This window comes from Convolutriloba macropyga, chromosome 13 (assembly GCF_964194025.1).
Source record: "Convolutriloba macropyga chromosome 13, txConMacr16.3, whole genome shotgun sequence".
NCBI classification, from domain to species: Eukaryota; Metazoa; Xenacoelomorpha; order Acoela; family Convolutidae; genus Convolutriloba; species Convolutriloba macropyga.
The window spans coordinates 9,095,309-9,383,666 of record NC_134480.1 but is presented as its reverse complement, the minus strand read 5'-3'; the positions used below and the strand labels follow the sequence as shown (position 1 = coordinate 9,383,666).

Below are 288,358 nucleotides of genomic sequence, written 5' to 3'. Positions count from 1 at the left end.
GAATTTAGTAAAACATTCGATACCGTTAATTATGATTTGATGATTGAGAAACTGGAACATTATGGTGTAAGAAGAGTCATTTTGAGTTGGTTGCTTGAACCGGCAACAGACTGCGCTCATCAATGGGGCATTTCAGATTTGAAAGTAATCAGTAGCGGTGTGCCACAAGTGACAAAACTCGGTCCTCTCCTTTTCACTATGAATATGAACGACTTTTTTTTTAGTTGCAAATTTTTTATCATATATATGTTTGCAGAAGATACAACACTTATGAACTCTACAGAAACTTTGAATGACAGATGCATTTGTTTTGATCTTGTTTGCCTGCAAAATGGGATCACTTGTAATTATTTAGATTTGAATGTTAAGAAATCTGAACTCATGTGGTCTTGTCAACCACTTCAGATATTAGGCTTCAAAATCAAAGGTTGAAGAATTCAGATTCTGTGAAGTACCTGGGCTTTCATTAGGACAAAAATCTTTCTTTTGACGTTCATGTTTATGAGGTTGTAAAACGCTTGTCAAAGCATGTGTTTGCGGTCGCATGAATTAGGGAGTTCGTGAATAGAAACGTTCTCATTCTTTATTACCGTTTGTTAATCGAACCAATAATTCGATAGGATCTTTTAATCTATGGATGTACAACATCTTCTAAGTTACGGCATATCTATATTGTGCAGAAAAACTGCTTAAAATGGTATTTTTCAGAAAATAGAGCGAAATGTATCCTGCCTTTTCTCAGAATCTACTATCCTAAGTGAATAAATTTTACACATTCTGGCATTATTGAAATTTGTTTTGAAATCGGTCGACGCTAAATTGCCTACTCGGTATCTGAACAGCCTTTATCAGCGTGACGTGAAAGATTGCCTCACTACGAGGAGCGTCTAATCTGGCGTTTGCCAGAAACCACGCCTGAATAAAGCCTCAAATAAGAATTCATTGGCCTGAAGAGGATGCGTTCTGTTCAATTACTTGATTAGTAACGGCTTTTTTGATGATCCTCTTTGCCGGGACGAACTATCATTAAAACGTTCCAAAGATCATCTCAAGGTTATGGTAATAAAAAATAATTCTTTCGATACTTTTTTCTAGTAAAAGTTTTTTTATTTCTTTTATTCTACCTTATCAGCAATTATTTTGGGGCCTCCAGCTTCTGTGGGACTATTGCTCAGAGGAATTCCCTTTCTGGTGCTTTGGTATTTCGTTTAGAATGCACAAACTTTTGTACAATTTATATCACCAGAACAAATCTAATGTCTTCTTTCTTTTATTATAATTAGATCAATTTCTTCTCTCATTTTTTACCTCCTGTTTTTGAATTATTGTTTGCTCAACTAATAGAAAATTTAATAAACATTTGCTTAGAAAATGAAAAAAATTTTTGGGACAATATTTGAGGAATGTCAATTTGATGATCTGGGGATATTTAACAGCGTGATCAGAGTAGAGCAATGCTGTGTGCTCATCACATATGTAATTTGTTGCTCGTTTTGAGGTGGAAGAAATACTGATGGCGTTGAACAATTGTTTCTACAATATCAAGGAAAGTCGATTTTTTTTTGGAATCAAGTCACCAAGTAAAAGACTATAGGGAAATGAAGTTGTTGAGTTGAGGTCTTTTTTGCCTGAGAGTGTTTACTTGTAAAACGTTTCTAAGTGATTTGAATAAAACGATATGAGTGTTCTGTAGCTCAATATCTCTTTCTAGAAGACATTGAAGAACGAAATTGTGTTTTATGTATAGTGTACTTAAATCTTTACGTCTTCCGGCAGTATCTAGCTTCACAAGATCCTGCTTCCCAAGTATTTTCCGTTTGAACTCAAAATCACCCTGAACAGACTCAAAGTTTTGTTTTTTTACACATCAATTGGTAATGAAATTGAAAACGTTAAAAAAATAGTAAATTTGGCCAAATTTGGGTGGAAAGATTCCAACTACTACCAAATTATCGATGAGATGAGATTTCCCAGATCCACTTAGTCCGACCCAGTAAATAAAAATTCATTCTTTGTGGAAACTTTTTGTTCATTGTTTTGGTGAAGATAAAAAACTTTCAATTCCACTCAACAAAAATGCAATCCAAAATGTTGTCTCCTCAGAAGTCTCAGATGATGTATTTTTTACAAAACAGCATACTATAATCAACAGAATAACACTATCCTGAGATAAAAAACTACTAAAGACCGCTTGCACGTCTTTGCAATACATTTCCATGATTAATGTCATCAAAAAAATTATCGAGTTTAAGTCAGTTATCAGTGCGGTCGTTCATTTATAGGTTAAATTCTTCTCGATGGATGAAGAAACTATGCAACTGAATTGCAACGTGATCAACAAAAGTTGCCAAAGACTAATAAAATTAAAAGTGAACTGAAAAGAGAAACTTTTTCCAACACTGGAATCAGTGAAAAAGTGCATGGAAACAGAAAAATTACCAAAATCATGAGTATGATTAAGAATGAGCAGCAAAGTATGAGTGCACAGTAGTTGTAGATATTTTTTAACCAACTCCTTCTCTAGAACAACTCTCTTTTCAGACAAAAAAATAGAAAATGGAAACAATAAATTACAATCACGAAGAGACACTTACATTGAAAACATTATCAAACATAAATTCAAAGCATATATCATCTAGACTTAGATCATGATTTCTGCAAAAAGAAGAGAATTCTTTTTTGATACTGGTAATTGCAGCAAACCTAATAAGCACCATTGTTTACTAATTGCTTGAAAACCTGCAAATAAACGAGATCGTGAAAAATTTCCACATCAATACACAAGTATGGCAATACAATTTCACGTTTTTTCAAACCCTTTTGGAAAATAAGAACGTGTAATGGACGTCAACAAAACAGCTTTCAATTATTATTATTGATGTCGGGCATACTTTTGTGTTCTGTTATGCTGTTGGTTAGTGGTCTTAGGTGGGAGAAAAATGTATTCAAGTAACCTTCCTTGCTCAAAAATTCCCAACTTTTTAGAATTTTTCCCTCTGAGCGTTCAATATGTAATACAAAAAGAGCCCTTAATTCTTCTGGACTGATTTACTTGTTTTTAAAGCCTCAGCAGTATCTTATAAAATTGCTCTTAAAAGGAATACTTTTTGCTTTTCTAGGGAGAACTCCAAAAATGAATTACCGTAACCAATAACTCCTCCGTAACTAAAATTTGGTCAATATCTTCTAAGTTGATATTTTGATCCAATTTTTACATGCTGCCGAAAATTTTTTTTTGAATGTAGAGAATTTGTGGTACGGTTGTATCATATTAAGTTCATGTTTATTAATTTGTACTAAATTATTTTATGTTTGCCCTTGTCAGGCTATAAGTCATAGTTCACCTACAAGTAATTTACCGCCGACTAAAAAGTCAATATTTCAGATTGTTCACATCCCCCACTTTTGATTATTTATTCATTCTCTTGAATCTTATTACTGAATTCAGTTGCATTCAATCTAATCTGTTGTGCACTAATCGAGATCCTATCGGATTTGAAGAGGAATTCCACTCTCACTAATTTTCTCTGCAATCGCAGCACGATTGCTAAGTAAATCTAAAAGTGGTAATCCAAAAACTCAGTAAAACTTGGATTCGCATCCCGAACCCATTCATCTAATTCTAAGTGGATTTGTGACACGAATTGTATCTCTACAGTCAGGGATATCACATGGCGCAGTCAGCAACTAAAGAACGTGCACTCTTGGGAATGGAGCCCTTTTGGGAAAAAAACCAACACTTGAACCTCCATTGCGATGGGACAGATCGCAGATCATGCTAAAAATGGCCATCATGGTTGAAGAAGGCATTTCAATTGACATTCTCCTTGACCACCCTCCGGACAAGGTCACCCTACCCCCAGAACCTATTTACGAGGATGATGTCGAAAATAGCACAGCTCAAAGTGAACGAGATCGACGTACCAGAAATGAACAGCTCAAAAATTCGTGGCTCAATCGATGTCAAAAAATAGAACTTGTTGGCATACTGTGTGGAGAAAAACCTTTGAAATATTGTGATAGCTAAGCAGTCTCTCTAACATACCTCAGCTTGGGAATGGAAGGGAGACGAATATTTGGTTCTCAAGAACCGAGCATCCAGATCGGTAGAGTAACAACAAAAATTCTTTGGGAATGCCTTGATAGGGTGTTCACTAAGCAAAGAAATATCACATTTGATCGATACACAATTCTCACTAGAAAACAAATGAAAAGAGAACCTGTGGAAAAGTTCTACGGGTGTCTTCGAGAGTTGTCTCTAAACTGCGATCTAGGAAGTCACGAGGAGTCGATCATTCGGGATGTCTTCATAGCTGATATGCAAGATGGCGAGATCCAAAGGGAGCTACTCAAAGAAACACGGACGGCTAAAAAAGCTCTTGAAGTTGCGATGAACATTGAAATGGGAATACAAAACCAATTGAAAATTTCTGGAACTCCAACTCCCACCAACACAAATGAAATTTCAAGTTAATCGATAAATAATGTTCAGGGATCGTGGAACAGATCCCGAGCACCGACAAACCAGTTTGTCAAACCTAAGATTTTCCCAAATTGTGGCTATGGCTGGACTCCTTCTCATAGACAAAACTGTCCTGCCCGTGGAAAAACTTGTAAAAATTGTGGAATTGCTAACCACTTTGCAAAAGTTTGTCGCAAATCAAAACAATCCAGTAAACCAAAACCTAGAGTAGATTATGTTGATGACTCGGTTTCTGAAGCGGCTACAGTAGGTACTTCAGCAACGGCGGCGGAACAAGTTAACAATATCAGCAGGCTTCTACAGCAGAAGAGCATCTACGATGCCAATTACGACTCCGATTACGATGATTATAACGATAACTGTGTAGCTGCAATTTCCATCAAAACCGACACTCGTGAGGTAGAACCCGTAAATTTAGTCATTTGTGTTGGAAATACACGCACGAAGGATTGGTGGATTCGAGAAGCGTATGAACTATTGTGAACAAAAGTCTGGCGGACACAGTGGTGTCCGAATGCAACGAAAGTTATTGGGTACAGTCACCCGAAATACATGATCTGAAAAATTTTCTAATGATATAATCAAGATTGTTGGAATAATCAATACATCAATAAAGTGTAATGACTGGATAGCCACGGGCTTTGATGTAACTGTAGTGGAAGACGGTCACCGACTCATCATTGGACGAGATCTCTTTCCAAAGCTAGGCTTTTCCGTTATTCAATTGAAACAAGTTGCAAATATTGATCAAAATCAATGTCCAATCAAGAGGCAGATCTCTTTTGATTTTCCAGATCTCATCACCCGTGTCGGTAAATCTTTATAACATTCAGTAAAGTCAACATTTCATAACGAATTTACACCTACTCATCAAAAAAGGGAGACGAGTCCCAATTAACTTACAACCACTAGTTAATATAGAACTTCAAAAGTTACTTGACGAAAAACACATCATAAAATTAAACAGTTGCCCAGACAAAAATTTTATTTCACCTATAGTAATTACAGTTAAAAGAGATAAAACAGTTAAATTAGCTTTAGATTCTAAAATCTTAAATAAGTCTATTCATAAAAACAAATATCAAATGCCAAATATTGACAATTTGATTGACACAATTCAACAGAATTTGAATACATCCGCATCACAAGAAACAGCATACTATTCAACATTGGATTTGAAGAACGCATACAGTCAACTTAAATTAGATCCGGAAACGGCTCAACACTGTAAATTGTATTATTAGCGTTGAGAGAACTGGAACATACCGCTTTATTACAGGTTTTTACGGTTTAACTGATAAGCCATCAGCTTTCCAAAAAGTGATGGATTATACTTTAGTCGGACTTCACAATACTTATCGTTTTCTGGATGACATTATAGTAGTTAGTCGTGGTTCTAAAGAAGACCACTTAAAACTCGTCTATAAATGTTTAAAAAAATTAGATGAGGATAATTTACGGATAAACTTACCTAAATGTCATTTTGCAAAAACAGAAATTGAATGGCTGGGACATAAGTTTATTCAATCTGGAATAGCTCCACTTGAGTCAAAAACAGCGGCAATCGCTTCGCTATCAGCACCTAAAAACTTAAAACAACTTCGATCTTTCTTAGGTTCTGTTCATTATCTAGGAAAATTCATGCCTAATTTATCTCAATTGTGCCATCCCCTTCGTCCATTATTAAAAAAGAACACAAAATTCATTTGGAACACTGAACATGATACACAATTTCAAGCAATTAAAGATAAAGTAGCAAACGCCACAGAAAACACACATTATAATCCTCACTTGGAAACGCGGATCAAATGCGATGCTTCAAGAGCGGGTTTAGGAGCAGCATTAGAATAACGTTCGCCTACGGGCTGGCATACTGTTGCATTTGCGTCTCGTTTCCTCAACTCTAATGAGGAACGCTACAGCATTAATGAACTAGAATTGTTAGGTGTGGTCTGTAGAATATTTCAAATATTATTTATTTGCCAAATCATTCACAATCATCACTGATCATCGAGCATTAATTTCAATTATGAAAGAACATAGGTCTAATAAATCTTATAATAGTAGATTAACACGCTGGATCGACCGTCTTTTACCTTTTAATTTTAAGATCGAACACATACCTGGTGCAAAAATGGGGCTGGTAGATTATATTTCTCGCCAGCCAAATCAAGAAGCAAAAGTTACAAACAAATATGACGAGGAATTTGCGGTAGCAACAATTACCCGCATTCGCGACGCTATTGCTGCAATTTATGTAAATAGCACACTACAAACCTGTCAATCACAGCACTTTAACAGCGTCACTCACACACATTCCACACGTGCCTCGCATCCTCGCTCAACAAACTATTCCAAATTGCTTTCTGCCATTAATCGTAATACAACTCAGTTGCTTCTTGAAAGTTCTGCAAACGCAGCACAAATCCAGTCTCCTTCTACTACTAGTACAACGCCAATTCAAATCCAAACACATCTCAATACTCAATCAAACACATCTCATATCATTTCAATCCACAATCACACGATGAGCAGCTCAGCATCTAACCCGCAAACTCCCCCTACACACAGCCGGGTCACGTTTCAGTCAACCCCTAATTCCGCAGTGAATACTACCAGATTGTCAAATGAAGGCCAAACTTCCCCAAACTTGAACCTGTCAAAAGAAGAGGTCTTCGAGAACAATCTCACGCAACTCTTCACGAAGGGCTTCTTGGCGGCTCTCACCAGTAAGGATGCAGTCCTGAAGGAAGTACGTGACTGCATTCTTAAAAATGATCCTCAAAGATGTAAGGAAGCGAATCCTTACCTGTTCTCCTACTGGAGAGACTTACATGTCCGCTCGGGCTGTGTTTGCGTGGACGAACGAGTAGCAATTCCGCACTCCATTCAGGACGCTGTCTTGGAAAGCCTCCACTTGACACATCCGGGAAGCTGGGGCATAATAACGCTCGGGCTATACGCGTTCTGGCCGTATATGCATCGAGAAAAATTGAACAAAGCGGCTCAGTGCAAGCCTTGTACTGATATTGGTAAGAACCTTAAGCCTGTTATTCCGGCGTCTAAATGGAAACCTTTGCTACCATGTACAGAGCCTAATGAGGAAATACAAAATGACTTTGGAGGACCTATCACAAATGAAAAAGATCAAGATATTTATTTCCTTGCATGTATTGATCGTTTTTCAAAATATCCCACTGTAGAAGTATTTGACAAAGCTAATGGACCAAATGTTCTTAAATTTTTAGACGACTACATTCAAATCCACGGTGTTCCCCGAAATATTAGATTAGATCAAGCACGTTGTCTAATAGGTTATAAAGTTAAAAATTTTTGTAAACAACATAATATTAACATACTCACTGCCCCTGCAAACGATCATAGAGCTATAGGATTGGTGGAGCGAAAAAATTCCGCGGAGAGATTAAAATCCGCCATCGACCAACCCAATCTGATGCAGCATCGGGAGTCTCCTCGGCGAATAGCAACATCTCTAAGGCAAAGGCGTCTCGAAAACCTCGCAAGCCCCAAGCAGGAGGAAAGCGTTCTCGAAATACGTCTGCAACTTTAAACACATCCAATGCCTCGTCCGTTGCTGCCTCTTCAGTGACATCATCTGCTGCTTCCCCCTCAACCTCTCGAAATAAACGTACTCACCGCGCTCCCGATTACTTCGGATTTGAGAGTTCAGTGTGCTCAATAAGTGATGATTCAGCCCCTCCTGTTTCTAAGAAACAAAAACCAACGAATCCCGTTATAGAGACTATCAATCAGGAAGAAGCAGCACAGCCCCCTGTTCCTGATACACATTACGAGCTGTGAGTAGTGAGCCCTCCTGCACCTCCTCCAGTGGGAACATGGTCCCCTGAGAGCTACGAATATGAGGACTATGCACGAGAAATTAGTATGAGCGTCTTTGACGCAGAAAACCAAATTTGAGTTAAAACTTTTAGACTAAAATTGTTAAATTGTTCAAATTTCAATTCTGTAATTGTTCATTTAAATATGGATTCGTATCACTTTTCCATTCATTTCGTGTTTGTGTTCGCTAAATAACTGTGTTCGTGTTAATTATACTTTAGTTATAATTGATGTTGCTCATGTAACCATATTTTCTGCGTTATTAATTTTGCGGGATTTGCATCGCGATTGTGCCTTAATTTATATTGCATGCATATATTTTACCGTAAATGTTGAAAGTTTGCATTGATTTCGATTCCTCCTGCAATCGAACCTCCTTTCCACTGTTCCTTCGTCGCTTATCTGTTGTTGCTCACAATTCTTATTATTTATAATAACCAGTACATATGTTAATATTATCTTAAATTTTACACTGTTACACTTTAAAATTTTGCTTGAGCCCAGGATATGTGGTACGGTTGTACCATATTAAGTTCATGTTTATTAATTTGTACTAAATTATTTTATGTTTGCCCTTGTCAGGCTATAAGTCATAGTTCACCTACAAGTAATTTACCGCCGACTAAAAAGTCAATATTTCAGATTGTTCACGTCCCCCACTTTTGATTGTTTATTCATTCTCTTGAATCTTATTACTGAATCTTATTCAGTTGCATTCAATCTGATCTGTTTTGCACTAATCGAGATCCTATCGGATTTGAGGAGGAATTCCACTCTCACTAATTTTCTCTGCAATCGCAGCACGATTGCTAAGTAAATCTAAAAGTGGTAATGCAACAACTCAGTAAAACTTGGATTCGAATCCCGAATCCATTCATCTAATTTTAAGTGGATTTGAGACACGAATTGTATCTCTACAGTCAGGGATTTCACAGAATTATTGGCGAAAAACTACTGTAACAATTGAACATGTTTGAGAATGTCCCTCAACTATTTGTTTGTCTGTCTAAAATGATACTAGTCTTTTTGAAAATGTCTCAACAAGAAGGAAGATCTGTAGATTATTTTGTGTTCCTTCAATTTTAGTTCAAAGTTTGTCAAAAACTCCTTCGAATTCCGTTCTAAGGAAATTTTTTGATTATCTGATTGAAGCTTTGAAGTAGTGCTTCGTAGTCCGTTATGAATAACCCACTGAAGTTCTGAGAAATTGATCTTATCCTCAAACCTTCAATTTTTGATAAAATTAAAGCTTCAAGAACTCTGTAAAAATATTATTTAGTTCGATGTAGAGTCTGACATGGAATACCTTGGCTTATTTCATTTTCAGAAGAACCAAAAATCCAACTCAATTTCGGGTTGAAAAAAAATGAAACAAACCACTTATATTTCAAAAGTCGAACACATTATAAAACAAAGCAACTTTTAATGAAATTTACATTGTGGAAAATCGAAAACTTGCTGTCATGAACCAGTCTTCGAGGTGAGGTCCCAGTTCATTCTTTCGACTGAGTGTGTTTATTGAGGTGATTTGAATAAAAAGATGTCAATATCTCTTTCTAATAGTCTTTGATGAAAGATACTGTACTTTATCTATATCTTTCGACAATATCTGTTTTTACAGGATCTTGCTTCGAAAGAGTTGTCAAATGTGAATAAACACTTTGTTCCATTGTTAGGTAGTTTCCGTATGAACTCAAAATTACCCTGAACGAGCTCAAGGTTCTATATAATTCGAGACATCAATCCGTAAACAAATTGATATTGTATGATATAAACAGTAAAATTGGTCAAATTTGGTTGGAAAAATCCGAAAAACTACCAAATCATGGATGAGATGAGATTTCCAAGACCCCCTTGGTCCAAGCCTGAGAAAGAACTCTTTTTTTGGAAATTATTTGTTCATTTTTTGGTGAAGGCAAAAAATGTCCAGCTGCACTCAACAAAAATGCAATCCAAACTGTTTTCTCTTCAGAAGTACCAGCTGATGTCATTTTTACAAAATAACATACTATAATCCACAGAATGACACAAAACTGGGATAAAAAACTTCTAAAGATCGCTTGCTCGTCTGTCCAATACTTTTCCATGATTAATGTCATCAGAAACAAAATTACGGAAATTAAGTCAGTTATCAGTCTGATCGTTCATTTATAGTTTATAGTCTTCTCGATGGATAAAGAAATTATAAAGAAATTATGCAACTGAATTGCAACGCAATCAACAAAAAGTGCCAAAGACTAAAAAAATTAAAAGTGAAATCAAAAGAAATTTTTTCCAACACTGGAATCAGTGAAAAAGTGCATGGAAATAGAAAAATTACCTAAATCAGGGGCTTGAGTAAGAATGAGCAGCAAATTGCAAACTATCAGTACACAGTAGTTGTAGATAATTTTTAACCGACTCCTTCTCTAATACAACTCTTTTTTCAGACAAAAAAAATAGAAAATGGAAACAATAAATTACAATCCCGAAGAGACACTTACATTAAAACATTATCAAATATAAATTCAAAGCATATATCCTCCAGACTTAGATCTTGATTTCTGCAAATTGAAGAGTCTTCTTTTTTGATACTGGTAGTTGCAGCCAACCCATTAGGCAAAATTGTTTACTAATTGCTTGAAAACCTGCATATAAACGAGATTGTGAAAAATTTCCACATCGTTACACAAGTATGGCAATACAATTCAATCTTTTTTCAAATCCTTTTGCAAAATAAAAAGACGCGTAATGGAGGCCAAGTCTGAACAAAACAGCTTTCAATTATTATTATTTATGCCGGGCATACTTTTTGTGTTCTCTTTTGCTGTTGCTTAGTAGTCTGAGGTGGGAGAAAACTGTATTCAAGTAAAATTCCGTGCTCAACAGTTCCCAACTCATTTAGATTTTTTGCTCTGAGCGTTCAATATCTAATACAAAAAGAGCCATTAATTTTTCTGGACTGATTTACTGAAAATGGTCAACATTCCAGTTTTTGCAAATTATCTCGATGACGAAGTTCTCAAATAGATTCAAAGGAACAGAAAATGAAACAATCCATTCAAATTTCAAATATCGGACACATTATGAAACAAAACAAAACAACATTTAATGAAAATTACATTGTTGAAAATTGGAAACTTGCTGTCGTGTACCAGTCTTTGAGTTGAGGTCCCAGTTCATCGTTTCGACTGAGTGTGTTTACTTGTAAAATGTTTCTGTGTGATTTGAATGAAGAGATGTGAGTGTTCTGTAGCTCAATATCCTTTTCTAATAGGCTTTGATGAGACAAGAGTTGTCAAAGTGAAAAAACACTTTGTTCCATTGTTAGGTAATTTCTGTATGAACTCAAAATCACCTTGAACGACCTTAAGGTTCTATATAACTCGAGACATCAATCCGTAATGAAATTGATATCGTATAATAAATATAGCAAAATTGGTCAAATTTGGGCGGAAAAATTCCAGCTCTGGAATAAGTGAAAAAGAGCATGGAAACAGAAAAATTATCAAAATCAGGCACATGAGTAAGAATGAGCAGCAAAATATGAGTACACAGTAGTTGGAGATACTTTTTAACGGACTCGTTTTCTACTGCAACTCTGTTCTCAGACAAAAAAATTGAAAATGGAAACAATAAATTACAATCACGAAGAGAAACTTACATTATCCCCTATCAAATATAAACTCAAAGCCCATATCCTGTAAACTTAGACCTTGACTTAAGTGAAATGAAGAGTCTTTCGTTCGATACTAGTAGTTGCAGCAAACCCAAAAAACATCATTGTTTTCAAATTGATTGAAAACCAGCGGGTAAATGAGATCGTGAAAAATGTCCACGTCATTGCTCAATGGCGATACAATTTCACACTTTTCACATGATTTTGCCAGATAATAAGATATATAAAGGACGCTAACTCTGAACAGTACAGATTTCAATTATTACGTTTTATGCCTGGCATATATTTTTTGTTCTGTTTGTTGTTGGTTAGTTGTCTTAGGTGGGAGAAAATTGTATTCAAGTTTAATTCCGCGCTTAAAATCCCCAACTCTTTAAATGTTTCCCTCTGAGCATTCAATATCTAATACAAAGAGAAGTCTTAGTTCTTGTGGACTGATTATCTGAAAACAGTCAACATTCCAGTATTCGCAAATTTTTTCGATGACAAAGTTTCATATATATTGAAAAGACTAGATTTGTAGTGTGTCCTCAGAAATTTGAGTTCGGAAATTGAGTTAACATTTAATAATATTAGGATACTTTATTTGACATTGTTTTTAAGGCTTCGGCCTCAGCAGAATCCTGTAAGATTGGATGTAAACAAAATATTTTTAACCTTTCTAGGTAGAACTCCAGAAACGACTTACCTTATCCAATAATTCCTCCTGAAGTTTTGATCAATTTCTTCTAAGCTGATGTTTTGATCCAATTTTTACATGCTGCCGAAAAGTCTTTTTTTTGTATGTTAAGAATTATTGGAGAAATACTATTGTAACAATTGAACATGTTTGACAATGTCAATCAATTATTTGTTTGTGTGTCTAAAATGATACTAGTCTTTTTGAAAGTGTCTCAACGAGAAGAAAGATCTGTGGATTATTTTGTTTTCCTTTATTTTTAACTCATAATTTGTCAAAAAAAACTCCTTTGCATTCCGTTCCAAGTTTGTTGTAAGAAGTACAATTTTTGTTTATCTGATTATAATTTTGATATAGTACTTCTTACTCCATTATAATTAACGATAAAGAAGTTCTGAGAAATTGATGTTTCTCTCAATTTTTCCAGTTTTAGAAAAATTTAACGCTTCAAAAACTTTGTAAAATTTTTTTTGCTCGTATTAGAGACTAACACGGAAAACTTATAAATTATTTCTTTGTTTAAAAAAAATTCCAAGAGATCCAAAAATCCAAATCCCTTTCTGGTTGAAAAAAAATGAAAAACAAACATTTAAATGTCAAAAAAAGAACGCGTTTTAAAACAACGCAACATTTAATGAAATATACCGTGTTGAAACTTGGAAAAATTCTTCAGATTTTGAATCAAATCAAATTCATCTAGAGTGTAGCTGATATAATGTCACTTGTTTGAAATTGTTCTTCTACTTCGATAAAAGAGTCGAGCTTGTACATGAATTGAAGCTGGATTGTCTTTAAAAGATTAGAGAAAAGTAGCACACAATCTGTGCTTTATTCCATAACTAATATCTCTCTCACTTTGTGAAACACTTCCCGTACGTGTTCCATTCTCTCATCCTAGTCGAATGAGAAGCTGCATTTTTCATGTCCGGTTTTCCATGGAAATCAAAGCGAAATTTTTAAGGTCGAAATTCATAAACTTCTATTTGCAGTATCTGGTGTTCCTAATAATCTCAGAATTGTCTTTTCTGAAGACTTGGAAGGTTAGTTGAAGTTGATGTTTTCCAAAAATTGGGACATAGTAAATCTTTCCGAATTGGTTTCTGATTTTGCTGAGGATTGAGTGTACTTAGAAGGAGCACTCCAATGAAAAGGAGATACTTTAGAGAGAGACATATCTACAACTTGAGCAGAGAGTGTAAAACGACATAAATGATTTACTTCTCATGCTAGTACCTTTGAAAAACTACAAGACCTCCTTTTAGGGTAATGACGTTATGTATATCCATAAAAACTAGAGTGAAAAAAAAATAAAATCAGAAATTTCCAAAAAAAGTATTCTACGCAACCAGAGTTTCAAAAAATCCTGGTGTTTCGCACGTCTTTGTTACATTTAAAGAAATAAAGCTAGCAATATTTCGAAAAAGTATAACTTTAACTGTACCACGTTAGGAGATTAAGCAATATCTACTCCAAATCCTCAAAACAACCCATAGCAATAGTTTTTGTCCATTACAGACTTGTCGTTACATTATTCTCGTTTCTACCTCAGTGAAAGATATAGTAGAGCAAACAGAAAACCTCTCATATAATGATCAAACTGTAGATCACTTGTATAAACTTTAGTTTGTTTGTTCCATTAGAGAAAAGTGAGGACGGGGCTTCACTCAGTTTACTAGAGCTTTACAGCACATAGAAAATAAGTATGTGGAGAAACCACCCAGTGTCTCCAAAAGAATTATTGAGCAGAAAGATTTTCAAGAGCCACCTACCACGTGCTGAATGCCAAAATGCGGGTACACCAACGCTCGGATCGTCTTTTTTAGATACATTTTAATCTCCAAAAAACCACAAAGTAGCAAATTTAATTGATAAAGTTTGTTAATTGTATGTTGGATGGTCATGTAATATATGATATTCCTCTTTTGCATCATAAAATTAGATAATAATAAAGTATTTGATTGATTATCTCTTTACCTACTTTAATACAGATTGAAGTACAGATAAACATCAATTTATAACAAAAAAGTTTTTTCTTAAAAATCAAATCTTGAAAAATTTTTTTTGTTAAAAAAATTGAAATCATTTCTTTTAAGTATAAAATTTTGAGCCACAAAACATATTGCTAAAATTTTAAAAATTTTCAAAAATGTTCATTTGAGAACTCAAAAAATTAAACTTTGAATCTCAATTTCTTTGTTAAAATTTTTTTATTCTGCACAATTTTTTTTCCATACAACGAATTTTTTGACATTTGCTTTTCAAATAATTGTCAAAAAATCATTTTATTTAAAACTAGATGTTGAAAGGTATTGAAATTAACGCAGCAACTATCATTTCAAATATTGCGTAGAAAAATGACTGAACTAAAAATAATGGAATAATAGAAAAGTAGAAAACATCACAAAAAAATATTACAAAAATGGAGTATAAACGTTACATCAAGCTGATTCTCGGTGTTTGGAACCTGCCTACGTCTCGAACTGTTGCTCTATAATGTGCCAAATTGTAACAAGTAGGTTTATAACACAGTCTCAGTAAGTTCATTTGACAAATTTCTAATGCTCATATGGGCAGTCTTCTCTGTTAAGGATATGGAGTAGAGAAAACTGTTATTTTGCATTTTAAAATCCATTTCTTGATGTGATGATATGAGAGGAAGAATTCAACACAAAGGTAGTTGAAGATTTCGTACAGATGTGATGTTTCAATGAAGGAAGAGAGCAAACGATGCTGCAAGACTTCTTTAAATCTATATATACTAAACTCTGGACAATTTGAGCAACCTTAGTGCAAAAAATGATGTTATTAAATGGATGGGAAATAAAATACTTTTAAAACAACCAAAGAAGAAAAAATTTGATACAAAAATCAGTTGACAAGTTGACGTTATTCATCAAAAATAAACATCTTGTTAAATCTCAAGTCGCTCTAAGAAAAAGTTCCAAAACTGGAACTCAACTTTCGTAATTAAAAATTAAGAAGTGGTTTTTCAAATTGTACTCACACTCCCTCAGCATTGTAGTCTCCGCAGTCGGCGCACTTTATAGCTATGAAGTAACTGTTACTGGTACAGGAAACGGGATAAAGTGCACTGCAATAAATTTTTGTACCGTTCAATAAATTCTGGGACACAAAAAAAATGAAAAGCACTTTGTACGTATTAATGTGTAATTCAGAGATAAAAAAAGTTTTTAGTTTGTAGTCATCATACATAAATTTTTGAATAGAAAATTTGTATATTCCAATATTTTATTATTTTATTAAATTGGACGATTCTGTTGTTTGAGAAAATGTGTCCAAGGAAATGTAAAAACGTAAGAATCAACATCAATTATGGTTTCAATACAACAACACTAGTTTGTAATAGAAAGATTTGATCTGCATTAGTATATAGGAATTTTTTCTCGGTCTCTCTATAATTGCCATGAAAGCACATTTATTTGCTAATTTATAATTTCAATAAAACCAAAATGGAACTAAACGGTAGATTTTATTATGTGTTTGATTTACACAAGTGTGAACAACATCAATTGAAAACATTTCTATTGAAATCAGCTTTAATCATTTTTTCTCTGTTATTTTCAGAATCAGTTGCTCCGCAATTTACCTGAATAATACTCATTTTTTTGTGCACTAAAACAAACAAGGCCTGGCTTCATAGAAATCTATCAGTGAATTCAACATGATGCTTGGGACTTTATCTCTTACCAAATGTCCTTTTTTTGCAAAGAAGAAACAAGCCTTGTATTATCATCTCGCCAAGCATCATTCCCCGAATAATATTAAACCTAGTACTGTATGTAAGGTGTGATTGCAGGATTTCTCCTGTTTGTATTCTGTTCAACAGCATATGAAGAGATGGCATAGAAAATCGACAAAAGTTGGGATACATTGAGTGAAAAACTCATAAAAGCCATAGAATGAGAGGAATAAGAAAAAACAGCAAGCAATTACATCAGGAGCTTAGTGCTTGCCGGCCTTTCTTTAACGATACGTAAATGGAGAATGGAAAAACATTCAGTGTTGAACTTCAAATTGACCAAGCTCAATCTCCATGAGATAAGAGAGAATCTGAAAGAAGTATTTGAGAAACTCAACTGCGCTGCTAAAGTGAATGTGTCTCATGGATTCGCCGAAAGATAATTATCGATAATTTTATGCTCATGAGAACAACATGTTTTTTGGAAAAAAATTTTCAAGTTACTCTGCTTGAGAGCGTATGCGGTTTCACCTCAAAACAGAGTTGAAAAGATGAATCTCATAGAGAAGCGTCCACAACAGAAGGTAAACTCAAATTGCCGACTTGCCTCAAATACAAAATTAAGTTGTGCTCCCTTCCAGAACATTACAACGGGTTATAGTTAAAAAGTTTTTTCCTGAACGATTATTGAAACCAAAAAATTGTTTGAAGTTCTACTGATCAGATGGACCGGGAGCAATCTACAAAGATTATTTTCTCCTCCAGAGAAGACTGTTATTCTGCACTCTGAAATACACTTCTCGATGTGATGAGATGAGAGGGAGAATTCAACACAAAGTTCGTTCAGGATTATGTACATCAGGGAAGTTGTATTGAGGGAAGAGAGCAAATGTTGCTGTGTGACTTTTGTAGGTCTATATATATATATATATATATATATATATATATATATATATATAATATTAGCCAATTTGAGCAAATTTTAGCAGAAAAATAAGGTTATTATGTAATAGTTAAATGACAAAATTGTAAATTAACCAAAGAGGGAAAACTTTCATACAAAAACAATTAATACTACACAAAAATTGAAAATTAAATACTGAATAGTGACCCGAAAAAAAACAAAATTTTACACTTTTTTTCCAACAAGCCTTATAAACATTCGAGCATTGGTAGCTCAGAGGGAACGAATTGTGTAATTCAACGAAAAATCAAGTTTTGGTGATTTCTCCGAATCTTGTTAAATCTCAAGTCGATCTCAGAAAAAGTTCCAATAGTGGAACTAAAACTTTTATATATAAATGTTAGATAATCGCATTCCAAATCCTGCTCTCACTCCCCCAGCTTTGTGGTCTACGTAATAATGAAAAGAACAGCGGGCTGACATTGCACTAGGATTTATTAATAGAGTTCGTCCTTAACATTTGTTGAAACACAAGGATGTATTTTTCCCGTAACGCATGGTCCTGAAGAAATCTAAAAAAACTATCTTTTCTTCCAGAGAAGACTGTTACTCTGCCCTGTAAAATACATTTTTCGATGTATTGAATTGAGAGAAAAATTTTATCACAAAGGCTGTAGGCCGTTGAAGATTTTGTACAGAGGTGATGTTGCATTGAGGGAAGCGAGCAATTTTTGCTGTGTGACTTTTTTTCATCTATACATACGAAACTCTAGCAAATCAATGCATTTAAGTGAAAAATGACGGTTTGATTTGAATGGGAATTAACATACTGTAAAATAACCAAAGGAAGAATTATTTCGTTTAAAAACCAAGGTTACTATCCAAAACTGGGAGTTAAAAAAAATGTTAAGAAGTAACTTTCCAAAATCTACTCTTACTCCCTCAGCATTTTTAGTCTTCGTAATAACGAAAAACAGCGCACATTATAGCAATGAATTGAGATGTTACTGGATCACTGAGATATGCACTGAGATAGATTTTTGTGCTGTTTCATAAATTCTGTGACAAAATTAAAAACAAAGAGCATTATGTTCGTGTTGATGTATAACTCTGACGATAAATAAAAAAAGTGGTTTGTTTTGCGCTCTTCTGACTTGAGTTCTTTGATAGAAAAGTTGTCATATTCAAAAATTTTACTAAATCGGACAATTCTGTTTTTTTGAAAAAAAAGTTCAAAAAATTGTAAAAAAATTAGAATATATATATATAAATATATATTTATATATATATTATATATATATATATATATATATATATCAATTTTTGTTCTTATACAACACCACTAGGTTGTACAATAGGTTTTGATCTTGAAAAATAGATGGAAATTTTTTCTCGGTCTATATATAGTTTAAATAAAAACAAGTTTTTTTGCTCTTAATTTATTTTTAATTTCAACGAATTCAAATAGAATATAAGACAGTAATTTTTATCTCTATTTGAGATACACAACTGTTAACTAATTCTACTGAAAACTTTGGAAAAATTTAAAATTTGCGGAAACCGAACTCAATTGTTTTAGATTGTTGTATTTTTCTCGTTGAAATCCTCTGTGTTGGAACGGAAAGTTTCACGTAAAGTCCAACAAAAACTAATGATAGGAAAACCGAAGAAAACGTAAAGTTCCAACTTTACGCCAGAAGATGGCTCTGAACATATAAAATGAAAACAATTAGGAAGAGCTACGTGAAATAATGATGAAATCTGATTGCATAATTCCAGTCTTGCAGAGTGCTCGATCACGACGCTTGTTTGTAAAATTAAAAATGACGTCTTTGCCATATTTGCAAGTAATGGCTCATTGCCCAGTTCATCAAAAAGAAAAATCAGCTTTAATTTTTTTTCTGTTTTTTTCTGAATCAGTTGCTCCGCATTTTACCTGAATTTTACTTAACTTTTTGTGCACTAAAAAAATTTCTGCACTTGATAGAAATCTCTCAGTGAAATAAACATGATGCAAAAAGTTTGTGTCATGAATCATATGGCTTGACACAAAAACTGTAGCAACAATGGAAATTGAAATTTTTTTGTCTCAAGTGTCCTAATTTTTCTGCAAAGAAGAAACAATGCTTGAATTATCATCTCGCCAAGCTTCATTCCCCGACAAATAATGAGCCTAGTACTATGTGTAATGTGTGTTTGCAGGATTACCAGTGTTCTTATTCTGTTCAACAGCCTATGAAGATATAGCCTGGAACATTGACAAAAGTTGGAATACGTTGAGTGAAAAACTCAAATAAGTCATAGAATGAGAGAATTAGAAAAAACAACAAGCAATTAAATCAGGAGCTTAGTGCTTAACAGCTTTTCATTAACGATACGTAAATGGAGAATGGGAGACATTCAGTGTTCAACTTCAAGCTGGCAAAGCAAGATCTCCATGAGAAGAATGAAAAAATTGAACGAAGTGTTTGAGAATCTCAACTGCGCCTCTGAAGTAAATTTGTCTCATGGATTCAGCCAAATGTGGACAAAGATAAATATCGATAGTTTTAGGCTCATGAGAACAACACGTCCTTTGGAAAAAACACTTAAGGTTACTCTGCTCGAAAGCGGATGCGGTTTTACTTCAAAACAGAGTTGAAAAGATGAATCTTTTAGAGAAGCGTCCTCAAGAGAAGGCAAACTCAAATTGGCAACTTGCCTCAAATACAAAATTAAACTGAAAAGAATTCTTCCAGAATATTACAACGGGTTATACTTATAGAGTATTTTCTTGAACAGTTGTGGAAACCCAAAAATTGAAAGTTCTCCTGATCAGATGGTCCTGGAGCAATCTAAAAAATTATCTTCTCCTCCAGAGAAGACTGTTATTCTGCACTCTGAAATACACTTCTCGATGTAATGAGATGACAGGCAGAATTCAACACAAAGGTCTTTGAAGAATATGTACAGCAGTAATTTTGTATTGAGGGAAGAGAGCAAATGTTACTGTTTAATTTTGTAGGTCTATATATATATATATATACATATATATATATATATATATATATATATATATATATATATATATATATATATATATATATATATACAAAATATTAGCGATTTAGAGCAAATTTTAGCGGAAAAGTGAGATTGGTATGTAAAAGGGAAATGACAAACTTTTAAATTAACCAAAGAAGGAAAGCTTTCATACAAAAACGATTAATACTATACAAAACTGGGAATTCAATTCTGAATATTGAACCAAAAAAGATAAATTTTTGTACGAGTTTTCCAACAAGCCTAATAAACATCCGAGCATTGATAACTCAGATGGAACGAGTTGCGTAGTTCATCGAAAAATCAAGCTTTGATAATTTCTCCGAATCTTGTTAAATCTTGCTGTGAAGATTATGTACAGCGGTGATGTTGTATTGAGTGAAGAGAGCAAATGTTGTTGTGTGATTTCTCTACGTCTATATATACAAAACTTTAGCCAATTAGAGCAAAAATTAGCGGAAAAATGAGGTTAGGATGTAAAAGGGAAATGACATACTTGTAAATTAACCAAAGAAGGAAACATTTCTTACAAAAATTTTTAGTACTATACAAAACTGGGAATTCAATACTGAATAATGACCCAAAAAAGATAAATGTTTGTACTTTTTTTCCAACAAGCCTAATAAACATCCGAGCATTGATAACTCGGAGGGAATGAGTTGTGTAATTCATCGAAAAATCAAGTTTTGACAATTTCTCTGAATCTTGATCAATCTCAAGTCGATCTCAGAAAAAGTTCCAATAGTGGAACTAAAGTCTGATATATAAATGCTACATAATCGTATTCCAAATCCAGCTCTCACTCTTCCAGCCTTGTGGTCTACGTAATAATGAAAAGAACAGCGCGCTAATTTTACACTAGGATTTATCAATAGAGTTCGTCCTTGACATTTGTTGAAACACAAGGGTTTAATTTTCTCGTATCAGATGGCCCTGGAGAAATCTACAATGACTATCTTTGCCTTCAGAGAAGACTGTTAATCTGCCCTGTAAAAAACATTTCTCGATGTGTTGAAATGAGAGAAAGATTTTATCACAAGAGCCGTAGGCCAATGAAGATCATGTACAGAGGTAATATTGCATTGAGGGAGGAGAGCAAATTTTGCAGTGTTACTTTTTTGCACATCTATATATACTAAACTCTAGCAAATCAATGCAATTAAGTGAAAATTGACGGTATTACATGAAGGGGATATATACTTGTAAAGAAAAGAAAGAATTATTTCATACAAAAACCAATGTTACTATGCAAAACTGAGATTTCAAGAAATGTTAGGAAGTAATTTTCCAAAATCTACTCTTACTCCCCCAGCATTTTTAGTCTTCGTGATAACGAAAAACAGCGCACAATATAGCGATGAATTAAGAGTTACCGGTTCACTGAATCATGCAATGAGATAGAATTTTGTACTGTTTCATATATTCTGTGACACAATTAAAAACAAAAAGCATTTTGCACGTGTTGATGTGTAACTCTGACGACAATTAAAAAAATGGTTGGTTTTGTAGTCTTCTTACTTGAGTTTTTTGATAGAAAAATTGGCATTATCAAATAATTTACTAAATCGGACAATTCTGTTATGTTAAATAAAAACGTTCGAAAAACTGTAAAAAAAACACATATCAGTTTCTTTTCTTATACAACAACAATAGGTTGTACAATAGATTTTGATCTTCAAAAATAGATGGGAATTTTTTCTCCGTCTATACATAGTCTAAATAAAAAAACATTTTTTTGCTCTTTATTTCTTTTTAATTTCAACAAAAACAAATAAAATCTAAAACAGTAATTTTTATCTTTATTTGAGATACACAAGTGTAAACTAATTCTATTGAAAACACTGGAAAAACCTAAAGTTTGTGGAGACCGAACTGAATTGCTTTAGATTGTTAAATTTTTCTCTTTGAAATCTTTGTAATGGAACAGAAAATTTCAAGTAAATTTCAACAAATATGAATGATAAGAATACCGAAGCAAAGGTAAATTTCCAATTTTACGCCGGAAGACGGCTCTGAACTTTTAAAATCAACATAATTAGGAAGAGCGATGTGAAATAATGATGAAATCTTATTGCACAATTCCAGTCTTGCAGAGTGTTCGATCATGACGCTTGTTTCTAAAATTGGAAGTGACGTCCTTGCCATATATGCAAGTAATAACTCATGGCCAAGTTTCTCAAAATGACAAATCAGCTTGCTTTAATCTTTTTTGTTATTTTCGGAATCAGTTGCTCCGCAAATTACCTGAATTTCACTCAACTTTTTGTGCACAAAAACAAACAATGCCTGCACTGGATAGAAATCTCTCAGTAAAAATAACATGATGCAAAAAGTGCGCGTCATAAAGCAAATTTGTGTGTCTTGACACAAAAACTCTCGCAACAATAGAACCTGATCTTTCTCTTGTCTCAAATGTCCTAAATTTTCTACAAAGAAGAAAAAAGACTTGAATTGTCGTTTTGACAAGCATTATTCCCCGAAAGATGTTAAACCCAGCAGTATCTGTACAGTTTGCTTGGAAGATTTCCCGTGTGGCCAATCTCTTCAGCAGCATATGAGAAGAAAGCATGGAACATCGACAAAAGTGGCTACGCATTGAGTGAAAATGTCAAAGAAGTCCTAGAATCGGAGGAGCTAGACAAAATCAAAAATCAACTACATCGGTATCTTGGTGCTTGCAAGCCCTTCTTTAAAGATACGGTAATTGCCTCAGATTGTTGTATTTTTCGTGTTGACATCTTCAGTGCTGGAACGGAAAATTTCACGTAAAATGAAAAAAAATTATGATTGAGAGAAAAACCGAAGGAAACGTAAATTTCCAATTTCACGCCATAGGATGACTCTGAACATTTAAAATGAAAAGAATTTCGAAGAGCTACGTGAAGTATTGATGTAATCTGATTGCATAATTCCCGTTTTGCAGAGAGTTTGATCATGACGATTGTTTCTAAATTTAAAAATGACGTCATTGCCATATATGCAAGTATTGACTCATGGCCAAGTTCCTCAAAATGAGAAATCAGCTTTAATCGTTTTTTTGTTATTTTCAGAATCAGTTGCTCCGCAATTTACCTGAATTTTACCCAACTTTTTGTGCACTAAAACAAATAATGCCTGAAGTTTACAGAAATCTTTCAGTGAAAGGAACATGATGCAAAAAGTGTGTGTCATGAAGCATATTTGTATGCCTTGACACAAAAATTCTAGCAACAATGGAAACTCAACTTTCTCTTGTCTCAAATGTCCGAACATTTCTACAGAGAAGAAAGAAGACTTGAATTGTCATTTTGCCAAGCATTATACCACGAAACATGTTAAGCCCAGTACAATCTGTACTATTTGCTTGGAAAATTTCCCGTGTTTCCAATTTCTTCAACAGCATATGAGGAGAAGGCACGGAACATCGACAAAAGTTGGGACACATTGAGTGAAAATCTCAAAGAAGTCCTAGAATCGGAGGAGCTAGACAAAATCAAAAATCAATTACATCAGGAGCTTGGTGCTTGCAAGCCCTTCTTTAGGGATACAGTAAAAGAGAATAGGAGACATCGAGTGTTCAACTTCAAATTGTCCAAGTTCGATCTCTTTGAGATAAATGAGAAACTAAATGAGGTATTCCAGAAGCTCAGCAGCGCCACTAAATAGAGTTTGGCTCATGGATTCAGCGAAATGTGGACAAAAAAATATCGATAATTTTATGCTCATGAGAACAACCCGTTCTTTGGAAAAAAATTTTCAAGTTACTCTGCTTGAAAGCGTATGCTGAAGATGAAGATGCGTAAGATGAATCTCGTAGAGAAGCGTCCACAACAGAAGGTAAACTCAAATTGGTGACTTGCCACTTGCTTCAAATACAAAATTAGGTTGTGCTCCCTTCCAGAACATTACAACGGGTTATAGTTAAAAAGTTTTTTCCTGAACAGTTATTGAAACCCAAGAATTGTTTGAAGTTCTACTGATCAGATGGACCGGGAGCAATCTACAAAGATCATCTTCTCCTCCAGAGAAGACTGTTATTGTGCACTCTGAAATACACTTCTCGATGTGATGAGATGAGAGGGAGAATTCAACAAAAAGTTCGTTCAAGATTATGTACATCAGGGAAGTTGTATTGTGGGAAAAGAGGAAATGTTGCTGTGTGACTTTTGTAGATCTATATATATATATATATATATATATATATATATATATATATATATATAATATTAGCCAATTAGAGCTAACTTTAGCGGAAAAACAAGGTTATTATGTAATAAGGAAATGACAAAATTGTAAATTAACCAAAGAAAGAAAGCTTTCATGCAAAAACGATTAATACTAAACAAAACTGAAATTTAAATACTGAAGAGTGACCCCCAAAAACGTTAAGCCTAGTAATATGTTTACTCTGTGCTTGCAGGATTTGCGTGTTTGTGTTCTCTTCAACAGCATAAGAGAAAGCATGGAATATCGACAAAAATTGGAACAGATTGATTGAAAATCTAAACGAAGTCCTGGAATTGGAGAAAAACATAAAAACAACAAGCAATTACATCACGAGCTTAGTGCTTGCCAGCTCTTCTTTAACGATACGGAAATGGAGAAGTGGAGGCATTCAGTGTTCAATTACAATTGTCCAAATTTGATCCTAATTAATTAAATGAGAAAGTTACCGAAATATTTGACAAGCTCAACTGCGCCAACAAAAAGATTTTAGCCCTTGGATTCAGCAAAATGTGGACAAAGAAGAATATCAATATTTTTGTGCTCATGACAACAACAGATTCCTTAAATAAACTCTTAAGTTTACTCTGCTCGAAAAAAGGCCGCTCACATTTCAAGATAGAGTTGAGAAAATTGATCTGGTAGAGACGCGTGCACAACATTGGGAAAACACAAAATGGCCGTTTTCCCGATTACAAACGTAGCTTGTGCTCTCTTCCAGATTATTACAATGGAATGTACTGACAGAGCTCTTCCTGATCAGTTGTTGAAACACAGGAATGTAGGTTTCCCGCATCAGATAGTCCTGGAGAGATCTACAGTGATTATCTTTTCCTCCTTTCTTCCAGAGGACTGTTTTTCTGCCCTGCGAAATACATTTTTCGATTTGTTGAATTGAGAGAAATATTTATTCAGAAAGGCCGTTGAAAATTATGTACAAAAGTGATGCTGCATTCAGAGAAGAGATCAATTGATGCTGTGTGACTTTTTTACATCTTTATATATACTAAACTATATACAATTAAAGCAGTCTTTGGTGGAAACATTGACATTATTATAAGAAAGGAAATAACGTTCTTGTAAAATAACCAAAGAAAAAACTATTTCATATAAAAATCAACGTTAATGTATAAAATTGGAAAATCAAAAAATGTTAGTAAGTTGTTTTCCAAATTGTATTGTTACTCCCCCACCATTGTAATCTTTATATTAATGAAAAAACAGCGCACCGTATAGCGACGAAGTAATTGTTACTGTTTGAATAATCGGAATATAAGGGCACTGAGATAGATTTTTCTACTGTTACAAAAACTTTAGGACATAATTAAATACGAGGAGCCCTTTTGTAAGCGTTGATGTGTAATTTTGACGGTAAATCAAAAAACTGTTTTGTTATGTAGTCATCATACTTGTATTTTTTGATTAAAAAAATTGCTTATTTAAATACTTTACTAAATCTAAAGATTCTATTGTTTAGAATAAAAGTGTCCCGGAAATTGTAAAAAAGAATCAACATCATTTTCGGTTCTAATAAAACGACATTAGGTTGTACAATGAAAAATTATTCTTCAATAATAGATGGGAATATTTTCTCGGTCTCTCTTTAATTGATATAAATGCAAATTTTTTGCTATAAACTTGAATTTTTAAATAGAACCTTAGTCAGTAAACTTTATATGCATTTGAGATACACAAGTGTTCACTAATTCAATTGAAAACACTAGAAAAACATAAAGTCTGCGGAGACTGAACTCAATTGCTTTAGATTGTTGTATTTTTCTCGTTGAACTCCTCTGTGTTGGAACGGAAAGTCCAACAAATAGGAATAATTGGAAAACCCTAGGAAACATTAAGTTCCAATTTTACGCAAGCTTATGGCTCTGAACATTCATTTAAAAATAAAACAATTAGGAAAAACCACGTGAAATAATGATGAAATCTGATTGCGTAATTCCAGTCATGCATAGTGTTCGATCATTAAGCTTGTTTCAAAAATTTAAAATGACGTCCTTGCCGTATACGCAAGTAATGACTCATGGCCATGTTTCTCAAAATGACTAATCAGCTTGCTTTAATTTTTTTCTGTTATTTTCTGAATCAGTTGCTCAGCAAATTATCTGATTTTTACTCAACTTTTTCTGCACTAAAACAAACAGTGCCTGCACTTGATAGAAATAAATCAGTGAGATGAACACTAAGCAAATAAGGTTTTTCAAGAAGCATATGGCTGGACATAAAAACTCTAGCAACAATGCAACTTGAACTTTCTCTTGTCTCAAATGTCCTAACTTTTCTACAAAGAAGAAAGAAGACTTGAATTGTCATTTTGCCTAGAGTCATTCCTCGAACGATATTAAGCCTTTTACTATCTGTACTGTTTGCTTGGAAAATTTCCCGTGTTTCCAATTTCTTCAACAGCATATGAGGAGAAAGCATGGAACATCGACAAAAGCTGGGACAAATTAAGTGAAAATCTCAAAGAAGTCCTAGAATCGGAGGAACTAGACAAAATCAAAAATCAATTACATCAGGAGCTTGGTGCTTGGAAGCCTAACTTTAACGATACGGTAATGGCCTCAGATTGTTGTTTTTTTCTTGTTGACATCCTCTGTGCTGGAACGGAAATTTTCACGTAAAACGTAAAAAAAATTATGATTGAGAGAAAAACCGAAAGAAACGTAAATTTCCAATTTTACGCCAAAGGATGACTCTGAACATATAAAAGGAAATGAAATCCGAAGAGCTACGTGAAATAATGATGTAATCTGATTGCATAGTTTCTGTTCTGCAGAGCGTTCGATCATGACGCTTGTTTCCTAAAATAAAAAATGACGTCATTGCCATATATGCAAGTAATGACTCAGGGCCAAGTTCCTCAAAAAGACAAATCTTTTTTAATCTTTGTTTCTGTTGTTTTCAGATTCAGTTACTCCGCAATTTACCTGAATTTTACTCAACTTCATGTCCACTAAAATAAACAATGACTGAACTTGATAGAAATATCGCAGTGAAACAAACAGGGCGCAAAGAAAAAGTTTGCATGAAGCATATGGCTCAACACAAACACTCTTGCGGCAATGGGACTTTATCTTAACCCAAATGTCCCAAAGTTTCTACAAAAAAGAAAGAAAACTCGAATTGTCGTTTCCTCAAGCCTCCTTCTACGAAAAATGTGAAGCCTGGTACTATGTGTACTTTGTGCTTGGACGATTTTGCGTGTTTTTATTCTCTTCATCTGCAAAGGCATGGATCATCAAGAAAAGTTTGGACAATTTGATAGAAAAACTCTTGCGATAATAGGGTTATATCTTGTCTCAAATGTCCTAATTTTTCTACAAAAAGAAAGAAGACTTGAATTATCAGCTCGCCAACTATCATTCCCCGAAAGATGTTCAGCCTGTACTATGTGTGCTGTGTGTTTGGAGGATTTCCGGTGTTTTCATTCTCTTTGATAGCATAAAAATAGAAAGCATGGAACATAGAAAAGTTGGGCCACAATGAGTGAAAAGCTTAAAGAAGACCTAGAATTGGATGAGCTAGACAAATTTACCTAGCAATTATCTCAGGAGCTTTGAACTTTGAGCTTTGAGCTTTGGACTGCCCTGCCAAAGTGAATTTTGCTCCTGGATTCAGCGAAATTCAGAAAAAGATGAATATCAATAGTTTTAAGCTCATGAGAACCACACGTTCTTTAAAAAAATTTAAAGGTTACTCTGATCAAAAGGGCTCTCGGTCACATTTCAAGACTGAGTTGAAATGATGGATCTGGTAGAGACGCGTGCACAAGAGAGAGAAAACTCAAAAATGGCCATTTGCGACGGTTACAAACAAAGCTTGTGCTCTCCTCAAGAATATTACACTGAGATTTATTAATAGAGTTCTTCCCTAACAGTTGTTGAAATATATGGATGTAATTTTCCGGTATCGGATGGTCCTGGATAAATCTACAAAGACTACTTTTTCCTCCAGAGAAGACTGTTATTCATCCCGGTAAAATACTTTTTTCGACGTGTTGGGATGAGAGAAAGGTTTTATTACAAAGGCCGTAGGCCCTTAAAGATTATGTACAGAGGTGATGTTGCATTGAGGGAAGAGAGCATTTTTTGCTGTGTGATTTTTTTTACATCTATATATACTAAACTCTAGCAAATCAATGCAATTAAAAGAAAAATGATGGTATTATATGAATAGCAAATAACATATTTAAAAAATAACCAAAGAAAGAAATATTTCATACGAAAACCAAGGTTACTTTACAAAATTGGGAATCAAAAAATGTTAGGAAGTAATTTTCCAAACTGTACTCTTACTCCCCCAGCACTTTTAGTCTTCGTAATAACAAAAAACAGCACACATTTTAGCGATGAATTATGAGTTACTGGTTCACTGAGATATGCACTGAGATAGATTTTCGTACTGTTTCATAAATTTTTTGACAGAATTAAAAACGAAGAGCATTTTGTACATGTTGATGTGTAACTCTGACAATAAATTAAAAAAATGGTTTGTTTTGTAGTCTTCTTACTTGAGTTTTTGATAGAAAAATTTGCATATTCAATTTTTTTTACTAAATGGGACAGTTCTGTTGTTTTAAGTAAAACTTTTCAAGAAATTGTAAAAAAATAAAAACCAATATCAATTTTAGTTCTTATACAACAACACTAGGTTGTACAATAAGTTTTGATCTGAACAAAAAGATTAGATTTTTTTCATGATCTTTCTATAGTTGTTATGAGAATCCATTTATTTGCTTATTTCTAATTTGTAAAAACCAAATTAGATCTATGAAAAAAATTTTTTCGGTACTTGAGATGAACATGTGTGAACTAAGTCTATTCGAAACCTTGCAATAACGGAAAGTTTGTGGATACTGAAGTGAATTGCTTTATATTGTTTTCTCTTCATGTTAAAATACTCTCTGCTAAGTGTAACAAGTCAGACTTAGAGAGTAATGAGAGGGAAACATAGCGTTCAGATTGGACGCCAAGAGTGGGCTGTAAACATATAAAATGAAGTTATTCGGACGAGCTAATGTTTAAATCTGATTGAAAAATTTGTGTCTTGCAGATTGTTCGAAAATGACGCTTGCTTCTAAAAAAAAATGGCGCACATGACACATATGGAAGTGATGAATCATGGCCAAGTTCCTCAAATTGACAAATCAGTTTCAAACTTTTTTTTTCTGATTCAGTTGCTACGCAATCTACTTGAATTTTACTCAATTGTTTGAGCACTAAAATAAACAATGCCTGCACTTGATAGAAATCTCTCAGTGAAATGAATATGATAAAAAAATATTTGTCATGAAGCATATGGCTTGACACAAAAACTCCACAATGGAACTTTATCTTGTCCCAAATGTCTCATTTTTTCTACTTAGAAGAAAGAAAACTTGAATTATCATCTCACGAAGCATCAGTCCCCGAAAAATGTTAGTTTTAGTAATATGTTTACTCTGTGCTTGCAGGATTTCCCGTGTTCTGATTCTCTTCAACAGCATAAGAGATAGCATGGAACATCGACAAAAATTGGGACAGATTGACTGTAAAATGCATTTCTCGATTTGATGAGATAAACGGAAGAATTTAACAGAAAGGTAGTTGAAGATTATGTACAGAAGTGAGGTTATATTTAGTTAAGCGAGCAAATGAAGCTGCGTTACTTTTTTTTACATCGATAGATACTAAACTCTAGCCAATTAATGCAATTAATGTAAAAATTATGGTATTATATGAATGGGAAATAACATACTTGTAAAATAACCGAAGAAGGAAGTATTTCATACAATAACCAAGGTTATCATGCAAAACTGGGAATTCAGTAAATGTTAGGAAGTCTATTTCCAAATTATACTCTTACGCTATGAGAATTGAAGTCTTCGTAATGAGCAAAAAACAGCGCTTTTTATTGCAATGAGATAAGTGTTACTGGTTCAGTAATCGGAACATAAGTGCACTGAGATAAATTCTGTGACACAGCTAAAAACGAAGAGCTTATTGTTCGTGTTGATGTGTAATTCTGACGATAAATAAAAAAAATTGGTTTGTTTCGTAGTCATCTTACTTGAGTTCACTGATAGAGAACTTTGTATATTCAAATACTTTACTAAATCTGACAATTCTGTTGTTTTAAGTGAAAATGTTCGAAAAATTAAAAAGGGAGAAAAAATCAACTTTCGTTTTTAAATAACAACACTAGTTTGTAAATTAAATTTTGAGTTTGAAAACCAGATGGAAGTTATTTCTTGATCTCTTTATAGTTGTTATAAAAGGAAAAATTTTTGCCAATTTCAATTTCAATAAAACCACATTCGATCTAAGACACTTAGTTTTATCGGTATTTGAGATACACAATTGTAAACTAAGTCTACGAAAAACCCTGCAAATATTAAAAGTTTGCGGAGACCGAAAGGAGATGCTTTAGTTTATTGCAATTTTTTGTTGAAAAATTTTGTGCTAAAACGGAAAATTGCAAGTTATTTATAAAAAAATATGAATGAAAGTAATGTGAGGGAAAGGTAAAGTTCCAATTTGACGCGAAGGGAAATCTGTAAAAGTTTAAAAGGAAAATCATCTGGAAAAGCTACAAGAAGTAATGTTGAAATCTGATTGCATAATTTCAGTCTTGCAGAGTATTCAAAAAGGACGCTTTTTTAAAAAAAGAAATGGTGTACTTGCCATATATGGAAGTGAAAACCCATGGCCAAGCTCCTCAAAATGACATATCATCTTTAATCATTTTTTTCTGTTATTTTCAGATTCAGTGGCGTCGCAAATTACCTAAATTTCATTCGATTTAATGCACACTAAAACGAACAATGCCTGCAATTGAACAAAAATTTCCAAGTCAAATGAACAAAATACAAGAAAAACGTTTGTCGGGATGCATAGGGCTCAACACAAAAACTCTTGCGACAATGGGACTTTATCTTATCCCAAATGTCCTATTTTTTCTACAAAAGAAAAAAAAAGACTCAAATTACCGTCACGCCAAGAATCAATCCCCGAAAGATGTGAACCCTAGTACTATGTGTACTGTGTGATTGGAGGATTTCCACTGTTTTTCTCTTCAACAGAATAAAAGAAAGCATGGAAGATTGACAAAAATTGGACAAATTGAAAGGAAATTTCAAAAAAGGCCTAAAATCGGTGGAGCCAGACAAAAACAACGAGCAATTACAACAGGATTTTAGTGCCAGCCAGCCCCTCTTTAATGATACGGAAATGAGGAATGGAAAACGTTCAGTTGGAAGCTTCAAGTTGTCCAAGCTCGATCTCAGTAAGATAAATGAGAAACTGAACGAAGTGATTAAGAAGCTCAACTGCTTCGCCAAATTGAACCTAGCTCTTGAATTCAGCGAAATGTGGACAAAGATAAATATCGATAGTTTTACGCTCATGAGAACAACACGTTATTTAAAAAACTATTAAGTTTACTCTGATCAAAAGGGCACTCGGTCACATTTCAAAACAGAGTTGAAATGATGAATCCGGTAGAGACGCGTGCACAAGAGAGGGAGAACACAAAATGGCCCTTTGTCTTAATTACAAACGTAGCTTGTGTCCTCTTCCAGAAAACTACAATGGGAAATGGGATGCATTGATAGAGTTCTTCCTGAACAGTTGTTGAAAAACAAGAATGTAAATTTTCCGTATCAGATGGTCCTGGAAAAATCTACAGAGACTATCTTTTAGACCCAGAGAAGATTGTTATTCTGCACTGTAATATATATTGCTCGATGTTATGAGACGAGAGGAAGAATGCAACACAAATTTCGTTGAAGATTATGTACAGTGGTGATGTTATGTTGAGGGAAGAGAGCAAATTATGCAATGTGAACTTTCTACATCTATGTATCATAAACTCTAGCCAATTGATGCAATCTTTAAAGGAAAAAAGACGTCATTATATGAAAGAGAAATAACATACTTGTAGAATGCCAAACTAAGAAACTATTTCATAGAAAAACCAATATTACTTTAAAAAACTGGAATTCAATAAAAATTAGGGAGTCTTATTCCGAATTGTGCTTTTACTCCTTCAGCATTGTAGTCTTCGTAAAGATGAAAAACAGCGCAGATTAAGTGTTACTGGCTCAATAATCTGAATATAAGCACTGTGATAGATGCACTGAGAAAAAACTGAGATAGATGTTTGTTTTGTTTCATGAATTCTGTGACAATATTAAAAATGAAGAGCAATTTGTGCGTGTTGACGTTTAATTCCGACGGTTAAAAAGAATTGGTTTGTTTTGTAGTCTTTTTACTTGTGTTTGTTGATAGAACAGTTTGCATATTCAAATACTTTACTGGTGCTCCAGGATTCAGTGAAATGTGGACAAATATGAATATCAATAGTTTTAAGCTGATGAGAACAACACGTTCTTTAAAAAAACTCTTAAGGTTACTCTGCTCGAAAAGGGACTGCTCACAAAATAAACGTAACTTGTGCTCTCCGCCAGATTATTATAACAGAATGTATTGATAGAGCTCTTCCTGATCAGTTATTGAAACACAACAATGTAATTTTCCCTTATCAGATGGTCCTGGAGAAATCAACAATGATTATCTTTTTCTCCAAAGAAGACTGTTCTTCTGCGCTGTAAAATGCATTTCTCGATTTGATGAGATGAACGGAAGAATTCAACAGAAAAGTATTTGAGGATTATGTACAGAGTTGATGTTGTTTTTAGGCAAGAGAGCAAATGAAGCTGCGTTACTTTCATTACGTCTATAGATATTAATATCTAGCCAATTATTGCAATTAATGCAAAAATGATGGTATTATATGAATAGGAAATAACATATTTGTAAAATAACCAAAGAAGGAAGTATTTCATACAAAAACCAAGGTTATTTTTCAAAACTGGGAATTCAGTAAACGTTAGGAGGTCTATTTCCAAATTATACTCTTCCGCTATCAGAATTGAAGTCTTCGTAATAAGGAAAAAAACAGCAATAAGATAAGTGTTACTGGTTCAGTAATCGGAACATAAGTGCGCTGAGATAGATCTTTGTACATATTCGTAAATTCTGTGACACAGCTAAAAACGAAGAGCTTATTGTTCGTGTTGATGTGTAATTCTGACGATAGATAAAAAAATTGGTTTGTTTTGTAGTCATCTTACTTGAGTTCACTGATAGAGAACTTTGTGTATTCAAATACTTTACTAAATCGGAAAATTCTGTTGTTTTAAGTGAAAAGTTCAAAAATTTTAAAAAAGAGGAAACATCAATTTTGGTTTTTATATAATAACACTAGGTTGTAAATTAAATTTGGAGTTTGAGGAACAGATGGAAGTTTTTTCTTGGTCTCTTTATAGTTGTAAAAAAAGCAAAGATACTTGCCAATTTCTAATTTCAATAAAACCAAATTTGATCTAAGACACTTAATTTTATCGGTATTTGAGATACACAGTTGTAAACTAAGTCTAACAAAAACCCTGGAAAAATTGAAAGTTTGCGGAGACTGCAATGAGATGCTTTAGTTTATTGCAATTTTTTTGTTGAATAACTCTGTGCTAAAACGGAAAATTGCATATTATTTTTAAAAAATATGAATGAGAGTAATGTGAGAGAAAAATTAAGTTCCAATTTGACGCGAAGGGAAATCTGTAAAAATTTAAAAGGAATTTCATCTGGAAAAGCTACAAGAGATAATGTTGAAATCTGATTGCATAATTTCAGTCTTGCAGAGCATTTAAAAAGGACGCTTTTTTAAAAAATAGAAATGGTGTACTTGTCATATATGGAATTGATAACTCATGGTCAAGCTCCTCAAAATGACATATCATCTTTAATCTCTTTTCTCTGTTATTTTCAGATACAGTGGAGTCGCAAATTACCTCAATTTTATTCGATTTATTTCACACTAAAACAAACATTGCCTGCACTTGAAAGAAAATTCCCAGTCAAATAAACAAAATACAAGAAAAATGTTTGTCGGGATGCATAGGGCTCTACACAAAAACTCTTGCGACAATGGCTCTTTATCTTGTCCCAACTGTCCTATTTTTTTCTACAGAAGAAACAAAAACTTGAATTATTGACACGCCAAGAATCAATCCCCGAAGGATGTGAAGCCTAGTACTATGTGTACTGTTTGATTGCAGTATTTCGAGTGTTTTTTCTTCAACAGCATAAAAGGAGAAAGCATAGAAGACCGACAAATGTTGGGACAAATTGAAAGGAAAACTCAAAACAGGCCTAAAATCGGTGGAGCTAGACAAAAACAATGAGCAATTACAAATTGATATTAGTGCTGGCCAGCCCTTCTTTAATGTTACAGAAATGAGGAATGGAAGACATACAGTTGGCAACTTCAAGTTGTCCAAGCTCGATCTCAATGAGATAAATGAGAAACTGAACGAAGTATTTAAGAAGCTCAACTGCGCCGCCAATTTGAACCTAGCTTTTGAGTTCAGCGAAATGTGGAGAAAGATATATATCGATAGTTTTACGCTCATGAGAGCAACAAGTTCTTTAATAAACTCTTAAGGTTACTCTGATCGAATGAGCACTCTTTCACATTTCAAGACAGTTGAAATGATGGAGCCGGTAGAGACGCGAGCACAAGAGACGGAAAACAAAAAATGGCCCTTTGTCTTAATTACAAACGTATATTTTGTCCTCTTCCAGAAAACTACCATGGTATGCAATAATAGAGTTCTTCCTGAACAGATGTTGAAACACAAAAATATTAATTTTCCGTATCAGATAGTCGTGGATAAACCTACAAGGAATATATTTTGGACCCAGAGAAGACTGTTATTCTGGACTGTAATATATATTGCTCGATGTTATGAGACGAGAGGAAGAATGCAACACAAATGTCGTTGAAGTTTATGTACAGAGGTGATGTTATGCTGTGGGAATAGAGCAAATGATGCAATGCGACTTTTTTACATCTATATATCAAAAACTGTAGCAAATTAATGCAATCGTTGAAGGACAAAAGACGTTTTTATATGAAAGGGAAATAACATACTTGTAGAATAACCAACGAAGAAACTATTTCATAGAAAAGCCAATATTGCTATAAAAATTTCGGAACTCAATAAAAGTAAGGGGTCGTTTTCCAAATTGTGTTTTTTTTCCTTCAGCATTGTAGTCTTCGTAAAGACGAAAAACAGCGCAGATTAAGTGTTACTGGCTCAATAATCTGAATATAAGCACTGTGATAGATGCACTGAGAAAAAACTGAGATAGATGTTTGTACTGTTTCATAATTTCTGTAACAAAAATAAAAATGAGGAGCATTTTGTACTTGTTGATGTATAATTTTGACGTTTAAAAAATTGGTTTGTTTTGTAGTCTTTTTACTTGTGTTTTTTGATAGAAACCTTTGCACATTCAAATATTTTACTTGATGCTCCTGGATTCAGCGAAATGTGGACAAAGATGAATATCGCTAGTTTTAAGCTCATGAGAACAACACGTTCTTTAAAAAACTCTTAAGTTCACTCTGATCAAAAGGGCACTCGGTCACATTTCAAGACAGAGTTGAAATGATGGAACTGGTAGAGACGCGTGCACAAGAAAGAGAAAACACAAAATGGCCATTTGCCACGATTACAAACGTAACTGGTGCTCTCCTCAAGAATATTACACTGGGATTTATTAATAGAGTTTTTCCCTAACAGTTGTTGAAAAACATGGATGTAATTTTCCGGTATCGGATTGTCCTGGAGAAGTCTACAAAGACTATCTTTTCCTCCAAAGAAGACTGCTAATCCTCCCGGTAAAATAAATTTATCGACGTGTTGCAATTTTTTTGTTGAAAAACTCTGTGCTAAAACGGAAAATTGCAAATAATTGTTAAAAAATATGAATGAGAGTAATATGAGGGAAAAGTAAAGTTCCAATTTGACGCGAAGTGATGTCTGTAAAAATTTAAAAGGAAAATTTTCTGGAAAAGCTACAAGAGGTAATGTTGAAACCTGATTGCATAATTTCAGTCTTGCAGAGTATTCAAAAATGACGCTTTATTAAAAATAGAAATGGTGTACTTGCCATATATGGAAGAGATAACTCATGGCCAAGTTCCTCAAAATGACATATCAGCTTTAATCGTTTTTTCTGTTATTTTCAGATTCAGTTGCGTCGCAAATTACCTGAATTTTTTTCGATTTATTGCGCACTAAAACAAATAATGCCTGCACATGAAGGAATTTTCCCAGTCAAATGAACAAAATACAAGACAAATGTTTGTCGGGATGCATAGGGCTCAACACAAAAACTCTTGCGACCATGGGTCTTTATCTTGTCCCAAATGTACTAATTTTTCTACAAAGGAAAAAAAGACTTGAAATATCGTCACGCCAAGAATCAGTCCCCGAAAGATGTGAAGCCTAGTACAATGTGCACTGTGTGATTGGAGGATTTTCTGTGTTTTTTTTCTTCAACAGCATAAAAGGAAAAACATGGAACATCGACAAAAGTTAGGAAAATATTAAAGGAAAACTCAAAACAGGCCTAAAATTGGTGGAGCTAAACAAAAACAATGAGCAATTACAAAAGGATTTTAGTGTTGGCCAGCCCTTCTTTAGTGTTACGTTAATGAGGAATGGAAAATATTCAAATCGCAACCTCAAGTTGTCCAAGCTCGATCTCAATGAGATAAATGAGAAACTGAACAAAGTATTTAAGAAGCTCAACAGCGCCGCCAAATCGAACCTAGCTCTTGAATTCAGCGAAATGCGAACAAAGATAAATATCGATAGTTTTACGCTCATGACAACAACACGTTCTTTAAAAAATTTTTAAGGTTACTCTGATCGAATGAGCACTCGGTCACATTTCAAGACAGAGTTGAAATGATGGAGCCGGTAGAGACACGAGCACAAGAGACGGAAACCACAAAATGGCCCTTCGTCTTAATTCCAAACGTAACTTGTGTCCTCTTCCAGAAAACTACAATGGGATGCATTGATAGAGTTCTTCCTAAACAGTTGTTGAAACACAAGAATGTAAATTTTCCTCATCAGATGGTCCTGGATAAATCTACAAAGACAATCTTTCAGACCCAGAGAAGGCTGTTATTCTGCACTGTAATATATATTGCTCATTGTTATCAGACGAGAGGAAGAATGCAACACAAATGTCGTTGAAGATTAGGTACAGAGGTGATGTTATGTTGAGAGCAAATGATGCAATGCGACTTTCTTTACATCTATATATCACAAACTCTAGCCAATTAATGCATTCTTTAAAGGAAAAAAGACGTTATTATATGAAAGGGAAAAAATATACTTGTAGAATAACCAACGAAGAAACTATTTCAGAGAAAGGCCAATATTACTATAAGAAACTGGGAATTCGATAAAAGTTAGGGAGTCATTTTCCAAATTGTGCTTTTTTCTTTCAGCATTTTAGTCTTTGTAAAGACGAAAAGCAGTGCACATTAATTGCTACTGGCTCAGTAATCTGAATATAAGCACTGAGATTGATGCACTGAGAAAAAAACTGAGATAGATGTTTGCACTGTTTCTTAAATTCTGTGACAATATTAGAAATGAAGAGCATTTTGTACGTGTTGTTGTGTAATTCTGACGATTAAAAAATTGGTTTATTTTGTAGTCTTGTTACTTGTGTTTTTTGATAGAAAAGTTTGCATATTCAAATAATTTACTTGATGCTCCTGGCTTCAGCGAAATGTGGACAACGATGAATATCAATAAATTTAAGCTCATGAGAACAACACGTTCTTTAAAAAATATTAAAGGTTACTCTGATCAAAAGGGCTCTCGGTCACATTTCAAGACAGAGTTGAAATGATGGATCTGGTAGAGATGCGTGCACAAGAGGGAGAAAACACCAAAATGGCCATTTGGGACGGTTACAAACAAAACTTGTGCTCTCCTCAAGAATTTTACACTGAGATGTATTAATAGAGTTCTTCCCTAACAGTTTTTGAAATACATGGATGTAACTTTCCGGTATCGGATGTTCCTGGAGAAATCTACAAAGACTATCTTTTCCTCCAGAGAAGACAGTTAATGCTCCCGGTAAAATACATTTTTCGACGTGTTGCAATTTTTTTTGTTGAAAAACTCTGTGCTAAAACGGAAAATTGCAAGTTAATTTTTAAAAAAATGGATGAGAGTAGTATGAGGGAAAGGTTAAGTTCCAATTTGACGCGAAAAGATGTCTGTAAACATTTAAAAGGAAAATCATCTGGAACAGCTACAAGAGGTAATGTTGAAATCTTATTGCATAATTTCAGTTTTGCAGAGTTTTCAAAAATGACGCTTTGGCCAAATAACTAATGGCCAAGCTCCTCAAAATGACATATCAGCTTTAATCATTTTGTCTGTTTTTTTCAGATTCAGTTTCGTCGCAAATTACCTGAATTTTGTTCGATTATTTGCGTACTAAAACAAACAATGCCTGCACTTGATACAAATTTCCCAGTCAAAAGAACAAAATACAAGAAAAATGTTTGTCGGGATGCATAGTGCTCAACACAAAAACTCTTGCAAACAATGGAACTTTATCTTGTCCCAAATGTCCTAATTTTTCTACAAAGTAAAAAAAACTTGAATTATCGTCACACCAAGAATCAATCTCCGAAAGATCTGGAGCCTAGTACTATGTGTACTGTGTGATTGGAGTACTTTCCGTTTTTTTTTCAACAGCATAAAAGGAGAAAGCATGGAACATCGACAAAAATTGGGACAAATTGAAAAGAAAACTCAAAACAGGCCTAAAATTGGTGGAGCTAGACAAAAACAACGAGCAATTACAACAGGATTTTGTGCTGGTCAGCCCTTCTTTAATGATACGGAAATGAGGACTGGAAAACATTTAGTTGGCAACTTCAGGTTATCAAAGCTCGATCTCAATGAGATAAATGAGAAACTGAACGAAGTATTTAAGAAGCACAACTGCGCCGCCAAATTGAACCTAGCTCTTGATTTCAGCGAAATGTGGAAAAAAATAAGTATCAATATTTTTATGCTCATGAGAACAACTCGCTGTTCTTAAGGTTACTCTGACCGAATGAGCACTCGGTCACATTTCAAGACAGAGTTGAAATGATGGATCCGGTAGAGACGCGTGCACAAGAGACGGAAAACTTAAAATGGCTATTTGTCTTAATTACAAACGTAACTTGCGTCCTCTTCTACTAAACTACAATGGGAAGCATTGATGGAGTTCTTCCTGAACATTTGTTGAAAGACAAGAGGGTAAATTTGTCTTATCAGATGGTCCTGGAAAAATCAACAAAGATTATTTTTAAGACCCAGAGAAGACTGTTATTCTGCACTGTAATATATATTTCTCGATGTTATGAGACGAGAGGAAGAATGCATTACAAATGTTGTTGAAGAATATGTACAGAGGTGATGTTATGTTGAGGGAAGAGAGCAAATGATGCAATGCAAGATTTCTTACATCTTTAAATCATAAACTCTAGCCAGTTAATGCAATCTTTGATGGAGAGAAGACGTTTTTATATGAAAGGGAAATAATGTACTTGTAGATTAACCAACGGAAAAACTATTTCCTAGAAAAGCCAATATTACTATAAAAAACTGGGAATTCAATAAAAATTAGGGAGTCGTTTTCCAAATTGTGCTTTTGCTCCTTCAGCATTGTAGTGTCCGTAAAGATGAAAAACAGCGCACATAAAGTGTTACTGGTTCAGTAATCTGAATATAAGCACTGAGATAGATGCACTGAGAAAAAAACTGAGATAGATTTTTGTACTGTTTCGTAAATTCTGTGACAATATTAAAACTGAAGTGCATTTTGTACGTGTTGATGCGTAATTCTGACGATTAAAAAAATTGGTTTGTTTTATGGTGTTTTTACTTGTGTTCTTAGATAGAAAAGTTTGCATATTCAAATACTTTACCTGATGCTCCTGGATTCAGCGAAATGTGGACAAAGATAAATACCAATAGTTTTAAGCTCATAAGAACAACACCTTCTTTAAAAAAAACTCTTAAGGTTACTCTGATCAAAATGGCGAGCGGTCACATTTCAAGACAGAGTTGAAATCATGGATCTGGTAGACACGCGTGCACAAGAGAGAGAAAACACAAAATGGCTATTTGCCACGATTACAAACGTAACTGGTGCTCTCCTCAAGAATATTACACTGGGATTTATTAATAGAGTTCTTCCCCAACAGTTGTTGAAATACATGGATGTTGTATTCCAGTATCGGATGGTCCTGGAGAAATCTACAAAGGCTATTTTTCCTCCAGAGAAGACTGTTACTCTTCCGGGTAAAATACATTTTTCGACGTGTTGAAATGAGAGAAATATTTTATCACAAAGGCCGTAGGCCGTTAAGGATTTTGTACGTTGAGCTCATGTTGCATTGAGGGAAGAGAGCAATTTTTGCTGTGTGACTTTTTTACATCTATGTATACTAAACTCTAGCAAATCTTGAAAAATGACGGTATTATTTGAATCGGAAATAACATACTTGTAAAATTAACAAAGAAAGAAATATTTCATACAAAAACCAAGGTAACTATACAAAACTGGGAATTCAATAAATATTGGGAAGTAATTTCCAAAATTGTTTTCTTAATCCCCCAGCATTTTTAGTCTTCGTAATAACGAAAAACAGCGGACATTATAGCAATGAATTAAGAGTTACTGGTTCACTGAGATATGCACTGAGATAGATGTATGTACTGTTTCTTAAATTCTTTGACACAATCAAAAACAAAGAGCATCTTGTACGTGTTGATGTGTAACTCTGACAAAAAATGAAAAAATTGGTTTGTTTTGTAGTCTTCTTTTTTTGAGTTTTTGATAAAAAGAAGGTTTGCATATTAAAATATTTCACTAAATTGAACAGTTTTGTTGTTTATTTTTTCCCAAAATGTCTGTTTTTTCTACAAAGAAGAAAAAAACTTGAATCATCATCTCACGAAGCATCTGTCCCCCAAAAACGTTAAAACTAGTAATATGTTAACTCTGTGCTCGCAGGATTCTCCGTGTTTTTATACACTTCAACAGCATTACAGAAAGCATGGAATATTGACAAAAATTGGGACAGGTTGATTGAAAATCTCAATGAAGTCCTAGAATTAAAGAAGAAACAGAAAAACAACAAGCAATTACAACACGAGTTTAGTGTTTGCCAGCACTTCTTTAACGATACGGAAATGGAGAATGACAGGCATTCAATGTTCAACTTCAAGTTGTCCAAACCTGATCACAATGAGTTAAATGAGAAATATACCGATGTTTTTGACAATCTCAACTGCGCCCCCAAAAAAATTTTAGCAATTGGATTCAGCAAAATATGGACAAAGATGAATATCAATATTTTTATGCTCATGAAAACAACAGATTCCCTAAATAAACTCTTAAGGTTAATCTGCTCGAAAGGAGACTGCTCACATTTCAAGATAGAGTTGAAACCATGGATCTGCTAGAGACGCGTGCATAAGAGTGGGAAACCACAATATTGTTTTGTAGTCTTGGAAGAGAGCAAATGATGCAATGCAAGATTTCTTACATCTTTATATCATAAACTCTAGCCATTTGATGCAATCTTTAATGAAAAAAGGACGTTATTATATGAAAGGGAAATAACATACTTGTAGATTAACCAACGAAGAAACTATTTCATACAAAAGACAATTTTACTATGAAAAACTGGGAATTTAGTAATAGTTAGGGAGTCGTTTTCCAAATTGTGCTTTTACTCCTTCAGCATTCTAGTCTTCAAAAAGATGAAAAACAGCGCACATTAAGTGTTGCTGGTTCAGTAATCTGAACATAAGCTCTGAGGTAGATGCACTGAGAAAAAACTGAGATAGATTTTTGTACTGTTTCATAATTTCTGTGACAATATTAAAAATGAAGTGCAATTTGTACGTGTTAATGTGTAACTCTGACGATTTAAATAATTGGTTTGTTTTGTATTCTCTTTACTTGAAATTTTTTGATAGAAAATTTTGCATATTCAAATACTTCACTATATCGGACAGTTCTGTTGTTTTAAATAAAAATGTTCAAGAATTTGTAAAAAAAACCAGAATAAGTATCAATTTTGGTTCTTATACAACAACACTAGGCTGTACAATAAGTGTTGTTAAAATTTGTCTTCACAAATAGATTGGAGTTTTTTCATGATCTTTCTATAGTTGTTAAGAAAACACATTTATTTGCTGATTTCTAATTTGACAAAAACCAAATTGGATCTATGACAAAAAATTTTATAGGTAATTGAAATGAACGAGTGTGATTTAGGTCTATTCATAACCTTATAAAAACTGAAAGTTAGCGGATACTGAAGTGAATCACTTTATATTGTTTTTCTCTTCTTGTTGAAATACTCTGTGCCGATACGGAAAACTTCAAGTAAAGTGTAACAAATATGAATAAGAGATTAATGAGAGGGAAACGTAGCGTTCGAATTGGAGGCCAGGAGTTGACTGCTAACATTTAAAATGAAATTATTTGGACAAGCTAATGTTGAAATCTGATTGCACAATTTTAGTCTTGCAGATTGTTCGAAAATGACGCTTGTTTTTTTTAAAAAAATTGACGCACTTGCCATATTTGGAAGTGATGACTCATGGCCAAGTTCCTCAAATTGACAAATCAGTTTTTATATTTTTCTCTGTATTTTCTAATTCAGTTGCTCCGCAATTTACCTGAATTTTACTCATTTTTTTGTGCACTAAAATAAACAATGACTGCAGTTGATACAAAATCTCTCAAAGAATTGAATATGATGCAAAAAACGTTTGTCATTAAGCATATGACTTGACACAAAAACTCTACTAACAATGGAACTTTATCTTGTCCCAAATGTCCTACTTTTTCTACAAAGAAGAAAGAAAACTTGAATTATCATCTCACCAAGTATCAATCTCCCATAAACGTTAAGCCTAGTAATATGTACACTTTGTGCTTGCAGGATTTCCCGTGTTTTTTCTCTTCAACAGCAAAAGAAGAGAAAAGATGAAATATTGACAAAAGTTAGGACAGATTGACTGAAAGTCTCAATGAAGTCCTAGAATTGGAGAAATTACAGAAAAACAACGAGCAATTACATCACGAGCTCAGTGCTTGCCAGCCCCTCTTTAACGATACGGATATGGATAATGGGAGGCATTCAATGTTCAACCTCAAGTTGTCCAAGCCTAAACTCAATGAGTTAATTGAGAAACTTAACGAAATATTTGACAATCTCAACTGCGCCCCCAAAAAGATTTTAGCTCTTGGATTCACCAAAATGTGGACAATGATGAGTATCAAAAATTTTGTGCTCATGAAAACAACAGATTCCTTAAATAAACACTTAAGGTTATTCTACTCTGCTCGAAAGGGGACTGCTCACATTTCAAGATAGAGTTGAAAAAATGGATCTGGTAGAGACGCGTGCAAAAAAGTGGGAAACCACAAAATGGCCATTTGCCACGATTACAAACGTAGCTTGTGCTCTCCTCCAGATTATTACAATGGATTGTATTGATAGAGTTCTTCCTGATCAGTTGTTGAAACACAAGAATGTATATTTCCCTTATCAGATGGTCCTGGAGAAATCAAAAATGATTTTCTTTTTGTCCAAAGAAGACTGTTATTCTGCACTGTAAAATACATTTCTCGATTTGATGAGATGAACGGAAGAAATTAACCGAAATTTAGTTGAAGATTATGTACAGAGGTGATGTTGTATTTAGAGAAGAGAGCAAATGAAGCTGCGTTACTGTTTTTATATCTATAGATACTAAACTCTAGCCAATTATTGAAATTAATGTGAAAAATAATGTTATTATATGAATGGGAAATAACATGCTTTTAAAATAACCAAAGAAGGAAGTATTTCATACAAAAACCAAGGTTATTATGGAAAACTGGGAATTCAGTAAATGTTAGGAAGGCTATTTTCAAATTGTACTCTTACGCTATCAGAATTGAAAACTTCGTAATGAGGAAAAAACAGCGCTTTTTATTGCAATGAGTTAAGTGTTACTGGTTCAACAATCGGAACATAAGTGAACTGAGATAGATTTTTTGTACAGTTTTATAAATTCTGTGACACAGCTAAAAATGAAGAGCTTTTTGTACATGTTGATGTGTATTTCTGACAATAAATAAAAAAATGTTTGTTTTGTAATCATTTTACTTGAGTTTTTTGATAGAACAAATTGTATTTTCAAATACTTTACTGAATCGGTTAATTCTGTTGTATTCAGTGAATATGTTCAAGAATTTAAAAAAGAGAAAACATCAATTTTGATTCTTATACAACAACACTAGGTTGTAAATTAAATATTGAGGTTGAATAATAGACGGAAATTTTTTTTTGATCTCTTTATAGTTGGTATAAAAGGAAAAATTTTTGCCAATTTCTAATTTCAATAAAACGAAATTTGATCTAAGACACTTAATTTTATCGGTATTTGAGATACACCATTGTGAACTAAGTCTAACGAAAACCCTTGCAATTATTGAAAACTTGCGGAGACCGAAATGAATTGCATTAGTTTATTGCAAGTTTTTAGTTGAAAAACTCTGTGCTAAAACAGAAAATTGCCAGTTAATTTTAAAAAATATGAATGTGAGTAATGTGAGGAAAAAGTAAAGTTACAATTTGACCCAAAGGGATGTCTGTAAACATTTAAAAAAAAAATCCCCTGGAAAAGCTACAAGAGGTAATGTTGAAATCTGATTGCATAATTTCAGTCTTGCAGAGTATTCAAAAAGGACGCTTTTTTAAAAAATTGAAATGGTGTACTTGTCATATATGGAAGTGATATCTCATGGCCAACTCCTCAAAATGACAAATCAGCTTAAATCATTTTTTTCTGTTATTTTTAGATTCAATTTCGTCACAAATTAACTGAATTTCATTTGATTTATTGCACACTAAAACGAACAATGCCTGCACTTGAACAAAATTTTCCAGTTAAATGAACAAGCTACAAGAAAAACGTTTGTCGGGATGCATAGGGCTCAACACAAAAACTCTTGAGTCAATGGGGACTTTATCTTATCCCACATGTTCCATTTTTTCTACAAAAGAAAAAAAGACTCGAATTACCGTCACGCCAAGAATCAATCCCCGAAAGATGTGAAGCCTAGTACTATGTGTACTGTGTGATTGGAGGATTTGCTGTGTTTTTTGTGCAACAGCATAAAAGGAAAACCATGGACCATCGACAAAAGTTAGGACAAATTGAAATGAAACCTCAAAACAGGCCTAAAATCGGTGGAGCTAGACAAAAAAACGAGCAATTACAACAGGATTTTAGTACTGGGCAGCCCTTCTTCAGTGATACGGAAATGAGGAATGGAAAACATTCAGTTGGCAACTTCAAGCTCGATCTCAGAGAGATAAATGAGAAACTGAATGAAGTATTTAAGAAGCTCAACTGCGCCGCTAAATTGAATATAGCTCTTGATTTTAGCGAAAGGTGGACAAAGATAAATATCGATAGCTTTAAGCTCATGAGAACAACACGTTCTTTAAAAAACTTTTAAGGTTACTCTGGTCGAATGAGCACTCGGTCACATTTCAAGACAGAGTTGAAATGATGGATCCTGTAGAGACGCGTGCACAAGAGACGGAAAACATAAAATGACCATTTGCCTTAATTACAAATGTAAGTTGTGTCCTCTTCCAGAAAACTACAATGGGATGCATTGATAGAGTTCTTCCTGAACAGTTGTCGAAAAGCAATAATGTAAATTTTCCGTATCAGATCGTCCTGGAAAAATCTGCAAAGATTAACTGTTAGACCCAGAGAAGACTGTTATTCTGCACTGTAATATATATTTCTCGATGTTATGAGACGAGAGAAAGAATGCAACACAAATGTCGTTGAAGATTATGTACACAGGTAATGTTATGTTGAGGGAAGAGAGCAAATGATGCAATGCGACTTTTTTTTACATCTTTATATCAAAAACTTTAACCAATTAATGAAATCTTTAATGAAAAAAAGACGTTATTATATGAAAGGGAAATAACATACTTATAGAATAACCAATGAAGAAACTATTTCAGAGAAAGGCCAATATTACTATAAAAAACTGGGAATTCAATAAAAGTTAGGGAGTCGTTTTCCAAATTATGCTTTTACTCCTTCAGCGTGGTAGTCTTCGTAAAGATGAAAAACAGCGTACGTTAAGTTTTACTGTTTCAGTAATCTGAATATAAGCACTGAGATAGATGCACTGAGAAAAAAACTGAGATAAATTTTTGTACTGTTTCATAAATTTTGTGACAATATTAAAAATGAATGGCATTTTGTACAGGTTGATGTGTAGTTCTGACTATTAAAAAAATTTGATTTGTTTTGTAGTCCTTTTACTTGTTTTTTTTGATAGAAAAGATAGCATATTCAAATATTTTACTAAATCGGACAATTCTGTTGTTTTAAGTAAAATTGTTCTGGAAGTTGTAAAAAAATGAGAATAAAAATCACTTTTGGTTCTTATACAACAAAACTAGGTTTTTCATAAAGTTTTGAGCTTCAATAGTAGATGGAAGTTTTTTCTTGATCACTGTATAGTTGTTATAAAAGCAAACATATTAGCTAATTTCTAATTTCAATAAAACTAAATTTGATCTAAGAGAGTAAGTTTTATCGGCATTTGAGATACACAATTTTGAGCTAAGTCTAACAATGACCACGTAAAAACTGAAAGTTTGCGGAAACCGAAAATAATTGCTTTAGTTTTTTGCATTTTTTATTGAAAAACTGTGTGCAAAAACGGAAAATTTCAAGTAAAGTGTAACAATTATGAATCTCTTGCAGAGTGTTCGAATAATTTCAGTCTTGCAGAGTGTTCGAAAAGACGCTTATTTTTAAGAAAAAAAATGAAGTTCTTGCCATATATGGAAGTGGTGACTCATAGCCAAACTCCTCAAAATGACAAATCAGCTTTATTCATTTTTCTGTTGTTTTCAGATCCAGTTGCATCTCTAATGACCTGACTTTTACCCAATTTATTGTGCACTAAAACTAACAATGCCTCCATTTTTTAGAAATCTCCCAATCAATTGCAAAAAAAGCAAAAAATTTTGTCTCCAACCATATGGCTGAAAACAAAAACTCTTGCAACAATGGAAATTTATCTTGTCCCGAAGGTCCTAACTTTTCTACAAAGATCTAGAAAAAGTTAACAATCAACTACATCGGGAGCTTGGTGTTTGCAAGCCCTTCTTTAACGAAATGAAAATGAAAAATGGGAGACATTCAGGGTTCGACTTCAAATTGTTCAAGCTCGACCTCAATACGATAAATCAGAAACTGAACGATGTATTTGAAGTGAATTTGGCTCTTGCTTTCTGCTTGCTAAATGTGGACAAAGACCAATATCGATAATTTAATGCTCATTAGAAAATCACGTTCTTTGGAAAATCGCTTCAGGGTTACTCTGCTCGAAAGCAAACTCGGTCTCATCTGTAAATTTACAATGGGATGTAATAATAGAGTTTTTCCTGAACAGTTGTTAAACACAAGAATGTAAATATTTTCGTGTCAGATAGACGTGGAGAAATCTACAAAGATTATAGTTTCCTGCTCAGATCTGTGACTGTTTACTTGTATCAGCTGAGTTGGAGACCAATGCAGCAGACTTGGTCGGTGAATTTCCCCAAGAGTCTGATTAGGACGCAATCAACTTGAAAGGATTGTCAATGGATCAAATTGTACCTAATGTATTTTTGATAAAAACATATTTTCTTTGTGTCAGCATAGAAGAATGAAAGTATGATGTCAGCATAGAAGAATGAAAAAAATATAATTCAGAAATTGGGAAGAGATTTGCTGAAATGTATGAGAAGAGCATTTCTTACTTCGCTACAACCACGTTTGCTATGCTAACCATATCAACACGCTATTCAAAGAGCTTCCGCTGTTCTTGCTGCGAAATTTATTGAGCATGCAGGTCATTTCAACCGTAATATGAAGTCTTGCAAAATTAGACTACAAAAAATTAACCCAAAGATTGTTTATACCACGAGAGAGACCTTGTTTACAAACTTGACAGATTTTGAATTTATTACAACGATGAGCAGCACTTGATCAAAAACTTGACTATGTTTGACTTTGAGTCCATCTGCGTTTTCACTTAAGGGCTAAAGGATACAAACTTATTGGATTAGGAAACATTAACACACTAACACTAACACACTGACACTAACACTAACACACTGTCGTCTGTTGATTTCCCATTTCGGTAGGCATATTGAGAGGGTGGCATCGATGCTTCGATTTCGGGCTGATTCTTTTCAGAGTTATGAGTGATATGAGCTTCCTGTAGGTGGATAGTAGATTCACTGGTCTGCAACTATCCGGTTTGGTTCCGTCTTTGCCTGGTTTCAGAATCGTAAACATGTAGCCGTTCGTGAGCTTCTCGTCTTTCTCTGAGCTTTTCATTCAGTGTTTTTGTGACAGTTTTTGTATCTGAGTTTTTCAGGTCTTCTGGGGTCACTTCGTTCGGTCCAGAGTTCATTTTGTTTGAGAGCTTCTTGACAGCTTCTCTGACTTCTGATTCATTTATCAGTCTAAAACAGCTTGTGGGCTCCTTTGCTATCTCTTCTGCTTCCGGATCGGTGAAGTGGTTCTCGAAGTAATTAGTAATTTTACCTAAATCTATTTCCTGTCTCTTTGTTCTTTCATTCCCTTGGATGATCTTCTTTAGGCCCATCTTTTTGGTGATTTTTCTTCTTTTGGTTTTTAGCTCTATGAGCAATGGATCTTCTGTTGCTTTTTTTGGTTTTTGTCTTGCCTCTTTCCCAGTCTAGTTTGCTGTACATCTTAACTGCCAGAAGTCCGTGATCCAGTTCAACCTTGTTGCTGGCCTTGTGCTTGAAGATGGGGTTAGCCGCGATAAACTTGTTCCTGTCTTGGATTTCATAGAGCATTTCCCCGTTAGCGTTCATATTCCTCTCGCGGACGAACCCACGGGTTCTCCTCTTACACATGCTAGTTTGCATTGAAGTCGCTTAGAATAATAATGTCTTTACCTTTGAGTGACTTTAACAGTGCATCTAGGTCTCGGTAGAATTTCTGCTTCATAGGCGTTTTTTCTTGTTATCCCCATGTGTGGTGCATAGCAGTTGATGAGCGGTTTTTCTTGATATCCGTTTTGAAGATGGTCTTTCGATCTTCCGCACCATCTTTCACAGCCCGTTTCCCTCTTTTTTCAACGGTGTGCATGCAAATCCTGCCTGCCAGTGACGGTTTTCGCTTCGACTGTTTCAGGTTATTCTTGATTGCCCTTATCGAAGAAAATTAGGCGATATCCGTTTTTCACATTCGATTTTGTCTCTCTTTGTTTCCTGAAGAGAGTAGATTTTGAAGTTATTCTCCGATAACGTTTCCAGCATCTCGTCTCCTGTTTTTGCAGTAACCTCGGATGTTCCGGGTTCCGGTAACGAATTGTTATTGTAGATTTACTGCGTAATCCAGAGGGCGCCCATCTCAGCGTCCTCGCATCATAATAGTTTGATGTTAAAAATTTTTTTTGCAATTTTTACGTTGATATTTTCGAATTATTAGCAATGGTGGAAGACTTTGTCATGTCAGTGAAAAAAAGGCGCTTAAAGTGCAGTTAGAGCATTTGTTTTATAACCAAAAGTTAGCTTTTAAATAAGTCTATACTTTAATGCTTTGTTTAATTATCTGAGACGTTTTTTCAATTGTTTTTCTTTTTCATGAAGCGGATGAGTTAATTTTGTTTGTGCAGTAATGGCCAGTCGGCAACTTTCAAAAAATATATCATTGCAATACCTTTCGGGCTTGCTGTACCGGATTTAATTCTGAAGTACTGTCTGCAAGCTCCATCCTAATTTAAAATTTTTTGTCTTCCTTTTTTCAATTTTTTTAAAACATATTTGAATTCAGTTTATTGCGGGCTAAGGAAAAAAACCGATTTCTTTTGACCTTGTGACTGAAAAATGGTTTTCATTATTCTTTACGGACTAACAATTCAATTGGCGAGCATTCTTTTCTTATCGGACAAAATCTGTTTTTCTCAGTTTGATTTTTTGGTTGTAATCATCATCTGTTTTTTTAAAGGTTGATAAAGGTAATTGGGGATAAAACAAAGCAATGTCTTAATGGAATTAACTAAAACATTCTAGTTTTGCCAACCTTTTAGTCGTGTCTATAAACAATGGCTATGATCAATTTATTATTAAATTTTGAATTACATATGCAGTTTTCTTTATACGAAACCTCTTTTGAACTTTAGAGAAGTCTACGGAGATAGTATTTGCTACATATCCATGGTATCTATATGTCTGCAACTGAACTTACGAATCCGCAAGAAAGCAACAATTTAATTTAGTGGAAATCTGTTTCAAAACGGAAATATGTAATGTAGATGTCCGATATTTTTCAGATAGTTTGACCGTGGTGTTATATTCAACCGCCATAACATGCCAAAGTCTGGCATAGTGAAACCAGGTGTTCATACGCCTCGACCCCCATCTAGTGCGCGCGTGAAACGATCTGGATCAACTCTTAAACCGCCTATCTCAGCTGGTCCCAAGCAAGAAGGTCCTGTCCTTTCAAATATTGTGACATCTGATGGATCACCAGCACAGTATCCAATTATTCAGGAGAGAGGTTTCTATTCTGATGTACTGGATTCCGAGAACGAGTCGAGATTATTGAATAAAAGAAACGACGAGTTATTTGGGGTAATTTTTTATTTGCCATACCAGGCCTGGATCTCTTTTGTTCTGCTTATGGCTAAAACCAAAGCTTATTGTAGGATTTATGCAGGGAAGTTTATCTAATTAATCATTTTTGATTTCGTCTGATTCTTAGCAATTATCTGTAAAATTAGGTCCGCCTACGTCTACTATGATTGTTGTATTAACATTTATGTTGTTTTTACGTCAGATGACGCGTGAAAACCGAACTAGAGTCTATCCTTCGTTCTAGGGCTTGAGTCATGGTGCAAGAAGGTTACAACCCTTGCAGAGTGAAGTTGGAACCGAAAAGCACACGCCTATGGCTTCTTCATTCAAACCTGTTGGGGACATAAATGAAAAGCTGGCGCAGAGCCGCCCCAAAAGGACGACCCAAGTATTCAGAGATTCTGATTTCACGGAGGGAAGCTATAAGCCCAAAGTTCAAGTTCCCTTCTACGTGTTGCCGGGGAAGTGCCCCAGAAAAGTTGAAATTGAAAGGTTGGTGATATATATATTTTCCATGCTTTGTTATCCTTTTGGTTTTCGATTTGCCGGTGCCAGCATTGTTTTCACAGACAGTTTTGTGTCCGCACAGAAGCCTACAATTTAATGAAAAATTCAGACAAAATAACAAAAGATGGATGGAAGTTCTGTTAATTTGCCGTCTTTGTATTGAGGTTTTTGATTCAATTCAATACACGGCAAAAATTGCGTTAAGTGCAGTCGATTTTAATATTGAATTATTTATTAGCTCTAAAGTGCGATATTTGTGTTATCTTCATTTTATGCAGAAATAAAATTGACGAAATTCGTGATCTTTTCAACTTTTCTTGGAGTTTTTTTAATATAGTTTTTTTTTCATTTCAACGTTGATTGATCAAGTTTGCGCTCGTTCTGTCATATGAAACTCCAAATTGACTAAAAGAGATATTTACTATGGTTAAGTCATAGTAGAAACAAGAACGGAGAATGACGCCTCAAATAAGAAAACCATTGCAAGAAGGTTAGATCAATGGATAAAGTGGGACATAGATTCCCTGTTTCTGGAAGCAAAAGCTTTCCAGGAACGTATGAGCAGAACTAAAGCAAAACGATTTGTTGATGAATACAAAGAATTTGATAAGTGCATGTCAACAGGAGAAATTTCCAAAGCCATTCGAAGCCTTACAGAAGAAGCGAAAAATGGTGTTCTTTCTCTAAATGACAAAGTTGACAAGAAAACTGTCCTTGATGTCTTACGCGAGAAATATCCGGAACTATGCAAAGCAAATTTGAATTATCTAGTGAGCAATGAACATCCAAAAACTTTACCAAATCATCAATCTATATTTGAAAAACTCAATGCCTCAATGGTTAGAAAGTCTGCCATGAAGACGCATGGAAGCCATGGCCGGATGCCAACGAATGGCGAAGGCTTCTGACACCCTCTAAGTTGTCTTAACGGATCTATACAAAACGATTGCTAAACTAGCAATACGCATAGCTACGTCTCATTTGACTTTCCTTCTTCCGTATAATTCATGTTGGTTGATAGCTCTTGATAAATGCTCCGGTGTACGACCGATAGGAATTGGGGAAAACCTCAGACGATTTTTTGGAAGCGCTCTTGTCAAATGTATGGAAACCGTCCTTATGATTTTAGGTGGTGATCGGCAACTATGTATGGGTCAAAAGGGTGGAGTTGAACATGCAATTCATTCATTGAGGGATGCTTTTAAAACACAGATCAGCGGTAGATCTTGCATATCGACGAAAAAACGCTTTCAATGGTCTCAATCGTGATCTTGCCTTACGAAACATCAAGGAAATTATACCATTCTCTCTATCATTCCATATGTAATTCATATCGTGAACCATCAAGTTTGTTTGTTAACAAACAAACATTACTCTCAGGAATTTGCAACCCAATGGCAACGCTGTTGGCTCTCTTGATAACTTGAGAAAGCTTTTTGACTCATTGAAAAAACCTGATTCGGCTTTCGCTTACCATTTTATCAATTGCCTCATCATTACCAAAAACCATCTTTTTAAAAAACTTAGCAGATTTTTGATAACAACGAAGTGGAAATTGTAGAGTACTCGGTAGTGTAATAGGTTCTGACAATGCAGAAAAGAAGTTTTTAGAAAAATGACTAAAACAGCAGAAGTTGTTGTTAAAAAAGCTGTCCGTTTATGCCAATGTTTAACCTCAAAATGTTTGTAAATCGTTCACTTCATCGGTTCAGCATAAATTGACATTCATAGCTTGTACAACACATAGTATTGAAGACCTATTACAATAATGTGAGAAATCAATCAACAATGAGCTATTAACTAATCAAAAATACCGGAATATCTTTTCGTTGCCGATAAGGGAGAGTGACCTGAACATCTTTAAACCTGAAGACTGTTTTAAGGAATATGAACAATCAGTTCTTCTGTCAAGTCCCTTATCTCTATCTCTGCTAGAAGCTAAAGCAACAGCAAATGATATAAATGATTTCAGCGTGAAATATAAAGGAGAAAGAGCTTAATATCAAATCAGAAGAGACGAATTGAATAAGAACGAGATTCGCTCACTTGACTTAGCTAGTGAAGAGGGAGCATCAAGCTAGTTGAACGCTATGCCCTTGAAGCGATATCACTTTGATGTAACGAAAAGCGGGTTTCGTATTGGCATTTCCCTTCGTTATAGCTGAAAGTTGCCCTGAAAGCAGTAACTAAGCCTACAAGTACCATGAATCTATTAGAAAGAACAAATATGAACAAAGAATAAATGAGGTTGAGAAAGGAACATTTTGTCCGCTTATCTTCGCGTGAACTGTTGGAGCTGGCCCATCAACCTCAAAAGCGCCGAAGTAACTGGCATCATAGCTATGAGCGGAAAGAGGACAGCTGCGTTGATATCATATCATATCTAAGGACAAAAATCAGCTTTGCTCTCCTAAAGTGTTCCATCCTCTGCATTCGTGGGTCAAGGACGCTTAGGCGGCGCGAAATTGTTGATGTTTCACTGGGAGATGTGGTTGAAGAAGGGAGGCTGCTAGTTTGACTCATTTACTTTCGTCATTAGTTGCTTGTTTTCTATTGCGGTCTGTCTTTTGTTTTACTTTCTCAGCTGATATTTGTATAACTTTTAATTTTATTGATAGATTTAAACAATACGAAATGCTTTATTAATAGCAAGTGTTGGGAGGGCCTCGGACCAGCCAATATTCGCCCAGTGTTGGGGAGGGGCATTTCTTAATTTACCTTTCTATGTTAAAATTTTAATTTGGTTAATTGAGTTTTGAATGCGCAAATCATGAAAAGATGAAGTTCTCTTGTGTTTTCAGGAAAGAATCTGTCTTCTCTGCTCTTTATTTCGTAAATCCTATATTGGGTGAAGCTTCTGTTTTATCGGGCTCGTAGTGCAGTACGAAATATTATTTTCAAAAGGCGAAAAAAGAAGAACAGATGTAATTTTTTTGTGTCGGATTTCCTCAACTTTTAAAAAAAAAAGTTTTGGTAAACAAAACTTGTGTTCTCTCTCAATCATCATTAAGTAGCAGAAGGGCATTTGCTTGGCTAAACTTAGCCGAGTTGGTTTTCCTATCCACGATCATGTTTTTAAGATTAGGGTTATATGCTTGTGTTGACATTTCTGACAGTTAAAAATTGGTAATAATATGCGAGCAATAAAGTTTAGGCTACTTTACGCTCAAAACCGTGGACAGTTGTTACGTTTTCCTCGGACGACTTCTGAAAGAATTCATGTTTTTTCGCTTATGTTGCTTTTGTTATGTTTCATCACCTATGCCCACGATTAACTTAACCATTTTTAATTGCGAATAAAAATGAAGCAAAGTACAAATTGGTGATACAGTATTCAGTAAATATATATATATATATATATATATATATATATATATGTATATATATATATATATATATAATTTTATTTGATTTAATATTCTACCAATTGAGGAAGAGATAGAAAACTATATATGTAAACACATATCGGAAACTTTGGTAAATGTGAAAAGTTTTCAAAATTGTAGTTTTGCATTTTTGTTACCTAGGAATTAATGATTTTTTTATTATATTATATGCGTAACTGATCACATAGTTACAAATTGGAAAACTGCTTTTTATTGATTCTATAAAAATAATTTAAAATCTTATAATTTTATATTATTTAGTTTTTTGGAAAAATTTAATGTTTGATTCGTAAATATCACACCGCTATGGTAGCTATCTTTGATAGCTTTGAGCGGTGGGTTCGGTGATTTATTTTAAAGTAATAGCAATCGTTTTTGTACGGCCTTGAAAGTTGCCATAAATTTTTTTAAATTTTATTCGTGCTCTGTTTCTACTTTCTGCTTTTCAAATTACCCACAAATAAAGAATAGGCTTAGAACAGGTGTAAAATATTGCAAATTCCTTGTAATATTTTGGGAGCTCACTATTGTTTTCTCTCTGAGAACGGAAGCAATTTGAAAATTAAGAAAAAGCTTTAATTTTTTTTCACTCTCTTTCGTCTTTTTGGATGTTTTTGTAATTATCTTTGTCCATTACATTTCGTTTAATGACACATTTTGTTCCAAAACCTTAAAAAAATTTTACTGGATTTGATCGTGTATTACCTGCAAAGTTAAAGTTAAACCTTTACTCATTACTAATGCTGGTTTGACATTCTGACTTTATGAGTGGGAGAGTTTGGGACTGTTTTTCCTATGAAGAAAGTTGAACTTTCAATCGTACGTGATTAAATTAATACTTGTTTTTGTACGGATAATTAATTTTATAGCCCTATAAAAGATGGCACTACCCATTAATTTTTATATACATATCATCATAAAGAAGTAGAAAAACTGTATGAAAAGCGGGCTGTATGGAAAAAGAAAGCTGTTTTTTAAACAAAATTATTAAAATTTCTTTAAAATTAGTCTCAACCAACAAAAATTGTAAAAGTTTTTTTTCTGCGGTTAAATATTGATGATGCATTGTCAACTAAATTTTTTGTATTTTTTATTTTTAATAGATTCTCGAATTTACTGCATCTTGCATTGAATTGTTTAAAATGGAGAAGTTGGTCAATGTCTAGGACTCGAAGAGGCGTTATGGTTTTTGTGTTGTTTGATAAGTGAGCAAACAAAAATCTGAAAATCGAGGCGTAATTAAAGTTTGAAACAATTGTTTCGGTAAATAGGTTCGAAAAGCGGAAAAGCGAGAGTTGTTATGTCAATCATACTTTCTGTTTCAGCTGAGCAAGAACTGTAGCTATAAAAACATTTTCTGTGAGCGAGCAATTTGTTGTTGACATTTGGCGTTTTCAAGCTGTTTTTTGTTTAGTTTGTTATGTTGTGTAAAGGTTAATATAGAATAAAGTCTAAAGACTTTTATATACTAAATTAACAATAGTCAGTTTTTTTGTGATAGTGTTTCAAATTTTTTGGCAAATAAAGGAAGTTCTACGCTAATTTGAAGATTTTTCGTCGGTTTTGCCGATTTTTCTGGCTATTTTAGCTGGTGCCGTGAATATTAGCCGAATCGATTATTAGCCGAAAAGGAGATATTAACCAATCAGATTTGAGAACGCGCAAATGTTATTGTGAGAATAACAAGTTCGGTCGTGGTATTTTGTTCGGTTGTGATAGATTCATATAAAGTCCCATAGGCCGCTGAGGCATGGCCGTGGCCCGCAAGGCATGGCCAAATGTGTTGTTTTCATGTGTAAGCGAGTTAGATAATTGCGTGTCCCGTTTATGTTTGCTTACCGCTATTATCTCATGCAATTAGTTCTTCTAATTTTCCTTCTTTTGACTTTTTCGGCGAATTTTCACGTCGGCTAATATTACGGACACCATTTTAGCTATTTTTGGCTAACTGTATTGTTTCGTTGCGCTTAATGACAGCTTAATTTAATTTAAATTTTCCGTAGCGTTTTCAATTGCAATTAAATAAAGTTTGCAAGAGCATTTTTTCTATAAAATGTGACAAAAAATTGAGAAAATTTTTTGAGAATTACAAATGTTTGTGACCTTATTATGGCATGTGTAATGTTTTTGCGATCTTTTTTGATTTGTTCGTTCCATTTATTGTCATTTTGTCTGCTTTTGTGTCTTATTTTGGTTTTTGACGCTCTTGCTTTAATGACGTCGACGTTTAATATCATGTTCTGTTCTGTGAGCAATGATTTTCTTTTTTTTTGTGGTTTACGCGAGCTATTCATTGAAATTTTAATTTGATTTCATCAGAAATTGGAAAAGTTTTGACTTAAAATGTTTCATGGTAGTTCATTTTTTATGCTAAATTACAGTTGATAAATTGTCGAAGATCAATTCAGGATACTCTTCGACTTGCCGCTAGTTTTCGCAATTATGAATTTTTAACATATCAGCATTTTGATTGCGTTTTTAACTTAAAAATTTTAAATATATTTTGGTGGTCTATGGCCAAAAATAGAAATTTCGACGCACTGAAATTTGGAAAAATTTGGTTGTACCACAAAATTTGTTCGGACACGTTTTTTATGGAAAATTTGATAACAGGTTATGAATTCCATGGCTTTGATCTTTACGTGCACATGAACATTAAGAATTTTCCTTGTTCCTTGAGCCAAAATTGAGGTGTCAGAAAAACTACGCAATGTCAAAAACCCAATGTGCCAAAAAAACTTGAAGTTTACCCCGTTGTAATTATATTGTTAAATTTATCAAAGAAAAAATTATTTAGCGTAATAGTGGCAGAGCATAATATCTGCCAAGTTTCAGATGTAAGACTAATTCATTTGAACATGCCATGACTCAGCGGCCTTAGGAACTTAATATGAAACTGTCACAAGCGAAATTATGACAACAACTTTTTTGTAAACAAACTGCTAATGTGAATGGTTTTTTTTACCATAAGATCAAGTTAATTGGATATTAGGGCGGTTTGTATTTTGGCACATAGAATATTTTGACTATCGTTAAATTGTCGTGTGATCAAAAACGTATATAGTATATCTGACACAGATTCTTGGGAAACAGTAAAAAGTAATAGTAAGTTGTAAATTTTGACTTTTTCTTAACAGTAACTGCAATGTCATTTTAATTAAATTTGCAGGAAAAAGAGAAAGTACAACGCTTCTTCACTGCCTGAACTCTTGCAAGAGTTACAAATTGACACAAAGAAACTAATGCCGAAGCGAGTGAACCCTAACGAGTTTGCCCGAGGCATGCAGTCGGACCCTGAGAACCCATTCCCCATATTTCTCCCTCTTCATATATTCGATAACACCGAATACGATTCGAGAACTCCGACTGAGTGGATTGAAAGTGGACTTGACACCAAGGGGAGTCATAAGCCAGTTCCTGCTCTGTGTTTGTTGCCCCAGAAAGATGAAATTCCAAAATGTTAGCCAATTTCAAAATATTTGCAGTGTATTTCTATTTCCGTGCAGAATTTGAAATAATTTTTGTTTTCAAATTACGGAAAATTATGTTACAGAGTAGGAGCGACAAGTTATATTTGTACCCAAAAAATATTTGTCTACTTTTAAATCAAAATTGCCAGTGAAGTTTTTCGATTTTCAAATTCTTATAAACAATATTGCACCATTTTAAAATAATGTTTTCATTTCATGTGAAATACAGGTAGAAAAAAATGATACACAGATTGATATACTTTTGTATATGAGTTTAGAGAAGTTAGGTTATCACTACCTAAATGAAATTCGTTCCTATTGTATTAGTTGAATCTAAAATTGGGTTTTGATTGTTGTATTCCGCTCACACGAATCTTGCTGGATAATTTAAAATTGTGAAAAGGAGGAGGAGGGGAGGGGTACTATGGTAGGCGACCAAATCGAAACAGAATCTATCCCGTTTATTTTTTTTAGTTTATGGAAGTAATTTGTTCAAAAATAATCAAAGACCGAATTCATAACTGAACCAAATATTTGTATTGCAGTCATTGGGTGGTTATGAAAAAACAAGTCATTGATAACGGATGACAGAAAGCAATGCTTGGCTTATAAAGATTTCTGACGCCTAATCTCTGATCAACCTATTAAATTAACGTGATGACTTACTTCTTTATGAGTCTGGGTTAAAACTGTTTTTTTTCTTAGTGGACCCGAAAGACCCTTCCCTGGACTATGACTGGTACGAAGTGGGTGTGCTCTCATACGACGAGGGAGAATCTCTCTATCTGGTACAGAAAGTGAACTCGAAGGGCAAAATAGTCTCTGAAAGTGGGCACCCTCTCAATGACATGTCCACGACTACAACCGAGAGTAAGAAATTAACAACTGCTGCCTCAGAATGAATGAATATCAAAATTGATGTTTTTTGATTCGGTACTTTCCCATTTTAGCCCCCCCCCCCCGTAACGAAATTATAGCCCCCATTACACTGAATGGTAATGGGAAGCCACTAAGCTGGGGGAGGGGTCTCTAATGGGGGAAAGACCCTTTACTTTTTACACATATAAAAAGTTCAGTTTCGGAAAAAAATCCTCGGAAAAAAAAACACCCAAAATTATATAGGAAAAAACCCCAATTGACTGTCAAAGAGATGTAGCCTCAATAAAATTGAATTAAATGAATTATATTAACACACATTACACAGATCAAGCAGACCACTTTGTTCATGCAAGTTAATTAAAATAAAACTCAACAACACAGGAATCATTTTATTTTTTTTTCAGCAGTCACGCTTATACCCTCCCAGTATTGGGTTCCCAGGATCCAGTTGATGTTTGAGAGCGAAGACCCTCAAGTATTTGCCCACAGGGTCAAGGAGGCTTTTGACGAGAGACACCAAACTGAGGCCCACTTGAGGTACCACCTCTACTTGGACTGTATGCCTATGGACGGGGTCACAGATGTAAGTTTGAAAATTAGAGGGTATGAAAAAGCTATCAGTCGACAAATCTGGTAGCTTAAAGTTATGAGATTAACAGAATTAAGCCTTCTTATATGTTTTTCTCAACAAAATGTTACAACGGTCATTTATTTCTTTGGTTTCATACAATCATCATGTATGATTTCTTTGAAGTCAAGCAAGGATCTTATCAGGAAATGCGTTATTAATTGTGTGGCATCCTATAAGATCCTTGTATGACTGCTAAGGAATGGCTACCAGGGTAATGAAAAGACTTTTACTTGATCTTCACAGTTTTTTTTCGACTTTGTAGTTTAAGGTAGAGAAATGACCCCCACATCGACTTTTTAGAGCAAAAAAGTGACTAAGCCTTAATAATCATCATAATCATTACATATAGTTTAATATTATGTGTGTGATTATTAATATTTAATACGTTCGATTTTTTGTATAGATGTTTATAGAAATAGGTTCAAAATATGACCAAGGCAACTTATAGTGGCAGCTTAATCTCATTTTTGCTTTTATAATTGCCAAATGCAATTTTTATGACTTATTAGAGCTCCATTAAACTGATAGATGTTAAATTTATTGAAAAAATAGAGTTTTGAAATTGCAATTGAAAGCAAGTTATGCACGATATTAACTTAACATTGCAGTTCTTGAAACCGTCTTAAAATTTCTATCCCGCTGTTATGTCTTCCCGGATCCCAGTCTCAGCATATCAACAATGAAACATTATAATCCAATAGTATATCATGTGATCAGTAATGTATCAGTGTATGCTAACAGTATATTGCTACCTCATTATCTGCAGTATTTGTATCATAGATACGTTTCTCTGAAAATATACTGAACATGTTTTTTTTTCATAGTTTTTCATCGGAAAATATATCTGTTGCGTTGTGATTGATTGTTTGTTGTTTCAGCTGGACGACGACTCATTTAGCCGAATGTGTAAATTTGCAATGGAGACATCCTGCTTTTCAAAACAGGCCACTCTAGAACAGAACTCAGAACTCCATTCTGTTCTGCCCTCTCTCAGAAGAGAGATCAACATCGACTTCACTCGAACTCTGAACAGACTCATTTTCGACAAGATTGTGGCGAAGAACTCTGCTACCTACCCGTACATCAGATTGCCAAAAGACCAAATGGACAAAATGCAGATACCGCTCGTCAAAGGTAAGAGAGTGGCACTGGGGATGGGCAGAATAAAAAAGACAAAAAATTGCATAAGAAAAGCTTGAGCTAAGAAAAGGCCAACAAAAGGTGATATATGTATGTACAAGCTCGTTATATATTCAAATGTATATCAAGACGCAAGGCTTAATAACAAAATTTCAGCAAGATTGGTTATAGAAATTTGGGGTGTTTCTCGTTATCCCCCACGAAATTATAGCCCCCATCATTATATGTTAACTATGATGGCGGGTATACGTTATATGGCCACTAACCTGGGGGGCATTATCGAGTTTTTAATAAATTTGAACATGGACACTAAAAAAGATTGATTTTTAAACCTGATAGAATAAGTTTCACAACTCAAATTTGTTAAGCAAATTGGTCGAGAATTTAAGAGTAGAGATAACAAAGATTGTTTCGACTCAGCTCGCTCATTCCGCCCAGCTAGTGAGTTCTGAAATTGGGTTTGTTACAGGTCGGCACCCAGACGTCCCTGAAATTGATTTCCCCTCAAAGTTCGACGCCTTCACGTTCGAATCCATTTTGACCCGAACCGAGGCAATCGCCGCAATAATGAAAGTACGAGCCGAATGTAACGAGGTCTCAGCTAAATCCCTATTTCACATTCCGATTTTGAAACAGATGAAAGTCGAGGAATTTGTTCAAACTCAAAGCCAAATGACGTCAACTGTGTCTCTGTTTCTACGAGATCAGTGGAAGAGTTCGTTGACCAATGAGATTAGAGCTGCTTTGCGAGAAGTAGGTCGTGGCTGGTTCAATTTGTACGAGACGAACTGGGAGGTTTATCAGATTTCGAAGCTGAAGAAATTTATGGAGATGGTAAAATTCTGCATGCAGGCAAGTTATGTTTTTTGTTTTGAAAAAGTTGATTTTCTTTGAAATGCGAGAAGTTGAGTTTAAAATAGTAAAAAAAATGCGTCAAAAATAGGAAAATTGGTTTAATTTATTCAAAATAGGCTAAAATGAATTTTCTTTTCTTTCTGATATTAAGTGTATAGCAGCGCTTTAAGTTCATATCTGTTTAATGAAACAATTTTCTTAGCATATGCCACGGAAAGGCGTTTTTTGCATGGTATTTTGGAAGAAAATATATAATGTAGACCGTAGTCATGAATTGCAACAATCAATTTGATTCTTCCTTTAGTAAGAATTCAAAACTTTTTGTTCCGATCCCTCTTGAGGGGGAAGGAACTATATACTCAAACGGGTTTTTTTTGTTCCGTTTGTTCAGTCAATTTTGGCCGATCGATATATTCATCGTAGAGAGTTGAGACTGGTATCATTAGAAAGCTTGTCCAGCGTAGAATATGGAATTAAAAAGATTTTTTTAATTTTCGTTTTTTACAGGGAGTTATCGAGGTTTAAATTTTGAGAAAATAGTGTGAATTCCGGCGAGATTTTATTCACTTTTTCCGGAATTTTTGAATAAAACTTCGCCAATTTTGCTAAAATTTGTGAATTTTTTTTTAAAGTGTGGTTGATTTTTATTTGTAAAAACAAAAAAATCACAAGAATATTGAAGGCAATTTTTAATTTTTTTTGTCAAAAATTCTGGCTAAATATTTCAAAGTTAAGACTTTTTCTTGAAAAACAGCACGAAATAAGTTTCTTTTGTCCATTTTGATTAAATTTGCAGGAAGCACACACCCAAGCACCACTAACACAATTTTTGTAGACTCAAAAGGGGGCTTTTTTTCTTCAAATTCCCTTGAGAGTGCTCTGTAATTAAAACTTCGCCGTTTTTTGCTAAGTTTATTCGTTGATTATCAAACACGCAGCATCTATTTTTGAGTTTTTAACTAACAAAAAGCAATATCTATAACATTTGCATAATTAAGTGTTCTTAAAGAACAAACAGCATTAGCAGGGCTAGTTTTGGACCAATCTTGGACTGGTATAATCCAAAAATAATTCGGATTGTAAACAGTCGGTCTTTTTTATAAAAAAAATTCGGTCTCTTCTACAATAATTAAGTAACAGAACATTTCAACAAAACGCTCACTAATGATAGTTCCAATTGGGTTCCTAATTAGCTCCACAATATTGTATCTGGTTGATTACTTGAAAGCTTATGGTCGTTTTGACTTTTAAAAGTATTTGATTTTCAAATAAATAATGACCTATTGAACTTTTGCCTCTATTTTTCTCTTTCTTTGCACAACTTGTAGCTTATTGCCCGCAAAGAAAGAATGCTTCTTCTTTCTATTGAAATCAAATTCAATCTTTATTGCGGTTTTACGCCTTAAGTTATGGCTACTGGCTTTGATACAACTAGATTTCAAATTTTCTTAATTTTTAGTTATTTTGCACATTTTTCACGTTTTCTAGTTTTGTCACATTATCACGTTATTAACAATTCATATATCACATTATTGGCTTTATAAATAAGGCACAATTGATATTAATAAAATGCTTGAAGATATAGGTTACGATTTTAACGGCTTCGACACTACTTTCTCGAAAAATTTAATTGATTTTTTAACATTGTCTTTAACTGCCGTTTTTACTTTCTCTTTTTAGTCGTATGAATTTTTTTTGTACAATGACCCGGTTTCATTGCATTTTCATGAAGGAATAGATGAAACGATATTCTGATTTTAGTTGATAGCTGATAGCTTTCATGACTCTGAAAACTACTGTTTTCCAAATTAAAAAGAAAACACTTTTTAACTTCGCAATTTTGTTCCTTTTGTTGTCTGGTTGCTATCTAGTCTCGTTAATTTCAGGCCAATTATGACATTATTGCTGTCAAAGGAAGGTTTTGAAATGTCACACAATATAATGTTTTTAAAGAATTTGTTGACTTTTCTGGCTTCGACACGAAAAAAGTAAATTAATTTTTGATTTTTGTCATATTTGACGTTCTTTTGTTGACATAAGACATATTCTAGATAATTACAATTCTCATGTGCTTCTTTTGGAGGAATATACGAACCTAATTAATTTTTTATTCTACTTAATGGCGTTCATGTCTTTGGAAATTTTTTTTTGAAAAAAAATTAAAGTGTTACTTATTTTTGCTTTTTGTTTTCCATTTTTGTCTTCTTGTTACCTCGCTTCATTAATGGGAGGTCACATAATACATTACCGCTGGTTGCAGAAAGTGCAATTGAACACATTTTGATGGCCATAGTTTGGCTTTACGGTTTCGAAAGCGTTTTCTGCCAAGTTTTATTTAATTTTTTGTTTGTTGTCTATATGTTCTTTTTGTAACCGCGTAAAAAATTGAATACCGGCAGCTCTTATTTCCTTCTATGGAAGAATTGGTAATCGTACACCTATGGGATATTTTATTTGATTTCTAAGCGTTTTCATTATTTCGAAATTAATTGTTTTAAAAAAAAATAAGCGAATTTTTCAACTTTACTGTTTTTGTTCTTTATTGTCTATTTGTTACCAAGCCTTTTTATTGACTACTCCCTTATCTTTTCTGGTGAATTACAAGTTATTTTGTTTATTATCAGTTTTATCTGACGGTATATCGACTTTGTTATTAAGTTTTGTTTTTTAAAACGGACATGAAGTTTTTGATGTAATTAATTTTTGTTGTTGCTGTTGTTTGATTTTGCTGTTCGTCTTGACTCGCTTTCTTAATATTTGCACATCTCATTAATCTAAAGCGCCATTTTTACTCCACCTTAGTTATTTGCTTTGGAGACTTTCTTTTTGTTCATACACCAATTTTTTTTTAAAATACTTGAATTTTTGGGTTTTTCTATGTTCCTCATTTGGTAGATAATCAAGCCAAAATTGTGGATGAGCGGGGTCGGAACCTTATGTTCGATCGCACATCACCGAGTCGTCTTGTTACTTATAAATTTGGAGCTAAGTGAAATTAGATTGGAGCTGTTAAAGTGTTCATTTTTAGTTTAAAATTCTCATATTCCCGCTAGCTCAAACCCGCACTCATTCACATTCCCTACTGTGTCACAGAATCACTCACTCACTAAATCGTTCACTCGTTGATCACAAAATTCTACTACTACTTGTTGCCAAGCTTGCGCTATCCACGTTGCCGATTTATACAATAAAAAAGCGAAGAACGAAAAAGTTAGAAATTTGCATTATTTTTCATTAAAAAGTGCGCTGTCTGGCTTCTACTCACTTCCACCAACACCTCTAGAAAAACACTGAATAAAAGGTTGAACGGTAAAAAGAATCGAAAAGTACAAAATCAGAAGAAATTAGCAAAGATACGCAAAGAATACACCAAAATCCACCCAATTTTTCTTAAAATTACTCAATTGTCTTTACCAAAACAACTCAAATTTACAATCAAAACAATCAAAAGCTAGCAGAAACAACTAACTTGATCCATAGACATCCCCAAATGCTATAGAAACTTGGAGAGTACAAAAAACATTTAAAAAAATCTAGAAAAAGTATGAATTTTCTGATTTACGAGAGCACATAGAGCAAAAAAAGTCCACAGAGCAAATATAGTATTGAAATGATCGCAAAACAACAGGCAAGTAATAATAGGCTCAGAAACTTTTCTAAGGTTTGAAAAAAATGGAAATTTTTTTTAAAAAAAATTAAGAAAAATTGTTTAAAATTTTTCAGTTTTGTCATTTTTTCTCAACAAAAAACGTTTAATACCAAAAAAAATTGTACTCAATTGGTATCTAAAAACGTTTAATATCAAAAAAACTGTACTCAATTGGTATCTAAAAACGTTTAATACCAAAAAACTGTAATCAATTGGTATCTAAAAACGTTTAATACCAAAAAACTGTACTCAATTGGTATCTAAAAACGTTTAATACCAAGAAAACTGTTTTCAATTGGTATCTAAAAACGTTTAATACCAAGAAAACTGTACTCAATTCGTATCTAAAAACGTTTAATACCAAAAAACTGTACTCAATTGGTATCTAAAAACGTTTAATACCAAAAAACTGTACTCAATTGGTATCTAAAAACGTTTAATACCAAAAAAAACTGTACTCAGTTGGTATCTAAAAACGTTTAATACCAAAAAATTGTACTCAATTGGTATCTAAAAACGTTTAATACCAAGAAAACTGTACTCAATTGGTATCTAAAAACGTTTAATACCAAAAAACTGTACTCAATTGGTATCTAAAAACGTTTAATACCAAAAAAAACTGTACTCAGTTGGTATCTAAAAACGTTTAATACCAAAAAACTGTACTCAATTGGTATCTAAAAACGTTTAATACCAAAAAAACTGTACTCAACTGGTATCTGAAAACGTTTAATACCAAAAAAACTGTACTCAATTGGTATCTAAAATCGTTTAATACCAAAAAAACTGTACTCAATTGGTATCTGAAAACGTTTAATACCAAAAAAAACTGTACTCAATTGGTATCTAAAAACGTTTAATACCAAAAAACTGTACTCACTTGGTATCTAAAAAAGTTTAATACCAAAAACACAATTATTATCTAAATACGTTTAATACCAAAAAACTGTACTCAATTGGTATCTAAAAACGTTTATTACCAAAAAACTGTACTCAATTGGTATCTAAAGACGTTTAATACCAAAAAACTGTACTCAATTGGTATCTAAAAACGTTTAATACCAAAAAACTGTACTCAATTGGTATCTAAAAACGTTTAATACCAAAAAAAACTGTACTCAGTTGGTATCTAAAAACGTTTAATACCAAAAAAGTGTACTCAATTGGTATCTAAAAACGTTTAATACCAAGAAAACTGTACTCAATTGGTATCTAAAAACGTTTACTACCAAAAAACTGTACTCAATTGGTATCTAAAAACGTTTATTACCAAAAAACTGTACTCAATTGGTATCTAAAGACGTTTAATACCAAAAAACTGTACTCAATTGGTATCTAAAAACGTTTAATACCAAGAAAACTGTACTCAATTGGTATCTAAAAACGTTTAATACCAAAAAACTGTACTCAATTGGTATCTAAAAACGTTTAATACCAAAAAAAACTGTACTCAGTTGGTATCTAAAAACGTTTAATACCAAAAAACTGTACTCAATTGGTATCTAAAAACGTTTAATACCAAGAAAACTGTACTCAATTGGTATCTAAAAACGTTTACTACCAAAAAACTGTACTCAATTGGTATCTAAAAACGTTTAATACCAAAAAAAACTGTACTCAGTTGGTATCTAAAAACGTTTAATACCAAAAAACTGTACTCAATTGGTATCTAAAAACGTTTAATACCAAAAAAACTGTACTCAACTGGTATCTGAAAACGTTTAATACCAAAAAAACTGTACTCAATTGGTATCTAAAATCGTTTAATACCAAAAAAACTGTACTCAATTGGTATCTGAAAACGTTTAATACCAAAAAAACTGTACTCAATTGGTATCTAAAAACGTTTAATACCAAAAAACTGTACTCACTTGGTATCTAAAAAAGTTTAATACCAAAAACACAATTAGTATCTAAAAACGTTTAATACCAAAAAACTGTACTCAATTGGTATCTAAAAACGTTTATTACCAAAAAACTGTACTCAATTGGTATCTAAAGACGTTTAATACCAAAAAACTGTACTCAATTGGTATCTGCAAATTGATATAAATTTCATATTAATTACCAGAAACCCTCAAACCACCAACAAAACAACTCTAAAAATAATACAATATCATAATGAAACTTCTAAACCAGGAGTAAAATAAGAGAAAGTTGTTTTAAAATGCCGAACGTGGACAAAAAATTTCGCTCGCGTACAGAAAAATTTTTTCGTACCTCAATTTCTTTTCCCACTCTCTCAAAAAAAGCAGCAGTATGAACAAAAAGACTATTCTTTTCGCCCCACTCTTCAATTTTGATCAGCACCCAAACCACTTCAAAATTTTTCATGTTTTTCATTTCCTGCTTTAAAATTCACTCCAATAAAAGTTATTGAAAAAGGGGCTTCTTCAATACTCCTCTTGGAGTCGTTGAAACGCGTATTTGTTTGACAAGTTTACATGCCGAGGGTCGTTATCATAAAGGAAAGCGTTCGTGCGTTCATCGATCTGGGAAAAATCTTCAAGCAACTGAATTTATTCAGCAGGCTATATGATATCAAGTTTAATGAAATAGATATCTGTTAATCGGAGCTCAGAGCTACTGCAATCGGATTTTCTTTGACTTTAATATGAATAATTGACAATGCAAATTAAATTTGACGAATTCTTGCTCCCTAAATTTGAAGAAATTTGAATTTAAAACTTGTTTTTCTCTTCAAAAAATTTTCAAGGCGGGGCAATTTTAACATAAACATAGTCTTATTATGCACACTGTATTCCATTTAAATTATTCTGATAAATAGATCTAATAAATAGATTCTAATAAAAATAGTTGAAAAACTAGCTATGTGAGCTGTGATTGACAAAGTAAATATTAAAATAAACAAAAGTGTTCTCTAACTGGTATACTTGATTGTGTTAAAAGAACAGGTCGTATTATTTGCTCCGTGTTTTCAGGACTCTCTCCGTTTTCTGGTTCAAGACAGTCTGGTCGCTTTTGTCCAGATGATCATCGATGCCTCATACGCAACCCTTCAGTTAAACGAAGAGTACAAATGGACTACTGCTTTACACATGTCACCCTTCAGGTAAATAATTATCAAAATTATCTGACAAAATGATTAATTCATTATTAATCATATTTTTTTTGTTTCTGTGTAGTCGAAGCGGGATAGCTAGCAATAAGAAAACAGCGATCGGTCCTTTTCGTTTTATAACTGGTGATGAAATATTCGGCTTAATTTACGTTACTTTATTTCTGAGTTAAAATAGTGCTGAATTTTTTGATAAGTTTTTAACTCTAACTTTTTGGGCAAACCAATCACTCAACATAATTAATTATTGTCGATTGATTCGTAATACATTTTTGCATTTTTGCATTTCAGTCTATATTATCGCTACCTGTTATTGATACTTACGTGCGCTTAATTTTTTTTTTTTTGAGGAATAAAATCATAAATTTAAGGTATGCTTGGTTGGGGAACTCATGGTTGAAATCAGTTCTAAGTTCAGTTGATTCTCAAAGTTTTCTTGTTATCAGCCTTATGCCCACAAATCACCATGGTGCCCACGCTTAAAATAAAGTTACAAAACTTTTATCAACGCTGAGTGAGAACAATACTGAAAGTAAGACTACACCTTCAAAAAAATATTCAAATAGTGATTTTTTTCTTGTGGTGAGTTCTATTTACGACCTGATACTTTTCCTGCTCAGCAATGAATCAGAAGGTTATGACGAAAATGGACAGTAAGTAAAAAAACGGGTCTTTCCCATTATAATAGCCCCCCCCCCCCCAGCTTAGTGGTCAGATGACCTTATAGCACCCCCCCCCCCCCCCCAGATTAGTGGTCAGATGCCCCCCATCATGGTAAATATACAATAATGGGGGGCTATAATATCATAGGGTGGGGGGGGCTATAATATTATGGGGCGGCTATAATGGGAAAGACCCCCAAAAAAACCTTGTGATAATGCACGGAGTGGAATTTTTCCATGTTTGGTTGACAACAAATCTATAAAGTGTCGAATTTGCTATAAAATGTATTAAATTTGCTTTTATTGACTCGTTTATTTTTTCCCGGGTAGACATTTCCTGGCTTTCATAAAAGGATCCTATATGATGTCATACAAATTATATCTTATTTCTAAGTAAAGTTCTTGAATGGGGCCAAGAAAATCATATTTGACCTTGTATGATTCCCAGGAAAGTTGGGATCTTATCCGCTAGCGCTCCCGCCCCCTGCATATAATGTAAACATTAACCAGAAACTTGTTCTTATTACGTTTATAGTAACTACGAGCTTTGTAAAGGCGTCTACTACCATAATTTTCTGAGCTAGCGGAAAAGATCCGAAAGTTGTATTGAACAAGCAAAATCTTCGTAATTCACGAGTTGTGATTTATTGTGTTTGAATTGCGGGTGAAAGTTTGGTGTGTTTGGGTGCTATATATCCACCTCTTCAAAACTTGACAGGAGTGGGATTCGAACCCACGCATCCGAAGATACTGCGGCCTAAACGCAGCGCCTTAGACCGTGATGTCAACAAATCTGTGCCTTGATGTCAACAAATCTGTGATTTTTGAAACCTCTTTTGATTGGGTGCTTTCAGACCAAAGAAGAACCCGCTGTTCTCCGTGGAATTGGTGCTGGACCATGAAGGATCTCACTACAATGTGAACTTGCCCTACTTTGAGAGCATGCTAGTTGGACTGTTCGACACCGCTATTGAGTCTACACAAACTGTGCCCCAATTGGAAAAGGTTCATAAACGACTTCTTATTCTGGAACTATTTCCTTTCCCAGTGAAATATTAATTAAAAAAATTGTTAACGGAGCTAGTGACACAAATAGGAACCGAAAATGAAACTTTGTTTCATAGCGTTGCGTGAACAAACAAATGTGTTAATGGTTTGTGGGATCTATTCTGTTTGCCCCCCCCCCCCAGCTTAGTGAGCATAAATCTTTTATGGCCCCCCAGGAGCACGTGCTATTTTCTTGCATAGTAACGTGCTATATAACATATAATTTGTAACTGGGGGTCAGAAAAAATACTGAGGGAGGGGGGCGAAACAGACTAGATCCGGTTTGTGGTGCATTATAAAAGGTGGGACAATTTTGGATATTTTCCATGCGCCACCCCGTACTTTCTGCACGCTCATATTACAGAACACGTGCCATTACATTGTAAATCACTATGTAAACATATGACCCATGCCGTGCAATTTATATGCACACACTAAGCTTGGCGCACAAGCGAAAAAAGATGCTAATTTCTAATTTATATATACCATAATAAGGTTGTTAAAATATCAATCATGGATATGGTCATTTTTTACATTAAAAAAGCCCAGCTCCCTTATACCTCTGTACAGAATGTCATTTTTTGGACTATTCTGGAAAAGATTGAGGAGAACCGAAAATTTGACAGGAGTGGGATTCGAACCCACGCATCCGAAGATACTGCGGCCTTAACGCAGCGCCTTAGACCGCTCGGCCATCCTGCCTTTCTTATTCTGCCAGGTTATATAACCATGCGTGGTTATTAATGTTCTAATTTTTCAAAGAAGTGGGGGATTATATAAACGAAATGTTGATTTTTTAGTCACAGGATACCACCTCTATCGAGTATTTTTTAGAGTAAATTGAAATCGGGGTTCTCGTGTATTAGTGGTCCCAAACTTGAATGTTTTGGCTCTTTTCTGTTATTGACCCCTCCTAGTAGACTGGTTATAAAGGTGGGGGTGGGGGGGGGGGGTGGGGGGGGGGGCATTAACAGAAAAGAGCCAATTTTTTTTTGTTGCCTCCACTTTTTGCTGACTACTTTTTATCTAATGTTAGCGTTTCCTAGATTGCTTTTAAGAAACAGTTTTCCAAACGTTTGTGCCAATCCCTTTTTAAATTTTGGAACCGGATCCTGGTGCAGTTCTCAACCTGATGCAATTTTTGGTGTTGGTTGTTTGTAATGAGGTTGTTTGTACATCAAAAGGCGTAAAGGAATGCACAATAAATTGACGTCAATCTTTTGAATCAATCTATTTTGTTTAAATGGCTGTTTTTGAAGATCAAAAGTTTTGAAGTTTTATGGATGAATTTTTTTTCTAGTATTTGTTTCAGTTCGCTTTGTTATAGCGAGTACTTAATAATGAGCTTAATTTAGTTTTGATAACTTTATTCTTTTCAACTGTTTCGCTCAAACGTGCTTTGTCGGTGAAAAATTTGACTAGCAGTAGTAATTTTTGTGACCAGGTGAAAACGGATCATCTTTGGTTTTGCTATTTTGCAGTTAAAATTTACGTTTAATTTTTTTGGTTTATAATTTTTTCTATCGAAACGCGGTTTTTGCAAGATGATAACCTGCATGAAGATTACTTACTAATATTTAAAACTCAAATTCCGAGACGCTTTGCGGATGGGATGTGCGGGGGAGCACGTTTAGGAGTTATCAAAGAGCATGTTTATGAGCCGTTGGAGAGCATGTTTAAGAGTTCTCGAGCGGCGCAGTTACGGGAATTTGAAGAGGTCATTGAGTAAAAAAATGCGTCTGAAAAAAAGTTAATGATCGAAAAAGCTGGGCTTCAAAAAAAAATAATTACTCAAAAGGTGACTGTGTAAAATGGTCATTGACCGAAAAGCTCACCAGAGGTAAAAATTTCATTTATTGTGAGTGGCTGAAATAGACAAAATGCGACACGGCAAATGACAGAAATGGTGTCACTGCTATGAACAGTTAATTAATAGCCGCCTCCGCTTCTGGACCGGTTATTATAGCGCCCCTATTTTTTACAATCCAAGAATTGGATTGTATTGGTGCTCTGTTTTTTTTATTTTTGTAAGATGTTTTCACACCTGTTTTCATGACTTTGAGCTTTCAAAACGGGATAAAGAGGTAAAGCTCAGCGGGCATCAAGTTTCATTAGAGGCCCGCGTTTAGTAGTCCCTCAAGTACTCAACGGGGCGAAGCTACTGCGAAGGCCGTAATTCAAGGTTAAAAGGACATTTTTGGGAGTTTTTGAGCCCAAAATAATGAAATTTTTAATACTTTTTGGGTTTTTTTGTTAGACCAGTCTGAAATTGAGGTTTATTAAAGTTGATTAAGATCCTCTGCAAGACTTAATTGCTTTTTACGGCCACTTTAAGCGCTATATCTATTGCTGCTCCAAACATAAACACGGTAATTTATACTAATTTTTTAAAATTGTTTAAAAATTTTTGTCATTTTTTGAGTTGTTTCAGACTTTGATGTCAAAAAAGCTCCTCTGGGGTTTAATAATAGGTTGTTGCATGGTTTCTAGTGGTAATGAAGTGGTTTTAAACATTTTAACTTCATGAATTTTACCAATTTTTTAAAAATCAAACTTGGTTTTTTTTTTTCAAATTTTCTGACATATATTGTCATTATTCAAGTTTTCCAGCCCCAGGGGGCCAGAAGCCTCATCTAGGGTTTGCTACTAATTTACTGTAAATATTGTTTGGCCATGCAATGGTATTCAACATTTTAATATCTTTTACCATTTTTTTTGATAAAGTTGCAATTTTTTCTTTGAATTTTTGAAATTTTTATTCAGTGGCCAGTGAACCTCCTATAGGGTTTGCTAGTATGTTACTTCATAGTTTCTAGGGGCAATAAAATAATTTCCAATTGTTTATTTTTGCATTTGTAGGGAATTTTTAAATAAGGCTTGCAATTTAAAGTTTTCGATTTTCAAATTTTTTGATGTTTTTGTCATTCTCTGAGTTTAACTATCTTGACTGGCCAACAAAACTTTTTAAATGTTGTAGACGGTTTACAAAACAGGATTCAAAGTCAAAAAAATGTTTTGACCTTTTTTATAGCCCTAATTTTTGAATTTTGCTTTAAATTTTCTCTTCTCAGTTTCTTGATGCATTTGTCATATTTGTCCTGTTTATCTACTTTTAGTGGCAAATTCATCTATTTAAAGGTTTTTGCGTGAGTTAATGAGAATTTTGAAATGAGTCATATATGGCCTTCAAGTTAAAAACTTCAAGGGTTTTAGCAATGATCGTTTTTTTTTTGTTTAGTTTGTTTGATTCTTTTAGTTTCTCAACTTTTGAGATTTTGTCTTGTTGGCTGGGATTGTTCAATTGATCTGCTGGTCAGGTTCATTAGGTCTGTCTTTCATTCAATCACTTGGATTGTATTCCAGGACTTGTCCTGCTATGTTTTTTCACTTAGTTGCACTAAAATTTTTCGCTTTACGTTAGTTCACAGCTTGTTCAACAATTTGCGTGAAATCTTTTTGACTTTTCTAGGCTAGTTTCACTTTTCTCTCATTCAACTCAAAGTGCTTTTAGACAGCAGTTGCTCAGCAAATAAATTCAAAATGAACAGAGTCAGTATCAAGGAACGAAATCAGAAATAGAAACGGGATAAACTCATGAAGCCCAATTTTAGATGCCCGTTACTCGAACTGTTTTCTTAGTTACCATCTCTAATGCTTATTGGTATTGATATTATCTCTGGTGTCGTCTCACTATGAAACAGGAGTATGTTCAGCTCCAAAATGACAGCAAAATAGCTCGCTTTTTAAAATTCTTTGTGTACACAAATCTTTAAATTTTTTTTCTCTTCTTTCAATCCCAATCGTGGTTATGGAAATCAACGGCGGCTATTTTCCGGCAATGTGCTGGTTTTGTTTTTCTTAGTAGTGATTATGCTAAATTGTAAATTGACCAACAGAGTACGGTAGAAATCAACAACAGACAAAGTTCTGACAATGGTGTTATTAGTATTTTCCTCTGGATTGGCCGTCTGGCATAAACCCTGACCGCTGGGCTATTAAACAGTTTGTTTTATGCTTGTCTTTTTTAACCGAAGCGGTGATAGCTTGAGACTATTATTGATTTTTCTGGTATTTTTTTTCAATTGGCCACCACTGGCTGTAATCCATGCAACCATTTCATCCCTATTTTATCCAATTGCAACTGAGTATTAGAATGTGTGTGTAACATCCTTCGTGCATTGTTTGGCCTAATTTTTGATCATACATATGTCAAAATAGTGATTTTTTCAATCCTTTTTGACTTACATTACCAAAAAAAGTTTTTAAATGCTGCAACTCTAATGTACTCTTGAGAAAACAACTCTAAATTGAAGGTCAAGTGAGTATGTACAGTAATGAGTCTGATGCAATTCAAAGACGCTAGTCAATTTCATGTACGAAATACGGGTCTTTCTCATTATGGCGGCATTAATGGGTGGCATGGAAGTATTTTTATAAATAAAATACAATTCTAACTAGTCTTTGTGATATAATAAACACTAGTGCTCTAAAAACCGTCTATCGAATATTATCATTAATTGGATTACCACCTTGTTTGCCACGCACGGACCACAATTTGGGAGTGAAGAAAATTTTCCGAGAATTTTGTTTTATCCATTAATAGACGGCAATTGCTCTCGCTTTGAACTTTTTTATTAAAAGCGTGAAAAATTTCCTACATGACCTAAATTTTTTTATTTTGTGTAGTTTGTAATGAAGGACATATTCTGGGCAGACACTCCTTATTTGGAATCAGTGGGTGAACATGAGAAGCACATTGACCAATTGAGGGATGACATGATCAAAGCCATAAAACAGGCACAGATCCCTCTCATTGCGTATGCCAGGGCCAACGAACAGTTCCTGCAACTTATAAACACCGATATCCAGGGATACATCAAGTAAGTTTGAATCCCGTTGTTGCTCTGGCAACTTCAAAATAAATTCAGAAGTTATATTGTAACTATAAAAGTTTTTGTACCTGCTAAAAGTTGTATAGCGAAAGTATAGGGTGTCATTTTTCCTCAAAAATTGACAGATCTAGATCAAGTTCTGGCTAGTAGTTTCCGATCTGGATATGATTTTTAAAGTTGAAGAAAAAAGTGAAATTCCATCCGTTTCAAAAACAGATGGATCAACAATTTATTCTTGACCTCTGAATAATTTGGTGCTCCGAAGTTGATACATCAAGTAAGTTTGACTAATGGTGAAATGGTACTTCCATCGGTCAACATGAATCAGATAATGTATAAATTCATAAAATGCGCTAAATTACTATGTAAACAGAAAAAGGCATGCTAGAAAGGTCATATTTAGGTCATATTTTGATTGCAATATTTTAATTTCAATTTTAATTCCATATGCATAGCGATTTAGTACATCGTATGAATTTACACATTATTTGTTTCTGCCTAACCAGTTATATCGCCATTACTAATTTGAAGCCCTTTGTTGCTCTGGCAACTTCAAAATAAATTCAGAAGTTATATTGTAACTATAAACGTTTATGTACCTGCTAAAAGTTGTATAAGGAAAGGTGTGTTATTATTCCTCAAAAATTGACAAATCTAGAAAGTTCTGGCTAGTAGTTTACGATCTGGATATGATTTTTAAAGTTGAAGAAAAAAGGATAAAATTCCATCCGTTTCAAAAACAGGTGGATCAACAATTTATTCTTGACCTCTGAATAATTGTGGGTGCTCCGAAGTTGATACGTCAAGTAAGTTTGACTAATGGTGAAATGGTACTTCTACCGGCGGTCAACAAGAATCAGATAATGTTTAGATTCATAAAATGTGCTAAATTACTATGTAAACCGAAAAAGGCAGGCTAGAAAGGTCATATTTAGGTCATATTTTGATTGCAATATTTTAATTTCAATTTTAATTCCATATGCATAGCGATTTAGTACATCGTATGAATTTACACATTATTTGTTTCTGCCTAACCAGTTATATCGCCATTACTAATTTGAAGCCCTTTGTTGCTCTGGCAACTTCAAAATAATATCAGAAGTTACATTGTAACTATAAACGTTTATGTACCTGCTAAAAGTTGTATAAGGAAAGGTGTGTTATTATTCCTCAAAAATTGTCAAATCTAGAAAGTTCTGGCTAGTAGTTTCCGATCTGGATATGATTTTTAAAGTTGAAGAAAAAAGGATAAAATTGCATTTGTTTCAAAAACAGGTGGATCAACAATTTATTCTTGACCTCTGAGTAATTGTTGGTGCTCCGAAGTTGATACATCAAGTAAATTTGACTAATGGTGAAATGGTTTTTCTACCGGCGGTCAACAGGAATCAGATAACGTTTAAATTCATAAAATGTGCTAAATTACTATGTAAACAGAAAAGGCATGCTAGAAAGATCATAATTAGGTCATATTTTGATTGCAATATTTTAATTGCAATTTTCATTCCATATGCATAGCGATTAAGTACATCGTTTGAATTTACGCATTATTTGTTTCTGCCTAACCGGTTATATCGCCATTACTAATTTGAAGCCCGTTGTTGCTCTTGTAGCTTCAACATAAATCTAGAGTTCATAGTGTAACTAGAAAGTTTATGTACCCGTCAAAACTTGTCTAGCAAAAATTGTCTCGCGATGCATTTGAAAAGTTGACAGATGTCGAAAGTTCCAGCTGCTAGTTTCTGCTCTAGATATGCTTTATAAAACTGAACCAAAGGATAAAACTCCATCCGTTTCAAAAACAATCAGATCAAAAATATAAACTTGACTCCTGAAAAATTATGGGCGCTAAGTACCACACAATTACGCTGACAAAATTAACGTTTGTTGCTGTGCTTTCCCGCGTGTTTTTCTTTTTTTAACAATTTTTTCAAATTTTATACCTATGAATACCTTCAAATGTATACCTATTATGACCAATAAGGTGACTCATTTAGTCGCACTTTTGCTACAGTTCCTCCAGGCAAATGAAAGTTGGTTCAAAGGTTACCTTTGAATCGGACTAAAACATTTTGAACCTAAGGTGACTGTTATAACATTTCAACCACGTTTTTAAATAGTAAATCACCTGGATAAGTTAACTATTCTGCAAATGATCATCAAAAACTAGAATTTACTTTTATGATACTTCTTAATTGCTCTTAAATTGCTCTGGAAATTTTCAGAGATTTCTCTCAACATTTCTGTTTGACCGTATTTGCGCTTTTGTTCTAGTACATTCTGTAGCTTCTTGAGTGATTCACACTTTAGTCATTCATTTTTTAATAATCTAAGTCGTTCTGGTTCTCAATTGAAGTTCCTGGCTAAAAGCGATTGTGAATAAAAGGAAAAGTCATAGGCCAACTGATCATTCAGACTGGCAAACAAAAATATCGAATATGGTCATTCGGTGTTTTTGTTCTCACTTAATGTAATGCTCTAAGAGTTTATTAATGTTTGATAATAATTTGGTTTCAATTCATTGATTTTTTAATATAAAATTCTCTGGTTTTTTTTTTACTGTCTGATAATATTGACTCTTCTGATTGTTATTTGCAGGAAGACATTAGTTTTATCAGTTGTCGAATCATGTAGAGTATAATTCAATGAAAAGTGGTTTTTGAATTCTACTTTTTATGGGATTTGTTTTTTGATCAAATTTCTTACTAAGTCGAAAAGATTTTAGATGAATCTCTCGTGGAGTTTGTCCGGATTGTTTTATGAAATAATTTCCATTTAGCATTTGAAAACTAGTGTCAGGTTTATTTCTCTGGTTATATGTACGTTCTTTTAGCAGATAAAACTCTGAGGTTTACTTTGAGGTAGCGCTAAAGTTTTAACCTAAAATCTTAGCAGCCCTTTAACTTTCGATGTGTTATCGACCACCATCAAACCTGTTAAAGGTGATTTAAAGATTAATTTTATTATTTATTTGACGTTGAAAATTTATTGTTGAAAAATGCAAAAAAAAACATATTTTTAAGCCAAAATTTTGTCATTGCTTCTAACTGTCGTTTCCAGAGAAGTTTTTTAAAAAAGGCGAGTAAGTTTTTGGAAGCGCTTCATCTGCTCTTCATGTTTTCATATGCTTTAGAATCGATGGTTGGTAGCAAATTTTTACCGAGGAGAAATTTTTCGAATACTTTTTGAGAACTTAATTGTAGTAATATGAACGTTTTCTCAGATAAAAACTATGAAGTTATGTGTTTGCATAATTTATGCTCTACGAATCCATCCAACTGCTTTTTTCGCTGTTCGACTATTTTGTCGCAAATATACACTAATGAGAAAAAGTTTTTTCTTAAAACAGAACATTTTTGATATAAATAACTGTGTACTTTTTTCCAACTTTTCATCAGTATTCTTCGGTTTCTTTAAATTTTTATCCCAAATACTAATCTTATTATTGTGCTTCATAACAGTACTATAGGCCGCGAAAAGTTAATAGTAGTTATTGATAGGTGTATGTAGCTGGCGATTTCAAGAGTTCAAGAATTCTATCAGAAAAGAAGAACAGCTTTAAATTTCCTTAGACTTTTCAATTGATAATATAAAAAGCTGGGGTGGAATTTTTCGCTTGGTGTGAAGCCAGTTTAAAGAAATGGAAAGAAAAACCTTTGCTAGTTTCACAAAAATGCTTTTGTCAATAATCTGTTTTATAGAGCAATCTTATCTTAAGTATTCATAAGGTCATCGCACGTCTTGTTTTAGTCTTTGCTTTTGGTTTTTCGAATCTGGTCGAAAAGTATAAACTTAGCCCTTTTGGGTAAGAGTGTGCATTATATGCGTTGTACCACTTTTTCGGGTTAAGAACATAAAAGATAGCTACGGTGGTCCCTAAAAGATAGCTAAAAGATGGTGCTGCGATAGAAAAACTGGCCCTTTAAATAGTTTTTCGTTTTTTGATGAAAGTGTGAAAGCTGTTATTGTTCCTATCAACATATTTTTTATGCTGGACATCAGATGGTTTTTTTCTACTGATTGGTATCTTCATTTTTGAAACGTAGTTTTAAGCTAATTTAAGCTCAAATGCCTAGAAGCGATACCAACATATCGACTCGATCAAAATGCCTTGGAATGGACGGTCGCAACTAGCAATGCGGCAATCTCCTTGTTTTGTGGACCCTTGCATAGCTTATTGAAATAATTAGCCCCTGCATATCAAAATATTCATTTTCAAAGCTAAGTGCTCGTTAGTTTGACTGCTAATTCTTATGAAATCAAATTTCGTTCTGATGGGCAAATGGGATCTCCCTCCCCCCCCCCCCCCCCAGCTTAGTGGGTGCATATTATTTGCACCCCCCAGAAGCACGTGCAATATTTGTACATAATGATTTACCATGTAACGAAACCTGATCTATAATTGGGGGAGCATAACGTACTGGGGGCACAAACGGAAAAGATCCGGCAAATGCTCTGAAAAGAAACAACAATTTGAGCAAATTAGTAAGGGCTGAAAAGTTATTTGCTCGAGATTATTGTTGCTATGCTATAAACGAGGGTGGTTTTGATGTGAGATAGAAACCATAATTGTTTGATAATTATAGGAAAAAGCACTTTGATTTTGGCTTTGATTGTGACCGACAGTCTAAGCCAGACTATCAAAGTCATCATGACAAGAAGTCAGACGAAGGGTAGTTCTTGAAATCTTTAACTTTTCTGTCCATTGTCCATCTGTTTTTTGGGATTTATTCCCAAATTTGAAATGCTCTCTACGATGTATTAAGAATTTAAAACGGAATACATTTGCTGGTGCGAGTAAGTTTACTCGCCTCTTAAATGTGCAAATTTAAGCCTGGTAATCTAACATTATACCCATGCCTTGTTCATTTGATGTTGGTAGAAAATGCGCCCACGGTGGGGCTCGAACCGTAGCCTTATGCTTCGAGTACTTTCATAGATTTACATGTAAGAATAGTATAGTTTGATGGTTTAAAGAGATGTTCTGAAATGTTACTTTGTCAATATTTACTTCCATCACTTTGTAAACTAAAGGAAAAGTTTTTTCTTATAATTGATCTTATCGATTCTACCGATTCAAATTGCCAACCTATTTACCCCACCTATCTCATTTTGATCAATTTAGTGATAAATGCTCTTTGTTATAACTAGCCTTGATTATAAATAAAGAAACACGTGCTTTTACTGCATGGTTAGATCCAATGTTATTGGTCTTTTGTTCATTATTTATATATGGTTAGCCTTTGGTGAAGTAATATGTTATTGATAATAATGTTTTTCAGAAAAGCGTATAAGTATTTTTATCAAATAACGTATTTATAAATCATGCTTCATGCGGCCCAGAAATATCACATTTGATGTAACGCTCAGCATTGTAGATAAAAAATATAATAATTGAATAGCAGTGCTCATTTTTAAAAACAAAATAATTAAAATTAATTAAAAATTTTTGCAAATTTTCTGAAAATTACTTTTTATACCTTAAAATTCAGTGTTTGAAAACACTGATTTAGTTTCACTGATAATTGTCCTATCATAACCCTTCACACAATATTACCCAAATTCCAGCCCACTCCCTCCCCCTACCCCGTCCTCTCTTTGTAATAATCTTGCAGCGGAAAAGAGGATACAATTTATAATTGGGAAGTTAAAAATTTTCTTAATACTGATTTATTTAGGATCTTTTAGGATCACCAGGTAAAATACTTGTCAATCAATACCTAGTAAAGCGCTATTTGTCAACACAAAACGTGGGTCGGGAGGGGAGGAGGTGTTATACCCAAACGAAAAAGTTTGAATTTTGATTTGCAAAGTAAGTCGTGATTTTTTTCTCAACATTGGCCCAAAATTAGGAAAAGCCCACTTGGAGTATAGCTTTTACGACCAGAGGTTACATATATTGTGGAAGTTCGCCGAAAGGACCCGTGATTAACTAACAAAGTTCGTTTTTTAAATAATTTTCCACGTTTTCCAGGGAATACGATGGCCAAGAACACTCTGCGAGCGAGGTCAAAGCGGAAGTTGACAGATTCCTGGCCGAGAAGGAAAGGTTGGAAAACTTGATCCCTAGCAATGTGGTGATTGGACCATTTTACGTAAACGTGGAGCCAGTTAGAAAGAATCTGTCCAAGAAGTGCCGAGATCTGGCCAATGCAGTGCTGGAACTTCTGGCTAAGAAGCTAAGAGTACAAGCTGATGATGTGAGTTTCTCACGTTTCGAAAAAAATTAAGCAGATATTTGAATGAAGCATGTTTCATTCAATTAGGCAAAAATTTTTGTTGAATCAAGTTTCGAAAATTGCGCCTAAAAAAAGTTCGAAAATTTTGTATTCAACAAATTTTCGAATTGAACAGAAACTTGCTTTCGGATTTTCTAAATTCTTTTATGTTAAGTACAGCTGAAGGTCTTATTACAAAAACATTTTTCTTTTGAAATTATGCCGGATAAAAGACTAATAATCGAGGCTAAAGTCTCCGGATATGTCCGGCTGCTATTTTGGATTCATTCACCTGCACTTTGTTTGTTTTTAGTCGTGTGAGCAATTCAAACTAATCTCTCGGAAATTGCACGAGAAACCAAACACGATCGAAGAGCTGACCGAAATGCGAGAATGGATGGCGACCATTCCAGGTATACATAAACATATTTTTATTACAATTCAAAGAATTTGAATTGTATTGGGGCGCTGTCTTTTTTTTAAGATCTGTTCACACATTTTCATGATTTCTGAAGTCAAATTGGAGTAGTGATTTTGGTCACGCCGAAACAGGAAGTCGAGCAATAAAGCGAGTGGTTTTGCGGCTTGAAATTTTTTCGCTCTAAATTTAAAGTAGAGTGAGATTAAGGTGTTTGAACAAAAATTCGCTTTATCGGGAATGGTTTTTTGTTCACATGCGGCAATTTCACTTTGATTTTTACTGTTTTTTCGATTTTTTGGATCGGATTTTTTTCTAAATGGTTTTTCCAATCCAATCATAGTCCGTTCTAGGTCTAGTTTTCTGTTTAGTCAATGAAAATTCTTTGAATTGTACGTCCGGACTTGTCCTGCTATGTTTTATCAATTATTCTTTCTCTTAACGTTTTTCCTTGACCAATGGAGTAGCTTTTTTTGCAGTTACAATCGAATTGTAACACTGATTGTTGGTCTAGTAAATTAGGAATGGCGGTTTTGGGTTCCGACTCGACTGTGTGAACAAAGGACTCTTTAGAATTGTACAACACTTTACAGCGAAAGACTTCTGTTCAACTCTTTAAAGAATTTGCAGTCCACCTGCCGGTATTTCTGAACTCAGTATGTCTGATAACAAGTTTTCGTTTCAAAAACTGTTTGACATTTTGCGCATTGATACATTTGTGAGCGATCCAACATTTTTTATCCCGTGTGAGGACGGTTTTTCGTGTCATTCTATTTTTTTTTTAGTTTTTGGATAAATAATAATAATGAAAATGTGTCCCAAATGACAATTTAATTTGTTCATGCTTTCAACTAATAAGAATTTCCACGACTAACTAAGATTCTATAAGAAGATGTCTAATTAAGGAATTTTTTTTTTTGATATAATTTTTATACGTAATCTTTGATTTTTTTGCGGTTAATTTAGAAAAATTAGACAACTAAGTTGTTGTTATTGAATTATCTTCGTATGTGTGGCAATTACCGATTAGCATAACCATTTTCTGCTCTTCGCTTGTAGGTGAGATAAAGAAGCACAAAGAGACAATAGACAAGGCAATGGATGACTATCAATTGATAGAAGAGTTCTATTACAATCTGTCACAAGATGATTTCAACGCCAAGTACACAGCCCTCTTCTGGCCAAATAAGATTGAGGAACAGGTATGAAAACAAACAATAAATAAATAAACGTAAACAACACTAACCTGGTCGAGAAAAAAGTATTTTGCTGGGCAATCCATGGTAATGCAGGGTTTTGTGCCCCAATCTTGCAAGATCTCAGATGATAAAATTTAGTTTTTTCTTTCAAGATAAAAATTTAAATGGGTTATTTTTTCAGCCAGTTTTGATGGCATGGAGAATAATGGAATGTGATTTCTAATTATGCTTATAAACGATTAAAGTAACGAAACAGATTTAGTTTCTTAGCGTGTCAACTATCAAAATGGCAGTTTGATTCCATCAACGCTTAGTTTTCTATATTTTTCATCAATAATTTAGTGGATATTTTTAGACCTCTAGGCTGTATACAATTCATTATCAATGCAAACACCAGCATTTGGTTGTTCACGCATGCAAAATAAAAAAAACATTGAGGCAATTCTTGTAGAGAAACGACAACATATCCCATGTCACTAGCATGCATGTACTATGTTTCTGAATGTTCTCTGTAGATAGCTCTGTGTTTTATAGAAGTGCTCTTGAATGTGTTTGGTATATTTTGTTATATATTATATTACATTATATATATATATATATATATATATATATATATACATATAAAATTATATATATATATATATATATATATATATATATATATATATATATATATATTGCTTGTGTTTTCGCAGGTTGCCCAAACAGAAGATACCCTGGAGGCTGATGAAGAGAGATTCAGAAAGTTGCAGCAGAGTGACCAGGCCGCATTCCAGGAGAAGATAGATTCTCTTCAGGTAAATTTACCTCTCAATCACATTTTAGTTCCTTGATTAATATGGGAATCATAATTTATTTGATGATATCGAGAGATGACACTTATGCGGCGAGAGGTTATTAAGATAATTTGATGAAAAGTCAAATTACGAAAAAGAAGTTAGGTTACGTTTCAAGCAAGGTTGTGTGACTCTGCAGAAGTCACTTCGAAATTCTGACTTAATATCTCGAACCGCTTCGTGGTTCTCGGCTAATAACAGACGTTCTCGCAGTGACTTCACCAGATTCACTTTACATAAACTTAAATTCTGACATTAAATATGCGAACTTTTGACCTTGTAAAATCTGGCACTGTTGATTTTGAGCTCTTTTAAACTTACGCTTGCGTGTTTCAAGTTTTCTGTAAGAACCGTTATTTTATCTAGTAGAAAAAACCTGTCTTGGAGAAAATACTATTTTTTGCCATTGGGTCCCAGTTGGGTTTTTCTTTGCAAAAACCCTTCTAAGATGTTTGGAACCAAGTTATGTTTCAGATAACAGTTGCTGGGTTCGCCGGTTTCACTGACAAGTCGAAGGCGGTCGAGATAGGCAATGAAGTAAGGAGAGTTCATAAGAGTCTTTTGCAGGCACAGACAGACGCACAGCTGTACAACCAGCGTGAACGACTCTTCGATCAGCCCGTCACTAATGTTAGCCCGAATTCAGTTTTACTAAACGTTTTATTTTTCGCTTTGGAAATAGTTTTGCGTAAAATCATGCCACAAAACAAAGTTAGGCAAAGTTTTTCTGAGTTGGTTTTCTTTTATGTTGCCAAAATTTACATTTGTATTTTCGAAGCTGCGATGATCACCATAGAAATGTTTTAAAAATAATTTTTGGCTAAGTTAAGTGAATTGGTGCCACTATACTAGTGTAAGAGTGTAATAAACTTGAAAAAATAACTTCTCTTTATGCTAATTTAGCATCAAAAATGACCTCTATATATTTATTTCCTCTATGTAAGACATCGAATTGCTATATTTCGAGAGCCTTAAATATTCTGGAAAAATAATTTTCTTGCAAGATGATTACAATGTTGCAAGAGATGGCTATATTGTTTTCGCAAGTTCGTTCCGATCGAGCTCTGCTATTACTGGTGGTTTCTGAACCATCATTTTTCATTTTGCGCAGACCTTTCCATAATTTTACTTGACCGTGTGTTAAGAGATCTCAAAACTTTGATTGAATGTGTTTTTCGGAATTTACAGAGTTACTATTTAAATTAATAATTGTTTCTGTTACATTTCTTTTCACTCCGTTTCATTTCTTTACAATTATTCTCTCATTTTGGAAAAGAGCTCGTTTTGTTCTTCTTTTTTATTTTCATATGTTTTAATTTGCTCCGAAAGTTAAAAAATGCCGCTATATTGGTCGTAAAAGCTCGCCAAAATGAAAAATTTGATCGAAAACATCTTTTTTGCCATACGCTGATCATGATCTAACTTATTCAGATGAAATGCTTATTTGCCACAGAGGGACGGTTAACTTGCGCGATCTCTCATTTTGAGTTTTGGAATAAATTTATAAATTTTGGGATGAGTTTTTGGATTTTGGAATGAAATCTTGCAAAACATTGTGAGCGGCTTCAAGACAACTTTTCGAAGTCGACCGTTGTTTTCTTACTACAGAATCGGCATTTGATGACACTCTCTAGTAATAATTAACACTGACAGAATTGCTAACACATTTGGTAATTATATTTGAAAACCTAAAAATATAGTGGATTGTGTACCTCTAAAATGTGTTAATTTTTTCGATACTTTTTTTTTAAAATATCAGACATATTTCGCCGAAAATAACATTCCTCAATATATCAATTTCTTTTGAAAATAAAATGAGTAATGATATCTGAAATTCAATCGCACGTTGAACGAAATTTAGCGTCACAATATTTGAAAAACCCTTATTGTTGAGCAATAATTTAAGTTTTTTTTCGTTCACAGGATAAAAGGTTCAAACTACAAATTTATACAATTTTCCGCGATAGGATACAACTCTACTATAATCTATCAATACGTTTTATTTACATTAAATTTTTTTCACAATACATTTATGGTGAAGGCAATTAGAGAGCTTCCAATGGAGAAAAAGTGACTAGACTGCTAATTTTGACGTTTTGTTTTTTTAATTGCAGACTCGAATATAGGGCGGTTACAGAATGTAACATATCGATTAAATGAGGATTAGAAGTTTGTTGTGTTGAAACAGTTTTCAGTTATTTCTACAGGTTTTGTTATTTTTAGTTTTTGCTATTAAAAAACGAGAAATGTAATTTGTTTCAAAAAGCTTAGATGTGCAATTTTATTTTCTGATGCGTGTTCCTATTTTTCAGTGCAGATTCATCATAGTCTTTTAATATGATTTTTTGAATCAGGCAGTTGGGATCACATATCTGCGAAAACAATTTGCTCAACGAAGCTCTCCAAAAATTAACTTGCTGAGTAATTTTTAATAGCAAAAACTAAAAATATCAAAACCGTAGTTTGCACTGGATAAAAAGGTGAAGGACTTGCTAATCTTCAACATTTTTCCGTTGTTTTCTAATTGCAGCCAAAAATATAGTCACAATTTTCCTTAAAAGAAGTTAACTTTTGTTATTTTTGAACTGTTTCTCTACGGGTTTTTAGGTTTCGCTATTAAGGAATACTTAGATAATTTTTGGAGAACTTCGGTGTGCCGATTTTTTTGCTGATACATGTTCCTTTTTGCTTGTTTTAAGCGCGGATTTGTAAAATCTTTTTGAAAGCTCGTATTTTCTCATTTGCGGTGTAATAGGTTGTCTAAATTTCGTTGAAGCCACAGAGAGCGCAAATGCTTATCGCAGACCCACCCAGCATTGTTCGGCTTTTTAAAATCATTTGCTGTTCTCAAACTTCATAATATTGAACTATCATAATTGTTTTTCGTAAATAAATTAAGTTTGCGTCATATGAAAACCAGAGATTGCTTTAAAACTGCTGTTCATAGATCGTTTTGGTATATCTATAATTTTAGAACAAATTGTGAACAGACTGATCAGTGTCTGCTATCATCAGTGTCTGAATTTTTTGAAAAAATATTGGTGATTCTCTGCTCATTGTTAATTGTGAAATTGTCAGGTATCGCGGCCTCGTTCATTTTAAATTGGAGAAGTTTGGAAATATTTTTTGGGGCAATTTTGATGCCAAGATTTTTTTAGACAATTTTGAAATAAAATTATTTTGAAAATTTTCGTCGTTTGATAGAATCATCACTAATTTACATTTAATATTTTATATGCCTATAAATTATACGTTATTTGTAATGGCTTTTCCCGCCTCTTATTTAGGCTAAAATTATTATTACCGCAATTATAATTCAAATTAGTTTGTTCACCTAAGGTTAGGAGGACAAAGCATTCGTTAACGTGGGAAGAGATAATAGATCCCATTTTCGACTTGAAGAGTAATTTTTTATTTTGAATACGAAGTTTTCTGGAAACTTTTTAAAAATTTGCTATCGATCAAAGTTTGAAGCAATTATAGTAAACGTGTTGGTCTTTCTTATACAAAATTGTTTTGACTTTTCGAGTGACTTTTACGCCCTTGACCTTCTGCGTTTTGCGTAATCTCAAGTTCTCCCTCTTTCACAATTTCAACAGCTGAACTCAATTTGCGGTTAACTTCTAAGAGTCAAATGAAAATTGCGCCAAAATTGTTGTATTTTTTTCACTTTTAATTTTATTTGAACTTATGCGGGTTTTTTCTTATTTTTAGTACGAAGTTGTGAACAAACTGATCCGTGACTTTGAACCCTTCCGCAACTTGTGGATGACGGCCTCTGATTGGGTGAAATGGTACGACTCGTGGATGAACGACGTGTTGGAGAGTGTAGATGCTGAACAGGTGGAGTCATGCGTGACCAACTCATTCAAAAATATTCACAAGGCTGTCAAGTCCTTCAAAGACATTCCATGTTAGTTGAGATGGCTTTGCTTTACTCCGAACCTCGTGAATTACTTTTCTCAAGAAGTTGTGCGTTTAAAACCAATGCTTTTTTTACAGTTGAGAACATTTCGGTCTATATAAAAAGCTTTAAATGCTTTGTTTTTGAAGAAATAAGAAACAGTTCAAATTTGTATACATTCGAAGCAGTACACGTTTTTTTGTGGATTTTTCTGCATGAGTTGTTTTTTCTTCAATTGCTAACTGAGCAATCAATATGTTCAACCCAAACACAGTGTTTGAAAAATGGGGTCTTTTCCGCTTGTGCCCCCTCCCCAGCTTGGCGGGTGCATATTATTTGCATCCCCAAGACGCACGTGCCATATTTTCACATAATGATCCACTATGTAATGACACGTGCTCAGTAACGGGGGGGGGGGGTGTTACTAGGGGGCTCAGACGGAAAATAACCACAAAATTTAACCCAACAATAGCTCTTAGTAGATCGTCCGTATTTCTGTTTCAGCCGTGCAAAGCGTCGCCCAAGACTTCAAACAACAAGTGGAGGAGTTCAAACCGTACATTCCTCTGATCCAGGGTCTCAGAAATCCAGGTATGCGAATGCGTCACTGGGAGAAACTCTCGGAGGACTTAGGGTTCAAGGTCATTCCTAAGAAGACCCTGACCTTCAGCAAGTGCCTGGAAATGAATCTACAGAAACACATTGAAACTATTGCGAAGATTGCAGAAGTTGCTGGGAAAGAATATGCCATTGAACAGGTAAGTTGATGCAACAATTTCTGTTGAATTGTTTCCGCCACGAAATTTTATGAACAGAAAAATTTAGTTCTCGGTTTGTGTCAGGAGTACACAATTTGGCTACATTCGTAACTGAAACATTTTAACAAAGTAAAATGTTTTAAAACTTTCAAAATTAATTTAAATATGTTAAAACGTTAAAATATTAACGTTAAAACATTAAAATATGTTAAAACTTTCAAAAATAATATCAGTTTGTTGGAATGTTAACACTGCGACCGGTTGTTATTGACTTTGAATGTTTTCGTGATAAAAAGTCTGGTTTCATAATAAAGAGTAGTCTGCAAGGTCTATTTTTTAGCAATTTATAGTCTTAAATGTTTGGATCAGGTCCGAAATCAAGAAATTTTGCACTTATGACTCAACGTGATTGAAACGATCCTTCCACAAATATTGTCAAATTCAAAATAGTCAAAATTATTGAAAATAAATTATGAGACTGGTTGGGTCCATTTAGTTCAACATTTATTTGTAGAAAAAAACATGGGGAAGCGTTAAAAGTGGAGTCAACTGAAAGTCTTTTGTTTTGAAATTTTAGAGTTAAGTTTGACGCAAAAACGACTTTTTTGAACTCACTCTCACAATTTTTCTAATGAGGGTAACTGTACCTTTTTGTTCAAAATTAGACCTTCGGAAGCGTTCGGAATTGAGGCATGCAAAAACTTTCCAAGAGTTGAATTTTTGAAACCGAAATTTGTCTTTTAAACCTTTTTGATTCGATTTCTGCGAAAACAACAAACTTTTCCTATTTTTTGCTAGCGTATTTGAACAAGTCAGCTTTAATGAACAGCCTATCTTTTTGAAAAATATATATATTCTTCTCCAAGAAAGAATGAAATTATGGTTCATTTTTTGTTAGTTATATAGCACAAACAAACGCTCGTTGAAAGATTGTATGCTATCTTTATAGCAGTACAAAGACGTACAGGTTGATCTGTACGTCTTTGTACTGTGATAAATTATTTTAGTTTATTGAATAGCTAACCTCGAAGTTCTCAAAAAAATATTTTTTTTTGGAAAAGTAGCTTTTGGTGTCTGAAACTGTTTCCTGGTCCCAATTAGGCCAGAACAAGACTTGGATACTCTATTATTCGGAATTTGAACGGAAATGCATTTTTTAGCTGGAGTTAGCGACAGCATTTATTTCTGCCGTGGTGGTGTTTCCTTGGTGTATGATTTCATATTTTTCTCTTTGTCTTTTAGATGTGCTTTTTATGGTCATATTATTGGTTAATTTGGGCAAATATCAGATTCAGCCCATCTTCAATCTCGATTCTTTACCCTCCAACTGTTGAAAAAATTAATTGAGCGTATGCGGAGTGCAATCAAACCACGGCACTATTTTGTATTGCTGCTTTTTATAGACTTTCAAAAAGTTGAAACGCAAGAAAACGTGCCAAAAACTCTAGGCATGCCTTCGAATATCCGCTTTCTGATATGGGCATGTTTTAAACTTGAGCTTTGGCTTTTGAAACGTTCGCTAGCGGTTCAATTTTTTGTTACGAACTATAGTTGAAATTTATAGTTTATTTGCTGCAACCACATATAGAGATGGCGATTTGAAATCTTAAATATAGACGCTAGCCTGCTTTTTTAGTTGATTTAACAAACGCGTCGACAATATTTTCTTTTTTTTCTATAACCATGCTCTCTGTATTATAATCAGAAGAATTATGCGCAGTTTTTAAAGATCTTTTTGAATTTGATTGTTGATATTTGTAGGATGAGAAAGCGTCGATCGCCAGATTTTCTCATCAATTTTTTATTTGAATGAGTTGTAAAAATTGGTTTCTGCGAAGTCAAAACTTTGCATGCTCAAGTTTAAGGGATATCTTAATTTGACTTAGTTTTAAGGTGTCATTTATTCTTCTAAGAAATGTTAATTGGAGGATTAGCATTTTTAAAACTTTTCTCTTTTCTCGAAAATGTTAATTGTAGAATTAGCATTTTTTTGAAAAAATTTTCTCATAATTATAATTCATCTCTCTCAATTTGTCGATCTTTTAACACATTGTAAATTTAATACAATTTTAAACTTTCCCAATATGTGACGTATGTTTCATTTATACTTCTTAACACTACATTGCCTTTAAACTATGTTCTGTATTTTATAGTTCATACTCAAAGGAATTAACAATGTTTTCTTTTTTTCATTGGATCCACACCAAGCTTAATGTGCTTATTTAAAAGCAATTAACAATTTAACTATGATCTCCGACAAAAGAACGCTGCTAGTCTTATAGAGTTTCTAGAGTGACAACCAGAACCAGTAACAGGTCAATATAACTTTCTATAATTGTCATTTCGTGTTCAAAACGGAACATATATCATTTGCGATTAACTGTTGTCAGAAATCGTCCTGGTGGTTGAGTTTAATTTTTTGAAATCATTTTTTTCTTTTTTCAACAGGCTCTAAACAAGATGGAGAAAGACTGGGTCCCGATAGTGTTCGAAGTGATGCCATATAAGGAAAGTGGAACTTACATCCTGAAGAGCAATGAAGAGTGCAGTCAATTATTAGATGACCACATTGTCATGACTCAGAGCATGTCATTCTCGCCGTTCAAGAAGCCATTCGAGGACAGAATTAATAACTGGGAGACTAAGATGCGACTTACACAGGTCTAGAAAGATGGCTTAGAACAATTTTAATGGTCTGATTTTTGTATTTTGTCATTAAAGTGTTCAAAAAAGTGTTTTAGAATAAGAGAAACAAGTTGAGAACCAAGATGCGACTTGCACTTAAGTCAAATGACGTTTTCGAATGATTATGTTGGTCTGATTTTCGAATTTGATCAAAAGATAGAGAAGGCTTTTTGATTGAAATAAAGTTACACGTCTCGTGTGACACGGATAAGCGCTAGCAACTTGAGATATTTCTAACCCGATTTTCGACTATACATCTAAGCTGCTGGCGTTGAGAGTAATTATCAAGAGATTGATTTATGCGATTAAATATAATATATGTTAAATCTAATAACGCAATAGTTGAAATAATAGATTATAACATCCCTTTATTTGCCATTCCATTGTCAAAGACATTTCATTTAGGACGTTTTGGACGAATGGCTGAACTGTCAGAGGTCGTGGCTATATTTGGAACCAATCTTCTCTAGTGACGACATAAACAGACAATTGCCCGTAGAGGGCAAAAGGTACCAGACCATGGAGAGAATGTGGAGGAAGCTGATGAAGGAAGCTAAAGAAAAACCACAGGTATTTTTTTGTTCCTCTTTTGGTATTTTGTTATTTTCCATTATCTTTGGAACTGGTCGCTAGTTCATTTTGGACTTTTTTATGAACACTATTCGTTGTATTGGTGCATATTTTAGTATATTTTAATGTCTTAAAAAGTTATCGGGTTTGTTTTGATTAAGGTATTTCTATGGGGCTGTGAGTACAATTACAAACTTTCCGTGCCACAAGATTCAGCTAGAAATAGCGACTGTTTTCAACCGAGCCTCCAGAAATAATGCATATCACAGAGTACTGAATATGTTTTCCCAAAGTGTAAATCAAATAATATCAGTTTATCTTAATGTCGACTGACTCCCCCTCCCACCCCCTCCAGTTCTCGTATACTGACTATTAATTTGAACGGCTATAAATACCTGCAAATATTGTATGTTTAAATGGTCATTTTAGATTGAACTATTAAAAAATTATTACTCATTCTCATTTTTTTTGCTGGTTTTCAAGACCAGGAAGAAGTAATTTTTACATATCAGGTAATCCAACTGTGCCCGGAACCCCGCAAACTTGAGAACCTGAAGGACTGCAACAAGCTCTTGGATCAGGTGCAGAAGGGTCTGAGTGAGTACCTGGAGACTAAGAGGAACTCGTTCCCTCGATTCTACTTCCTGTCAGATGATGAGCTCCTCGAGATCCTGTCACAGACTAAGGATCCCACAGCTGTACAGCCACATTTGAGGTCAGCCTAGACTTGACGGGGGAAGTTTTGTTTGAAAATCTTTAAATTTCAAAGTTCGTTTTTTCGCTAGAATTGTAACTGATGCTTGAGGCCCCTATGATGAAGCACAACTTATAAGTACCCCGGATGAGGTTGTACATAGTTTGACCATGCACAAAGTTGTTTATTGTTCAAACATTTTTTCTCAAAGTGAGGGAATATGCATGCGAGGCTGGCTTTTTTTCTTTCCCCTTTTTTCGGTAAATTTTCACTTCTTGTTTACCAATCTTAAAGAGAAACCGCATTTTGCCCCCAGGATGGAAATTTGATATATATAAAAATTATCAGAAATTTGAAAAAGGGGAACTCAAAGGAATAATTGAAAAGAAAAAACATCGCTCGGGGTGCGACAGATCCCGTTGACATTTAAGATCAACTTTGAAATTGTAAAACTAAAAGCAGAAAAAAGTATTTTTTTTCTAAATTCTAGGGTTATTTTTGAGAACAATTCTTCATAATTCATAATAACTCCCCTTTAGAGTCTTTTGAAATCCTTGGAGAAGTAAAAGCACAGGATTCATGAAAAGAGCATCAAATCAACCAAAGTCATTATTTAAAGGTAAAGATGAAAAACTTTTATCTTTTTTATTTGTTTTTTAATAGCCGCCCTCATCTTCTCAGCCGGCTATTATAGCGCTCCTATTTTTTTTACAATCCAGGAATTGGATTGTATTGGTGCTCTGTCTTTTTTTTATTTTTGTAAGATGTTTTCACACCTGTTTTCATGACTTTGAGCCTTCAAAACGGGATAAACAGGTATAGCTCAGCGGGCATCAAGTTTCATTAGAGGCCCGCGTTTAGTAGTCGCTCAAGTACTCAGAGTGGTGAAGCTACTTGGAAGGCCGTAATTCAAGGTTAAAAGTTCATTTTTGGTAGTTTTTCAGCCTAAAATAATGAAATTTTTAGCACTTTTTCGTCATTTTTTGGATTTTTAGTTAGAGCAGTCAGAAATTGAGGTTTATTAAAGTTGATAAAGGTCCTTTACAAGACGTAATTGCTTTTTACGGCCACTTTAAGCGCTATATCTATTGCTAATCAAGGTAATATAACAAGGTAATATAAACAAATATAAACAAGGTAATTTATACTAACTTTTTCAAATTGTTTGAAAATTTTTGTCATTTTTTGAGTTGTATCAGACTTTGATGTCAAAAAAGCTCCTCTGGGGTTTAATAGTAGGTTATTGAATAGTTTCTAGTGGTAATGAAGTGGTTTTGAACATTTTAACTTCATGAATTTTGCCAATTTTTTTAATATCAAATTTGTTTTTTTTTTCAAATTTTCTGACATTTTTTGTCATTTTTCAAATTTCCAGCCCCAGGGGGCAAGAAGCCTCATCTAGGGTTTGCTAACAGTTTACTGAAAATATTTTTTGGCCATGGAGTGGTATTCAACATTTTAATATCTTTTACCAATTTTTTTGATAAAGTTGCAATTTTTTTCTTTGAATTTTTGAAATTTTTATTCAGTGGCCAGGGAACCTCCTATAGGGTCTGCTAGCATGTTACTACATAGTTTTTAGGGGCAATAAATTGGTTTCCAATTTTTTAATTTTGCAATTGTAGGGAATTTTTTATATAAAGCTTGCAATTTAAAATTTTCGATTGATTTCAAATTTTTCGATTTGGTCATTCTCTGAGTTTAACTATCTTTACTGGCCAAAGAAAGTTTTTAAATGTTATAGACAGTTTACAAAACAGAACTCCATAGTCAAAAAATGTTTTGACCTTTTTCATAGCCCTATTTTTGGAAATTTTCAATTTTCTCTTCTCAGTTTCTTGATGCATTTGTTATATTTGTCCAGTTTATCTACTTTTAGTGGTAGATTCATCTCTTTCAAGATTTTTGCGTGAGTTAATGAGTATTTTGAAATGAGTCATATATGGCCTTCAAGTTAAAAGCTTCAAGGGTTTTAGCAATGATAGTTTTTTGGTTAGTTTGTTTGATTCTTTTAGGTTCTCAACTTTTGAGATTTTGTCTTGTTGGCTGGGATTGTTGAATTGATCTGATGGTCAGGTTCATTAGGTGTCTTTCATTCAATGACTTGGATTGTATTTCAGGACTTGTCCTGCTATGTTTTTTTACTTCGTCGAATAAAAAAATGTTTCGCTTTACCTCATTTTGCCGCCTTTTCAACATTTTGCGTGAAATCTTTTTGACTTCTCTAGGCTAGTTTCTCTCTTCTCTCATTCTGCTAAAAGTGATTTTGAACATCAGTTGCTCAGCAAAGCAATTCAAATGAAAAGAGTTAGTACAAAAATGGATGCCAGAAATAGAAACGGGATAAACCCATAAAGCCCAATTTTAGATGCCCGCTATTTGAAAGTCGTTCCTATAAGTCTTATTTACCATCTCTAATGCTTATTGGTATTGATAGGAGCCCCTGTAGCCTCTCTCTAAGAAGCAGAAGTATGTTCAACTACGAAATGCCATCAAAATAAATCGAACTTAAAAAAATGTTTTTGTACAAAAATCTTTTTTTTTCAATATCTTCTGTTATTTCAATCCCAATCATGCTTATTGTAATCAACGGCGGCTATTTTCCGGCAATCTGCCGGGTATGTTTTTATATTGTCATTGCAGATCGTTCGAAATAATCACCTCTAGTATCATAGGGTACAGAACAATTTGAGGGTTAGAGACCATATGAGTTGCGAGGATGAAAAATTTAATACAAATGTTATTAATAATTTTTTTGAAAATTGGCAAAAAAATGTTTTTTTTTTCTGTTTAATTTTGAAATTGCTCTTCGAACTGATCTTTCCCAGTCTTCGGGCGTTTCTGTAAATTAAAACTAAATAGGTTGTTGATTGTGAAAATCTTCATATCAGAAACGAAGACTTTGTTCGAAGGGAAAAAATTTCTTTTCTCCCAGCTCATATAAAAATTGATAAAATTTCTGTTAGACTCAATTAGAAGCAGAGATAAAAACTGTCAAAAATATTAAAATAATGAATTTTCCGTTTTAAATATATCCAAACTCAAATCTGTGTTTTTAAAATTTAGCAGGTGGCACATTTGCGAGATTTTTATAATCACGAGTCGGTCGATTATGCGCGTTGACTGTCGATTATGAATCGCAACATTTTTCGAAAAACTTCAATTGATTCATTCCAAGTTTTAGTGTCAATTTTACAAATGCCAGTACAACTGCCCCAGGCAGTCCATAAATAGTTTTCGGGAAAAAATCCAGATCTAAATGAACGGTTACGAATCTTATGTAAAGATCAGAATCTAAACGTATGTTTTTAACGATCATTTTTTTTGGTGGCGAGGTTTGTATTTGTGTTTTATGTTTTTGTATGTGTGTGATCGCGCTTGTGTTGATGAATGTATGGTTGCTTGTTTATGTAATGTGTTATATATGTTTGTATAAGAAGGGAAGAGAGAAAGAAAGCTATTTGGAGAGAATTCCTTTCATTGTTAGTCACAAACAAAGGCAGAGTGCAAAAACTGTCAGAAATTATGAAAAATTAGAATTATTTATTAATCTCTGCAATTTGCGGCTTCAAATATATTTCCAATACCAAAATTGTGCGTTTTTAAGTCTCAGTTATAACACAATTGCAAGATTTTTCAAAAATTAATGCTCCCATTGTCCTCATGGACCAAGTTTGTTTGCCAAGTTTACTGTTACCGATACAATTGCCTCAAGATTTCTTCACCTAGTTATATAGAACAACAATTATGACATAAATGAACGGTAACAGAGGAAAGATCAGATGCCATTTTTTTGTTAATTGTTTGTGTGGGTGCCTCTGTTGATTTATGTATGTTTTTGTGTGAATTTTGTGTTACAGCAGAGATAAAGGTAGTGTGAGAGAATTCGTTCCTTCAGAGGTTAGACACAAATAGAGGTAAGGTAGAGTTCAAAAACTTTTAGAAATTGCAGTTTTAAATATATCCAAATTCAAAACTGTGTTTATAACAATTAGCTGGTGGTACATCTGCGAGATATTAATAAAATCGAATCGGCCGATTATGATCGTGAAACATCAAATATCAAAAATTGCGAAACATTTCAAAAATCTTCAAACAGTTCATCCCAATGTTTTGTGTCAATTTAACAATTATCAATACAATAACCTCAAGCAGTCCTCGTCAACTAGTTTTCCGTAAAAAACAATCAAGACCTAAATGAAGAGTGACCAACCTTAAGTAAAGATCAGCCGACAAAAGGAATTTTTTTAACTAGAATTATTCTTGTATTTGTGTTTTGTGTGTGTCTGGGCGCCTGTGGGTTTGTATATGTGGTTGTTCGTTTATGTTATGTGTGTTTTATGTTTGGTTAAGAAAGGAAGAGAAAGAGAGCTATTGTGAGTTAGTTCCTTTAATTGTTAACACAAACAAAGAGACCTCAAAAACTGTCGAAATGCATGAAAAGTTAGAAGAATTACTTAATAATTGCTGCAATTTGCGGCTTCAAGTATATTTCCAATACTGAAATTGTGTGTTTTTAAGTCTCGCTTATAACGCCTCTGCGAGATTTTTTAAAAATTAATAGTCCCATATTGTGCTCATGAAACATGAAAAGTGACAAAAATTATCGAAAAACTTCAAAAAATGAATTTCAATTTCGATTGCGCTTACAATTTCCTCAAGAATTCTGCCCCTAATTTATAGAAAAACCATTAAGACGAATGAATGGTGACAAAGTAAAGATCAGATGCCAATAAAAATGTTTTGTTTTTGTGTGAATTGTTTGCAAGAGACAGAGAGGGAGAATGAGAGAGAGAGAGAGAAGAGAGAGAGAGAGAGAGAGAGAGAGAGAGAGAGAGAGAGAGAGAGAGAGAGAGAGAGGTTATTGTGAGAGTTGGTTCCTTCAAAAGTTAAACACAAATAGAGGAAGAGTTCAAAAATGGTCAGAAAAATGTCAAAATATGAAAAATTACTCAATATTTGCTAAGAAATTGCTTTAAAAAATTCCTCATCCAAAACGGTGAGCTTTTAAATTTTTTTGATGACATCTCTGCGAGATCTTTAAAAATTGATTGGCCCATCATGCTTATGAAAAATAAAAATCGATAAAAATTTTTTTGAAAAACTTCAAAAAGTTAAATTTCAAAGTTTAATTTTAGAGTTACCTTTACCGACACAATTACCTCAAAATTTTCACCCCTTTTTTCTTTCAAAGAAACATACTCAGAAAACCCGAATGAACAGTGACGAACAGTGAGTGCTTATTTATTGTCAAAAAAATTTAAAATGTCGTTTTTGCTGTTGGGCTTTGTATTTGTGAGTTGGTGTTTGTTTCTGTACTATGTGTGGTGCGTATGTTTGTATGGTTTTTAATTGCTCTCAAACGAAGTTTGTAGCAATTATATTAGTCCTGTTGGTCTTTTTTTTATGCGATTTTTCGCTTGACCTATTTTTCGTCTGACGCTTTTGACTTTCCGTCCTCAAAAACGGGATAAACAGGTAGCGCCCAGCGGGCATTAAGTGCTCTTAGAGCCTTTCAGCTCTGTTTCACAGCTCAAACTTTTTGGAGACTCTCAAACGACCGCTCACCGGTCGTTTGAGAGCAATTCGCCCGACGTTAGTCGGTTATGTTTCTGTTTCTGCCTCTTTCAAAATGTACTACACTTATCGTTGTGGAATGACCAATGTGATTTTGTGGTTCAGACAGTACAAGTAATTTTCTCCAGTGCAAATAAGTTGCTTTCGGATACTCCCAACCGTTTCTGTGACAGAATTTAAAAGTTATTTCTGTCACCAATTTAAGTTTCTAGGTACTAATATTGGGAGTGATTTTCATAGATCGGGAGCTGTCGTATTGTTGTACTAATTGTTTGCTTAAGAATGTTGTCGAGATCTCGATCTATTTATATATGCAGAATGGATGCAGATGTTAAATAATTAAAGCTTATAATAAAAAAATTAAAAATTCATGTCGGATATCTTTTTTAGTGATTTTTATTATTCATTTTAATAATTTTTTAATCGTTTTAATTGATTTTGATACAGGAAATGTTTCGAGAATGTTGCCAAACTTGAGTTCGAGAGTGACCTGAAGATCACGAGCATGTACAGTGGGGAGGGGGAGAATGTGCCCTTCTGCAGACACATCTACCCCGAGGGGAATGTGGAAGACTGGATGTTGAAGATCGAGGATCTCATGAAGGACTCCGTCAGAGATCAGGTCAAGCAGTCCCTTGTGGACTACAAACAGGTATGTCGGATTGGTGTCCCCTCTTTTCACCCCTATTTGTTTTTCCCCTATCATTTCACCGGTTACATGACAAATTGCGCAATTCCTTTTTACCCAATGCTCTTTAATCTTTTCGTTTAATTATCCGATGTTCGTTTGTAATACTTTCGTATCAAGTCCCACTGGACATTTATTTATAAAGTCGGTCTAAACAGCCGTTCTGGTAATTTTTACAATATGGTAACTTAAAATTGGTATTGGGTAAAATGGAGTTGGTTAAATTGTCCTGACACCCATTTCACCCCTATTTTAGTATTTCATTTTATAATTGGTACCGTTAGCATTGTGAGAAGTTTCTCAAAGTGGGAGAAGGACAGATTAAAATCCAGATGTAAAATTTTTTGAGATTCTTGGGTTGTTACGATAGCATGACTGTTTGCAACAGTTAAAACTAGTTTGGCAAAAAATATAAAAGTTATTTTTTCCGGCGAAGTCGTCGGCTCAAACTTTTTCTACCTATTTCTGAGAAATTTGATTTTGATTAAGTGTGGAAATATTAGGACACTGAGAACATGAAAAAGTGAACTAATCAAGACTGCTTAGCAGATTTCAGCACAGATTTTTAGAACAAATTGACTGTCGATCGTTATTGCTGAGAACTCGAGAGCTCTACAGACCTGCGTTCGCATCTACAATTGAGCATCTGTGTTATAGAGACCCCGAACCGAGTGGGTTTTGAACTGGCCTGGCCAAGTTGTAATCGCGGGTGCCCAGACATACTGGACAGAAGAGGTCTCGGGGTCAATTGAAGAGCACGACCTGCCAGGACGACTCCAGAAGTTGACAGACCAGATCAAGGATCTCGTAGGTCTGGTCAGAGGGAAATTGACCAAGATCGGAAGGATGATCTTGAGTGCTTTGATTGTGATTGAAGTGCATGCTAGGGATGTCTGTGGAACCCTAGTTGACGAAGATGTCCAGAGTATCAATGATTTCGAATGGATTAGCCAGCTTAGGTAATTAAAACAGAGTTTTCTGTGGATTTTATTGACATATTATGGATAGCTTTTGGGTTTCTAAGTTTGGCGACCGCAGGGTCGTTTCATATTCATGTTGTGCTATCGGAGGGAAGATGCTGGCATGTTTTTATTGGTTTACTATTTTTCTGTTTACACATCCACTATCATACTCGGCCACGTTTCATTTGTACTCTTGAATCCACATCGACCTATTGATGAAGATTATAATCGTTTAAGCTTGCTTTCTTTTTCCAAAAAGGTTTGCCAAATTTAGCTAAACAAACGTTTGCAAATTCTGCTTAAAAGTTTTGAATAACTTACGTTGATTTCTGGCACGGTACTGGCATCGATGTTTTTGTTGATTTCTGGCATCGATGTTTTTGTCAGGTACTATTGGTTGATGGACGAGAACCCAGACGGAGACATGTACACGAAGGCAGTTAATGCCAGATTCCACTATGGGTATGAGTACCTTGGAAACACTGGACGTCTGGTTGTGACTCCCCTCACTGACAGATGTTACCTCACACTCACAGGTTGTTCACTCATTGATTTATCCTCATTCATAAACGGATGGTTATCTTTCAAGATAACCTTTATAATCTTGCCTCTTGTAAAATGAGCGTCGTTTTCAAGAATCTTGTCCGATAACCATCCCAATTTTACTGGGGAATGGTAGTAGCGCAGCCTCTTGAACATTTTTGTTGACATAATTTTGGGTAAACTTGTTAATTTTAGGTATTAACTAAAATGTTGTGTAAGGTTCGTGAACTATATAAGATAAGCAAAACCTTTGACATATTATACGCTATTTCGTACCTCATAAAAAATCAAGAAGAAATTGCATCAGCACCAAAGAATAAAGTTGTAATATACCCAACTTCGACTCTGACTTAAGAAATTATTACAACTTTATTCTTTGGTGCTGATGTAATTTCTTCTTGATTTTTAAATAAGCCAAGCTTAAAATCTGTATATAAGACCGATGTTTTTTAATAGTGTTAAATCAATAAAAATAAATTTGCTAGGAGCAGAAAGCAATTCAAGCCTGAAAAATAATAAATGGTGTTAATTTCAGGAGCACTCAACTTGCAGTTTGGAGGTGCCCCAGCGGGTCCCGCAGGAACTGGAAAGACTGAAACTACAAAAGATCTGGCAAAGGCTTTCGCCATCCAGTGTGTCGTGTTCAACTGCTCAGATCAGCTGGACTATCTGGCCATGGGAAAATTCTTCAAGGGTCTCGCAAGGTTCGATTTATCTTCCTTGTTCATAGTTTTTGAATTAATTTTTTCGTTTATCCTCACATTTCCTCTCTATGTTATTATATCATGGTTAACCCCAATTTCCGTCACCGTGTTTCTTTTTGAGGTCTATCTCATAGACGAGTTTTTTCGAAATCAGCTTCAGAACAGAATTAGATATTCTAATTATTATCAGTGTCCCCCCCCCCCCTTGGTACCTAGTAGAGAATCGCTACCCCTTTTGTGCTATACTTTACCACAATATTAGTTGGCCTACAGTTTAGATAGCCGAATTTCGGTTTAAGCGCAATTGCGGACCGCTGTTCACGGCCATGCCTCTCGCATGCGCTATGGGATGTAATCCGGAAATCGCGGGTCGGTTATCGCGGCGAGGCGCGCCCACCGACCCGCCAGTCGGAAATTCTTTTCGCTTTGTATTCCAATTCGGCTAATTGCCCTAGCATGGCGCGTTTTTTTCTATCCATTTTAACACAGTATGAGCATACACGGAAAGTTATTAGTCGTCTCTGATTGGTTAAAAAATCGCTCGCTTAAATTCTATTCAAGAATGGCCCCCTTTTGCAAAAGGGGGCAATTGTTGAAAAGATCCATATGTATATATATATATATATATATATATATATATATATATATATATATACATATATGTATATATAAATATACATATATATATATATATATATATATATATATATAATATATATATATATATATATATATATATATATATATAAATTCTAATAGATTATACCATCCCTCATTAAGCTCTATACATTGCAAAAACAAGCATCAACATGCTAATGTGAACAAAAATTTTTTCACGGGGAGAGGGGGCTGTTCAGTACGTACCTTATATATTATTACAATTCAAAGAAATTGAATTGTATTGGGGCGCTGTCTTTTTTACGACTCGAAGAAGAGTATTGGAGAAGTGCTTTTTTTAATCAATTTTATTGGAGTGATTTTTGAAGCGGGAAATGAAACGCATGAAAAAAATGGAGTGCTTTTTGTGCTGAATAAAAGTGAAGAGCGGAGCGAAAAGAGTGGTTTTTGTTCATACCGCTGTTTTTAAGAGAGCGAAAATTTGATGTGTGCAAAAATTTTCTCTAAGCGAGCTTATTACAATTCAAAGAATTTGAATTGTATTGGGGCGCTGTCTTTTTTTTAAGATCTGTTCACACATTTTCATGATTTTTGAAGTCAAATTGGAGTAGTGATTTTGGTCACGCCGAAACAGGAAGTAGAGGGAAAAAGCGAGTGGTTTTGCGGCGTGAAATTTTTTCACTCTAAATTTAAAGTAGAGTGCGAAAATGGTGTTTGAACAAAAATTCGCTTAGTGGTTTTTTTTGTTCACATGCGGTAATTTCGCTTTGATTTTTACTGTTTTTTACTGTTTGAAAATTCTTTGAATTGTACGTCAGGACTTGTCCTGCTATGTTTTCTGGTTCGTTTTTATTTATTTTTCCTGCTTTCGTTCTTACTTTTACTCTCGCTTTCAATATTTTTCAGCTCGGGTGCTTGGGCCTGTTTTGACGAATTCAACCGGATCGATATTGAAGTACTCTCAGTCGTAGCCCAGCAAATCGCTACAATCCAGAGAGCCCAGCAGCAAAAACTGGACCGATTCCAATTCGAAGGTGTAGAACTCGTACTCAAAGCCAGCTGTGCGGTTTTCATCACTATGAACCCAGGTTACGCTGGGCGAACGGAGCTGCCGGATAATTTGAAAGCCCTGTTTCGACCGGTTGCTATGATGGTACCAAACTACACTATGATCGCTGAGATTTCGCTGTACTCGTTTGGGTTTGACAATGCGAGAGGATTAGCCAATAAGATCACGACTACGTTCAAATTGTCCTCGGAACAGCTTAGTTCACAGGTTTGAATTTTGGATTCTCACTTATCACAAAATGGATTCCAATAAATGATTGCTAATAAATTGAATTAAATAAAAAGCGTGTGCAACGAAAAATTGGTGATAATCGACGAGTTTATTGATTTTAACCCCATTATAACGTATTACCCCAATCGTATATTGCATTTTTTACCCCAATTTATCGTATTCTTGAGCATAAAATTCTTTTTATATATATGTCCAAGCTTCAAATCTTCTTATATATTAAATGAGTGACAGTTTATAGGGCTGCATGTTTAAGAGCTTCGAGTGGCATGTTTAAGAGACCTATAGAACAAGCATAGTTAAGGGGACTCGTTATTAGAGGTCAATGACCGAAAATACATTCAAACAAAAAAGTCAATGTCCGAAAAAGTGTTTCAAAAAGGTCAGTGACCAAAAATATCCAGAACCAAAAAAAGGTCAACGACCGCTAAAGGAAATGCTCTAAAACGACTGATGATAGAAAATGGGACATTGGTAGAAGGGCCCTGATGAGTGGTTTATGCAAATTATAGATTGGTAAGCGACGAAAGCCATGATTAAGAAAAAATGAGGAGGGGAAAAGACCTCTAGTCTATATATTAATCGCGTGAACACAAAAGGCGGCATGTTTTAGAGACATCACTGAGCAGCATGTTTTAACAGTACTACCGAAGAGCACGTTTAAGCTGTTGTTTAAATGGGGTTAATGACCGAAAAAGTGTGCGTTCAGGTCATTGACCGATTAATGGTTCTAAAAGGTCATTGACCGAAAAATGTTTCAAAAAGGTCATTGACCGAAAAGTGTTGACAAAAGGTCATTGACCCAAAATAATGCTAAGAAGTCGTGTCATTTACCGAAAAATGCTTTGCGAAAAACCCTGTTGCCGATTTTTTTTTGTTAAAGGAAAAGACAATAATCGGTGTTTCAATAAACAAAAACAATAGTGTCGAAAAAATCATTGGCCAACTAGTTGCTCAGAAACAGGTTTGTGACCAAAAACTTCTTAGGAAAACGGTCTGTGACCGAAAAGCTTCTGATACGGAAAAGGTAAACGATTGAAATTGTGTCAAGACAAAGAGGTTTGACCGAAAAAAGAACTGTTTTTTGTAATTCATTGTGAAAAAATTGTTGTTGATGAGGTTGTCTTGAAAATTTGTAACAGAAAAGTCAATCACCGAAAACTTCAAGAATTCAAACGTGGATGATGGAAATTTTTTTTGTAAAAGTTTCTTTGTACGAAAGTTCTTTCAAACAGAAGAATTCATCATAGATTCGCTGTACGAAAGTTTTCTAATACAGAAGAATTCAGCGAACGAAATTTGTGAAGTATAAAAGACCCAAAAGGTGCCGATTCAAAAACCAAAGTTAGGTGCCAAAAAATTGCATATGACAACACTGAGGTCTTGAAATAAATACAAATTTTCAGTGCTCAACAGAGGACTTTCTCATATTAAGGACTGTTCTAATAAATTATTGGGAACAAATCTTGATAGGTGAATAATTTTCCTTTTATTTTTTCGAGGGAAATTTTGTTGGTGGCATTAGCCAGCCCTTTAACTCAGTTGTGTTTGTTAACTTCGTAAAAGCGTTAGCAAAGGATTGCCAACGATTCCTTTTTATAAGCATATTCCTCGTTTTGCGGCAAATCCAACGTGTTCTCATTAACACATTCATCCTTTTTATGAAAACCGAAATTCATTGTCTCACCCAGGATTTGTTTTCTCTTCTCTTTTGAACTGTTGTATCTCTCTCTCACCAATTTCGTTCTGTCTTTTTGTTCTATTGTGCGATCTTCTATTTGTGCTCTTCAAGTGTTTTCTCCAACTTCGATATTTGCTTTGCACTCAAGAAAATATCACAGTTAGATTTTGAAATTTTTGTCTTTTTGATTCGTTTTCTTGTTTCCTATTGGTTTACTTACGGTGGGCTCCCGATGTCCTACGGTTTCTGTTGCATTGTATCCTTTCTTTCTTACAGTTAATTGTAGCTGTTAAAAAAAATTTGTGTGCAGCACCTGATTGTTGCGTTATTTGTTTTGACTGTACTTCCTGTTAAAGATAATTCAAATCTTTTACTACCAAGAGTTTACTATTCAAGTCTTTTACTACTACTACTACTCAAATTTTTGCTTTTGCCTTTTGCGCTTGCTCTTTATCTCGCTGTTGTTGCACTTTCTCATGATTTCGGCTTGTTTCATTTTGCTGTCCCTTTTTCCTTCATTCTATGGTTTTTGTTTTTTCTTGCATTCTTTCTCTCGCTCACTTTCCTCCTTGCCCTCTCTCTCGCTCTTTCTTTTCTTTTCTCGGTTGTTTACTCACTTTTTTTCTTGTTATTTGACTGATTTTAATTCAATTTTTTGTTTCCTATCGGTTTTCTTAAGGTGGGTTCCTGATGTTCTTATGGTCTCTGTTGCATTGTATTCTTTCTGTTTTTCCTCTACCATCAGTTTCGATTTTTCCGTCTCTTTCTGGTTAGTTACCTTTTTTTAGCGTGTCGCTCCTGTTTGCTTTCTCCCAGACTCATTTTTTCTGTTTTCCTTCTCTGCTTTCAACCTTCTTTTGTTCTGTCTTTTGGGGTTTTTTCGTGATTTAAATCTATTTATACCTCATTCTTTATGCCTCCTTCTATCTGTTTTGATTTTGTAATGCTCTCTCAGAACGTCTATTACGCTTAACTCGCAAAAAACTTTTATTTGACATATTTGGCTCTCTTCATTTTTTGTTGATGTCCAAAGTAATTTTGCAAAAAAAAATCATTGAAACGATTGCATGTACACCAGTTATCACGAATAAGTTTTCAATGAGAATATCAGTTGATAAAGTTTCAAGATAAGATGCCCTCAGATGGCCTTTACGGACCTGCTAGTTTAAAATTAAACGATCGTGCACTTTTACATGCTGTTTTTGATTCATTGCCGGGGTATTATAAGACAGTAGTATCAGGAAATTGTAAAGGACACTATTATATTGTTTCAGCTGCGTTAATACAGCTTTGTCATTAATTAGACATAACATTTCGATAGGACTTCATTGAAAAAGAACGTTAGTATCAAAAGCAAAGTCAAAATCCCTAAAACAAAAAAATGGCTCAAAGAATTAAATGCATATTTGCTCGACCAAAAAATTTTGTTCCGAAAGGACACGATGAAAGCGATATTGAATGGTTTGTTAATTTCTCTTGAACGAAGTTCATGGCAATTATTGTAAACGTGTGTCTTTTTTATGCAAAAATTTTGCTTGACAATTTTGATTTTTCGAGTGATTTTTACGCCCTTGCCTTTTTGCGTTTCGTGTGATCTAAAGTTCTCTCTCAATCACAATTTCAAGTAGCTGAACTCAATTGGCGGCAATTTAATACTTAAAAGTCAAATGAAAAGTGTTCACTTTAAATCTTAATAGTGGTATATGTTAACCTCTAATGTGGTTATTTGAAGCCCACTATTGAACTTCTGAGTCCCATTTAGACTCACCCCCCTCGACTGAAGCAGGCTGCAATTGATTAGAGCTCCCACTAGTTGTTCGCGAGCAATTCTTCTGACGTTTAGTCGGTTATGTTTCTCTTTTGTGCTCAAGACACCAGTTCTATTCTGACTAGCCTGAATATATACCTAACAACTTTAAAAGGACAAGCAAAATTGGTCTTCAAAACGTTTGTTAAAGTTGTTTTCAATATTAATATCTAATTTTAAATAATATATAAGTTGTTTTCAATATTAATATCTAATTTACATCAAAATACTTCACACTTTTAAAATATTATCGAAAAATCATTTTTTTCTGTTCTTTCAATCCCAATCGGAGTTATGGGAATTGATGGTGCTTATTTTATTGCACTTTTTATATGTTTAATAGCCGCCCTCATCTTCTCAGCCGGCTATTTTAGCGCTCCTAATTTTTTTTCTACTTCGTCGAACTTTTTTTCGCTTTACCATTTTGCCGCTTTTTCAGCATTTTGCGTGAAATCTTTTTGACATCTCTAGGCTAGTTTCTCTCTTCTCTCATTCTGCTAAAAGTGAATTTGAACATCAGTTGCTCAGCAAAACAATTCAAAATGAACAGAGTCAGAATAAAAAGTTGAAGTCAGAAATAGAAACGGGATAAACCCATAAAGCCTACTTTTAGATGCCCGATATTTGAACGTCGTTCCTATAAATCTTAGTTACCATCTCTTATGCTTATTGGTATTGATAGTAGCCCCTGTAGACTTAAAAAATGTTTTTGTACAAAAATCTTTTTCTTCGATATCTGCTATTCCTTCAATCCCAATCATGTTTATTGGAATCAACGGTGGCTATTTTCCGGCAATCTGCCGGGTATGGTTCCTATATATAATTATTTTGAACATCAGAATCATGCGTATGATTCTAGCGTATTAAAGAACTTATTAAGATATTAGTTAACATATTAAACAGCTGTTTTTATATTAGGCATGGTTTTTGCCATCGTTTAATTGTTGCGTCCTCACTTTAGTGGGAGGGAGGAACTATATACTCAAATGGATTTTTTTGTTCAGTCAATTTTCGCCGATCGATATATTCATTGTAGAGAGTTGTGAGTGGTATCATTAAAAAGCCCGTACAACGTTGAATATAGAATTAAACGGTGATTTTTCGAGTTTTAAAGTTTTGTGAATAGTAGACCAAGGGTTTTTGTTTCTACTTCCTAGTCTCCTTGAATCAGACTATTGCATGTTTTCTAATCTAACTCAATGAGTATCTAAAATGCATGGTTTATATTTGATATATTGAGATTTTTCATTTGCCAAACTATCTTTCAGAAATATATAGAATAATCAGCCGTTTAGTTGAGCGCGCAGTTATATCAGCGCTAGAATTGTACTCTCCATGAACTCGCATAATCAAAAACTGTTCCGACTATATTGGAGCACGCTGTTTTTTAAGACCCATATCCACGAGATTGAGCTCCAATGAACTTAACATTAGCTTTGAGAATGAGCTCGTGGTTTTTAAGGCTTGTCAAAATGTTTTAGAAAATTATCTAAACTGAATTTTTATGTTTTGCCTGCACTTTTTGTTCTTTTTGCAGTCTCATGGCTTAGTCTGTCTAATAAAAAATTCAATTGTTTTGTTTTATTGGTACAGATTAAACTATACCGTGTTTTCAGTCGATATCTAATGGCTCTTATGACTTTGTATATATTGGTTTTAGGAAAATATCAGTAAACTTTTGAACTTTGCATGTGTCATGTCACACTTTTGTCGACCTTCAGCTTTTTCTCAGTTAAGTGAGCACAATATGTCTTCGATGTCTCTTTTAATTGGTTTCAATTTTATCTAATGGTTGTTTCGGCGAGTTTTTTTTTAATAAAAAAACGTTGCGATTTTTGCACGTCTGCCCACTTTTGAGGTTCATTTTTTGCATAAATTATCAGATTAGTGACAACTCCAATTGACCTCCAAAGAATTTGCAATGAAAGTTTCGGATGAATATCTTATGGTTTTGACCAATCCAAAACCATTGTCTCGCAAAATTTTTTAGATATTTTAATTTTTATTTGTGCTTCTTGCTCTTTTTTAAGTCATTCAATATATCCTTGATTATGAAAGATCTCAATGACTCTCGGATGTATAAATTAATCATTTCATTAGTTTCATATTATAGCTAAAGGTTTTAATGACTTTCAGACTAAGTTTTTTCAAAACACAAAAGTATTTTAAACCTTCTCCTTTTTTGTTCTTAATTTTGACATCATCTAAGTCGCATTATTGATAGTTATTATTAGCTTTTTGCTGAACCAAACATTCATTTGTCTGTTGGTTATGTTTTTTGACTGATATCTTTTGTGGCTCAGACAATTTGTTTTCATAATTATTTTCATGAGTTTTCTTTGCCCTTCGATGAAAGTTTCAGTTTTTTATGAACAGCAAGGGGCTCTTATAATTGTTCAAATGATTCATTTATTTGGAAATCATTTCGGTTCGCTGATTAATGGAATCCTATATATTAATCGCGTGAACACATAAGGCGGCATGTTTTAGAGGCATCACTGAGCAGCATTTTTTAACAGCACTACCGAAGAGCACGGTTAAGTGGTTGCTTAATTGGGGTTAAAGACCGAAAAAGTGTGCTTTAACGCCATTGACCGATTACTGTTTCTAAAAGGTCATTGATCGAAAAATGTTACAAAAGGTCATTGACCGAAAACTGTTGCCAAAAGGTCATTGAACTAAAATGTTGCTAAGAGGTCGTGTCATCTACCGAAAAAAGCTTTGTGAAAAATTCTGTTGCCGAAATTTTTTTGATAAAGAAAAAAACAATAATCCCTGTTTTAATGAACAAAAACAATAGTGTCGAAATTAATCGTATGAACACATAAGGCGGCATGTTTTAGAGGCATCACTGAGCAGCATGTTTTAACAGTACTACCAAAGAGCACGGTTAAGCGGTTGCTTAATTTTGATTAATGACCGATAAAGTGTGCTTTAACGCCATTGACCGATTAATGTTTCGAAGAGTTCATAGATCAAAAATTGTTACAAAAAAGTCATTCACCAAAAAGTGTTGCCAAAAGGTCATTGACCCAAAATGTTGCTAAGAGGTCGCGTCATCTACCGAAAAATGTTTTGCGAAAAAGCCTGTGCCGAAATTTTTTTGTTAAAGAAAAAGACAATAATCGGTGTTTCAATAAACAAAAACAATAGTTTCGAAATAATCATTGGCTGATTAGTGGTTCAGAAACCGGTCTCTGACGAAAAATTTCTTCAGAAAACGGTCTATGACTGAAAAGCTTCTGATACTTAAAATGTAAATGATCAAAATTGTGTAAAGACAAAAAGGGTTTATGACCGGAAAAAACATTGCTTTTTGTATTTCGTTGTCAAAAAATTGTTGTTGATGAAAAAGGTTGTCTTGAAAATTTGTGAAGGAAAACTCGCCGAAAACGTCAAGGATTAAAAGGTGGCTGGTGGAAATTTGTTTGTCAAAGATTCGCTGTACGAAAGCTTTCTAATACAGAAGAATTCAGCGAACGAAATTTGTGAAGTATAAAAGACCCAAAAGGTGCCGATTCAAAAACCAAAGTTAGGTGCCAAAAAATTGCATATGACAACACTGAGGTCTTGAAATAAATTCAAAATTTTTAGCGCTCAGTAGTGGACTTTTTCATATTAAGGGCTGTTACTATTAAATTATTGCATATAAAAGATGATAGGTATATAATTTTCCTTCTTTAATTTTTTCGAGGAAAATTTTGTTGGTGGCGTTAGCCAGCCCTTTAACTCATTTCTGTGTTTGTTGACTTCGTAAAAGCATTTGCCAACAATTCCTTTTTATCCGCACCTCTCGTCTGGGGAACATCCATCGTGTTCTCATTAGCACATTCAACTTTTTTTATGAGAACATGAATTCCTTGTGTCAACCAGGATCTGTTTTCTGTCCTCTTTTGAACTGTATCTCTCCCTTTTTTCATTTTCTTTATCTTTCTTTTTTCTGGTGTATAATTTTCTAGTTCTGCTCTTCAAGTGTTTTTATTTTCTTATCGCACTCAAGTTTTTGTTTTTGCGCTTGCTCACAATCTTGCTGTTCTTGTATTTTCTGTCTCATAGTTTCGGCTTCTTTTTTTGCTCTCCCATTTTACTTCATTCTATCGCTTTTGTTTTTTCTTGCGTTATTTCTCTCGCGCGCTTTCCTTTTTCCTTCTCTCTCTCTCTCTCTCTCTCTCTCTCTCTCTCTTTCATTTTCTTTTGCGGTTGTTTACTAACTTCTTCTTTTTTGTCTGTTTTTGATTCAATTTTTTGTTTCCTATCGTTTTTCGTACGCTGGGTTTCCGATGTTCTTATGGATTCTTTAGCATTGCATTCTTTCTTTTTTCCTCTCTCATCAATTTCGATTTTACTTTTTTTCTCGTTAATTCCCCCTTTTTTCGGTTTTCGGTCCCGTTGGCTTTCTCCCAGACTCGTTTTTTCTGTTTTCCTTCTCTGCTTTCAACCTTCTTTTGTTCTCTGTCTTTTGAGTTTATTTCGTATTTTTAAATCTATTTGCTCTTTGACTCGTTATATATTTCTGCTGCTATCGATCTCTCTCTCTCTCTCTCTCTCTCTCTCTCTCTCTCTTTCTCTCCCTCCTTATTACTCATTCTATCTGTTTTGTTTTTTTAATGCTCTGTTGTGGGTTAGTTTTTGTGGGTTTTCTGTTTTTTTTTCGCTCCACAATTTCTTCCCGTGCAAATATTTAGCTCAAATGTTAGGAAGATTTCAGCATTCTTTTTAAAGGTTAACTGGTTGCTCTCTATCAGATGGAGTGGAATTTAACGACAACTCAATTTTGTTATATAGTTCGACCACCATGTGATTTTTTAATAATACTGCGTTAAAGTTCACCATGCCACAATAAATTTTAGTTCTTGGAAATAACCTAAAGACATGGTTTTTTGACATTTCCAGCGTCATTTGGTTCCAAGATTATTACTACGATGTCAACTTGAGGACGGATGATTTGTAATAAAATTGATGACAATATGATACACTTTTTGGTTATTTTGGGTAGTTTTTGTTTTCCGATGTTTGTTGTTTTGGACAATTTGTTGTTTTTGTAATTGCTCTCGAACAAAGTTTCAAGCAATTATTTTAAGCATGTGTGTCTTTTTTGACGCCAAAATTTTGCTGGACCGTTTTCTTCTAGAACATTCTTCCGATTTCAGTTTTCGAGTGAGTTTTTTACGCTTGACTTTTTGATTGATTTGTGTTGCGCAGATTCGTAAATTAAGTCTGTTGCTAACATAAAATAGATTGTGACAGCTGGCTGACATACCGTGAAGCGTTGTTGGTAATGTCCCTAACTCTCAAGCAAGAGGATGCGGGTTCGAACCCCTCCCTAGTCAGAAATTTTTGAACCATAATTTTCTCTAGCCTACCCTTCTAAATTTTCCTCGCCAGTCGTTCGAGAGCAATTCGTCCGATGCTTGTCGTTTTTTGTTTTAATTGTAGTTTTTCATGTAAATTTTTGTTTCAGGACCACTACGACTTTGGAATGCGCGCCGTGAAGACAGTGATCAGCGCTGCTGGCAATCTGAAAAGAGAACACCCAGAGATGGATGAAGAGTTGATATGCCTCAGGGCTATTCGGGATGTGAACGTGCCCAAATTCCTGGTCGACGATCTCAAACTGTTTAATGGTGTAGTGTCTGACTTGTTCCCTGGCATCAAGTGAGCTTTCAAAGATTTGAAAACTCTTTAATATTTTTTTGGATTCTTTCTTTCTACAAAAGGAATTTTAGTTTTGCTTAACTCTATACATGTACAATGTTAGCTGCTTCTTATCTGCCGATGTGACCCTAAAGTTATTGTTTTTTCTGGTTTTAAAGATTATAAGTTGAATTGAGTAAGTATTTTTGTCAATTATTTCGACTGTATTTTGATAACATTGATACGAAGTAGAGTAGCTCAATAAGCTTCTTTTGCATCAACATATATATATGTACTGAAAATTAAAAGTATATAGCACTTATGAAGAGATCAAAAAATTGTTCGACCGACCTTAATTTCTGCATTTTGCTCGAGTGTTTTCTTTTCTCTTGTTAATTTTTTCTAATCTCTGTTCTCTTAATTTTATTGTTAAAACTCCGATGATAATGCAGCAGACTAATACATACTTGACAATTTGTCAAAATATAAACTTTTTTGTTCATAGGTTATTAATCTTTAAAAGGTTGATAAAATCAAAATATGTTTCTTTCTTCAGCGACAACAGGTACTTCACATTCATCGACAGACTACATGAAGGTTCCATGCCTCATCTTAGAAACAATTTTTAAAATTTCTGCTCCATAAATCACGTATAAGAATCATCTTTAATATAGATTGTCGCTTCTTGCTCATAACGACAAATGTTTAAATCAGTTCAAATTTCTAAATTGATGCGTTCATTTAAAAGAAATTTTTGCTCAGTTTAATCAGCTTTCTCAATTTATTGAAAATTTTTTTGCCATTTGTCCTTAGCGGTTCAATTTATAAAAAAGTATATGTTTTTTTAAAAAGAGAAACTTGAATTCCAATTTGGTAATATATTACATAGCATAACTTGAATATGGTTAGTTATAAATTAAGCATATTTAAAATAGAAGAAGGGTTCATCATTGGCATTAATATTAAGTAGATTAAATCGTTGCTTAAATCATGTTAATATTAAATCACGGCTTGGGTTTTTGGGATTTGTCAAAAAAATTTCCCTATTTTTCCAGGCAAGAATCAATCGATTATGGAGAGCTAGACAGTGCTCTACGGAAAACATGTCTTTACAAACAGGACTTGAAAGACGTTGATGGATTTGTTCTGAAATGCATCCAACTCTACGAAACCACAGTTGTCCGGCACGGGCTAATGTTGGTCGGGCCCACTTGTTCGGGTAAAACCAAGTGTTACAATACCCTACAAGCAGCATTGACCTCTCTTAAAGGTCAACCCGCTATCGGTGGAGGTCAATATGAACAAGTGCACACTTATGTGTTGAACCCGAAGTCTATAACAATGGGTCAACTTTACGGAGAATTCGACCTTCTAACGCATGAATGGTTAGTGATTTTTAATTCCTCTCGAATGAAATTTAAAGCAATCATTGTAAACGTGTGTCTTTTTTCTGCAAAATTTTTGCTTGACCGTTTTTTTCTCTAGAACATTATTTCGATTGCACTTCCTCTGTGACTTTTCACGCTTGACTTGTTGATTTTTTGGGTCTTTCCCATTATAGCCCCCCCCCCCTATGAAATTATAGCCCCCCATGAAATTATAGCCCCCCATTATGGTATTTATACCATGATTGGGGGGGGGGGGCTATAGGATATCTGACCACTAAGCTGGGGGAGGGGGGCTATAATGGGGAAAGACCCGATTTTTTTGAGCGATTTATTTGAATTGGGGCATTCAGAATAGCCTGTCGCTAAAATAAAACCGATTGTGAGTGTTGAACGTATGTAGCACGCGTGTGACGAAGAGGTTTACGTCCCCGACTCTTGTGTGACAACATAGTCGTGTTCAAAATATTCAAAATCTTGCATGAACGAATTTTTACTCTTGCTTTGATTTTGATTAGAAGTTCAAAGCACGTTACCATTTATTTATACAGGGAAGGAAACATTTTTTCAAAATAAATCACAGATGAGATATATTGATTATCAGCAGATTGGTAATTTAATAAATTGGTTATAATTTGGTAATAACTTGTATGGCCTAATAAGATATTGGACTAACCATTACTAGTAGTACATGCCTCAACAAATTTCATTATAAAATATCAATCGTATTCGGTCACATTTCGCCGGAAACGAAAAAAAAACAAAAAACAGTCAATTCCCATCTTTCTGGTAGTGAAATTATTCTAAACTCTTTTCCAGGACTGATGGTATTTTGTCATCACTGATCAGAATAGGAACAACAGCTCAGAATGAAGACAAGAGATGGTACATGTTCGATGGGCCAGTAGATGCTGTCTGGATCGAGAATATGAACACAGTGCTGGATGATAACAAAAAACTCTGTCTCAGTTCCGGAGAGATTATCAAACTCACTGAGGTATCCAACCTTGAAGTTCTCTAGAATTAGTTTTTAAATTTTTTTAACAAAATTAATTGGTGAATAAATTGCTGCCTGCAGTCGAGTGAGTCTTTTGATTGCAGAGATATAAACAAAACAGTTTGCCTGTGCCATTGAATTAATTATAACAGTACACAAATTATTATTAATAGCCGCCTCAGTTTCTCAGCTAGCTATTATAGTGCTCCTAATTTTTTTTACAATTCAAGGAAATCACATGCGGTAATTTCATTTTGATTTTTAATGTTTTTTCGATTTTTTGGATCGGATTTTTTTCGAAATGGATTTTCCTATCCATTCAAGGCCTAGTTTTTTGTTTGAACCAAAGATCTTTTTCTCGCTAGTGGTTTTTTTGTTCAGATGCGGCATTCTAAAAGTGCTTTTAGACAGCAGTTGCTCAGCAAAGAAATTCAAAATGAACAGAGTCAGTATCTAAAAACGAAATCAGAAATAGAAACGGGATAAACCCATAAAGCCCAATTTTAGGGTGTCCCGCTTTTTCAACCCTATTTATTTAACCCCCCATCATTTAACCCCGGTTTATTCACCCATGTATCATTTAACCCCTTTATCTTTTAACCCCTCTATCATTTCACCCCGATTTAAATCTTTCTATAAAATAAGGATAATTAAATTAACAATATAATCATTTGGCCATGCCTCAGCGGCCCGTGGGACTTGATATGAAACTATCACAACCGAACGTGAGATTAATTTATCCACTTAATTATGACAAGGCATGCCTTTAATGTCGACTGCTAAGTGACGGGATTAAATGATAGAGGGGTGAAAAAATCGGGGTTAATTGATAGGGGGTAAAATGAATAGGGGTGAAAAGAAGTAGAACCCAATTTTAGCTGCCCGGTACTCAACTTTGTTCTTAGTTACCATCTCTAATGCTTATTGGGTGTTGATACTAGCTCTGTGTTGTCTCACTACGAAACAGGAGTATGTTCAGCTCCAAAATGACATCAAAATGGTTAGCATTTTAAAATTGATTGTACAGAAATTTTTTTTCACTAGTTTTTTTTTCTTCTTTCAATCCTAATCTTGGTCATGGGAATCTGCCGGGTATTTTTATATTACAAATTGCAACTTAATATAACATTAGTAGACGTTAGTAAAAAATCGAAAATCGCGGAAACTTCGACAGGGGTGTACAAGGAACAGCTACAAAATTAATTTCCAGATTTCTGTTTTCAATTGTCAAAACCGTGTTCGAAATGCATTGTCTATAGGTAAAAGGAAACTGAGTTTTAGGGATCTCAGCGAGTTTCAGAAGTTCCTGCCCATCCAAATTCCAAGGAATTTTTGGATCTAATCTGTTTTGCCCCCAGTGTTTTTTACGCCCCCACCCAGTTACAAATTATATGTTATGTAGCACATTACTACGTAAAAAAATAGCACGTGCGCCTGTGGGGCATGAAAGATATAAGCCCACTAAGTTGGGGGGGGGGGGCAGAATAAATCCGAATTTTTCATGAATAAGTTTGATTTTCGAACAGAAAAAAAACCTGATTTTCCCAAAATTTGCATAATAACCGTCGGGTTTTTTCGAAAGCTTCGCATTTTTGAATTAGACTAATCTGATTTTATTCAGGCGATGACGATGATGTTCGAAGTGGCAGATCTGGCAGTGGCATCTCCGGCTACTGTGAGCAGATGTGGTATGGTCTACCTGGAACCCAGTATCCTCGGACTCTCTCCCTTCGTGTTCTGCTGGCTGAGAAGATTGCCAGAGATGTTCTTCGACCACAAAGCAGCTTTTGAGCAACTATTTGAGGTTAGTAACTGAAGTGTGTTTAGACTTCTATCTGTAAATTTATTGCATTTTCTAAGTTTCAAAATGTCAATCTTAAGCAGCTAGGTAACTTTTCTACCTATTTTTTTCTCAAAATTTGGGCACAAAAATTCCTTATTTGAGTTTTTTGTCTGGTTCTTGTGACTCAAATGTTTTACGAAAGCAACTACTGGACTCCATAACCGCAATAAAGCCACGCATAGCGTGCAGCTCAGCAGCTATTATAAAACATTACCGACTGACCTCGGAAGAATCGCTCTCGAACCACTAATGTGAGCTTTAATCAATTGCATGATTGCGGCTAAGAACTTCACTGGGTGCTTTAAATAACCTCATCAGAGGTTAATATATAACACTATTAAGGTTTAAAGAGAATAAATGGCAGCAGTTCAAGGGTGCAGAAATTCAAGGGTACAGAAACTCAAGGGCGCAAAAGTTACCCGAAAAGTGAAAAAACGGTTAAGTGAAAATTTTGCATTAAAAAAACAGCCGGTAGAGTACCGGAAATGACTCGAAGCGTTGGGCATTATAACATATAAGCTAACCTTAACAAAATCAGAACATCAAAATGTTCACGAGAAAAAGCCAAAATAGCCCAATAAAACATTAAAAAAGTGTTTTAGAAAATGCAGACACTATTTTTCAGTTCAGAGGTGTGGGCGGGTGTGTGTGTGTGTGTGGGGGGGGGGGGGGGGTGGCAGGTAGGTACGGGGGCGGGTAGGTGGGGTCTGTAGTTTATAAAAGTAGGAGTGACTTATGTAGGATTTCTAAAAAATCTCAAAACGACCTCTTCACCTTGAGTATTATCAGCAGTTCCTAATTACTATAGATTACAAATAGCTATTGTTAAAGTCCAATATTCGAAAACATAGATCAAGAATCAAAAATGGAGGTGAATGTTCGAATAGAAAAAGTCAGAATTCAAGTCATGAACAAAACAAATTTGTATTCTGCTAAAGGCATAGTTGGTAGAACACTATACGACTCGATGAGTCGTGCCATATAATTACTAACCTAACCTTACCTTACAATAGCCTAATAAAACTGTAGACATGGTTTTAAAAAATGGTTCACAGCTTTTAGTTAAGTAGTCTTGGTAGGCGGGGGTAGGTGTAGAGGGTGTGGGTGGAATGGAGTAGTTTTTTTGGGGGATAGGTGGGTGGTGTTGTGTGGAGTGGATAGGGAGAAACGACTGTTATGGGATAAAAATTTCTCATAATGATCTTTTCAAGTTGAATATCAGCCGCTGTTACTAATTTCTATGTGTTAGAAAGCTACTGTTGAATTTGAAGGTTCGAAAACAGAACTCAAAAATGAAATCAATGTTTGAAAACAAAAGTCAAAAGTTCAAGTCATGACTTCAGCTAAAAGAAACATAACCGGGAGAGTACCGGAAACGACTCGAAGCATCGTGCAATAAAATTTTTAAACTAACGCTACCAAAATCAAAATGTCAAAAAAGAGTGAACAAGAAAAATTGTTAGCCTAAAAAACTGTAAACTGTAAAATGTTTTTAAAAAATGCAGACACAATTTTAACTTCACAAAGGGGTTGCGGGGATAGGTCAGGAGTCGGGCGTAGGTAGAGAGTTGAGGGTACGTGGGGGTTAGTTTAGGGGGGATAGGTTGGGGTGTAGGAGGTAGTTAAATGGGGTTAAAAATTCGGGTCTTTGCCATTATAGCCCCCCACCCCCAGCTTAGTGGTCAGATAACCTATAGCCCCCCCCAATCATGGTAAATATACCATAATGGGGGCTATAATTTCATGGGGGGTCTATAATGGGAAAGACCCAAAAATTCTTTAATTGACCGCTTCACCTTGAATGTTGTCAGTAGTTTCCAACTGATATACATTACAAACTAAGCTATTGTTAAAGTCCAACGTTCGAAAACAGAAGTCAAGAATCAAAAGCGGAGGGAAATGCTCGAATAAAAAGAATTTAAAATTCAAATCTTGAACGAAGTTGCTGTTTTAAAAAGTCTATAAAAACAGCCGGTAGAAAAGAGGAGACGACTCGAAGAGTCGTGCACTATAATCTCGTGCACTATAAAATTAGAAAAATCAATGGGAAAGAGCCGGGGGCTTACCTATATTGGGAATATCAAAGAGAAAAAAATAAATGCCTAATGGAGCTATAGGGTTAGGTGATAGGTAGGTGGCGGGTTCTGTAATTCGGATATAGGGAGGGACGAAAACGTATCAAAATGACCTTTCGACCATGAACATTACCAGCAGTACCTAATCACTATGTATTAGTAACTAAGCTACTGTTAAAGTCCGTTGTTCGGAAACAAAAGTCAACGTTCTAAAACAATAGTGAATGTTCGAAAACAAAAGTCAAAAGTACAGGTCATGAACAAACTTGCTTCCGCTAGGAAAAAAACCAGTAGAATCTCAATACTCCTCTTCGAGTCGTACAAACCTGTAGAATCTCAATATTCCTTCGAGTCATAAAAAAGACACACACGTTTACAATAATTGTTTCACTTTGAGAGCAATACCTAACTCAAAAGAGACTCTGAACTGCACATATGCTTCAAAATTGGTTGATTTTCAAAACAGATGAAAATGTTAATTCAAAACAACAATCAAATTTCACCTTAGCGAGATATAAGTTCTGTGAATACTTAAAAAGTCAAAGTTTTTTTAATCCCCCCAGCACTTCCAAATGTGTTGTTTTGTAGCAGGTTGCTATATAAAGAAATAGCACGTGCGTCTATCGAGGGGAAGAAAGAGTGCGCAAAAGTTATACGTCCACTAAGGTCCGAAAGTTTAAGGGGTATTAAATTTGCAGCAAAATATCTCTCTGTCGGGGAATCGAACCCCGGTCTCCAGAGTGACAGTCTGGGATACTCACCACTATACTAACAGAGATCTGAGAACTTCAGCAGTTCAACGAATAGAGTTTCAGCAAAAAGTGTTTCAACCACTATTTGAAGATCCAAATAAAATCCATCCAATCAATGAAGACGTTGAAATTTTGGACACTAAATTATACTTACTCATCGTTTTAGATCTACATGGAGCCGGCAGTCCAGTTTATCCGGTCTAGTTGTAAAGAGATTGTGACGTCAGTGGATGGATGTCTCACTTTCTCCCTCCTCAAGCTACTCGAGTGTTTCTTCACACCTTTCCTCCCCAAAGAGGTAACTCATGCTTCACTTTGTACGGGTTTTAACTTTTTTAAGCCATGAGGCAATAGTTGAATATATAAAAGATCGTTTCGTGGTTTAAGCGACTCTAAGATGAGTGTGTGGTTACTAAATAGTTGTACGAATAAATGATGAGAGTTGCCGCTGCTTTTTACTGCAGCAGTTCTATTAGCATTTCGGATCTTTTCGGTTTTTGCCCCCTCCCCAGTCCTATATAACCAGTCCGTTTGCACCCCCAAATATGTAATTTTAGGTCCTTAGAGATCCCTTATTTTAGTCATAAATTGCCGGCACCGCTATAGGATTGAATGCATTTTTGTTTCCGGTTGTCAACAAAATTAGTGCCATAAAGCTATTCTGCGAAAGATAAGCGCAAAAATAACAAAAACACGTATTATTATTTGTTTGCTTACGTTATAAGAACAAGTGAATTTCTTTAAATATGTTAATTTCAAAATTTTGCTGCATCATTAAATTCTGAATGCCGTTCATACATAATTGTATAAATAAGTGTATGAAATGCAAACAATATGCTATGACATGTGTAAATTAGGGGTGCAAATGAACGGGGGCAAAACAGAAAAAAATCCAGGAATTCGACATAATAAGAAATATTAAATCAATTTTTGTTAGTAGAATGAAGTTTTCTGCTCAAGGGACGTGTTGAATTGATGTCTTTTTGACTTTGACCATTTTCTGTTTATGTTTCAATATTTGTTTCGCCTAATTGGGCTCACGGGTTTGTTTAAAGTTAACTAGGAAGGAAAATTAGATTTTTAGTAAGGTATTCGGAAATTTTTTTATTTGTGTAACTGATTATGCAAAATTTTTCTGCCTCTTTTCTGTTATAGCCCCCACGTTGATTTGCACCCCCCCCCATGGAATATTGTTTGCATTTCATAAACTCACATAGTTAAACACAAACTGCATTTACAATATAATGATGCAGCGAAGTTTGAAATTCACGCGTATGTAAGAAGTTACAATTTGTATATAATTGAAGTGATAGTTGAATAATGCGTGTTATTGTCAATTCGATATGTATTTTGCCCATCAACAATTTTATCAATCTATTTTTCAAGTAATCGAGAGCTAAAATCCCTTCAATTTATCTCTGATGACGACATATTACACTTATCAAAACAAGTATCGATAAGCAACAAAAATTGAATTTCTGGGGGTTGCAAACACATTGGCTATATAAGGCGAGAGGGGGGCGGCTAAAAAAGAAAAGAGCCATTTTTAGCCAACTTATGCGTTTCAGGTCCAAATTGTTTAGGAAAGCTGATGTATCTTCTTTATTGTGGCTTGATTTTTCCTGATCCATAAGTTTTTAACAATTTTAGTATCACATATTTTGCGTGTAAATTAATCATTAAAGTTGGTCAATCGCTTAAAGTAACTGAACTGATTTTCTTGTCAATTTTGTTCTCTTAGCGTTTTCCCAGCAACAAACAACTATTCAATTTTTTTTTTACAAAAATGGATGGAAGTATGTGTTTTTCTATTTCATTAGCTCCGTTAGATTTTTCTGGCGTTTACCTTTTTTGAACAGTTTGTGGACTTCTGAGGTTTTCATCGGTTTGCTTTTGATGAATAGAGTGACGTTTTAAATTTATTAGTTAGTTTACTTCAAAAATGTGAAAGCAGCAATTTGACTGTTTGCAGACCCGGGCTGAACTGCAAGTCAAGATCAGTACTGGGCACGTCAAATTGCAAGTCTACAAGCATATATCAGTACTGTGCACGTCTAAAAACAAGTCTGCAAGTCTGACAAGTCTTTACCAAGACTTGGATTACACTTGCAAGTTGATTCCCAAGTAAAAACCAATTTTTCAAAAAATTTCGAGTGAAATTTTCGAATTCAAAAAAATTTCGCAACGTGCCACGATTTTTGCATTAATTTTTCGGCACTTTCTCGGGACCCCTGAAAACGGATGCAGACCGATGCCAACTCATTCCAACTGATGCCTCAAATTGGGCCGTTTTTAGGTGTTTCTGGGCCGTTTTCAGCCATTTTTCAGCCGTTTCAGCCATATTTCAGCCGTTTCAGCCCCTAAAATGCCAAGACTTGCATTTGGACGTGCACGTCTTGGCCAAGACTTGCATTTGGACGTGCACGTTTTGGCCAAGACTTGCATTTAGACTTGCACGTCTAGGCCAAGACTTGCATTTAGACTTGCACGTCTAGGCCAAGACTTGCATTTAGACTTGCACGTCTAGGCCAAGACTTGCATTTAGACTTGCACGTCTAGGCCAAGACTTGCATTTAGACTTGCACGTCTAGGCCAAGACTTGCATTTAGACTTGCACGTCTAGGCCAAGACTTGCATTTATACTGACAAGTGTAAAAAGTGACATGATCATAGCTCTGAATCAGTACTGATATAAGACTTGCAATTTGACGTGCCCAGTACTGATCTTGACTTGCCGTTGTCCGGGGAGCGTTGACTTCCGTTTTCGAACATTGGGTATCAGTTTCGTTCTAGACTACTTAGTTGATGCAGTAGTTTGTAATCTCTGGTCATTTTCCAGCTGAAAAGGCCAGTTTGAGAGGTCTAGACGCAAAAATGAATTTGACATTTTGTTCTCGAAAAGTAGACAAACAGGTATAGCCTGGAAGATATTAAAAAACTCCCTCTTATTAGAGCTTCACTAGTCCCTAAGTGTATCTAGCATTCCTCAAAGCTGTTGAGAAAAAAGAAAATCTTTGTATGAAAGTATTTTTAGTCAGAAAACTGCAAGGTACTTTTGCGCCTCAGAAATGACAATCTTTTTGTTGTGAAACCTAAGTTTTAAAAAACATGCATTTGCACATTTTACGTCGTTTTTACGCAACATGCATTTCTATCGTCTGCTTTGTATGCCTCATAGATGTGAATCCTGTTTCTAATTTTTTTCTACTATTTTCTGGCAATCTCGTTGCTCATTATCATAATTTTTACGTCATATTGTACAAATTTTAATGTTTTATTTTGCTTAGATTTGAACAGGCGATTTTGGTTTCTGAAAAGGGTAATTTCTATTGAAAAGAGTGTTGAAATAAGTCTTGAAATTAGATTATTTGCCCAATTTAGATGGCAAAAATGGTCGGTGGTTAATGATTTTTTTTTGATAATCATTTTCTTAATTTTGGTTATAGGGTGAGCGGCCAATCTCCCAAGATGTGATAGACCAGCTGCCGAAGCTGATCGAACCCTGGTTCATGTTTGCCCTTGTGTGGAGTATCGGGGCCACATGTGACGAAAGCAGTCGGGAGAAATTCAGTAACTGGCTCAGACAGACCATGAAGGACAATAATGTGAGTAATTTTGGTTCCATTCGTTTTGTGGCGTGATATAAATATTTATTTTTTATACAAACGGAAGAGAAGAATGATGCGTTTTTAAATTTAATAATGGGTGGCTCAGCTACACAATTAAGGAATGAACTAAACATATATGCCGGTATTATAGGGAAAAAATAACATTCCTTAAAAGTTTTTTAATAAACAAACAGGTTTAAGTTCCAAATATTAATCAATCTTTGCGCTGGAACTGGAAACTATTCGAGTACGTCTTCTGGTAAGTTGTGCGCGCAACTATACTTTTATGCAAAATAGTTTTCCTTTCAGTTTATGTATTCCAATTTATGTTTTTAGTGCCTGAATTGTTGATCGTTCATACCTTGGATATTTTTTCAATCCCAATCTTTGGGGTGGGGTTTTATTTTTGATTCCTTTGTTTGCAGGCGCAGCTTCCCTTCCCAGAGGGTGGATTGGTGTATGACTTTGTTTTTGATGATGGTGGACTCAGCCAAGGTGGAGATTCCGCCGGGGGAGAGGAGGAGGCGGATGATGATGCCAAAGCTGAGGTACTTTTTTACTCCTTAGATAGTGGTGTCAAGAAATTTTCCTCAGTTTATCTCGATAAGATCTTTTAGATTTTGTCAAGTGTTCCCTGCCAAGAATTCTTGATGTTTCCAATTCTTGACAACATGTTTCTGATTTTATCGCCAATTTCAAGATCTTACATATTAACGTGGGAAATATTAAGTTTCATTTAACTGAGCGCTTTTGACCATTTATTTTAGTCCAGTTTATGTTGTGGTTGTCTTGGTTGCCCCAGATCAAAACTGTAGATACTGGCTCAGAACTTCAATATGTTGATATCTATCCGATTAGTAGTATCGTATGTATACAGGAAGATCGGGGGGGGGGGGGGGAGATCCTTTGGAGATCCGTTCGGCAGAGGGGGATCACTGATCCCTTAGGGGAGATCCTTCGAGATCCTTTCGGCAGAGGGGGATCACTGACACCTTAGGGGAGATCTTTTATGTTAAGAAAGTGGTAATTATGCTACATGTATCTGTCTGGCGGCTTATTGTTGGTATATATATTTCGCGAGTGTGAGGGAAGATCCTTCATGTGAGCGGTATTTTCGCTACATGTATTTGTGTGAATATACTTTGGTTGGGAGTGGTCAATCCTAGGAGGTACCATTAGGATTCATTTTGCCAGAATAATATTTGTTGAAAAGGATGGCCAAAACGATAGCAACCATTGATCTAAAAAATATTCATGAAATTTACCTGGAGATAAAGAACAATTATCCAAAATACGGTGAAAGGTTTCTGTATTTTCTAGCTGCTTGCCAATACCTTGACCCTGATATTGATTTCGAGGCAACATTGAAGCTGAGACCGTATGGAGGTCTAATTGGAATTGATAATTCGTCGCTGGACAACTACTTCAAATCGTCCAAAATACTTCGACTTCATGCAATACTCCACGATGCATCAGGTTTTATAGCAGAGTACAGTCGTAGAGGCCCTGGATACTCCTATGTGTTACCTTGTCCAATTACGAACGAGTATTTGGGTCACATCACGGGATTGGCTTTTTGTTTGTTTGTGAAGACGTTCAAAAACAATTTGTTCACTTTGTTGGAATGCTGAAACAAGAAATAGTGATATTGGATTTTGAAGGTTTTCGTTACAAGAAAACTGGTTTTATAATAAAAGAGTTATCGCTTTGTTCAAATAATTATTCGGACACAATTCTTTTTCTTCCGCCAGTTTCCTACAACTCACTTTCCGCTAGTGACAGGAGATCTCATAAGTGGGTTACTAAATTTTTACATGGTTTGTCTTGGAACAGCGGTACTTATCCTTATTGGTTTCTATCGCAAATTTTTGTCGCCATTAAACTTCGGTTTCCGTTAGGGAAATTTTATGCCAAAGGGAAAGAGAAAACAGAATCACTCCAAACTCTCTTGTAGAAAGAGGTAATAGATTTGGAAACTCTTCTATGTCCGAAAGTTGAAGATATTAAATCGCCAATTGATAATATTACTTGTGCTCTCCACTCTTTCTACCTACCGGAAAAGCAAAAGAGGAAACATTGTGCTAAAAGGAAAGCACAGCTGTATTTCTATTGGATCTCTCTGCCATCCAATGAGCCGTCGAGTGGAGAAGGCAGCTCCGTCAGTTCTTCAAGTGAATTTATCTCCAAGTTTGACAGTATGCAGTTACATAACGAATGATAATCAGTTCACATTGACTTTTTTAAAAGAAGAGAAAATAGAATCACGGGGACAGAATTTTCTGCGAAAACAACAGATTCTCTGCAACACTAAAGAAATTGAGACGCTGAAGAAATATCTTTCATTACTTGAATATTTTCAAATGTATCATGTCGTTACAACAGAAAATGAGAAAACTGAAACTAACCCCTTTACCTACGCCCAAGTGGCCAGCACCAGTTCAAGTACCTCTGGACGATGACAATCTCCCTGATGAAATTAAAATGTTGGTCAGTGAAGGCAACGTAGAGTCTATTGTCTACTATGGAAGTGGTTACGGAATGCAGGCAAACTATAAAGTGACTTACAAAAAAGACGACAAAGACTCTAGATATACTACTTATGAATTTTTTGGATTGAAAGAGAGACTAACAAAAATGCAATTTAAACTAAAAATCAGAGTGTAAATTCATTTTTGCAAATAACTTATTTTCAAATGAGTGTTAAAGAAGACCAGATAGACTCCGCTAATGTAGGGGGTTTGAATGCTTTAGTTTTTGATGAGGAAAATCATGAGAGGCGTTCGTGGAAGTTTTTTAATTCTCGGCTACCACGTTCCGAAGTCGTCTATTTTACTCAAATTTTGATAATACTTTTTCTTATTGTAGTGTCTTTAACCAAGCTTATGTTTTCCCAACTTGATTGTGAGGAATCAACATTTTGGTTTTCATTGCTTTCGTGCACAGTTGGCTACGCTCTTCCAAATCCAAAGCTATGAACAATATAATATCCACTAGCGATAGGCTTTTTATGGCTGTTTGTGGTCCGTCGTGTTCTGGAAAAACTGAACTTATATTCCAAATGTTATTGAGAAACACCTTCTATCCAACCTTTAGTTCTATTTACTTTTTCTATCAACACGAGCAGCCAAAGTTCAGCACAATAGAGCGTAAAGTGAACATTTTTTTCACTAAGTTTTCTGGATTCGAATTCATTTCTCAGCTGGAAAATTGTCTGCTTGTGTTTGACGATTCGTGTGAAGAAATTTTCAATGACAAAGAATTTTCAAAACTTGCAACTGCGGGACGCCATAGAAATATTAGTGTGATTTATGTTAAGCATAACTTATTTCAACAGAGTAAATGGTCGCGAACGATTGATCTGAACACAACCCATATCATTTTGTTTAAATCACCTAGAGACATACAGCAGATCACCTATGTCGGAAAACAGTTGAACAATACAAATTTTTTGAAGGAAAGCTATGAACTTGCAACAAAACAACCCTTTGGACACTTACTCATTGACTTAGATCCAAAAACATCAGACTCCTTGCGTTATTGTTCAAATATTGTACAACCAGGTCCAACAATTTTTTATCTACCGTCCTCCAAAGCGTTTATCACTACTTTGACAGATGAGAGAGAAAGAGTTATGTATGCTAAAGCAAATTCTCGAGCTGCCCGAGAGCAATTTCAGAAAGTTCCTCAAACAAGCACCAAATAGCTTTATAAACTTTCTCTGTGAGTGTTTGCTCAATGTGATCAATGGCAACGTTCCAGTGAACAGGCAGTTACTTAAAAATCAGGAAAAATCATTTCAACAAATATTATCAAAGAAAACAAGTTTGGAGAAAAAGCGAAACGTTTTAGCCAAAAAACCAGAACTCATTCGAGCGTTGGGATTGTCGTGCTATATTTACTTGAAGGCAGAATAATGCATGCAGAAGAGTTTGTTTTGATCCCTAAAAGAATGTTCATTTCAAAAAACCCAACCAAGGAAGAAATATTTGATAATCCAATGTATCAGCAAAAAGCAACTCAGTTAGCACTCCTACAGAGGACTAATCCCAATTTTGAACGAAATAATGAGAAAAAAGTACAAGATGCGGACACTAACACTGATTGGTCGATCAAGAGAACAAAGAGTAGCGGTGATGTGACAAGTGATGCAGACGATGTAAGAAGCTAATCGTTTTTTAGCGATGACAGTGAAATAGAGCCAATAGTGAGAAAAAGGAGGGATTCAGCATTCGACTCAATAATGCTAGAACTGAAACTAGTGGATGAAAACAAAACAAAAAGAGCTGCAATTATCCTAAATAAAATTTTCAATTCAAATAATGTTTCTATTAGTGAAGAGACCAACATTCTGCACATTAACGATGAGCCTCAAGGAGTAGATGTAACAAGCTTTTTGTACAATTTACAACAACCCACAAAAAAAATTGACTTGTCAAAGTATACCAAAATCTTGAGTGAACTTGATATATCAGCTGACTTGGTTTATAATACTCACGCAAAAAAAGTTGTAGATCAGTTTTACAGTGAAGATGAAAAGGAAACTGCATCCAAACAACTAAAGCAAGAAACAAAAAAAGAGCAGGAAGGAAGACGATCTGAACCAACGAAGAAACATGCAAAGCCAAGAGTCGATGAAAGTAAAGAGAAGACAGCGGAAGAGGCGCGTAGAAAAGACTGGGATATCTATTGACGATGTGCGAAAACTTGACAAGCTCTATTTAAACGGTCCTGCGTCATTTGGAAGCGCAAAGAGATTGCAAAATTTGAGTAACTTATCAATGAAGAAAATTAAAATGTATCTGGAAACGAAACCATCTTTTAACAAATACCGATCACGTCGCCTCAGGTTTCCAAGGCTTAAAGTTGTTGTTAACGACATAAATGAGATCTGGTCCGTAGATCTAGCATATGTTGATAAACTTGCAAAACACAACGGTGGTGTAAAATATCTGCTTGTGGCTGTTGACTGTTTGTCAAGATATCTCAGGGTTGAGCCACTGAAAACAAAATATGCCACAGAGACAGCACAGGTCTTCAAAAAGATGATCAAGCACAAACAACCTGAGAAAGTTTGGGTTGATGATGGTGCAGAGTTCCTAGGTGCCTTCAAAGCCCTATGCACTGAACGCGGAATTCATTTATACAGTACATTCAGTGAGAAAAAGTCTGCTTTTGCGGAAAGAAATATACGCTCTTTGAAAAATATAATCTACAGATATTTGGAAGAAAAGTGGACTTATTCATATCTAGACAAATTGGATGCGTTTGTTAAAACAATCAATTCTAGAGTAAATCGAACGATAAAGCTCGCTCCGAACAAAGTCACGAAGAAAGACGTTCCAAGGCTTGTGTCCTTGACTGCAAATACAACAAATTTTCAAAAGCCCAAATTCTATATTGGTGATTTTGTGCGCATAGTGAAAAAAGAGCAGACTTTCGGGAAGGGCTACAAACAGTCGTTTACTGACGAGATATTTGAAATCGCATCTATCCCGACATTGCATCCTCCCACGTATTCTCTTATTGATGCGGATAAAGAAGTTATCCGGGGTAAATTCTATCAACCCGAACTTCAACCAGTACGAGAGTCTCCTCTAAAAAATGGAAAGTAAACGATTCGAAGACAAGTTTACGGTACATGTTATTTCTAGCGCTTCGATGGAGATCTTTGATCAAAACACACTAGCTTCGTTCAGAAATTTTTTCAACGATGAAATTCAACTATCTGGCGACTGGAGGGTAGCTCTAAGCGAAATTATTTTTCCGACCAAAATTCAGCATGTGGTGAATGGAGATTTGATAGCATATAGTCTTAAGGGTTACGAGGACTCACAAAGAATCTCATCTGATGCCAATGTCATTTCTCGACCTTACAGTGGAGAAAAATTCTCTTTCATGACTGGAAACTTTGAAACTGTTGCTCAACTTTTATTTACTATCAAGCGAACAGTTGGACTACCTAATTTTTCGTTTCGTGAAATCAAGAGTACTGGAAAATACGAAATACTTTTTGGTAAAAATGAGGGAATCACTTTTCCTAGTGAAGAAATACCCAGTATTGTGGGTTTTACAGGAATTCCAGATAAACATGGTGTACATATTGGGTACAAAATGAATACAGCTACATCAAATAAATTAATGAAGAGCGATGAGACAAAAGCTTTTTATGGAGAATTCCCTGCTGATCTGTGCGCGGGAAAGCACTTAATATTCATATACACAAACATTATCGAGTATCAATATGTTGGTGATGCTAAGGCGCCTTTATTACGTGTCATTGATTCGAAACAACGTCTGAAAAACGGTAGCGTGTGTGAACTTGAACCAACACATAGAATAGTTTTTTCAAATTTGGACTATAAAAAACTACTTTCAAATACGATTCAATCAATTTCCATAGAGTTACGTACCGAAACAGGTCAATTAGTCCCCTTTTCAGGGACCGGTAAAGTAATATTGACGTTACAGTTCAAAAAATTTGGTGATTAAAACAATGGAATCGTACTATACCAGTCAAGCATCTTCGTTGCCTTATTTTTCTGGACACTATAGACAAAGAGGAAGTGGCTTTGGAGCTTTAGCAAGTGGCATAGGTCGAATCGCCTTACCGCTTGCACGAAAATTCATTCTACCCGCAGCAAAACGTGTCGGAAAAGAACTTCTCTTACAAAGTGTGCCAGAGTTAGTGGATGTTGTCAGCAAAAAAAAATCCGCAAAGCAGGCGTTGAAAAACACAATTTCGAACACAGTTAAAAAGCAAACAGGAGGCTCATTAGCACTGCGAATGAGACGACAAAACCGAATGAATCGGAGACGGTCTAAACGATCTGGCTCAAAAGCTAGAAAAAGTACTAATGTGAGAAAGACTGTCATTTCAAAAAATAAACAGCCAAAAAGAAGTCGGTCGGATTTCTTCGCTAGAGTTAAAGATGATCGGTAATATGTTACCAACAGAGGCAACACATAGTTCCCTGGATTTGTTTGAAAAACCAGCGCTTCTTGTAACTTTTGATGGTAGTTTTTGTCAAAAAGTAGGGCCAGTGTACAGCCCTAACGGACCCATGCTCGAATTTGAGGTGGCTGGAGACAGAAATAGTTTTATTGACCTACAAAAAATTTTTCTGGAAATCAAATGCAAGATAGTTCAAGGTTCTGAAGCCGATTTGAAATATGACGCTGGAGCTGCAGCAGACGTCACCAAAACAGACGCCCCTTACTTCTGCAATAATGTTTTACATTCGCTCTTTTCTGACTGTACAGTATCTGCCAACGGATTAAAAATTTCAAATGCAAATGGAAATTATGCTCACAAAAGTTTCATTGAAACTGAATTTTCTCATAACAAAGATGCTAAAGCAACTTGGTTGGCATGTCAAGGTTATTCCTACGAAGAGAACCCCGGAGCAATTCTGGCAGCTGAAGTTAACAGACGAAAAACTTTGGTTAGACAATCTGCCGAATGTACTTTTTACGGAAAAGTAGCTGTAGATTTTTTTACTTGCGATCGACATCTTTTGAGTGGTGTGAAGCTGCGAATTTCTTTTCGACGATCAATAGATGATTTTGTCACAATTTCTGACGATGCTGCAAAATCCTACAAAGTAAAAATTATAGAAGCTAATTTGTATGTAAGAAAAATGACGTTGAACGATGACGTGGTTTCTGCAATTGAAAAAACTTTACTATCAAGTCCAGCGTCCTATCCGTATTTGGAGACCATAACTAAAACGTTTCTTGCTTCTACTGGCTTGCAAAGCTGGAAACAAGAAGATGTTTTCAGCAGGGAGCCAATTCGACGTCTAGCTATTTGCCTTAACACAAATGAAGTGTTTTTAGGAAGCAAACAACTCAATCCTTTCCACTTTCGTAAATTCAATCTGGAGCAGATTTGTATTTACCGAAATGGACTTCCTGTTGCTGACAGTCCAATAAATACAACTGATGACAAACGCTTATATTTCAACACAATGTCAGACTTAGCCTATATTGACAATGGTCATGGAATTAAATTGTCTGAGTACCCGAGCCATTTTATTATGGTGTTTGATCTCACAAGCACTCAGCAGGCGTCGCATGATTTTATTCACCCTGAACTCACCAATTGTTCAATTTCAATAGAACTCAAGTTTTCAGTTGCCTTGCCAAGTAATATAGAAATTTAAATTATTGGTGAGAAAGCGAGCACTATTTTCATCGATTCGGCTCGGAAAGTTTCTAAAAATCATATTCTGACAAACTAATGGATGAAGACGAGATAAACAGCCTGATTCAAGCATGTAAACTTCTAAAGTACAAATTTTGTGGTGTCTTTGCAGCTGATAATTTTCCCTTGAAATTGTCACAGAACAGATTCATTATTGTGAATGTATCCAGCTCTGATTCTATTGGAACACATTGGACACTTTTGTGTAGGAAGAATGGCAATTACATTTTCGCTGATCCGCTTGGACAGAAATTAACATCATACAAATGTTTGTACAACAGACTGGCCTCCGCTGCTCTTGATATTCAAAACGTGTATGAATTGCTTAGAAATCAACCTATACAAACACAAAACTCTATTTTGTGTGGCTTATTTTGTATTTATGTTGCTCATTACATTTATCACAACACAGAAATTGTAAAAATGAGTGATGTTGATTTGATTCGATTTGCGCTTCATATGATGCTCTAACTAACTCTACTAAAACTCTGCTTAGTTGAATAAAGTTTTTTTTTTCAAAATTTTATTTTCTCTTCATACACCATGCGTACAAACAAAACATCAGTATCAACAAGCAAATTACCATATCCGCTCAAACAAATGTCCATTATTTGGCAGAAAGCACCTGAGTGTGGCCCAGACAAGATATTTTGAAATCTCTTTAGAGATTCACTTGCAAAGCTATCAGTTTGAGTTTGTTGGTTATTGGACTTTGTAATACAATTTTGCAATGACTTTTGATGGAGTTGAAACTGTACGCTGCTTCCTTGCTGTAGTCGTCGTTGATTGTCTTCATTCAACGTCACGTTGCTGTTGTTGTTGACCTTTTGATTAGAAGCTACGTTAGAGAAGTTTGGCAACAGTTTCTGAATTGAGTGGGAATCTATGCTCAAATTTTTGTTGTATTCAACCGCCAAAACAAGCTTTTGAAAAATTTCTCCATTCAGCTCTAGGGTATTTGAATTGGCGAACAAAATCTTAAATGTTGTGTAGAGACAAGGCACTGTATAGCTTTTTTTAAACTTTGATTTGTCTGAAGACTTTGTCACGTCTGATGTATCCACCAAAACATGGTAATGATTAGTTTTCAAAGTGCAAAAGGGGTTTTCAAAATGAACACACACAGCATAATTTTTTACACCATTCAACTCTGGTTTTTCATCGCAAACTGAAAATTTGAACGCCTTCTGAAATTGTTTGAAGAAACCCGGCGATCGTTCAAACATTGCTTCAACCATTTTGATTAATCTGTGGAAGCAGCCGAGGATGAGGACGCTGATTCGTATCCAGAATCTTTTTCTGCTAGTTTAGGTTTTTTAGCCACCGGCTTTTTAGCAACCGAAGTATCTTTTTTCCCTTCTGACTCTGGCACCGAGTTTCGTATCCTGCCACTTTTTTTCATAAGTTTGTCAAATTCCTCTGTTGTAAGGGATATTCTCTGTTCAAATTCGTATTCATTGTCTTTTCTCTTAAAAAGTTTCAAAAAGACATACGTCCCGGTGTTTTCATAGGTTTTGAGAGTAGCTCTTATCAACCTCTTTTCTGTTTTGGATATATCGAAATAGCAATCACCGTACTCTTTGTCTTTGCTTGCAGTGAAAGGCATTTGTACCAAATTAGCTTGGAAGTTTTTGTTGTAGAACGTAGTCAACTGTTAGCGAAAGGTTAAATTATTCAAATGTTAACTATTCATTCCAAAACGGTACTGATAAGGGTGTTTCAAGTGATTTACATATATCACATGTCTTCAGAGGCCCATGTATTTCCCATATAATTTATATATCGCGGAGTTATATTTAGATCAACAAGAGGTATTTCTTGGCATTGCCTTGATAACCCACACACATACACAAATACACACTGGTAGTAGTCCCTAACACCATGAGTTTCAAAGAAACTAACTGATAAGAGGGGAATAATACGTGTTAGGTGTGATAATTCCCTCGTAACAAGGAACCAAAGTGTGGTTTCAATTACAAGCAACGTGCTCCCCACCTCAGGCGCGCGGCATGCGTGGGTTACACGTGTGTGGTCTACTTATCCAACTTGATCCAAATTAATGAAAAACACCTGGCGTTCAACTAAAATTTTGTAAATACATGTGCAGTTTTAAGGCGTGTGCCTAATTCTGTTATAAACAAAGTAGTAAAGCACATATGTTTTCAATCAAAATTCCGGGCCAAAATAGTTGGCCTTTGGTTGTGCCGGGGGCAGATAAGAGAACTGCCACTGGACTCACATTGTTAACTCGCATAAACTACATGGGGGTAAATTCCCCGCTACATTTTACTTCATTTCGGTTCCGAAACAGCAACTCTTTAAGTTTGTTGAAAGTCCACTGTCTGAGCAGAAGTCAAATTTTGTGAACAAATTTCCTTGCGCTTAAAATACCTTCACAACTTTTTCTTGTTCAATTATCAAAAACATTCAATTTGCTTATCTTCTCTTCAAAGCATTCCAAAATTCTTTAAAACATTATTATCTCTTCAAAATTCTTCAACCGCAGAAAATGTCTTTCCATATCCTAAGCGACCAAAACAATGTCTGGGAGCGAACAATTGTGTACCAAACCTTTTACGAAAACTTTGTGGTTTTTATCCAACAAAAAAGGACAAACGAGAAAGAGGAGAATTGGACAACGCTTGAACACTTTATGATACCTAAAATCTTCATTAACTTCGTTGCAACCTTGCCGGACAAAAAGGAGAGTGAAGATTGCGGTGGAACCTTTATCACTTCAGGCGGGTTCGTTCCACCTTTGTCGTTAACACATCCTCTTTACCCGTATGACATTGTGACGCTGCCAAAAGAAACTCGAACTATTCTATACAAATACGATTGTGACTGCGTGCCCTTTTTCGAAAACCAGTTGGGAGTAGTTCGGGCCTGCAATGACCTAGCCGATTTGTGGGGCCTTCCACATTCTCCCGAGTCACCACCACCAACACCAGGATGTGTTTCAACGCCAACTTCTGATCCTAGTGCCACTGTGACTCCGGAGAGCTCACCGTCTCTGTTTTCACCCGTTACAGAGAAACTTGCATGGAATTTTGGCTCACTGCCAACTGCAAGTCAATTGATGCAGAATTTGTCTGCGACCGACTTGGATGGGTCACAGAGAACAAAATCTATGTTCAGTCATATATTTTTGTCTTTATCTTATCACCCTACAAGTGGAAGAGTGATGAGGAAACTACTGAGAAGTATCTCATATGATGTAAAACAACACGCTCTAAATTTTTGGTACCCATAAACTTTTTCATATCTGTAACAGAAAAAAAGTTATTTGTAAAAAAGCAAAAATTTTGTGAAAACTATAAATTTTGAAAAAATTTTTTTCTTTCAAATAAATTGAAAACATGCAATTTTTCAATGTTTCAATGTTATCCCTATGTTTTTTACTACAATTTGAAGGTGTTACTTTAGAAATTCCTCATAAAAAGTTTTAGAGAAAAAACACTTTTTTTCTGAAAAAAAGGTCATTTTTTCCGAAAAATCGAAAAAAATTGATGATGTGGTTGTTTTGCTGAAAAATAGTCAGAATGAGTTTTTCTTACGACTTTGTAACAGAAATAAAAGGTTATGATGATCATGGCCAAAAAACCCCGGGAACACGGTTTTCGCAAACACCTGTTTTCAATTAAAAACATGTGGCTGCCAGATGTTTTGAAAAATCGTGTTCCCGAGGTTTTTTCACACTTCTGTAAAAACCGGTCTTCATAAAATCTCACGCTGTGAAACTTTGATCATAAGAATGAGGAAGCTAGCTGCTCGCCAAGTATGAGTTCCATTAAAAATGGCAAAAAAACCCAAAAAAAATCAATTTTTTTTCCAACTTATAAAAACATTTTTTCTTAGTTTTTTAAAATCTTTCAACCCTCAACTGATTCTGCTACTACCTCCAGTAATCATTGATGGGACTTGTTATACTAAAATTCAAATCTATTTTCAAAAAATTTTTTTTCAATGTTTTTGGTTAAAAAAACTGTGATAATCAACTTTTTTATGCCTAAAAAGAGATATTCAGTTGCACTAGAACACCAATAAAGCCATTTAACCATATAAGGCTCGCTAAAACACGTCATTGCATAGTCATTACGCATATATTGCATAGAAAATACGCATAAGTCTTCGACTATTACGGCAAAACATTGGTATTTGCATTTTAATTCAACTTTGCATAAGACATGATTGTAGCCCTCTTTGGCCAGAATACCAATCATATATGCAAATGGATTTGCATAAAACATGATCTACGCCCTCACTGGCGAATGATGGAATTTGCATAAAGCAGGACTAAATTTGCATAAAATGCTAGACGCCCTCTTACGGGATAAAAAAATGTTGTTTCTAAAGCTTCATCCATCTCCTAATTTAATTAATAGGGCTGTGAACATTGGACAATGATATTATTCACTCTTGTGTAATCCTTTAGTTAACTGATTGGAAAGAAACTTTGTCCCTAGAAATTTCGTTTTGAACATGTTTTCAAATTCAACCAATCAGGACGTTGGTTATTTTTAGAGAGTTGAAGGTTTGGTTTAGCTCGAACTCAAAACCATTTTACTTCAAATTGATTCAACAATGAGTTTCTCGTGCAAATTTTGTAACGCCAAATTCACATTTCGCACCAACCGCAATCGTCACCAAAGGAACTTGCATCCAGATGAAGTTGGAGTGCCAGTGTACCGCTGTGAACACTGTGATTTCACTACAAGAGATCTACGAACTCTCGAACGACATTTCGGAAACCGACATAATCCGTTAGTACAATGTTGTATCTACTGCTACATTGGCTTTGATTCTGCTGATCGCTTTGCCACACACATAAGAGATCAACATGGACTGCCCTCGAGAACTAGTGAAACAAGCAGAAGACCAACAGAATCCGCCTTTCAAGGAGCACTTCAAGTTTTCACTATTGATGGAACAGAGGACGACCAAGATCCATGGAGTTCATGCTGAACAATAGAGACATCATAACGGACCTTATAAACAGCGAAGTTTCGACTGCAGCCAAAAAAATTCAGTTTGTTGTGTCTCTGGATCTGTACAAAGAAAGAAACGAAAATGACAACGAAGAACAAGCTATCGAAATCTTTGCTAGCTCTGAAATGACTACAGTGTACTTGGATGGACTCTCAAACGAAGATTTTTTCAAGATGTTGTGTAAGATGTTGAATATTCTCTTCATGTTTTCGTCACAAGGCAGTGGATGGATTCTACGCAAAGTAAACAGACTGGAAATCAAGATAGCCGCCTTTGCCCCCGTGCATGCATCGTCATATATAGCTCTACCTGGTTTCCTGAACGGATGCCGTTCATTGCTCAACATACGAAACCATTTTGATCACAACTGCTTCGTGTATTGTTTCGTTGCCGCGTATCACATCAAAAATCGAATCAATTTACTGACAGAAGGTCGATCGGGAACTGAAAAGACGAATCCAGATACGTACAAGAACGCGGAACGACAGCCGGTTGGAGACTATCAGATGCCCATGCCCATAAACAGGATCCCATACTTTGAGGACGCCAACGACGTTCGCGTCAATGTTTTCGGGTAAGTGTTTCTTTAATAATATCAATAAAATTCAAATATTCCCGCTCAACGAATCAAAATGTTAAAACTGTATTGGTCTCCATGAATCTGTTTTGTTTACAGAATCGAGGGAACACGTTTGCTGATGATCTACGTTTCCAAAAAGTCAAACAAATCCTTCACAATGGACCTTCTTCTCCTCCACGATGAGAATGCCCATCACTACGTTCTCATCTTGAATCTGGAACGATTTGTCGCATACTTCAAAGGTATAGCGCACCGTGCAGCGCAGCGTATTTGTCGAAATTGTTTTCATTTGTGTACAAACAGAGAAACTTAACAAAACCATGTTAAAACATGCAGTGAACATGCAGCAGCAGAAATTGTTATGCCAAAAGAAAGCAACACTTCCCTACAGTTCAGAAACTGGAAAGCACGCTGGTTTCTTCCTATCGTTCTATACTTTGACACAGAATCTTATCTTGTTCCAATCGCTACAGCACAACCCTCACCCTCTACTTCCTACACAGTTGCAATTGAAAAACATGAACCTTGTGGTTATGCAATAGCAGCCATAGAACACGGTAAAGCAACTCCTGTCTACTTTGAACTCAAAAGAGGTGACAACTGTATGAACGAATTTGTAAAATCTTTGCACGTACTGGCGCGGGACATCTACAACCGAAAACGAGCTTTCTACGGACCCTACCGAGGACCTGTTCCAGCGCGTGAAAATAACACAAGATGTTGGATCTGTGAAAACGAAATAAACGATGAGGCTGAGCTTGTTCTTGACCATTGTCACTACGATGGTCATTTTCTAGGGTGGGCGCATCAACTCTGTAACACTCGTCGCAGAACATCTAACTTTACGCCAATGATTGGTCATAATATCAAAAAGTATGATATTCATCATATATGTCTTGCACTAGCAGAGTGTGAGCCAGAAACGAAGTTTGAAGTTATACCTTCTACGGACGAAAACTATATATCACTCTCTGTTGGAGTGTTCATAAAAAATTTTGAGTCGGAGGCCGGACAACAAGTACCCATCTTCGAATACATAAGGTTAATTGACTCGTTTAACTTCATGCCCCAATCACTCGAGTCCTTGGTAGCTGATCTGCCTGACAATCGCTTTGACATTCTACGCTCTAAGTATGAATCTTATTCCAATAGCGATTTTCAACTTCTCTGCCAAAAAGGTTTTTACTGTTATTCCTACATCACATCAGAACAAGTGTTTGAAGAAAAAGTGTTGCCTCCATTATCGGAATGGAAAAATACATTGCATGGCGGTGAAGTCACTATCAGCGAAACCGACTACAATCATGCTCAAACAGTGTTTTCAAAATTTGGTTGTCAAAACATCGGCGACTACCACGACCTTTATCTAACCAGTGACACTTTGCTCTTGGCGTGCGTCTTTGAGGCTTTCAGAGATATCTGCTATGACACGTACGGTTTAGATTGCGCACAGTACTATGGAGCATCAAATTTATCAGGAGATGCGTTCCTCAAGGTGTGCAAACCCGACCTGCATTTGCTAACCGAGAGAGAACAACTTGAACTTGTAGAGAACATGATGCGCGGAGGAGTGTCTTCAATCTATGAGCAACGACTCTTTCAAGCAAACAACTGCCATCTGCCGAACTATGATGCTTCTAAGCCGTCTACATATGCGTTGATGCTAGACGCAAATAACCTCTACGGCGGCGTAATGCAGAGCGATCATTTGCCCTTGAAGGATTTTGCGCTAGATGCACACATCACGCTCGAGGAAGTACTCAAAATTTCGTCAACGGCACAGCATGGATACATAATTGAAGTTGATATTGATTATCCACCCGAATTTCATGAAGCTCATCAAGATTACCCTCTGGCGCCATCCAAATTGAAAATCAAACATTCTTCGCTGAGCGGTTACCAGAAAAATTTGAAAGTACAGATGCACTTACCTGAAAAGTCATCTGGGCCAAAACTCGTCCAAACGCTGTTGCCTAAAACCGCTACACGCTACATTATCGGCTTGCCCAATTCTACAATTCAATGGGGCTCAAAATTACAAAACTTCATCGGGCATTAAAGTTTGAGCAAGCGAACTGGATGCGACCCTACATGGAGCTAAATACCAGTCTCCGGATTGCTGCCAGTACTGCTTTTGGCAAAAAGTTCTATAAGGGCATGAATAATTCAGCGTTCGGAAAAACGTGCGAGTCGAAAAGGAACCGTGATCAAGTCGTTATTGTTCGAAATGCTCAAAGTGTGCTACAAAGAACGCAAAACTTTCATTTTAAATCGTTCAAAATCTTTGGAGAGAGCATGGCTGCGATGAAAACTGCAAAAAAACGGATTTATTGGAACAAACCCACTATTGTAGGGGCATGTGTACTTGATCTGGCCAAATTACACATGTTCCAATTCCATTATACAGTGATGAAGCCAAATTTTGATTGCAAAGTTCTCTACTCGGATACTGATTCACTGCTATATCGAATCAATACAATAGACGTTTATGAAGATATACGCCAAAAAATTCATATTTTGCAACATTTCGACTTCTCTAATTATCCACCACAGCACCCGCTCTTCTCCAAAGTGAACGAATATGTCGTCCTGAAGTTTAAGGACGAGTTTGCCAGCGTGCCTATTCAAGAATTTTGTGCTCTCAAGCCGAAACTCTAATCAGTAATTGCAATTGGTAAGTTAGTTTTCATCACACTCACACGTATCAATATACAGCTTGTTAGTTGGGACTGTTCCTAATGTTCAATATTTTAATTTAGATGGCGGGGAAAAGAAATCAGCTAAAGGCGTCACAAAATTAGCACAACGACAACTGACGCATGACAGATTCAAAGAAACGCTCTCCTCTGGTCGTTTGATCCGCACGCAAAACCATAGAATAGCTTCTAGCAGCCACCAACTCCATACAGTAACCATTAATAAAGTGTCGCTCAACGCTTTCGACGATAAGCGATACATTCTTGAAAATGGGATCGATACGCTGCCGTTTGGTCACATAAATATTGTCCACGATCGTTTCTTCGACGAAGACGACAATTTCGATAATGAATCGTTGAGTTCCTGGTTGTCTGGAGAGTTGTACGAAATTGAAAACCAGAGGGAAATTGAAACCACAGTTGAAACGAATACTGTCAACGCTGAAATCCCTGACCCCGGCTTCGTAAGAACCGCCGCAATCACAGAGTCTGATATTGATTCTGATGAAATTGCCGATGAAAATGAGATAGAAGAAGAACGTCCGGTCTATAACCCATTTATTGATTATGAAGCGATAGAATCGGACTCTTAATTAACAAAACAATGCGCTATTTTGTATGCAATTTGACGCTTTTGTACGTGTTTAATTCTCTTATCTATAACAGTTTCTATAACAATTCTATTCTATATGTTGTAACGTATAAATTCAGGTTTAATTCAAATCTACTTTGCTAGGTTTTGCCACAAATAAGCAAGAAAAGTTGAAACTGGAATGGCTTTCCAATAGCGCAATACCAACAATAAGCCACCAGACAAATACATGTAGCGCAATTACCACTTTCCTAACTTAAAAGATCTCCCCTAAGGGATCAGGGATCCCCCTCTGCTGAACGGATCTCCAAAGGATCCCCCCCCGATCTTCCTGTATACATACGATACTACTCCGATTACTTTCCAAAATTTTGTAACCACCAAATGATAATCTGTTGTGGGACTCATCTGAAGGCGCAATGTCATCTGAAGGCGAAATCTGATATATGTTGATCACATTAATATGATGTTCTTGAAAATGAAACTTGATGATAAAAAGAACACTTGAATTCCAAGGACAGATATGGTTACCATGCCAATAGGTGTGTAGGGTGAATGTAGAATTTAACTGTTGTTTAGTCGTGGAAAGAAAATGCATCAATTATATCAATATTAACTGAATTTAAAGTTTCGCCATGATAGGCTCCCATTACAGGTTATGAGAAAATTGAAATTCCTTAAAGAAATCGGCCCTGATTTTTTTTCACTGTTTGAAATTTAAGGTGATTACTAATTGAATTAGATATGAAATTACTCCAGGATTCTATAGCTCTGGCGAAAAAGCTGTTTTTGAGGTATTGTGATTTGTCTTGACGTCGAAATGGAGGAAATTCGTTCGTCTGTTCTTTGGTACTGCAGTGTAGGAACCACTAATTTTATGAAAGTTGGAGCTCTATTCGATAAAATTTTGTGCAATTAGGTGGGTTTTTTTAATCTTCAAAAGGTATTCAAATGGAAGTATTTCATACTGTAACTTTAGGTCAAGAGATGTGTCATACTTTTTCTGTTGGAGCAAGACTGTTTTTCAAATGAAATGAGATCAGGACGCTCTATGCTATTGCAGAAGACAGCACTATAACGGAAATGACTATCACTTATAGTGCATAGAGAGCTCTTGATTGCATAAATTGCTCTTACTCCTCAGGCCATTTTTCTACAGCGCATTTTTCACTTCCTCCTGGTAGTTAAGATTTTTGTCATAAAAATCTAAGTATTTCACTGCATTTTTAATTGCAAACTTTTCACCAGAAACAGTTATGGAACATGTCTTTGTTAAGCAATTTTTGACTTTTTGCAATTTCATTGAGACAAGTTTAATGGTTTGTTCAAATATGCAAGATCTGGCTTTGCAGTTTAAGAAAAGCAGACCTTAATCCAGATTTTACGCTAGTTCTCATGAATTTTTATGGAACATCAACTCATCAAGATGTAGACGAAACAATCCAGTTTCTAACAAGAAAATGAAAATCTAATTAAAAATAAAATCTGTTGGCAAGTTTAGCAAGTGTTTTTCGTAGCATTTGTTGTGTTGATTAAGGGCTGTTTAGCGTTTTTCGCAAGACTTTAATTTAGTAAACCTGCATTTTCTTACATCTTTTCCGTGTTATTTTTTGACGATGTTTTGTTAAATATGGACTTGGGTGAATTTTTGTTGAAAAGTGATGAAGTAGATTATATTAAGTTTTATGTTTATTACAATCAGTTTAATGAGGAGAACATTCATTTGTTTTATGTCGCTGTGTTGTTTGCTGAAGATTGTGCCCACTTCGACTTCGAAGGATATTGTGAAACCCATTACTTTTCCATACATTGGGGAAGTGCCCGGACGTGTAATAACTACACTCCTTTTACAACATCTAGATTTAATTTTCATCAATGTATTATTTAACCCTGTTCATGCTAAATTATGATTGGTTCACAAATTTATATATAAATTTTATATTCATCATGTCTATAAGATTTTTGTCATCAAGATTTTCGACCAATCACAATTTACCATTGTTATGCGTATTTTTGATTATGTGATTTTTCATCGTTGAATGTTAGTTGCGGCGCACCTTTGGTGTTAGATAAGATCTATCCGCGTCATGCCCTGTTCATTTAATGTCGAAAGAGCTTCAAATTACGCGTTGAACCGATTTATAGAAATTATTCCATGTAGTCAGCGAAAACTAATAAAAGTCTGTCCTCTGAATCGACTGGATTTTTGGGATGTCATGGAAAACATATGTATTGGTCACGTGACTCTGATGAAGTGACTAAGAAACGCAGCGCTCAGCGAGAATCGGGTAGCGGTTCGAGATATAACCCAGAATTTTGAAGTGACTTATGCGGAGTCAAGTAGCCTTGAAACCTGAACTTGCAGGTTTTGAAATGCCGCAGTTTTCAAATTTAGCGCTGCATATATAAAAGTTTGGAATTCCTAAATCTGGAGCTGTATATAGAAAAATCGGGTCCTTCCCATTATAGCCCCCCATTATGGTATAGGGCTATACGTTATATGAAATTAATCTGGGGGGGGGAGGGGGAGGAGGAAATAATGAGAAAGGCCCAAAAAATTTAGCATTAAAACTCGGACGTAAGTTAGCAACAGTTCTGTTCATCATCGCCTCAGGATCATAACCCTCATATGTCCATAAGTTATCCCTGTATTGTTTATTAGATTGGGTGGGTGAATTGGATGAAGGGTGCCGAAAACTACACAGTGGCACCTGGTATCTCCTACAGTGACATTATGGTACCCACTTTAGACACCATACGAAGTGCTTACGTCATACACATGCTCATCACCAACAAGAAACCGGTTAGGCTAATAGTATAAACCAGTTTTGTGGTTGAGGACTTACAATTGCTTGCCTGTTTGTACATTCTCATGTGCTTATCTATTTCGCGATTTCTGCCGCAAAATTTTAAACTTCAATTCATCGTCAAAAGTGGTTAGGCAACGTTAGATGCGTGAACTACCAAAATTATTGTCTGGCCTATTTGTTTTTGTTTCATGTCGTAGAGGTTCTCAAAATGGACGATGAGAACTTCAAATTACACGCATTTTAGTGAGATGTTCAATAAATTTTTGATCTGTTCCAATTTTTGAATTTGAATGAAGGGATCAATTTATTCATAGAAATTTAAAACTGCAACTGATATTACATGCATCAATTTTTTTCGCGAAAAGAATATGCTTCCCATTTCTGAGTTTTTATTTTACTTAACTCTTTTTTTTCTTACTGGTCTCGCAGAGGCTGTTTGTCAATAGAATAGCTACCATGTTTGTACTAATTTTCTGAAATAATTCAGTGGAGGAAATAGTTGTCAAAGTAAAGAGTTGTTTTTCTAATCGGGACCTTTTAGTTATCAGCAGGTTGCCACATTCATTTTCTGGAATTAATTCTTCATTTATGAGACCTCTTCTTCACATTGGAAAGTAATCTTTACCAGTCTAAACCATAAGATAAATTTACGGATAAAAACTTTTTTGCGGCTTACGAAATTATTTTAAGGTGATCATTAAATACAGATTTTATTTAATACTTGATGTAATTAATTTAAAACTTGATAATTATAAACGGTTTAAAGACTATTGGAAAATTCAACCGACTGGTATAACCTTATCCCTTAGCTCTAGAGAATTTGATTATTAATTGCTCTCAAACGAAGTTTGTAGCAATTATATTAGTCCTGTTGGTCTTTTTTATGCGATTTTTCGTTTGACCGATTTTTCGTCTGACGATTTTGACTTTTCGTCCACAAAAACGGGATAAACCAGTAGCGTCCAGCGGGCATTAAGTGCTCTTAGAACCTTTTAGCTTTGTTTCAGCTCAGACTGTTTTAGAGACTTATACTGATGGTGTGAAGAGCGGTTCTTAGAGGTTAAAGACACCCCCGCTGTTGACCCCCCACCACTATTGCCCCCCCCCCCACCACTTCCCCCCCCCCCCCCCACCGCGCTGTTGCCCCCTCCACCCCACTGTTGCCCACCCCTCTCCCTCCCCATCAGTCCACCACCCCGTGGTGCACCCCCCCAACCTTCCGTGGCTACGTTCGAACAACTGATCGCTAAAAACACGCAATTTTATACTAATTTTCACAATTTTTTTAAGCTTTTTGAAAATTCTGTCATTTTTGAGTTTCTTAAGTCCTAGGTGTTAAGGAACCTTGTCTAGGAGTTTATAATAGGTTACTGCATAGTTTCTAGTGGTAGTGGCATGGCTTCAACATTTTAAAATCACGAATTTTAGCATTTTTATGACAAAACGTGCAATTTTTTTCAATTTTTAACATTTATTTTTCATTATTCATGTCTTTGCAGTCACAGGGGCCAGAAAACGTCCTTAAGGTTTTCATATTAATTTACTGCATTTACTTGCATTTTTTTCAAGTTTTTTGAAAATTTTTGTCATTTTTTAGGTTTCTCGAGCCTCAAGAGCCACATAAACTCCTCTAGGGTTTGAATATAGGTTGCTGCATAGCTTTTAGGTGTAATGCAATTTTTTCCAGGATTTTAATATCAGCAATTTTTTAAAAATTTTTGCAATTTTTTCAAGTTTTTTAAATCTTTTTGAATTTTTTATCATTTTTCCGGCACCAGGTTCCTCATCCAAGGTTTGATGATAAGCTATTTCATAGTTTTCATAGTTAGAGTTAATGGAATGGTTATCATTATTTCAATGACTCCAGTTTTAGCAATATTTGATAATATTTATTTTTTTTCAAATTTTCGGAAAATTTTTATCATGTTCCAAGTTTATGCATCTCGATGACCCAGTGAAACTATTTAAAGCTTAAAATAGGGATACTGGATAGTCTCTTGAGACAATGAAATCTTTTTGAATTTTTTAATATCTTGAATTTTAGCAATATTTTGTTAAAATTTGTGATTTGTTTCGCAAATTTTTTGAATATTTTTGTCCTTTTCTGAGTTTAGCGAGAATTACTGGCCAACGAAGCTTTTCAAGTCTTTTTAAATTTCATGTCTTTTCAAGCTGTTCAAGTCTTTTCAAGCTTTTTTTAAATTAAATTTTGCAATATTTTGCAAATTTTTAAAATATCAGTTTTTTTATTTTTTTTTTACTAAAAAGGCTAGAAAACTAAAAGTTGCAGAGTCAAATCAAGCTAAAACAGGCCTCACTTAACCGTGGCTAGCTGCTAATGATGTCAACCGCTCGCTGGTCGTTTGAGAGCAATTCGCCCGACGTTAGTCGGTTATGTTACATTTGTTTATCTTCAAAAGCTCGAGACCGCGCCTGCTTCATATTTTTCTCATATAATTTTAACTTTATTCTTAGCTATTTCAGAACAATTGCTTTAGCTGTTATGTGTCGGTCCTACTGGAACTGGAAAGACACTGACCATAGCTGACAAGCTGCTCAAGAACATGCCCTCAAACATTGTGACTGAATTCTTCACATTTTCTGCCAGAACTTCAGCCAATCAGACCCAAGATTTGATCGACTCCAAACTTGACAAACGGTTAGATGTATTCTGCTAAATTTATTTTCATCTAATCTGAGCCGGATAAATCAAACTGTGTTTTCCATTATTTCGGAGAATTATTACTTAAATTTGCAAAAAAATTTTAAAAGTTTTCAGTTTTTTTCGTCATTTGAAGAAAGACGTCAAAACTTGAACGCAGATTTTTTGGTGCCGAAACGTTGTTGTCAAAATTACAAAAATGTCGTTTATTCTATAAATTTAATCGCTGATTTCTGCTTTACGTTTGTTTTTCGTTTATTAACGGTTGTTTAAAAAGTGCTGAAACGTTGTTGTCAAAATGCATCCATTCTATAATTTCAATCGCTTTGTTTTTTAGTTTACCTTTTAATTTTTCATGATTTTATCAAGTACAGCCTATGCGTGATTCCTGGTTTGGAAGTACTTAAGATAATAAAATTGGTGTCAATTAGTTGTTAAATGTTTTTGGAATTGGAGCGCTAAAAGTTCTAAACTTTCTCCCGGTTTTGCAGACGCAAAGGAATCTTTGGCCCTCCTTTGGGCAAAAATTCCGTCTTCTTCATTGACGACCTCAACATGCCCGCTCTTGAAACCTACGGAGCCCAACCGCCCATTGAACTGATCCGACAATTCATGGACCATTCTGGCTGGTACGACCGCAAGGCCATCGGATCGTTCCGGACCCTGGTTGATATCACGTTCCTGTGTGCCATGGGACCCCCTGGGGGTGGTAGGAACCCAATCACGGCAAGGTTGACCCGACATTTCAACTACCTGTCCTTCACCGAAATGGAAGATAGCAGCAAAATGAGGATTTTCTCGATCATTCTCAAAAGTTGGCTCGGTGAGTAAACAAATCTGATTTTTATAAATTTTTGGCCCACGTGTTATTTATGTTTAGGTCATAACCAAAACGAAGGCTGATGGTTTTATTCATAACTTCAAATTGTATTAAAGAAATGCGCTTTGAAAATTAAGTGTTATAATTAACTCTCTGCTATCATAACTAACATATTACTGTAATAGTCGCCAGGGCCAATCACAGGTATATGAGCTAATCAGAAAGGTATATAAAAATTTGATATTGCTATGGGGTGACAGTTTTCCTGCTAAGGGGGTGGTTTCGGGGTAGTTTCGAGTCCTCTTAGCTGTAATAATTTGATGCAATTGATGTTCGAGAATAAAAGTCAACTTGTCTCTTTGTAAAAACGGAACACTGAAAAAATTGTACGTTACGTAATTGACTTCAAATCTGATCAATGGTTCCAAATTATTGATTTCATACTATAATTAATAGCCGCCCTCATCTTCTCAGCCGGCTATTATAGCGCTCCTATTTTTTTTTTTACTTCGTCGAATAAAAAAATGTTTCGCTTTACCTCATTTTGCCGCCTTTTCAACATTTTGCGTGAAATCTTTTTGACTTCTCTAGGCTAGTTTCTCTCTGCTCTCATTCTGCTAAAAGTGATTTTGAACATCAGTTGCTCAGCAAAGCAATTCAAAATGAACAGTCAGTATAAAAAATTGAAGTCAGAAATAGAAACGGGATAAACCCATAAAGCCCAATTTTAGATGCCCGCTATTTGAACGTCGGTCCTATAAGTATTAGTTACCTCTCTCTAATGCTGATTGTTATTGATAGTAGCCCCTGTAGCCTCTCTCTAAGAAACAAGTATGTTCAACTACGAAATGCCATCAAAATAAATCGGACTTAAAAAAATGTTTTTGTACGAAAATCTTTTTTTTCAATATCTTCTGTTATTTCAATCCCAGTCATGCTTATTGGAATCAACGGCGGCTATTTTCCGGCAATCTGCCGGGTATGTTTGATTATTGTAATTGAATTGACCGCCTTCAATAACCAAGTTGATTAATTAAAGGTTTTCTGGAGAAAAAATGGCGTTGACAGTACAGCGATTGGTTGTTACGTAATCACGAAATAATTGACAAATTTTGTTGCATAATTTTACAGAGGATGCAGAAATGCCAGGTTGTGAAATCTTTCTCTTTAACTTAACCTTATCTATCAGAAACTTTTTTTTCCACTCAAATAAAATTTAGTTTTGGTTAATGATATGTTTAATGTCGATATTTTACAGCACAAATCATTTTCATTCAAATGATATGTCTTATTTTATATTACATTATAGAAATTAAGAATAGGTAATTGTTCTAAATATGTCCTGCTTTTCAGTCTCTAATATTTCAACCCTATTATAAATTAAGTACATTGATTAATCCATCATCATTTAAACAAAGCTTGTTTACATCCAAATTAAGTTCCATCTTGTTAGGCGAAGGGGTCGGTCGGGTCTTTGTTTTCATTTTGGGCATAAGGCAATGTACTAATCTTCTCTTTCATCCATTTTGTTTCTTCATGCCGTAAAGGACGAGCACCCGTTAATAGTAAGTGTTTACATTTCACATGCAGTTTCAGTTGGTATTCTAATGCACGTTTTCATCTCCGCACCATTCAAGATCAGACCAACACTGTCTAAGATTTTTCACGTGTTTAGAACCTAGATGTGACAGTCGGTGATTTTCATAGAAGTTTTTCACTTACACAAACCTATGCGAGGCTATTATGTCGATACCGATTCCGATTCGATATATGCAAAAAAGTATTCAATATTTTTTGATGAAAAACTCACGTATGCCTAATTTTCTTTAGCATGCAGAATCAAAGATTTCCCTGTAGAACTGTCAGTTATTGATTGTAGCATATCGCCAGGGGGAAGTTTCCCAATATTAATTTGATTTTTCCCTGCAGATAACGGCCCACTAGGAACTTCCCAGTGTGACTCAATGACTGAGGAATCAATCCATGTCTACAACACAATCGTTGCACAACTACTTCCCACACCCGCCAAGAGTCACTACACTTTCAATCTGAGAGACTTGTCCAAAGTATTCCAAGGCATTCTTATGGTAGATCCTACCAAGATTGAGGTATGATTGCATTTAGGGAGGGGGTGGGGTGGGGGTTAGTCCCTTATTATAGCCCTGTAAAAGTGAAGCCACCACCCCCACACACGTTAAGCCGTCAAAGTTAATGAATTGTATGTGAAGGGAGGGGGATTTGTTCCAGCACCACTAAACAGGGAGGGAAGGGAATTTTAACGTGAGCTAGGGTCCATAAATGGTAGTTTCAGCTTTAGTGACTGATGGATGTGATCATACAAGCAGTGATATGAATGGAAAGTTTGCACGATATGAAATATGTTAGAAGACCCATTGTTAGAACATAAATGCCTGTAGTGGTATAAATATAATGGGGGGGGGGCAGGGTAAGGGGTTGTCATGCTATAGCCTCACTAACCGACGGGTTCGGGTTTTCATTCTATTTACTCAAGTTTGTACTTCTGCTTCGTAACTTTGTAATACCGCGAGGCTTCCGGAGGAAATAGAGGATTAAAAGTACTCGTTCTTGTTATTTTGGTTTTTCAAACTCGTTGAACGTGAACTATTTTCAATTCTGAATTTCGGTTGCTAAATCAGAGCGTGGGCGAATTTCCATCTGTTGTTTCAGTCAAAAGAGCAGCTGTACCGACTGTGGTACCACGAGAACCTCAGGGTCTTCCAGGACCGTCTGATCAATGACGAAGATCGCACCTGGTTCAGCAACCTACTCAACCAGAAAATCACTGACAAGTTCGCCTGTCAGCTGGACAATGTTCTCAACCAGTACCCAATTCTTTACGGAGACTTCATGAACCCCAGCTCGGATGTGAAACTGTATGCGGAGATTCTTGACCATGAAAAGGTACAGATTATTTGGATCTCCTTTTAGGTACTAGCATCTCCTGTACCCGATTCTTATCAGAATCGGCTATATTCATCCATATCACAATTATGAATCTTTTCCCGAAAAACCTTCTGTGCGAAGTCGGTACAGTTGTTACATGTGATTTCTGTTCTTCATCGTCCGAGCGTGTTTATGACCCCAGTTACAAATTATGAGTTGTGATAAAGCAGGTTTTACAGTACATACGTGCGAGGGGTTTAAAAGTTTTATGCCCTCAAACCAACAATAGATGCTAAATATTACTTACATAATAAGGCTTCGGTGGGATGTCAGATTTTTTAAATCAATATTATCAATTGAGGGTATTGGGTACGAAATATACCTTGAAGTTATTTCATGGTTGATGTTTTTGAAGGAAAATGTATTTTTAAAGCAGATCAATAGTGTATTGATTTTTGAAAGAATGGTTATTTAAATCAAAATAATCATCAAGTAATTGAGAACCTACGAGCTGAGCACATCTTTCGCTGCTACTCTGTGTTTTCAATTACTTCGTTAACTGATATTACGAGAAAATCTTTCTAGAGCATGAAATGTGAAAACCTGTCCCACGATCTGTAGTACCACAGTAATGACATAATAGTGTCGGGCAAAGTAGCTGTGAAATATTTCGAGCAGATATCAATTGAAGTAATGGTTAAGTGACTCTGCTTGAAGTCACTGAGAACTTCAGGCGTGTATCGAGAACCGCTAAGCTGTTCGAGATATTAAGTCAGAATTTCGAAGTGACTTCTGAACAGGAAACGCGCACGTTTTAAAATGACGAAAGTCATGGGAAGTCAACTTCTGGCTAAGTTGCAACTTCTGGCATTTTAACTTCTGGCACTGCAGACTTTCGGCATTTTAAAATGTGCACGTGAGTGTTTTAAGGAATGCTAGTTTGCTGTGATGGGTTTAGAAAACCTGTAACGGAATTGAACCGAGATTTTCATCAACTTGATTGGAAAAAATATGGATCTCTTCTGTCCCCCCATTACAAAATATGTGTTGTTATATATCATGTTACCATATAAAAATATAGCACGTGCGCCAGGGGGCGTAAAAGTTATATGCCAACTAAGCTGGGGGGGGGGGGGACAAAATAGTGACCCAAAAATGTTTATCTTAAGTTTTTTCCAGCTGAGTGCAGTTCTGAAAGAATACCTGGAAGACTTCAATCAAATAAACACAGCAAGGATGAACTTAGTACTGTTCATGGACGCAATTCAACACGTGTGTCGAATCAGCCGAGTCATTCGTCAACCAATGGGAAACAGCCTGCTGCTCGGAGTCGGTGGCAGTGGTCGGCAGTCGTTGAGCAAGCTGGCTACTCATATGGCAGAGTATGATCTGTTTCAAATTGAACTGACGAAGAATTACGGAAACACGGAGTGGAGGGATGATTTGAAGAGTATTATGATGAAGGCGGGGCTGGAGAATAAACCGACTGTGTTCTTGTTCCCAGATACGCAGGTTAATTTTTTAAATATTTTTGAAAGAAATACTTGTTAGAAGGTTGAAAGGGGGTGAAAGGGATCTTTTCCGTTTGTGCCCCCCCCCCCAGTACGTTATGCTCCCCCCAGTGACAGAGCACGTGTCATTACATAGTAAATCATTATGTAAAAATATTGCACGTGCGTCTGGGGGTTGCAAATAATATGCACCCACTAAGCTGGGGGGGGGGGGGGGGGGCACAAACGGAAAAGATCCGTTGAAAGAGAACAATCTAATGTAAATTATGCATTAAGTAAGCTTGGCTTGGCATAGCTGGACAAGAAGCTCTAATTGTTCAACGCATACTTATTTTGATAAATGAGGCTAGAGAATTGAAGTCTTGAGGAGCAAGAAAGAATGTGAGAACGGGTTATAAGAGATGCCCAAATTCGAGAATTGCAGACCAGTTGGTGTAATGGTTAGCACAATAAGCTAGCAAGTAAGAATTTCGGGTTCGAATCCAGTGCTGGTCCATTTTCAGACTTGCTGCCCCTAGTTTGAACCCCTCGCCCAACAATTCTGAATTTATAAAACTTGAACTGTTTCCTTTTCCGCAGTGAGCCAAACTGTGAGTGGAAGCGGTGTAATGCGCATAACAATCAATAAACAACACTGTAAAGGTGCAAATATATCAGTTATAGACGGTTAATTTTTACTTCGGGGACGGAAATAATTCCGAAAAGCTTTCAAAAAATCAAAAAAGAACCTTTCCGGACTTGAGTCTCAGAGTTTTTCAGCGCTAAACCAGCACATTTCAAGAGTAAAAACTTAATTCCGTTCTGAAACATTGTATCTCCAGAGTATTTCAAGTTTCTTTATGTGCAGTTTTTCTTAATTATGATTACATAAAAAGTTTCTATAAAAAATTTAAAAGTTTCAAAAAAAATTTCAGATAAAGAGCGAGTCGTTCCTGGAGGATATAAACAACATCCTCAACTCCGGAGATGTGCCCAATATCTATGTGAATGACGAGCCAGATAGGATCAACACTGCTATGAGGCCAATTGTGATTGATATGGGACAACAACCCACTAAGAGTAACCTGTTCTCAGCTTACACGAAGAGAGTCAGGGCTAATCTGCATCTGATTCTCTGCATGAGGTATGTCAATTCATTTATACCCAGACTGTCCAGAAAAAGATGCAAAAATAGCTTCAAAAAGACACGATCAAATAATAATACTTTTGTTTCCGCGTAATCGCAGCATTAGGTGTTTAGACCGTAGTGAATTAACATTCGCCTGTTCTCAGTTGTTCTTTTCTGTTGTTCCCCACATTTGAGACTGTTCATTTTGTGGACATGCATGCTCTTTTTTGGTAACTATGGTCACGTTTTTGCGTCTGGAACCATCACATGGTAGTGTCAAATGAAAAGACACGAACAAGTTTTAATAAAGAAGAGAATTGCAGGATTTAAAAATTCCGATTCTACAATCATTTTGTTATATCGAATGGATATCTTGAAGAATGATTTTAAGGGAAAATTTAGTGCAGAATAAAAGCTAAAAGTTTTTAGCTGTTAGTTATCGCATTTAGTTATGCCACACATGGCAAATGATTATCTAATGAATAATTTTAAAGGGAAATTTACGAAAATGATTAACAGACATGAGCAAGTTTCGATATATATAATGAAAAAAATGTACTTGAAGAAAATTTAAGGAAAAAATAAGTGAAGGAATGCTTTTGATAATCATAGGCATGCGGTATATCAAATAATTTATATAAAGATGGAAGAAAGAGATCTGCTTTTACAGAACAATTGCAAGAATTAAATTTTTATTTGTTTCGATGTGAGAAAACCTGTGCATGAGATATATCAAATTATTTATCTGATGTGTAAATTTAAGCGGAAAATAAAGCAAGAAATGTTTAACAGATAAGGCTTATTTTTAGGCAAGAAAAGGTTTTTAAAATTTTGGAATTTTAAAATTATCTTGTAGATGATTTCAAAAACGTAATGTAATGACAAATTAAATGAAGGATCCTTTTCATAAATTCTAAGCAAGCATGAAGAATATCGAAGAATGTATAATAGTAAAGAATTTAATCTACAAAATAAGAGACGAAATACCTAAAAGACTCGAACAAATTCCAATAAACAAAACAATTGATGGATTTAAGCAACTTTGAATATATATTAATTTTTGCATGTCAATTGATTATCTTGAAGAATAATTTTGAGTAAAAATTTGATGAGGTAGTGATTTTTTTTAATCGGACGCTTGAGATGTAGTCAAGTGGTTTATCTAAAGAGATTGAATTTCAAGAAATGTTAATGAAGTGTTGAACACGGCTATACTAGGCCATCACTTTTTCTCGTATTCTTTTTTGCTCTTAGATTTAGTTTTCGAAGTATTTTGGTTCTTTAAGTTTAAGTTACATCCAAACAATGCTCTTGCAACATGACTTTATAGAAGTGATTGAAAAATCAAATAAAAATGGCTATTTACATTGAAGCTAATGGCAAGAATTAACAGAAGCAGCAACAACTAGTTAGTAACCTAGATTGCAGTAACAACTAGTTAGTATCAAATAGCGCCCTTAGAAATGGAAATTGAACTGAGATAGTTGAAAATATGTTGTAAGTCAAATGTTCGGTGTTTCTTTAAAAAAATGTCGTAGTTTCTAAGGATTGCTTTAGAAAAGCTTATGATTTTGATTTTTTAGAAGGGATCTGAAAATTGTACATTGGTGTGCTCTTAGCTCCAATGCAATTTCTGCATAAGGCTACTAAAATTGCCTTGTTAAAAGAAATTGTTGTCTCCTCTTGCTGGTACCAGCGCTTGTGTTGCAGAAAAAAATGTAGAACGTGTAATTTGGTTTCGGTATCGAAAAGCTCACAAAAAATAACTCCATTTTATGTTGGTAAGAAGTCTTTGCGCTTAAATTTTCAGTGAGCATTTAGGTGTGTTGATTTAGCTCGTTCTTAAATAGAGTTTGGATTAATCAACAATTCTGAGCACCACTAATGAGTTTTAGGATCTTTTCCGTTTGTGCCCCCCCCAGTAGGTTATGCGCCCCCAGTTACAGAGCACGTGCCATTACATTGTAAATCATCATGTAAAACTATAGCACGTGCGTCTGGGGGTGCAAATAATATGCGCCCACTAAGCTGGGGGGGGGCTCAAACGGAAAAGATCCGTTTTTCCTTATTGTCACTGTTGTCCACGCACGTTTACAACTCTAGTCTTAAATCGAGAAAAATGCGGACATTTTTGAATAAATTTACTGGATGAAAGGACAGCTATGTTTTATGAGGTTTATAAATATAGGTTTTAAAATAGATTTAGTAACTAACTGGATCTTGCACTATTATTTGTGTGTGTTACCAGTCCGATTGGGGAAGTGTTCCGTGCCAGACTGCGCCAGTTCCCTGCCCTTGTTAACTGCTGCACCATTGACTGGTTCTCAGAGTGGCCAGAGGAGGCTCTCCAGAGCGTGGCTCATTCTGCTCTGTCTGAAATGGGAGATTTGGAAGCCACTGAAGACGAAATTGAAGGAATGGTTAGTCAACTCTATCCAATTTTTTTGGTTACATTCGGGGATCGGATCTCTTCCGTTTGTGCCTGTTCGGTTGTGATAGATTGATGTCAAGTCCCACGGGCCGCTATGTCAGATTTAGTTTAATTGAACGCCTAAAGTTAAATTTCTCAACCAATCAGATTTGAAAATTCTATATTTTTGTACGTCTATTTGTTGAGACATCACCAATATGAATGAATACTTTCAAGCGATATGCTGACTAATAATAATAATATGCTTCACTGATTTAAGTCGTCTCATGCACCTCCCTTTTGGCCGGGGCCTTATAGTCATCAAACCTTTAGAGGAATGAATTCCAAGCCATGAAGACCAGAGCATCGGTGCGAAGAACCTCTGGGGTCCGGCTCTTTGAGGAGTTGAGTCCTGTGAGACTTCTCATGTACTTTTTCCAACGAACTAACGCAACGATTTCTTTAATGTCATACAAGGAAATAAGATGTATGACGTCATCTATGATCCTCGTTTGACTACTTTTAAATGGCTACCAGGATTTTCGACTGGAGCGATCTGATATTGAATTATTGAAGTACAATTCAAAGTATTTTGAATTGTAATATTTTTCAATCATCGAATTTTTTTTGCCCGCCTTATAATATTTTAGGTTACTGTGGAGTCTAAATTTCCAGGCTAAATATGATGAAAGGAGTGTTTATAGCGTGGAAAAACCGAACTTTTTGTCATGTTTAGACAGCATACGAAATTATCAGCGTACTCCTTTCGTAAGATAAAAAATATATAGACATTATAGCCAGAGTACTTTCTGACTATAATGTCGTTCATTTGTGTGATTTGGTCTATACTAACCCTAGCGTTACTCAAATTACTTCAGATATACATGAATTTTATACATATTCCAATGTTATCCTTTTCTAAAAGTGGCCCTAGCTTTGTTCCTGTTTTAGACACTATTACAAAGACTTGTAAGCTTCTCGTGGTTACTAATATCATGTTCTAGAATATTCTCATCATAAGCGCTCTATTCACACACATTAAGTAATCAAGATCAATCGCAAAATTAAATCGAAATTTTGTATATATATTTATTTTCAAATCAAAATTTCTTGAAACTCAAGCTTTATAAGTTTGCTCCCATTTTTGTCATGTTATTTGAAAAATATAATTTGTAAAACATGAAGTAGAAGTTTATGCTAATCAATGATACACTTCTCAATTTCGGCGTTTTTTAAATTTCGGCAGAGTGCAATACCATCATTGAAAACAATTTTAACTTTTTTAAAATGAAAACTGATCCCAGAACGTCATATCTCTCATTTTTATCTCTCATCACTTCATCGATCATTTTAAAGCGCTAGCAAATCACAACTAACTTATTTTAATGGCTTTTACCGTAACTCTAGATCAAAATCCTACAACAGGTAAATCATTTTTCACGCGAGTTTATTATTTGCAAATTACTTTTTAGCGCAGAATTTCTGAAAACTAAGATTTCTAACTCTTTATGTATTTCTTAACCGAAACCCATTGAAATAACGAGCACAGGAATCTGTGTATTGATCACGTGACACAGATGAAGTCACTGACAAAGTATGGCATTCGATTGTAGGTCTGAGTTCGAGATTTATGTCAAAATTTTGAGGTGACTTTAGCAGAGCCGCACACCAGAATATGTCTGGTAAATCGTGAGACTGTACAAAGTAACACATCTACCAGATAATAAATTTTTTGATGTTGAGTTAGGTTTTTAACGAGATTCAGTTTTTAAACAAAATTTTGTCTGAATGCATTAAAAAACTGCAAATTTGTTCGGAAAAATTTCAGAGTTTCTGAAAATAAAACCTGAATCTAGAAGCGACAAATTTGAACTGATTGTTTTTTTTGTTGTATTTTTCAAGAATATGCGACAACCAAACCCTTGACAGAAAATTTTTTCATGTTTTGGAAATGTCAAAACTCGGCTTACAAATGATTTAATTCTATACATTCTCTTTTCGGAATGTTCTAGAAGCAAATCTGCGTCAACATCCACCAAGGGGTGGCTGTGAAGTCGGAGGAGTATCTGGCGGAACTGGCCAGACATAACTACGTCACTCCTACTTCATACCTGGAACTGCTGTCCATATTCTCAAAACTAGCCGGGATCAAGAAGCAAGAACTGAAAACCGCGAGAGATAGAACCAAAACTGGCCTTACAAAGGTTTGATTCGTTTTTGTAATACTGGTCACGTGACAATTTAACCAATTTCTAAACATTGATGTACCAAAAGAATAAAATTAAATGAATCATCTGATCTGATGTTCGGTTCTGATAGTTTCATATCAAGTCCCGCAGGCGGCTGAGGCATGGTCATGGCCCGACAGGCGTGGTCAATTGAACTAGTCTTATATCTAAAACTTGCTGATTATCCTTAGGTAACATGTTAGATTATCGCATTGACGCGTTATTATGCTAGTCTTTCTGATAAGAGGGTGAAATATTGCGTGCATTTATGGTATATTTGTTCTGACACCTTTATTCTACAAAATCTTATAGTTTAAGGGTTCGGACTCTGATCACTGGATTGAACGTGCAAATTGCTAACTTTTGCGCCAAGAAATCATTTGGTTTTTAACTTCAAAAATAAATATTCGCGAACCGCTTGTTTAATTTTGACCTACTTACTGTTTGAAAATTTTCTCGCTGATCTTTATTCTAGCACAACCAGCAATTCTTTTTTATGTGCGACGGTGACAGTTTTGTCAAAACTTTTTAATGACGACTTTTTTTTAAAGAGTTTGAGATATAGTGAGCAATATGATATACCATTGTCCTCACTGCCATATGATGTAGGCTAAATGTTGCCTAATTGAAATCTGTTGGTTAATGACATAAGATTTATCTTTATCCGACACAAAGTGCTTGCCACGATTCCATAAATCAATTGGTTGTACTTGATTTTAATTCCTTCCCGCTTCTGTAAAATTCTAAAAACGGCAGCGTTGATGCTAAGTGGTCCCGCAACCTCGATCCAAAAAGTATTCACATCAACGAAAAAATTGCCCTTTGAAGAAAAAATTCACACTACTAATATTACCAACATTACTTATGACAAAACTGCGACTGCGACGAGTTGACCAGTTGAGAATAGTTAGCCAAAACGCTGCTGTTCCCAATTAATTGTTTGATTTGCTAATTGGGGCCCATCATTGAATTAATCTATAGTTGATCCAGTTTTTAGAAAAAAGGTCAAAGTTTTTAATTAGTGAAATAGTGATCCACCAATTTTTTCTGTACTGTCAATTGAGTTGCGTCATATTTGCGGCGTTATGGTTTCAATTTGATGTTTGATTCTAGCTTCACTGATTTGACTTGGACCTCATTTTGTGGTTCTTACAAAATGAAGGCTCTAACTAGCTTCCCTTCATAAACGTTCATAAAGCAACCAGACTTCACTAGTTTTTTTAAACTACTTTAAGTTGCTTTCAAAATGTTTGTTTTTTTGTTTTGTGTTTGTGTTTCCCATGGCCAGCATAGTGCTTCAAATTTATTTCAGCCTGGCAGAAATTTTATCTACGAAAATATTTTTCTCATTTCTCTTTATACTTTAGGAAACGAAACAAAAGTGTTTTCAGATTCTACCCTTAAGCTTATTGGACAGAATTGGGCTCAACTGTTTGGTCAGGGGCGGGAGCAAAGAGAACAAATCTAGATACCAAATGATTTAATCCAATGATCTTGTTTTTTTTTGAAATGGTCCTCATAATAGGCTCTTTCAAAGAGTGCTCAGTGCAATTTTTGAACAACAATCAGTATTTAGGCTTCCACAGTTTTTTTTACCTGATGGCTAGTAAAATGTGAGTTTTCTTTGCTTCTGTGCTTTGTCTTTTGTTCTCTCTATAATAAAGAATTCGAATTGTCTTCTGTGTCCCGCTTCATCTCGTTTTTGACCGTGAGCTCTAATTAACTTTTACTATTCAAGGTAATCGGCAAAAGAGCTTGCTTAACTGGATCATAGTTATTGAATTTTTATCGAGCACGTTAAACTGCTATTTAAAAAAGGGATCTTTTTCTGCTTTTTTACCTTGGCTTTTTGAGGCTCTGCGTTTGTTTTTGAGAATTGAATAGTTGCGTGCATAATATCACTGCAAAAATTGGTTGGCAACTGTTGATCTTTTTCTCAAGTGTAAGAGCTTTTATTTATTTCACTAATGATCTCATTTTTTGTCTTTCTCGTGATATTGGTCATTTGAAAATTGGTATTTTTTCTGCGTTTGTTTATTGCAAGCAAGCTATTGAGCCACTCGCTTTCCCGCTTTTTGTTAATTTGGGAAAGTGTTCTGGATGATTTTTTTATATAAAGGTTTTTATCCGACAGCTAGTAAAAAGTGGGTTTTTTCTAACATTTTTGACTTTTTTATATGGGGTATGTGTTAAACTGTTCTCCGTATTTAGCTAGATGCCATTTATCTCACTAATTTTTGTGATCCTCGCTCTATCTAACGCTCTTGTGATTCTCAAGAGTGGTAGAAAAGAATTGCTTCATTAAATCGTAGTTGTTGAATGTTTTTTGAGAGAGGTGTACTACTATTCTTTGAAGAAGAGTTTCAACCTTCAGTTTTTTTTAAACTTTTTTTTTGCAATTGTTCATTCCGACGTACAATTTATTCCTAAGAGTTGGACCGTTTAACTATTTTTGTTCGTCTGGTTTTAGACATCAATACACGAGAGTTTTTGAGATTTCGCCCATAAACTTGAAGGGTGACTCGCAGGGCAGCAAACGCAATCTTTTAGTTTTTAAAACTTTTGGAAGAACATTTGCGCCTCCCAATAGTTATTTCAATAACGCAATCACTGAAAACATTAAAAATGTATACTATCCTAAACTCAACGAAAATTCTCCGCAAAATGAAGAAATTAAGCGGCACGGCCAGAAACATTGAGCACAACTGCTAAACTTGTATAGAATTAGAAGTATGTTATGTGTTCTGTTCCGATGAGACTGAAACAGTCGACTAACGTCTGAAGACAATTCCCTACGCGCTTAATTTTGGATAGGGATCTTTCGTGAGAAAAGATTTGAATCATGGGTGCAGTAATATAGCAGAGAAGTTTCGTATATTGCAAATATAGTTTAATGGGACAGCATATATCTAATCTAGCTGGCTGGTTGTTATAAAGAGCTGAGCTTTTCTCAAGACTGAAAAGACCAATTTGCTAAAATTTGGTAAAGAAAATTGCTATGTTTATTCAATCAGCTGCATTCAAGTTATCAGCAGTCAGAGTATTATACACCAGTTAACTCAATCTCCTTCAATTGAAGTTAGCAGAAGGCGTTTCCACAGTAGGGAAAGTCACTTTGAGATTGAAATAAATCACGTAACCAATACTTCAATCACGCGACTAATCAGGAAACGTGCTCCACAAAGAATAGTAAATCACGTCACGCACAAAAGTCTATCGATATTGGGAAAATGAAGGAATGATTAAAAAATGCATTTGAAGTTTGCGTGACATCATGGCGAAAGAGAAAGGGAAAAATCAGAGGGGATGGAGAACGAAAAACCATGTGAATAAAAAAAAGAACGAGAGAAAAAAGGCCGAATAATAAACAAGAAAACTACAACCGAATAGGCAAAAAACACAGTTCAGTAGAAGATTGCATGATTGATTGAAAACAAAGAAGATTTGAGGTGCCGGTAACCTCATGTCGCAGCAATAAAAATATGAAAAAGGAAGTGAAGGGCAAAAGTATCGGGTCTTTCCCATTATAGCCCCCCCCCCCAGCTTAGTGGTCAGATAACCTATAGCCCCCCCCCCCAATCATGGTAAATATACCATAATGGGGGGCTATATTTTCATGGGGGGGGGGGCTATAATGGGAAAGACCCAAAGTATCTTCGCTCAGTTATCACCTTCTTATTGAAATATCTCTGTATCTGGGTTTTCTCGGTAACTGACTTCTCTTTGATTCCTTTTTTTGGCGCATGAGTCTTTTGGCATGAGCATTTCTCAGTGTTGACTCTTTTTGCATTTCGGTCAATGACTCTTTTTCATTCAGCACTTTTTGGGAATTGACCTTTTAGGAAATCAATTTCTTTCGGTCATTGACCTCTTGCGATCTGTGTTTTTAACCCTGCTGCTCGAAAGCACGTGGAAACGCTGTTCAGAATCCGCTTAGACATGCCTTTTTGCCTTTCATTAAACATGGTGGCTTTTATTGTGCAATTAATATATAGGATAGGATTATTGTTTGCAACTACAAGTACATGCGCTGTATTACCGCTTGATGTTTTAATTGTTTAATTGCAGATTTTCCTTAACTGGGGCTGCACAATCTACTGGTCAGGGGGTCAAACGGGAAATATCCATATCTAGAGTGTTTCAGTTAAGTTTCTGAAAATGTTCCGTTTTTGAAAATGGTAATCATAGTATGATCTGTTAATTTAGTAAAAGAATTTTTCTGGCCGCTCTTTTTGCAGATTAGGAGGACATCTGCCTACCCTAAGTAGGAGGACATCTTCTGCCAAGCCTTCAACTCGGTTCTTTGGATTCAATATCCAAGGTGCTAACCATTTTACCACAGAACCATAAATCAGGATAGAAAATTTTGCAAAAGTTGCCTAAAATTGTTGTAAAGCATTGTTTTCTACTCATTTCAGTAACTTTTGCACTGATTCATTTACTTTTATCGATCCATTTACTTCTTTCTTCTGAAAATTATTTAGTTTGTCTATGTTTTTTCTAGTTGCAGAATGGATCTCAAATTGTTTGTCGATTCAGAAATGTTAGTATTTTCAAAGTCAGTTTTCTTTTGAGTGTTCATTTTTTTGCCTGCAATCTCTTGAGCTTGCTTGCAATGTTTAAAACATGAGACTGGTTGTTACCCTTCAATTTGCAGCTTTTGCAGAGAAAATGAACGGTAATATTGAAGGGTTCAGGCAGGCTTTGAACTCGGACCTTCAGATTCACAGTCCAAGATGCTAACCATTACACCATAGAACCATGTGTCTGTTTTGTTTTTATTATAAAATATTTAGCCCACTTGCGTGCAAAAACGCTTCTCATTGACTTAAAGTGCTTGGCGCAATGGCCACGGGACAAACACAGAAAATCCAGGTAGAGAATGATTCTGCTCAATGTTCTTGCTTGTTCTTTTACAGGTTGCCATTATAATAGTATCTGTCGAGTTTTGCTGTGCAAGTATTGAAATCGAAGCAATTTTTTTAAACCAGACTCTATTTAAGCGCTCTTTTTGCCGAATGCGCCGAAAAAAGGGAAGTTGTATTTGTTTACGTTCTACCGTGATTTGAACTCGGATCTCGGGATTCACAGTCCAAGATGCTAACCATTACAACATAGAACCATGTGTCTGTATTGTTTTTCAGAGTTTGTTTTTTCGATCATTTTACTTCCTCCTCTCGGAAATAGTTGTTTTCTATCTTTTGTATTTGCTAAATTGAGCTCAATCTGTTTATCGTTTCAGCAATTTTAGTGTTTTCATTGTCAGATTTTTTTGAGTTTTCGTTTTTTTGCCTGCATGCTCTTGAGCCAGATTGCTATGTTTATAACTTGAGACCAGTTTTGAACCTTCATTTTGCAGTATTTAAGGGGATTAGGAACACGGAAATTTGTGGTTCTAGCAACCCCTGAACTGGGATCTTTGAACTCACAGTCCAAGGTGCTAACCATTATACCGTAGCACCATATGCCTGTCTTCTCATTTCAATAGGTTTTCAGAATTTGTTTTGTTGATAAATTTATATCTTCCTTTCTGAAATAGTTTAATTATTTGTTTTTTCTATTTGCAGAATTCAGCTCAAATAGTTTGCGGTATCGACAATGACAGTCTTTTCAAAGTCAAGATTTTTTTGAGTTTCTGTTTTTTTTTCATGAAAGCTATTGAGCCCGCTTGCATGCGAAAATGGCAAATTTTTGTTTTTGCAGCTTCTCTTTAACTTAGAGTGCTTTGCGCTCCGGTCACGGGAAAACACAGAAGATCCAGGTAGAGAATGATTCAGCTCATTTTTTTTCTTGTTCTTTTACAATTTGCCCTTATAATAGTATCTGTCGAGTTTTGCTGTGCAATTTTGAAATGGAAGCAATTTTTTTTAACCAAACTCTATTTGAGCGCTCTTTTTGCCGAATGCGACGAAAAAGGAATGTGTATTTGTTTACGTTCTACATGGATCTGAACTCGCGTCTTCGGATTCACAGTCCAGGATGCTAACCATCACACCATAGAAAAATCTATCTGTTTTGTTTTTCAGAGTTTTTTTAATCAATCAATTTACTTCTTGCTTTCGGGAATTATTTAATCTTTGTCTTTTCTATTTGCATAATTCAGCTCAAACTAGCAGGTCCGTAAAAGCAATCTAAATAGCAATCTATAATTTTTTCAAGAACTTTCTAAAAACTTTGGATCAACAAATGTGCGCATCCCAATATTAATTTTATTGATAAGTTTACCAAGAACTGAAAAATTGCATACAATCGGAAAATAATTGAAAAAAATGGCAAAAATAAGGAAAATGAGTGCAATCGTCACAAATACTAAGATTAAGCAAAACTGCTAATTTTGTATATAAATGAAAGTTTTGTGTTCTGTTCTAATGACATTGAAACATCTGACTAGCGTCCACAGAAACACCCTAGAAAAGAAGTAAGGGGCTAAATGCAACCTGCTTTGGCGGTTAGCTAAAAACTTTTTCAAGCATCTTAAAGCAAAGTCCGAGCCTCCGATAAACTGTTTAATAATTTAACTTGGTGCACATTTCACCTCACTTTCGAAAGTAAAAATAGTGCCTGAAAATGGGAAGGTGAAAATCGTGAATACAAATCAAACAAGTATATCAAAAATCCAGATATGCCAGCCAAAAACTGTGCCTAAGAAATTTTGATGGAAAGCAAATAACGGATAAATTATTCGGTCGTGAGCGAAAAATGATAAAACGGTTGACTCCTTCAGTAGCTAGCCACAGTAGCTTGACTGAAGGAGTCAACCGCCCCTGTGGGCGGTTGACTCCTTCAGTAGCTAGCCACTGTTTAGTGAGGCTAGCTTTAGTTTAATTGAAGGGGCGTGAGGTAAACGCAGCGGGGGGGGGGCTGGCAACAGTGACGGACGGGGCAATGGCGGGATGGTGATCTTTTTCCAGCACGGTGCCTTACAGCCTAAACGATGTGCAGGTGTGGGGATTGGTGGAGGGCTGTTGTTGGGGTTGGTGTGGGGTGGTGGATCTGTTTCTAAGAGGCACTCTTCACACCATAAGTATAAGTCTCCAAAACAGTTTCTGTGAGTCGCATACTTGGATACAAACGAGCTGAAAGGCTCTGAGAGAACTCAATGCCCGCTGAGCGCTAGCTGTTTATCCTGTTTCTGAGGACAAAAGAAAACAAACTGGTCTGAAGAAAAATTGATGAAGCGAAAACGCAAAAAAAGACCAACAGGATTAACATAATTGCTACAAGCTTTGTTTGAGATAGAGTGTAAGAGATAAGACGTGAAGGAGAAAGAGAAGTAAAGAAACCCCAACTGGCAGAGATAGGGAGAGAGAGAGAGCTAGGAATCTTTTCCAAGATGAGATTCAACTCAGCAACTTCTAGTTTTCTAGCCATTTTAATAATTAAATCATATAAAATCTGATATAAAAAATAAAAGAAAAGTTTCTAGATTTCGCAGTGGAAAAGATATTCAGAACCATTTTTTGTCCCTGGAGTTCTTTCATAAAACCCATCTGCGTTTACTTCTTGCTTTCGGGAATAAATTAATTTTTGTCTTTTTGCATAATTCAGCGCAAACTAGCAGGTCCTTAAAAGCAATCTAAATAGCAATCTATTATTTTGTCAAGAACTTTCTAAAAACTTTGGACCAACAATTGTGCGCATACCAATATTAATTTCATTAATGCATTTACCGATAAAAATTGCATACAATCGGAAATTAATTGAAAAATTTTGGCAAAATAAGGAAAATGAGTGCAATCGTAACAAATATTAAGATTAAGCAAAACTGCTAATTTTATATTTAAATGAAAGTTTTGTGTTCTGTTCTGATGGCAATGAAACATCCGACTAACATCCACAGAAACACTCTAGAAAAGAAGTAAGGGCATAAATGCAACATGCGTTGTCGTTGAGCTAAAAACTTCTTCAAGCATCGTAAAGCAATATGAGAGCCTCCGATAAACTGGTTAATAATTTAACTTGGTGCACATTCCACCTCACTTTCAAAAGTGAAAATAGTGCTTGAAAATGGGAAGGTGAAAATTGTGAATACAAATCAAACAAGTATATCAAAAACCCAGATATGCCAGCTAAAAACTGCCTAAAAAAATTTGATGGAATGCAATTAACGGATAAATTTTTAGATCGTGAGCGAAAAATGGTAAAATTCCCGACGCCAACAAAACCTACTTTGCAAATGTTGAAACAGAACCGACTAAAGTCGAGCGAATTGCTCTCAAACGACCGGCAAGCTGTTGGCTCCGTCAGTAGCTAGCCACGGTTTAGTGAGGCTAGCTTTAGCTTAATTGAAGGGGCGTTAGGTAAACGCAGCGGGGGGCGGGGCAACAGTGGTGGATGGGGCAATGGCGGGATGGTGATCTTTTCCAGCACGGGGCCCTTACAGCCTGAACGATGTGCAGGTGTGGGGATTGGTGGAGGACTGATGTTGGGGGCGGTGTGGGGGTGGGGGATCTTTTTCTAAGAGGCACCCTTCACACCATAAATATAAGTCTCCAAAACATTTTCTGTGATTCGCACACTTGGAGACAAATGAGCTAAAAGGCTCTGAGAGAACTTAATACTCACTGGGCGCTACCTCTTTATCTTGTTTCTGAGGACGAAAAGACAAATGGGTCTGAAGAAAAATTGATGAAGCGAAAATTCAAAAAAAAGACCAACAGGATTAACATAATTACTACAAGCTTCGTTTGAGATAGAGTGTAAGAGATAAAACGTGAACGAGAAAGAGAAGTAAAGAAACCCCAACTGGCAGAGAGAGAGAGAGAGCTAGGAATTTTTTCCAGGATGAGATTCGACTCAGCAACTTCTGTCTTTCTAGCCATATTAATGTTTAAATCATATAAAATCTGATATAAAAAAATAAAAGAAAAGTATCTAGATTTCGCAGTGGAAAAGATGTTCAAAACCATTTTTTTGTCCCTGGAGTTCTTCCATAACACCCATCTGCGTTTACTTCTTGCTTTCGGGAATTAATTATTTTTTGTGTTTTCTATTTGCATAATTCAGCTCAAATTAGCAGGTCCGTAAAAGCAATCTAAATAGCAATCTATTATTTTGTCAAGAACTTTCTAAAAACTTTGGACCAACAAATGTGCGCATCCCAATATTAATTCCATTGATACATTTACCGAGAACTGAAAAATTGCATACGATTGCGAACTCATTGAAAAAATTTGGCAAAAATAAGGAAATTGAGTGCAATCTTAACAAATGTTAAGATTAAGCAAAACTGCTAATTTTGTATATAAATGAAAGTTTTGTGTTCTGTTCTAATGACAATGAAATATCCGACTAACATCCACAGAAACACCCTAGAAAAGAAGTAGGGGATAAATGCAACCTGCGTTGGTGATGAGCTAAAAACTTCTTCAAGCATCTTAAAGCAATATGAGAGCCTCCGATAAACTGGTTAGTAATTTAAATTGGTGCACATTCCACCTCACTTTCAAAACTGAAAATAGTGTTTGAAAATGGGAAGGTGAAAATCGTGAATACAAATCAAACAAGTATATCAAAATTCCAAATATGCCAGCCAAAAACTTTGCCTAAAAAATTTTGATGGAATGCAATTAACGGATAAATCATTCGATCGTGATCGAAAAATGGTAAAACTCCCGAAGCCAAGAAAACCTACTTCGCAAAATTTGAAACATAACCGACTAACGTCGGGCGAATTGCTCTCCAACGACCGGCAATTTGTTGGCTCCGTCAGTAGCTAACTACGGTTTACTGAGGCTAGCTTCAGCTTAATTGAAGGGGCGTGGGGTAAACGTAGCGGGGTGGGGGGCAACGGTGGCGGATGGTGCAATGGCAGTATGGGGATCTTTTCCAGCACGGGGACCTTGCAGCCTGAACGATGTGCAGGTAAGGGGATTGGTGGAGGGCTGATGTTGGGCGCGGTGTGGGGGTGGGGCATCTTTTTCTAAGAGGCACCCTTCACACCATAAATATAAGTCTCCAAAACATTTTCTGTGATTCGCACACTTTGAGACAAATGAGCTAAAAGGCTCTGAGAGAACTTAATACTCACTGGGCGCTACCTCTTTGTCCTGTTTGTGAGGACAAAAAGACAAACGGGTCTGAAAAAAATTGATGAAGCGAAAATTCAAAAAAAGACCAGCAGGATTAACATAATTGCTAAAAGCTTCGTTTGAGATAGAGTGTAAGAGATAAAACGTGAAGGAGAAAGAGAAATAAAGAAACCCCAACTGGCAGAGAGAGAGAGAGAGAGCTAGAAATGAAATTTTTTCCAAGATGAGATTCGACTCAGCAACTTCTGGTTTTCTAGCCATATTAGTATTTAGTTCATATAAAATCTGATATAAAAAAATGAAAGAAAAGTTTGTAGATTTCGCAGTGGAAAAGATGTTCGAAACCATTTTTTGTCCCTGGAGTTCTTTCATAAAACCCATCTGCGTTTACTTCTTGCTCTTGGGAATAATTAATTTTTGTCTTTTCTATTTGCATAATTCAGCTCAAACTAGCAGGTCCGTAAAAGCAATCTAAATAGCAATCTATACTTTTTTCAAGAACGTTCTAAAAACGTTGGACCAACAAATGTGCGCATCACAATATTAATTCCCTTGATACATTTACCGAGAACTGAAAAATTGCATACGATCGCGAACTCATCAAAGAAATTTGGCAAAAATAAGAAAAATGGTTGAAGTCGTAACAAATATTAAGATTAAGCAAAACTGCTAATTTGATATATAAATGAAATTTTTGTGTTCTGTTCTGATGACAATGAAATATCCGACTAACATCCACAGAAACACCCTAGAAAAGAAGTAGGGGATAAATGCAACCTGCGTTGGTGGTGAGCTAAAAACTTCTTCAAGCATCTTGAAGCAATATGAGAGCCTCCGATAAACTGGTTAATAATTTAAATTGGTGCACATTCCACCTCACTTTCAAAAGTCAAAATAGTGTTTGAAAATGGGAAGGTGAAAATCGTGAATACAAATCAAACAAGTATATCAAAATTCCAAATATGCCAGCCAAAAACTTTGCCTAAAAAGTTTTGATGGAATGCAATTAACGGATAAATCATGGTAAAACTCCCGAAGCCAAGAAAACCTACTTCGCAAAATTTGAAACATTCAAAAGTGAAAATAGTGCTTGAAAATGGGAAGGTGTAAATTGTGAATACAATTCAAACAAGTATATCAAAAATCCAGATATGCCAGCTAAAAACTCTAAAAACTTTGCCTAAAAAATTTTGATGGAATGCAATTAACGGATAAACTTTTCGATCGTGAGCGAAAAATGGTGAAACTCTCGACGCCAACAAAACCTACTTCGCAAAAGTTGAAACATAACCGACTAACGTCGGTCGACTTGCTGTCCAACGACGGGCGAGTTGTTGGCTCCGTCAGTAGCTAGCGCGGGTTTAGTGAGGCTAGCTTTAGCTTAATTCAAGGGGCGTGAGGTGAACGCACCGGGGGGGGGGGTTGGGGGGACCTTGGGGGATGGTGCAATGGCAGTATGGGGATCTTTTCCAGCACGGGGACCTTACAGCCTGAACGATGTGCAGGTGTGGGGATTGGTGCAGGGCTGATGTTGGGGGCGGTGTGGGGGTGGGGCATCTTTTTCTAAGAGGCACACTTCACACCATAAATAAAAGTCTCCAAAACATTTTCTGTGATTCGCACACTTTGAGACAAATGAGCTAAAAGGCTCTGAGAGAACTTAATACTCACTGGGAGCTGCCTCTTTATCTTGTTTCTGAGAACGAAAAGACAAATGGGTCTAAAGAAAAATTGATGAAGCGAATACGCAAGAAAAAAGACCAACAGGATTAACATAATTGCTAAAAGCTTCGTTTGAGATAGAGTGTAAGAGATAAAACGTGAAGGAGAAAGAGAAATAAAGAAACCCCAACTGACAGAGAGAGAGAGAGAGAGAGAGCTAGGAATCTTTTCCAAGATGAGATTCGACTCAGCAACTTCTGGTTTTCTAGCCATATTATTTTTCAGTTCATATAAAATCTGATATAAAAAAATAAAAGAAAAGTTTGTAGATTTCGCAGTGGAAAAGATGTTCGAAACCATTTTTTGTCCCTGGAGTTCTTTCATAAAACCCATCTGCGTTTACTTCTTGCTTTTGGGAATAATTAATTTTTGTCTTTTCTATTAGCATAATTCAGCTCAAACTAGCAGGTCCGTAAAAGCAATCTAAATAGCAATCTATACTTTTTTCAAGAACGTTCTAAAAACGTTGGACCAACAAATGTGCGCATCCCAATATTAATTCCCTTGATACATTTACCGAGAACTGAAAAATTGCATACGATCGCGAACTCATCAAAGAAATTTGGCAAAAATAAGAAAAATGGTTGAAGTCGTAACAAATATTAAGATTAAGCAAAACTGCTAATTTGATATATAAATGAAATTTTTGTGTTCTGTTCTGATGACAATGAAATATCCGACTAACATCCACAGAAACACCCTAGAAAAGAAGTAGGTGATAAATGCAACCTGCGTTGGTGGTGAGCTAAAAACTTCTTCAAGCATCTTAAAGCAATATGAGAGCCTCCGATAAACTGGTTAGTAATTTAAATTGGTGCACATTCCACCTCACTTTCAAAACTGAAAATAGTGTTTGAAAATGGGAAGGTGAAAATCGTGAATACAAATCAAACAAGTATATCAAAATTCCAAATATGCCAGCCAAAAACTTTGCCTAAAAAATTTTGATGGAATGCAATTAACGGATAAATCATTCGATCGTGATCGAAAAATGGTAAAACTCCCGAAGCCAAGAAAACCTACTTCGCAAAATTTGAAACATAACCGACTAACGTCGGGCGAATTGCTCTCCAACGACCGGCAATTTGTTGGCTCCGTCCGTAGCTAACTACGGTTTACTGAGGCTAGCTTTAGCTTAATTGAAGGGGCGTGGGGTAAACGTAGCGGGGGGGGCAACGGTGGCGGATGGTGCAATGGCAGTATGGGGATCTTTTCCAGCACGGGGACCTTACAGCCTGAAAGATGTGCAGGTGTGGGTATTGGTGGAGGGCTGACGTTGGGGGTGGTGTGGGGGTGGGGAACTTTTTCTAAGAGGCACCCTTCAAACCTAAAATATGTCTCCAAAACAGTTTCTGTTATTCGCACACTTGGAGACAAATGGGCTAAAAGGCTCTGAGAGAACTTAATACTCACTGGGAGCTGCCTCTTTATCTTGTTTCTGAGAACGAAAAGACAAATGGGTCTAAAGAAAAATTGATGAAGCGAATACACAAGAAAAAAGACCAACAGGATTAACATAATTGCTACAAACTTCGTTTGAGATAGAGTGTAAGAGATAAAACGTGAAAGAGAAAGAAGTAAAGAAATCCCAACTGGCAGAGAGAGAGAGAGGAGCTAGAAATCTTTTCCAGGATGAGATTTGACACATCAACTTCTGGTTTTCTAGCCATATTAGTATTTAAATCATATAAAATCTGATATAAAAAAATAAAGAAAAAAGTTTCTTGATTTCGCAGTGGTAAAGATGTTCAAAACCATTTTTTCCTCTGGAGTTCTTTCTTAAAACCCATCTGCGTTTACTTCTTGCTTTCAAGAATCAATTAGGTTTTGTCTTTTCTATTTGCATAATTCAGCTCAAACTAGCAGGTCCATAAAAGCAATCTAAATAGCAATCTATGCTTTTTTCAAGAACGTTCTAAAAACTTTGCACCAACAAATGTGCGCATCCCAATATTAATTTCATTGATAATTTTATCGAGAACTAAAAAATTGCATACGATCGCAAAATCATTGAAAAAATTTGGCAAAAATAAGGAAAATGAGTGCAATCTTAACAAATGTTAAGATTAAGCAAAACTGCTAATTTTATATATAAATGAAAGTTTTGTGTTCTGTTCTGATGAAAATGAAACATCCGACTAACATCCACAGAAACACTCTAGAAAAGAAGTAAGGGCATAAATGCAACCTGCGTTGGTGTTGAGCTAAAAACATCTTCAAGCATCTTAAAGCAATATGAGAGCCTCCGATAAACTGGTTAATAATTTAACTTGGTGCACATTCCACCTCACTTTCAAAAGTGAAAATAGTGCTTGAAAATGGGAAGGTGAAAATCGTGAATACAAATCAAACAAGTATATCAAAAATCCAGATATGCCAGCTAAAAACTGCCTAAAAAAATTTGATGGAATGCAATTAACGGATAAATTTTTAGATCGTGAGCGAAAAATGGTAAAACTCCCGACGCCAACAAAACGTACTTCACAAAAGTTGAAACATAACCGACTAACGTCGGGCGAATTGCTCTCCAACGAGCTGCGAGCTGTTGGATCCGTCAGTAGCTAGCCACGGTTTAGTGAGGCTACCTTTAGTTCAATTGAAGGGGCGTGAGGTAAACGCACCAGGGTTCGTCTTTTCTATTTGCATAATTCAGCTCAATTTAGCAGGTCCATAAAAGCAATCTAAATAGCAATCCATACTTTTTTCAAGAACGTTCTAAAAACTATGGACCAACAAATGTGCGCATCCCAATATTAATTTCATTGATACATTTATTGAGAACTGAAAAATTGCATACGATCGCAAACTCATTGAAAAAATTTGGCAAAAATAAGGAAAATGAGTGCAATCTTAACAAATGTTAAGTTTAAGCAAAACTGCTAATTTTATATATAAATGAAAGTTTTGTGTTCTATTCTGATGAAAATGAAACATCCGACTAACATCCACAGAAAAACCCTAGAAAAGAAGTAGGGGATAAATGCAACCTGCGTTGGTGGTGAGCTAAAAACTTCTTCAAGCATCTTAAATCAATATGAGAGCCTCCGATAAACTGTTTAATAGTTTAACTTGGTTCACATTCCACATCACTTTCAAAAGTAAAAATAGTGCTTGAAAATGGGAAGCTGAAAATCGTGAATACAAATCAAACAAGTATATCAAAAATCCAGATATGCCAGCTAAAAACTGCCTACAAAATTTTGATGGAATGCAATTAACGGATAAATCATTCGATCCTGATCGAAAAATGGTAAAACTCCCGACCCCAACAAAACCTACTTCACAAAAGTTGAAACATAACCGACTAATGTCGGGCGAATTGCTCTCCAACGAGCTGCGAGCTGTTGGATCCGTCAGTAGCTAGCCACGGTTTAGTGAGGCGACCTTTAGTTCAATTAGAGGGGCGTGAGGTAAACGCAGCAGGGTTTGTCTTTTCTATTTGCATAATTCAGCTCAAACTAGCAGGTCCATAAAAGCAATCTAAATAGCAATCTATACATTTTTCAAGAACGTTCTAAAAACTTTGGACCAACAAATGTGCGCATCCCAATATTAATTTCTTTGATACATTTATCGAGAACTGAAAAATTGCATACGATCGCAAACTCATTGAAAAAATTTGGCAAAAATAAGGAAAATGAGTGCAATCTTAACAAATGTTAAGATTAAGCAAAACTGCTAATTTTGTATAAAAATGAAAGTTTTGTGTTCTGTTCTAATGACAATGAAACATCTGACTAACGTCCACAGAAACACCCTAGAAAAGAAGTAAGGGGCTTAATGCAACCTGCGTTGGTGGTGAGCTAAAAACTTCTTCAAGCATCTTAAAGCAATATGAAAGCCTCCGATAAACTGTTTAATAGTTTAACTTGGTGCACATTCCACATCACTTTCAAAAGTAAAAATAGTGCTTGAAAATGGGAAGCTGAAAATCGTGAATACAAATCAAACAAGTATATCAAAAATCCAGATATGCCAGCTAAAAACTGCCTAAAAAATTTTGATGGAATGCAATTAACGGATAAATCATTCGATCGTGATCAAAAAATGGTAAAACTCCCGACCCCAACAAAACCTACTTCACAAAAGTTGAAACATAACCGACTAATGTCGGGCGAATTGCTCTCCAACGAGCTGCGAGCTGTTGGATCCGTCAGTAGCTAGCCACGGTTTAGTGAGGCGACCTTTAGTTCAATTAGAGGGGCGTGAGGTAAACGCAGCAGGGTTTGTCTTTTCTATTTGCATAATTCAGCTCAAACTAGCAGGTCCATAAAAGCAATCTAAATAGTAATCTATACATTTTTCAAGAACGTTCTAAAAACTTTGGACCAACAAATGTGCGCATCCCAATATTAATTTCTTTGATACATTTATCGAGAACTGAAAAATTGCATACGATCGCAAACTCATTGAAAAAATTTGGCAAAAATAAGGAAAATGAGTGCAATCTTAACAAATGTTAAGATTAAGCAAAACTGCTAATTTTGTATAAAAATGAAAGTTTTGTGTTCTGTTCTAATGACAATGAAACATCTGACTAACGTCCACAGAAACACCCTAGAAAAGAAGTAAGGGGCTTAATGCAACCTGCGTTGGTGGTGAGCTAAAAACTTCTTCAAGCATCTTAAAGCAATATGAAAGCCTCCGATAAACTGTTTAATAGTTTAACTTGGTGCACATTCCACATCACTTTCAAAAGTAAAAATAGTGCTTGAAAATGGGAAGCTGAAAATCGTGAATACAAATCAAACAAGTATATCAAAAATCCAGATATGCCAGCTAAAAACTGCCTAAAAAATTTTGATGGAATGCAATTAACGGATAAATCATTCGATCGTGATCAAAAAATGGTAAAACTCCCGACCCCAACAAAACCTACTTCACAAAAGTTGAAACATAACCGACTAACGTCGGGCGAATTGCTCTCCAACGAGCTGCGAGCTGTTGGATCCGTCAGTAGCTAGCCAGGGTTTAGTGAGGCTACCTTTAGTTCAATTAGAGGGGCGTGAGGTAAACGCAGCAGGGTTTGTCTTTTCTATTTGCATAATTCAGCTCAAACTAGGAGTTCCATAAAAGCAATCTAAATAGCAATCTATACATTTTTCAAGAACGTTCTAAAAACGTTGGACCAACAAATGTGCGCATCCCAATATTAATTCCCTTGATACATTTACCGAGAACTGAAAAATTGCATACGATCGCGAACTCATCAAAGAAATTTGGCAAAAATAAGAAAAATGGTTGAAGTCGTAACAAATATTAAGATTAAGCAAAACTGCTAATTTTTTATATAAATGAAAGTTTTGTGTTCTGTCCTGATGAAAATGAAACATCCGACTAACATCCACTGAAAAACGCTAGAAAAGAAGTAGGGGATAAATGCAACCTGCGTTGGTGGTGAGCTAAAAACTTCTTCAAGCATCTTAAAGCAATATGAGAGCCTCCGATAAACTGGTTAATAATTTAACTTTGTGCACATTCCACCTAACTTTCAAAAGTGAAAATAGTGCTTGAAAATGGGAAGGTGAAAATCGTGAATACAAATCAAACAAGTATATCAAAAATCCAGATGTGCCAGCCAAAAACTGTGCCTAAGAAATTATGATGGAAAGCAATTAACGGATAAATTATTCGGTCGTGAGCGAAAAATGATAAAACGGTTCACTCCTTCCGTAGCTAGCCACAGTAGCTTGACTGAAGGAGTCAACCACCCCTGTGGGCCGTTGACTCCTTCAGTAGCTAGCCACTGTTTAGTGAGGCTAGCTTTAGCTTAATTGAAGGGGCGTGAGGTAAACGCAGCGGGGGGCGGGGCAACAGTGGTGGATGGGGCAATGGCGGGATGGTGATCTTTTCCAGCACGGGGCCCTTACAGCCTGAACGATGTGCAGGCGGGGGGATTGGTGGAGTGCTGATGTTGGGGTTTTTGTGGGGTGGGCATCTATTTCTAAGAGGCACCCTTCACAACGTAAATATAAGTCTCCAAAACAGTTTCTGTGATTCGCACACTTGGAGACAAATGAGCTAAAAGGCTCTGAGAGAACTTAATACTCACTGGGAGCTACCTCTTTATCCTGTTTCTGAGAACGAAAAGACAATTGGGTCTGAAGAAAAATTGATGAAGAGAAAACGAAAAAAAGGACCAACAGGATTAACATAATTGCTACAAACGTCGTTTGAGATAGAGTGTAAGAGATAAAACGTGAAGGAGAAAGAGAAGTAAAGAAACCCCAACTGGCAGAGAGAGAGAGAGAGAGAGAGAGAGCTAGGAATCTTTTTCAGGATGAGATTCGACTCAGCAACTTCTGGTTTTCTAGCCATATTAGTAATTAAATCATATAAAATCTGATATAAAAAAATAAAAGAAAAGTTTCTAGATTTCGCAGTGGAAAAGATGTTCAAAACCATTTTTTGTACCTGGAGTTCTTTCATAAAACCCGTCTTCAAGACTTAAAAGGTTTCGTTGGCCAGTAATGATTGTTATAGTCAGAAAAGGTCAAAAATATTCAATTTTTTTAAGAAAATTGCATATATTAACGAAATATTGCTGAAATTTGTGATATTAATATCTTCAGAACCTTTTCATTGTCTAATAAGACTATCCAGTATGCCCATTTTGAGCCTTAAATAGTTTCAGTGGATCATGAAGATCAATAAACTTGGAACATGATAATATTTCTCCGAAGTCTGAAAAACTTAAATTTTATCAAATCAAAAAATCAAAAAGGGCATGGAAAAATCAAAAAGATTCAAAAATTTTCAAAAAACGTTGAGCTCGTCTAGAAACTATACAGTAAGCTATTATCAAACCCTAGAGGAGGTTCCTTGGCTCTTGAGGCTGGAGAAACCTAAAGAAATCACTAACGGTTTCAGAAAAATTGCAACATTTAAAAAACTGCTAAAATTTGTGATGTTAAACGGTTGGAAACTATTCCATGGCAAATAGAAATTTTACGGTAACTTATTATTAAACCATAAAGGAGGTTTTCTTAATAATGACAATGAAGCTCAAAAAAATTAAACATTGCAAGTTTTTTTTTTTAAAAAAGCAAAATTTCGTGATATTTAATTCTTGAAAAACATTCCATTACATCAAGAGACTATAAAGTAACCTATTATCAAACCCCAGAGGAGGTTTTTTAGCTCTTGAGGCTGGAGAAATCTAACAATTGTAAAAAAAATCAAAATTTTTTAAAATTGCAAAACTTGAAAAACTTGAATAATGACACTAAATGTCAAAAAATTAAAAAAAAATTGCAAGTTATGCCAGAAAAATGCAAGAATGCGTGATGCTAAAACGTTGAAAACCATTACATTGCCACCAGAAGCGTTGCAGTAACCTTTTATCAATCCCTAGATGAGTTTCATTGAACTGGGGCTGAAAAAAAGACAAAAATTTTCACAAAACTTTTCACATTCAAAAATTGTAAAAATTAGTATAAATTTGAGTGTTTTTGTTTGCAGTACCAACACAGATAGCTGTTAAAAAGGTCATAAAAAGTACTTATGTCTTGCAAAAAACCTTTACCAGCCTCAATTTTGGAGTGGTCCAACAAAAAATTCGAAAAATGACAGAAAATTCAACAATTTGGGCTCAAAAACTCCTAAAATGACCCTTCAACCTTAAATTGTCTTCACAGGAGCTACAACTTAATAGGCACTTGAAGGCCTACTAAACGCTACTAAAGGCCTCTATTGGATCTTATTGCCCGCTGGGCGCTACATGTTTAGCCCGTTTTAAGGACGAAAAGTCAAATGGGTCAGAGAAAAATTCGGCCAAGCGAAAAATCGTATAAAGAAAGACCAACAGGGCTAATATAATTGCAACAAACATCGTTTCAGAGCAATTACACGGAGTAGTTAAACCTCATGCATTCGCAGCTACCATATTGTCAACGAGATATAAAGAATTCAAAGGCAAAAAATAGCAATGCCCTTTCTTGGATCTATTTCTAATTGACATTTTTTTGGTGAAGGACTTTTCTTGCATCCCTGTTTTTTTTGCGGCGCGTGTATTTCTTGGGAGCTGGATTTTTGGTCATTGACTCTTTTTGCATTTGGGTCAATTAATACTTTGTAGTCTGCGCTTTTTCAGACATTGACCTTTTACTAGTAATTTTTTTCGTCGTTGTCCTCTCGCAATCTGTCCGCTTAAACATGCTGCTCGAGAGCTCCTAAACATGCTTTTCAATAGTTCTTATAAAATCTTGTCTGAGGAATCTTAAACATGCATTTTCGGTTTCGTTAAACACGGTGCCTTATGAACTGTCATGTTTTTAACATATTGGATTGTTTGTCGTTTTAGCGGTGTTAATATTGTCGTTTCAGCGGTGTTAAGTCTGAGTTTTTAGTTTGTTTTTGCATGAAAGCTTTTGAGCCCGCTGAAATGAAATTAGGCCAACTTTTTTGCAGATTCTCATCAACTTAGAGTGCTTCGCGCACTAGTCAGGGGGACAAACAAAGAAGATCCAGGTAGATAATGATTTAGCTCAATGTTTTGTTCTTTTACAATTTGCCCTTATAATAGCATCTGTAGAGTTTTTCTCAGTGCAGTTTTCGAAATGGAGAGGATTTTTTAAACCAGACTTTTCTTGACAGCTTTCTGCAGAGTATAACGAAAGAAGTCAATGTAGTTTATTAGGTTCTACCGAGATTTGAACTCGGAGCTTTGGATGCAGGGTCCAAGGTGCTAACCATTTGATCATATAACCTGGATATGCCTGGCTTCTACTCATTTCAATAGGTTTTTCACAGTCCAAGGTGCTAAACATTACATCATATAACCTGGCATTTTCCTGGCTTCTACTCATTTCAATAGGTCTTTCACAGTTTGTTTTTTGATTAAATTAATTCTTTCTTGCGGAAATAGTTCGAATTTTTTGTCTGTTTTAACTCATTTCAATAGACTTTTCAGTTTATTTTATCAATCTATTTACTTCTTTCGGAAATAGTTTGTTTTTTTTTATCCTTTCTATTTGCAGAATTCAGCTTAAATTGTTTTCCGTTGCAGCTATGTTAATTTTATCAATGTCAATTTTCTTGAGTTTTCGCTTTTTCAGGAAATCTATTAAGCCGCTTGCATGCAGAGATTTCACCTTTTAGTTTTCTTTATCTGCTCAATAACTTAGAGTGCTTAGCGTACTGGTCAGGGGGACAAACAAAGAAGATCCAAGTAGAAAATGATTTAGCTCAACGTTCTCGTTCTTTCACGAATGGTCCCTATATTAGTATCTGTTATATTTTGCTGCGCAAGTTTTTAAGCTGACTCTTTTTGATCACTGTTTTCTTGCAGAGTCGGACAAAAAAAATTGAATGTAAATTTTTTAGGTCCTACCGAGAGTTGAACTCGGGTCTTTGGATTCAGAGTCCAAGGTTCTAACCATTGTATAGAACCCTAGACGAGGCTAGAATATTGTGCAGACGTTGCTTAAACTGGTTCTAAAGAATTTGTTTCTACTCATTTCAGTATATTTTTCACTGATTGTTTTATCGATCAATTAACTTCTTTTTTGGGAAATTGTTTACGTTTTCTATGTTTTGTCTTGATGCAGAAGTGAGCTGAAATGTTTTGTCGATTCAGCAATGTCAGTTTATTCAGAGTCAGATTTTCTTCTGATTGTTTATTTTTTTTAACTGTAAGCGCTTGAGCCAGCATGAAAAATTGCAATCTTCAAAATTTGAGACGTTTTCGACCCCTCATTTTCCACTTTTGGAAGAGAGCAGGAACGCTGCAATTTTTAGGTTCTATAGCAAGCCTTGAACTCGGATTTTTGGATTCTATACTCAAGGTGCTAGTAATTGCACCATAGAAACATTTACCTGTCTGCCACTCATTTCAATGGGTTTTTCTTTTTTTTTGGTTTTATCGATCAATTCCTTTTGGGAAATAGTTTTGGTTTTTAATTGTTTTTGTTTCTATCTGCAGAAAATACTAATTTTTGCAGCTACTCATTAACTGAGAGTGCTGAGCGTTCTGGTCAGGGGTACAGAGCGAGAAGACCTTAGATGCAAAATGATTTAGTTCAGTGTTACTGTTCTTTTAAATTAGGGTCCTGATAGTAGGATTTGTTGCTTTTCCTCGGTGTTTTCTTTTCAAATTGAAGTGAATCTTTAAAAGTTTAGACGACTGTTGATCGCTCTTTGCTGAAAACTGAAAGCTGCTTTTTTTAGGTTCTACCGAGACTTGAATTCGGATCTTTGGATACCACGTCCAAGATGCTAACCGTTAACACCATAAAACCATACACGAGGCTGGAATATTTTGCAGATGCTGCTTAAACTGGTTCTAAAGCATTGTTTTCTCATTTCAGTTACTTTTTCACTGATTCGTTTATCGGTCAATGAACTTCTTTCTTTCGAAAATTGTCTAGTTTTTCTATGTTTTTTCTAGATGCAGAATTCATCTCAAACTGTTTGTCGATTAGCAATGTCAGTTTTTTCTAATTCAGATTTTCGTCTGAGTGTTCGTTTTTTTTGCTTGCAAGTCTTGAGCCAGCATGCAAAACTGCAATCTTTAAAACTTGAGACCTTTTTGACCCCTTATTTTCCACTTTTGGAAGAGAACAGGAAAGCTAAAACTTCTAGGTTCTAGCAAGCATTGAACTCGGATCTTTGGATTCACAACTCAAGGTGCTGGCCATTACAACATATAATCATGTGACTGTCTTCTACTTATTTCAATAGGTTTATCACAGTTTTTTGTTTCATCAATCAACTTATTTCCTTTTTGAAATAGTTTAAATTTTCCTGTTTTTTCTTTTTGCCGAATTCAGCTCAAATTGTTTGTCTTTCAATAATATTGATATTTTCAAAGTCAGATGCAGTTTTGAGTGTTAGTTTTTTGGCATGAAAGCTATTGTTGCCCAATGGCATGCAAAAATGACACTTTTTTGCAGCTTTTCATCAACTGATAGTGCCAAGGGTTTTTGTCAGGGGTACAAAACGAAAAGATCCAGATACAATTTGATTTAGTTCGGTGTTACCGTTCTTTTAAAAATAGTCCTGATAGTAGGATCTGTTGCTTTCACTCAGATTTTTTTTCAAATCGAAGTGAATCTTTAAGAAATGAGATGACTTTTGACCGCACTTTACCGGAAATTTAAAGCTGCAATTTTTAGGTTCTACGGAAACTTGAAGTGGGATCTTTAGATTCATAGCTCGAGGTGCTAACCATTATACCATAGAAACATTTACATGTCTGCTACTCATTCAAATAGGTTTTTCTTTATTTTTTTTTCTGTTTTATCGATCAAATAAATTCCTTTTGGGAAATAGTTTTGTGTTTTAATTGTTTTTTTCTATTTGCAGAATTCAGCTCAATCTATTTGTCGTTTCAGCTATGTTATTATTACCAAAGTCAGATATTTTTGATTGTTAGTTTTTTGCATAAACGCTCTGAGCCCGCGTGCATGCAAAATATCTAATTTTTGCAGCTACTCATTACCTGAGATTGCTAAGCGTTCTGGTCAGGGATACCAAAGGAGAAGACCTTAGATGCAAAATGATTTAGTTCAGTGTTACCGTTCTGTTAAAAAGGGCCCTGATAGTAAGATATTTTGGTTTTCCTGGGTGTTTTCTTTTCAAATTGAGGTGAATATTTAAAAATTGAGACGACTGTTGATCGCTCTTTGCTGAATATTGAAAGCTGATTTTTTAGGTTCTACCGAGACTTGCACTCAGATCTTTGGATTCAGAGTCCAGGGTGCCAACCATTACACCATAGAACCATACACAAGGCTGGAATGTTTTGCAGATGTTGCTTAACTGGTTCTAAAGCATTGTTTTCTCACTTCAGTTACTTTTTCACTGATTCTTTTCTCGGTCAATGAACTTCTTTGTTTGGGAAATTGTTCTGTTTTTCTATGTTTTTTCTAGGCGCAGAATTGAGCTCAAACGTTTTTGTCAATTCTGCAATGTTGGTACTTTCATATTCAGATTTTCTTCTGAGTGTTAGTTTTTTTTTGCCTGCAAGCTCTTGAGCGAGCATGCAAAACTGCAGTCTTTAAATGAGACCTTTTTGACCCCTTATTTTCCACTTTTTGAAGAGAACAGGAACGCTGCAATTTTTAAGTTCTAGCAAGCCCTGAACTCGGATTTTTGGATTCTATACTCAAGGTGCTAGGCATTTTACCATAGAAGCTTGTACCTGTCTTCTACTCATTTCAATAAGTTTTTCACATCTTGTGTTATCAATCTATTTACGTCCTTTCGAAAATAGTTCAATTTTTAATTGTTTTTGTTTCTATTTGCAGCATTCAGCTCAGTTTTTTTGTCCTTTCAGCGATGTTAATATTTCCAAAGTATATTTTTGAGTGTTAGTTTTTTTGCAGAAGGCTATTGAGCCCTCTTGCATGCAAAATATCTAGTTTTGCAGCTACTCATTAACTGAGAGTGCTAAGCGTTCTGGTCAGGGGTACAAAATGAGAAGACCGTAGATGCAAAATGATTTAGTTCAGTGTTATCGTTCTGTTAAATCAGGGTCCTGATAGTAGGATCTGTTGCTTTTCCTTTGTGTTTTCTTTTCAAATTGAGTTGAATCTTTAAAAATTGAGACGACTGTTGATCGCTCTTTGCTGAAAATTGAAAGCTGAATTTTTTAGGTTCTACCGCGTCTTGAATTTGGATCTTTGGATTCAGAGTCCAAGGTGCTGACCATTACACCATAGAACCATAGTTGGAGCTGGTATATTTTGCAGATGTTGCTTAAACTAGTTCTAAATCACTTTTTTCCCCTCATTTCAGTTACTTTTTCACTGATTTTTTTATCGGTCAATTAACTTCTTTCTTTCGGAAATTGCTCAGATTTTCTATGTTTTTTCGAGATGCAGAATTCAGCTAAAACTGTTTGTCGATTCAGCAATGTCAGTTTTTTCAAATTCACGATTTTCGTCTGAGTGTTCGTTTTTTTGCCTGCAAGCTCTTGAGCCAGCATGCAAAACTGCAATGTTTAAAACTTGAGACCTTTCTGACCCCTCATTTTCCACTTTTGGAAGAGAACAGGAAAGTTAAAATTTATAGGTTCTACCGAGACTTGAACTCGGATCTTTGCATTCAGAGTCCAAGGTGCTAACCATTACACCATAGAACCATAAACAAGGCTGGAATATATTGCGGATGTTGCTTAAACTGGTTCTAAAGCATCGTTTTCTCATTTCAGTTACTTTTTCACTGATTCTTTTATCGGTCAATGAACTTCTTTCTTTCGGAAATTGTTTAGTTTTTCTCTGTTTTTTCTTGATGCAGAATTCAGCTCAAACTGTTTATCGATTAGCAATGTCAGTTTTTTCTAATTTAGATTTTCGTCTGAGTGTTCGTTTTTTTTGCCTGCAAGCTCTTGAGCCAGCATGCAAAACTGCAATCTTTGAAACTTGAGACGTTTTGACCCCTCATTTTCCACTTTTGTAACAGAACAGGAAAGTTAAAATTTATAGTTTCTAGCGAGCCTTGAACTCGGATCTTTAGATTCACAACTCAAGGTGCTGGCCATTACACTATAGAATCATGTACCTGTCTTCTTTTTATTTCAATAGGTTTTTCACAGTTTTTTGTTTTATCAATCAATTTTTTCCTTTCGCAAATAGTTTAATTTTTTTTTTGTTTTTTTTTTTGCAGAATTCAGCTCAAATTGTTTGTCGTTTCAGTGATACTGATAATTCCAAGGTCAGATGCAGTTTTGAGTGTTAGTTTTTGGCTTGAAAGCTATTGAGCCCAATTGCATGCAAAAATAACAACTTTTTGCAGCTTTTCATGAACTGATAGTGCCAAGCGTTCTGGTCAGGGGTACGAAACGAGAAGATCCAGATGCAATTTGATTTAGTTCATTTTACTTTCTTTTAAAAATAGTCCTGATAGTAAGATCTGTTGCTTTCACTCAGATTTTTTTTTGAAATCGAAGTGAATTTTAAGGCTATTGAGCCCGCTTGCATGCAAAATTTGTAATTTTTGCAGCTACACAGTAACTGAGAGTGCTAAGCGTTCTGGTCAGGGGTATAAAACGAGAAGAACTTAGATGCAAAACGATTTAGATCATTGTTACCGTTCTTTTAGAACAGGGTCCTGATAGTAGGATCTGTTGCTTTTCCTCTGTTTTTTGTTTTCAAATTGAGGTGGATCTTTGAAAAAAATGAGACGACTGTTGATCGCTCTTTGCTAAAATTGAAAGCTGTTATTTCTTAGGTTCTACCGAGACTTGAACTCGGATATTTGGATTCAGAGTCCAATGTGCTAACCATTACACCATAGAACCATACACAAGGCTGGAATAATTTGCAGATGTTTGTAGATGTTTTTGACCCCTCATTTTCCACTTTTCGAAGAGAACAGGAAAGTTAAAATTTATAGTTTCTGGCAAGCCTTGAACTCGGATCTTTAGATTCACAACTCAAGGTGCTGGCCATTACACCATAGAATCATGTACCTGTCTTCTACTTATTTCAATAGGTTTTTCACAGTTTTTTGTTTTATCATTCAAATTTTTTCCTTTCGCAAATAGTTTAATTTTTTTTTGTTTTTTCTTTTTGCAGAATTCAGCTCAAATTGTTTGTCGTTTCAGTGATACTGATAATTCCAAAGTCAGATGCAGTTTTGAGTGTTAGTTTTTGGCATGAAAGCTATTGAGCCCAATTGCATGCAAAAATAACAACTTTTTGCAGCTTTTCATGAACTGATAGTGCCAAGCGTTCTGGTCAGGGGTACGAAACGAGAAGATCCAGATGCAATTTGATTTAGTTCATTTTACTTTCTTTTAAAAATAATCCTGATAGTAGGATCTGTTGCTTTCACTCAGATTTTTTTTGAAATCGAAGTGAACTTCAAGGCTATTGAGCCCGCATGCATGCAAAATTGGTAATTTTTGCAGCTACACAGTAACTGAGAGTGCTAAGCGTTCTGGTCAGGGGTATAAAACGAGAAGAACTTAGATGCAAAACGATTTAGATCATTGTTACCGTTCTTTTAGAACAGGGTCCTGATAGTAGGATCTGTTGCTTTTCCTCTGTTTTTTGTTTTCAAATTGAGGTGGATCTTTGAAAAAAATGAGACGACTGTTGATCGCTCTTTGCTAAAATTGAAAGCTGTTTTTTCTTAGGTTCTACCGAGACTTGAACTCGGATCTTTGGATTCAGAGCCCAATGTGCTAACCATTACACCATAGAACCATACACAAGGCTGGAATATTTTGCAGATGTTTCTTAAACTGGTTCTAAAGCATTGTTTTCTCATTTCAGTTACTTTTTCACTGATTCTTTTATCGGTCAATGAACTTCTTTTCTTCGGAAATTGTTTAGTTTTTCTATGTTTTTTCTTGATGCAGAAATCAGCTCAAACTGTTTGTCGATTAGCAATGTCAGTTTTTTCTAATTCAGATTTTCGGATGAGTGTTCGTTTTTTTGCCTGCAAGCTCTTGAGCCGGCACGCAAAACTGCAATCTTTAAAACTTGAGTCCTTTTGACCCCTCATTTTCCACTTTTGGAAGAGAACAGGAAAGTTAAAATTTATAGGTTCTACCGAGACTCGAACTCGGATCTTTGGATCCAGAGTCCAAGGTGCTAACCATTAGACCATAGAAGCATACACAAGGCTGGAATATTTTGCTGATGTTGCTTAAACTGGTTCTAAAGCATTGTTTTCTCATTTCAGTTACTTTTTCACTGATTCTTTTATCGGTCAATGAACTTCTTTCTATCGGAAATTGTTTAGTTTTTCTATGTTTTTTCTTGACGCAGAATTCAGCTCAAACTGTTTGTCGATTAGCAATGTCATTTTTTTCTAATTCAGATTTTCGTCTGAGTGTTCGTTTTTTGCCTGCAAGCTCTTGAGCCAGCATGCAAAACTGCAATCTTTAAAACTTGAGACCTTTTGACCCCTCATTTTCCACTTTTGGAAGAGAACAGGAAAGTTAAAATTTATAGGTTATACCGAGACTTGAACTCGGATCTTTGGATTCAGAGTCCAAGGTGCTAACCATTACACCATAGAACCATACACAAGGCTGGAATATTTTGCAGATGTTGCTTAAACTGGTTCTAAAGCATTGTTTTCTCATTTCAGTTAGTTTTTCACTGATTCTTTTATCGGTCAATGAGCTTCTTTTTTTCTGAAATTGTTCTGTTTTTCTATATTTCTTCTAGACGCAGAATTGAGCTCAAACGTTTTGTCAATTCTGCAATGTTGGTACTTTAAAATTCGGATTTTCGTCTGAGTGTTTGTTTTTTTGCCTGCAAGCTCTTGAGCCAGCATGCAAAACTGCAATCTTTAAAACTTGAGACCTTTTGACCCCTCATTTTCCACTTTTGGAAGAGAACAGGAAAGTTAAAATTTATAGGTTCTACCGAGACTTGAACTCGGATCTTTGGATTCAGAGTCCAAGGTGCTAACCATTACACCATAGAACCATACACAAGGCTGGAATATTTTGCAGATGTTTCTTAAACTGGTTCTAAAGCATTGTTTTCTCATTTCAGTTACTTTTTCACTGATTCTTTTATCGGTCAATGAACTTCTTTTTTTCGGAAATTGTTTAGTTTTTCTATGTTTTTTCTTGATGCAGAAATCAGCTCAAACTGTTTGTCGATTAGCAATGTCAGTTTTTTCTAATTCAGATTTTCGGATGAGTGTTCGTTTTTTTGCCTGCAAGCTCTTGAGCCAGCACGCAAAACTGCAATCTTTAAAACTTGAGTCCTTTTGAACCCTCATTTTCCACTTTTGGAAGAGAACAGGAAAGTTAAAATTTATAGGTTCTACCGAGACTCGAACTCGGATCTTTGCATCCAGAGTCCAAGGTGCTAACCATTAGACCATAGAAGCATACACAAGGCTGGAATATTTTGCTGATGTTGCTTAAACTGGTTCTAAAGCATTGTTTTCTCATTTCAGTTACTTTTTCACTGATTCTTTTATCGGTCAATGAACTTCTTTCTATCGGAAATTGTTTAGTTTTTCTATGTTTTTTCTTGACGCAGAATTCAGCTCAAACTGTTTGTCGATTAGCAATGTCAGTTTTTTCTAATTCAGATATTCGTCTGAGTGTTCGTTTTTTTGCCTGCAAGCTCTTGAGCCAGCACGCAAAACTGCAATCTTTAAAACTTGAGTCCTTTTGACCCCTCATTTTCCACTTTTGGAAGAGAACAGGAAAGTTAAAATTTATTGGTTCTACCGAGACTTGAACTCGGATCTTTGGATTCAGAGTTCAAGGTGCTAACCATTACACCATAGAACCATACACAAGGCTGGAATATTTTGCAGATGTTTCTTAAACTGGTTCTAAAGCATTGTTTTCTCATTTCAGTTACTTTTTCACTGATTCTTTTATCGGTCAATGAACTTCTTTCTATCGGAAATTGTTTAGTTTTTCTATGTTTTTTCTTGACGCAGAATTCAGCTCAAACTGTTTGTCGATTAGCAATGTCAGTTTTTTCTAATTCAGATATTCGTCTGAGTGTTCGTTTTTTTTGCCTGCAAGCTCTTGAGCCAGCATGCAAAACTGCAATCTTTAAAACTTGAGACCTTTTGACCCCTCATTTTCCACTTTTGGAAGAGAACAGGAAAGTTAAAATTTTTAGGTTCTACCGAGACTTGAACTCGGATCTTTGGATTCAGAGTCCAAGGTGCTAACCATTACACCATAGAACCATACACAAGGCTGGAATATTTTGCAGATGTTTCTTAAACTGGTTCTAAAGCATTGTTTTCTCATTTCAGTTACTTTTTCACTGATTCTTTTATCGGTCAATGAACTTCTTTTTTTCGGAAATTGTTTAGTTTTTCTATGTTTTTTCTTGATGCAGAAATCAGCTCAAACTGTTTGTCGATTAGCAATGTCAGTTTTTTCTAATTCAGATTTTCGGATGAGTGTTCGTTTTTTTGCCTGCAAGCTCTTGAGCCAGCACGCAAAACTGCAATCTTTAAAACTTGAGTCCTTTTGACCCCTCATTTTCCACTTTTGGAAGAGAACAGGAAAGTTAAAATTTATAGGTTCTACCGAGACTCGAACTCGGATCTTTGGATTCAGAGTCCAAGGTGCTAACCATTACACCATAGAACCATACACAAGGCTGGAATATTTTGCAGATGTTTCTTAAACTGGTTCTAAAGCATTGTTTTCTCATTTCAGTTACTTTTTCACTGATTCTTTTATCGGTCAATGAACTTCTTTTTTTCGGAAATTGTTTAGTTTTTCTATGTTTTTTCTTGATGCAGAAATCAGCTCAAACTGTTTGTCGATTAGCAATGTCAGTTTTTTCTAATTCAGATATTCGTCTGAGTGTTCGTTTTTTTGCCTGCAAGCTCTTGAGCCAGCATGCAAAACTGCAATCTTCAAAACTTGAGACCTTTTGACCCCTCATTTTCCACTTTTGGAAGAGAACAGGAAAGTTAAAATTTATTGGTTCTACCGAGACTTGAACTCGGATCTTTGGATTCAGAGTTCAAGGTGCTAACCATTACACCATAGAACCATACACAAGGCTGGAATATTTTGCAGATGTTGCTTAAACTGGTTCTAAAGCATTGTTTTCTCTTTTCAGTTAGTTTTTCACTGGTTCTTTTATCGGTCAATGAACTTCTTTTTTTTCTGAAATTGTTCTGTTTTTCTATGTTTCTTCTAGACGCAGAATTGAGCTCAAACGTTTTGTCAATTCTGCAATGTTGGTACTTTCAAATTCAGATTTTTGTCTGAGTGTTTGTTTTTTTGCCTGCAAGCTCTTGAGCCAGCATGCAAAACTGCAATCTTTAAAACTTGAGACCTTTTGACCCCTCATTTTCCACTTTTGGAAGAGAACAGGAAAGTTAAAATTTTTAGGTTCTACCGAGACTTGAACTCGGATCTTTGGATTCAGAGTCCAAGGTGCTAACCATTACACCATAGAACCATACACAAGGCTGGAATATTTTGCAGATGTTTCTTAAACTGGTTCTAAAGCATTGTTTTCTCATTTCGGTTACTTTTTCACTGATTCTTTTAGCGGTCAATGAACTTCTTTTTTTCGGAAATTGTTTAGTTTTTCTATGTTTTTTCTTGATGCAGAAATCAGCTCAAACTGTTTGTCGATTAGCAATGTCAGTTTTTTCTAATTCAGATTTTCGGATGAGTGTTCGTTTTTTTGCCTGCAAGCTCTTGAGCCAGCACGCAAAACTGCAATCTTTAAAACTTGAGTCCTTTTGACCCCTCATTTTCCACTTTTGGAAGAGAACAGGAAAGTTAAAATTTATAGGTTCTACCGAGACTCGAACTCGGATCTTTGGATCCAGAGTCCAAGGTGCTAACCATTAGACCATAGAAGCATACACAAGGCTGGAATATTTTGCTGATGTTGCTTAAACTGGTTCTAAAGCATTGTCTTCTCATTTCAGTTACTTTTTCAATGATTCTTTTATCGGTCAATGAACTTCTTTTTTTCGGAAATTGTTTAGTTTTTCTATGTTTTTTCTTGATGCAGAAATCAGCTCAAACTGTTTGTCGATTAGCAATGTCAGTTTTTTCTAATTCAGATTTTCGGATGAGTGTTCGTTTTTTTGCCTGCAAGCTCTTGAGCCAGCACGCAAAACTGCAATCTTTAAAACTTGAGTCCTTTTGACCCCTCATTTTCCACTTTTGGAAGAGAACAGGAAAGTTAAAATTTATAGGTTCTACCGAGACTCGAACTCGGATCTTTGGATCCAGAGTCCAAGGTGCTAACCATTAGACCATAGAAGCATACACAAGGCTGGAATATTTTGCTGATGTTGCTTAAACTGGTTCTAAAGCATTGTCTTCTCATTTCAGTTACTTTTTCACTGATTCTTTTATCGGTCAATGAACTTCTTTCTATCGGAAATTGTTTAGTTTTTCTATGTTTTTTCTTGACGCAGAATTCAGCTCAAACTGTTTGTCGATTAGCAATGTCAGTTTTTTCTAATTCAGATATTCGTCTGAGTGTTCGTTTTTTTTGCCTGCAAGCTCTTGAGCCAGCATGCAAAACTGCAATCTTCAAAACTTGAGACCTTTTGACCCCTCATTTTCCACTTTTGGAAGAGAACAGGAAAGTTAAAATTTATTGGTTCTACCGAGACTTGAACTCGGATCTTTGGATTCAGAGTTCAAGGTGCTAACCATTACACCATAGAACCATACACAAGGCTGGAATATTTTGCAGATGTTGCTTAAACTGGTTCTAAAGCATTGTTTTCTCTTTTCAGTTAGTTTTGCACTGGTTCTTTTATCGGTCAATGAACTTCTTTTTTTTCTGAAATTGTTCTGTTTTTCTATGTTTCTTCTAGACGCAGAATTGAGCTCAAACGTTTTGTCAATTCTGCAATGTTGGTACTTTCAAATTCAGATTTTTGTCTGAGTGTTTGTTTTTTTGCCTGCAAGCTCTTGAGCCAGCATGCAAAACTGCAATCTTTAAAACTTGAGACCTTTTGACCCCTCATTTTCCACTTTTGGAAGAGAACAGGAAAGTTAAAATTTTTAGGTTCTACCGAGACTTGAACTCGGATCTTTGGATTCAGAGTCCAAGGTGCTAACCATTACACCATAGAACCATACACAAGGCTGGAATATTTCGCAGATGTTGCTTAAACTGGTTCTAAAGCATTGTTTTCTCATTTCAGTTAGTTTTTCACTGATTCTTTTATCGGTCAATGAACTTCTTTTTTTCTGAAATTGTTCTGTTTTTCTATGTTTCTTCTAGACGCAGAATTGAGCTCAACCGTTTGTCAATTCTGCAATGTTGGTACTTTCAAATTCAGATTTTCGTCTGAGTGTTTGTTTTTTTTTGCCTGCAAGCTCTTGAGCCAGCATGCAAAACTGCAATCTTTAAAGCTTGAGACCTTTTGACCCTTCATTTTCCACTTTTGGAAGAGAACAGGAAAGTTAAAATTTATTGGTTCTACCGAGACTTGAACTCGGATCTTTGGATTCAGAGTTCAAGGTGCTAACCATTACACCATAGAACCATAAACAAGGCTGGAATATATTGCGGATGTTGCTTAAACTGGTTCTAAAGCATCGTTTTCTCATTTCAGTTAGTTTTTCACTGATTCTTTTATCGGTCAATGAACTTCTTTTTTTCTGAAATTGTTCTGTTTTTCTATGTTTCTTCTAGACGCAGAATTGAGCTCAAACGTTTTGTCAATTCTGCAATGTTGGTTCTTTCAAATTCAGATTTTCGTCTGAGTGTTTATTTTTTTGCCTGCAAGCTCTTGAGCCAGCATGCAAAACTGCAATCTTTAAAAGTTGAGACCTTTTGCCCCTCATTTTCCACTTTTGGAAGAGAACAGGAAAGTTAAAATTTATAGGTTCTACCGAGACTTGAACTCGGATCTTTGGATTCAGAGTCCAAGGTGCTAACCATTGCACCATAGAACCATACACAAGGGGGGAATATTTTGCAGATGTTGCTTAAACTGGTTCTAAAGCATTGTTTTCTCATTTCAGTTACTTTTTCACTGATTCTTTTATCGGTCAATGAACTTCTTTCTATGTTTTTTTCTTGATGCAGAATTCAGCTCAAAGTGTTTGTCGATTAGCAATGTCAGTTTTTTCTAATTCAGATTTTCGTCTGAGTGTTCGTTTTTTTTGCCTGCAAGCTGTTGAGCCAGCATGCAAAACTGCAATCTTTAAAACTTGAGACCTTTTGACCCCTCATTTTCCACTTTTGGAAGAGAACAGGAAAGTTAAAATTTATAGGTTCTACCGAGACTTGAACTCGGATCTTTGGATTCAGAGTCCAATGTGCTAACCATTACACCATAGAACCATACACAAGGCTGGAATATTTTGCAGATGTTTCCTAAACTGGTTCTAAAGCATTGTTTTCTCATTTCAGTTACTTTTTCACTGATTCTTTTATCGGTCAATGAACTTATTTTTTTCGGAAATTGTTTAGTTTTTCTATGTTTTTTCTTGACGCAGAATTCAGCTCAAACTGTTTGTCGATTAGCAATGTCAGTTTCTTCTAATTCAGATTTTCGTCTGAGTGTTCGTTTTTTTGCCTGCAAGCTCTTGAGCCAGCATGCAAAACTGCAATCTTTAAAACTTGAGACCTTTTGACCCCTCATTTTCCACTTTTGGAAGAGAACAGGAAAGTTAAAATTTATAGGTTCTACCGAGACTTGAACTCGGATCTTTGGCTTCAGAGTCCAAGGTGCTAACCATTACACCATAGAACCATACTCAAGGCTGGAATATTTTGCAGATGTCGCTTAAACTGGTTCTAAAGCATTGTTTTCTCATTTCAGTTAGTTTTTCGCTGATTGTTTTATCGGTCAATGAACTTCTTTTTTTCTGAAATTGTTCTGTTTTTCTATGTTTCTTCTAGACGCAGAATTGAGCTCAAACGTTTTGTCAATTCTGCAATGTTGGTACTTTCAAATTCAGATTTTCGTCTGAGTGTTCGTTTTTTTGCCTGCAAGCTCTTGAGCCAGCATGCAAAACTGCAATCTTTAAAACATGAGACCTTTTGACCCCTCATTTTTTCCACTTTTGGAAGACAACAGGAAAGTTAAAATTCATAGTTTCTACCGAGACTTGAACTCGGATCTTTGGATTCAGAGTCCAAGGTGCTAACCATTACACCATAGAACCATACACAAGGCGGGAATATTTTGCAGATGTTGCTTAAACTGGTTCTAAAGCATTGTTTTCTCATTTCAGTTACTTTTTCACTGATTCTTTTATCGGTCAATGAACTTCTTTTTTTCTGAAATTGTTCTGGTTTTCTATGTTTCTTCTAGACGCAGAATTGAGCTCAAACGTTTTGTCAATTCTGCAATGTTGGTACTTTCAAATTCAGATTTTCGTCTGAGTGTTCGATTTTTTGCCTGCAAGCTCTTGAGCCAGCATGCAAAACTGCAATCTTTAAAACTTGAGACCTTTTGACCCCTCATTTTCCACTTTTAGAAGCGAACACGAAAGTTAAAATTTATAGGTTCTACCAAGACTCGAACTCGGATCTTTGGATCCAGAGTCCAAGGTGCTAATCATTAGACCATAGAAGCATACAAAAGGCTGGAATATTTTGCTGATGTTGCTTAAACTGGTTCTAAAGCATTGTTTTCTCATTTCAGTTACTTTTTCACTGATTCTGTTATCGGTCAATGAACTTCTTTCTATGTTTTTTCTTGATGCAGAATTCAGCTCAAACTGTTTGTCGATTAACAATGTCAGTTTTTTCTAATTCAGATTTTCGTCTGAGTGTTCCTTTTTTTGCCTGCAAGCTCTTGAGCCAGCATGCAAAACTGCAATCTTTAAAACTTGAGACCTTTTGACCCCTCATTTTCCACTTTTGGAAGAGAACAGGAAAGTTAAAATTTATAGGGTCTACCGAGACTTGAACTCGGATCTTTGGATTCAGAGTCCAAGGTGCTAACCATTACACCATAGAACCATACACAAGGCTAGAATATTTTGCAGATGTTGCTTAAACTGGTTCTAAAGCATTGTTTTCTCATTTCAGTTAGTTTTTCACTGATTCTTTTATCGGTCAATGAACTTCTTTTTTTCTGAAATTGTTCTGTTTTTCTATGTTTCTTCTAGACGCAGAATTGAGCTCAAACGTTTTGTCAATTCTGCAATGTTGGTACTTTCAAATTCAGATTTTCGTCTGAGTGTTCGATTTTTTGCCTGCAAGCTCTTGAGCCAGCATGCAAAACTGCAATCTTTAAAACTTGAGACCTTTTGACCCCTCATTTTTTCCACTTTTGGAAGACAACAGGAAAGTTAAAATTTATAGGTTCTACCGAGACTTGAACTCGGATCTTTGGATTCAGAGTCCAAGGTGCTAACCATTACACCATAGAACCATACACAAGGCGGGAATATTTTGCAGATGTTGCTTAAACTGGTTCTAAAGCATTGTTTTCTCATTTCAGTTACTTCTTCACTGATTCTTTTATCGGTCAATGAACTTCTTTCTATGTTTTTTTCTTGATGCAGAATTCAGCTCAAACTGTTTGTCGATTAACAATGTCAGTTTTTTCTAATTCAGATTTTCGTCTGAGTGTTCCTTTTTTTGCCTGCAAGCTCTTGAGCCAGCATGCAAAACTGCAATCTTTAAAACTTGAGACCTTTTGACCCCTCATTTTCCACTTTTGGAAGAGAACAGGAAAGTTAAAATTTATAGGTTCTACCGAGACTTGAACTCGGATCTTTGGATTCAGAGTCCAAGGTGCTAACCATTACACCATAGAACCATACACAAGGCTGGAATATTTTGCAGATGTTGCTTAAACTGGTTCTAAAGCATTGTTTTCTCATTTCAGTTAGTTTTTCACTGATTCTTTTATCGGTCAATGAACTTCTTTTTTTCTGAAATTGTTCTGCTTTTCTATGTTTCTTCTAGACGCAGAATTGAGCTCAAACGTTTTGTCAATTCTGCAATGTTGGTACTTTCAAATTCAGATTTTCGTCTGAGTGTTCGTTTTTTTGCCTGCAAGCTCTTGAGCCAGCATGCAAAACTGCAATCTTTAAAACTTGAGACCTTTTGACCCCTCATTTTCCACTTTTGGAAGAGAACAGGAAAGTTAAAATTTATAGGTTCTACCGAGACTTGAACTCGGATCTTTGGATTCAGAGTCCAAGGTGCTAACCTTGGATAAAAACGAAAAATGTATACCATGAACCTCCCCACTCATCTCCCCAGTGTCCCCGTAAGGCACCTTGGACTTTGAATCCAAAGATCCAAGTTCAAATTTCGGTAGAACATAAAGAAGGACACATTTCCATGCGTCCAATTCTGCGAAAAGAGCTTTCAAAAAATTCCGATTTTTAAAAATTCACTTCATTTTCAAAACTTACATTCAGGAAAAATCAACTGATACTATTTTAGGGATCATTTTTAAAAGAACTAGAACATTGTTCTAATACTTTTTCTTCCTAAATCCTCTTTGTTTGTCCCGCCGTACGCTAAGCACTTTGAATTATTGAGAAGCTGCAAAAACCAAAAAGGTGAGATTTTTTGTTGCAAGCGGGTGCAATAGCTTTCATTAAAAAACGAACACTCAAAAAATCTGACCTTGAAAATATTAACATCAGTGAATCGACATACAATTTGAGCTAAGTTTTCGGAAAAGAAAGGATAAAAAGCAACTGTTTCCAAAAGGGAAAGTAAAATGATGCATAAAACAAACGGTGAAGAACCCTTAAATTAGTAGAAGTAGACGACAGGCACATGGCTCTATGGTGTAATGGGTACCACTTTGTAATTTGAATCCAAAGATCCGAGTTCAAATCTCGGTAGAAGTTAATCACTCTAAGTTAATGAGAAGCTGCAAAAAACAAAAAATTAGATTTTTTTTTCGCCAGCGGGCTTAATAGCTTTCATGAGAAAAATAACACCAAAAAACTGACTTTGAAAATATTAACATCGCTAAAACAAGAAACAATTTGAGCTAAGTTTTACAAATAGAAAGGATAAGCAAAAAATATTTCCGATCAGAAGAAGTAAAATGATTGATAAAAGATCTGTAAAAAACCTATTGAAATGAGAAGAAGCCAGGCACAAAAATTTATGGTGTAATGGGTAGCACCTTGTACTTTGAACCTAAAGATCCCGGTTCAGGAGTTGCTAGAATTTCAGCCCTCCTGTTTTCCGTAAAATCTGCAAAAATAGGGAGTCACAACCACTCTCAACTTTTAAAGATTGCAAGCTGGCTCAAGAGCTTGCAGGTAAAAAGAACGAAGACTCTAGCTTTAAAAGAAGAACTAGCTTTCATGAGAAAAACAACACTAAAAAATATGACCTTGAAACTATTAACATCATTGAAGACATAAATAGGGGATCACAACGAGTCTCAGCTTTCAAAGATTGCAAGCTGGCTCAAGAGCTTGCAGGTAATAAAAAACGAAGACTCGAAAAATCTGACTTAAAAAATACTAAAATTTCTGAAACGATAAACAATTCGAGCTCAATTTAGCAAATGAAAAAAACATAGAAAAACAGCGAAAAACATATTGAAATGAGTGGATGCCAGCCATATGATTCTATGGTATAATAGTTAGTATCTTGGACTTTGAATCCAAAGATCCGAGTTCAAATCTCGGTAGAACCTTACAAAGCACACATTTCTTTTTTTGTACAATTCTGCGAAAAGAGCTTTCAAAGAGAAACGGATTTCTCAAAATTCGTTTCCTTTTCAAAATCTAAACTGAGAAAAATTCAACAGATACTATTTTAGTGACGATTTATTAGAGAACGAGATCATTGTGCTAAATCAGGTTATATTCTATTCATATTTTCTTTAATTGTCACCCCTTACGCTAAGCACTCTAAGTTAATGAGAAGCTGCAAAAACCAAAAAATTAGAATTTTTTCTTGCCAGCGGGCTTAATAGCTTTCATGAGAAAAAGGACACTAAAAAACTGACTTGGAAAATTTTAACATCGCTGAAACAACAAACAATTTGAGCTAAATTTTACAAATACAAATGATAAACAAAAAATATTTCCGAACAAAGGAATTAAAATGATCGATGAAACAAACTGTGAAAAACCTATTGAAATGAGTAGAAGCCAGGCACAAAAATTTATGATGTAATGGGTAGCACCTTGTGCTTTGATTCCAAGGATCCCAGTTCAAGAGTTACTAGAATTTCAGCCCTCCTGTTCTCAGTAAAAACTGCAAAATTAGGGAGTCACAACCTTTCTCAACTTTTAAAGATTGCAAGCTGGTTCAAGAGCTTTCAGGTAAAAAAACGAGTACTCAAAAAGTCTGAGTTTAAAAATGCTAAAAGTGCTGAAACGATAAACAATTTGAGCTCAGATTTGCAAATGGAAAAAACATAGAAAAACAGTGAAAAACATATTGAAATGAGTAGACAACCTTCACATGATTAGCACCTTGGACTTTGAATCCAAAGATCCGAGTTCAAATCTCGGTAGAACAAGAAGAAGCACACATTTCCTTTTTTCGTCCAATTCTGCGAAAAGAGCTTTCAAAAAGAAACGGACTTCTAAAAATTCCTTTCCTTTTCAAAATTTACACTAACAAAAATTCAACAGATACTATTTTAGTGACGATTTATTAAAGAACGAGAACATTGTGCTAAATCAGGTTCTTTTCTATCTGTATTTTTTTTATTTGTCACCCCGTACGCTAAGCACTCTAAGTTAATGAGAAGCTGCCAAAACTAAAAAATTTAGAATTTTTTCTTGCCAGCGGGCCCAATAGCTTTCATGAGAAAAACAACACTAAAAAAATATGACCTTGAAACTATTAACATCATTGAAGACAATAATAGGGGATCACAACCAGTCTCAACTTTTAAAGACTGCAAGCTGGCTCAAGAGCTTGCAGGTAATAAAAAACGAAGACTCAAAAAATCTGACTTAAAAAATACTAAAATTTCTGAATTGATAAACAATTTGAGCTCAATTTAGCAAATAGTAAAAAACATAGAAAAACAGTGAAAAACCTATTGAAATGAGTGGATGCCAGTCACATGGTTTTATGGTGTAATGGTTAGCACCTTGGACTTTGAATCCAAAGATCCGAGTTCAAATCTCGGTAGAACAAGAAGAAGCACACATTTCCTTTTTTCGTCCAATTCTGCGAAAAGAGCTTTCAAAAAGAAACGGACTTCTAAAAATTCCTTTCCTTTTCAAAATTTACACTAACAAAAATTCAACAGATACTATTTTAGTGACGATTTATTAAAGAACGAGAACATTGTGCTAAATCAGGTTCTATTCTATCTATATTTTCTTTAATTGTCACCCCTTACGCTAAGCACTCTAAGTTAATGAGAAGCTGCAAAAACCAAAAAATTAGAATTTCTTGCCAGCGGGCCCAATAGCTTTCTTGAGAAAAACAACACTAAAAAAATATGACCTTGAAACTATTAACATCATTGAAGACAATAATAGGGCGATCACAACCAGTCTCAACTTTTAAAGATTGCAAGCTGGCTCAAGAGCTTGCAGGTAAAAAAAAACGAAGACTCAAAAAATCTGACTTTCAAAATACTAAAATTTCTGAATTGATGAACAATTTGAGCTCAATTTAGCAAATAGAAAAAAAACATAGAAAAACAGTGAAAAACCTATTGAAATAAGTAGATGCCAGTCACATGGTTCTATGGTGTAATGGTTAGCACCTTGGACTTTGAATCCAAAGATCCGAGTTCAAATCTGGGTAGAACCTAAAGAATCACACATTCTCCTTTTTCGTCCAATTGTGCGAAAAGAGCTTTGAAAGAGAAACGGATTTCTAAAAATTCACTTCCTTTTCAAAACTTACACTGAGAAAAATTCAACAGATACTATTTTTGGAACCATTTATTAAGGAACAAGAACATTGTGCTATATCACGTTCTATCTAAATTTTCTTTGTTTGTCCCCCGTACGCTATGCTAAGTTAATGAGAAGCTGCAAAAAATTAGAAATTTTTCTTGCCAGCGGGCTTAATATCTTTCATGAGAAAAAGAAAACTAAAAAACTGACTTTGAAAATTTTAACATTGCTGAAACAACAAACAGTTTGAGCTAAATTTTACAAATACAAATGATAAACAAAAAAAATTTCCGAACAAAGGAATTAAATTGAGCGATGAAACAAACTGTGAAAAACCTATTGAAATTAGTAGAAGCCAGGCACAAGAACTTATGGTGTAATGGGTAGCACCTTGTACTTTGAATTAAAGATCCCAGTTCAAGAGTTGCTAGAGTTTCAGCGCTCCTGTTCTCCGTAAAAATTGCAAAATTAGGGAGTCACAACCATTCTCAACTTTTAAAGGTTGCAAGCTGGCTCAAGAGCTTTCAGGTAAGAAACGAAGACTCAGAACGTCTGACTCTAAAAATACTAAAAATGCTGAAACGATGAACAATTTGAGCTCAGATTTGCAAATAGAAAAAACATAGAAAAACAGTGAAAAACATATTGAAATGAGTAGACAACCTTCACATGATTAGCACCTTGGACTTTGAATCCAAAGATCCGAGTTCAAATCTCGGTAGAACAAGAAGAAGCACACATTTCCTTTTTTCGTCCAATTCTGCGAAAAGAGCTTTCAAAAAGAAACGGACTTCTAAAAATTCCTTTCCTTTTCAAAATTTACACTAACAAAAATTCAACAGATACTATTTTAGTGACGATTTATTAAAGAACGAGAACATTGTGCTAAATCAGGTTCTATTCTATCTATATTTTCTTTAATTGTCACCCCTTACGCTAAGCACTCTAAGTTAATGAGAAGCTGCAAAAACCAAAAAATTAGAATTTCTTGCCAGCGGGCCCAATAGCTTTCTTGAGAAAAACAACACTAAAAAAATATGACCTTGAAACTATTAACATCATTGAAGACAATAATAGGGCGATCACAACCAGTCTCAACTTTTAAAGATTGCAAGCTGGCTCAAGAGCTTGCAGGTAAAAAAAAACGAAGACTCAAAAAATCTGACTTTCAAAATACTAAAATTTCTGAATTGATGAACAATTTGAGCTCAATTTAGCAAATAGAAAAAAAACATAGAAAAACAGTGAAAAACCTATTGAAATAAGTAGATGCCAGTCACATGGTTCTATGGTGTAATGGTTAGCACCTTGGACTTTGAATCCAAAGATCCGAGTTCAAATCTGGGTAGAACCTAAAGAATCACACATTCTCCTTTTTCGTCCAATTGTGCGAAAAGAGCTTTGAAAGAGAAACGGATTTCTAAAAATTCACTTCCTTTTCAAAACTTACACTGAGAAAAATTCAACAGATACTATTTTTGGAACCATTTATTAAGGAACAAGAACATTGTGCTATATCACGTTCTATCTAAATTTTCTTTGTTTGTCCCCCGTACGCTATGCTAAGTTAATGAGAAGCTGCAAAAAATTAGAAATTTTTCTTGCCAGCGGGCTTAATATCTTTCATGAGAAAAAGAAAACTAAAAAACTGACTTTGAAAATTTTAACATTGCTGAAACAACAAACAGTTTGAGCTAAATTTTACAAATACAAATGATAAACAAAAAAAATTTCCGAACAAAGGAATTAAATTGAGCGATGAAACAAACTGTGAAAAACCTATTGAAATTAGTAGAAGCCAGGCACAAGAACTTATGGTGTAATGGGTAGCACCTTGTACTTTGAATTAAAGATCCCAGTTCAAGAGTTGCTAGAATTTCAGCGCTCCTGTTCTCCGTAAAAATTGCAAAATTAGGGAGTCACAACCATTCTCAACTTTTAAAGGTTGCAAGCTGGCTCAAGAGCTTTCAGGTAAAAAACGAAGACTCAGAACGTCTGACTCTAAAAATACTAAAAATGCTGAAACGATAAACAATTTGAGCTCAGAGTTGCAAATAGAAAAAACATAGAAAAACAGTGGAAAACATATTGAAATGAGTATACAACCTTCACATGATTAGCACCTTGGACTTTGAATCCAAAGATCCGAGTTCAAATCTCAATAGAACCTGAAGAAGCACACATTTCCGTTTTTCGTCCAATTCTGAGAAAAGAGCTTTCAAAAAGAAACGGATTTCTAAAAATTCACTTCCTTTTCACAATGTACACTTACAAAAATTCAACAGATACTATTTTAGTGACGATTTATTAAAGAACGAGAACATTGTGCTAAATCAGGTTCTTTTCTATCTGTATTTTCTTTATTTGTCACCCCGTACGCTAAGCACTCTAAGTTAATGAGAAGCTGCAAAAACTAAAAAATTTAGAATTTTTTCTTGCCAGCGGGCCCAATAGCTTTCATGAGAAAAACAACACTAAAAAAATATGACCTTGAAACTATTAACATCATTGAAGACAATAATAGGGGATCACAACCAGTCTCAACTTTTAAAGACTGCAAGCTGGCTCAAGAGCTTGCAGGTAATAAAAAACGAAGACTCGAAAAATCTGACTGAAAAAATACTAAAATTTCTGAATTGATAAACAATTTGAGCTCAATTTAGCAAATAGTAAAAAACATAGAAAAACAGTGAAAAACCTATTGAAATGAGTGGATGCCAGTCACATGGTTCTATGGTGTAATGGTTAGCACCTTGGACTTTGAATCCAAAGATCCGAGTTCAAATCTCGGTAGAACCTAAAGAATCACACATTCTCCTTTTTCGTACAATTATGCGAAAAGAGCTTTTTCGTACAATTATGCGAAAAGAGCTTTGAAAGAGAAACGGATTTCTAAAAATTCACTTCCTTTTCAAAACTTGCACTGAGAAAAAATCAACAGATACTATTTTAAGGACATTTTATTAAGGAACGAGAACATTGTGCAATATCAGGTTCTATCTAAATCTTCTTTGTTTGTCCCCCCGTACGCTATGCACTCTAAGTTAATGAGAAACTGCAAAAAACAAAAAATTAGATTTTTTTTTCGCCAGCGGGCTTAATAGCTTTCATGAGAAAATGAACACTAAAAAACTGACTTGGAAAATTTTAACATCGCTGAAACAACAAACATTTTGAGCTAAATTTTACAAATACAAATGATAAACAAAAAATATTTCCGAACAAAGGAATTAAAATGATCGATGAAACAAATTGTGAAAAACCTATTGAAATGAGTAGAAGCCAGGCACAAGAATTTATGGTGTAATGGGTAGCACCTTGTACTTTGAATCTAAAGATCCCAGTTCAAGAGTTGCTAGAATTTCAGCGCTCCTGTTCTCCGTAAAAATTGCAAAATTAGGGAGTCACAAACATTCTCAACTTTTAAAGGTTGCAAGCTGGCTCAAGAGATTTCAGGTAAAAAACGAAGACTCAGAACGTCTGACTCTAAAAATACTAAAAATGCTGAAACGATAAACAATTTGAGCTCAGAGTTGCAAATAGAAAAAACATAGAAAAACTGTGGAAAACATATTGAAATGAGTAGACAACCTTCACATGATTAGCACCTTGGACTTTGAATCCAAAGATCCGAGTTCAAATCTCGGTAGAACCTCAAGAAGCACACATTTCCTTTTTTCGTCCAATTCTGAGAAAAGAGCTTTCAAAAAGAAACGGATTTCTAAAAATTCACTTCCTTTTCAAAATGTACACTTACAAAAATTCAACAGATACTATTTTAGTGACGATTTATTAAAGAACGAGAACATTGTGCTAAATCAGGTTCTATTCTATCTATGTTTTCGTTATTTGTCACCCCGTACGCTAAGCACTCTAAGTTAATGAGAAGCTGCAAAAACTAAAAAATTGAGAATTTTTTCTTGCCAGCGGGCCCAATAGCTTTCATGAGAAAAACAACACTAAAAAAATATGACCTTGAAACTATTAACATCATTGAAGACAATAATAGGGGATCACAACCAGTCTCAACTTTTAAAGACTGCAAGCTGGCTCAAGAGCTTGCAGGTAATAAAAAACGAAGACTCAAAAAATCTGACTTAAAAAATACTAAAATTTCTGAATTGATAAACAATTTGAGCTCAATTTAGCAAATAGGAAAAACATAGAAAAACAGTGAAAAACCTATTGAAATGAGTGGATGCCAGTCACATGGTTTTATGGTGTAATGGTTAGCACCTTGGACTTTGAATCCAAAGATCCGAGTTCAAATCTCGGTAGAACAAGAAGAAGCACACATTCTCCTTTTTCGTCCAATTGTGCGAAAAGAGCTTTGAAAGAGAAACGGATTTCTAAAAATTCACTTCCTTTTCAAAACTTACACTGAGAAAAATTCAACAGATACTATTTTTGGAACCATTTATTAAGGAACAAGAACATTGTGCTATATCACGTTCTATCTAAATTTTCTTTGTTTGTCCCCCGTACGCTATGCTAAGTTAATGAGAAGCTGCAAAAAATTAGAAATTTTTCTTGCCAGCGGGCTTAATAGCTTTCATGAGAAAAAGAAAACTAAAAAACTGACTTTGAAAATTTTAACATCGCTGAAACAACAAACAGTTTGAGCTAAATTTTACAAATACAAATGATAAACAAAAAATATTTCCGAACAAAGGAATTAAATTGAGCGATGAAACAAACTGTGAAAAACCTATTGAAATTAGTAGAAGCCAGGCACAAGAACTTATGGTGTAATGGGTAGCACCTTGTACTTTGAATTAAAGATCCCACTTCAAGAGTTGCTAGAATTTCAGCGCTCCTGTTCTCCGTAAAAACTGCAAAATTAGGGAGTCACAACCATTCTCAATTTTTAAAGATTGCAAGCTGGCTCAAGAGCTTTCAGGTAAAAAACGAAGATTCAGAAAGTCTGACTCTAAAAATAATAAAAATGCTGAAACGCTAAACAATTTGAGCTCAGATTTGCAAATAGAAAGAACATAGTAAAACAGTGGAAAACATATTGAAATGAGTAGACAACCTTCACATGATTAGCACCTTGGACTTTGAATCCAAAGATCCGAGTTCAAATCTCGGTAGAACCTGAAGAAGCACACATTTCCTTTTTTTCGTCCAATTCTGAGAAAAGAGCATTCAAAAAGAAACGGATTTCTAAAAATTCACTTCCTTTTCAAAATGTACACTAACAAAAGTTCAACAGATACTATTTTAGTGACGATTTATTAAAGAACGAGAACATTGTGCTAAATCAGGTTCTATTCTGTCTATATTTTCTTTATTTGTCACCCCGTACGCTAAGCACTCTAAGTTAATGAGAAGCTGCAAAAACTAAAAAAATTTAGAATTTTTTCTTGCCAGCGGGCCCAATAGCTTTCATGAGAAAAACAACACTAAAAAATATGACCTTGAAACTATTAACATCATTGAAGACAAAAATAGGGGATCACAACGAGTCTCAACTTTTTAAGATTGCAAGCTGGCTCAAGAGCTTGCAGGTAATAAAAAACGAAGACTCGAAAAATCTGACTTAAAAAATACTAAAATTTCTGAATTGATAAACAATTTGAGCTCAAATTAGCAAATAGTAAAAAACATAGAAAAACAGTGAAAAACCTATTGGAATGAGTAGACAACCTTCACATGATTAGCACCTTGGACTTTGAATCCAAAGATCCGAGTTCAAATCTCGGTAGAACCTAAAGAATCACACATTCTCCTTTTTCGTACAATTGTGCGAAAAGAGCTTTGAAAGAGAAACGGATTTCTAAAAATTCACTTCCTTTTCAAAACTTGCACTGAGAAAAATTCAACAGATACTATTTTAAGGACACTTTATTAAGGAACGAGAACATTGTGCAATATCAGGTTCTATCTAAATTTTCTTTGTTTGTCCACCAGTACGCTATGCACTCTAAGTTAATGAGAAACTGCAAAAAACAAAAAATTAGATTTTTTTCTCGCCAGCGGGCTTAATAGCTTTCATGAGAAAAAAGAACACTAAAAAACTGACTTTGAAAATTTTAACATCGCTGAAACAACAAACAATTTGAGTTAAATTTTACAAGTACGAATGATAAACAAGAAAAACAGTGGAAAACATATTGAAATGAGTAGACAACCTTGACATGATTAGCACCTTAGACTTTGAATCCAAAGATCCGAGTTCAAATCTCGGTAGAACCTGAAGAAGCACACTTCCTTTTTTCGTCCAATTCTGAGAAAGGAGCTTTCAAAAAGAAACGGATTTTTAAAAATTCACTTCCTTTTAAAATGTACACTAACAAAATTTCAACAGATACTGTTTTAGTGACGATTTATTAAAGAACGAGAATATTGTGCTAAATCATGTTCTATTCTATCTATATTTTTTTATTTGTCACCCCGTACGCTAAGCACTCTAAGTTAATGAGAAGCTGCAAAAACTAAAAAATTTAGAATTTTTTCTTGCCAGCGGGCCCAATAGCTTTCATGAGAAAAACAACACTAAAAAATGTGACCTTGAAACTATTAACATCATTGAAGACAAAAATAGGGGATCACAACGAATCTCAACTTTTAAAGATTGCAAGCTGGCTCAAGAGCTTGCAGGTAATAAAAAACGAAGACTCGAAAAATCTGACTTAAAAAATACTAAAATTTCTGAATTGATAAACAATTTGAGCTCAATTTAGCAAATAGTAAAAAAACATAGAAAAACAGTGAAAAACCTATTGAAATGAGTGCATGCCAGTCACATGGTTCTATGGTGTAATGGTTAGCAATCAATCCAAAGATCCGAGTTCAAATCTCGGTAGAACCTAAAGAATCACACATTCTCTTTTTTCGCACAATTGTGCGAAAAAAGCTTTGAAAGAGAAACGGATTTCTAAAAATTCACTTCCTTTTAAAAACTTGCACTGAGAAAAATTCAACAGATACTATTTTAAGGACACTTTATTAAGGAACGAGAACATTGTGCAATATCAGGTTCTATCTAAATTTTCTTTGTTTGTCCACCCGTACGCTATGCACTCTAAGTTAATGAGAAATAGACAACCTTCACATGATTAGCATCTTAGACTTTGAATCCAAAGATCCGAGTTCAAATCTCGGTAGAGCCTGAAGAAGCACACATTTCCTTTTTTCGTCCAATTCTGAGAAAAGAGCTTTCAAAAATAAACGGATTTTTAAAAATTCACTTCCTTTTCAAAATGTACACTAACAAAAATTCAACAGATACTATTTTAGTGACGATTTATTAAAGAACGAGAATATTGTAATAAATCAGGTTCTATTCTATAAGAATAAGTTAATGAGAAGCTGCAAAAACCAAAAAAATTTAGAATTTTTTCTTGCTAGCGGGCCCAATAGCTTTCATGAAAAAAATAACACTAAAAAAATCTGACCTTGAAACTATTAACATCACTGAAGACAATTATTTTGAGCTAAGTTTTCCAAATAGAAATGATAAAAAACAACTGTTTCCGAAAGGAAAAGTAAAATGATCGATGATGAAAACTGTGAAAAATTTGTAGAAATGAGTAGAAGCTAGGCAAAAATTTAGAATTTTTTCTTGCCAGCGGGCCCAATAGCTTTCATGAGAAAAACAACACTACAAAATATGACCTTGAAACTATTAACATCATTGGAGACAAAAATAGGGGATCACAACGAGTCTCAACTTTTAAAGATTGCAAGCTGGCTCAAGAGCTTGCAGGTAATAAAAAACGAATACTCGAAAAATCTGACTTAAAAAATACTAAAATTTCTGAATAGATAAACAATTTGAGCTCAATTTAGCAAATAGTAAAAAACATAGAAAAACAGTGAAAAACCTATTGAAATGAGTGGATGCCAGTCACATGGTTCTATGGTGTAATGGTTAGCACCTTGGACTTTGAATCCAAAGATCCGAGTTCAAATCTCGGTAGAACCTAAAGAATCACACATTCTCTTTTTTCGTACAATTGTGCGAAAAGAGCTTTGAAAGAGAAACGGATTTCTAGAAATTCACTTCCTTTTAAAAACTTGCACTGAGAAAAATTCAACAGATACTATTTTAAGGACACTTTATTAAGGAACGAGAACATTGTGCAATATCAGGTTCTATCTAAATTTTCTTTGTTTGTCCACCCGTACGCTATGCACTCTAAGTTAATGAGAAACTGCAAAAAACAAAAAATTAGATTTTTTTCTTGCCAGCGGGCTTAATAGCTTTCATGAGAAAAAGAAAACTAGAAAACTGACTTTGAAAATTTTAACATCGCTGAAACAACAAACAATTTGAGTTAAATTTTACAAGTACAAATGATAAACAAGAAAAACAGTGGAAAACATATTGAAATGAGTAGACAACCTTCACATGATTAGCATCTTAGACTTTGAATCCAAAGATCCGAGTTCAAATCTCGGTAGAACCTGAAGAAGCACACATTTCCTTTTTTCGTCCAATTCTGAGAAAAGAGCTTTCAAAAATAAACGGATTTTTAAAAATTCACTTCCTTTTCAAAATGTACACTAACAAAAATTCAGCAGATACTATTTTAGTGACGATTTATTAAAGAACGAGAATATTGTGCTAAATCAGGTTCTATTCTATAAGAATAAGTTAATGAGAAGCTGCAAAAACCAAAAACTTTAGAATTTTTTCTTGCCAGCGGGCCCAATAGCTTTCATGAGAAAAACAACACTAAAAAATATGACCCTGAAACTATTAACATCATTGAAGACAAAAATAGGGGATCACAACGAGTCTCAACTTTTAATGATGGCAAGCTGGCTCAAGAGCTTGCAGGTAATAAAAAACGAAGACTCGAAAAATCTGACTGAAAAAATACTAAAATTTCTGAATTGATAAACAATTTGAGCTCAAATTAGCAAATAGTAAAAAACATAGAAAAACAGTGAAAAACCTATTGAAATGAGTGGCTGCCAGTCGCATGGTTCTATGGTGTAATGGTTAGCACCTTGGACTTTGAATCCAAAGATCCGAGTTCAAATCTCGGTAGAACCTGAAGAAGCACACATTTCCTTTTTTCGTCCAATTCTGAGAAAAGAGCTTTCAAAAATAAACGGATTTTTAAAAATTCACTTCCTTTTCAAAATGTACACTAACAAAAATTCAACAGATACTATTTTAATGACGATTTATTAAAGAACGAGAATATTGTGCTAAATCAGGTTCTATTCTATAAGAATAAGTTAATGAGAAGCTGCAAAAACCAAAAAATTTAGAATTTTTTCTTGCCAGCGGGCCCAATAGCTTTCATGAGAAAAACAACACTAAAAAATATGACCCTGAAACTATTAACATCATTGAAGACAAAAATAGGGGATCACAACGAGTCTCAACTTTTAAAGATTGCAAGCTGGCTCAAGAGCTTGCAGGTAATAAAAAACGAAGACTCGAAAAATCTGACTGAAAAAATACTAAAATTTCTGAATTGATAAACAATTTGAGCTCAAATTAGCAAATAGTAAAAAACATAGAAAAACAGTGAAAAACCTATTGAAATGAGTGGCTGCCAGTCGCATGGTTCTATGGTGTAATGGTTAGCACCTTGGACTTTGAATCCAAAGATCCGAGTTCAAATCTCGGTAGAACCTGAAGAAGCACACATTTCCTTTTTTCGTCCAATTCTGAGAAAAGAGCTTTCAAAAATAAACGGATTTTTAAAAATTCACTTCCTTTTCAAAATGTACACTAACAAAAATTCAACAGATACTATTTTAATGACGATTTATTAAAGAACGAGAATATTGTGCTAAATCAGGTTCTATTCTATAAGAATAAGTTAATGAGAAGCTGCAAAAACCAAAAAATTTAGAATTTTTTCTTGCCAGCGGGCCCAATAGCTTTCATGAGAAAAACAACACTAAAAAATATGACCCTGAAACTATTAACATCATTGAAGACAAAAATAGGGGATCACAACGAGTCTCAACTTTTAAAGATTGCAAGCTGGCTCAAGAGCTTGCAGGTAATAAAAAACGAAGACTCGAAAAATCTGACTTAAAAAATACTAAAATTTCTGAATTGATAAACAATTTGAGCTCAATTTAGCAAATAGTAAAAAACATAGAAAAACAGTGAAAAACCTATTGAAATGAGTGGATGCCAGTCACATGGTTCTATGGTGTAATGGTTAGCACCTTGGACTTTGAATCCAAAGATCCGAGTTCAAATCTCGGTAGAACCTAAAGAATCGCACATTCTCTTTTTACGTACAATTGTGCGAAAAGAGCTTTCAAAAATAAACGGATTTTTAAAAATTCACTTCCTTTTCAAAATGTACACTAACAAAAATTCAACAGATACTATTTTAGTGACGATTTTTAAAGAACGAGAATATTGTGCTAAATCAGGTTCTATTCTATAAGAATAAGTTAATGAGAAGCTGCAAAAACCAAAAAATTTAGATTTTTTTCTTGTTAGCGGGCCCAATAGCTTTCATGAAAAAAATAACACTCAAAAAATCTGACCTTGAAACTATTAACATCACTTAAGACAATTATTTTGAGCTAAGTTTTCCAAATAGAAATGATAAAAAACAACTGTTTCCGAAAGGAAAAGTAAAATGATCGATAATGAAAACTGTGAAAAATTTGTGCAAATGAGTAGAAGCCAGGCACATGGTTTTTGGTGTAATGGGTAGCACCTTGTACTTTGAGTCCAAAGATCCGAGATCAAGAGTTGCTAGAATTTCAGCGCTCCTGTTCTCAAATTCTGAAAAATTAAGGGCCACAACCAGTCTCAAGTTTTAAGAATTGCAAGCTGGCTCAAAGAATCGGACTTTGAAAACAGAAAAATTGCTGAAACGATAAACAATTTGAGCATAATTCGGCAACTAGAAAAAACATAAGAAAACAGTGAAAAACCTATTGAAACGAGTAGAGAACCTTCACATGGTTCTATGGTGTAATGGGTAGCACCATGGACTTTGAATCCAAAGATCCAAGTTCAAATCTCGGTATAACCTGAAGAAGCACACATTTCCTTTTTTCGTCCAATTCTGAGAAAAGAGCTTTCAAAAAGAATGGATTTCTAAAAATTCACTTCCTTTTCAAAATGTACACTTACAAAAATTCAACAGATACTATTTTATTGACGATTTATTAAAGAACGAGAACATTGTGCTAAATCAGGTTCTATTCTATCTATACTTTTTTTATTTGTCACCCCGTACGCTAAGCACTCGAGAAGCTGCAAAAACTAAAAACTTTAGAATTTTTTCTTGCCAGCGGGCCCAATAGCTTTCATGAGAAAAACAACACTAAAAAAATATGACCTTGAAACTATTAACATCATTGGAGACAATAATAGGGGATCACAACCAGTCTCAACTTTTAAAGATTGCAAGCTGGCTCACGAGCTTGCAGGTAATAAAAAACGAAGACTCGAAAAATCTGACTTAAAAAATACTAAAATTTCTGAATTGATAAACAATTTGAGCTCAATTTAGCAAATAGTAAAAAACATAGAAAAACAGTGAAAAACCTATTGAAATGAGTGGATGCCAGTCACATGGTTCTATGGTGTAATGGTTAGCACCTTGGACTTTGAATCCAAAGATCCGAGTTCAAATCTCGGTAGAACCTAAAGAATCGCACATTCTCTTTTTACGTACAATTGTGCGAAAAGAGCTTTCAAAAATAAACGGATTTTTAAAAATTCACTTCCTTTTCAAAATGTACACTAACAAAAATTCAACAGATACTATTTTAATGACGATTTATTAAAGAACGAGAATATTGTGCTAAATCAGGTTCTATTCTATAAGAATAAGTTAATGAGAAGCTGCAAAAACTAAAAAACTTAGAATTTTTTTTGCCAGCGGGCCCAATAGCTTTCATGAGAAAAACAACACTAAAGAAATATGACCTTGAAACTATTAACATCATTGAAGACAAAAATAGGGGATCACAACGAGTCTCAATTTTTAAAGATTGCAAGCTGGCTCAAGAGCTTGCAGGTAATAAAAAACGAAGACTCGAAAAATCTGACTTAAAAAATACTACAATTTCTGAATTGATAAACAATTTGAGCTCAAATTAGCAAATAGTAAAAAACATAGAAAAACAGTGAAAAACCTATTGAAATGAGTGGATGCCAGTCACATGGTTCTATGGTGTAATGGTTAGCACCTTGGACTTTGAATCCAAAGATCCGAGTTCAAATCTCGGTAGAACCTAAAGAATCGCACATTCTCTTTTTACGTACAATTGTGCGAAAAGAGCTTTCAAAAATAAACGGATTTTTAAAAATTCACTTCCTTTTCAAAATGTACACTAACAAAAATTCAACAGATACTATTTTAATGACGATTTATTAAAGAACGAGAATATTGTGCTAAATCAGGTTCTATTCTATAAGAATAAGTTAATGAGAAGCTGCAAAAACTAAAAAATTTAGAATTTTTTTTGCCAGCGGGCCCAATAGCTTTCATGAGAAAAACAACACTAAAGAAATATGACCTTGAAACTATTAACATCATTGAAGACAAAAATAGGGGATCACAACGATTCTCAATTTTTAAAGATTGCAAGCTGGCTCAAGAGCTTGCAGGTAATAAAAAACGAAGACTCGAAAAATCTGACTTAAAAAATACTACAATTTCTGAATTGATAAACAATTTGAGCTCAAATTAGCAAATAGTAAAAAACATAGAAAAACAGTGAAAAACCTATTGAAATGAGTGGATGCCAGTCACATGGTTCTATGGTGTAATGGTTAGCACCTTGGACTTTGAATCCAAAGATCCGAGTTCAAGTCTCGGTAGAACCTAAAGAATCACACATTCTCCTTTTTCGTACAATTGTGCGAAAAGAGCTTTGAAAGAGGAACGGATTTCTAAATATTCACTTCCTTTTCAAAACTTGCACTAAGAAAAATTCAACAGATACTATTTTAAGGACAATTTATTAAGGAACGAGAACATTGTGCAATATCAGGTTCTATGTAAATTTTCTTTGTTTGTCCCCCGTACGCTATGCACTCTAAGTTAATGAGAAACTGCAAAAAACAAAAAATTAGATTTTTTTCTTGCCAGCGGGCTTAATAGCTTTCATGAGAAAAAGAAAACTAAAAAACTGACTTTGAAAATTTTAACATCGCCGAAACAACAAACAGTTTGAGCTAAATTTTACAAATACAAATGATAAACAAAAAATATTTCCGAACAAAGGAATTAAAATGATCGATGAAACAAACTGTGAAAAACCTATTGAAATTAGTAGAAGCCAGGCACAAGAATTTATGGTGTAATGGGTAGCACCTTGTACTTTGAATCTAAGGATCCCAGTTCAAGAGTTGCTAGAATTTCAGCGCTCCTGTTCTCCGTAAAAACTGCAAAATTAGGGAGTCACAGCCATTCTCAACTTTTAAAGATTGCAAGCTGGCTCAAGAGCTTTCAGGTAAAAAACAAAGTCTTAAAAAGTCTGACTTTATAAATGCTAAAAATGCTGAAACGATAAACAATTTGAGCTCAGATTTGGAAATAGAAAAAACATAGAAAAACAGTGAAAAACATATTGAAATGAGTAGACAACCTTCACATGATTAGCACCTTGGACTTTGAATCCAAAGATCTGAGTTCAAATCTCGGTAGAACCTAACGAAGCACACATTTACTTTTTTCGTTCAATTCTGCGAAAAAAGCTTTCAAAAAGAAAAGGATTTCTAAAAGTTCAGTTCCTTTTCAAAATTTACACTAACAAAAATTCAACAGATACTATTTTATTGACGATTTATTAAAGAACGAGAACATTGTGCTAAATCAGGTTCTATTCTATCTATATTTTCTTTATTTGTCACCCCGTACGCTAAGCACTCGAGAAGCTGCAAAAACTAAAAACTTTAGAATTTTTTCTTGCCAGCGGGCCCAATAGCTTTCATGAGAAAAACAACACTAAAAAATATGACCTTGAAACTATTAACATCATTGGAGACAATAATAGGGGATCACAACCAGTCTCAACTTTTAAAGATTGCAAGCTGGCTCAAGAGCTTGCAGGTAATAAAAAAACGAAGACTCGAAAAATCTGACTTGAAAAATACTAAAATTTCTGAATTGATAAACAATTTGAGCTCAATTTAACAAATAGTAAAAAACATAGAAAAACAATGAAAAACCTATTGAAATGAGTGGATTCCAGTCACATGGTTCTATGGTGTAATGGTTAGCACCTTGGAATTTGAATCCAAAGATCCGAGTTCAAATCTCGGTAGAACCTAAAAAATCACACATTCTCCTTTTTCGTACAATTGTGCGAAAAGAGCTTTGAAAGAGAAACGGATTTCTAAAAATTCACCTCCTTTTCAAAACTTGCACTGAGAAAAATTCAACAGATACTATTTTAAGGACAATTTATTAAGGAACGAGAACATTGTGCAATATCAGGTTCTATGTTAATTTTCTTTGTTTGTCCCCCCGTACGCTATGCACTCTAAGTTAATGAGAAACTGCAAAAAAACAAAAAATTAGATTTTTTTCTTGCTACCGGCCTAATGGGTTTCATGAGAAAAAAGAACACTAAAAAACTGACTTTGAAAATTTTAACATCGCCGAAACAACAAACAGTTTGAGCTAAATTTTACAAATACAAATGATAAACAAAAAATATTTCCGAACAAAGGAATTAAAATGATCGATGAAACAAACTGTGAAAAACCTATTGAAATTAGTAGAAGCCAGGCACAAGAATTTATGGTGTAATGGGTAGCACCTTGTACTTTGAATCTAAGGATCCCAGTTCAAGAGTTGCTAGAATTTCAGCGCTCCTGTTCTCCGTAAAAACTGCAAAATTAGGGAGTCACAGCCATTCTCAACTTTTAAAGATTGCAAGCTGGCTCAAGAGCTTTCAGGTAAAAAACGAAGACTTAAAAAGTCTGACTTTATAAATGCTAAAAATGCTGAAACGATAAACAATTTGAGCTCAGATTTGGAAATAGAAAAAACATAGAAAAACAGTGAAAAACATATTGAAATGAGTAGACAACCTTCACATGATTAGCACCTTGGACTTTGAATCCAAAGATCCGAGTTCAAATCTCGGTAGAACCTAACGAAGCACACATTTACTTTTTTCGTTCAATTCTGCGAAAAAAGCTTTCAAAAAGAAAAGGATTTCTAAAAGTTCAGTTCCTTTTCAAAATTTACACTAACAAAAATTCAACAGATACTATTTTATTGACGATTTATTAAAGAACGAGAACATTGTGCTAAATCAGGTTCTATTCTATCTATATTTTCTTTATTTGTCACCCCGTACGCTAAGCACTCTAAGTTAATGAGAAGCTGCAAAAACTAAAAAATTTAGAATTTTTTTTGCCAGCGGGCCCAATAGCTTTCATGAGAAAAACAACACTAAAGAAATATGACCTTGAAACTATTAACATCATTGAAGACAAAAATAGGGGATCACAACGAGTCTCAATTTTTAAAGATTGCAAGCTGGCTCAAGAGCTTGCAGGTAATAAAAAACGAAGACTCGAAAAATCTGACTTAAAAAATACTAAAATTTCTGAATTGATAAACAATTTGAGCTCAATTTAGCAAATAGTAAAAAACATAGAAAAACAGTGAAAAACATATTGAAATGAGTAGACAACCTTCACATGATTAGCACCTTGGACTTTGAATCCAAAGATCCGAGTTCAAATCTCGGTAGAACCTAAAGAATCACAGATTCTCCTTTTTCGTACAATTAGCGAAAAGAGCTTTGAAAGATAAACGGATTTCTAAAAATTCACTTCCTTTTCAAAACTTGCACTGAGAAAAATTCAACAGATACTATTTTAAGGACACTTTATTAAGGAACGAGAACATTGTGCAATATCAGGTTCTATCTAAATCTTCTTTGTTTGTCCCCCCGTACGCTATGCACTCTAAGTTAATGAGAAACTGCAAAAAACGAAAAATTAGATTTTTTTCTCGCCAGCGAGCTTAATAGCTTTCATGAGAAAAAGAACACTAAAAAACTGACTTTGAAAATTTTAACATCGCTGAAACAACAAACAATTTGAGTTAAATTTTACAAGTACAATTGATAAACAAGAAAAACAGTGGAAAACATATTGAAATGAGTAGACAACCTTCACATGATTAGCATCTTAGACTTTGAATCCAAAGATCCGAGTTCAAATCTCGATAGAACCTGAAGAAGCACACATTTCCTTTTTTCGTCCAATTCTGAGAAAAGAGCTTTCAAAAATAAACGGATTTTTGAAAATTCACTTCCTTTTCAAAATGTAACTTAACAAAAATTCAACAGATACTATTTTAGTGACGATTTATTAAGGAACGAGAATATTGTGCTAAATCAGGTTCTATTCTATAAGAATAAGTTAATGAGAAGCTGCAAAAACCAAAAAATTTAGAATTTTTTTTTGCCAGCGGGCCCAATAGATTTCATGAGAAAAACAACACTAAAGAAATATGACCTTGAAACTATTAACATCATTGAAGACAAAAATAGGGGATCACAACGAGTCTCAATTTTTAAAGATTGCAAGCTGGCTCGAGAGCTTGCAGGTAATAAAAAACGAAGACTCGAAAAATCTGACTTAAAAAATACTAAAATTTCTGAATTGATAAACAATTTGAGCTCAATTTAGCAAATAGTAAAAAACATAGAAAAACAGTGAAAAACCTATTGAAATGAGTGGCTGCCAGTCACAAGGTTCTATGGTGTAATGGGTAGCACTTTGGACTTTGAATCCAAAGATCCGAGTTCAAATCTTGGTAGAACCTAAAGAATCACACATTCTCCTTTTTCGTACAATTAGCGAAAAGAGCTTTGAAAGATAAACGGATTTCTAAAAATTCACTTCCTTTTCAAAACTTGCACTGAGAAAAATTCAACAGATACTATTTTAAGGACACTTTATTAAGGAACGAGAACATTGTGCAATATCAGGTTCTATCTAAATCTTCTTTGTTTGTCCCCCCGTACGCTATGCACTCTAAGTTAATGAGAAACTGCAAAAAACAAAAAATTAGACTTTTTTTCTCGCCAGCGAGCTTAATAGCTTTCATGAGAAAAAGAACACTAAAAAACTGACTTTGAAAATTTTAACATCGCTGAAACAACAAACAATTTGAGTTAAATTTTACAAGTACAAATGATAAACAAGAAAAACAGTGGAAAACATGTTGAAATGAGTAGACAACCTTCACAAGATTAGCATCTTAGACTTTGAATCCAAAGATCCGAGTTCAAATCTCGGTAGAACCTGAAGAAGCACACATTTCCTTTTTTCGTCCAATTCTGAGAAAAGAGCTTTCAAAAATAAACGGATTTTTGAAAATTCACTTCCTTTTCAAAATGTAACTTAACAAAAATTCAACAGATACTATTTTAGTGACGATTTATTAAGGAACGAGAATATTGTGCTAAATCAGGTTCTATTCTATAAGAATAAGTTAATGAGAAGCTGCAAAAACCAAAAAATTTAGAATTTTTTTTTGCCAGCGGGCCCAATAGATTTCATGAGAAAAACAACACTAAAAAATATGACCCTGAAACTATTAACATCATTGAAGACAAAAATAGGGGATCACAACCAGTCTCAACTATTAAAGATTGCAAGCTGGCTCAAGAGATTGCAGGTAAAAAAACGAAGACTCGAAAAATCTGACTTTAAAAATACTAAAATTTCTGAATTGATAAACAATTTGAGCTCAATTTAGCAATTAGAAAAGAACATAGAAAAACATTGAAAAACCTATTGAAATGAATGGATGACAGTCACATGGTTCTATGGTGGAATGGTTAGCACCTTGGACTTTGAATCCAAAGATCCGAGTTCAAATCTCGGTAGAACCTAAAGAATCACACATTCTCCTTTTTCGTACAATTATGCGAAAAGAGCTTTGAAAGAGAAACGGATTTCTAAAAATTCACTTCCTTTTCAAAACTTGCACTGAGAAAAATGCAACAGATACTATTTTAAGGACACTTTATTAAGGAACGAGAACATTGTGCAATATCAGGTTCTATCTAAATCTTCTTTGTTTGTCCACCCGTACGCTATGCACTCTAAGTTAATGAGAAACTGCAAAAAACAAAAAATTAGATTTTTTTCTCGCCAGCGAGCTTAATAGCTTTCATGAGAAAAAGAACACTAAAAAACTGACTTTGAAAATTTTAACATCGCTGAAACAACAAACAATTTGAGTTAAATTTTACAAGTACAAATGATAAACAAGAAAAACAGTGGAAAACATGTTGAAATGAGTAGACAACCTTCAGAAGATTAGCATCTTAGACTTTGAATCCAAATATCCGAGTTCAAATCTCGGTAGAACCTGAAGAAGCACACATTTCCTTTTTTCGTCCAATTCTGAGAAAAGAGCTTTCAAAAATAAACGGAATTTTAAAAATTCACTTCCTTTTCAAAATTTACACTAACAAAAATTCAAAAGATACTATTTTAGTGACGATTTATTAAGGAACGAGAATATTGTGCTAAATCAGGTTCTTTTCTATAAGAATAAGTTAATGAGAAGCTGCAAAAACCAAAAAATTTAGAATTTTTTCTTGCCAGCGGGCCCAATAGCTTTCATGAAAAAAATAACACTCAAAAAATCTGACCTTGAAACTATTAACATCACTGAAGACAATTATTTTGAGCTAAGTTTTCCAAATAGAAATGATAAAAAACAACTGTTTCCGAAAGGAAAAGTAAAATGATCGATAATGAAAACTGTGAAAAATTTGTAGAAATGAGCAGAAGCTAGGCAAAAATTTAGAATTTTTTCTTGCCAGCGGGCCCAATAGCTTTCATGAGAAAAACAACACTGAAAAATATGACCTTGAAACTATTAACATCATTGAAGACAAAAATAGGGGATCACAACGAGTCTCAACTTTTAAAGATTGCAAGCTGGCTCAAGAGCTTGCAGGTAATAAAAAACGAAGACTCGAAAAATCTGACTTAAAAAATACTAAAATTTCTGAATTGATAAACAATTTGAGCTCAATTTAGCAAATAGTAAAAAACATAGAAAAACAGTGAAAAACCTATTGAAATGAGTGGATGCCAGTCACATGGTTCTATGGTGGAATGGTTAGCACCTTGGACTTTGAATCCAAAGATCCGAGTTCAAATCTCGGTAGAACCTAAAGAATCACACATTCTCCTTTTTCGTACAATTATGCGAAAAGAGCTTTGAAAGAGAAACGGATTTCTAAAAATTCACTTCCTTTTCAAAACTTGCACTGAGAAAAAATCAACAGATACTATTTTAAGGACACTTTATTAAGGAACGAGAACATTGTGCAATATCAGGTTCTATCTAAATCTTCTTTGTTTGTCCTCCCGTACGCTATGCACTCTAAGTTAATGAGAAACTGCAAAAAACAAAAAATTAGATTTTTTTCTTGCCAGCGGGCTTAATAGCTTTCATGAGAAAAAGAGCACTAAAAAACTGACTTTGAAAATTTTAACATCGCTGAAACAACAAACAATTTGAGTTAAATTTTACAAGTACAAATGATAAACAAGAAAAACAGTGGAAAACATGTTGAAATGAGTAGACAACCTTCAGAAGATTAGCATCTTAGACTTTGAATCCAAAGATCCGAGTTCAAATCTCGGTAGAACCTGAAGAAGCACACATTGCCTTTTTCGTCTACAAAAAGAGCTTTCAAAAAGAAACGGATTTCTGATAATTCACTTCTTTTTCAAAACTTACACTGAGAAAGATTAAACAAATACTATTTTAGGGACCATTTACTACAGAACGAGAACATTGTGCAATATCAGGTTCTATCTAAATCTTCTTTGTTTGTCCTCCCGTACGCTATGCACTCTAAGTTAATGAGAAACTGCAAAAAACAAAAAATTAGATTTTTTTCTCGCCAGCGAGCTTAATAGCTTTCATGAGAAAAAGAACACTAAAAAACTGACTTTGAAAATTTTAACATCGCTGAAACAACAAACAATTTGAGTTAAATTTTACAAGTACAAATGATAAACAAGAAAAACAGTGGAAAACATGTTGAAATGAGTAGACAACCTTCAGAAGATTAGCATCTTAGACTTTGAATCCAAAGATCCGAGTTCAAATCTCGGTAGAACCTGAAGAAGCACACATTTCCTTTTTTCGTCCAATTCTGAGAAAAGAGCTTTCAAAAATAAACGGAATTTTAAAAATTCACTTCCTTTTCAAAATTTACACTAACAAAAATTCAAAAGATACTATTTTAGTGACGATTTATTAAGGAACGAGAATATTGTGCTAAATCAGGTTCTTTTCTATAAGAATAAGTTAATGAGAAGCTGCAAAAACCAAAAAATTTAGAATTTTTTCTTGCCAGCGGGCCCAATAGCTTTCATGAAAAAAATAACACTCAAAAAATCTGACCTTGAAACTATTAACATCACTGAAGACAATTATTTTGAGCTAAGTTTTCCAAATAGAAATGATAAAAAACAACTGTTTCCGAAAGGAAAAGTAAAATGATCGATAATGAAAACTGTGAAAAATTTGTAGAAATGAGCAGAAGCTAGGCAAAAATTTAGAATTTTTTCTTGCCAGCGGGCCCAATAGCTTTCATGAGAAAAACAACACTGAAAAATATGACCTTGAAACTATTAACATCATTGAAGACAAAAATAGGGGATCACAACGAGTCTCAACTTTTAAAGATTGCAAGCTGGCTCAAGAGCTTGCAGGTAATAAAAAACGAAGACTCGAAAAATCTGACTTAAAAAATACTAAAATTTCTGAATTGATAAACAATTTGAGCTCAATTTAGCAAATAGTAAAAAACATAGAAAAACAGTGAAAAACCTATTGAAATGAGTGGATGCCAGTCACATGGTTCTATGGTGGAATGGTTAGCACCTTGGACTTTGAATCCAAAGATCCGAGTTCAAATCTCGGTAGAACCTAAAGAATCACACATTCTCCTTTTTCGTACAATTATGCGAAAAGAGCTTTGAAAGAGAAACGGATTTCTAAAAATTCACTTCCTTTTCAAAACTTGCACTGAGAAAAAATCAACAGATACTATTTTAAGGACACTTTATTAAGGAACGAGAACATTGTGCAATATCAGGTTCTATCTAAATCTTCTTTGTTTGTCCTCCCGTACGCTATGCACTCTAAGTTAATGAGAAACTGCAAAAAACAAAAAATTAGATTTTTTTCTTGCCAGCGGGCTTAATAGCTTTCATGAGAAAAAGAGCACTAAAAAACTGACTTTGAAAATTCTAACATCGCTGAAACAACAAACAATTTGAGTTAAATTTTACAAGTACAAATGATAAACAAGAAAAACAGTGGAAAACATATTGAAATGAGTAGACAACCTTCACATGATTAGCACCTTAGACTTTGAATCCAAAGATCCGAGTTCAAATCTCGGTAGAACCTGAAGAAGCAAACATTGCCTTTTTCGTCTACAAAAAGAGCTTTCAAAAAGAAACGGATTTCTGATAATTCACTTCTTTTTCAAAACTTACACTGAGAAAAATTAAACAAATACTATTTTAGGGACCATTTACTACAGAACGAGAACATTGTGCTAAATCAAGTTCTATTTAAATTTTTTTTGTTTGTCCCTTCGTACGTTAAGCACTCTAAGTTAATGAGAAACTTCAAAAAACAAAAAATTAGAATTTTTTCTTGCCAGCGGGCTTAATAGCTTTCATGAGAAAAAATGACACTAAAAAACTGACTTGGAAAATTTTAACATCGCTGAAACAACAAACAATTTGATCTAAATGTTACAATTACAAATGATAAACAAAAAATATTTCCGAACAAAGGAATTAAAATGATCGATGAAACAAACTGTGAAAAACCTATTGAAATGAGTAGAAGCCAGGCTCAAGAATTTATGGTGTAATGGGTAGCACCTTGTACTTTGAATCTAAAGATCCCAGTTCAAGAGCTGCTAGAATTTCAGCCCTCCTGTTCTCCGTAAAAACTGCAAAATTAGGAGGTCACAATCATTCTCAACTTTTAAAGATTGCAAGCTGGCTCAAGAGCTTTCAGGTAAAAAAACGAAGACTCAAAAAGTCTGACTTTAAAAATGCTAAAAATGCTGAAACGATAAACAATTTGAGCTCAGATTTGCAAATAGAAAAACAGTGAAAAACTTATTGAAATGAGTAGACAACCTTCACATGATTAGCACCTTGGACGTTGAATCCAAAGATCCGAGTTCAAATCTCGGTAGAACCTAACGAAGAGCACATTTACTTTTTTCGTTCAATTCTGCGAAAAGAGCTTTCAAAAAGAAAAAGATTTCTAAAAGTTTACTTCCTTTTCAAAATATACACTATTAAAATTTCAACAGATACTATTTTAGTGACGATTTATTAAAGAACGAGAACATCGTGCTACATCAGGTTCTATTCTATCTCTATTTTCTTTATATGTCACCCCGTACGCTAAGCACTCTAAGTCAACGAGAAGCTGCAAAAACCAAAAAATTTAGAATTTTTTTTTGCCAGCGGGCCCAATAGCTTTCATGAGAAAAACAACACTAAAGAAATATGACCTTGAAACTATTAACATCATTGAAGACAATCATAGGGGATCACAACCAGTCTCAACTATTAAAGATTGCAAGCTGGCTCAAGAGATTGCAGGTAAAAAAAACGAAGACTCGAAAAATCTGACTTTAAAAATACTAAAATTTCTGAATTGATAAACAATTTGAGCTCAATTTAGCAATTAGAAAAGAACATAGAAAAACATTGAAAAACCTATTGAAATGAATGGATGACAGTCACATGGTTCTATGGTGGAATGGTTAGCACCTTGGACTTTGAATCCAAAGATCCGAGTTCAAATCTCGGTAGAACCTAAAGAATCACACATTCTCCTTTTTCGTACAATTATGCGAAAAGAGCTTTGAAAGAGAAACGGATTTCTAAAAATTCACTTCCTTTTCAAAACTTGCACTGAGAAAAATTCAACAGATACTATTTTAAGGACACTTTATTAAGGAACGAGAACATTGTGCAATATCAGGTTCTATCTAAATCTTCTTTGTTTTTCCCCCCGTACGCTATGCACTCTAAGTTAATGAGAAACTGCAAAAAACAAAAAATTAGATTTTTTTCTTGCCAGCGGGCTTAATAGCTTTCATGAGAAAAAGAGCACTGAAAAACTGACTTTGAAAATTTTAACATCGCTGAAACAACAAACAATTTGAGTTAAATTTTACAAGTACAAATGATAAACAAGAAAAACAGTGGAAAACATATTGAAATGAGTAGACAACCTTCACATGATTAGCACCTTAGACTTTGAATCCAAAGATCCGAGTTCAAATCTCGGTAGAACCTGAAGAAGCAAACATTTCCTGTTTTCGTCTACGAAAAGAGCTTTCAAAAAGAAACGGATTTCTGATAATTCACTTCTTTTTCAAAACTTACACTGAGAAAAATTAAACGAATACTATTTTAGGGACCATTTACTACAGAACGAGAACATTGTGCTAAATCAAGTTCTATTTAAATTTTTTTTGTTTGTCCCTTCGTACGCTAAGCACTCTAAGTTAATGAGAAACTTCAAAAAACAAAAAATTAGAATTTTTTCTTGCCAGCGGGCTTAATAGCTTTCATGAGAAAAAAGGACACTAAAAAACTGACTTGGAAAATTTTAACATCGCTGAAACAACAAACAATTTGATCTAAATTTTACAATTACAAATGATAAACAAAAAATATTTCCGAACAAAGGAATTAAAATGATCGATGAAACAAACTGTGAAAAACCTATTGAAATTAGTAGAAGCCAGGCACAAGAATTTATGGTGTAATGGGTAGCACCTTGTACTTTGAATCTAAGGATCCCAGTTCAAGAGTTGCTAGAATTTCAGCGCTCCTGTTCTCCGTAAAAACTGCAAAATTAGGGAGTCACAGCCATTCTCAACTTTTAAAGATTGCAAGCTGGCTCAAGAGCTTTCAGGTAAAAAACGAAGACTTAAAAAGTCTGACTTTATAAATGCTAAAAATGCTGAAACGATAAACAATTTGAGCTCAGATTTGGAAATAGAAAAAACATAGAAAAACAGTGAAAAACATATTGAAATGAGTAGACAACCTTCACATGATTAGCACCTTGGACTTTGAATCCAAAGATCCGAGTTCAAATCTCGGTAGAACCTAACGAAGCACACATTTACTTTTTTCGTTCAATTCTGCGAAAAAAGCTTTCAAAAAGAAAAGGATTTCTAAAAGTTCAGTTCCTTTTCAAAATTTACACTAACAAAAATTCAACAGATACTATTTTAGTGACGATTTATTAAAGAACGAGAACATTGTGCTAAATCAGGTTCTATTCTATCTATATTTTCTTTATTTGTCACCCCGTACGCTAAGCACTCTAAGTTAATGAGAAGCTGCAAAAACTAAAAAATTTAGAATTTTTTTTTGCCAGCGGGCTCAATAGCTTTCATGAGAAAAACAACACTAAAGAAATATGACCTTGAAACTATTAACATCATTGAAGACAATCATAGGGGATCACAACCAGTCTCAACTATTAAAGATTGCAAGCTGGCTCAAGAGATTGCAGGTAAAAAAAACGAAGACTCGAAAAATCTGACTTTAAAAATACTAAAATTTCTGAATTGATAAACAATTTGAGCTCAATTGAGCAAATAGTAAAAAACATAGAAAAACAGTGAAAAACCTGTTGAAATGAGTGGATGCCAGTCACATGGTTCTATGGTGTAATGGTTAGCACCTTGGACTTTGAATCCAAAGATCCGAGTTCAAGAGCTGCTTGAATTTCAGCCCTCCTGTTCTGCCTAAAAACTGCAAAATTAGGAGGTCACAACCATTCTCAACTTTTAAAGATTGCAAGCTGGCTCAAGAGCTTTCAGGTAAAAAAACGAAGACTCAAAAAGTCTGACTTTAAAAATGCTAAAAATGCTGAAACGATAAACAATTTGAGCTCAGATTTGCAAATAGAAAAACAGTGAAAAACATATTGAAATGAGTAGACAACCTTCACATGATTAGCACCTTGGACTTTGAATCCAAAGATCCGAGTTCAAATCTCGGTAGAACCTAACGAAGCACACATTTACTTTTTTGTTCAATTCTGCGAAAAGAGCTTTCAAAAAGAAAAAGATTTCTAAAAGTTCACTTCCTTTTCAAAATTTACACTAACAAAAATTCAACAGATACTATTTTAGTGACGATTTATTAAAGAACGAGAACATCGTGCTACATCAGGTTCTATTCTATCTATATTTTCTTTATTTTTCACCCCGTACGCTAAGCACTCTAAGTTAACGAGAAGCTGCAAAAACCAAAAAATTTAGAGTTTTTTCTTGCCAGCGGGCCCAATAGCTTTCATGAGAAAAACAACACTAAAAAATATGACCTCGAAACTATTAACATCATTGAAGACAATCATAGGGGATCACAACCAGTCTCAACTATTAAAGATTGCAAGCTGGCTCAAGAGATTGCAGGTAAAAAAACGAAGACTCGAAAAATCTGACTTTAAAAATACTAAAATTTCTCAATTGATAAACAATTTGAGTTCAATTGAGCAAATAGTAAAAAACATAGAAAAACAGTGAAAAACCCGTTGAAATGAGTGGATGCCAGTCACATGGTTCTATGGTGTAATGGTTAGCACCTTGGACTTTGAATCCAAAGATCCGAGTTCAAATCTCGGTAGAACCTAAAGAATCACTCATTCTCCTTTTTTGTACAATTGTGCGAAAAGAGCTTTGAAAGAGAAACGGATTTCTAAAAATTCACTTCCTTTTCAAAACTTGCACTGAGAAAAATTCAACAGATACTATTTTAAGGACACTTTATTAAGGAACGAGAACATTGTGCAATATCAGGTTCTATCTAAAATTTCTTTGTTTGTCCCCCCCCCCCCCGTACGCTATGCACTCTAAGTTAATGAGAAACTGCAAAAAACAAAAAATTAGATTTTTTTCTTGCCAGCGGGCTTAATAGCTTTCATGAGAAAATGAACACTAAAAAACTGACTTTGAAAATTTTAACATCGCCGAAACAACAAACAATTTGAGTTAAATTTTACAAGTACAAATGATAAACAAAAAATATTTCCGAACAAAGGAATTAAAATGATCGATGAAACAAACTGTGAAAAATATATTGAAATGAGTAGAAGCCCGGCACAAGAATTTATGGTGTAATGGGTAGCACCTTGTACTTTGAATCCAAAGATCCCAGTTCAGATCTCGGTAGAACCTAAAGAATCACTCATTCTCCTTTTTTGTACAATTGTGTGAAAAGAGCTTTGAAAGAGAAACGGATTTCTAAAAATTCACTTCCTTTTCAAAACTTGCACTGAGAAAAAATCAAGAGATACTATTTTAAGGACATTTTATTAAGGAACGAGAACATTGTGCAATATCAGGTTCTATCTAAATCTTCTTTGTTTGTCCCCCCGTACGCTATGCACTCTAAGTTAATGAGAAACTGCAAAAAACAAAAAATTAGATTTTTTTCTCGCCAGCGGGCTTAATAGCTTTCATGAGAAAATGAACACTAAAAAACTGACTTTGAAAATTTTAACATCGCCAAAACAACAAACAATTTGAGTTAAATTTTACAAGTAAAAATGATAAACAAAAAATATTTCCGAACAAAGGAATTAAAATGATCGATGAAACAAACTGTGAAAAACATATTGAAATGAGTAGAAGCCAGGCACAAGAATTTATGGTGTAATGGGTAGCACCTTGTACTTTGAATCTAAAGATCCCAGTTCAAGAGTTGCTAGAATTTCAGCCCTCCCGTTCTCCGTAAAAACTGCAAAATTAGGAAGTCACAACCATTCTCAACTTTTAAAGATTGCAAGCTGGCTCAAGAGCTTTCAGGTAAAAAAACGAAGACTCAAAAAGTCTGACTTTAAAAATACTAAAAATGCTGAAACGATAAACAATTTGAGCTCAGATTTGCAAATAGAAAAAACATAGAAAAACAGTGGAAAACATATTGAAATGAGTAGACAACCTTCACATGATTAGCACCTTGCACTTTGAATCCAAAGATCCGAGTTCAAATCTCGGTAGAACCTGAAGAAGCACACATTTCCTTTTTTCGTCCAATTCTGAGAAAAGAGCTTTCAAAAAGAAACGGATTTCTAAAAATTCACTTCCTTTTCAAAATGTACACTAACAAAAATTCAACATATACTATTTTAGTGACGATTTATTAAAGAACGAGAACATTGTGCTAAATCAGGTTCTATTCTATAAGAATAAGTTAATGAGAAGCTGTAAAAACCAAAAAAATTTAGAGTTTTTTCTTGCCAGCGGGCCCAATAGCTTTCATGAAAAAAATAACACTAAAAAAATCTGACCTTGAAACTATTAACATCACTGAAGACAATTATTTTGAGCTAAGTTTTCCAAATAGAAATAATAAAAAACAACTGTTTCCGAAAGGAAAAAAAATGATCGATAATGAAAACTGTGAAAAATTTGTGCAAATGAGTAGAAGCCAGGCACTTGGTTTTTGGTGTAATGGGTAGCACCTTGTACTTTGAGTCCAAAGATCCGAGTTCAAGAGTTGCTAGAGGTTCAGCGCTCCTGTTCTCAAATTCTGAAAAATTAAGGGTCACAACCAGTCTCAAGTTTTAAGAATTGCAAGCTGGCTCAAAAAATCGGACTTTGAAAACAGAAAAATTGCTGAAACGATAAACAATTTGAGCTTAATTCGGCAACTAGAAAAAACATAGGAAAACAGTGAAAAACCTATTGAAATGAGTAGAAAACCTTCACATTGTTCTATGGTGTAATGGGTAGCACCATGGACTTTGAATCCAAAGATCCGAGTTCAAATCTCGGTATAACCTAAAGAAGCAAACATTTCCTTTTTTCTTCCAAGTCTACGAAAAGAGCTTTCAAAAAGAAACGGATTTCTGATAATTCACTTCTTTTTCAAAACTTACACTAAGAAAAATTCAACAGATACTATTTTAGGGACCATTTACTACAGAACGAGAACATTGTGCTAAATCAAGTTCTATTTAAATTTTTTTGTTTGTCCCTTCGTACGCTAAGCACTCTAAGTTAATGAGAAACTGCAAAAAACAAAAAATTAGATTTTTTTCTTGCTACCGGCCTAATGGGTTTCATGAGAAAAAAGAACACTAAAAAACTGACTTGGAAAATTTTAACATCGCTGAAACAACAAACAATTTGAGCTAAATTTTACAAATACAAATGATAAACAAAAAATATTTCCGAACAAAGGAATTAAAATGATCGATGAAACAAAATGTGAAAAACCTATTGAAATGAGTAGAAGCCAGGCACAAGAATTTATGGTGTAATGGGTAGCACCTTGTACTTTGAATCTAAAGATCCCAGTTCAAGAGTTGCTAGAATTTCAGCCCTCCTGTTCTCCGTAAAAACTGCAAAATTAGGAAGTCACAACCATTCTCAACTTTTAAAGATTGCAAGCTGGCTCAAGAGCTTTCAGGTAAAAAAACGAAGACTCCAGAAGTCTGACTTTAAAAATGCTAAAAATGCTGAAACGATAAACAATTTGAGCTCAGATTTGCTAAAAGAAAAACATAGAAAAACAGAGAAAAACATATTGAAATGAGTAGACAACCTTCACATGATTTGCACCTTGGACTCTGAATCCAAAGATCCGAGTTCAAATCTCGGTAAAACCTCAAGAATCACGCATTCTCCTTTTTCGTCCAATTGTGCGAAAAGAGCTTTCAAAAAGAAACGGATTTCTAAAAATTCACTTCCTTTTCAAAACTTACACTTAGAAAAATTCAACAGATACTATTTTATGGACCATTTATTAAAGAACGAGAACCTTGTGCTAAATCAGGTTCTATTCTATCTAATTTTTCTTTGTTTGTCCCCCCGTACGCTAAGCACTCTAAGTTATTGAGAAGCTGCAAAAACCAAAACAGTATAGAGTTTTTTCTTGCCAGCGGGCTTCATAGCTTTCAAGAGAAAAAGAACACTAAAAAACTGACTTTGAAAATATTAACATCGCTGAAACACGAAACAATTCGAGCTAAGTTTTACAAATAGAAAGGATAAGCAAAAAATATTTCCGATCAGAAGAAGTAAAAGGATTGATAAAAAATCTGTAAAAAACCTATTGAAGTGAGTAGAAGCCAGGGACATGATTTTATGGTGTATTGGGTAGCACATTGTTCTTTGAATCTAAGGATCCCAGTTCAAGAGTTGCTAGAATTTCAGCTCTCCTGTTCTCCGCAAAACTGCAAAATTAGTGGGTCACAACCAGTCTCAACTTTTAAAGATTGCAAGCTGGCTCAAGAGCTTGCAGTTAAAAAACGAAGACTCAAAAAATCTGACTTAAAAAATACTAAAATTGCTGAAACGTTAAACAATTTGAGCTCAATTTAGCAATTAGAAAAGAACATAGAAAAACATTGAAAAACCTATTGAAATGAATGGATGACAGTCACATGGTTCTATGGTATTATGGTTTGCACATTGGACTTTGAATCCAAAGATCCGAGTTCAAATCTCGGTAGAACCAGAAGAATCACACATTGTCCTTTTTTTCCAATTGTGCGAAAAGAGCTTTCAAAAAGAAACGGATTTCTAAAAATTCACTTCCTTTTCAAAACTTACACTGAGAAAAATTCATCAGATACTATTTTAGGGACAGTTTATTAAGGAACGAGAACATTTTGCTATATCAGGTTCTATCTAAATTTTCTTTGTTTGTCCCCCCGTACGCTAAGCACTCTAACTTAATGAGAAGCTGAAATAACAAAAAAATAGAGTTTTGTCTTGCCAGCGGGCTTCATAGCTTTCATGAGAAAAAGAACACTAAAAAACTGACTTTGAAAATATTAACATCGCTCAAACAAGAAACAATTCGAGCTAAGTTTTACAAATAGAAAGGATAAGCAAAAAGTATTTCCGATCAGAAGAAGTAAAATGATCGATAAAACAAACTGTGAAAAACCTATTGAAATGAGTAGAAGCCAGGCAAATGATTTTATGGTGTAATGGGTAGCACCTTTTACTTTGTATCGAAAGATCCCTGTTCAAGAGTTGCTAGAATTTCGGCCCTCCTGTTCTCCGTAAAATCTGCAGAATTAGGGGGTCACAACCATTCTCATTTTTCAAAGATTGCAAGCTGGCTCAAGAGCTTGCAAGTAAAAACAAACTAAAACTCAAAAAAATATGTGTTATGAGTTTAAAAATACTAAAATTGCTGAAGCGATAAACAATTTGAGCTCAATTTAGCAAATAGAAAAAAACATAGAAAAACAGTGAACAATCAATTGAAATGAGTGGATGCCAGTCATATGACTGAAATATATGGTAAAGTTAAAAGTTGCTCAATTCAACTAACAATTTAAAAAGAAATAATAATGACACTAACACACAGTAATGCTATTAATTTGCTCAACTGAAGTATGAAATATAACAAGGTGGCTGCTCAGCACAAAAACTGAAGAAGGCGATTGAACTTAAGCTACAAGAAACAAAAGAAGTTTATAGTGGTCACAACAGGTGTTTAGGACGGAAACGTTACAGCGTAGGCGTCAGAAAGGCTACCAGGGGTTAGAAAGGGTCCTAGGTAACAAGCGGAAGCTAAAAAAAAGTGGGTAGGTGACCTCCCGCACCCACAATCTGCCGACATTATACCTTGGACAAAATAAAATATTTATCCAAGATAAAACTTGGACCTCCCCACCTCACCTACCCATGTGCCTGTAAGGCCCTCGGACTTTGAATCAAACGATAGGAGCTCAAATCTTGTAGAACCTAATAATTTACACATCTTCTTTTTTCGTTAAATTTTGCAAACAAAGCGGTCAAAAAGAGTCTGATTTAAAATCAACTAGCGAAAGATGAAAAAGAAAACGAAAAGAAGCGAAATAAAAAGAATAAAAAAGAAAAACCCCATTTTGTTGTCCGGGGAACTATGCTTGTTTTTCCGCCCATCTCGGAATCGAACCCTTCCCTTCGCTTAACAGCCATGGCCCTTATCTCTTACGCTACCGATGCCTATTGTTTACGTCTAATACCCTTTCTAATAATCAAATTTCTGGTGGGTGACTATTTGGTTTGCGTGTTTCTGGAATGGGGCTCTTTCAAAGAGTGCAAAAACATGTTCAGATTAGGAGCTTTAATATGGCAGTATAGCGCGTCTCAAAGCGCATCTGTTAAGCTCGGCTCTAGCTTTAAGAACAGTTAAAACATGTAATAAGGCGGATAACCATTGCGCTCAAGTGCGATTGATTTTTAGATTTTTATGTACATTTAAAATATAGAGAAAAAAATTTTTGAAGCAAAGAACGATAAGAGAAAATTAACGAGGCAAAAGAAAGCAAGAAAGAAAAACAGGAGTAGATGAAAAACAAAAATTAGCTGATGTTTCTGGGGTCCAGAAAATAAGGGCAATTTTTCGCATCAACTCGGGTGCGCACCTATGCCCCTCGCTTAACAGCCAGACATAGATTTTACCGCTTACGCTACCGGTGCGTATTGCCTTTGTCCGTTGCTCTTTCTGAATCAGCAATATTTTGGTCAATAGACTCAATGGCTTGCCCGTTTTGGCAAGCTTAATGATCGCAAAACATGTGCAAATTGATAGAAAGATGAAAGAAAAAATGAAAAAGAGCAAAATAATTGGAACGAAAAAAAGAACGAAGAAAAGGAAAGCCAACTTTTCAAATTTTTGGGCCACAAAATTATGTGTCTTTTTCCGCCTTTAGTTCGATTTGAACCACTGCCCTCACTTGATAATCATTGTTCTTATCCTCTACGCTACCGATGCCTATTGCTTACGCCTATTGACCTTTCTAGATATCAAATTTTTGTTTAGTGGCTATTTGGATCGCGCCCTGAAGCCCCCTTATGCAGCTTGTAAGAAAAAGTAGGAGCTGAGCACGCACGTTTAAGTAACATTTTGTGCTTTGCAAGAGCTGTTTATTGTTCTGAGCAAGTACCTAACCGAATTTATTTTGTCTTTGGAGCTTGTTTTAACATCTTTTTGCCGATTTTTGTGTCCAAGGCTGTCGGCGCGCCCAACACCCCTGGACATAAAAAATGTCAAAAAGATATTAAAACAAGCTCTAGAGACAAAGTAAATATGGCGAAGTACTTGCTCAGAACAATAGAAAGCTCTTGCAAAGCATAAAATGTTTTGTAAAGATGAGTGTTTAGTTAATTTAGTTAATTCTGGGTAAAAAACGGAAGAAATTGGTTTCACTAACATTGACAAACCAAAAAGTTCTTAGTTTGCAGACAGAGGCGTAAAAATTTGCGAGTTGGCTTTAATTAGGATGAAGGGGCACCTGGGTGATTTAACAGATAGCGTTGTCGATCGTTGTTAAAGATTTTTTAATCAGAAAAAAGGCTGCAACAGCTCTCAGTCTTTGTAAAATCTTTTATTTTCCCTCAAAAAAGGTTATTTCTGGAGAAATCACTCTCGATTGGTGACCAATGGTGTTGGAGTTTGTAGGAGAAGCGTGCGGGAAAATGGTGATTTTTATTTCCAAATTTTTGTTTGGAAGACATATATTTTTTCTATCCCTCTCTTCCACTCAAGCGCCCTGAAGCCCCCCTTATGCAGCCTGCAAAAAAGGGTTTTAGCTGAGCACCCTTTTTTACGTTTTTTTGTGCTTTGTAAGAGCTGTTTTTTGTTCTGAGAAAGATTTTCACCAATTTTAATTTGCCTGTAGAGCTTGTTTTAACATCCCTTTACAATTTTTATGTCTAAGGCTGTCGGGCGCGCGCCCGACACCCCTGAACAGAAAATTTTCAAAATGAAAACGAGCTCTAACGACAAAGTAAGTTTGGTGAAGAACTTGCTCAGAACAGTAAAAGGCCCTTGCAAAGCATAAAATGTTTTGTAAAGATGGGTCGTTAACCGGGTCAAAAAAGACGAAAGAAATTGGTTTCACTATCAACGTAAAAAAATTCTGAATTTGCTCTCAGAGGCGTAAAAATCTGCAAGTTGTCTTCCATTAGGATGAAAAGACGCCCGGGATGATTGAAAAATAGTGTTGTCGATCTTTTTTCAAAGATTTTTAATGAGAAAGCTGCAACAGTTCTTGTTTTATGTAATTTTTTTCCCCTCAAAAAAGTTTTTTTTGCAGAAATCACACACGATTGGTGACAAATGTGGTTGGCGTTTGTAGAAGCGTGCGGGACATTGATAGTCTTTATTTCTAAATACATACCTTGGATGCTCCAAAAGTTGGCTGTTTTATGTCCAATACTAGGGGCCAAAATGTGAGCTTCAAATCTCAAAATCCACCTGAAAAACTATTCATTTTTTCACTCTTACAGCTCTGGCGCCCAAAAAAGGCGGATTGCACAGGGAAAAGTAAAAGACACCGTGCAGGTGGATGGTGGAAAAAACGATGCTCCCACTGAGGTGGGAGCATGGTGGGGGCATCCGAGTGCATTGAAAAAAATGCAATAACTTTTAAACTAGATCATATATTGCAATTCTGTAAAAAGATCCTGAAACTTTGCATAAATTGCAGGCGCCTGCAAGAAAGAAAACCATCCGTAAGCGATCTTTCCTCGGAGATATGGGCCCTGGTCAGTTTTTTGTCCGGGGTGCGAACCATTGCCCCCGGTTAACAACCCACATACGCTAACGACGCGTATTGCATTTGTCGATTGCTCTTTCTGAATCAGCAATATTTTGGTCAATGGTTTTCTTGGCCCGCCTGTTTTGGCAAGCTCAATGAGCGCAAAACTTGTGCAGATTAGATCCAAATTATGACAAGACAAAGATTGTAAAGAATCGAAAGAACGAACGACAGGAAACGAATTAAAAGGAACGAAAAAAAGAACGAAAGAAAAAGAATACCAACTTTTTGAGTTTGTGGTCCGAGAAATTATTCATCTTTTTTGCCTTTAATTAGACTCGAACCACTGCCCATCGCTTGACAGTCATTGATCTTATCCTGTACGCTACAGTTGCTTTTTCCTTACGCCTACTGACGTTTATAATGAGTAAAATTTTTGTCAGTGGCTGTTTGGCTTTTTTCTAATGGACCGTTTTTGTGCTTTTCTTCTAGAACACTTTTTGTTTTCTCGAGTGACCTTTTCACGCTTTCGTTTTTCATTTTTATAGTGATAACTATTGCTTTCACTCCGAAGTAAAGCTTGTTGCTAAAATAAAATTGATTGCAGCATATCAACAAGAAGAGCCTGATAGCCGAGTGATCAGTGCCACTGGTGTGGGAGTGGGAGGGAAATGGTTAGAATCATGGCGTGGGAAACAATTTTTGCACCCATAAAGAAAAAATCATGGGGCTACAGCCCCTGAATTAAATTGCATCGCCTGTCATTCGAGAGCAATTCATCCGACATTAGTGGGTTTATGTTTGTTTTGGTTATTCCAAAATTTAAGTAAATTTTTCGGTGTCAGGAAAAAATACCCAATGCCAATATATCCAATTCCATAATACCCAATGTCACTGTACCCAATGCTATATTACCTAATGCCATTATACCCAATGCTATTAGACGTACTTAATGGCCATGGCCATGCCTCAGCGGCCCCTGGGACTTGATATGAAACTATCTCAACCGAACATGGGATTAAATTATCCGCTTGAGATTTTTCTTATTGGCGGAAAAGGATTTTTCTTATTGGCGGAAAAGATTTTTGCCTTCAGATATACATCTGTGGAGCTTTTTTAATTTTTTATTGAAACAAGTTTTCACTGTTTTTTTAAAGAAATTATTATCAATAATTAGAAATAAATTATCAATTCAATTATCAATAATTAGAAATAAATTATCAATTCAATTCAGAAGAATTGCAGGATATGACACAAACAAAATAGTCCACGTTTTTCAGACAGAGGATTTTTTATTGCAATGATATTTTTAATTCCACTGGCCGTTTTCTCAGAAAACGTTGTTTTCAAATTGATAATTAAGGTTATTGACTAATGTAATCCCCACGTACTGATACATCCAGGAGTAATTGCTTGGAAAGCAAAATGGAAACCAAAAAATTCCGTAGTTGTTATTGATTCAGTCCAACAAAGTTGGGAAATTATTCGTTTGTTTTTAGCTGTTAACGACAGCCGAGGACGTTGCGAAGATGGAAGAGGAACTGAAAGACATGCAACCTCTGTTAGAAGAAGCATCTAAAGAGACTGAGACTACAATGGAAAAGATCGCAACTGACTCAGTAGTGGCTGAAGAAACCAAAAAGGTTATTACTGTAAAATTATCATCTCGATTTCCATTTCTCCTTCAACCTCCCTGCCCAGTTTAGTCGTCGTCTATATGTTGAAAACGACGTAGACTTTTTTTTCTTTTTGTATTCAGTCTTTATAATCAAAGAATTGTGTTGGTTTCTTTCTTTAGTTTCATTATTACATTTTTTTTTCATCTAAATAGTTATGACTTTACATTTTTCCAGTGGTTAGAAATCAATAAAACATGGCGCTTTACACAATCCAATCAGTAAATATGGCGGCTTACATTGTTTAAATAAAAAAGTTAACGCTGGGGATTGACACATTTTCTGCATTATCCCTCTGAGGGCATAAAAATGTTCATATCCCATGCTTCCGCCCGTGTTGTTTTACTACGCAGTAACATGCTGTACAACTGTCCATTTAAAATTTGGAGCTCTAGGTCATTGCGGGTCAGTATAGATCCTGATAACTAAACTATTTTGCCCACCCTAGACAAAACTTCGAATATGTACTAAGACTTATAACGTGCATCGAAGAACTTATGAATTTAATTGCGTCGTCGTATAAGGACATCAGCGACATTATGCAGTAGCTACACTACGACTAATATATCTATTTTTATTATGATATACAAATGCAATTAGGGTACCCGTTAAAAACGGCAATCAGCGCTGGTATCCCGCCAAAAATACCTGCGAATTGCAGCTCTGTGCGAGCTACTACAACAACAACATCAGCGACATGAAGTTTTCTGCGGCAACGTAGCTGATTGCATGACCCTCAAAAAAAACTTGCCAGTATTTTTGGATGTAATTTTCTTAGCTTGCCAAAATAGTAATCTTGGTATTAGACACAATAATGTGACGTAAAAGTTCTGAAACTTCACTTCTTTACTTGTAAGTTTAAAATATCAGATATATGCAGTGCCAGATTCTAGAATGCCAGATTTTCCTACATGCAGTGTCATGTTTTAAAACTTCTGGCATCTTATAACGTGCAAATTGCGTGTTCCATACAGGGTTAAGTGACTCACTTCGAAATTCTGGCTGCTATTTCGGACCGCTAATCACGTGACCTATGCAAAGAATACTATCATATTTATCAGTCTTGTTTTTTAGGTTGTGGAGAAGGAAGAAGCCGAAGCTACTATTAAAGCTGGAAAAGCCCAGGAGATTGCAGACGATGCTCAGAGGTATGTTACGTTTTGTCGCGGTAAAAAATTCAACCCAGGAATTCCCAAGCTGTGAAAGTTTTTTTTTGATTTCGTAAATAAATAGCATGCCTGAACAAGCTAAGCTTAGCGAATGCTTGTTCTGCATTGATTATCACCCAAAACTAATTGCGATTGAGATTCTCTGAATTTTTTATACCTTTAACTGATAGATGTGCTTTGAACGTTCCCTTCGCTAGAGTATACAAAATAAATACAGATACATAGAATTCTAATTGAGCTGGGAGTAAGCTAGTTAATTGCTCCTAAAAACGAAGTTTGTAGCAATTAAAACAATCCTGTTGGTCTTTCCTTTTTAATGCAATTTTTCATACTTTTGACTTTTTTGTCTGATAGTTTTTTTTGTCTGATTGTTTGACTTTTCGTCTTCAAAAACGGGTAAAGCTCGGATGGCATTAAATCACTGGGCAGTTCTCTTAGAGCTTTACTAGTTTCTAAGTGTATAGAAGCTACTTAGCAGACATCAAACTTTGGCCAAAGGGGCGGTTTAGACCCCCCCCCCTCTCACTTCATCCATCCCCTCATGCCACCATCCCCTCTAACACACATACAAACGCACGCGCGCCACACAAACAAACACACTTCTCATTCCAAGCTTAACCCATTACACTCGGCCCCCCCTTGACCCGGCAATCCCGTACATTTGCCGCCCATGTCGGCTTTGTTCAATAACCGCCGTCACCTACTCAAACGGTTATTTAGGCGCTCTCTTTTTCATTACGACTTGAACAGGGGTAATGGTCACAATTTTTATTAAATCGGAGACTTCTTTTTTAACAGGATGTTAAGTCAAATACGGCCTGTGAAACAATTGTTATTGTTTTGCTGAACAAAGTTCAAAAGAAGAGTTAAAATTTAGAGTTGGGTTTTTTTTAATATTTTTAATTCCCGAAGAGAGCGAGCAAAATAGGTGCAGAAAAATAACATTCATTCACGCGCGACTTTATCAACGCAGATTTTTGGATTCTAACTTCTTTGTGGACAAAATAATTTCTCACATTAACCGCTAACTGAACGGTTTGGGACCATTTTAAACTTTGCTTAGACTTTTAGGAGGAATTTGGGTTCATACTTATTGGGTTTTTGCGCCGTTTTCGATCAAGGTTTTAGCGTTTACGGTGCGTATTTCAGTCGTAGTTACCCCTTCTCATAAATGTCTTGACTTTTTTATTTGATTCGTATGGATTTTTGATGTTTTTTTTGTTTTGCTCATTGGTATGCGGCTCACGAAAATCCACTCCCCTCCTTCTAACCACCACTTCAACCCACCCGTCGCTTCTCACTACCACCTCATTCCATCCATAACCGAGCACCATTTCCCGAATCGCGCTCAATAGCCCCCCACCGGCCAACCCTCCCCCTTCCCCCACCTCAACTAAACTGAAGCTGGCCTCCCTTAGCCGCTCCCTAGCTACTGACGAAATCGACCGCTTGCAAGTCGTTTAAGAGCCATTCGGCTGTTTTCGTCTTTTTCATGTTTCCTAGAAGTTTTTTTTAAAATTTTCTGTGCTTCACAGAGTCGTTTTTTAGTAAATTTGTCTCAGAGCAATTCTAGTTAAATTGCCACAACTAAAAGACACTTGAATAAACGATTGGTGGGTGATTTCTCGCTGTCATATATCAATTACATTCGTTTTTTACAGTATATTTAATGTTTTTTGGCTTTTTTGTCTTTCCTGGATTTTATCTTTATCAGTGTCGTTTTATGTTCACAAACACTAAAACACAACGATTAAATTTGTATGTTGTAAAGTCGTAAATTGTGGTGAGCTTTTGCAAAGATTATTATTTAACACTTCTGAAATTCATACTTCTTTTTATTTTCCTTTTATAATGATACGTATTTTGATTATTTTGGCCGTTTGTTAATAATGCGAGTAATTACTTTTGGGTCGCATCTTGTTGAGACTTATCAAAACGTGTTAGGTTTCTTATTTTGATATTCCTTTGGTCCTTTCTTGTGTATTTGCTCCGTTTTTTTCGAATTGAATTGTAAGATGAATTGATTTAGCTGGTAAATTTGAATTCATTTCAATTCAAATATTTAATTGAGTTTTTGAATCTCGCCTTTATTTGGTGTTCCTTTTGTCCTCATCTAATGCCATTAAAAGTTTTTATTAGAAAATTGTATGCCATTCTATTTATGCTCTTGTTTTTGATTTTATTGTACTTGTACTCTATAATTGTGTTTTTTCTTTGGAGCTGAGAATTTCAAAAGGATTCTGATTTTTGCCAGACTTAGTTTTTGCGCTTTTTATATTTTGTCTGTCATTGATTTTGGCAATTTTGTTGTCTGGTGTGTGTATTCTAGGGATGCGTAGTGTCAGTAGTTATGTAAAGCGCTGTTGATGTCGATGATTTTTACGACACTTGTTTTTGGAAAAATAATTTTTCTAAAATTGTTTTCGGATTTTTGTTTATTATGGTTTTCTTTACTAAAATTGTTTACTTTTGCGCATTTAATATCGTATGCTTTGTTGACTAACCAAGTTTGATGTTGCTGGAAAAACGTTGATGTTTATTTCAATATCTTATTCCGTTCTTTAGGCTAGTTTCGTTGTGCGCCCATATTGCTCAAAGTGATATTTAACAGCAGTTGCTCAGCAAAGCCATCGAATATGAATGTAGTCATTAAAACTAAATCAAGAATAGAAACGGAATAAGCCCATTATGCCAAGTTTAGATGCCCGCTAATTGAACTTTGTTCTTATATATCTTAGTTACCATCTCTAATGCTTTTTGGTATTGATACGAGCCCCTGTATCCCCTCATTAAAAATAGGCGTATGTCTAACTATGGAAGGACATCAAAATAGTTCACACTTTAAAAATATTGAACAAAAATTATTTTTCGTGTTCTTCCAATCCCGATCGGGGTTATGAGAATCGATGACGCTTATTGTCTGGCAATCTTTATATGTTCTTGATTTTTCCTTGGTTGATATTAAATCATCAAGCACCTTGACTTACAAAGCTCTTGTTCCCAAATATACGACAATGCAGACAAAAGTTGACAATGTTGTCAAGTTTTCTGACAACCATGTGACTTTGATATGATTATCAAACAGCTGAAGTTATTGCTGAAAACCCCGGATATGTAAGCTCAAATTTTTTAAAAAAAATTATTAGTTCGCATTTCTCCACTTCAGAGACTTAGACGAAGCCCTCCCCGCACTGGAGGCAGCTCTGAGCAGTCTGAGGTCGCTGAACAAGAATGACGTCATTGAAGTGCGTGCCATGACTAGACCCCCAGGGGGTGTGAGGATGGTGATCGAGGCTGTCTGTATCATGAAGGGAATCAAACCAAAGAAAGTCGCCGGAGACAAGGTAAGCAGTCAGTAAAAAACCTCAAAATCTTCAAACTAATATGTAACCGAATTGTCATAAGTGGGTTTTAATGTACAAACAACTGGGACCATTTGAAACATATTTTTCCTATGATAATGAACTGACAATTAGACAAAAAGTAACCGTTATATTAAATTTAATGAACTTTTGTGACTGTATTTTCTTAACATTTAAGTATCTGAACTGATTTACATATTTGAAACTAAAAATTACTCTTAAAGTCCTCGTTAAAGGCTTCAACCTTTGAGTGTTTGCTCTTTTCCTTTTCAGCCGGGTCAGAAGATAGACGACTATTGGGACCCTGGAAAAGTGATGTTGCAAGAACCCAGTAAGTTCCTCGAGTCTCTCTTCAACTTCGACAAGGACAACATACCCGATGACGTCATTAAAAAGATCCAGCCTTATATGGAAAATGAGGAGTTCTTGCCAAGTGCCATTGCAAAGGTAACATTCCGGAATATGAAGCTTGATTTTTTTTCAAAAAGGTATAGAAAATTAAATAGTTGTTTACAAAAACAAATACGTGCAGATTTTACTCGATTTAAACTACAAAAGTTTAATTAGTTTATTTTAAACGCTTTTGGCTATTTATAATATTTTTGAATAGCTCTCCGAACCTGATTTATAGCTAGATGTAGCGAGATTATTCTTTTTGATAGCAACTTTTTGAAATCTGTCTAAAAGTTATGATATAAATCAATTGTCATTCTCTCATTGCTGATCACGTAGATTGAAATTTTCACTTTTCTAATCCTGATGAAAGTTTCAATCTCGTTTTATTTCTTTCTTTTCAGTAATATGTTTACTTAGTTCATTGTTGTTTTTTTCAAATAAGGTCTCCAAAGCGTGTACCAGTTTGTGCCAGTGGGTGAGAGCTATGCACAAGTACCACTTTGTAGCCAAGAATGTGGCCCCGAAAAGAGCAGCCCTGGCTGAGGCCCAGAACGAACTGGCCGAGAGTCAGAGAATCCTGGATGCTGCTAAAGCACGGCTGTACGAAGTCCAAGAAGGTATGGCAGACATTAGTTTATTTTCAGGGCCCATCCTGAGAACTAAAACTGAGGTCATAACTATCTAGGTTCTTTATTATGTTTGATAGTTTTCAATTCTAAATATGTTTATTCGTTTCTTAAATGTTTGGGTTCTCCAAGAATGTATGGGTTCGCCGAAAAACGGAAGTCCGAAGGATATCAGACTTTCAATTGGGAAACGAAAGAATGACCGACTAATTTGATTAGCTAAAATTTAAGTGTGAAATTTGAAACGATAATTTTTTTTCATTTTTTCATATTCTAATAGAATTGTTCACTTCTTGAAGAGATCAAAATGCCATGAACAAAAATGGTGCATAAGTCAATGCCGGTTTTTTGTTGAATTCGTATGATCGAATATATTTGCCGCTACAAACCACACGCTCAAAAATTCCGAATTAACGACTAAATCAAGATTAACGCGGATAAACTTAAAACCTCGAAATGAACTATAGCCTGGAAAATTGTAAACCAGAATTAACTCGGGTAAGGATGTTGTGATCTTCTACAATTACGAGCCAGCGCACATTCCAAATTGAGTGGACTATTTGGTCCATTTTAGCTCTTTTATTCCACAAGACGTATGTTAATACATTTAAAAAGGGCCTTACAGTGTGGCGTATGGCAACAAAGGAACGATTATACTCATTGGTTTATACGGTGTCAGGACAATTTACCCAATTCCATTTTACCCAATGTCATTATACCCTATGCCATTTTACCCAACCTGCCATCTTACCCAATGCCATTTTACCCAATGCCAACCTGCCCAATTTACCCTATTGCTGAATTAACCAGAACGACTATTTAGCCGACTATAAAATAAATGGCGCGTGGGACTTGATGTGAAACTATCACAACCGAACATGGGATTATAATGTCCACAAATATTAAAAATCATTCTTGAAATAGCGACTGCTAATTTGTAATCGGATATTTGAACGAAAAGATCAAAGAGCATTGGGTAACTTGGTATTGGGTAAAATGGCATTGGGTAAAATGGAGGTTGGGTAAATTGGCGTAGGGTAAAATGGCATTGGGTAAAATGGCATTGGGTAAAATGGCATTGGGTAAAATGGCATTGGGTAAAATGGCATTGGGTAAAATGGCATTGGGTAAAATGGCATTGGGTAAATTGTCATGTAACCGGTTCATGCTATTAAACAATATATGATAGTAAATTATGCTATTATAAAACATTTTAATTGTTTTGCACTTTAAAATACTTTTGTCTAAAAATTTCGCAAATTAGCGCAATATTAATTCAATTCTATTGTTAGACGCACTGGCTTGTAATGACGAAAAATAATGAGTTCAAAAATTTGTTTCAAAAAAGACCATATAAAACTAGAGTCAAAAGTACATCTACTATAACTGCCTCCAATCTTTTTTTTCCAAACATGTAAATTAATAATATAACCGAAAGGTTAAAGTTTACATGCCTTCAGAATAATCACGAATATTTATTGAAATAATCAAAATTATACATTAATCTTCTAGTTATCAATTGATGTTACCCATTGAGCTGTTCGTTCTACTATATAAAAAATAAGACACGAATGATCCTAACTGTCTATCTATTGGAAAATTTTCATGCTGACGTTGCAAAAACTCTGTTAAATTTCTTTTGAAAATCTGAATCTGTTCATTTTAGGAATTGCGACTCTGCAGGCGAAGTTGAACGAGTGTGTGTCTAAGAAGGAGGAGCTGGAGAGGAAAACGAATGAGTGTGAACAGAGGCTGGTCAGAGCAGGGAAACTAATTGGGGGACTGGCTGATGAAAAAGACAGATGGCAGAGCTCTGTGGCTGTAAGTAAAGCAGTCCCAATCAAGTTTTCTGTTTTTGGACTCATTATGAGAAACTTTTTCATATCTTGTATGTAAAATTTTGATTTCATTTAAGGTACCTCGCTTCCACCTGCCATTGATATTCTCTAACAGCTAAATAATTATTTCTGAGTGTAATTTTCTTAGCCATTTTCAATTTTTCAAACTTTTTAAATCAAGTTTGGTTTTAAAAAGTGTAATTTATATCTTCAAAAAGTATTAATTGAAGTCGGTTTTATTTTTACTTTTTTAAAAAAGTTTACTTATCAAAGTTTATTTTTACTTAAATTGGAGATTGTATTTTTAATATTTATTTCATTTTGGTGTGTTTGCAGATGCTAGAAGAGAAGCTGAAGAGATTTGTGGGTAATGTGATGATAGCGGCTGGTTATGTTGCCTACCTGGGTACATTCACGGGCAAATACAGGAATGATCTGCTCAACATGTGGTCTAGACAGCTCATAGAGTTCAAAGTTAGTTCCTTTTCCTGAAAAAAAGTCCATTAAAATTTTCGACTCTTGCTTCCGTATTTAGGTACCAAAAGTTTTGTTCAGTTCCCAGCAAAAATATACAGCTCATTAAGTTCAAAGTTGGTTCTGTTATGCATAGTTAGTTTGTCATTTTCGTATTCTTTTTCAAACTTTTAGAGTTTCTTTTGTGTATTTAACTACTCATTTTATTAAAAGAAACATTTCTTGTAATTAATAGCCGCCCTCATCTTCTCAGCAGGCTATTATAGCGCTCCTATTTTTCACAATTCAAAGAATTTGAATTGTATTGGTGCGCTGTGTTTTTTTTTTTTAAGATGTGTTCACACATTTTTAAATGACTTTGATCTTTCAAAACGGGATAAACAGGTAAAGCCCAGCGGGCATTAAGTTTCATTAGAGGCCCAAAGTGGGCTTTAGTAGTCCTTCAAGTGCATATAGTAGTGCAGCTGCTGGGATGGCCTTAATTTAAGGTTAAAAGGTCATTTTTAGGAGTTTTTCGGCTCAAAATGGTGCAAATTTTTATGTTTTTTGTGATTTTTTTGAGATTTTTGTTTGATTAGTCTTAGGTTAAAGTTTTTAAAAGTTGTTGAAGGCCTTTTGCAAGACAAATATGCCGGTTATGGCCATTTTATGAGCTATATGTTGTGGTACTACAAACACAAACACCCAAATTGATGCTAATTTTTTGCAATTTTTTCAGGTTTTCTGACAATTTTTCTCATTTTTTGAGTTTTTTTAGTCCTAGGTGTCACGAAATCTTCTCTAGGGTTTGATTAAGGGTTTGATGATTGATTGCTGCACAGTTTCTAGTGGTAATGGATCGGTTTTCAACTTTTTGACATCATGAATTTTAGCATTTTTTGACAAAAGTTGCAATTTTTTCATGTTTTTTGACATATTTATTGTCATCATTCAAGTTGTTTGAGTCCCAGGGGCAAGAAAACCTCATTATGGCTTTGATAATCAGTTACTGAAAAATTTTTAGTTGCCATGGAATAGGTTTCAACTTTTGAATATCACAAATTTTAGCAATTTTTTTGAACAATTTCGCATTTTTTTCAGGTTTTTGAAAATTTTCATCATTTTTTTCAGTTTTTCCAGTTTCAGGGACCAGGCAATCTCTTTTGGGCTTTGATAATAGGGCACTGCATAGTTTCTGGTAACAATGGAATGCTTTTTAACTTTTAAATGTCTCGAATTTTAGCATTTTTTTGATAAGATCTGCAATTTTTTTTAATGTTTCCTAAAGTTTTTGTCAGTTTTTGATATTCGTCCATTCTCAAGTGGAAGAAAACCTATTCCACGTTCTGATAAAAAAGTTATTGCATGGTTTTTAGTTTTTTTTTAAAAATATTTCTATTTTATTTATTTTTTCTTGCCTCAGTAGCCAGGTAACCGTATCCAGGGTTTGACAGTATGTTATTAAATAGTTGCTAGAGGGCAATTGAATGACTTTCAACATTTTAATAGAACGAATTTCTATTTTTTGAAGTTTGAAATTTTTTCTAAAAGTTATTGCCTATCGATCTATGAGCCAATGAGTATTTTAAAGCTTGGAATTGGGTTACTGGATAGCCTCGAGAGACACAGAAAAAATTCTGAAGATATTCATATCACGATTTTCAGCAACATTTCCTTATAATTTGCAATTGATTTCTTTTTTTTTCTTAAATTTTTTGGTCATTTTCGAGTTAATCGATCTTCAAGGGCCAATTAACATTTTTCAGGTCTTGCAGATATAATACTGGACCGATTTCAGAAACAGAAATTTTCTTTGAACATATTTTTGTAATACATGTTCTTAAAGGGAAAATGTTTTTAAAGGCTTCAAGAGTTTTAGCAATGAGATTGTTTTTGTTTAGTTTTGATTCTTTTAGTTTCTCAATTTTTTGATGATTTTTGTGTGCTGGCTGGAATTGTTCAATTGATCTGCTGGTCAGGTAGAGTATGTCTGAGTTTTTCTTTCAATTCTTTGAATTGTATTTCAGGACTTGTCCTGCTATGTTTTTTTACTTCGTCGAATAAACAAATGTTTCGCTTTACCTCATTTTGCCGCCTTTTCAACATTTTGCGTGAAATCTTTTTGACTTCTCTAGGCTAGTTTCTCTCTTCTCTCATTCTGCTAAAAGTGATTTTGAACATCAGTTGCTCAGCAAAGCAATTCAAAATGAACAGAGTGAGTATAAAAAATTGAAGTCAGAAGTAGAAACGGGATAAACCCATAAAGCCCAATTTTAGATGCCCGCTAATTGAACGTCGTTCCTATAAGTCTTAGTTACCAAGTCTAATGCTTATTGGTATTGATAGTAGCCCCTGTAGCCTCTCTCTAAAACAGAAGTACAACCACGAAATGCCATCAAAATAAATCGGTCTTAAAAAAATGTTTTTGCACAAAAATCTTTTTTTTTCAATATCTTCTGTTATTTCAATCCCAATCATGCTTATTGGAATCAACGGCGGCTATTTTCCGGCAATCTGCCGGGTATGTTTCAAATTTTTGCTTTATTCTTCTATTGGTTATCAGTTGTCAAACTATGTATTGGTGGTCAAAACAATTCAAACAGTTCAAATGACTTAATACGCTCGTTCTGAATGACTTAACTACGCCAAAACTTGAATGATCAAGAAAGATCAAAATTGAACAAAATTGTGAAAAATAGTAAATCCGAACGGTAACTCTTTTTTAACCATTCAACTTAATTCTGAAAATTGCAAAAAGTAAAACATTGCCATGTTTATAAAATTTTCAACATGTGTAGACATTAGAAGCCGATGGTAGACGCGAAAAACTATGAGAAACGTTTATACAGTACAAATTCTACAGGAGATAAAAAGGTGCAAATAAGAAAACTCTACAATGGTTTCTATCAAGGATTCTACTCCAGGTTGCCGGTGCATGGAACGTGCGCTGCGGAGGCAGAGCATGGAGCTACGCAAGAGCGTAAAACTTATTTTTGTCCTAATGTAAAAAATGGGTTTTCTATTGTAGCCAAATGTAATAGTCAATTTAAAGTGAAAAAAAGCAAACATTGCAAAACTTTAGTAGTAATATAGTGAGCTACACTCCCCGGGGGGGGGGGGTGAGGTCCCCCATGTATTAAGATAGGGTATAGCGTATTTTTCGGGATTTGGGTCCTCCCTAACGTATTAAGATAGGGAATGAATTAGCATGTATTAAGATTAGGTATAGCGGCGTTAATGTATTAAGATAGGGTATAGCCGCCATGTATTAAGATTAGTTATAGCCGGCGACATGTATTAAGATTATGCGCCGACATGTATTAAGATTAGTAATAGCCGCCGACATGTATTAAGATTAGTAATAGCCGCCGACATGTATCAAGATTAGTAATAGCCGCCGACATGTATTGAGATTAGTAATAGCCGCCGACATGTATTAAGATTAGTAATAGCCGCCGACATGTATTAAGATTAGTAATAGCCGCTGCCATGTATTAAGAGTAGTATAGTCGGTGCAAATGTGGGGGGTAGGTTCGGAGACGCTCCTGATAGGCTGAAATTTTGAGGGGAAAAAATCAATGTTTGTGTAGTTATTAAGTGTTTACTTGAGAACAATAGAATCGGCGTGGGTAATTAATTGCTGTAATTATGTGAGGGGTAATTATGTGACAGGTTGAATTTTGTTTACAACTTTTATGTTATTAAATTGTGAAATTAATTGGTGGGGGTTTTCAATTACCCTAGTTATCTGAGGGGTAATTATGTGACATGTTGAATTTTTGTTTACAAATTTTAGGTCAATTGCAAAGATTGTTCCCCTAATTGTTTGAATCAATTGTGTAACAAATGTCTTTTGCGCGCTCATTAATTGGAAAAAATTCAATGATAGAAAAAAAATGAATTAAAATTGTATAAAATTACAGACACAGTATAAATGTAATAGAGAATACTAAAGAATTGTGCTATAGTAAAAGCATTTAAGTTATATGTTGAGTGGTGCTGTATGAATACCGTCAGACTGAACAATGCGCTTAGGGTAGAAATAGGACAGTCCCTTCTTTGTCTGCTCATACGTAGCAACACAATGGTTTATTGTTCTGAACCCTCTATTTGTTGAAGTAAGATTGATAATTTCATCCATCACACGTCGATATTTCTCCATCGGTCCATCTCCGTTCTCTTCTAGTGTTCTTTTATTGAGACCTTTACTGCTGAACTTGTATTTGTCAGACTGTGCATCGTAGCAACAATAAGTTTTGCTACAAAGACAAATCATTTCCGTACATCTGAATTCTTCCTTGAAAAGTCCTGGTTCCCGTTTATCATGCTTCTTATGCTTAGAACAACATGTTCTAGGGAAGAAATTTTGAATAGCATCTGCTTGGAAAGAGTCGTTACAGTCCTGCTTTCTCAATGCTTCCCATTCTTGTTTTTTAGCAGGTCGAATACAATCATACAAATTCTCATGAGCTAAGGCTAAATAGAGGGAATCTGTATCCATCTCTAACTCCTCGAATTTATCCACGTCGCAAAATCTGTCAAAGAAGTTATAGTAGAGCTCCAACATACGTAATTTAGCGTACTGAAGTATGAAGAATCCAACTATTATAGGTTCGCGGTGTTCAATTTTTGATTTTGCTAGCTCAACTTCGTAAAGCTCTTTTGAGACATTGTTCAACCGCTTAAACATTTTCCCATTGATTGCTTTGTGCGTCTTCTCATCGTTCAAATATTTGGTTTCTGTATGTTTGCTTCTGTCCATAATCTGATAACCGTAAGAGCTATTACCCAATAATTTCATAGTCTCAGCAACAACGCTGGAATCAGGATTTTCATCTCCACCTCTTCTAGCGTCTACCACTGACTGTACAAAGGTCTTGAAACATTTGCGCGGCGTGTACTGTACAAATCTATAAATTCTTGTACATTTCAGACCGAGGCTGATGTAGAAATTTAGTAGGGGAGTAATAATTGTTCCATTTTCCAGATTGAAACTTGAAATTAGCATTCGCTGAGGTTGCTTCAGTAAGTTGTTTTCGACAGCGTAATCTCTCATATAATCCCCAATATCAGCTCGACTAACGTTGAAATTTTTAAAAATAGGCGGGAAATTTGAAAACTTGTACTTCAAACCTGTGGGAACTTCCAAATCACATTGTACGTATCCAAACATCTCCCCATCTCTTATTTTAGCTAGTAAAGACTCTTGCTTCAAAGGTAATTTGAAAGGAAAGTTCTTTCTCACGTGATTTCTGACATTTTCTTCTTCTTTAACACTTTCCCACCATTTACACTCCCAGATTTCAACAATCTTATATCCTTTACTTTTTAAGTAATCTCTTCTCAATTCATCGTGTTCTCTTTTTCTAATCCCTCTCTGTGTTTCCTCTTCCGAGAGACTTGCTTTAGCTTCCTGACAAGGACAGAAATGAAAGTAACAACCCATGGCTTCAAACACCGTATTACAATGTGTGCAAAATCCGTCTACGCTAAAACAATCAATCTTCTTCTGTTTTCCGGTTGTGTAGTAGCTCTCAATTTTACATTCGGAACGTTGTGATTGAAGATATGACATAACCATGTTCTCAAATGTTCGAGATCTGTTTGTTCGAGCCCTGAATTTTTGAGAATCTGTATCAAATTCCCATCGAGTGTAAAGTCCAGTGGGCATTTCTTGACACATTGAAAAGGGATAGAGTTGGCTAGCGTCAATACCTACGATAGACTTGCAAAGGTTTTCAGAGTTTCGTATGAAGGTCTGATCAACTACTGCTTTTCTAGTAAAAACAATAGATGGACCACCAGTCATATCCTCACGTATTTTGTCATGTAAATCTTTGTCAGCTTCAACAAATGGAAAAAACTTGTGGTTTGTTGACTTGTGAAGACAGATATTAGCCAAGTTCGGAAGTGTACATCCGAGTTTTAACATATCGATACCCGTGTTGTGATAAAACTCCATCATTTTTTGCATTGCCTCCAGTGTTGGAACAACATCCTTGTTGTTGTACCACTTGACAAAATCTCTGAATGTAGCCATTTTTTCTTGCTCCCAAACCACTTTCAGGTGATTGTAATTGTCAATTCCAGATGGAGGAACATTTTTCAACCTCAACTTTTTTAATGACTCTTGTTGAGAAAATCCACTGTTAAGCAATTTAGTGAAATCAGTAAATTCCTTCTCCAGTGGATTATAGTTTCTCAGTTTGCTAAAGAAACGGTCGTAAGGAGGGAGAAAAGTTGCATCGAGCTTTTCGGGAGAGTCAAACTACTCATAGGAGAAGAATCCTTTGGTCTCATTTGTCTTGTATGCTTTAAGGAAAGAATCACGTGATGTAGCTCCACCGAGAAAGTTGAGGATATCGAGAAATTGTACATCACCAAACTTAAGAGAAACAAAGTGATTTGCTTTTTAAATAACAGTAGGTTGAATGTCGCGCTCATGAATAAGATAGGGTAGGAGATAGGACTTAATGAGATTTAAATCATATTTTCCACTATTGAATCCGAACACAGGTAAAGTGTTCACATAACGCTCAAAGTGCTGCTGTAAGTCCAAAAGCTGGTTTTTCTGCATTTGGAGAAATTGCGTAGACATATCAGCTTCATCATCTTCTTCGGTACGTTCATCTTCACACTCAAATGTTGAAGCGTTTTGATCCTTTCTTTTAATTAAATTTTCGCCAATTGCGTTAACTCGTGCTCTGATTACTGCTTCAATAGAGGAAAACTTTGTCCACATTTCAGTTTTACTTTTGTTTGCTAAGTCTTCAATAGCTTCAACAAAAGATATAATGAGAGCTTTCGGATCTTTATCGCATAGGAAGACAGGTTCATCAATTAAATTGGAGGAAATAGAGACAGAGATTGGTTCATGCTTTCCAATCCAAGTGGTTGTGTTTGTATCTTTTAATTGGTCGGAGGGTACACATATCGATTCAAAGTCAAAAATAGCCAAGTTCTTGAACAATTTTTGATCTTCGTTGTAGGAAATTCCAAATCCGTCAAGCTTATCAAATAAGGTCTCGCGCAATGTATACACACTCTTTGCGTAAATATGCTGTACTCTATCTTTACACGTTTTAACATGGCGGTTGAAATTTCCCGCTTTCTGAATGAACGTATCGCAACTGGGACAACGGAATCGTTTAAAGAATGTGTTGATATCATCTACATAGCATATGTGGTTGTTGTAACGTAATAAATTAATAATTTTCTCATACATTTCAATACTTCTCCTCGCAAGTTCACCAACAAAATCTCCATCTACAATGTCAATATCGTAAATAAATATGTTGTGCTTTATCGCATTTTCAACAAATACAAGATGATCGATCGATACCCCTCTGAAATTGATTGCGTCTTATCCAGATTCGTGGAGGAATGCACTGAACAAATTTTTTGCATTGATCTCAAGCTCCGATGATCCATATAAGTGAACAGCTATAGCTCGGAATAAGCAAAGATAATCTTTGTAAGTCTCACCATAGCCATTCGATACGAGACAATTCACATCTGGTCGTCTGAGTAACTGTTCAGGAAGAACAGCATCGATACATCCCATTGGAATGGATTTTAGGAGAGCGCAAAATATTGTTACATTTGTAGTCAGAGCAAATCGCCATTTTGTATTCTCCCGCTCCTGAGCACACGTCTCCACTAAATCCATCTTTTCAATCCTGTCCTGAAGAGAGACTAAGTCTCCTTTGGAACAGAGTAGATGAAATTTCTCGAAGAAAGTGTTGTTCTCGTGAGCGTAGAAGTATCGATACTCGTCCGTATCCACATTTAATATAAATCCTAGAGCTAAGTTGACTTTGGCTGCACAGTTGAGTTTTTCGAATACTTCTTTCAACTTTTTATTAATTTCATGAGGATCGAGCTTGGACAGCTTGAAGTTGAACACTTGATGTCTTCCATTTTCCATCTCAGTATCGTCAAAAAAGTGCTGGCAAGCACTAAGTTCTTGTTGTAGCTGCTCGTTGTCCTTTTCCAGCTCCTCTGATTCTAGAACTTCTTTAAGCTTTTCACTCGATTTTGTTCCAACTTTTGTTGAAGTTCCATGCTTTCTCCTCTTGTGTTGTTGAAGAGAATAGAAACTCGGAAACTCCTCCAAGCATACAGTACACATAGTGCTTAGCTTTGTATCCTTAGGAGCGTGATGCTTAGCAATGTGGTAATTCATGTCTTCTTTCTTCTTTGTACTGAAATGTGGACATTTGGGACAAAATAGAGTCCCACTATCACAAGACTGCTTGTGTCTTGCCATATTCTTCTTCACCACCATTTTGTTGCACTTTGTGCATTTCACTGGGAGATTTCTATCGAGAGAAGGCATTGTTTTGGTACAAGATGAAACAAATTCGGGTATTGTGACGAGCAACTAATTGTGACAATAACAAAGTGAGAATGAAAGAAATTATTTTTGTACATTTAGGGAACGCAGCTATGACGCATCACTCCATATATGGAAAGTTATGATTTCCATTTTAAGCAGCTTGTTGTCATAACCGAACATTCTAGAACATAATGAATAAACCAATCAGATTCTTCCATTTACAAATACCTTTAATAATTAAGAACACTCTTTTTAAATATGTGAATTCATTCCTTGGAGTAAACTCAAAAATAGCAAATCATTCTTATATATCTTCTTAATCATTTCTTTTACATTTTATATAAGTTTTCATATTTCATCCAGCCATAATCCAAAAACAGACTCACAACAAATTCAAACAAATTGTTCCAATCTTAACAAACTCTGTGATTCAAATTTGTGTCTATCCGCAATTGACAGAATTCGGTGCTTGCAAACAAATCTAGTCCTATTGAAAATTGAAATTAGCACATGAATGTGCTTTTACAACAATGTTAAAGATGTCGAAAACAAATATTCATCCATACTTCACGAACAAATATTTACTTTACAACTTAACGTTATTGTCTTGGAACCTCTCAACCAATCGAAATCCCGTGTTAAAGAAATTATTCTGAAGATTAACGATTTTATTTTGTGTAATTGTTTCTTAATTTTAATTTTCTTTTACATAAACAGAATATTGCGTGAAATTTTGCTCATTTGCGAAAAATGTTAATCAAAAATCATTTACAGTTGTTGGAAAAAATATATAAGAGGAAAGAAGGAATTGCCGATGCTTACAAAGTTGACGAGATTGATGTTGATTCCTATTTTTTCTACAATTTCTTGGACATTTGCGTTCAGAATGACAGAATAATCCGATTTAGTAAAGGATTCGAATATGCAACATTTTCCATTAAAAAATTCAAATATGATGATTATATAACGAAACAATCATTTGATTTATCGTCAGAGCTACACATTAACAAGTACGAAATTTTATTTATTTTGAATTCTGTTCCCGAAATTTTAGAACAGTACAGAAATCTAGCACAAGCGAACTGTATTCCAATTCCTGACCCCATAGCAATCACTTCATCTGTACAAAGCGCGTTGTTTTTTCATTATTATACAGATTACAATTCTGAAGGAGTAAAAATTCGATTTGGAATTCGGCTCCCAAATATATATATACAAAAGTTCTGTTCCAAAAATGGAATACTTTCCGAGATTGATTTAAAATTTAACGAAGTTGAACAAATTTATCAGAGCTTAACATTTTTGGTAAATTATGTCACTTCGTTCCCAATGAGCTATCCTTATTTAGTAAACAAGTAGTCGTATCATGTGATACATGTATTATTCAAAAACCATATTTGGTTTCTATTCACGCATTGATGTTCCTGCTTCGTAAACGAGCATCATTTTATAACAACTTCTTTCATATTTGGATACATTAAATGATTTCCATTTCCTGTTTCGGTTACTAACGTCAGTTTTTCTACAAAATATTTCCTTCTTTGGTTACTTTGTTCTTATTGGACGGAATTCACTATAAATAGGAGCGACAAAGTTAGACTTCATCATTCTCTTTCTATTCCTCAAAATTAATTTCACCTCTGTTCCTCATCGTCCTGCTAACTATTCTTCAAAACTTTATACAATTGAGTTCCTACATTCACATTCTTCTTATCTACAGATCTTACTTCAGTTGTAACGTTTATCTGTTTCTAACTTAGATATTCTTTTTATCCTACTATAAAGTGAAATTTGTTGTTTTCTAACTTACTCTCTACTTGACAGTTTTCAATACGTTCATTTACAAACTGCTTTTGTTTCTAAAAAATCCACTTCTATCAACTCATCTGAACAAAATGGAGTTTACTGTGCAAAACAACAGTCTTCTGTACTCATTTTCCTTCACTGAGGAGACTGCTCGGATAAGTATTAAAGACTTATCAAACGGATTATTTGAGACTGTAATGACTTTACCCATCACTGTGTGGCATATTATTGAACACCAGCGACAACAGTTCGACACCTATCATCAGGGTCAGGTTCCAATTACGGAGAATCAGCTTGGAACTCAAGCGATGGGACACGAGGTTGCTGTTATTAGTGGGCACCACTATCCCCACGTTGCTGGGACAGAATTTCCACCTACCTACGTCGCTGGCAACATTCAATATACTTTCCCTTGGGAAGAAGGGCAAATTCCCAACTCTTGGTTCTCTAGCCCGGATGTAAATCAAGTTTTGAGTTCAGTGGAGGAGTCAGGGAATTTGCTTCAAACTGTGTCAAGCTTTGATGGGAGCGAGCTAAGTGTTGATACTAGCACTTGGACAGCAAATGAACAGCAGAACTTTGATCCGGCACAGTACTATGGTTCTACTGATATGTCGACTATTCCATCAATGACAACACCTTCCATAGAGGATGGAACGGCGCACAATCCAATTTTGCTGACTGATGAAAATTCAACAACTTCAATCAGCGTTCAACCAACTGATCCTCCAGTAATATTTGAACGTTCTAGACCTTTTGGGAATGAGATTCAAAACTTACCAGAGTATGTTGTGAAAACTCTGTTTGAATAGATTCGAGTTGGTACAATTTTGCAGCTTCATTTGTAATCGTTCTTAACGGAAAAGTTGTATGTTGATTTATACATTTTCCTGGTGATGTATTTAAACATTCTTTATAATATAATTTTTCTCATGTGAGCTTTCTTTTCTAAACCAGTTCACAAGGATATAATCAAACAAAATTTTGAATTTTGAAACTTCGTTACAAAACTTGATATTTAACGGAAATAGCATTATCAAAACTCGACATTTAACAAAAGTTTTTGATCAAAAATTTGATATTTAAGAAAAAAAACTGAGCAGAAATTTGATTTCTAAGAAAAAAACCTGTATGAAAACTCGATTTTTAAGTTGTTATAGAAAAAGAAAACTTGTCATTTTACAAATTAAAAATCTCTTCCTTTTTTGCGTTAAATTATACCGTAAACTGGTGAAAATCAGGAAAAAATTTGCGCTTTATTGTATCCAATTGGAAACTGTTTTTTGATATTTAAACAAAAAGATTGAATGAAAACTCGACATTTAACAAAAATTTCGTTGAGAAAACTCGACTTTTATCAAAATAAATTGTTCCAAAACCCAACAGTTAACAAAAATTTTTGTGAGAAAACTCGACTTTTAAAAGAATAATTTGTTACAAAACTTGACATTTAACAGATTAGAGGTATCAATTTAAACATTTAAGAAAAAGATTGTAAGAAAAGAGAAATTGAATTTTCTTGATTTTTAAACCAAACATAAAACTGATACTATGTAAATAATTGTGATGCAATTACAAATTTATTACTTTCTAATTTCAAGATATAACAGAGAATTATCAATTAAGCCATGGCCGTCTAACAAACAGTCAACAATTTTTATCAATTCACCCTCATATTTTGAGTTTTTAAGAGATTGAATTCTGTCCAGAAAAGAAGATCCCATTGTTTGTGTGCTTACATTTCTTTGTTCAGCGCGCAGTAGATGTCTCTTGAACTTCTTTCTACTCAATCTTTTTTTAGACACACTAGGTAACTTCTCAACATATTTGTTCTCATAATTGTGTTGTACTGCTCTGTCTAACTGAGTAAAGACAAGTCCCGATTCTTCCAAAATATTGCCAAAAAATTGATGTTTATATAATGTTTATAAACAATCAACTGTCTGATATAAATAGGAGAGATCTTCCAGTTTTTGAAGCAAGTCTCCGATGGAGAAAGAAATGAGAACAATGTGATATCGACAGGTTTTCAGGGGACAGAAACTGTTGTGTGAAGCAACAACATATTCACTTGTAAGAATATATGGTCTATAATCTTTGACAGATACAGATATAAACAACGCCTTTTCACAGAATTTTTTGTAAAAGTGTGGTAAAACCTGACACATAACTGCTGCCATTCTGTAATATTATTTAGTTCTAAAGAAATTGATTTCCTTATTTGAACTTAAATTCCAAATAAGGAAACTAATTTATTTATTATAAATAAAACCAAATTCCAAATAAGGAAATCAACTTATAAATTATAAAGAAATTCAAATTCCAAATAAGGAAACCAATGAAATTGTTATGTGCAATTTAAAATCTCATTTGAACTATGAATCAATTCAAGAAACAGCGGATTAATAAATTTCGATGTTTTACTTGTTCAAAATATTTTCGTCACTACTTCTCTCTAATGCAACACAGACGTGCTAAACACAAAGACTCTTTTTCTATAATGATTCAAAAGTTTTCTTTATTGAAAATTTCTGATTAGAAATCCTTTTAAGGAAGAATTCTAAATAGACACATTTTTCTCTTCCTTTTTAGGAAATTGTGCGAAAACAATGATGTCATTAGCATAAAAGGAAATTCTGCGTTGTAGAGGCCCTTAATTTTTTAAGCAAATCATTTAATCAACTTCTCGCAGCTTACTCAAGTTACGTAAATGTCTCTCTCCAAAGTATCTCCTTGTTACTCGAGCGCTCCATCAATGTTTACAGATTCACAACCTAAATTGGGTACTGATTCCGTCCCATTTTATATTGACTTTGGTTCTCATCCAAACAGATTTGGGAGATTTACTGTGTCCCAAATATTTAGAAATGGACAAAATTACTCGGAACCAACTTTTCAAGTCTTTAAAAAAGATAAATGTGGAACATTTGAAAAGTACCAACAACTGAGAATTGGAGATTACGAATTCAAGAAATTTTGTCTTCTGAAGAACGATCTGCTGAATGGAGACTGGGAAATTCGAGAAAATCCAGCTCAATTTGAGAAGAACCCAAAAATGGAAGACGTGCTGCAACAATGTCACAAAACAAGAGAGATCAGCATTGGAAAAAATCGAAGACTCTACGTTACCTTTATACAGTACGTTCAGGACAATCCAGCTTCAGTTTATGTCCAGATCCGACTATTTTGTCGCAAAGAGAGCAATGAGTTCAAGCAAGTGACTTACGTCAGCTATAAAATGGAAGAATTCAAGGAACTCATTGAAAATCTTAAAGACTTCTCTAATATTGAACAATGTACATTTCAATAACTACTGCTGCGCAATATTATGATGTTTTTTATATTGAATGATGAATATTTGGTGATTATATGTATTTGACTTTCAGTGAACATTTTTTCATTTGAAACTTTTTTCTTCTTAGAATGAGTTGGGATATTGGATGCTCTAGAAACATTTTCTTAAGTCTCAGAGATAAATCAAAAGTTTTTCACGTCAGGTTACATCACGAGCTTAAAAGGTATTCATATACAGTTCTTGAAGCGCAAAGTTTTCCCAATTTGGATAATTTAGACGTAGAGTCCCAAATTTCTGAATTCAAGTGGGTTATTCATAATGGGCTGCGCAGAACAACTCTAACATATCGTTCTGACAAACAAGAAATTTCCATTTCTCAACATCGCTGGAACGGATATCAGTGGAGTTTTCTTACAAAGATTGATTTGAAAAAAGAGGAGTATAAAAATCTAGTAGATCATCTACCAACACTTCTTTCCTATATAGAAAATTACAAAAAGACTTGCATTATTTTGGACGAAACAACTCAGAGTTAATGAATATTGTTACTCTGGTAAACATTTTCAATTGTTACGGAAGCATACTTTCAATGTTCCCTACGAACGAAAAACGTAAAAACTGTTTTCTCGCAGCGTGTAAAATTTGGGACCGAAATGTCGATTTGGACGAAATTGATCAAAAGTTTCCTCACGGAGGAAGAATTGGATATGGAAACTCTCTTTTGGACTTTTTCTTAGCTAGATCAAAAATTTTTCGTCTACATGCAATTTTACATGATTCTGCTGGAGCTGTGAAAACAACAACAGACGAAGGACCAGGTTATTGTTACATGCTGCCGCAATTACCCAGCTCCTGTCTTCTAGGTCATATAACTGGATTATTCTTTTGTCTCTACATCAAAGTTTGTCATCCTCATATTTTTAAAATACTAGATTGTTAATCATTTGTCAATTATCTCAGCTAAAAAGAGGATGACTCTCGTTGTGTTTGATATTGAGTGCTTGGAGGGAACAGTTGTCAAGGAGCTGGGAATTTTCAAGGACGGAATTGTGTTAGGATATACATTCCTCCCACCGAATGACTACAAGCCAACATTTCAAGCAAAGTGGAACACAAAGAATTTACATGGAATAAACTGGAATAATGGAAAAGTTGATTACTCAGATCTTCCAAACATTCATCAACATTGTTCTCCTACAACCGAATACTTTGCAAAAGGATCGGAGAAATGTAAAATCCTATCCAATTATTTGTGTAAGGATGTGGAAAATTTGGACGATTTTGGATGTCCAAAAGCCTCTAAGTTGATTTCCAACGAAGATACAATCTGGGAATGTAGTAACTACCCCTACCGACACAAGAAAACATTGCACTGTGCAGAGAAGAAAGCTTATGCTTATGGAACTTGGGTTCTTAATTTTTTTGACAAAATTTAATATTTGTAAAAATTTTTATATACTTTGATTGTAATGTATCATATTGTCTTTTAATTAATTTTTAAAATCATTTTTTTCGCCTACAAAACATAGAAAAGTTGCTTCAAAAATGAGAAAGTTGAACAAATTTTGTCCTAGCGTTACACAGTTATTCTTCATTTCAATTCTGTCGTTTTTCTTAATTTTGAATTTATTCTCCTTTTTTATGCTTTCTGTTGATAATTCCTGTGAAGAGACAGTATTTTGGCTGTCGCTGTTGTTTGTTTCTTTTTTATGTTTAGAAGCTTATCTCATTTTTTTATTTATTTACATCACAATTCAGTTGAAACAATTTCTCTATCGTCTCAATGATTACGTTTAAATGACTGAGCATACAGATAAAGGATTAAATTTGGGTAATTTTGTCTTTGATGATAATAATCAGGAACGACAATCATGGAAATGTTTTGGACAGACTTGTAATAGGTCTCTAGTCGTTTTTCTGTCCCAATTTTTTGTTATACTCGTAATTCTGGTCTGTTGTATAGTACGAATAACATTGGCTACAACGTGTGAAGAAACAACAGTTTGGATTGCAATCCTTTCTAGTACAGTTGGTTATATTTTACCTTCACCTAAATTATGAACAAGATAATTTCCACAAAAGAACGAATTTTTATTTCATTGGTTGGTCCAAGCGGATCTGGGAAATCTCATCTTATACATGAATGGTTAACAATTGGAACTTTTCAACCAGAGTTCGACAAAATTTACTACTTCTATCAACATTATCAATCTCTTTATGGTTTAATGTCTAAAGATGTTAAAAATATTGAGTTCATAGAAGGAGTTGACTTTGAGTTTATTCAAAACCTCCCAAATAACGGAACAAAGTATCTGTTAATTTTTGACGATTCTTGTGAGGAGATTTCCAGCTCTAAAGATTTCGTTAAAATTGCAACAGCTGGGAGACATAAAGGACTCAGCACAATATACATCAAACACAATTTATTTCATCAGAGTAGATTAGGAAGAGATATAGAGTTACAAAATACTCATATCGTCTTGTTCAAATCTCCTAGAGATGTACTGCAAATAAACACTCTGAGCCAACAGTTGGGATTAGGTTCACAATTAAAAGATTGGTATACCAAAGCAACTTCTATTCCTTATGGTCATTTACTTATTGATTTAACTCCCAAAACAGTCGACTCTCTTCGATTTTGTACAAATAGTGGATCTTTTCCTTCAATTTTTTTCCTTCCACAACATAAACAGCAGACCACATTTTTGAGTGATGAGCACACAACATCTCTCTACTCTGACAACGTTCCAAAGTTATTCCCGGAACTTCAAAAGAACTTACCTAAAAAATTGTCCGAAAGAATTTATTCAGTTCCTAAACGAGTGCATCGTAAACATGCTCAGAGGAGAACTGCAAGATATTCAAAAACGAGACGTAAAAAAGTATCAAGACGAAATTCATCAGCTTATTCTAAAAAGAACTGGAATAAATAAAAGGAGAGCAATTTTAAGTTCAAGGAAAGGAATAGAACTTATATCAATTCTAACTCCGTCTATCATTAACCGTCTTTCTTGAAATGGAACAGTTTGTTTTGATTCCTCAACAGCTTTACGAACAAAAATTCAAATTACATGTGTATAAATTGGACGAGAGTGAGGAAAAAGTTAACTTCGTTCCACAAAATTTAGATTCTCTTCACAAGGACATCACCACTAACACAAAATCATTCAAAAACGAGTCAGTTGTAGATCAAATACTCAAATGTCCTCGAATCAAGCTGTCCCTCAGTGACTCCATTTTACTGGATGGAAGAGATACAAATGTAGCATTTACCGATTTTATTTACGCATTGAAGAGAAAAAATATTGCATTTCCTGATATATATTACACAATACTTGATGCTACAGGGATAAGTCCGAGCAAAATTGTAAACAAGGATGCCAAAAGCAAAGACAGAGGGAGTTGGATCCCTTTCAAAATCTGAAAAAGCGAAACTTCAACGATTATACAAAGAAGGAAAAGCTGCATTTGGATCGGTTAGAAATCTTCAAAAAGCGAGCGGTTTATCAAGAGACAAGGTTATTTCCTTTCTCCACACAAAAAATTCCTATACAAAATACCGTCAAGCAAATCGACATTTTAGACGATTACCTGCATTTGCAAAGCGGATAAATGAAATTTGGTGTCTTGATTTAGCTTTTATGGACAAATTGTCAGAGTTTAATAACGGAGTAAAGTATCTATTAATCTGCGTTGATGTATTTTCTCGTTTTGTCCGTGTTCAACCAATGAAATCAAAGTATTCTACAGATGCTGTAGCAGCTTTCAAAAAAATGCTACGAAAAAACAACATCCCACAAAAAGTATGGGTTGATCAAGGAACAGAGTTTGGTGGCGAATTTCGGAAATTTTGTGGAGAAAAGAAAATTAAAATTTATTCAACGAGAAGTGAAACAAAAGCTGCCGTAGCTGAGAGAGCTATCAGATCTTTGAAAAACATTATTTATCGCTTCATGGAAGAAAACGGGCATAAGTACCTTGTAAAAATGGGGTCTTTCCTAAATACAATGAATAGTAGAGTAAATAGATCTACAGGTAAAGCTCCAAAAGAGGTAAAAAACAAAGACTTTTTATCAATTTTTTACAAAAATCCGATCAGACAATACAAAAAACCTCGGTTTAAAGTAGGGGATAAAGTACGAATTTCGAAATACGATATTCCTTTTAGAAAAGGATACAAGTAACAGTTCACGAGTGAAATCTTTGAAATTGTTAAGATTGCTGCGTACAAACCTCCAACATACAACCTCAAGGGAGAGCAGGGAGATGAAATACTAGGAAAATTTTATGAACAAGAGCTCTCAAAGTGTATCATTTAGTGATGAACTCTTTTACGGTAGAGCTGGTTTCCAACTCATCCTTTGATTGTTATCCAAATAATACATTGAGTTCTTTTACCAATTTCCTTCCCGAACAGATTAACCTTGAAGGAGAATGGGAGGTGGCAATAACCGAACTATCATATCCATCTTTGTACCAGAATATTACAGATGGAAAATTTTTCTATCTAGATGCTGCAACTCCAGATACAAAACCTTCCGATTATTATACAATTGATGCAGGACTATATCCATCAATATCTGATATTGTGAACGAAATGAACAAACAAATTCAGGAAAGAGAAAAGTATGAGAAAACCCCAATCAAATTAAAAGTCAACAGAATTACACAGAGAATATCCCTAAGCCTTCCTAATGAAAACTCGTTACTAGTTATCTTCAGTACTGATCTCTGTCACGTATTTGGGTGTGAGGAAGCTGTTTACGGAATGGGTGTTTTTATGAGTGGTGCTGGACCACATTTTCCTAAATTTCCCTATGATATTGTTCGAATTCATACTCTCATGATATACAGCGATATTGTTGAATACAATATTGTAGGTGATACAAAAGCCGCGCTTTTGAGATGTATTCCGTTTATTTCTAAAATTAAGAATGGAGACATAATATCTACTGGACAGTATATGAATTATCAAAACTTCCCAAATCTATAATTTAAAAAAATTCTTAAAAATTCTTTCCACAGCATTAAACTTGAGCTCCGCGACTCATACGGTGAAAAAGTTCCCTTCAATTCAGTAGGTGTAACAAGAGCTGTATTGATGTTCAGAAGAGCTTCAGACAATCATTTTTAAAATTAAGTTTACAAAAAATGGTTGCAGACAGTGATTTACCGTATTTTCCTGGTTATTCAAGACAAAGGGGAAGAGGATTTGGAGCTTTAGCACAAACAATTGGGAGAACTGCAATTCCTTTTTTGAGACGATATGTTGTACCAGCAGCTAAAAGAGTTGGTGCTGACTTGATTGAATTAGCTGCGCCAGAAATCGGAAATGTATTAGCTGGAAGGAAAAAGTTCAAATCTGCAGCCACAGATGTTGGAAAGAAAACTTTACGTAAACAACTAGGAGGAGGAAAACCTAGAAAACGACGTATTATTCGAAAACGCTCGCCAAAAATCAGTCGACGTCGTCGAACTAGGAGGGATATTTTTACCAAACTAAAATGAATACCAGATCAACAAATGACAGTAATTTCCGTTATGGACACTTTACAAATTCTTGCTTGGAGATTTTTGACAAAATTCCGGTTTTGGAACCAATTGAATCATCCCATATTCAAGAAGTTTATCCCAGCACTTCATTGGATGAAAGCAGCATTGAATTTGAATTTGAAACAGATAGAAGTATTTATCTCGATATGAGAGATATTCATTTACAAATTAAAGTTGGATTACAAAAGGGAAGATTATTTGACGATTTCATGAAAAAAGAGGAGCATGGAAAACCAGATATGGGTATGACTTTCACTGATGATGATTTACAATATTTGACTCATGTCAACAACTTGTTACACTCTCTTTTCTCCAACTGCGAAGTGTATTTAAACAATCAACAAGTGTACAACTCTAACGGACTCTATGGCCACAAAGCTCTGATATCCAATGAATTCAATGCTTCTACAATGAATAATGAAGGAATTTTGGCTTGTCATGGATACGAATTTGAGAAAGATCCTAGTGATTATGAAAAAAGTCCGTTCATAGATAGGGAAGAAGAGCTTTTGTTGAAAGATGGGGTTACCTTATATGGTAAACTTGCAATCGACTTATTTCAATGTGAAAAATTATTACTTCCAAATACAAAAATTAGACTCAAATTGATTCGAGCGAGACCAAATTTTTACATGATTTCCTACAATCCACATGTTTCCCTTAGAGTTCTTGACTGTTCACTTTTTACGAGACGTGTTGTCGTTAATGAGGTCTATCACCAGACAATCAAGTATCAACTAACACATCAACCAGCTTGCTATAATTTTATGGAGACAATTGCGCGAACATTTATTATTCCTTCTGGACAAAATCAATTTATTCAGGAAAATGTTTTCAATAATGCCCCAATCAGACGAATTGCAATAGCAATGAACACTAATTCAGCATTCACCGGACATTTTCAAGAAAATCCTTTTCATTATCGAAAGTTTGGACTGCGGGAGCTGAGAATTGTTCGAGGGGGGAGAGCTGTTGTCTCAATTGATACAACCAACAATTGTAGAGCTTATGTTACAACAATGAAGGCAATGAACTTCAACGAAGAAATTCCTGCGTTACCGAATGATTTCTTCACAGATCATTATGTGCTTGTATTCGATCTCACATCACTCCAAGATGCTGGTGAAAATGTTCATTATCCTGAACTCAGTGGGGAAAGTCTTCGTTTAGAAATGTTCTTTGAACGTCCGTTAACCAATGTTACCGAGTTAATTGTTCTCGGAGAACGAATCTCAACAGTTAAAATTGATCAGTTTGGAACAGTTGCTAAGAATGTCTGAAGAACTCTGCATTAATCAAGATTTTTTAATTTTCTTCTCAATTTTTTATGGTTTTTATATTATTGCCTTCTGCGTTGGAACATTTGTTGGATATGTACTTTCATCGCCCAGTTGCAACCCTTTCAACACTATAATATCAAGATAGGGAATGGATGAAAATTGGGGTAGACCTACTCCAAACTTATATGTATACCTTATTTGTGCAGTATTCCTGGGACTTTTAATCATCATTATTATCTTTCATCCCGATGTCACAGGTAATAGTGAAGACAGAGTAAGTAAATCTACAGGAGATCTGATACGTAAAATTCCCCAATCTAAAGATTGTTGCTTTATTGAAAAGAACGAATCATTTCAACTTGATTGTAATGTGAGAAATCCCTGTTCAAACGGAGCTTGCGAATTGAAACAGAAGATTATTTGTCATGGATAATCAATCTCTTCAACAAATTATTGAACGCATTCCTGAGCTAAAATTCAAATACATTGGTTCGTTTCCAGCAGATTTCATTCCAAATTTACCCAAATTCAGCTTTGCAATCATTAACACTGCTTCGAGTAAAGAAGTCGGTGAACATTGGATATTGATTGCTCGACTCAACAGAAGTTACTATTATGCGGATTCTCTGGCTCGATCAGTAACACATTACAAATTTTTAGGTAAAAAGTACCAAAAAATAATACATCGACCACTTCAGAAGATGCAAAATTTGTGTGGATTCTACGCAATTTTTGCAGCATTTCAACTATTTAAGTTTTTCCAAACCAACTTGAACAATATTCATGATGTACACGTGTTAAATTTTATAAGTAACTATATGTAGTAGTGTTCATTTTGGTATTTAGTAAGCTGAAGTTAATAAAGTCGATAGTATATGTTTCTCGTAACTGTTTCTCGTGAGTTTTCTAAACTTTTTTTATCGAACTTTATTAACCACTCGGCTAAGTGTACCTTGATGTTCATTGAAATTTATACAATTTATTGTAAATGATTGAGTAATTTTGTATTTTGATGCTCATAATTTGTACTGTGTCTGTCATTTTATACTATTTTAATTCATTTTTTTCTTTTATTTTACATCTTTTTTCAAATAATGTACAAAAAATAATGCATATATGCATGTAATTAGCAAGATGGCGCAGTGGGAGCGTGCTGGGCCCATAACCCAGAGGACGGTAGATCAAAACTCCCTCTTGCTATCTTGACTTTTTCCAATTAATGAGCGCGCAAAAGACATTTGTTACACAATTGATTCAAACAATTAGGGGAACAATCTTTGCAATTGACCTAAAATTTGTAAACAAAAATTCAACATGTCACATAATTACCCCTCAGATAACTAGGGTAATTGAAAACCCCCACCAATTAATTTCACAATTTAATAACATAAAAGTTGTAAACAAAATTCAACCTGTCACATAATTACCCCTCACATAATTACAGCAATTAATTACCCACGCCGATTCTATTGTTCTCAAGTAAACACTTAATAACTACACAAACATTGATTTTTTCCCCTCAAAATTTCAGCCTATCAGGAGCGTCTCCGAACCTACCCCCCACATTTGCACCGACTATACTACTCTTAATACATGGCAGCGGCTATTACTAATCTTAATACATGTCGGCGGCTATTACTAATCTTAATACATGTCGGCGGCTATTACTAATCTCAATACATGTCGGCGGCTATTACTAATCTTAATACATGTCGGCGGCTATTACTAATCTTAATACATGTCGGCGGCTATTACTAATCTTAATACATGTCGGCGCATAATCTTAATACATGTCGCCGGCTATAACTAATCTTAATACATGGCGGCTATACCCTATCTTAATACATTAACGCCGCTATACCTAATCTTAATACATGCTAATTCATTCCCTATCTTAATACGTTAGGGAGGACCCAAATCCCGAAAAATACGCTATACCCTATCTTAATACATGGGGGACCTCACCCCCCCCCCCCCCCCCCCCCCCCGGGGAGTGTAGCTCACTATATTACTACTAACTTTTCTAAAAAATTGTTATTTGTAAATTATTATTTGTATAGAATTATTTGTACTGCTTCCGGTTGCCAACTGTAAAATATAATTCAATGTGGAGCATGAATTCCAATAGAAGATGGCATTCAGCTAAAAAAACTGCAAAATATTTTTTGTTGTCAAATATGTAAACTATAATATTCGATTGTGAGATGCAAGAAATTGATTAAAAAATGTTAAAATTGTTCATTGTTGGCGTCAAAGATACCAAAAGTTTCAACCGCGAAGACTTCCAGTGGAATACACCTCATTAAGGCTCCTTCGAATAACGCTTGGTCGAGAGCAATCGTTATCTGATTAGACACATTGCAAAGTCAGCCAATTTGACAAAATAGATCACATTTTTATTCAATTTAGCGCAAATATGAATAAAATACGACAGCTTGTTGTACAAACAAAATTGTTCAATTACATATGTGATCTAAGAGGAAGGTGGAAGCTTTGGAAGCTAAAGAGTGAAAATAGTAAAGAATAGGAAAAAAATTGGAAAATTAATCAACAATTCTTCAAACTGGCCCAAAAAAAAATCAAATCTCCAAATATGCTAAATATGGGAAAACAGACTTTAAAAAAATTGAACAAGGGGGTCGGAACAATATTTTGATGCTAATTTTGGTTTTAAATTTCTATTGATTCAACTCTTTACTAAACGCCGTGCGTTTCTCGAAATAAACTATTGGAAAGATTTACAAAATAGATAGAAATACAGAGACTTTGAAACACGTTGAACCAGCTATTTTACAAACTCCGATGATACCAGCGAATTAATATCACCAAAAAGTACCTCTTTTTTATAGGTTCCACACACTGATGATCTAGCTCTGATTGAAACGATGGGTGACCCAGTCAAGATCCGGTCATGGCAGATCGCTGGACTTCCAAAAGACCAGCTGTCGACTGAAAACGGAGTCATTGTCCAGTATTCCAACCGGTGGAGTCTGTTCATTGATCCTCAAGGCCAGCCAATAAGTGGATCAAATGTCTGGAAAAGGATGCCGGAATTGACGTGTTCAAACTGTCTGATAAAGACTTTTTTGAGGAGTTTGGAGAACTCGATTCGGTTTGGGAAGCCATGCTTGATGGAGAACATTCTAGAAGAACTGGATCCGGCTTTGGAACCAATTTTTGCTCAAACAGGTAAGTGCTTCGAATCTCTTGAATTTTTTACTGTTTTTTCTTGGAAGGCGACCTTTTTCTTTTCAAAAAAGCGCAGTAGTGCGATAAAAATGTTTTTCAAATCTTTGCCGACTCTTCATGAGAAGTATATTCTTTTATCATCTTAGAGATAATTTTATGAATTAAGACTCAATTTTTTTGGTTATTGCGATTTTAATAGTTCACGGAGCTGACATGGGCTGAAAAAGCGCAGAGCTTAATATCAACAGTTTTCGAGAAGAGATAATGTTTCATCCCATATTCATCTGTCTTCTAAACAATATTCAACCTTTCAGACGTTCAAGCAACAAGGATCTCTTGTAATCCGATTGGGTGATGCTGTTATTCCTTACCACGAGGACTTCAAGTTCTACATCACAACCAAACTGCCCAACCCACACTACACTCCAGAGATATCTACCAAGGTCACCCTCGTCAATTTCACACTCTCACCGAGGTTAGTGTCTTCTGGCTGGGCGGCTAAATTAATCGGGATCTGTTCTTCCAACCCCACACCCCTCTCAGAGCTTCGTTGGCGTATCTGTTAGGTCCTAAGAGGGTTATCTTACTGATCAACGAAGACTGTATATTGCTCTGCGAAAAGATTGCTTCAGAAAAAAGGATCTGTTATACCGTTTGTGCCCCCCCAGCTTAGTGGGCACATATTATTTGCACCCCCGAGACGCACGTGCCATATTTTTACATGATGATTTACTATGTAATGACACGTTTTCTGTATGGGGGGGGGGGGCGCATAACGTACTGGGGGGGGGGGCACAAACGGAAACGATCCCAACTTTCATTGACTTAATTTGGCATTTATTTGTGGAGTTAACTTGTTTTTTAGCGGTCTGGAAGACCAATTGCTAGCCAGAGTTGTGGCTGAAGAACGTCCAGATTTAGAAGATGCGAAGAACCAGCTGATTGTGAGCAATGCGAAGATGAAGGCAGAGTTGAAAGAGATCGAGGACAAGATTCTAGAGAGACTCTCTGCCTCGGAAGGGAACCCAGTTGACGATGTGGATCTCATCAAGACTCTGGAGGCGTCCAAAGTGAAGTCTAAGGAAATCAAGGTACATATTATATATCTATTTCATCGTCATCAAGTTTTGTTCACGTTAAATAAGCCATCACTGTAAAAGATGACATAAGCCATATACGATTAAACTCCAACAAAGTTTAAGTAAATTTGCCTGAACTCTGATCAGGTAAACTTCAGGTGTACAGATATCTGAAAGGCACCTGTAAGTGCTGAAAAGTCTTTGTGAACTATTTTTTCATGTAAATTTACCTGAACTTTTTTAGTGTGTAATTTAAAACTCTTGGGCTTTTTCGCCAATGATCTGACTTTTGCAGCTCTTATCTACATTTTTCAGTACTGATCTGACTTTTGCAGCGCTGATCTGAATTTTTCAATAGTGATCTGAGTTGTTCAGTTTCTAAGCACGGATTTACATTGCTCAGCACTTCTATCTTTTTCAGCACTTACTTAGATTTTTCAGTACTGATCTGTACATTCTCAGCACTGATCTTTATGCTACTAACATGTAGTTCTGTGTGATCTGACAGGACAAAGTGGTTGTTGCTGAGAAGACAGAGAAAGACATTGATGAGACGAGGAGTCTCTACATCCCAGTATCAGTAAGAACCCAGATCCTCTTCTTCTGCACCACTGACCTCGCCAATGTGGATCCCATGTACCAGTACTCACTCGAGTGGTTTATCAACCTCTTTTTGAATGGTTAGCAGTTATTACATACCCGGGACTGCAGTTCTTTTGAATAAAATTTCCTTTTGTCAAGAAGATTGCGTTTTGCCTAGAAAGTTGCATTTTGTCGAGAAACATTTCCTTTTGGTTATTTCATTTTCGCTGATTTCGGTTAAAAAGCAATTAATTTTTTTGGACTGGGGTTTTAGGCATTGCAAATGCGGAGCGAGCAGACACAGTGGCTCAGAGGATTGAGAACATCAACAACTACTTCACTTATAATCTCTACATCAATGTCTGCAGAAGTCTATTCGAGAAACACAAACTTATGTTCGCCTTTTTACTCTCTATAAGGTACGACCACTTCTCAACTTGCCAGTAGTTGAAATTGAATATTTGAAAACTTCTTTAAAAAAGGGAAATAATTATATAAGTAAACCGTTTTAATGAATGTAAACACTCATGAATTTTTCAAACCCCCACCGCCGTGCCTTTGTACTATAGTATCAGTCAATTTTTCTTCACAGTAAAACTTAAAAAATTAGTAGTTTTAATTTATCAATTGATATATTGTGTCGTTTTTAGCACAAAACGTGTTAGAACTGCAACGTCGTGATAGTTAGTCATTGATACTTTTAAAATGATTGGATTGGATTGGTCGAAAAAAAAATAACCCAACAAGTCGTTGCAACGAAATTATTCATTTAGAAACAACGATGTTCAAATAATTGTATCGACAGAGTTGACGAGAATTTTTCCTATGATCTAGTGCTTGCGAATTAAGGTCTTTTTGTTCTTGCCCAAGTTGAGAATTGTCTCTTTTTAAACATAAAAAATTTTTGGTTATTGTCAGTTTTCCTCTAAAACCGATCAAAGCCCCTATGTTTATTTCGGCAAACTGAGCTGTTGTCGACTTTGTATGTAAGAATAGTCGTTCTTTATAGAATTATTCTTGGGAAGTAAATTTTGTTAAAATTGTTGTTTTTTAGAATTATGATGAACGATGGCTTGATTGACCCCGAGGAGTGGCGATATTTCATATCGGGTGGCACCAAAAGGGGAAAAGATGTGCCCAATCCCGCACCCGATTGGCTTTCGGACAGGGCTTGGGGTGATTGTATCACTCTCTCGGCTCTGCCCGCTTTTGGGGAGATCACAAGTGATTTCGGTGACTTGATTGATGGATACAAAGCTATTTTTGACAGCAACGAGCCACACCGGGAACCGCTGCCAGGTAATCCGAAAAAAATATCTGACTGATTGTCTCTTAAGATTTTTATCCAAGTTTCATTAAGTTACCTAAAAGGTGCAGTTGTACGTTTTCGTCTAAATTTTTTTGTCAATTAATAATGATTAATAATTGAGTTTATGCGCTTGGTAACATATACTCTTATAAGTTTCAATTTAAGACAGATTCAATTGCAAAAGAAAGCCTTCATTTCTAATTAATTGCTCTCAAACGAAGTTTGTAGCAATTGTATTAGTCCTGTCGGTCTTTTTTTATGCGATTTTTCGCTTGACCAATTTTTCGTCTGACCCATTTGACTTTTCGTCCTCAAAAAGGATAAAATGGATAAACAGGTAGCGCCCAGCGGGCTCTATGTGCTCTTAGAGCCTTTCAGGTCTGTTTCAGCTCAAACTGTTTTGGAGACTTATACTTATACTTATGGTGTGAAGGGCGGTTCTTAGAGGTTAAGACACCCCCCCCCCGTGGCTAGCTACTGACCAAGCCAACCGCTCGCCGGTCGTTTGAGAGCAATTCGCCCGACGTTAGTCGGTTATGTTTATTATATCAATTTGGAAGATTTAGAATCGAGTGGACTTTGGCGTATCGTGTAATAGCTTCAATGCCTTTTCTCGCCATCTTGAAACTTTATTGTTTTGATTAGGTTACCTCGCAGGCTCGGTTAATAAGTTGCTCGTAATAACTTGCTAAGGTTTCTAATAAATTCTGAGAGAAAAAATTGTCATCGTCTCAAAAAAACTTGTTCTTTGTTTCCAACTGATGGATTTATGATATAAAGTATGTGCTTACAATTTGAGACCGGACTGTGATCCTATATACCACGTCTTTATGTGAGAAATACTGGGAACATGATTCGAAACATCGCAAAGAAAAGCATGCCTCCCAACCCGTTCAGACGAGAGGTTTCGAGTCGTATTTACACCACCTCAAACCTCGGGGTTTATCGTCGTATGTTTTAGGTCGTTGGAACGATGAACTGAGCATGTTCCAGAAGATAATAGTACTGAAGTGCCTGAGAGCAGACATGGTCACCAATGCCATGCAGGACTTCGTGGCCGCAAATTTGGGACAGAAGTTCATTGAACCACAGGTAACAAAAAACAACCATTTACTCTGAAATAAAGTCTTAATTAGGCTTTCATAAAATTCGTGCCACTAACCTTTAGAAATTAAGTTCAGCTCAACGTTTCAGTGATAAAAAGCGTACTGTTTTCTGATTGGCTGATTGCTCAACAAGTTCTCAGTGTTTTATAATAAAAAAATGAGCGTTAAGCCGAAAGAGAAAAATATGTTAATTGAACGGATAAAGTTGCAGTGTTTTAGATTTCTCTGCCAACCAGCTTCGTTGAAAATTCTATATTTTGGTACGTCTATTTGTTGAGAGCTGACGCTTTTCATCTCGTTTTCAGACGACAGATTTGAGTCTAGTGTACAAAGATTCCTCCCCGACCACCCCTCTCATCTTTGTACTGTCTACTGGAACTGACCCGGCTGCAGACCTGAACAAGTTTGCGGAGGAAATGAGAATGGCCAAAAAGTTCAACTCAATCTCTCTCGGTCAGGGACAGGGTCCGGTGGCAGAGAGTTTGGCCCGGTAACAACTGATGATGACTTCTACGCTTCTTTGAATCTTTTTGTCGAAATTTTCTGTTTTTTATTTTCAATTTTTCACTTTTTACTTCAATTTAATTAAGTGAGCGGCAGATTTGATTTCTTAAATAAGATTTCCTTTTTGATCAAATTTTTTGAGATGAATGCATCAATTGACTTCAAGGAGCTAATGATCAATTTTTATTGCTATTTTTTTGCAAAATTTGTTTTAATGTGTTTTTGCTACCGTATTTCACCTTCTTTATGGAGAAATGATGATATAACATCAGCAATTCTGTATCACTAGTTTTGCTATGAAGCTCATAAAAATGACAAAGCTTTAGTTTGTTTGACTTGGTCTAACGGCGTTCTGTTCTTAGAATATAAATTTGTGAAACCTATAATTTTTGAAACCCCCCCCCCCCCCCCCCCCCAACTTCTACACCTAGAACTTTTAAGCCTAGAAAATTTTAGGTCTTCTCGGGTTCACGTGCAAATTTTAACATCATAATATACTTTCTAATAGCTTAGCTTTTATTTTTGTATTTGTGCGCGGGGGGGGGGGGGGTGGGAGTCAACGGCAAATGTCAATGGGGGACGAAATCAAAAAAATCCGCTTTTTATATAATTCTTGTAGCATTTTATATCACGCTACTATGTGTAAAGATAGCTCAAATGCGTGTAGACGGGGTAACAGGGGAGTAGGAGAAATTCAATGTGGGTTCCAGGAGTGCGATAGAACGTGGGCGGTGGGTGTTCTTCCAGAACTGTCACTTGGCACCCTCCTGGATGCCCTCTCTGGAAAGAATGATTGAACAGATTGACCCGGACAAAGTGCACCGAGACTTCCGATTATGGCTCACCAGGTATGATACAGACAGTGGGCTAAAATTGGATGTAATATCAAGTAACTTCCAACTTTTTCGTAGTCTAAAATTGCTATCATTCAGAATTTGCTGTAGCTAACCTAATCGGTGGAAGTTTTACTTCTAATAAAGGAATCAAAAATGCAACAAAATTGGTTCCATTTTTCATTTTAAATCTTATTGGGCGTCGTAAGCTCCTTAGTGACGCTATACCTCCTCCCTGGCTACAACGGGACACAGATGACACCCCCACCCCCCCCCCCCCCCGCCCCCACCTGGTGTTTGATTCTACCAACCGGAGTCGGTTATGTTGGTGATTGTGAATCAGTACTGATGTTAGACTTACTCAGTACTGACATTGACTTGGCGTTATCGGGATTGTATTTAAATTAGGATCAAAATACTGGTGAAAGAGAATAATTTAAAGACAAGGCAAAGTCATCCCGGGTGTTGAATCTGCTAATTAATTTTGATTGGTTAAAAATTGGTTAAAAAATTCAGGTCTTTCCCATTATAGGGAAAGACCCCCCCCCCCCTGGCCTACTGGTCATATACCTTATACCCCCCCTTCACCCCAATCATAGACAAACGGTAATGGGGGAATAGTGGGGGAAAGATCCATTAACTAAAAAGAGGTGATATTTTTTCTGTGTAGCATGCCGAGTCCGAAGTTCCCAGTGGCTGTTCTGCAGAACAGCTCCAAGATGACAGTTGAGCCTCCCAAAGGCATCAAGGCCAATCTGCTAAAAAGCTACCTGAGTGTCAACGACGATTTCCTCAACTCAACTGATGAAAAGGTCTGTGCAAATACTGCAAAAAAACGTTGTTTATGAGCATAAGCGATTTGTTCTTACAAAAGTAGGAATTTTGAAAACTCAAAAAATAAAATCAACCTCAAATTGCAGCACTGCAAAATGCAATGAAATTATCAAATTAGAAAACAGAATCTGGATATATTCTGTTTCGGCCCCCAGTTTTTTTTAATGATCCCCAGTTACAAATTATGAGTTGTTATATAGCACGTTACTATGTAAAAATAATGCACGTGCGCCTGGGGGTGAAAAAACATATATTCCCACTAAGCTGGGGGGGGGGGTCGAAACAGAATATATTCTCAAAATGTTATGTTTTTTATTTCAAATTGTTTCTGAGAATAACCGCTGAAAAACTGAGAATCTCAAATTCTGCTGCCTCATTTTTTTCAGATAACGCCAAAAAAAATTTCGTTGAAGACATATTTCCACCCCCCCCCCCCCCCCAAAAAAAATATCGTGCAATTTTCCTGCAACCATGGGTTTTCGGAGTTCAACTAAAGGATAAATTGTCTGCTCATTTAGGGAAGAAATTCTCAGGGAACGAGAGTGAGGTTTAAGGAATTCTAATTCATCACGATTTTCTAAAGACGTCAGATTGCTTAAAAATAATTCTGAAATAAGGATTTCATTGAAAAGATCTCGAATAACCGAACCTTGAAGAGACTCTTTTGATTTAGTTTTAACAAAATGAGGCTTAAAGTTTTCACATTTTTTAAGGTTTTTGTTTTTTTTTCCATTCCGTATACGCTTGGGTGATTAAAATGTTTGTTTTGTCGTAAAATGGATCCCCTGACGTTTCTGTGAGAAGTTCAGATATACAACTGCTCGCTGAAACAAAAAAAATTGCTTGAAAAAGTGCATAAAATTTTGTTCATTTTATTTCCAATTTTTTGCTCAAAAATCATGTTAATCAATTTTATATTCATTGTCTTGTATTCCACTGAAAACGTATTAACGAGGCAATTGGTTCCAATTTTAAAAATAAAGGTGAACTTTTATGACTGGATTAGTCACTTTCAATCGATTAGTTTAAAGTAACTGAATTTAATGGGTTTCCATATTCTGTTCGCCTTAAAAGATTTAAAGGTTCACGTGTCATACAATTGCGTAAATTCTATTTTTGCGGAGAAATTTGTTTGTTTTTAAGAAAAACAGTCTTTTGGTACTATCGGACAGGAAACTCTAATGCTCTATATAAATTCGATTCCATTGATTTAATCTATTTATACTCTATTTATACATGGCACCATAAATGTGTATGGTCTTGGATATGGTTCCCAAGATACCATGAACTTTAATTTTTTTCAAGTGTCTTGATGAGTTTTTCTCAACTCATCGTGAAATGCATGGGTATTTTAAGAGGTTTTTGAGCAATGTTGATTTTCTTCCATGGTCAGCTATATGGTTGCCAAGGTATCATAAACTCCATATATGGCTTGGATATGTTTGCCAAGAAAGGTTGATGGTGGTCAACCCGGGCTGTCACGAGATAAATAGTAAATGAACGGTTCGTTAGTCTCACCCAAACTTTTTGTTGAAGACCTTTAGCTTCAAATATTAAAGCTTAATACACACTATACAAAGAGTTTTACTTACTCCACTTTGATCTTGAAAAACGAAGATTCAATAAAAAATTCGTTAGGTTTTTAAAATTAGGTTTTATTTTTTCATTCTAATTCATTATAACTACTATAACTAACATTCTCATAGAGGTTATAATGGTTATAATGCAAAGTTATTTGTCACGTTGCATTTTTGCCTGTTTGGTTGTTTAAAGGAACATAGAACAAGGCAGATTTTCAGCATTGGTTGTAAATTTATTTTAGACACACGACTTCAAATGTCTCGTTTTCTCCCTCTGTCTGTTCCACGGAGCCCTTTTGGAGAGAAGGAAATTCGGACCCCTGGGGTTCAACATCCCCTACGAGTACACGGATGGAGATCTCAGGATCTGTCTCTCACAACTCAAAATGTTCCTCCTTGAGTACCCTATAATTCCTTATAAGGTTAGTTAGCTGTTATTTTTAGTCTAACTCGTTTCAATGTGTACAGTGAGGGAACAATTTTGCTTGGAATTGTTTTCTTCCCTTCGGTAGACTATGATTTGTTGTAATTGTTACTTGTAGGCATATAATATGTATGACTACTCGACCCTCTTATTAGTCTATACAACCCGTTATTAGTGCAAAAACACGCTTCAGTTTATTCTCATAGGCTTATGAAAAGAAAAATTTGCCCACGAGGAAAAAAGAAATACAGTATTTAATTGCTCTCTAACAGATTTTATAGCAATTATTTTCGTCGTGTTGGTCCTTTTTGTGCAATTTTTCTACGACTGTTTTTCGTTTGACTGTTTATCCTCTGACCGACAAGAACGGGAAAAACTGGTAAAGCACCAGAGCATCAAGTTGCTGAGATGTTCTCTTAAATGTCTTCTTTTAGAGTGATTAGACAAAACTGCTGGAGAAACATCAGTTCATGGTGTGAAGGGCGCACTTTGAATTCTTAATAATTTGGCCACTCACTCTACCCCCACGCAATTTTGAGTTGTCTCATCGATTAATATCATTAACGACTGGTCTTCTAAATTGTAATTTGCACTATTTTAACCAGTTTGTTTCAGTTCAAAGCTAGTCTTTTTGTGATTTTGACTTTGATTGCTTTCAAAAAATCTTTTTGAATTTTTGAAGCCTGCAAGATTTTATTGATCAATTTGTTGTCTTTTCTCTTAGGCTCGGTAATAACTAGTGCCATCGGTTGCTAACGATGCCTAATTTAATTGAATTAGTCGTTTCAGGTCGGAACTATTGCTTTCTATGACTTATGCGCTGTTCTTTTTCAAACAATTTTACTGTTTTTTATGTGTTTTGTCAGTATTTGTACTCATTGCTGGTTTATCACTTAATCTTCCTAATGGCAGATTTCTTACAGTTCTCAGCTTTCGTTGTGAAGATTTTGACACCTGCTTTTTTAAAATAGAAGTTGGTTTTAGATCCTACGTGTTTTTCTTTTTCTTGTGGTCTTATCGATTAGTCTCAAAAATAACAATAAGTTTTTGTTGTTTTTCGAGTGCGGCGCAATTTTTTAAGTTTTGTAGGGTCCATTCTTTAGCTGACGTTTTCATTCACTGAGATACCATTGATTTTTGAAAGATTTAAGCGAATTCTTCAAACTTGCTTTTCCTTTGTAGGCCTATTGTCCTTTTTTTAGCCATTAGAACTGGTAAACAGTATTCCATTACTTTTAAAGTTTTTTGATAGGTTAGGGCTAAGGGTTTTGGCCTATGGTTATGATGTTCTCTTAGTTCGCTGCCACTGTTTTTCAAAATTTGTAATTTTTGCCGGTTTCATTCAGTTTTGCATTTTTTTTTTGCTTCATACGTCACTGATTCCTACAAGGTTGTTGTATTGTTCTCATACTGAGGACGACTAGCGTCATTTTTTTCAGAAATTGTTGCCATTTTTATGGATTCTTAAAAGACCCCATTGCTTAGTGGATTCATTTTATATCCAAACTCCAGTCGCATGTGCTGTTTAAGCAAATATTGGTTTGCATTGTAATAACACACACAAATGAAAGCTGTAGTGCATAAGATAACTGAAGTTCAAAATGAGCTCAATTTTTTAAAGATCTTGTAAGATTTTGTTATATTTTGTAAGGTCTTGTGAGAATCTTGAAATTTTGTTATCCACTCGTCAAGTTCTTTCTTATTGCCATGCAAAGCTCTCAGCAGGAAAAAGCATTTGGAGCGGGATTTTCCTTAATTTTATCTTGTGCCTCTTTTGTACAAATAGAATCATATACATGGAAACAGTATAATCCTCTTAAGTATTATTTCAGATGAATCTTAGCGATAAAGGATTGAGTCAACTATGATCTAGATGAAAAGAATCATTTTGTCAATTAAAAATAAATGAAACCTTGTAATGCAAACCTTAGGATTGGGTCAACTATGAGCTAGACGAAAAGAATCATTTTGTCAATTAAAAACAATTGAAACCTTGTAATGCAAACCTTAGGATTGGGTCAACTATGATCTAGATGAAAAGAATCATTTTGTCAATTAAAAACAATTGTAACCTTGTAATGCAAACCTTAGGATTGGGTCAACTATGATCTAGATGAAAAGAATCATTTTGTCAATTAAAAACAATTGAAACCTTGTAATGCAAACCTTAGGATTGGGTCAACTATGAGCTAGATGAAAAGAATCATTTTGTCAATTAAAAACAATTGAAACCTTGTAATGCAAACCTTAGGATTGGGTCATCTATGATCTGGATGAAAAGAATCATTTTGTCAATTAAAAACAATTGAAACCTTGTTATGCAAACCTTAGGATTGGGTCAACTATGATCTAGATGAAAAGAATCATTTTGTCAATTAAAAACAATTGAAACCTTGTAATGCAAACCTTAGGATTGGGTCAACTATGATCTGGATGAAAAGAATCATTTTGTCAATTAAAAACAATTGAAACCTTGTTATGCAAACCTTAGGATTGGGTCAACTATGATCTAGATGAAAAGAATCATTTTGTCAATTAAAAACAATTGAAACCTTGTTATGCAAACCTTAGGATTGGGTCAACTATGATATAGATGAAAAGAATCATTTTGTCAATTAAAAACAATTGAAACCTTGTTATGCAAACCTTAGGATTGGGTCAACTATGATATAGATGAAAAGAATCATTTTGTCAATTAAAAACAATTGAAACCTTGTTATGCAAACCTTAGGATTGGGTCAACTATGATCTAGATGAAAAGAATCATTTTGTCAATTAAAAACTATTAAAACCTTGAGACGTATCGTAATGCAAACAGGTGTTGTCGTACACTGCGGGACACATCAACTACGGAGGAAGGGTGACAGATGACTGGGATAGAAGGTGTATGATGAACATACTAGCTGACTACTACAATGAAAATGTACTCCTACCAGACCACAAATACTCACAGTCTGGTGTATACTACCAAATCGACACTGAAAACGACCATAATGTAAGTTGTTGTCTCAGTATTATGTAATTTATTGTTAGTTGAAACCTATGTTTTCATAACCTACAGTTTTTTCTCATAACCTGTCATAGCCTAGTAATTTATAATTGTAATGACCGTACTGTTATTGACCAAATTAAAACATAACCAGTATTATTTATTTGTTTGGACACTTTGCGAAAAAAACTAACACGACTAATACTAATTAGCAATTTTACTCTCAGAAATAAATCGGAAATAATTTTTTTCTTCATCAAATCGTTCTCAATCACATTCAACCTAACGTAGATTGAGTCTGTGTGAGGAACTATGCAGAACTTGGAAAAAACTTGACAAATAAGAACTCAAAAATCACAATGGAGATCATAACGTTTAGCTATTTTGGGAGGATGCAAACAACATTCTTTATGAAACAATATTAATAATGCAAACAATATTCTTTAACGATCTTTACATGATAATGAATACAAATGTTATTCTCGGGGAAAATTGAACTATTGACTGATACTTTTTTCTTACTAAATTCTTTCTTACCTAATTAGTTTGTTCACACATCAAATTTTTGTTCATAGGGGAATAAAAAAGAAACTGTTACCTATTACCGAATTTATCATTTCAGGGCTACCTTCAATACGTAAAGAGTCTTCCAATCAATGACACTCCCGAGATATTTGGGTTGCACGACAACGCCAACATCACATTTGCTCAGAACGAGACATTCAATGTATTGGCAGCCATTGTGAAATTACAACCCAAGACCAGATCTGGAGGGGGACAGAGTCCGGAGGAGGTGAGGAGTAGTTGACACTTTTTAGCACTTATTTGCATATTTAAATTAATCGTAAACAAACAAACGTTGATTCTTTCCCGTTATAGCCCACCATGATTTCATAAACCCCTATTATGGTATATTTACGTTAATAGGGGGAAGGGGTATACGTTATATGAGCACTAAAAGTGGGGGAGGGGCTATAAACGGAAAGACCCCAAACATCTTTATAAAACGCATGCGTAAAGGAAATAAGTTTCTTTATAATTTTCAAAGCATTTTTTCTTAATGCTAACAAAAAGTTACCAATGTGTCATTGCCTGACTTAGCTTAAAGTAAAATAGCTGCAACAACCAAACAAGTTCCACGCCAGTCGTTTGAGAGCAATAATTCAGTCGTTTGAGAGCAATTAGTCAGAGGGAGCATTTAGTCAGCTATATTTTAATGACAAAGAGTGGCATCTAGCTGGCCAAAAATATAGTAATTAAATACTTTTTTGAATAATTGATTTCCTGGATTAAGCTATAATAATTACAATAATTCAGTATTCTCGGTAACAAAAGGAAAATCGAGAACATTTTGGAGTAATTAGAACTTGCTCGATGATGTCACTTTATTATCAAAATTTTATCAAACTTATTTTAGTCCTATTAATACTTCAAAATTTCAGAGTTTTTGGTGTTTGTTCATAGAGGAATGAGCGAAATGAAACAATACTACTTCGTGCGTCCAACAGAAACTTCGAGGAAGTCCCGATTGATTTTTTCCTGCAGCTATGCTAAACAAGTATCATATCTAATTATTGCAAAACTGTGTTCCTAATTAGTGGTCCGATCGTACTGATAACACCCGAGATCAAACTCCTTAACTTGTCACGATATGAGGATTCGAAGTAACTCTTAGAGGACGCAAGAAGGGCGCTCTCAAAAGTTTTAAAATGGATTTAAAGTTTAACACAAAACACAAATATTTAAATTACGATATTATGACAGACTGAAAATAGCTCTAAAGAAAAGAATATCAGCTTTATCCCTGTAAACGCTTAAGAGCAATCAGCAATACCTTGGCCACTTAAGTTTTAATGACAAAGAGTGGTAGCTAGTTGGTCAGAATTTAATTGGTCATATGCTTTTTTGAATAATTGCTTTCCTGGATATAAGCTATGATAATAACAACATTTCAGTATTCTCAGTAACAAGGGAAAAATTGAAAGCGTTTTGGAGCAATAAAAACTTGGTTGAAAATTTCACTTTTTTGTCAAAATGTTATCAAACTTATTTGATGCGATTAATGCTTCAAAATTGCAGAATTATCCCTGTAAACGCTTAAGAGCATATAGCAAGACGTTGGTCAGTTATGTTTTAATGACAAATATTTGCTGGCAGTTGGTCAGAATTTAATTGATCTGATCTTTTTTTGAATAATTGCTTGCCTGGATAAAAGCTATGATGATAACATTATTTCAGTATTCTCGGTAACGAGAGGAAAATTGAGAACGTTTTGGAGTATTGAGAAGTTGCTCGAAAATGGCACTTTATTGTCGAAATGTTATCAAACTTATTTGGCGAGATTAATGTTTCAAACTTTCAGAAAAATTTTTCATACTTTTTGTGTGTGTTCTTTGCAAACTGAACTACAGAAATTTTAAAATAACCACTTTTCTCTATTTAAATCATAGTGTCGCCTACATGAGCTTTTATAGCTTACATCATTTGTAATTTGAAGCCCCTTAGTTATCCTGTTGAACCACTACCACCATGGCTGCTGAAGTGGTTCTACTTCTTTTCACACCGATTTACTTAGCCCCCTATAATTTAGCACTGTTTGTTTTCCCCGAACTTGGTTTAACAGCAATTTAAAAAAAAATCTTTTTCGGCGTCCCGATGGTCAATTAGCAAAGCCAAAGTTCGAAGGAATACACAATACTACTGACCTTCCCGAATGCGCCAGTATTGAGCTTTTGTTTGTTTGAAATTGCCCAATAATGACCAGAACGTTTTTTTCACATTACGCATTTGATTGAAATGGAACACTTGACCAGTCTGACCTCTTTTATGTTGCACTTTGCTCTAAATTGGAATAGTTGAAAAGCTGTCTCAAGTGGGAAAATCTTCTTTTCCAACCGAAACAATTTCAGCCAAACTAAAAACCTTATTTTAAAGGAAGCATAGATTAGCCAAATGAAACGAAACTCATTCGTGCGTTTAACAGAAATTTTGATGAATTACAGATTGATGTCTTTCCTGGCACTTATTCTGAGTATTTTTTATATCTAATTGTCGCAAAACCACATCCCTAACCAGGGTTCAATCGTAAGGTTAGCGACCGGGATCAAATTTGTTAAAGAGTTACGATATGAGGATTTGACGTAACTCCGTGAGGACGCAAGACGGGCGCTCTGAAAAATATTAAAATGTTTTTCAAATTTAACGCAAAACACATATTTCAAATACTCAATTAAGACAAACTCTCAATTGTTCTAGCGGAAAGAATACCAGTTTTATCCTTCAAAATTACCATTTTGTTCTGAACCCTTCTTTTCAAGATATTAAAATTTTTGTCGGGATGTTTTTGTCCGGCCCATTTCGATTTTTGTTCGAATTTATTCAAAAATTTGCAAACTCCGGTATGAGATCCGCTGAATCAGGCTCGTAAAGTATAGTTTCAATCCTCAACAGCTGTGGTTGCTCTTGAAAGGGGCTCCACAGCTGTTCCTCTCTGATTCCAGGCGTTTGTGGGAGAAAATGATAGTAAGGCTAAGCAGTGTTTACTTGATATAATTTGATTAATTAGAAGCAAAGCTCGGATAATTTTTCAGTAACAAAGACATCTATTGTGTTATGCCGGCAGTATTTAAACCTCAAATCTTAATTTTTCCGTAAAAGTTTTTGGGTGAGGCAGCCATATTACATTGAGTCTGGATTGTGTTTAGGAAAGGCATTAATAGGGGCAAGTTCAAATTCAAGCAAAACTTTATCGGACAAACAATCATTAGCAAGTTTTTAGGTAAACAAGTAATAGTTTGTATGTTTTATCTGTTCTGTACGTAAGGATAAGAAACAAATAATCTAGAGCAAAAAATCTAGAGTTTTTTTTACTTGAAAGGTGTAAGTTTGACCGAATTTTTTGGTGATAATTTGAAAGTTCCGTCCGCAAGACCAAATTTAGAACATTCGAGAATTGATATCATGCACGGATTACCAAAACTAAGAAGCGCTCCAGATAGAATACGCGATCAAACTTTAAAAAATCTTTGAACATATAGGGTGTATCAAAATGCCGGTTGAGGGTTCATGCATTGAAACTGTTTGGATGTTTTTTAAACGCTAAAAATTTTTGTAGTAATTTGGACAAAGCATACTGGGTCGAGAGAGCTTCCGTTACTGGTAGTCTTACGTAGGATGCGGCTGCTGGGGAAATAATTTTTCACCTAGTTTTTTAATCTCCTTTATGACTTATCAAGGGGCCGGTTTTGCAACAAAACACTGTGATTTTGTTGGGCGTATTCGACAATGAGTCGGCCTTCTTGTTTGATGCAGGCAGTGATATACTTGTTTACTCTTTTCTTGTAAATTAAAATTAATGGCCGTCTACTATCATTTTTTTGTGTTTTTGGACAAAATGGTACAATGAAAGTAGGCAGATGTGCTGATTTCACGATGCAATCAAACGGGAAGTGTTCTTGAGTTCGATTCATCTCCCAATTATCGTTAGTTCCCCTTTTAGGGACTATATAAAATAACCTGTTCGCTAATGATTATAATTTTCTTTCTTGTAATAGATTTCTTTGCTTTATTTTCTTGACCATTATGAGCAAATAATGTAGATTAAAGTACGGTGAAATGACTGAGGTGTAAAAATGTTCCTTTTTCACCTCTCAGTTTTTTACCCCGATTTTCTCTTTATTAATGGGAGTCATTAGATTTGATATAGACCTAATTACCTCCAATTACATGATTATTAAAATTGGGTTGAAACAATGTAACGCTTCATTTTTTGCAGTGTTAAAAATATAGGGTTTTAAAAATCGGGGTTAAATAATAGGGTTAAACGATTAGGGTAACAAACACGACACCTGCTGAAGGTGTCGTGTTTGTTATAATAAAATTGAGCCCCTCTCAGACGTTCAAGAGCAATTCGTCCGGTATTATTTGGTTGTTTTTTGTCTTTATCGATAAACCAACTCATGTGCATTTTTCTCTCAATCAATGCTGTAATTTTATTTGACCGCTTTACTTTTTCTATCCATTCAGAAAATTGCCCAAAATGAAGTACATTTTCTACTGACATTTTTTGCAACAGACAGTAGTATGGGTTATATTATTTTAAAGTGTTGCATAATTTGGTCAGCCATGAAAATGAGCTACAGCTATTAAATTTAGTTGGATTTTATTTTAATTATCATAAATGTGAATTTCATAGGCGGTAAGTCTGATTTCCGATTTGTAAATGAAAAAGCGAGAATCTGTGTGTTTGTATGAATATATAAGCATTATCAATGTTGTGAAACGAATTTTTGGACTTGTTTTGAAGGGTGAAAACAAACTGGTTTGACATCATAACATCAATTTCATCATTTTATCATTATAGAATTAATTCATCCAATCGGCGTTTTATAATCACTCTAGAAGAACTAGGTACACACCTTTTTATGTATGGCTGTGGAAAATGGAAATGGAATTCGCCTCATTTTCCCTTGAAAACTTCTGTAGAATGGAAAGATAACAGATAGCAGCATTAGTGACATTTCTCACAACAACCCATCAAAGCAAAATATATTCAATTTTTGCTTTAGCCGACAAAACTGTTCACCTTTCGGGTCTTTTTTACATTATGCCCTTCCACACCAGGTTAATTGGCATGTGACGTATTTATATTACCTTAAAATTACTGTATTTATACTATAAGGGGGCTATTATGAAAAAGACCCTAAGTTTTTGTTCTAATTCTTATTGAGTAATTTGTGTCTGTTGTAGATAATAGAGAACACGGCTGTTACAATTCTGGAAAGGGTTCCAGAGCCACTGGACGCGACTGCCATTTTGCAAAAGTACCCGGTTTTGTACGAGGAATCCATGAACACTGTCCTCGTCCAAGAAATCATTCGGTAAGAGTGTTGCCAAAACTTGATGAGTCATTATTTATCACCAGTCAGATCTGAATTTCGTCGCGTGAAGTCTCTAAATTTTCACGTGAAAAAAGCATTAAATTTTGTCGCGTGTAATTTTGTTTCTAATAATCTAACGAGGTTTGATATTTTTTTAATCCGATTATGCATAGCCTGACTAAGACTTTGTGCGACACTTTATCCTGGCTTACACGGTTCTGCAATTCCTAAAAATACTGCATATAATTTTCAGGATCTTTTCCGTTTGTGCCCCCCCCCCGCCCCAGTACGTTATGCGCCCCCCCCCCCCCCCAATTACAGAGCACGTGTCATTACATAGTAAATCATTATGTGAAATTATGGCACGTGCGTCTCTGGGTTCCAAATAATATGCGCCCACTAAGCTGGGGGGCGCAAACGGAAAAGATCCTATTTCATTTTTGCCATCAGGTATGTTTTAACGTTATTGATACACTTTTAAACAAACTTTACCAATCACATTCCTAATGTCTTTTTCTCCATGCGCAATGTCTTGTGTGCTGGGTTTTTCTGTAAAGTTTTGTGAACCTTATCAATTATTATCTCTCTTCATAATTGCCCAAAATAGGAGCACATGGTTTGTATGCTATGACGTTAGAACTGATTTTTGGGATTTTTTCCGTTTGTGCCCCCCATTCCCAGTACGTTATGCTCCCCACCCCATTACAGAGCACGTGCCATTGCATGGTAAATTATTATGTAAAAATATGGCACGTGCGTTTGGGGGGTGCAAATAATATGCTCCCACTAAGCTGGGGGGGGGGGGGCACAAACGGAAAAGATCCGGTTTTTGTTAAACATACTCCCTGTTTATTCAACCATGGATATTTTTTAGATACAACCGTCTGCTAGGCGTGATCCATTCCAGCCTGAAGTCTCTGAGGAAGGCACTGAAGGGTCTGGTTGTGATGAGTGACCAACTGGAGAAGTTGTCCAACTCTCTCTTCATCAACAAAGTCCCACTCATGTGGTCCGGAAAGGTACTTTTATGGTTTTATTAGCTGGAAATTCATAACATTCGAAAAACTGATCGAAATCGTGTCAGTTTCTACAGTTATGGAGTTCAATAAATTGTTTTAGTTCAATAAATCTATGTTCTTTGTTGACTGTTTTATGTAATTGCAAACTATATTTTTGACGGAAAGTTATCATTAGTATATAAACAGATTCTGTAAAATAAGACAATTCACCTAATCTGGCGTACTACGAAATTCTTTCTTTTATCAATATATTGTTGTCTCAAATTAAAATTCTGCAAAACATTCACCATTTCTAGGCGTACCCCTCCCTGAAACCCCTGGCAGCGTGGGTTGATGACCTGATCCAGAGGATGGACTTCCTCCAGAAGTGGGTGGATAACGGGATCCCTGCTACCTTCTGGATCTCTGGTTTCTTCTTCCCCCAGGCATTCCTGACTGGTACCCTGCAGAACTTTGCCAGGAAGTACCACATCTCAATCGACATCATCTCGTTCGCATTCGAGGTGAGCATCTTAGAAAAAGAGTTTTGGACTTTGCTTTATAATAGCTGCGAAGCTGTAAGCTGAGCGTAGCTATATTGCGGTGCTCTTGGTTTTTTACAATTCAAAGAATTTGAATTGTATTGGGGCGCTGTCCTTTTTTTAAGATCTGTTCACACATTTTCATGATTTTTGAAGTCAAATTGGAGTAGTGATTTTGGTCACGCCGAAACAGGAAATGGAGCGAAAAAGCGAGTGGTTTTGCGGCGTGAAATTTTTTCGCTCCAAATTTAAAGCAGAGTGAGAAAACGATGTTTGAACAAAAATTCGCTTTCTCGCTAGTGGTTTTTTGTTCACATGCGGCAATTTCACTTTGATTTTTACTGTTTTTTCGATTTTTTGGATCGAATCTTTTTCTAAATGGTTTTTCCAATCCATTCATGGTCCGTTATATGTCTAATTTTCTGTTCAGTCAATGAAAATTGTTTGAATTGTACGTCAGGACTTGTCCTGCTATGTTTTTTTTTGAAGATCTGTTCACACATTTTCATGATTTCTGAAGTCAAATTGGAGTAGTGATTTTGGTCACGCCGAAACAGGAAGTGGAGCGAAAAAGCAAGTGGTTTTGCGGCTTAAATTTTTTTCGCTCTAAATTTAAAGTATAGTGAGAAAACCGTGTTGGAACAAAAATTCGCTTTCTCGCTAGTGGTTTTTTGTTCACATGCGGCATTTTCACTTTGATTTTTACAGTTTTTCAATTTTTTGGATCGGTTTTTTTTCTAGATGGTTTTTCCAATCCATTCATAGTCCGTTCTTGGTCTAGTTTTCTGTTTAGTCAATGAAAATTCTCTGAATTGTACGTCAGGACTTGTCCTGCTATTTTTTTTTGTTTGGTCGTCTGACGCTCTTTTTCGTTTTACATTTGTTCACACAGCAAAGCTGAAAAAGTCAAATTTTCTCAATGACTTCTTCCTCTCACTAACGGCATTTGCGCGCGTCACATCATTTCTCACTCGCTTTAGCAAAGGTTTTTAGGTTATTTGCGTGATCAGATTTTGATCATACGTGACTTACCTCACTCAATAAAATGACTTTTGCACTTTAAAACTTAAGTTTAATTTGAGCTTAGGTCAAAGGAACTCATATGTGCAGTAAAGGTCCCGAATAAGAGGCTTCTGTGGAATGAATTTTAACAAGCTTTATTGATTCATCGCTGAATGTTTTTTAGCCTAGTTTTTTGAGCGGCGTCGATTTTTTTTTCAATTTAGATCTGTATCTGTTTCTATCTCTATTATATGGCACGCAGGTCTATTCTTTCGCAGCTATTCCGGCAATCAGCCGGCTATGTTTTCGTACACAAATTATCCTCCTGTTTTTTAACCTCCCTCCTCGTTTGGCCACTCATAATTGTTAACTGCGTTTTTGAGGCTTTGGCGCTACTTAAAAGCTTGTTAGAGAAGCTACATTGTCAGTTTCATTGCTCTAATTGGACAAATTGTTTTGAGTTGGGGTTATTTTAGTTTTTATCATAGCTGAAACTACCCAAAGATCATCAATTTTCAACTGAAGATCTCCATCTCAACGTTAACAAATTATCTTAAACACAATTTACATGGTTTTCCTCATTTTAGTCTCCCGCGGAAACTTAGTATATAAACTTATAGCTCCCAACTTGCTACTTTTCCATATTATTTGTTCTCAAGGTGGTAGACAGTCAGACAAAAGACGAAATCAAAGAGCGCCCTGAAAGTGGTTGCTACATTTACGGTCTGTTCTTGGAGGGATGTCGGTGGGGATTTAACGAACACATTCTCATAGAGTCCAGACCCAAAGAGCTCTACACAGAGATGCCAGTGATCTGGTTGAAGCCAGTTGAGAACAGAAAAGTGCCGCAGAGCGGAATATACATCTGTCCTGTTTATAAGACACTCACCAGAGCTGGTACGTTAAGACGATTTTTTTGCAAATGCTGGATGAAAAAAAAACGGTTATAGTCCAAAAGTTTGAGCGCTAATCACTGAATTATTGCATCTTCATATTTACAATTAGCGACGAGCATTTCTCATTGCTTTTTTATAGACCCACATGATACCCAAAGTCAACTGTCAGATTTTAAAATACCAGAAATTCCTATATACGATGCCAGAATTTTAAATGGATTGAACTTTCACATGCAAAGTTTTCAGTAACGTCGTCGGGAATACTTAACCGATACTTTTGACTTCAATTTTAAGTCTTCTCCTTAACTGTGATCTAAGGAAAACCACTTCAACTCATTGAAAATCTTTAGTGCTGTCTGTTCTTTGGAATTTTTCAAAATCTACTTCAGCATTTCTTGATGCACCAAAGTGATTGTTAAGAATAACTGCCTTTTGGTAAATTTTTTCTATAAAATTGATTTGGGGTCATTTGAAAAAGCCGCATGGTTCGCAGTCCCTGTATTGTCTTGTTTGTACTCTGTGTGTATTGACGAGTTTAGCAGAATTTGAATGAAAGTATTTTGGCCCTTCAAATATAATTTTTGGGTCAGTTTTTATTTATTATTCTTCAGTTTTTTATTCTTCAGTGCGGCGAATCAAAAAATATTTTCACTGGACAGCCGATAAAATTCTAAAGCAATTGAAAGAATGATTTTGAACTTTTGACTGAGGCATTTCCTGAGACAATAACTTCTTTTGTTTACTTTCTACGGTACGCTTTTTAGGTTTAAGCTTTCCATAAAACCTTTTGGCTTATGGAGTTTTTTTGATGTGCAGAGAACAGTTAAGTGCCAAACAGTTACAAAATTATATGTTTTTTTTAGTTTTGTCCTTTTTTTATTGTTTTGGATCTGACATAACTGTTTTTAGATGCCAGATGATAGAAGTCTTAACGAGAGCTATTATCAGGCGCACATATAAACTTTTCACATGAATTCCATTTTTTGGCTTGGTTATATAAATTAATAATATTCAGTTTCTTACTTTCTCGATTTTTTTGTAATCATAGATTATCATTTTTGTGTGATCTTGAACTAGCATTAATCATGAAAATTTGATGCTTAATTGCTTCTTAGATCGCTGATTTTAATTATTGTTGCCAGTAATTTATAACCAGTAAATGTAATTTGCGTTGACTGAGGTCGTGACTGTGCATTGCAAGCTATATTTTGCAGATCATTGTACAATAACACAAACTTAGTAAGGCTCGTTATGTTGATCGAATGACTTTTTCCCGGAAGCAGAAAGTTTCTTATTCAAATCCCTCAAAGTCTCTTAACTGTTGACAGGAAATAAAGTTTTTTTTTCTTAACATCACTTGCACTGACGTGAGTGAAACATGTTAATTAGCTGGGTTCTCTGATGCCCGGTTACATCACCAAAATCACTTGTTTTCTATTGAGGTATTAGCAATATAAAGACCGTCATTACAATTTATGGAATGAAATTTTTTCCGATGTTTCCTAATAAATTTAATATTTTTAGAACTCAAGATTTCAATTACCTTCTCTGCACTGATTACCATAGCTCTTTGTTTCAAATTTGATAACAAATGGTATTAAAATGAGGCATGGACACTATAATGCAATTATTTCTGTTGTTTAGGAACTTTGTCAACAACTGGACATTCGACCAACTTCGTCCTCCCGATTGAGATCCCAACTGACAAGACCCAGAACCACTGGATCAAGAGAGGAGTCGCCCTCATTTGCGCCCTGGACTACTAGACCTCACCCGTTAACCTTTCCTCTTACCCGTTCTCAAATCACAACGTGTACTCACATAATGAGTGCACACAAGAGTTAGCTGCAGAGATGCAAAATTAGCTGTCATGAAACTCAATATTTTGATCCATTATTTTGACTGTGAAATGACTAAACAGTACTGAACTAACAGATTTCACTTATAGTTTGTCCCATAAAGTTGAAAAATTAAACGTTCAAAAAACGCCAAAACATGCAAATGAGCAATGTTTACAGTGTTTTTTTTAAACGTCGATTATTTCAACTTTGTAGGATTTTGTATTTTTATGACTTCGTCAAACAAATTTTTTAGTCTCCTCCATACAGTTGCATTGCAAACCAACGTTTGGAAGAGCCTCGACATGCAAATGAACATCAAGTTTCTCATTTGTTTGTCAACTTTTTTTCTCCACAGTCAACTAAATTATCCTACTTAAGTTACTTTATATGTTTAAAGTTTGAAATTTGATCTTTGAACTCAATTTAGAAGTTTTTGTTACGTTGGCTTGCGTTGCAACTTTATAGAACCATCTGCACTATTTTACCACCAGTAAAACCACCCCCCCCCCCCCACCCCCATATTTTTTTTCACTGATTCGATGTTTCATCATTGAACGGGCTGTAAAATATCAACAACAGAGGCAGAATTTTGTCGACGATCAATTTTTTTTCTACTACTCCAAAAGCGCATAGTTAATACTTGCACATAGTTAAGATAACAAATTTAGCAATTTATGACCAATTTTTGACTTTGTGTTAAGGCAATCTTCAATTCCTGCATAGTAACTTTTGCAGCAAAATGTTGAAATCAAGGTCTGCTAAAGTTATGGAAAATATCTGTTACCATAACCAATGGTATATAGTTCCATTTGCATAATTTCATAATCCACTGTTTAATTATTCGGCTGTTACGTAAATCCAAGTCACTCCCATTATTTTTTTTACTCTTTTTGAAAATTGGAGCTCTATGTCAATGTAGTATCGGAAGCCATGCTCAGTTTCAAAAACAACCGATATTTTGACCCAGTTGTTTTTAAATTTTCCTGGCGCCTATTTATTATTCACAGAACGAAAATAAAAAAATGCCTTTAGAAAACACATTGCGGTACGTCAGTTGATGGTTCCAATATTGTATATATGTATATGTGCGCTGTGTATACTATATGTAAATAATTTTTCTGGGGCTACTAAAAACTCAAGAACTCATTATTCTCAAGATTTTTTCGATCCTCAACCATTCACGATACTGTAACTCTGATATGAAATTGTATATCAAGTTCACTTGTACATAATGAATGTAATTATGTGTACATAAATCTCACCGAATCGTTCTAAATATTTATAATCGAAGGTTAAAAAACTGAATTCAACATCTGAGCTATACACTGAACGAATGGTGTTGACGCGTACGGTTATTATTGTAAATACTGTAAATACAATCAATCAAAATTTTCAATCCACACTTTTCTTCCGTGGAAAATCGGTTCTTTTCCAAAAAATGGGAGAGGAAGCAGCTTTTCCTAATAAATTTCGAGGTTAGAAAGTGGATCACAGGACTTTTTGTAACATAAAACAAAATAAATTACTTGGTTTTATCAATCCTTGTTTTTTTAGTCCATGTCTTCTAATCCGTAATACGACTTGACCGATTTTTATAATCTGAGCTAATTGCCAGTTGGTTCCCGGGTTATCCAGTACTTACTGGGGTTCTGATTTTTGTGAGGCTAAAATAGACAAGGAGGCTCGGTAATGTGCGATCGCACATAAAGTTCCGGCCGTGCTCATCCACATTTTGGCATAATTGTCTACCAAATGAGGAACAGATAGAAAAACCCAAATATTCAAGTAATTTTTAAAAAAATATATAGCTTATGAAAGCCTCCAAAGTAAATAATTGACTGGAGTAAAAAATGATGCACTAGATTGATGAGATATGCCAATATTAAGAAAAGGAGTTAAGATGAACAGCAAAATCAAACAACAACAAACATTAATAATTACATCAAAAACATATGTCCGTTTTAAAACAGAAAACTTAATAACAAAGTCAACATATAGTCACATAAAACTGAAAAAAAACAAAAAAACTTTTAATTCACCAGAACAGATATGGGACCAGTCTACAATAAGGCTTGGTAACAATTAGACAAAAAAGAACAAAAATAGCAAAATTAATAAATTTGCTTATATTTTTTTAAAAAAATTTAATTTCAAAGTAAATTAAACCATTAGATAACACGTGTGCAACTACAATGTTTTATTATCAATGATGTTTATATAGGTGGGCATTAAGACCTGTCTCTATTCAAGTTCTTATGCGGTTACAAAAAGAACAACAAAAAAGCAACAAATAAATTCAATTTACATTTGCCAGAAAACGCTGTCGAAGCCGCAAAGCCATATTTTGGCCCTCAAAATATGTTCGATTGCACCTTTTTCGAACACAAATAAAGTAGTATGAGAGTAATGTAGTTTCAGTGTTAACGAGTCTCGGTAAAAACTAGACAAAAAAGAGCAAACTTAAACAAAAATAAAACATGTTTTTCTTTGGAAAAAAAATAATACTTCTAATGTCATGAAAGCTATTAATTACAAAATGAAACAATTAAATAGATTCATTTATTCGTCCAAAGGAAGCTCTTAAAAGCTCTTAAAACCCTCTAATTATCCCAACTATGCCGTACGTCCACAAAAAGAACGTCAAATTTGACAAAAAAAAAACAAAATTAGTTCAATGCTTTTTTGTGAAAAACCCGTTTCGAAGCCAGTAAAATCATAATGAATTCCTTAAAAACATTAGATTTTGGGACACCAATCCCTTTTGACGCCTTTTCATGACCCCAATAATGACATAAATGACCTGTAATTAACGAAATAAGGTAACAAATAAATAATAAAAAGAACAAAATTGGGAAGTCAAAAGAGAGTTTTTTTACTTTTGAAAACAATGGTTTTCAAGCCATGAAAACAATCATCTATCTACTAATATCGGAATATCGGTTTATCTTTTTTCCATGAAAAGTCAATGAAAGCTGTCATTATACAGGAAAAACCACACGACTAAAAGTACAAAGTAAAAACGACAGTTGAAGAAAACATTAAAAAATTCAATTGAAATCTTCAAGAAAGCAATGTCGAAGCCGTTAAAACCATAATCTATGTATTTAAGGATTTTAATATGTTCACTTTTGCTTTATTTTGAACTCCAATATTGTGATATATGAACTC

At 35.0% G+C, this 288,358-nt stretch overlaps 1 protein-coding gene and 42 non-coding genes across 43 annotated transcripts; 21 read left to right on the top strand and 22 right to left on the bottom strand.

The window, feature by feature from the left end:
* Positions 1 to 50,852: 50,852 nt before the first annotated feature.
* On the top strand, positions 50,853 to 285,557 carry LOC142352043 (dynein axonemal heavy chain 1-like). The gene is given in 73 exon segments (XM_075404390.1): positions 50,853 to 51,170; positions 51,418 to 51,665; positions 58,236 to 58,525; positions 59,242 to 59,406; positions 59,820 to 59,998; positions 60,925 to 61,180; positions 61,656 to 62,038; positions 68,633 to 68,763; positions 69,390 to 69,422; positions 70,286 to 70,436; positions 75,165 to 75,358; positions 81,345 to 81,570; positions 81,902 to 82,001; positions 83,066 to 83,208; positions 83,901 to 84,002; positions 84,516 to 84,671; positions 87,756 to 87,954; positions 88,450 to 88,703; positions 91,152 to 91,364; positions 91,794 to 91,958; positions 92,471 to 92,673; positions 98,677 to 98,881; positions 99,575 to 99,876; positions 100,267 to 100,415; positions 100,958 to 101,126; positions 102,651 to 103,020; positions 111,991 to 112,184; positions 113,219 to 113,548; positions 114,368 to 114,545; positions 116,167 to 116,349; positions 119,382 to 119,513; positions 122,662 to 122,820; positions 123,249 to 123,371; positions 141,638 to 141,712; positions 142,546 to 142,686; positions 145,192 to 145,352; positions 145,847 to 146,178; positions 147,723 to 147,740; positions 148,105 to 148,283; positions 148,864 to 149,097; positions 150,259 to 150,591; positions 151,505 to 151,713; positions 153,947 to 154,118; positions 155,060 to 155,077; positions 156,121 to 156,312; positions 231,311 to 231,454; positions 232,562 to 232,635; positions 235,823 to 236,000; positions 236,292 to 236,465; positions 236,857 to 237,031; positions 238,707 to 238,861; positions 239,215 to 239,352; positions 262,453 to 262,615; positions 262,618 to 262,685; positions 262,687 to 262,779; positions 262,781 to 262,792; positions 263,107 to 263,267; positions 263,658 to 263,883; positions 264,380 to 264,551; positions 264,728 to 264,872; positions 265,508 to 265,752; positions 266,724 to 266,854; positions 267,174 to 267,358; positions 268,083 to 268,220; positions 268,876 to 269,017; positions 270,862 to 271,041; positions 273,862 to 274,038; positions 274,655 to 274,825; positions 279,781 to 279,911; positions 280,786 to 280,930; positions 281,227 to 281,433; positions 283,113 to 283,350; positions 284,994 to 285,557. Coding segments are annotated over 73 exon segments (12,903 nt in total). The 5' UTR covers positions 50,853 to 50,906; the 3' UTR covers positions 285,116 to 285,557.
* Positions 71,099 to 71,180, bottom strand: Trnal-aag (transfer RNA leucine (anticodon AAG)). The gene has a single exon. It is a non-coding gene; the product is annotated as a tRNA-Leu (tRNA).
* Positions 119,170 to 119,241, bottom strand: Trnad-guc (transfer RNA aspartic acid (anticodon GUC)). Its single transcript has one exon. It is a non-coding gene; the product is annotated as a tRNA-Asp (tRNA).
* Positions 181,102 to 181,173, bottom strand: Trnaq-cug (transfer RNA glutamine (anticodon CUG)). Its single transcript has one exon. It is a non-coding gene; the product is annotated as a tRNA-Gln (tRNA).
* Trnaq-cug (transfer RNA glutamine (anticodon CUG)) lies at positions 182,260 to 182,331 on the bottom strand. The gene has a single exon. It is a non-coding gene; the product is annotated as a tRNA-Gln (tRNA).
* On the bottom strand, positions 183,170 to 183,241 carry Trnaq-cug (transfer RNA glutamine (anticodon CUG)). The gene has a single exon. It is a non-coding gene; the product is annotated as a tRNA-Gln (tRNA).
* Trnaq-cug (transfer RNA glutamine (anticodon CUG)) lies at positions 183,993 to 184,064 on the bottom strand. Its single transcript has one exon. It is a non-coding gene; the product is annotated as a tRNA-Gln (tRNA).
* Trnaq-cug (transfer RNA glutamine (anticodon CUG)) lies at positions 184,406 to 184,477 on the bottom strand. Its single transcript has one exon. It is a non-coding gene; the product is annotated as a tRNA-Gln (tRNA).
* Positions 185,230 to 185,301, bottom strand: Trnaq-cug (transfer RNA glutamine (anticodon CUG)). The gene has a single exon. It is a non-coding gene; the product is annotated as a tRNA-Gln (tRNA).
* Trnaq-cug (transfer RNA glutamine (anticodon CUG)) lies at positions 185,643 to 185,714 on the bottom strand. Its single transcript has one exon. It is a non-coding gene; the product is annotated as a tRNA-Gln (tRNA).
* Trnaq-cug (transfer RNA glutamine (anticodon CUG)) lies at positions 186,055 to 186,126 on the bottom strand. Its single transcript has one exon. It is a non-coding gene; the product is annotated as a tRNA-Gln (tRNA).
* Positions 186,467 to 186,538, bottom strand: Trnaq-cug (transfer RNA glutamine (anticodon CUG)). Its single transcript has one exon. It is a non-coding gene; the product is annotated as a tRNA-Gln (tRNA).
* Positions 186,881 to 186,952, bottom strand: Trnaq-cug (transfer RNA glutamine (anticodon CUG)). The gene has a single exon. It is a non-coding gene; the product is annotated as a tRNA-Gln (tRNA).
* Trnaq-cug (transfer RNA glutamine (anticodon CUG)) lies at positions 188,118 to 188,189 on the bottom strand. Its single transcript has one exon. It is a non-coding gene; the product is annotated as a tRNA-Gln (tRNA).
* On the bottom strand, positions 188,532 to 188,603 carry Trnaq-cug (transfer RNA glutamine (anticodon CUG)). Its single transcript has one exon. It is a non-coding gene; the product is annotated as a tRNA-Gln (tRNA).
* Trnaq-cug (transfer RNA glutamine (anticodon CUG)) lies at positions 188,946 to 189,017 on the bottom strand. The gene has a single exon. It is a non-coding gene; the product is annotated as a tRNA-Gln (tRNA).
* Trnaq-cug (transfer RNA glutamine (anticodon CUG)) lies at positions 189,358 to 189,429 on the bottom strand. Its single transcript has one exon. It is a non-coding gene; the product is annotated as a tRNA-Gln (tRNA).
* Trnaq-cug (transfer RNA glutamine (anticodon CUG)) lies at positions 189,749 to 189,820 on the bottom strand. Its single transcript has one exon. It is a non-coding gene; the product is annotated as a tRNA-Gln (tRNA).
* Trnaq-cug (transfer RNA glutamine (anticodon CUG)) lies at positions 190,161 to 190,232 on the bottom strand. Its single transcript has one exon. It is a non-coding gene; the product is annotated as a tRNA-Gln (tRNA).
* On the bottom strand, positions 190,576 to 190,647 carry Trnaq-cug (transfer RNA glutamine (anticodon CUG)). Its single transcript has one exon. It is a non-coding gene; the product is annotated as a tRNA-Gln (tRNA).
* On the bottom strand, positions 191,378 to 191,449 carry Trnaq-cug (transfer RNA glutamine (anticodon CUG)). The gene has a single exon. It is a non-coding gene; the product is annotated as a tRNA-Gln (tRNA).
* Positions 191,793 to 191,864, bottom strand: Trnaq-cug (transfer RNA glutamine (anticodon CUG)). Its single transcript has one exon. It is a non-coding gene; the product is annotated as a tRNA-Gln (tRNA).
* Trnaq-cug (transfer RNA glutamine (anticodon CUG)) lies at positions 192,183 to 192,254 on the bottom strand. Its single transcript has one exon. It is a non-coding gene; the product is annotated as a tRNA-Gln (tRNA).
* Positions 195,503 to 195,574, top strand: Trnaq-uug (transfer RNA glutamine (anticodon UUG)). The gene has a single exon. It is a non-coding gene; the product is annotated as a tRNA-Gln (tRNA).
* Positions 196,130 to 196,201, top strand: Trnaq-uug (transfer RNA glutamine (anticodon UUG)). The gene has a single exon. It is a non-coding gene; the product is annotated as a tRNA-Gln (tRNA).
* Trnaq-uug (transfer RNA glutamine (anticodon UUG)) lies at positions 197,573 to 197,644 on the top strand. The gene has a single exon. It is a non-coding gene; the product is annotated as a tRNA-Gln (tRNA).
* Trnaq-uug (transfer RNA glutamine (anticodon UUG)) lies at positions 199,018 to 199,089 on the top strand. The gene has a single exon. It is a non-coding gene; the product is annotated as a tRNA-Gln (tRNA).
* Positions 200,502 to 200,573, top strand: Trnaq-uug (transfer RNA glutamine (anticodon UUG)). The gene has a single exon. It is a non-coding gene; the product is annotated as a tRNA-Gln (tRNA).
* Trnaq-uug (transfer RNA glutamine (anticodon UUG)) lies at positions 204,149 to 204,220 on the top strand. The gene has a single exon. It is a non-coding gene; the product is annotated as a tRNA-Gln (tRNA).
* Positions 205,226 to 205,297, top strand: Trnaq-uug (transfer RNA glutamine (anticodon UUG)). Its single transcript has one exon. It is a non-coding gene; the product is annotated as a tRNA-Gln (tRNA).
* Trnaq-uug (transfer RNA glutamine (anticodon UUG)) lies at positions 205,819 to 205,890 on the top strand. The gene has a single exon. It is a non-coding gene; the product is annotated as a tRNA-Gln (tRNA).
* Trnaq-uug (transfer RNA glutamine (anticodon UUG)) lies at positions 206,412 to 206,483 on the top strand. The gene has a single exon. It is a non-coding gene; the product is annotated as a tRNA-Gln (tRNA).
* Positions 207,811 to 207,882, top strand: Trnaq-uug (transfer RNA glutamine (anticodon UUG)). Its single transcript has one exon. It is a non-coding gene; the product is annotated as a tRNA-Gln (tRNA).
* On the top strand, positions 208,404 to 208,475 carry Trnaq-uug (transfer RNA glutamine (anticodon UUG)). Its single transcript has one exon. It is a non-coding gene; the product is annotated as a tRNA-Gln (tRNA).
* Positions 208,997 to 209,068, top strand: Trnaq-uug (transfer RNA glutamine (anticodon UUG)). The gene has a single exon. It is a non-coding gene; the product is annotated as a tRNA-Gln (tRNA).
* Positions 210,445 to 210,516, top strand: Trnaq-uug (transfer RNA glutamine (anticodon UUG)). Its single transcript has one exon. It is a non-coding gene; the product is annotated as a tRNA-Gln (tRNA).
* Trnaq-uug (transfer RNA glutamine (anticodon UUG)) lies at positions 212,964 to 213,035 on the top strand. Its single transcript has one exon. It is a non-coding gene; the product is annotated as a tRNA-Gln (tRNA).
* On the top strand, positions 214,039 to 214,110 carry Trnaq-uug (transfer RNA glutamine (anticodon UUG)). Its single transcript has one exon. It is a non-coding gene; the product is annotated as a tRNA-Gln (tRNA).
* On the top strand, positions 215,337 to 215,408 carry Trnaq-uug (transfer RNA glutamine (anticodon UUG)). Its single transcript has one exon. It is a non-coding gene; the product is annotated as a tRNA-Gln (tRNA).
* Positions 217,112 to 217,183, top strand: Trnaq-uug (transfer RNA glutamine (anticodon UUG)). The gene has a single exon. It is a non-coding gene; the product is annotated as a tRNA-Gln (tRNA).
* Positions 219,037 to 219,108, top strand: Trnaq-uug (transfer RNA glutamine (anticodon UUG)). Its single transcript has one exon. It is a non-coding gene; the product is annotated as a tRNA-Gln (tRNA).
* On the top strand, positions 221,879 to 221,950 carry Trnaq-uug (transfer RNA glutamine (anticodon UUG)). The gene has a single exon. It is a non-coding gene; the product is annotated as a tRNA-Gln (tRNA).
* Positions 225,713 to 225,784, top strand: Trnaq-uug (transfer RNA glutamine (anticodon UUG)). Its single transcript has one exon. It is a non-coding gene; the product is annotated as a tRNA-Gln (tRNA).
* Positions 285,558 to 288,358: the final 2,801 nt, after the last annotated feature.